The sequence below is a fragment of the Lemur catta genome, chromosome 9, assembly GCF_020740605.2.
Source record: "Lemur catta isolate mLemCat1 chromosome 9, mLemCat1.pri, whole genome shotgun sequence".
Lineage (NCBI taxonomy): Eukaryota > Metazoa > Chordata > Mammalia > Primates > Lemuridae > Lemur > Lemur catta.
The window spans coordinates 69,052,205-69,340,562 of NC_059136.1; the positions used below are offsets into that span (position 1 = coordinate 69,052,205).

The window sequence follows — 288,358 nt, forward strand, 5'->3', positions numbered from 1 at the left end:
CACAGAAATACAAAATATCGTCTGATACTACTACAAAAACTTCTACACACACAAACTAGAAAATCTAGAAAAAATGGATAAATTTTTGGAAACACACAATCTCCCAACATTGAATCAGAAAGAAATAGAAATCCTGAACAGATCAATAATGAATAACAAGATTGAAACAGTAATAAAAACTCTCCCAACAAAAAAAGAAAAGACCCAGACTAGATGGATTCACAGCCAAATTCTACCAGACCTACCAAGAAGAATTTGCACCCGTTCTACTGAAACTGTTCCATAACACTGAGAAGGAGGGAATCTTCCCTAACTCATTTTACGAAGCCAGTATTACCCTGACACCAAAGCTAGGAAAGGACACAACAACAAAAGAAAATTACAGACCAATAAATATCTTTTATGAACATAGATGCAAAAATCCTCAACAAAATACTAGCAAACCAAATTCAAAAGCACATAAAAAAATAATCCATCATGATCAAGTGGGATTCATCCCAGGGATGCAAGGATGGTTCATTACATGTAAATCAATAAATGTGATTCACCACATAAACAGAAGCAAAAACAAAGACCATATGATTATCTCAGTAGATGGAGAAAAGCACTTTCTATCCATCACCACTTCAAGATAAAAACCCTCAACCAACTAGGCATTAAAGGAACATATCTCAAAATTATAAAAGCCACATATGACAAACCCACAGCCAACATCATACTAAATGGGGAAAAGTTGAAAGCATTCCGTCTAAGAACTGGAACAAAACAAAGATGCCCACTGTCACCACTTTTATTCAACATAGTAATGGAAGTCCTAGCCAGAGCAATCAGGCAAGAGAAAGAAATAAAGGGCATCCAAATCAGGAAAGAGAAACCATTCTTGTTTGTTGACAGTATGATCTTATACCTAGAAAACACTAAAAACTCCTCTAAAAGACCCCTAGAATTAATGAATAAATTTAGTAAAATTTCAAGTTATAAAATTAATGTGCATAAATCAATAGCATTTCTATATACTAATAACAGTCAAGCTGATAGTCAAATCAAAAACTCAATACCATTTACAGTAGCTACAAAGAAAATAAAATACCTAGGAATATACTTAATCAAAGGGGTTAAAGATTTCTACAAGAACTACAAAATACTGATTAAAGAAATCATAAATAACACAAACAAATGGAAGAACATCCCATACTTACGGACTGGCAGAATCAACATGTTAAAATGTCCATACTGCCCAATGTGATTTACAGATTCAACACAATCCCCATCAAAATTCTAATAGCATTTCTCACAGATCCAGAAAAAATAACTCTAAACTTCACTTGGAACCAAAAAAGACCCTGAATAGCCAAAGCAATCCTAAGCAAAAATAACAAATCTAGAGGTATCACATTACCTGATTTCAAATTATACTATAAGGCTATAGTAACCAAAACAGCATGGTACTGGTATAAAGTTAGACACATAGACCAAGGGAACAGAATAGAGAACCCAGAAATAAAACCATATAGCTATGACCAACTGATTTTTGACAAATCAGACAAAATAATACACCTGGGAAAGGATGCCCTATACAATAAATTGTTCTAGGAAAACTGGATAGCCTCATTCAGAAGAAGGAAATGGGACCTCTATCTCTCACAATATACCAAACTTAAGATGGATTAAAGACTTAAATGTGGGACTGCAAACTAGTGTAACCTCTGTGGAAAGCAATATGGAGATACCCTAAACAGATACAAGTAGACCTACCATTTGATCCAGCAATCCCATTATTGGGCATCTACCCAAAAGAACAAAAGACATTCTATAAAAAAGACATCTGCACCCCAATGTTTATAGCAGCACAATTCACAATTGCAAAGAGTGGAAACAACCCAAGTGCCCATTAATACATGAGTGGATTAATAAAATGTGGTATATATATACCATGGAGTATTACTCAGCTATAAGAAACAATGGTGATATAGCACCTATTGTATTTTCCTGGACAGAGCTGGAACCCATTCTACTAAGTGAAGTATCCCAAGAATGGAAAAATAAGCACCACATGTACTCACCATCAAATTGATTTCACTGATCATCACCTAAGAGCACATTTAGGAGTAACATTGATTGGGTGTTGGGCAGATGTGGGTGGGGGAGGGGATGGGTGTATATATACATAATGAGTGTGATGCGCACTGTCTAGGGGATGGACAGGTTTGAAGCTCTGACTCAGTGGGTTGTGGGGGCAAGGGCTATATACGTAACTTAAACTTTTGTACCCCCACAATATGCTGAAATATTAATAATAAAAAAAAAGAGAAGAAATCAGGCAAAGAAGATAAGTTTGAAAAAAAAAAGACTTAAATGTAAGACCTGAAACCATAAAAATTCTAGAAGAAATTGTGGGAAAAACTCTTCTAGACATTGGTCTAGGCAAAGAATTTATGACTAAGACCCCAAAAGAAAATACAGCAATAACATAAGTAAATGGAACTTAATTAAACTAAAAAAGTTTCTGCACAGCAAAGGAAATAATAAACAGAGTAAATAGGCAACCTACAGAATGGGAGAAAATATTTGTAAACTATACATCTGACAAAGCCCTAATAACCAGAATCTACAGAGAACTCAAAGAAATCAGCAAGAAAAAAAAACAAATAACCCCATCAAAAAGTAGGCAAAAGACATGAACAGACTCTTCACAAAAGAAAATAGGCAAAGAGCCAACAAACATGAAAAAATGCTCAACATCACTAATTATCAGGGAAATGCAAATTAAAACCACAATGTGATCTCACCTTACCACTGTCAGAATGGCTATTATTTAAAAAGTCAATACACAATAGATGTTGGCTTGGTTGCAGTGAAAGGGAAGTGCTTATACACTGTTAGTGGGAATGTAAACTTGCACAACCACTACAGAAACTGGTATGTAGATTTCTCAAAGAACTATAATAAAAGTAGACCCACGATTTGATCCAGCAATCCCATTCCTGGGTGATTTTATTTCCTTTTACCCAAAGGAAAAGAAGTCATTTTATCAAAAAGACACCTGCACCAGAATGTTTATCACAGCAGAATTCACAATTGCAAAGATATGGAATCAACCTAAGTGCCCATCATTTGATGAGTGGATAGAGAAAATGTGGTCTATATATACCATGGAGTGGTACTCAGTCATAAAAGGAATGAAATAATGTCTTTTGTAGCAACTTGAATGAACTAGAGACCATTATCCTAAGTGAAGTATCTCAGGAATGGAAAAACAAATACCACATGTTCTCACTTCTAAGTGGAAGCTAAATGATGGATATATATGGTCATAAAGAGCTGTAATGGACATTTGAAACTAAGAAGGGGGAGGGTGGCAGGGAAGTAAGGGATAAAAATCTACCCAAGTACAATGTACACTATTCTTGTGATGGGTACACTGAAAGCCCTGACTTCAGCATGAGACAATTTGTACACGTAACAAAAAACACTGTTGTACTCCCTACATTTGTGAAATTAAAAAAATTAACCATCACAAGAACCTACCAGTCCTACCAATTAAGTCATATTTATCGAAATTTAATTACCACTACCCCAACCATACCCTCCACTTAACCTGGTCGTCTTGCTTTTTCTGGAACTAACACCTGCCCTTCTTCCTCTGGTCTTTGTCCATGCTGCCTTCCACAGTCCAGAAAGTTGTCTCTCCTCCATCACTTACCTCTTTCCTCTCCTTCTGCAGCCCCCAACCCCCAGGCTGTGGACTGGTACCAGTCCATGGCCTGTTAGGAACCCCCCCAACGGCTCCCCCCCATACCCGAACAGCAGGAGGTGAGCAGTAGGCAAGCGAGTGAAGCTTCATCTGTATTACAGCCACTCCCCATCGCCAGCATCACTGCCTGAGCTCCACCTCCTGTCAGATCAGCGGGGGCATTAGATTCCCATAGGAGCACGAATCCTACCATAAACTGTGCATGCAGAGATCTAGGTTGTGCTCCTTATGAGAATCTAATGCCTGATGATCTGAGGTGGAACTGAGGCAGAGATGCTAGTGCTGGGGAGCAGCTGCAAGTGTAATAAATGTAATGCACTTGAATCACCCCGAAACCATCCTCCCCAACCCCTGCTGCCAGACTGTGGAAAAATTGTCTTCCATGAAACTGGTCCCTGGTTGCAAAAAGGTTGGGGACTGCTGCCCTACTTGAAAATCTGGTAACATTTTAACTCTTCCACTGCCTCTAAAAATATCAACCTAGGCTGGTTCTATCTCCAGGGATTATCTTCTGCACTTCCAGGAAGTCTTACATAACATACCACTCTATTGTTCTTTAACTTCTGCTAAATTATAAACTCTGTCAGGGCAAAGACTAGCTCTTATGCTTTATTTGTATAAAAACAGAAAGCCCAGTTTTTTTAAAGGGAGAGATAATAGGCAATTATGGAAGAAAAACAAATAAGTAATTGACATAGAAAAGATGCTTCACTTGTACTCAAAGAAATACAAATCAGAACCAGAATGGAATAAATACTACCTTATCTCATCAAATTGGAAAACCCTTGAAAGCAGGTAATAGTAGCAAGTGCTGGCAAGTAAGTGTACTGGAGTTACTGTTCTGGCAATACTTAGCAAAATTCTAGCAGTGTGCCTTAGAACTGAGCAGTACCGTTTCAGAGTATCTATTCCAGAAAATTCTCAAGCAAGACCATAAGAGAAAATGCATGAGGATACACAGCATTGTTTGTATACAAAGGAATTGGAGGCAACTCTGGTATCTACCACGAGGAGAATGGGAAAAAAAATACGGTGTGTGGGAGTGTAGATGTGTCTGTAAGATGAAGTTCTATCCAACAATTAGAAGTAATGAATTAGATTTACACAAAGCAACATGGATAGATCTTTTCAAAATACTAGTATAGATTTTTTTAAGTAAGAAAAAAATGAGATCTTCAATAATATCATGCATATATATTTTTATAAAGCCCATGTGATAAAGACCATCAGGAACAAAACTTGTAGTACAAGTAAAGTCAAGTTTATTAATTTGCTGCAGTAAGGGAGACTGTTCACCAGAGGAAACAAGGGTGTCCCACCAAACACAGGAAAGGACAAAGTTATAGGATATTGGGGAAGGGTAGAAGTTAGGTAAAATTTACATGAGGTGATGTTTTGAGAGGCTCAAATTAAAGCAAGACTGTGTGTAATGGGGTTAACCTCAGACCTGGGGCTAAGAAGCAGATTCAGGATCCTGTTACCTTGGAAACTACTACCTTAAGATAAACAGAATGTTGTATCCAAAAATCCCTTATCTGAAGTTGTACAGCTGGTTGCTTTTCAGTTTCAAAATAATTCAGATCCTCCAGGCAAAAGTGGAATGTTTCAGTCTTGCTGATAAGATTTCAAACTACAAACTTTCTGACAATTTATGATTTGAGAAAACAAAGTTTCTCAGCACCATGTCCTTTTGTCAGTTAACAAAAGCAGTTTTTACAGGCTCCCAATTTAAAACACACACAAAACACTTGCAAAAGTATACACATGTCCAAGGAACCATGGTATGTACATTAGAGATAGTGACTATGTGGGGAGAGGAAAATGGGAGTGGTAATAGGAATAGATAATGTGAGACAAATAAATCAAGAGCATCAACCAATGATGACAGTGTGTCATGGTTAACATGCAGTATGGTTAACCTGATTCTATGCAGCTGTTTTGTCTAGTAACAGGCCAGCAGAGAAGTGAGAACTCTATCAACACCAGGATCTTTCCTTCACCCTTAATTACTCCTCAGCCACACAGGCAGCTGCAGTAGGCACAGTGCTACTCCATCTGCTAACTAGGGACTGACTCTTGACCATTGCAAAGACTACTGAGAATGCTTAGTGTTATGGACTGAATAGAGTTCCTCCAAAATTCATATGCTGAAACCCTAACTCCCAATGTGACTGCATTTGGAGATAGGACCTTTAAAGGGGTAATTAAGGTTAAATCATGTCATAAAGGTGAGGCTGTCACCCAACAGGATTAGGGTCTTTATGATGAAATTTAAGACTGAGGCCAGGTATGGTGGCTCATGCCTGTAATTCTAGCACTTTGGGAGGCCTAAGCAGGAGGATCACTTAAGGCCAGGAATTTGAGACCAGCCTGAGCGACATAGCATGTGGGGGCTGGGCCTAGAAGAAAAGATGGATGGATGGAAAGAATGTGAGCAGAGTGAATGAAGGGACAGGCGAAAACGCCTACCCGAAGCTGCTTGTTTGCTGTGTGCTACGGTTAGCTGAAAACAGCTGACCATGTACAGATGTTGTTAAAAGAAGTTAGCAAACGGCCCAGATCTTTGCCCTCCAGCTAAGTTCTTTGTTCTAAGAATTACTAGCTGATATCTACACATCTTGTTCCCTACCTGCAAAGAGTTATGCTTGCTTGAGTTTCCACATCCCTGTGTACTCCCTGACCTTCTGCACGTATCTTTGGTAATAAATAAGGGAAAGAACTTGGCCAAGGAGGCCATTTTCTCCTTCAGTCTCTCCCCTTCTCTCTAAACACTGTGTTTTGAGTAATTATTCCTTCGCTACTGAGCTAGGGAGTAAAAAGCAGCTGCTACACTCCGTCTCTATAAAAAACAAGAAAAATTAGCCAGGCGTGGCAGTGTACCTGTAGTCCCTGCTACTTGGGAGAGTGAGGTAGGAGGATCACTTGGGCACAGGAGTTTGAGGCTGCAGTGAGCTATGATGATGCCACTGCACTCCAGCCTGGGCAACAAAGTGAGACCCTGTCTCCAAAAAAAAAATTTAAGACTGGGATTCAAAATTTTCCCTTAGAGTTGCTCCTCAGGTACCTGTTAATTTATACCTCCGTTGACCTTTCATTGTGTCTTGAATTCTCGCAGTGTACTCCTCACTTCCTGTTCACTGTGCCTCTTTGCTGCTTCTCCAGCCGATAGCTTCTTCCTACCATAGTTCATGAAACCAAGTGTATCAGTGTGCTAGGGCTGCCATAACAAAAATATCACAGACTGAGTGGCTTAAACAACAGTAATTTATTTTCTTATCGTTCCCGGAGGCTGGAAGTCCAACCTCAAGATGCAAGGGTTATTTTCTCCTGTGGCTTCTCGCCTTAGCTTGCAAACAGCAGTCTTCTCACTGTGCCCTTCCTTGGTGTCTCTCTCACTTCTCATAAGGACCCTAGTCCTGTTGGGTGACAGCCTCACCTTTATGACATGATTTAACCTTAATTACCCCTTTAAAGGTCCTATCTCCAAATGCAGTCACATTGGGAGTTAGGGTTTCAGCATATGAATTTTGGAGGAACTCTATTCAGTCCATAACACTAAGCATTCTCAGTAGTCTTTGCAATGGTCAAGAGTCAGCCCTAGTTAGCAGATGGAGTAGCACTGTGCCTACTGCAGCTGCCTGTGTGGCTGAGGAGTAATTAAGGGTGAAGGAAAGATCCTGGTGTTGATAGAGTTCTCACTTCTCTGCTGGCCTGTTACTAGACAAAACAGCTGCATAGAATCAGGTTAACCATACTGCATGTTAACCATGACACACTGTCATCATTGGTTGATGCTCTTGATTTATTTGTCTCACATTATCTATTCCTATTACCACTCCCATTTTCCTCTCCCCACATAGTCACTATCTCTAATGTACATACCATGGTTCCTTGGACATGTGTATACTTTTGCAAGTGTTTTGTGTGTGTTTTAAATTGGGAGCCTGTAAAAACTGCTTTTGTTAACTGACAAAAGGACATGGTGCTGAGAAACTTTGTTTTCTCAAATCATAAATTGTCAGAAAGTTTGTAGTTTGAAATCTTATCAGCAAGACTGAAACATTCCACTTTTGCCTGGAGGATCTGAATTATTTTGAAACTGAAAAGCAACCAGCTGTACAACTTCAGATAAGGGATTTTTGGATACAACATTCTGTTTATCTTAAGGTAGTAGTTTCCAAGGTAACAGGATCCTGAATCTGCTTCTTAGCCCCAGGTCTGAGGTTAACCCCATTACACACAGTCTTGCTTTAATTTGAGCCTCTCAAAACATCACCTCATGTAAATTTTACCTAACTTCTACCCTTCCCCAATATCCTATAACTTTGTCCTTTCCTGTGTTTGGTGGGACACCCTTGTTTCCTCTGGTGAACAGTCTCCCTTACTGCAGCAAATTAATAAACTTGACTTTACTTGTACTACAAGTTTTGTTCCTGATGGTCTTTATCACATGGGCTTTATAAAAATATATATGCATGATATTATTGAAGATCTCATTTTTTTCTTACTTAAAAAAATCTATACTAGTATTTTGAAAAGATCTATCCATGTTGCTTTGTGTAAATCTAATTCATTACTTCTAATTGTTGGATAGAACTTCATCTTACAGACACATCTACACTCCCACACACCGTATTTTTTTTCCCATTCTCCTCGTGGTAGATACCAGAGTTGCCTCCAATTCCTTTGTATACAAACAATGCTGTGTATCCTCATGCATTTTCTCTTATGGTCTTGCTTGAGAATTTTCTGGAATAGATACTCTGAAACGGTACTGCTCAGTTCTAAGGCACACTGCTAGAATTTTGCTAAGTATTGCCAGAACAGTAACTCCAGTACACTTACTTGCCAGCACTTGCTACTATTACCTGCTTTCAAGGGTTTTCCAATTTGATGAGATAAGGTAGTATTTATTCCATTCTGGTTCTGATTTGTATTTCTTTGAGTACAAGTGAAGCATCTTTTCTATGTCAATTACTTATTTGTTTTTCTTCCATAATTGCCTATTATCTCTCCCTTTAAAAAAACTGGGCTTTCTGTTTTTATACAAATAAAGCATAAGAGCTAGTCTTTGCCCTGACAGAGTTTATAATTTAGCAGAAGTTAAAGAACAATAGAGTGGTATGTTATGTAAGACTTCCTGGAAGTGCAGAAGATAATCCCTGGAGATAGAACCAGCCTAGGTTGATATTTTTAGAGGCAGTGGAAGAGTTAAAATGTTACCAGATTTTCAAGTAGGGCAGCAGTCCCCAACCTTTTTGCAACCAGGGACCAGTTTCATGGAAGACAATTTTTCCACGGTCTGGCAGCAGGGGTTGGGGAGGATGGTTTCGGGGTGATTCAAGTGCATTACATTTATTACACTTGCAGCTGCTCCCCAGCACTAGCGTCTCTGCCTCAGTTCCACCTCAGATCATCAGGCATTAGATTCTCATAAGGAGCACAACCTAGATCTCTGCATGCACAGTTTATGGTAGGATTCGTGCTCCTATGGGAATCTAATGCCCCCGCTGATCTGACAGGAGGTGGAGCTCAGGCAGTGATGCTGGCGATAGGGGGTGGCTGTAATACAGATGAAGCTTCACTCGCTTGCCTACTTCCTAGTGCAGTTCTCATCAACTTTACCCATGGGGAAGGACAGTAGTTGAAATCTGGATTTGTAGCCTCCATAGACGTTGATTACACTTCTCTCAACAAATCTTAATAAATCCATTCTTTTTCATAAAACTCCCAAATATTATCATCTCCTAGTTCCCAACAGACCCCAAGCCCAGAACCCAACCTTAATAATATTAATTTCATACTGTGCTTAAAGATGTGAAACATTTGAGGAGGTGGGGGTAGAAGATGGTAAAACATGCATGAGGGAAACATGGATTTCAAAAGCATTTTCTGATAAAAACAATTTTTTTAAGGTAGGTGTTTTGTTTTGTTTTGATTTTCCAGGATAGCGTAACTGTGTGTGCTCAATAAAAAGCAGCTGAGTGAATGGAATCTTCAAATTAAATGTGGGATCCTCTCTGTCGAGTGCTGGAGCCAGCCCTAGTGCCCCCGGGAGTCTACCTTTACCACTCTGCCAAGCCTCAGTCACACCGCTGAGATTTATGCTGAAATAATCCGTCTGTATAATGCGGAGAGCCTACCGGGTCTTATTCTTCTACAGTTTCTTCACACTCCTCGGCTGAGCATTTATAAATCCCCAGGAAGTGCTCACTCAGGTTTTCTCTTCCTCACCCAGATCCCCTCAAGTTGGCAAGGTTTCTTTATCTTCTGATATTCTATATTCAATGTCAAGTGTAAGTCTCACTGCTATCAAGTCTTACAAATGCCATAGGTGCCGAACAGCCACCCAGCCTTATCTCTGGTCTCCCCAGGGGCTCCCTGGTTGTCTCTTGCCAGCCGTCTAGACCCGTGCCGCAGCCCTGTTTCCACTGGCCTTGATGTGCGTCAGCACTGACATCCTTCCCTGTGGGGCCACCTTCTCCCACCCATGTCCTCACCTAAACAGCGTGCTTTCCAGGGAATGCAAACTAAACCTAGCCTGAGCCTAAGCCAAACGTCATTAAGAAAACAAAATAGTTCTCCTACTACTCGCATGTTAGCTAATGATCTCTGGACACACACTAACTAGAGTGTTTGAAGGGGCCCCAATAAAGGCTCAAATGTTAAATTTTAGACAAACGATAAACTACTATTCTATGTGCCCCCACCACAGTGTGACCTATTTAACATGAACAATTAAGAACCAACTATTTTAAAACAAGATATTTTTCTTAACAATAGGCGGTGAGTAGTCTCTTGGTAGTCAGACTTGGTAAAGAAAAAGAAAAAAAAATAATAGGTGAGTAGACAGCAAACAATTATTATACACACACATACACACAAATTGAGGCAAAAGTAAGTCCCGCATGCTAAAGTTTCAGATAGGTTCAAAATAAAAATAGTTGTCACTGGCATAGCATTTACTGTGTGGCAGATACTATTCTAAGTGTTGTACCTCTAGTAGCTCATTTAATCTTCATAACAGCCTCATGAGGTAGCTATTATTTTTATCATCTTCATCACTTTCCAGACAAGGAAAATGAGACAGAGTAATCATTAACTTGCCCCAGGTCACTGTGAGTGCAAAGATTTTCCAAGTGAGGATACTGGAAAGCACTGACACACTCCACAGAGCATATTCATACTCATACTCATACTCATGTGTGGCTTTCCTTTAAAGGCCTCGAAAACAATACAGCGAGAGAAAAACTGCCCCGGGAGTCCCACGAGCAAGCCCCCCAGGGTTGCTACTCACACAAGGATCTGACCACATTCTGTCTTGGGACTGAACCCCGGAGATCTGGGTAAAAACCTAGGCTTCAGGAGAGCTCAAAGCTATAAAGTTGCCAATGGAGGTCTTATCCACCTCTGGCCATATAAGGAAGGCAGGACGACAAACTAGAAACTGACTTTGGGTCACAGAGTTTAGAACTTTAAACATCACATCATAAATCTCATTGCTCTTACCTTGGCCAACTGTCAAAGCCCAGACATGCAGGGGTCCCAAAAGATAACGGTTGAGCTTTTCCCTACTTCTTCCCTCTTCCCATACTACTGCTTCCCATACTAACCCACATCTCTCTCTTCTCTGAACCCCTTAGAGTCCATGTTCATTAGATTTTTGTTTGTTTGTTTGTTTGGTTGGTTGGGTTTTTTTTTGAGACAGAGTCTCACTCTGTTGCTGCAGGTAGAGTGCAGTGGCATCATCATAGCTCACTGCACCTTCAAACTCCTGGGGTCAAGGGATTCTCCTGCTTCAGCCTCCTGAGTAGCTGGGACTACAGGTGTGCCACCATGCCTGGCTAATTTTTTCTATTTTTGGTAGAGATGGGGTCTCGCTCTTGCTCAGGCTGGTCTCAAACTCCTGACCTCAAGCAATCCTCCCACCCGGGCCATCCACAGTGCTAGGATTACAGGTGTGAACCACCATTCCCAGCCATCATTAATCATTTGACAGGACATTGTGTGGAGTTTGCTCATTTGCCCCATGTCTGTGTAGGTTTTCTTCACTTTCCTCCCACATCCCAAGGACGTGCATGCTAGGTGAACTTGTGTGTCTGAATGGTCCCAGTTGGAGTGAGTGTGGGTGTTTGCGTGCGTGTGCCCTGCGATGTGATGGCGTCCTGTCCAGGGCTGGTGCCTGGCTTGCACCCTGAACCCCCTGGAGAGGCTCTGGTCACCCGAGACCCTGCACTGGAATAATTAGGTAAATATTTATCTTACTTGTGTTTATTAATTTTTCTTAAATGTATGTATAGTTCCCACTTAATTTAATATTTATAATTAGAAGTGTTTTTGTCCAAATTTAGAAGTTTGGTGATGTTTTTGTGACCAGAAATATGCTGTAGGAACTTATTTGTTTATATCGATTAGTCTATGGTAAAATTGGTTTCGTTATATATCATTTTGCTTAAAGTCACAGATCCCAAGAATCTGTCGCTGACATTAATTAAAGACTTAACTGTACATGAAAGTTCTTCCCCAACCCCACCCAGATCTGACCTCAACAATCAACTACCAGAAATTTAGTGCAAAATGGGCTGGTTATACGGAGTATATCCTGATAAGATCTGCAGAGAAAGATCTGCAGAGAAAGAAGGATAAAGAAGCCACTTAGCAGAGGTTCTACCCTTTAAAACATTAAATAGTTAAAGAAGCAAAACAAAGAGTAAACCCTTTTTTTCTTGTAGGCACAAGTGTTTATTTACTTCAATAAGTAATTTCTTCTGATTCACTGAAGCCATCCCCAAGTGTTATTTGCTCAAAATCGATGACAAAAACCACCTCTTATATTACTTTTATCTGTGGCCCTTAAAACTCAGCACAATCTATAAGCTGTTCTCTGATCCTAAACATGCCCAGCTCTGCTTTACATTGTCAAACTATATCAAGTTTGCTTTTGCTAACTAAAATTTAGTAACATATTAATAATGTATTAGCTCATGAATCATTTATTAAATTCTATAGGTTGCCAGTTTGGACTGGTTCAGCTGGTGGTTCTTCTGATCTGAGCTGGGCTAATTCATGCTCTATAATCAGCGGCTGAATAGGCTGGGGCCTGGCTGGTGTAAGACAGTCTCAGATGGGCCCTTTGGTCCCTAACTACGTGGTCCCTCATCCCTTAAAAGGCTAACGTGGGCATGGAGGCTGCACAGGGTTCCAAGAAAGAGAAAGCAGAAGTGAGCAAGGCCCTGTAGGTCTCGGCTCAGAACTGGCATATCAGTACATCTACCACATTCCATTAGCCAAAGTCACAAGATCAGCCCAAATTCAAGGGGTAGAGAAATAAATTCCACTTCTTAATGGGAAGACTGTAAAGTCACACTGCAAAAGCATGGATCCAGAAAGGGGAGAAGGACTGTGGTCGTTTTTGCAATCTGTCTCTCAGACAGGGTTGTCAGATAAAATATAGGACACTCAGTTAATGAATAATTTTTTAGTACAGATATGCCCTGTACCATATTTGGGACATGCCTACACTAAATATATATATATATATACACACACATTAATTGTTTATCTGAAATTCAAACTTAACTTGACATCCTATATTTTTGTTTGCTAAATCTGGCAACCCTACATACAGACCATGTCAAAAATAAGCAAAACCTTTCTTTATCTAAAAGAGAGCTTTGAAGTAGAAATTACTTTTAAAGAGTACATCTTCACCAAATATTGGATTAGAGTGAGACAAAAGCTCTAAGTATACCCAAAGGAAAGGAGTAACTTGGCTCCCTCTCCATATTCTAGGGACCATTAATACTGGTATTAAATGACCCTAAAATAATATATAACAGGCTATTTCATTTCAATTGTATTAGATGAAAAATTGCTACATAGAACACCAATAAAAGAAGAATCTGTACGTTTGTAATTTGGGCCTGTTTTGTATTGACAATAATTATTTTACCTTCCTAGGAGGAATTTTTAAAATCTTTAGAAGATGTTAATCATTGTGCCATTCAGAATTTATTATATCTAATCAGAACAAAGACACTTGAAATTCATGCTTGAAGTACCTTCTCCATACACTATAGTAAAATTTGATGTTTTCCTCTATGGGTTTTTATGACTGTATTTTTCCTATTATAACTTTTGTGACTGAAAGTGATGGTGCAAAGGCCAAATAAATGTGCATCATTAAGCAATACAACCTGACATTTCTAGATAATAAATCCGTTGGGTGAGGAAAGAGAGTGATACCCGAAAGGTCACACCCCCCTCCCTGTCCCTTTACACCTCTGGTCATCTCTGTCCACTGCACACAATGATTCTGCTTCACATTTATACGAAGCCTCTCTGCTGGGAATCCTAAGTATGACAGAATTCAGGACACGGTGCATGCAAAGGGCTATTAGCCAGATCTGTGATGCAGTTTCTTGCATCCAGCTTTAAATAAATCGAGCTCTGTTGTTTACACCAGAATCTTAGCCTTGAAAAGGAATTTAGTGATTCCTACTCCAAGTCCCCATTTCACAAAACACAAAACAAGATCCTTTGCCCAGGGTTACCTCAGAGTACCGCAGAGTCCATGATCAAAGATATCACACTCCTCTTCAAACATGAAGATCATAAACGTAGCATCCACCTAAAGAAGGATCAAATAAACACATTTGCCAAGATTTCATGGGGTTAAATGATGACCAAGTCTGCCATGTTAGGACCATAGTTATATTCCAAATCTGACAGGAAAGATAAAGATTTAGTGTGTCCTTCAGAAAGGACCTAAGGACAGATTTCACTAAAACAGAAATGTGTGAAAGAGTAACATGGTTTCAATTTTGATATCACATTTGTAAAAGTGGGCAAAGAGATTGAATTATGAAACAAAAGGGTTCTTACAAGCACACTATTCATCTTCCTACACTGACAATGTTCCTCAACCCATTCTGCATTCATATTTCATGCCATTGACAATGCTGATTTCTTTGTTTAACAGGCTCTTCTGCTTTCTCTACCTTATAAAACCCTATGTAACCTTCAAATCCCAGATGAAATGCCAAACCATCCAAGAAGCTCTCCCAGATCTTCCCACTGTCCTGACTTCCTCTCATATTGTAGAGAAAATCTCCCCATTTAAGCTTCAATATTTTCTCACATTAATTTCTATCTTTACATCTGCTCTCTCACATACTTCATTGGTTCATTCTTTCAGTATCTATTTAGGGAGTGCCTATTAAATGCCAAGGTCTCTTCTAGACTCTGAGGATAAAGCAGTGAAAAAACATAAAAAAAATCCCTGATTTCCTGGAACTTACATTCTAGTGGATGAAGGAAGATAAGAAACAAAATAAATAAAACCTAAACGAAGAGGAATAGAAAGTACTGGAGAAGGAGGTACAATTTTAACCAAGGTGGTTGGTGAAAGACTCCCTGGGTGATGGTTGAATAAAGGTCTGCAGGAGGTCTGAGAGCAAGGTTCCCAGGTGACCAAGGGAGAGGAGGTTTCCAGGAAGGGGCAACAGCCAGTGCAAAAGCCCTGAGCGAGGAGTATGCGAGGCATATTTAAGTGAGAGCAAGATAGCCCACATTGGAGCAAATGGCCAAGGCAAAGAATAGTAGAAAAGACATTTCGAAAAGACATGGCAGCCAGAGGGGCCATACCATGACGGACGTTAAAAAGTTGGTAGGACTGGTGGAGTGAAGGCACTGATGGAGATTTGTTAGAGTCATGGAACCAGAGGGAGTGAGTTGGAAAGTGGGTTGTTATAGGAAAATGAAATACTTGAAAACGAGATCAGGGAGGGGTTTGTTATCTATAAGGATATGACTTTCAGAATATGGGCTAAAGTAGAGAACAAGATTATTCTAGGGAGGGACAGAGAGTGATCTATTATAATGATAGGAGTTTCAAAGCTGGAGGTTTTAAAGAGGAAGGGAAAGTTACCTGGAAGCAGAAGGGAGGGCCACAGAGGGTACCTACCCTGCCTCCAAGCCCAGTGGTAGTTCAGGAAGAAGAAATAATCTTCACTTGAGAGGGCTGAAGAGGAAGCAGTGTTCTTCAAGAGAGCCAGGTTTTAATTAGAATACAAAGGTGAAGGGATTGTCCAGAAGCAGCATTGTAAGAGATTTTGCTAAAGAATGACCCAGTTCCCGAGGGCAGGGTGGAAGGGTTTGGCGCATTGGAGAGAAGTGGGATGTGGAGTCAGGGTAGGGATTGCACAAAGGAGCCAGGGGTTGAAGTGAGGAATCTAATGATCTGGGTTTCTCGTGAGCACTGATATGGACAGTCCTGGAGTCGCGATGAATGTTAGAAGGATGAGAGGGAGGAACGTCTTTCCAGAAGAAGTGTTAAGGTGCCCCTCTTTACTCATGACCATGGACTCCTGAAGGCATGAGAAGGGCCAGGCTTACTCCAACCACAGTGGGCTCCCTCACCTCACTCACTCCTGTTTTGTTTCAGCATCATATACCATCTCCTTTTCCATATTAGATCATAAGCTTTGAAGTTAGTAATTCCTTACTCCTTTTACATTCCCCTATTAATTGGCAGTAGGAGGCCACTTCATAAATATTTGTTCAGCGAACAAGTGAATGCTTCTTACTGGATGGAAGGGGTGGTTGAAAAAGACAAATAATTTCCTATTCAGTCTTTTCTCTGAGAACTCTCTAGAGCTCACTGATTCCTAAAAATTCTTCTGAGTCCAGTCCTAGAAGACCAGGTGATGCTATAAAACCTGGTACTTTGCGAGTCTGCAGATGAAAAGACCAGACGTACAGCCCTCCTTTCCCAAGCTATAAGAAGTAAACATTCTGCTTGTAATGATACTTGCCTCACTGATCATTTCTTTTGCAGGAGGAAAGAATCAATAGCCAAGCCAAAGTGTGATTCTCCAAGGACAATGTAACCTGCTTTGATTTTTCTGGGGAATTTGGCCAAACATATAATCTTGGTGACAAGCAACAAGGGTGATGGTCTTGCTACAAGCAAGAGTTTGGCAATCCTGGAGATCTGTTGTCACCAAGTGTGAGCCAACCTCTGAACCATCAAGGAACTGATGAGATAAAAGCCTAACAGATGATTTGATATGGCGGCAGGGTTGTGGCAGGAAAAGCACAGCATTTGGAAACACCTAGAATTAGACACTTAGCAAGTGAACGAACAGCTGAGTCTCCACCAGAAGGTGAGCACCATCAGCTCCCCCATCTGGGCCTCACCAAGGCAAAGTCATTGTGGCCAGACCCAAGTTTGGCGACAGGGTTCCACATGGAACTCTATGGGTTTCAGAGCTCAGCTGTCTGCCCTAAAATGTAATGTCCTTTAGTTTTTCAGGAACACAAATATAATCAATCATTCCTTTTCTTAAGTCCATTTAGTGGCCTCCCGTTACCCTTAGCCTAAGTCTGAACTCCCTCACCCACCGCAGGGGCCCCCAGGATGTATGCCCCACCACTCACTCCACCTCAGCTCTCTGCTCTTCTTTTACCACTTCCCCTCTCACACTTTTTATTCCAACAAACTCAAACCTCTTTCCACTCCGAAAACATTCAACTCCAGACTTGTTGACCTGACACCTTCATAAATGCTTTTAACCTTCAGGTCTTGGATTGAATGGCCTACCCTAAGGGATGTGCTCCTTGACTCCTAGATGGGTTAGGTCTCTCTACCATATGTTATATCACACACTGATTTCATGCCTCTGTAATTACTTGTTTAATGTTTTCTCTGTCCCTCTAGCATTATTTCTACAAAGGCAGCAACTGTTGCTGCCTTGGTCAACATTACATTTGCAAAGTCCTCTCCAGTGACTGCAACATAACAGAGCAATTAAAAAATATATTTTTAAAGTTAGATGGATACACCATCCTGTTTAATGTGATTGATAAAATGTGAGTGTCATATATCTCAGGCCACCCTATCTATAAGCTGAGAATCTTTCCTTTACTGTGCCCAGAAAAGTATCTTGAACCCACTTAATATCTTTTCAATAAATAAATATCATAAAATAACATCCCCCAAATTGTTTAATTCAATAAAATATGGAATACAGGCCAGCTAAAACACTATATTCACTTTATTTCTAACTTTTCAATTGTTTTGATAATATGTAAAGAATAAAAATGAAAACAAGACACTACTGTGTTACATCAAGAAATAACTTTATCCAAAGGGAATTCAAATGGAAGATATATTCAACACCAATTCATATATTAGTAACTTATACAGATATTATCAAGTATAACCACCATAAAAGCACAAAATAGTCTCTCACAGTTTCCACCAGATTTCTAGCTTTCCTTATGTGTCACTTCCATGACTATCAACCACACATATAGAGAGAGTAGAAGAGTAGAAATTTTCTTTCCAGGAAATTTACGAAATGAAAAAGGCAAACTATGTCAAAAGATAACATAAGTTGGAGCCCTGAATTTACTTTGGAAAGGCTGCCTGAGGCATGACCAAAGTGAACAGTTGTAAAAAATCCCTGATCAGACTTTAAATTTTTATGGTCTTATAATTTCAACTCTAACTATAAGGTAAGGTGACTAGGACAGTTGTTATAATATTTTCTCAGTACAGGCACATGTGAGAAATATTACATATATCCAGGGCACTGTCATTGCATTATACGTTTGTATTATATCTGATTACATGAAGTATGAAAGTCAATTTGGTTAATTTTTCTTTAAATGCATTTTAAGAACAAATGGCACTTGAATAAATAGTGGCACAATAGGGAAAAGGACTATTTTAATATAAAACAATATTAAATCAGTATGTGATGATGTTGAGTGTTAAAATTACAAGAATTTTACAAACTGATAATTTAGAAATTATACATGCTTTTATTCAAAACTACAAAAAGGTACCAATTACCCTAATTTGCTGCAATCACAGTTCTTATGACTAACAGCACCTATTGATGATCCCGATCAAGAATTAATAATTTTAAAAAAATTTTTTTACAGGGAACAACTCTGGTAAAATCAGAATATAAAATTATGAAGACCAACTCAAACTGACAGTGATGACTATTATTTGCCCAAACAATGAGTGCTTGTGACCAGCAGTTCCCTGTAGCCTGTCCAGGTGGCTTAGGTGCTGCTGAGGAGCTGGTGAATGGGAATGAGGAGTAGGCCCAGTGGGTGGGGCTCTGGACCCTGCCCCAGCATTAAACAGAGAAGCTCCATTTCTGTTTTACCATATATGGAGAATATGTGTAAGTCGTTTTTTAAAAAGCTTCCTGTGATTAAAAGGGAAAATTCTGAAAACCAGCACATTGCTATGCTGTTTCCAAGCACACAAAGAACTGAATTAGGACATCTGAGAAAACTGTGGCTCCAAATAATTGGAAAAATAATCAGTTTTCTTCTTCCTTCTTGGTAATGTCAAAACTGACTAATGAGCCATACTATAGAGTAGCAGACTACTGGTTAGGAACCTTCCAGGTAACAGCACAAATCCAGAGGCCAGCTAGCCAAGCAGGAAGGTGGTAGGTAACTGCTCACCTGGGCTAAACAACCACGACAGCAGGCAGGTCCCCTCTCAGCCTGACCTTGGCAATGAGAATGTTTCTGAGAAATCAAAGCTGTTAGTAGCTGACAGCTGACTTCCTTCAGACATTGCAGAGAACAAGAGACACGGGCTGTGGGACAGGTTTTCAATACAAGTGAGAGGCATGTCAACATGGCACTGCGTGCATCTACTTAAGGATATGTTATAAATACACAATTTTAAATGCTAAATTACTGAAGATAATTGGCCAATACACGGATATGCATAGTACTTAGCACACAGGTCCTCAATAAAATGTTACTAAATCTATTCCGGAAGTGTAATGTTTACTAAGTAATATGCTGTAAAGGGTAACAGGAAAAAAAATTCTACTCTAAAAAAAAAGGCATGTAAAGTACACTCTATCTTAATGCAGCATTTAGAAAGGGTTTTGTTTGCTTTTATTTTTTTTCTCTTTTTAAATTACAACAGGTTTTATGCTTAATACGATATATTCTGTACTTAAGAAATAGCACATTACTAAAACGTAAAATGTGATTTTGATTAACAGATAACCAGTATCATGAGATTAAAAATCAGACCAAAATGCCACTTAAAAAAAGGAGAAAACATATAAATGAATCTGTACAAATTAATGTATGGGACCTTAGCAAGAAAAGCATAAAAACTTTTTTTTAATAAGTAAAATCTTTCATTAGTTAGAAAGAAATGGAATTCTGAATTTCACCTTATATGTCTGGTCCTCATAGCTTTCCAGGATAAAGCAGTCCTAACCATTTTAACGAATCTCAATTAAAATAATCTAATAAGGTAGAATCTGGAACAACCTATCATCTATGCATCTATAGAATCCTGAGTGTCACATTCAGCCAATGAAAACAAAGGCCAAATCTGACCATGTTTACAGTTTTCCACAATGAAAATAAAATATCTAGAAAGGCAAATAAAAATGGCTTACTTACATGAGGTTTTTTTTTTTTCACTTGATTGTACAGTTAAAAAATTGAATATGTGTTTTTCCTGCTCATTTAGTACTTTTCATGAAGTCCCATGTGAGTGCATGCTGTTTTGTAAACTGCAGCAAAAATCAGATGCAATTAAAAAGAGGTTTTACCTGATGGAAAAGCACTAAACACAGAGTTCCAGTAACAAATTCAATCTCATCTAATTTAAGAAGCTCTCATAATCAGGTATGGACATTGGCTTTAACATACACTATGAACCAAATATAGCAACCTACAAATCACATCATCCCAACAATTTTTCATTCTAATGACAAACATTTAAAAACATCATTTTCATCATATGAAAGTAAAAAACAACAATGGCAAACTCAGCTTTTTCCATACTAGTTTCTAATCCAAACAGCCTCACTGTAATTACTGTAAATCACTAGTAATCACTGAATTGATTGAGCAAAGATGGACTTGGCACTGTCACCCCAAAAAAGTACAAAAGAATGCTTTAAACAGATATAATCCATAGAAAACTACATCTACATCATAAATGCTGGAAGTGAAGAGTACATAAAATGACAGATACACGATTCTGGGTAAAAGGTGGCATTGCTCCACACAGCACAAAAGAATTCTACTGAAGTGGTCACAGCTCCTCTTATTTCGTAGCTGGGTTCTTGGGAGGAAGGAGTTTGTAGGTGTTGAAGTAGCCCACCACCTGCTGGGGAACTTCCGCCAACACACACTGAGCAAGTGCTTCTTTAGGAGCCTTGTGAAAAACAAAATCAAAACAACTTTATCAGCACCTGAATTTTTACTGGCTTGTTGAAAAAAGACTAGGGATACTTCAGAAGCCATTGAAAAGCAGTAATTCTCAATTCGTAGGCCTGTATCTTTTCCGAGGAACAGTCCACAAAATGTGGAATAAGCTAAGTAACCAACGTTACTTATGATTGCTGTTATTATTATTATCCCTGCTGACGTTTATCAAGCCCTTTTTCAGTTCCAGCATTTTAACATTTGATGATTTTTTGTTGTTCTTTAACTCTTAAATGTAGGCCTTTCATTCACTTGGTATTAAATTTTTTTTATTTTTTATTGTGAAATAATTATAGATTCATAGGAAGTTGCAAAAATAATACAGAGAGGTCCCATGTACTCTTCACCCTGTTTCCTCCAAAGGTAACATCTTTTGTAACTATAGTACAATATCAAAACCAGGCAATGGACACTGGTACGGTTCACAGACCTTATTCAGATTGCTAGTTTTACATGCACTCCTTTGTATGTGTGGATATAAAATTCTATACAGTTTTGTCACATAAGGAGATCTGTGTAACCACCACCACAATTAAGATACAGAAGTACTTCATCACCACAAAGCTCTCTAACATTACTCCTTTATAATCACACACATGCCCTCACCCCCTCCCATTGCCGGTAGGAATGTTAAATGCTATAGCCACTCTGGACAGTTACTTTAATAATTAAACATGCAACTACCATATGACCCAGCAATTGCACTCCTGGGTATTTACCCCAGAGAAATAAAAGGTTATGTTCACATAAAAACCCATGCATAAATATCTATATGCAGTATAACAGACAAAACGAGAAACAACTCAGATGTCCTTCAATGGGTGAACGGTTACACAAAGTGGGGTACATCCATATCATGGAATAGCACTCAACAATACAAAGGAATACACGCAACAGCTTGGTGACTCTTGGGAGAATTAGGCTGAGTAAAAAAAAACACCAGTCCCGAAAGGTTACATACTATATGATGATTCCATTTATGTAACATTCTTGATATGACAAAATTACAGAAATGGAGAACAGATTAGTGGTTGCCAAGGGTCAAGGAAAAGATAGAGGTGGAAGGGAAATGGATGTGGCTATAATAGGGTAACATGAGGGATCCCTGTGGTGCTGTATCTTGATTATATCAATGTAAATATCCTGGTTATGATTCTGTTCCACAGTTTTTCAAGATGTTACCACTGAAGTAAACTACATACAACAGTTTCCTGAGAAATTTTCATCAAACCAACTTCCAGCTTGATAAATCAAGCATATACTTACATAGAGCTTCTTTCTGTTGTTACAAAGGTAAAGATAAAATATATCTTAAGACATTCTCAACAGTACCATTTTTAACAATTCATCTTATAGACTGCAAGAAACACACTATATACACCCTGAAGCAACACTCCAGATCCAATCAGAGCTCTCAAATGGAAAAAAGACAGTGGTCACATATTCTCTAACCCCACACCTACTCAACTTGCCTGGTTGTGGACGAGCAAAAGTCTGTGTTCAAACATCTTACTGTTTGAATAAGGAAGAATAATACTCACATTCTGGAACTGTCTGAAAGGCACAAACTGAACAATGTCCCTGATGGCCACCTCTCCCGATGGGGAACGAAGACTTCCACCATCACCATCCAGAAACTCCATGGCACTAAAGTCGGCACCACCAACTCCAACAATGATGATGGACATGGGCAGCTTGGCAGCATTCACTATAGCTTGTCTGGTTTCATCAAGGTCTGTGATCACACCATCCGTAATAATCAAAAGCACAAAATATTGCTGCCAAAAAAAAGAAAATATGTCCACTGAGCAAGTCAAACTCCCGAACAATAAAAGCTATGGTTAATGACAGCTCTAGCCTGATGAGTCATTCAGTCTCTAACTTGTTCATTTTTCTTGGCAGTCCCCACCCACAATACCACCTGCATAAAATATTCTAAGATACTCTGATGACAAGGAAATTGACTCTTACAAAAACTACAGGTTCATTAAAAGTGCAGCAGACCACAAAATAGGGTTGGCAAAATAGACAGAAGCAAGGCTTCTAAATGTCAAAGATTAACCTTTCAGTAAACATAAGAATAAACACTTTAATTTAACTGAACTATTAAATATGTCAAAGTATCAATCAAGGGAGCAAGTAACAACTTCATTCTCAAAAGATCAAATAAATACAGAAGTAGTAGAATTGTTTACCACGCTAAACTACACTTCTTAAAAAATGGATATGGTTTAAAGGGGCGAATCTTTCTCTACATTCAGTCATCTATGATAAAACTTTTCATAGTAGCAAAATGTTACATAAAGTTGTGACTCCATCTTTTGGGCCATTTAAGTCTAGAATGGAATAAAATTTATAATAGTAGCTAACGTGTGGAATGTTTACTCTGACCAAGGCACTGGGCACTTTATACAAATTATTACATTTAGCCCTTTCAACAACTGTATGAGGTAGTTTCCCTTACCTTACTTCTGAGTATAATTAAAATAAGAGAGATTTGGCATGTAAGGTCCAATAGGTAAGGTTAACTAATTCAAATCTCTTTAGTACAGTAAGTAATTTTGCAATTGCAACTGATGTGCTTAATCATCAAGCCCTAATTTGTTAAGTCTACTTCAAAAAGGTAGCTAATATCCTTTTTTTGGTAGAATCTTAAGAAAATTAATTCAAAAGAGACAGAGAAAAGATGTATGGATGCAAGCATTGTTTTGTTGTCTTATTCTTTTTTTTTTTTGAAACAGAGTCTTGCTCTGTCACCCTGGCTAGAGTGCAGCGACATCATTATAGCTCACAGCAACCTCAAACTCTTAGGTTCAGGCAATCCTCCTATCTCAGGTCCCCAGTAGCTGGGGCTACACGTATGCACCACCAGTCCCATCTGATTTTTCTATTTTCTGTAGAGATGGGGTCTTACTCTTGTTCAGGCTAGTCTCTCGAACTCCTGCCCTCAAGTGACCCTCCTGCCTCAGCTTCCCAGAGTACTAGGATTACAGATGTGAGCCACCACATCTGACCAATTTTGTCTTATTCTTAATAATTTAACAATAGATGTTACTCCCAAGCCAAGGATGACTGTACCATGGCATCTTGTCCTAACTCTGTATCAAGACAGAATAAATAAATAGAAAAATGGCAACAGGAGCAAGTACCAATCCACATTCTTCCCATCCCCTGGCCACAGAACACTTACAGAAGCTGTTTGCTGTTGTGTGGCTGCAGCAGCAAATCTGGCCACATGATTTATGATTGGAGAAAAATTAGTTGGTCCATAGAGTTTTAGCTGAGGAAGACAAGCCCGGTAGGCATCTACAATGCCTTGGATTCCTAGACCGAAAAAAGCCATATTAAAAATTCTCAAGCACAACATGTTTATTTATAATACAGGCTAATTTAATTATATCTATCAGCATATAGTATTTTAAATAGTCAAAAGTTCTATATTCAGGAGTTCCTCTATGCTATGTGTTACAAAACTCCATAGCCATGCTCCATTGCAAAAACCTATAAATTCTGGCCTCCCCCAGTAAATGGCATTTATTCTCATCACAGTTGAATTGTTCATTAGTTTACAGTAGGACTGTTACATTTGTGCTTAATTTTGATGTGTTTTGGGAATGTGACTGATGGAAAAAGAACCACAAAAAAGGTGCTGTATCATACAACTGATGATAAGAGGTAAGAAAAAGTTCCTGATAAAATCAAAAAATCAAAAAATCACATATATGGCCAGAGGTTCCACAAAAATAGCAGATGGCTATAAACCTAATATTAATCCTAGTTAATTAATTGATGCAAGTGTTCATATTCAATAACTTGAAGGTTAAGCATAATATCGTAGACTGTATCAGTTCCAAATATTCACTTCCAGGTTATTTACCCATTTTGCTGTGGAAACACTAATGTGTTTGTTTATGGGCTACTGCCTGGTGCCTGCTGGAGGTGGGTTAAAAGTTGGACAGGACCATTTGACTAGCTTTGACCAATGCATGTCAATGAACATGACATCCGTGCCTAAGCAGATGTTTTCAGAACTACTGCCTGCTTTCTCCAGTTCTCTTGCTCTTTCCCTCTTCCATGGGAGCAGCACATCCCAAATGAGGGGTGCTCCTTCAGCCTAAGTCCCAATATAAGAAATACAAAGCTACAATCTAGCCATGTGTAAAATGAGCAAGAAATAAACTGTTGTCATTATAAGCCACTGAGATTTAGAAATTGTTTATCATAACAGCACAACCTAAAGAAAGTTGACTGACATTCCTGGTAAAAGCACTGCTGATGAAACCTATATCCCATATATGCACCTGTTGAATCTGCCCTTAATGTCAGAGTGCTTAGGATACAGGTAGGATGCTAAAAACCTAAAGAATTCTCCCTAATACTTGCTGTAGTCATCACAGATATCTGCCACAAAAAAAAACTTTTTTTTTTTTTTTTTGAGACAGAGTCTCACTCTGTTGCCCAGGCTAGAGTGCCGTGGCATCAGCCTAGCTTACAGCAACCTCAAACTCCTGGACTCAAGCAATCCTTCTGTCTCAGCCTCCCAAGTAGCTGGGACTACAGGCATGTGCCACCATGCCCCGCTAATTTTTTCTATATATTTTTAGTTGTCCAGCTAATTTCTTTCTATTTTCAGTAAAGAAGGAGTTTTGCTCTTGCTCAGGCTGGTCTCGAATTCCTGACCTCAAGCAATCCTCCCGCCTCAGCCTCCCAGAGTGCTAGGATTACAGGTGTGAGCCACTGCACCCGCCCAAAAAAAACTTTTAATGTAAACCAAAACAGGTCTCTTGCTTTAAAAATATCCAATAGAACACAGGGCAATAAAGAAGAGAAACATATACAGTCATGTGTTGTTTAACAAAAGGGATACATTCTGAGAAATACGTCATTAGGCAATTTCGTCATTGTGCATTGTGGAACATCAGAATGTAGTTACACAAACCTAGATGGTACAGCCTACTACATACCTAGGCTATATGACAGGTACAGCCTATTGCTCCTAGACTACAAACTGTACAGCACATTACTGTACTGAATACTACAGGCAATAAACACATTGGTAATTTGGGTGCCAAAACATATCTAGACATAGAAAACACAGAAAAGGTATAATAAAAATATGGTATTACAATCTTATGGGACCACAGTCATATATACGTTCCATCATTGACCAAAACATTGTAATTTGATGCATGACTATACCTGATTTAAAAGCTTCACAAGACCACCTCCCCCCTCTTAAAATTTAAGAGTTCTAATAAACTCCTTTTAGTTACTTTGAACTTAGAACCAAGCAGTCCTATAACCAACCTTTGAGAACATAACTCATTCATATGCGGAGGTGGTTTTACATGCTAAGGTGCATGTAACTAAGAGTTAGCCTAGTAGTAATAAAAATAATTTTAACATCTGTTAGCAGCAGAATCTCACTGCAGTCACAAATGCTGCAGAAAAATTGAGCCCATTACCACAGCATTAATGTTTTCTTCCAATTCTATCATCTTAGCTTGCTTTTCAACCTGAAGGCATAAACAATTAATTTAATTTAATTTATTCACAAATATCAATAGCCTTCAATTCCTCAACTAAAACTGAATTATGCCAAAATCCTTCCTTTGAAATAAAGAAACAGGTGAGACAGGCTATTTCTAGGCAACTAAGTTCAATGATTAATTAGGCAAGGGGATTAAACTTCTTTGCCTCAAAATAAGGCTCTGTATTTTTTTCCGTACAGTATCTCCTTTGTCTAAAACCACACAGATTCTTTTTCCAGACTGCAAACCAAAAATAAAAAAGCATGCATGGTGAGCAGCCCAAAGGCGGGCTCATATAATTCACAGAGTAAATGAGCTTTTAGAATGAATTATCACATGACATGTCATCCATATTTAATTACAAAAAATTTCAAAAATTATTCCAATTTCATTATAAGCATGAAGCACATTTCTCGCAAAGAATAATATTCCCAGTTTCAAATGGCTAGGGATAAAAGAAGTTAAAACCAGCCACTGAAAGTGGTTCAAGGCAACACTGAATTAGGATGGAAAAAGTGTTTTGGAAAAAGGAGAAAACCCTAATGCAAAATACCCCCCAAAAAATGTTCATGCTCTTCCACCCTATGAACATTATTTAGAAGAAAAAGAAAGAACACCTTTAGAAAGCTATACATTTTATAATTGTCAGAAGGACCCTTTGCAGAAAATTAGCCTTTTGTCTAGAATTTTAAATTATGCCTCTGCCTACACACCTACCTTTCCTCCTCTAAACTATTTAGTCTTTTTTTTTTTTTTTTCTTTTGAGACAGAGTCTTACTCTGTTGCCCAGGCTAGAGTGCCGTGGCTCACAGCAACCTCAAACTTCTGGGCTTAAGCGATCCTACTGCCTCAGCCTCCCAAATAGCTGGGATTACAGGCATGCGCCACCATGCCCAGTTAATTTTTTCTATATATATTTTTAATTGGCCAAATAATTTCCTCCTATTTTTAGCAGAGATGGAGGTCTCGCTCTTGCTCAGGCTGGTCTCGAACTCCTGACCTTGAGCGATGCTCCTGCCTCGGCCTCCCAGAGTGCTAGGATTACAGGCGTGAGCCACCACGCCTGGCCCAACTATTTAGTCTTATATAATTTAATGAGAGATTTGACATTTTAGGTTGATTGACCAATGTAGTAAAAAGGAGGAAGTACTTGGATATCTGACGTGTAAAGAAAAAAGTGAAATAAAAGACAAATGTCTGCCTTCTGCTTTCTGCAGGAAAAGCTGCTATATAGGAGCTCAATTCTTTGTTCTTTTCATCCACCCCATCTACTTACAGAACACTGTGTGAGCAACAAGTAAGTAGATGCTGGAGACTTATTTCTTTGTCCAGTGACTGATACTCTGAGAAAAGCTTCAAAAGATCTGTCTGATGAATTATTCTTTTTTTGAAGATTTATTTTTAAATCAATTTATACATGAACATACTTTTAATATATGATTATTTTTATTTATATACTCCCATGACTGACAATTTTTCGCTCTATTAAACCTCTGAAGGTAGAAGAATTTATCTTACAACCTCCATCATCATAATACTGATTTGCCCCATAATTATCATTACCATCCTAACCACCAACCTAATGCAACTTTTCTACCTTATACAACAGAAAGTGAAATATGTAACAAAATGAAACCTAGAGATGAAATCTGACTAGTTTTAAACCAGGAGAATAAAACAAGTAACAAAGACTAGTACGGTTTTGAATTTAAAGTCTTCATGTCTGCTTTTTAACTTACCGTTACAATAGGGATTGGATGGGTTAAAATTCATTGGAAATTCATGTGATACCTGTCAAAAATGAAAGAAGATCGATGAGGCCTGTGTTGCTTTTCCAGAAGGCAAAGGTTTAAGATGAAATTTCCTCTTACCTGCCACTGAGGAGGTATCTGAGCTCCAAAACCAAAAGCTGGAAACATCTTATCACTAAAAAGAAATTTTTTTAAAAAGTTAAATATTGTTTTTTCAAAATAAAAAGAGCTTTATCTTTACTCATAATAAAATTAATACAGACTAATTTCAAAAAGATCAAAATCTTAGAAAAGTATAAAAATAAAACAAAGATTACCCATAATAACTGCCAGAGAGATTTGACATTAGTATTTGACAACTCACATTCTAAATATATTTTGTGTATTGAGGAAGAAAAATGTTTCTCTCTGTATATTTTATAAAAGTGGAGTTAATATTCATGGTTTATAACCTACTCTTTTCTACTTAAATCTTGTGCATCACTTCACTGAACAATGTGTAAATAAATCCCTAAAATCACAAGTTTTTTCATTTGTTTACAGCAAACTCGGCAGCAAAATCTGATCCCAGCTGAGAAGGGTTATTTATAGCCTCTATTTATGCCACTTAATATGAATATTCAGATATTTGACCACAGAAACACAGTACAAATGCCACAGATCATAAAACTCTCAGGTTTCTGCAGCAAAATGTATTTGCCAATATTTGGCTGCAAGTGTTTAGAGATAGGGACTGTGCACCTGAACATAGAAAATCCTGTGAATAGTTGCTGAGTGTCCCACTGTACAGATATTCTCCCCTCAATGTCAGACAGCCAATGTTCTGCCATTATAAAACACTACAATAAACATACTAATTTTTCTATTAGAGCTATTCTTTTTATATTTATTCTTCATGGTGCTTTTTGCATTGAAGATAGAACCTTTGCCATGTCAGAAATATTTTTCCCAGTTTGCAGTCCGTCTTTAACTTTGTTTACAGTATATTTCTTTTCAGAGTTTTTAATATCAATAAATGTGAACACATAAAAACTCTTTTGTGATTTCTTCTTCCTCTGTCTTGCCTGCCTTCTCTGTCTTACCTAAAGGCCTTTCTCTCAATGCAAGGTTATACAAAATTCACATATATTTTCTCCTAGAACTGTCAAGTTTGCTTTTGATATCAAACTTCTAATTCATTTGGAAAGTGTTTTGGAGTAGGATATGTAGCAGAAACTGCTGCTCTCTACAAATACATATTCTCCTCTTCTTTAATAATAGAATACCTGAACTAGAGACTGCACCTCCTACCTCCTTTGAGCTGGATGTGGTAAGGTTGCTAGCTTCTAGCCAAGGAGATGCGAGTAGAAGTGAATTGTCAGCCACTTCTGAATCATGCCCCTAAAAGGGAATGCACATGTGTTCCCAGGTTCCTTTCTTCTCTTCCCACTAGCTGGAGAAGACGAGAACCAGAGCAGCTGCCTTTGATCCAGGGCTGGAAGTTATGAATTGAGAATGACAGAACTCCCTAGCAGTACTAACTACTTACCGCTAGATGTGCAACATGAAAGAGAAATAAACCTTTATTTTATCAAAGCCACTTTGTTTTTGGGTGTCTGTTTCAGCAGTATGGCTCTAAACTCTAATTTATGCAGAATAGCATCCTAACATACACAGGTATGAATCAGGGATCCAAATTCAATTCAGCTATTACAACCCCTTCCCCTAAATTCACTTATACATATGTGTCTATTTCTGGACTACTTGCTTGTTTCCACTGGTCATGTACTCCATCCTGTTAATTAAGATAACTTTAAAATAAGTTTTAATATCTGCTAGAGCAAATTCTTCTTCATTTTTATTTTCTTTTTTGCTAGAAAATTTCTTGGCTGTTCTGATTCATTTTTCCTTCTAGAGAATTTTAAGAATCATTTTGTCAGGGTTCCATTGCAATTTTGATAAAAATTGATTAATTCAGAGAGAAAATTTTACATCATGATCATGACATCTGCCTATCTAGAAATCATGGTATATAAATACAAGTTTTCTTCTTTGTCCTTCAGTACAATTTTATAGTTTTCTTTACTAATGATCCTAGACTTTTTACTAAATTCATTTTCATTTTTCATTACATTATGAATTGCAACTTTTATCCACTATCATTATTTGAATTGGTTACTGCTGGTTAGTGAGAAATTGTTAATGTTTTAATTTTATGTTGTATCTGACCACCTTTCTGAACTCACTACTATCTAATATTTTTCAATTGATTTCTTTTAGGTTTGCATTCATTCCTTACAGGTTTGTTAGAATTTATGTATGAAATTGTCCTGGCCTGGTGCCTTTGTGAGCAGTGGCTCTTTGACTACCTATCGGTTCCATTCCTTCCATGGTTCCTGGTCTAGTCAGGTTTTCTGCCTCTTTGAGTCAACTTTGGTAATTTACAGCTTGCTAAAATACCATCCTTTAATCCAGATTTTTGGGTCAATGCTACCAAAAGTTTCCCTAATTTATATTAAACTGTCAAAGAATCATCTCTTGATTTAATTTATAAGTTTGGTGGTTTTTGTTTAAACTTTCCAAATCATTACTATTAGAGCATGTCTCTGGAGCCCAACAGCCCAGGCTCAATCCATCTCTGCCAGTTACCAGCTGAGTGACACTAGACAAGTTATAGAACACCTTGTGCCTCAGTTTTCTCGTCTGTACAATGCAGATGAAAGTACCCATCTCACATTAAAGTATGAGGATTAGATGAATATCACATAGAAAACGCTTTAAATTATCCCTGGTACATAATGACTAACACGTATATGGAATTCTATTATTATTATTACTCCTTTATTTTTTCTTCCTATTCTTTAATTTTATTTTGTTGAAAAACTAGCTCATTTATATGTAATTCTTCTTGTTGAAAAATAAAAGCATGTAAAGCCAGGAATTTTCCTCTATAGAAACAGTATCACATATAGTCTTCTCATTGTCCTTTATTTCTAGATAATCTATTTTTACACTTTGATTTCCTCTATGATCTAAGAACCACTTGAGATTTTTATTTCCATGTGGTAATTTTCTTTAGTTATTCTTTTGTTATTAACTTCCAGGCGGCAGTCTGAGAAAATAACCCTATAAATTTTCTACTTTTTATATAAGAATACAATTATAATTGGGTTACTTTGAAATTTTTATTACATTTCCAGCTACTTTTACTTGAAATACTTAATACTCTGCTATTAAATATGTTCATAGTTATATTTTTATTTTGGATTATAGTAAAAAGTGTTCTATAACTTTTTATTATATTTAATGACTTTTGCCTTAAAGTTTCTAGCCTGATAATTGGAATTGCCACCTTTGCTTTAGATTTGTTTGCATTTGCCTGAAAATTTCACCTCTTTAAATGCCATGGCAGATTAATGAAAAGCTCCACCAATATGTAGGGGAATTTATCATTAAATATTAATAGGCAAAAATAAGTGAAAATTTATCCTGTGTTCTAATAGATCCAGAAAAAAAATACTAACACAGATTTTTTTCTTACTGTTTAGGATCTATTTAAATATATTCAAAATCTAATCACTTGAGAATCGATTCAGAATATTTTACAGCAATTAGATCAAGTTACCCTTCAGCACTTGTTAAAAGTCATCATTAAAAATAATTTGACGACTGCCTAGGAAATAGGTAAGAAATAGTTTTTACTAGTGTTTACAAACCATGTCATCTGAACTTCAATCACACACAACTTATCCCTAATGAATAAACCCCAAGGAAACAAGATCAAAGAAAGAGCCTTGCTGACATCGATCAGCTATTAAATAGGCAAGCTATACATAATATAACTAACCACAGCAAGAGATTCGAGATCAAAGGTAAACATTAAGATTGCCACAAAGAGAGAAATAGAAAAAAATAAGGGAAATTTTAAGGAGAAAGCTATTCCTCCCAGCACCCTCATCCTACCACCTATATGAGAGTTCTAGCCATCTGATGAAACAGAAACAGCCCTTTCTGGAGAGTTACGAAAACAAGCATTTTAGTTTTTCCAAAGTCATACTCACGCATCATAATCTTGAATGACCAGTCCCACAGACCAGATGGCAGTCAAATACTCATTAACACCATTGGGGCTGATGTAATGAAGGGAGTCTGGAGACCTTGGGTCACCATTGGAGCCAGTGAAGTCCACTCCCACCTGTCAAATAACAATTACAGCCCTTACCAAGGAGAAGGCAAGGATGGCTGTGCTTGATGTCCAGGAAAACTTCAGGAGAGGAGAGACAAACACTCACCCTGGAGCCTGCTACTGCCATTTCCCAATAAATGCCCACCACTATTTCCATAGACAATTAAACAGGTAAGGCCTGAACATGAAACAACCTGTTGTTCCTAGTTTTCTAAATGTCTTAAATCATGAATTAACACACCCATTACCTAGACTTAGAGAGACTATTTTTTGTAAGTTTGTTTGACTGATGCTTTGTATTACTTAAATTACTTCAGGAGAACTACTAATCTATACATATCTACTTTCTCTCAGGAAGAAGAAGAAATCTTATCAACAAAGCTGAGAGTTTTGATAAACTGAGACAACGTGTCTGAAGTCTTTAAGGAGACCATGCTGAGCAGACTGTAAATTTCATCACAAAGTCAGTTTGCAGTAATAAAAAGAATACTGTAAAATGGAGAAAAAAGCAACATGTTACAACCTACACTGAAAAATTCAGTGTGCTACTTACAGTAAAATTCAGCTGACATCCTCCCATGATATAGTCAAGAAATGTGCATTCTACTGTAATCTAAAAATAAAGAAAAATCTGTTAAAATTACAACTCTCATACTACACAAAAGAAACAAAAATCTCTTTGGCATATGTTTTTAGAAGTTTGTAAATTGAACAGCACATGATATAAACGTATAAATTATCCCTGCTTTCAAGTTTAAGACATCTCTACTTTTGCATGTCATGAATGTATAAGATTTTACTTCAAGATAATTATAACAATGTTAACATTAGAATATTAATGGCCAAAGATGAAATATACTCACTTTAAGTTTTAAGAAATTAATAATGAGTCTAATATGTTGAGAACTTTAATATGCATAGTAATCGAGATTTTATAAAAACAAAAGCAAACAAAAAAAACTCCACTTGTTCACTGTAAGAAATCTGGCTTTTCCTCTCCACTCATAACATCTCATCTTAAGATTATGATCAGAATAAATGCACTGGGTCAGGCCATTTCCATAATGGGCTGGGAAAATACTACAATGCTTTATATTTCCTAAGATAATGAAAAACTTTAATATTCCTTGTCTTTTGCTAATACATTGTCAAACCTTGGAAGCAAGTTACTTGAAAGATATCTTTACTATCTCCTACTCTATTCTTTTTCCTAATGGCCAGACGCTCACAGGATTTTCAACTGCCTAAAATTCAAATATTTGTTTGATATAAACCCTACTGACAGGAGAACTGAAATATAATCTCATTATATTATAAGTAGCCAAGGCCAACTAACCTCACACTGTTTCACAACGATAACACCTGAATTCTTGTAGCTTTTTTTCTTTTGCCTCTTTTTTTCATTTATGCATTCAAATTCAATCTGTAGAAAAAGATGAGAAAATGTTTATTTTATTAGCAATTGTAGAAATGTCAATGCAAATTCAAATAAATGACTTTTTTCTCTTGGAATAAAACCACCTACTGATATAAGTCTGCAGCAAAATACAACTCAGAAACAATTACATAACACATTAAGTATGTAGAATATTTATCAGTTAAATTTCTACCAATAAAGGCACTCCTAAAATCACAGATCTTTTAAAATAGTTCCCAAGAATAAAATCACCTCTAGGTAATTTCCTTGCAATGCTTCAAGTAATAATCTTTCTCCTTTATAATAAAGGAAATATAATATTACCTCTAGCTATTATCAACACAAAGAACAAAAATATGGCTTTTAGAAAAGAGGGGAAAAAAAAAAACCAACATCATAAAACAAATATATGAAAGCCCAATCCTATAGTCAAATATGCAGCAAAGACCATCTCTTTCCACTGGGAATATATGTTAGAAATAGATCCAATATCTAATACATTCTCCTTTATAGTTCCTTCCCCCAAACAGAATGATCTTCCTTCCACCTCCTATCTACCTATCCAACCTTAAGGCTTGGCTCATGTTGTTCTTCTCTATAACTTCCACCACTGTTCTAGTCGCCTCTGATCATCCATCTCCTTAAGCTTCTACCACCATATGAAATTTAGCTACATACTCTGTTTTATTCTCAATTGTTTCATTTAATTTTTGCTTCACAGCTAGAGTATAATCACCTCCAAGTTATACTTTTGAATTCTCACTGTCTTGTCTAATAATAGCATAAGAGACACTCAATCAATACTCAATAAGCTGCCTCTTCTGGTTAACAGAAAGCCACTTATATACTTAGTCATTACTAATTCTCTAAGAATCAAGCATTGAAAAATACATTTGATACAATCATGCAAAACAGAATTATGTTAAATTCCTTGATGGTTCAGGATCTTGCCAGAGTTTCAGTTATAATCAGAAATATTAATGATTGAGTATTAGAGATACAGAAATGCCCTAAACAGAATTCTCATTGAAAAAAGGCTACATTACTTCATTCATTCATTCACACTTTCAGGTTCAGTAAGTACTCCTTTGTTCTACTTAAGCCTGGGTGTCAATGGCTCTCAGGCCTGTCCCCAGCTTTCAGACTCCATGTGGGAGGGGCGGGGTCCTTCTACTGCAGCAGCAGAAGAGTACACTGAGGCCAACTGCCTTGTGTTGGCTGCCAGATGGACCTGCTGTCCACAGGGGACGAATGTCTACTATTGAAGCTGATCCTGCTCTGTTTCTTCTCCACGTGAATAAAGTATTGCTCCCTCCAGCGCTTGATTGTATTGTGATTGCCTTGGTGACTCCAATACAAAGATACAGTAGACAAAACTGTTTAACTTCTATTCCTAGTAACTGACATTGTGACAATCTTTGCTATCCTCTGTGTAGTTAGGGTCCTTCCCTGGCATTGGTAACCATCACATGGTATTCTGCTCAATAAAACTCATGTCCCAAATATGAATTTTGGATTATGTGATTACTAAATATTTCAGAGAATTATGCGATATAGAGTAAAAACACAATAAACCATTTGCTATGCCAAGGGAAAAAAATGAAACACAGTAATGAATATATAGCCAAACTACAAGGTATATGCAAATGCAAAGATGTAACTTACAGGTGAATTTCTGGAGGCGTCTTTCAGTTTTGTCATGGTGGTTTGAAATGTTCCAATGAGATCATGGGACCCATCATTGTCATAATCATAACACTCTACCTGAAATAAATATGATGAAAATATATAGACAGCAATGTAATTTTATTAAAAAGTATTGACTGAAATAAATGTAACCTATCAAGAAGTGCCATTTTAGTTAAAATAAGTGAAAATGTTTAATATGCAGTCCCTACTTGGAAAAGTAGGAATTAACTTCCTAGAGTAGCAATAGTGAAACACTTTCAAATCCCAACTCTCCTTAGAATGGGGCTCTAAGATAGATCACAGGCAGATGAAAAACACAAACACTACTTAAATTCCACATTAAGCAGTTTCTAGCTCCTCTATCATGCCCTCAATAAGTGCTGATAAAGGGCAAAATGATATTATAGCTTTTTTCTCATCCGCTTCTTTACCTCGTTAGCACTAGGCCAGGGCTAAAAGCCATTGTCTAGAGAAAGAAAGGAAGTCAATATCCTAGGTGGTTAAAAATTATATAATCAAATCCTAGATAATTTAGATTTATAGAAAATATATTTCATTAGCTACGATCTGGTGAGGCTAAGTTTGTATTAAAAGTTAAATATGATAAAGTCAGATTTGCATTATTCTGAGGATCACAACTCTTACAATGAAATGGACAATTCCAGGGCAAAAGAACTCAGTCCACCGAGGAAGTATCTATATGGGTCATATTTACTCTAATTCTATGTAAGACAGGGTGAGTTCTAGTCTTATAATGCTCTCTCTCTGAAAGCAGAAACAAGAGAGGTGAGAGTATTTAATTTGCATGTAGTTTTGTGCCAGGTTGACAGAAGTAACCAAAAAGTAAATATGCACTAGAATACTAGAATATTCTTTGCAGTGGGAAAACTAAGGTGGTGTGAATTATTAGCAAGCAGAGCAGTTCAAGGGAACTTGAAAACTGGCCATAATAATTGTGTACATTCAACACCAAGGTTTTTATAGTACTTTATAATTTCAAAACAGATTATTTCATTTCTGCAAACATTTATGGTGTGCACTGTGCACATTCTCTAAATAGCATTGTGAGGTACAGAGAGTGCAAATTCTGTTACTATTATTCCCACTTTGAAGAACTAAAACTTGGAGGAATTAAATAAAAAGTCTTAGAAGACAGGATATCTTGTGTGGTAACCGACACAGGTAAAGTAAAGCTATGCTAAGGACACTCTCAAATCCTTCTATAGCCTGTGCTTTAAAACAAAAGTTTGGGACTGAGAAGCAATTTACATTTACCCTCAGCCAAAAGAGAGCTTTATCTTGTTATTATCCTTCACAAAGTGATATTAATCACCAAGTTAAAATGCTCAGGATTATATATATATATATTTGGCAAAGTAATTGTTTTTCCCCTTGGTTCTAAGAATTGAGTGCTTACCATAACTGGAACTTTTAAATTCCTTATTTGTATTTTCATTCTTCTTCAGGAAGACTAAAAAATCAATCAATCAATCAAAATAGCCAAGATCTAGAATTTCAATCTTGAGTTAACAGTAAGGGATTTTATTTAGGCCAGGTGCGATAATCCCAGCACTTTGGGAAGCTAAGGCAGGAGAATTGCTTGAGGCCAGGAATTCAAGATCAGCCTGGGCAACATGGTGAGACCCCATCTTCACAAACAATTTAAAAAATAGCCAGGCATGGTGGTGTGTGCCTATAGGCCCAGCTGCTCAGGAGACTGAGGCAGGAGGATTGCTTGAGCCCAGGAGCTGAAGGTTGCAGTGAGCTATGATCATGCCACTGCACTCCAGCCTGGGTGACAACATGAGACCGTCTCACAAAAAAAAAAAAAAAGCAAGGAAAGAAGGAAGGAAGGAAGGAACAGAGGGAGGGAGGGAAGAAGGAAGGAAAGAAAGAAAGAATGGAAAGAGAAAACAAAATAAAAAACGCTTTCCAGGCACTTTGGTCACTGACCAAGTCTGACAGTTGTTTTGACTCTTGCCCTACATTTTCAATATCCAATTCTTAAACCAAAAGCCTTTTATCTGACTCTTTAATGTATCAAAGGAAAAGAAAGTCAATAATTTTAATAATTTTTTCCAAAGGAAGTAAAACTTAGATAAGGTGGAAAACAAACTATCTTAATATTTTAATAAGTTCATGTTTTTTTAATAGACATTTTTCAATTATGGAAAACAGAACTTTACAATTTAGGGAATAACTGCATTTAGGGAATACCAATTTGTATCTACCAGATTAAGGCTAAGATTTTATTTAAACAAAGCTTATGAATAGGGCTAAAACTGTACACATGTTTAGACTGAAACTTCAGGAAATGTAAAAAATATTTTTAAACTAAAAGTTCTGATTACTCACTATAATAAATATAGAGGAAAAGCCCCTCTTGTCCCCTTAAAGGTAGACATGATATTTATAATCCTGGCATATGTCCAGGTATAGTTTGAGGTGAGAAGACTGATGTTATTTAATTTCTCTCTTGTCAAGAATTCAAAGACTAGTACTATCGGTTGTTTAAACAACAGTATGCACAATGATGTTACGTATATTGTTGTGCATAACAATACGCATAATAATGTATGCATGTGCATATGTATATATAAATGTATAATAAATGTATACATATACATTTAACAGCTATACAAAATATACCTATACATATACAGATACATAATGCATATACATAATATACATATAATGTATACTGTGCATATGCATAATAAATATGAGGGCTCTCTGGAAAGTATCCAGCCATGGTGAATATAATAAATGTCTCTATTTTTCATATTACATGGCTGGATACTTTCTGGACAGCCCTCGTACATACATAATAAATAATAAATGTATGTATATATACATATGCTTATATGTATATATGTAAAAGAATACACATACCACACAATACTACATTCACTAAGGCATTCCCATTTTAGGCAAGGTAGCAACATGCATGATTATTTCTCTTATTCACTTGATCTTATGGAAATAATACATGCTAGAGTAATAACATATTGCAGCAAAGAAACTAGCAAGGATTCTGACTCTATTCTCTGCCCTTTACTCTTTACGATGCCTATAAGCAATTTCCAAACAGGAACAGAATCACAAATGTATGACTTTCTGATATTGCAAAAAAATACATAACTAAGTGAAATAAAGTCAGTAATGATGTGTCAAACCAAGTATGTACAGGTAAAAACAAACCAAGAAACTTTGAAGAATGAAAGACATTTATCAGAGAAAACTCAGAAAATCAATTTACTTACTATAATAAAATAGCCCTGTAAGCATGCCACTGTGAGCAAAAAAGTTTAAAAAACATCGTTTCATTGTTAACATATCATTACAAACAATCAAATAGTTATGGCTTAGGCATTTTTTCCCCAGACGTCGCTGCCTTCTCACATTTAATGATGCTTGCTGTTTTTAATGAGAAAAGCAAAAGTTCTGGATTTGGTATAATAATAAAAACTAATTTGTATAGCTAGTTTTCTACTATTTATTTTCGACTTAAATTTTTCACTGCTGTTTAAAATACCATACAAATCATACCTACATGGGATTTTTAAAGTTCTCTACAAACTGGGAACAATTTTTAAGGATCTCAGAAATGAAGTGGTTTTCAATAATAATGGCACCTCTACTGTATTTAATGATTTACAAAATTTTTACTTCTGTTAATTTCATTTTTACTTTTTTGTAAGGTAGAAATTATTAGTTCCATTATAAAAGTGAAGAAGTTAAGTGACCTGCCCAAGATCCCTTAGTTGGTTAAAGGGCTAAGCCAAAACTTGAACTGTGGTCTGACCCCAAATCCTATACTTGTACCACAATATTACCTTTCCTGCTTTTACCAAATTAACTTTTTTAAAAAATTGGTCTGCTGACCTCTGAGCATAAGAAAGGCTTCTATTTAGAATTATTTAAAGATGATAACTCTAGTATAAAAGTGTCTCAAAAAATATATAAACATACACATACACATATATATATGTATAGTTGTTGCTAAATGCCTATGAACAAAAACATTAAAAAAGCCCACTGAGACATCTGCTGTTTGCTGTTTTCACCCCACTTCCCTGAATCTCTAAAACTAAAGCCATCTAAAAGCTTTCAGTGAATTATACCTTACTCTGAAAATAAGGAACAGAAATGCCACCACTATTCTCTTCCCTTGCTAAGGGCTGGAGGAAGTGTTTGGTTCTTAGGGTAACATTTACTTTTATCTGCAAGGGACACACCAAAGGCAAAGAATGTAGTTAAATGTATCGCCTACTGGCAGAGCAAAGCAATCTTATTAAAATATATACATATATTTAAATTGGACATTTTATATTTAAAAGTATAATACAAAATAAAATAGAAATTACACTGTTTGATTAAGCATTAGGTCAACAGATTAGTCAAACATGCCTACTCCTTAAACTATCTCACTTAATCAGAAGATATTTCTATTTTAGTATTACTATACTCATATATACATGAACTTCAACCCTATGGGTATCTGTTATACCATTTACTTTCTTTAAATACTATCTTATATAATTAACTTTATAAAATAGGTTAACGTGTAGTATTTATGTATTTGAAACACACACACACACACACACACACACACACACACATACACACACATATATAATTTCAGGTTACCTTAATGGTTTTGTCCATATCTCCATAGCACAGAGAGTTGAGAGAGATTTTAAAAGGTCTCCAAACAGGATTCAAGTTGTTTTTAACAACCTATAAAAATGAAGGTTCAAAGATCTGTTAGAAAAATATCTAGTTTATTAAAGTTTTGCTCTTGACTTTCCTAGGTTCTTGCTACACCTTCACCATCCTTCACTTCTTCACCACCTCAACTATTTCAACAAGAAACTAGCTAGGGCAATATTATACAACTGTTATCTGAAAAATGTGATAATTGTCTAGTTGTGGTACATTCTGAGGAAAGAAGAAAACTACTTGGGAAATATATCCATCTATTACAAGGTGCAATTAGAAACTGCAGAAGATTATTGATTTTGTTGGAAACCAGGATGTTACTGTAAGACAAAAAAGATTCAAATATAAAACAAAAAATGGTAAATACGGAATAAGAAACAACCTCACTATATTGGATTTAAATTGGAGAAATAAGTCTAAATTCATGGTTTACAATTTTAACACTCTATATACATACCTAATAAACAGATACACACAAATATACATATTTCCCAGCTGTGTCCATTAAAAGGCCTAAAAGCAGTGACATCCCAATAGCAATGAGCACATTCAGCACTAAGATGTTGGTGTTTAAATACTATTACTACCCTTTGCTAGCAAACTGTCAAAAAGAAAAAAATAAAATAAAAATAAATAAACACTATTACCCTCTTACAGAAATAGGGTTCCTTAAGAGGTATGGCTCATCCCAGCTCTGGGACAGGGAAAGTACAAGGTGAACTGAGAACTAAGAGAATGATTAAAGATGAATGGGGTCTTCTTTAAAAAAAAAAAAAAAAGAAAGAAACCCAAACCAAAAAAGCAGGAGCCATTTGAAGGCGCTCTCTCCCTGGTCAAATTTGGATTAATTTCAGCAGCAAAAATGACAGTAATGAATTACAACACAATGCATATCGTTTGTTATAACACTCTATGCATTTATAATGATACTAAAAAAGAAAGTTGAGAGAGAAAAGATGAAAGAAAAATGCTTCCTAATATAAGTAAAAGGGATGAAAAATTTAGGGGGAAAAAAATCACTATTTTATAATCCCCAATATAGTTAATAGTAATTGAATCAGGCAAGGATCATCAATGGATGCTAAAACTACTGGGTGAAATACCAGAGAATAGATAACACATGCAGTTTCAAAGTACCACGCCACTCATCACTTATTAATTACAATAGGGAAAAAATGGAACTTTATCATGGCGAGATCTGGTGGTCACCAGCTTAATTAAGTAGCCAAGCGTGGCATCACTAATATTGGGCAGCCTGCCACTATGAGGCAGGCCCCTGACGATGCAGAGAAAGGTACACATGTAGCATTCTCAGTAGAAATGTTTGATTTGGATCTAGTTGTGAGGATGTTGCACATTCTGGTCTTGATTACTCAAAAGATTCAATGGCATAAGAATATAAAGGATGTAGGGAGAATAATTCTATATTAGAAACATAATAGCCAAATGCAAAACATGAGCCTTGACTGGATCCCACACAAAACAAAACAAAATAAAATACATATAAAACATGTGTGAGACAACTGAGGAAATCTGAAGATGAACGGTATGGTGCATATGATATTATTAAATAAATGTTAATTTTCTCAGATGTGGTTGTATAGAATGCCCTTGTTCTTGAGAAATGCCTGCTGTAGTATTTAAAGGTGAAGATCATAATGGCTGCAGCCTACACTAGGATGGTTTTACAAAAGGGAAGTATGTGTGTGCATAAGTGTGTATGTGTGTGTGTGTGTGAGAGAGAGAAAGATATATATATAGAGAGAGAAAGAAAACATAACTATGCGCAGGTATGACCAGTTGATGAATCTAAGTAAGGGGTACTGAGGAATATATTTAGTATTCTTTATACAATTTAAAATTTTTTAAAATAAAAATAATTAAACATGATAGCATGCTTTGTTTTCTTTAAGAGAAAAAAAAAATGAGCATATTGGCCTAGTATCTCTGGCTGTATATAATAAGTCTGAATTCAGATTTTTATGTATGTATCTTTTTAATTATCCACTGGTATTGGCATACATTTGCAATTTTTAAAAATCCAGATTACTACAATTCCAAAGGAAACCTCCACCCTACTTTTCTTTTTTTTTTTTGAGACAGAGTCCCAACTCTGTTGCCCGGGCTACAGTGCCGTGGCATCAGCAAAGCTCACAGCAACCTCAAACTCCTGGGCTCAAGCAATCTTTCTGCCTCAGCCTCCCGAGTAGCTGGGACTACAGGCATGTGCCACTATGCCCGGCTAATTTTTTCTATATATATTTTTAGCTGTCCTGCTAATTTCTTTCTATTTTTTTTTTTTAGTAGGGACGGGGTCTCACTCTTGCTCAGGCTGGTCTCGAACTCTTGAGCTCAAACGATCCTCCCACCTTGGCCTGCCAGGGTGCTAGGATTATAGGTGCGAGCCACCCTACTTTTCAAATTCAGATATTTACCTCCGTCCGATGAACCATTAGCCAGTTTCCATCAGATGTCTGCTTGTGGAATTCCAGGTAGGGGTCTGACTTTCCAAATAGATCCTACATTTAAAACAAACAAAAAACATTTTTGTACTCGAAAACCATGTGTGACCACACTTTACACTGTAGTTAGCAACCACCAGAAGTCTAACTCCATGGTGCAGATACACCAACAGTAAATACAAATCCTATCATCTTTCTCAGTCACTTAGAAACTTGCTGAGGTCCACCAGGGAGAAAATATTAAAATACTTGTGATAAATGCTTATAATCCTGTGTATCATACTCTTACTTTTCAAAAACATGATGGTTGTAAAATATAGTGATCAAACAGACAGTAAAATATGTTTTTGGCTTGTTTTCACAAGTAACGGTTTTCATTCACATGGCACTGAGTAGCTTTATATAAATAATATCACAAACATTGCCATACCAACTCTGAGGGACAGGGCAGTTGTTAGTGAGAAAATGGATTTAGAGCAGAGGTCCCCAACCTACGGTGAGTTGTATAATTATTTCATCATATGTTACAAAGTAATAATAATAGAAATAAAGTACACAACAAATATAATGCGTTTGAATCATCCTGAAACCATCCACTCCCCAGCCCTCCCTACCCCCACCCCCGGTCCGTGGAAAATTTGTCTTCCATGAAAACAGTCCCTGGTGACAAAAAGGTTGGGGACTGCTGACGTAGAGGACTTAAATGATTTTCCCTAGATCACTTATCCAATTAATAGATGGCTCTGAACCTAGACTTCATAACTTACCCTTCTATGTCCAAAACCCCTTCACCAATACCATACATTTCTTCATACACACAAGACAACAGACATAGATATACAGAAAACACAATAAAAATACTTCAAGGGCACAAAATACATCTTCTGTTTCCTCTGTAATTCACCACAGCACTCCTATACAATGCTCAAGCATAGCAATTGCTCAAAAATGCCCTTATCACCATCCTCAACACACACACACACACACACACACATACACACACGACCACACAGAGACAATTCCATAAGAATGTACAAATCACTCAGATATTAAGCTCAAGTGTAAGATTACAGATGATTTTATTGTTTCATTTTTCTTTATCTTCATTTTGAAATCTACATACTCCTTAGTATATATTCTTTATTATTTTTGAAAATGAAGATACTTGTTAATCCCACAGCAATATATGCAGATACTTCCCTGAGCTGAAGAATTTTTTTAGTCCTGAATTAGCCTCAGTATTAATTTAAGAACTAAGATAATATTATTTCCCTCTTGAGCACAAAATTTAATGTCAAGCAAATAATATCTGGTATAGTCAAAAATATAAACACAGGGCACGGACACAATGGCTCACACGTGTAATCCCAGCACTCTGAGAGGCTGAGGTGGGAGGATTGCTTGAGGCCAGGAGGTCAAGACCAGCCTAGGCAATGCAACAAGACCCCATCTCTACAAAAAAAATTTTTAAAGATCAGCTGAGTGTGGTGGTACACCCCTATAGTCCTAGCTACTTGGGAGGATCACCTGAGCCCAGGAGTTCCAGGTTGCTGTGAGCTATGTACTCCACCCTGGGCAACAGAGTGAGACCCTCTCTCTCTAAAAAAAAAAATAATAAATAAAAGAAAAGAAAATAATAAAAATAAAAACAAAAAATATTGACCCTTGAATTTGAAAGCAAAGAGGTAACTGGCCTATAATTAATAAAGCATAGACTTTTTGCTGTTTTCCTTAAGATAATACAACTATACTCTCTCTCATGCCTTTTACAAGTAACATTAATGCTTGTATTCAACTCCTCTTTTAACCTAGATAAATTCTTTGATCATATCTAGATGAAAGAGGTTCTTTCATCTAGATGTAAAGGGAAATGTGTTCTACTTAAACACATACACACACAGAAATGCAAAATTTGGAAGTAACTAATACCCTACGCGATGCCCAGATGATGGAGTTCACAATGGTAACTGCATTATTATTTTCTCAAAAGGGAATCAATGTGATGCAAAACATGACATCTTTGTTGAAATCTGCATAATCTACCCACCTTATTATCCAGTTTTCTGGCTTCCATTTCAAACAAGACCACTCTATTATCCTTTATTTCTTCAGCTGAAATCTATGAGTAGATAAAGTGAAAGAAAACAAGTTTTAGGGATTCTAATACAGTCATGAAATAGGTACTGATTTATTCTGTTATCTAATAATACATAAATCTATACTAATATAAATGAATTCTAAAATTTTTAATAAGAAAATGGTGTCATTAAGAAAGATTTACCATTATTTCTTTTATGTGTGTGAAATAAACATTTTCCAAAAATATGCCAAGTTGGCATTATGCAACTTCCCTTGTAAACGTGGTTGCCTAAACTGGATCTCCCCCACTCCAGAGAAAAGTCAAAGCCCTGGAAGACTGAAGCTATCTTGTGCACAAAACAAACTAAAGCTCTATAAATACTGAGAAGGATGAGTAAATAATACCTAGAGAACTCTATAAATTGAAATGTCAGAACAACGTTTTCATCCAATGTAACTGAAACTTATTCTCCTTAAAAACAAATGTCAGGCTACCAGGCCTCAAATCAATAAAGCTAACTACTGATAACATTCGTTGTCCCGCAAAAGTCAACATGCCCAACAGTCTGCACATTCTTATGCCTTTGGAAATCTAAACCAGGGCAAAATAGCTGCTCAGAAAAATGTATTTGACAATCACAACAATCCTCAAACATGGCTCTCTCAGGGAGCCAGCCTTATATTCTCAGAGACAGCTCAAGTTAGAAAACCATCACTCCAGGAAGTGGTCACCTGGACAGAAATTCTAGAAGACAAGGTATTCAAAAGCTTGGCATTATATAATTTGAAACCTAAAATACAATAAAGCATATATTCATTTGCCTAAGGCCAGTAATCAGCAATGGAAGTTCTGAGTGGGAGGATGGGTAGCAGAGAACAAGCACAAAAAAAGATGATATAGAGTTTATAGGTTCAATGGCCATATCATAATATTATTTAACATCCACCTGGAAATAAAGTCCGTTATGGAAAGTTTCTGTCATGTTGAGAGGACTGTTTCCATTGTAGAGAGACAAATTATTCAGATTATTGATGCGTCCATAGAGGAGGGGCAAGTATCACCAAGGTACACCAGACCTCTAAGAGCAACCAAAAAAAATTGAAAGAAAGGACTCCCTCTCACACTGCATTTTTCTCCTTCTTTTTTGGCACATTTCTCATTTGTGATCACTATAAGGCAAGGGTGGATGGAATGCAACATCTGAGATCAAATGATAAAGCATGGCTGTAGAATATTTGTCTGACATACGCAGTTTTAGTATGTCCTATTACACTAAAGCTTTTGAGGCAAAAGACAAAATAGTTTTACCGTAATGCTCCCTTTCCCTGCAGGTTTGCCATTTTTAAGCACCAGTGGTCGAGTTAGCTTCTTACTGGAAACAATCTGTTAAAATTGAAAAGTGATACAAGAGCTATTTCACTTCAACATGTGAATTTGTAAACTGAATAGTTTCGAGAAAAGATTGAATATAAAGTTCACTTTTTCTTTTCTTTCTTTCTTTCTTTCTTTTTTTTTTTTTTTGAGATGGGGTCTTGCTCTGTTGCCCAGGCTGGCATGATCACAGCTCACTGCAGCCATGAATTCCTGGGCTCAAACAATCTTCCTGCCTTAGCCTCCATAGTAACTGAGGCTACAAGCACACACCACTACACCTAGCTAATATTTTTTTTAGGATGGGTTCTCACTGTCTTGCCCAGGCTAGTCTTGAACTCCTGGCCTCAAGCAATCCTCCAGGCTCAGCCTCCCAGAGTGCTGGAATTACAGGTGTGAGCCACCGTGCCCAGATAAGTTCACTTAAAATCATTAGAAATGGAAACATTAAGTCTGTTCCTTAATCTAGAGATTCTTTAGACATTTAAAATCATGTACACATTAAAAACTCATTGCAAAAAAACTTCCAAGGAGCCTACCCAGGCAGATACAATCTCCCTACCTACTATTTTCTTTACCAAGTACTTCAAAGTTTAACTTCTTCCTTGTAATGGAAAAAGAGGGCCAGATTCTCAGCACATATTAAAACCCCTCTAGGTAAAAGGTGAGCCTCAGAACACTCAATAAATGGGATTCAATTTTTCTACTGAGACACAACTTCAATATTTAACTCTCATAAAGTATTATATTGTTTAAAATTAATATAATTTAATATAATATTAATAATATAATCAATACCTAGGTACTTTCAAACAGATATATCTCTGATATATTTCACAAGTTCATTAGAATTTTTGCTACACTGTAATTTTTTTCCAAAAAAATTCTTCTTTAATTTTTTCTTTGATACTATTTATCAAAGTTTTAGAAAACTGATTAGTTCCATATTGCTCTTGAGACTTAGAAAATACCATAACCTCCAAATAATTCAGCCCTGAAAAATAACCTTGTCAAAGACAAATTTAAGTGATAAACATCACCCACTGAGGAAAATGACTCCTCCTTCCTGAAGCCTTCCCCAATCTATACTCCTTATAAATAATGTCTCCTTATAAATCAGACTAAGCGAGGAGCAAAATAGTGAGCCACAGGACATTCTCCTGCCCTGACCAAGCCTGTCATATACTGGTAAAACAGGTAATTAAGCAACTATAAAAAAAAATAAGGTAAGGAACAGTAGACAGTGCCAAATGAGCTCAGGGAAGGGCTCCAAACTAGTCTAGGAGGTCAGAGAAGGTTTATGGGGAGAGTGAGGAACTGACACACCTTAGGCTGTATCAAGAACAAGCCAGGTAAAGGGGTGATGTTGAGGCATTGGCGGTCAAGAGGGACAAATTACGCTAGTTAGAACATCAGAGAAGTTGCTGTTACTTTGATAGCATTGATGACTTGAGCGTAACGAAATTGTACTGAACTCTGCAGCAGCTAGAGCAGAGGTATTATTTATTGAAATGCTCAATGAAGCATCCTTACTCAAAAAGAATTAACAGGCTTTGCCAGAAATGAATGCTCCCTGCCCTTTCATAAAATAAGATAAACTGCATAATATTCAAGCTGACCATATTAATACACATATATGAGCTCAGTCTTTAAAGCAATTACATGTTTTTCAATTTTAAAAATTAAATGAATGAACACTCATCAAAAACACCCAATTCAATGGTTAAAATTTTAGACAAAATAGAGATAGTGGCTATGTATACTCACTTGTCCAAGGGTACATTCACATTCTCCTAAGAAGTCATCATCGCTCAGCTCAATAGTTTTGTTGTCGATGTCATAAACCCCAAATTTCAATTTCTGAACAACTTCAAAGTAGTAATCAATAATAAATGTCTTGGAAAATTTGGGATTCAAGCAATTCTTAATCCTTTCTGTGCGTTCAACCTACACCCACCCCCCAAAACAAAAAAGTTTCTTCAGATCAAAGGTGTACTTGGATTCTAACATCTTTATGTACTAAACATAAATAAATATAGGCATTACAACTAAAGGAAGTTTCTATATGTGTATGAAGAATTCTACAATCAAGGACAAACTCCCAAAAAACTGCATTAACACAGGAGATAATGTTATTATTTTTAACATTTTTTAAAAAACTCTTCACATTGTCAAAAGAGCAATTCAGATTACTTGTCACCTGAAGTATTTAATATTACCTCATACCACTGTTGACCACTTGTATTCAGAAATAATACACATAAAGGGTCCGACTTTGACCCTACATCTGTATCCATCAAATTGCTACAGGAAACATTCAGCTCCACCTTCGTGACACACTGGGCAGCCATTTCTTGAGCTGTGGGAAAATCAGTGAAATGAGAAAGCAAGTGAAATTGTGCCTTCCAGAAGCACACTCATTCCTAATGGAAATAGCTGAATTCTTAAGACAAATTGTCAGAACAGGCTCACAGAAGAGTGAATTTGCTAGAATGAGATTGTTTGTTATACGTGCCTTCTAAGGATTTGAGTGTCTATTATTAGCTTATTGCAGTGATATTGGTAGCATATAACTCATTTACAGTAAAGTGCAGCTTTTAAGATGGCAAATAAGACATACTAATCTTCTTTTCACCTTACTATACATTTTACTATTCAGGAAAAGTCCAAGTATAATGTTGATTCTTCCTTCACTTAAAGGTAAACATAGCATTATACTACAGAACAAAACAGATTAAACTACAACCTTAATTTCATTTTTAATTGTTTATTTAATAAGATGCTGAGTGGAATATTTTCTGTTTTAAAAGAATTTTGGCTAAGACTAAACCTGGGGAATGAAAGATCCCAAAATCCCTCCCTCCACTCTGCCCCCAACTCCAAATCGTCAGCAGCAGTGGTTCTCAATCTTGGCTGCTTATTGGAACCATCTGGAGGAGTTTTCAAAGCTACTGATGCCAGAGTCCCACACAAAGAGATTTTAACTTGACTGGTTTAGGATGCAACTTGGGCCTCAAAAGTGTAGACAAAGTTGACACATTAGAGAGAGGTGTGCCCCATCTCCCCTCATGACTTGCTAAGAAATACCGGAGTTAGCCCAACCACAGACCCCTCCTCTCCCCAACTTCCAATCCATATATGAAAAGGACTGGGGAGAGGGGTGGAGTACTTGACGGGGGCCTGCCTTGAGTAGGGATGCAGTATCGAGGGTGAGCTGCTTTCCTCCTGAACCAAGAAAATGAAAGAGACTGCAGGTGTCACCAAGAAGAGGAACAAGGCATTGCATTCCCCAGCTGGAGGTCCACTTAGCCAGCCATCTAGAGTGAAGTGGAGGTTGACGGTGATAGGACAGGTTCTGGAGGTGAGGTGAGAACGTACCTCTTCCCCAGAGCAGCTGGCAAACATCCTTACAATGGGGAGTATTTAATGCTCTTTGCCCTCCACTGTGAGATTTAGCTGAAATTCTAGGATACAGAAATAAATCCACTCATCATCCTGTTATATCTAACAGGAGTAGGATTTCTATGCTGAATAAAATGCCTAATCAAGTCTGAAATAATAAAGATTACTATTAGAACAGCCCTGTGGAAATGTCAGAGAAAAACTCATGCCTTATGAAAACTCCTTAATTACTCTAACGAACTCTCTAAAAAACAGTAGCAATCCTCAATGTATGTCAAAAATCAATACTAGCATTTAAGATTCCTAAATTAATGGAGACTGAGAATAATGAGGTAGGTTGTATAACCTTAGTAGTAGTTGCTAGAAATTCCTTTTAAAAGTAATACTAGGCCCTAGCACTCTGGGAGACCGAGGCAGGACGATTATTTGAACTCAGGAGTTCAAGACCAGCCTGAGCAAGAGCGAGACCCCGTCTCTACTAAAAAAATAGAAAGAAATTATCTGGACAACTAAAACCATATATAGGAAAAATTAGCCGGGCATGGTGGCACATGCCTGTAGTCCCAGCTACTCAGGAGGCTGAGGCAGAAGGATTGCTTGAGCCCAGGAGTTTGAGGTTGCTGTGAGCTAGGCTGACGCCACGGCACTCTAGCCTGGGCAACCGAATGAGACTCTGTCTCAAAAAAAAAAAAAAATAATAATAATAATGCTACATGTGTATCCCTTCACCTGGGAAGAAAATGATTCCTTAATAAACAACAAAATTCACAAACCCCCAATTTATTTCCTAAATCCCATCTATACCCAGGGATATTGTAGTAAAACTAAAACTATGAATACTATGTCTTTTTATGAAGTCAGTTTTTTTTTTTTTTGGTTGTTGCTTTGGCTTGGTTTTTTTGCCATTTTAATATACATCAAAATGGTTAAGTATTAAAATACATAGTATTAACAATATACACAAAAGATATCAAGGGCAAGAAGAAATCAATGAAGCAGTCAGATGAGAATTCATAGCTTACACTGCCTGGGTTTGAAAGATTCAGTTTGAACAGGTAAAGCGAGAGACAGGAAAGAGCAGGATATTAGAAGGCACAGTGAGGACACCTCACCAGGTGTCACAGAAGTGAGCATCTATGTCAGAGAAAGCAAAGCTGCACAGGTGGAGGGACCAAGCTTAGAGTGTCCTGAGAACCAGTCAGAAGAACTCAGTAGGCAGGTAACAAGATTTTACTACAAGTTCCCAAACTGGGGAAAATGGGATGAAATGGCTTATTTTAAAATGTCACTTGTCAAATCTCTTCCAATTCTACGGTGTCTTTTAGTTAGAACACTCTAACATGATACCAGTAAGGTCTCCTTATCAAGCAATAAACAAGATTAGAATTTAGCACCAAAAGTCGCATGTACCATCCAACTCAGAAGATTAGCTATTTCTTTCCTGAAGTATATATAATACTAGAAAACATTTATATTAATAATGTTACTACAATAATCATTCCTCTTTCCCTTGAGTTATAAAAAAATTAAAAGTGCTAAAAACATAACAGGAGGCAAGAGTTCATCAATAAGAAGGGAGAAATACCACAAAACACAAAAGCACAGAGAAGGTAGTAGATTGAATTTAAAGTTATCTACATCCATGAAATCTCAGGGATATTGATACAGGGACCTCATCCTCAATCTCTTCTTCCTTGGATTTTCCATCCCTCATTCTCTTCTTCTCCATCTCTGCCTAGTACCTCTCTCCCTTCTCCCATTAGAGAAACTGTGAGAATCCCTAAAGGCTCTCTCACCTCTTGGTCTTTGTCTGCATTTACCTCTCCTTTGACCTTACCCCTCTCAAGGCTTCAGACATCAACTGGTGTACAGCACTCCCCAAACCTACATCCCTCTCCCACACCCACTCCACCCCTACATACAATTTCCTTTTTCCCTTTTTTTCACATCTACTGTATTCAGCCCTCAAGCATGCCCCCTCGATTTTCCCCTTCCTGTTCGATGCTCCCTATCACAGGCTCTAGAATCAAACTGCAAACTGCCCCAGTTGTCATCTGTGACCTTGGGCAAGATCTGTAACCTCCATATTCCCTCCAGTTTTCCCCATCTAGAAAATAAAATAACTGGCGGGAGTGGCTTAAAAATAAAAATAAAATGAAATGAAATAACTATCCCTACCTCAAAGGGTTGTCATGAGAATTGAACGAGTTAATACATTAAACAGTGCCTAATATATCGTAAGTGTTCAAACATTTAGCATTAGTTGTACTAGTAGTATTTTATCACTACCCACCTCCAGGGTCTGATGCTCTCTTATCTATCCTTTGTTTCTTATATTTTATTATTCCATTCCATAATGATTATCCTGATTATTCCAATCTATAACAAATCGCTCCTCTAAATTTCAATTGCACTAATAGTAGCAGACTACTACAGTACAGGAAGATGATCAAATTTGGAGTAATGCATACCTGGGTTGAATCTTACATCTGGTACTAGCTGTGTGACCACATATATGTAACTTCAACTTCCTGAGCCTAGATTTCCTTATCAGTAAAAATGGAGATATTGCAAAGAACCTGTAAATCTGGCATGTGCCGAGCATCTTGCTTTTTGTATCTAACACAGAATCTGTGGAATAATGTTAGTTGAAAGATGTTTTTTCTTTTGCATAAGGTAGTTGCATGTCAGCAACACCAAGCATCATGCAATTCCCTGTGCACAGACATAGAATGAACACCAAGCATCATGCAATTCCCTGTGGACAGACAGAATGAACACCAAGCATCATGCAATACCCTGTGGACAAACAGAATGAGCAAGGATTGCTAAAGCTCCAGAGGAACAACACATAGAGAATTCTCTACCAGCCACCAGAAAAGTCTTCAAATTTCCAAGGATGGGGAGAATTCAACAGAGACTGCAGATATCTATCTGTGAAGTCAGTCTCCCACCAAAGAAACACAACATAACAGGACATTATATTTTTCCTTAAAAATACTCATACAAAAGCTACAAAAATAACATGTCAGGTACAGCTGATTATTTAGCAAATTGCTGACAGTTACCCTATTGCATTGCTGGCAGGAAACAAATTTCCTCTATTAGTAGTATTCCCCCCTGAAAATGACTCTGATGGTAGCCTCACTTTTGTCTAAAAACACATATGGCTGAATGGCAAATGGAAGAAATTACATAAACACTCAGGTCTGGAACCTTGTCAATAGCAACATTTATGAAGATGCTCTTTTCATTTCCTTTTAATGTAATTATCTAGTATATGATACACAAAGTTTTCAAAGAGCAATAGGATATCTTATCCACAAACTATGCTGAGAGAAAATAAAACAAATATTTTATATCCTTTGTGTACACAAAAACAGGCGATCTGGCTGGGACAAGCGATGAGGCAGAGGAATGCATGCACAACTAAAGAATGATTTTATGTAGTATTTTACTCCATAAATAGGAGGATGATAGATACGAAAGAAAGAAATAGTCCCTCCAGTACATATTACTTACTGGAGAATTGCTTGATTGAAACTCCTCTTCTGAAATGCAAATAACCCCTAAAAATACTAAATGTATCAACCATTTTCCCAGTCACCCTAACTTTTTTAATCAACATTGTAACACAGATAATCCAAAGGAACTGAAAATTAAGGCCTAATATTTGAAGTGGCATTTGACATGTGAAAATTAAGGCATATGGTTATTCCCACACTCTGCTGAAGTCTTAACTGCTTCCTCTTTTCCCTTCTTCCCTTAAACCTACTCTTAGATTTACTCAGTAAAGATTTCATGGAGGTTCTGCCTAATACAACCCAAATCTCTCTCCAACATGGAGGTATAGACCCTTCCTGTACCCACAGTCACAACCCTACTTCAGGTCTTCCATATTTCTCACCTGCCAACTATAATAGTCTCCTAATAGGTATTCTAATGGCCATCTTCTCTCCATTCACACCATAATTTTATCACTCTCTATTAAAAAAAAAAATGACCACTAGCTGCCAGGGGCCTGCCATAGTCCAATGAGCTAAGCCTGAAACTCATGACTCTGCCACCATCTGACCCTAGCCTACCTGAACAGCTACCTCTGCCCATCCAAGTTCTTCAAGATCCACTTCAAATGACCCTTCCTCCAAAAAGCTGTTGCTGATACCCTCCTAATGCTGTTATGGCACTGATCCCGTTTTCTTCCCATTCTTGTTACTTGTGTGTGTGGCTCATCGTCCTGTACTATCAGTTGAGGACAGTGACCATGTTTTACTGCTTCCTCTTCTTCCTGAAGCATAACATCTGGCACAGGTTATTCACAGCAGAAAGAACAGTAACTTTGGAGTCAGTGGATGTGGTTCAAATTTCTTTACCACCATTTATCTGGGCATATCACCTTTGCCAAATTATCTATCTGAACCTCACTTTTCTCATCTATAAAACGGGGATTAAAAAACACCTGACAGTTGAAGGTCTGTAGCATGCTCAGCATATATTAGATACTCCATGAATGGTAGCAATTATTTTATTAACTATTCAAATATTTTAATTGAGTGTCTCAGCATAGATGGCTTATTATTAAGTAGTAAGATATAAAGCAACTTTCTCATCCTTATTTATGAAGAACTTCCTGAAATGATATTAAAACAATCTTTGGGATTTACACAAAATTAATTTGCCAAAGTAGTTAGCCTTGACTACAGACAAGTGCTAATTTCCCTAAATCCTCTCAGAAGGGTTTGTTTACTTAAGCTACAGTTCCATAGTTACTGCATGGGGGACAGGAACCCAGGCCCCTGTCTGTGATTTATAATTTCTAGTACAATAATTGACAGGAAGAAGTCAGTGCCTACCTACCCATCCCTTTGGTAAACTTCCTTCAGTCTTCAGCTACAAAATAAGGTTAGCCTACATTAAAAAAATTCTCGGAGGTTCCTTCTGATTCTAATACCATGATTCACTAACTGCTATTCCCCAGTACATCCTGTCTGACCACTACTGAAAGTGAACAAGGGTAACCTTGGGGCAGCTGGAACCAGGTCCAGGAACATCAGCAATAAACACCCTAGGCAGAGTTTCTCGAATTGTGTTGCTTAGAACAGTAATTAAGCGTCCCTTTTGAAAATAAAGAGAAGGAGGAGGGGTAATGTGGCTATAAATCCCAAAGCTGCTACACTACTGGGAGGTCCAGGTCAAACTGGCAAGTGTACATATTAAGAGGTTACTGTGTACCCATTATTACGCTAAGGACTGTGGGGACTGGATACAGCAATAGAAGACCTTGTAGCTCATTATACTAAAATTGGGGAGATCCATTCTTGCAACAATTATTTATTGAATACCTTCTATGATGTTCTCAATATGGGAAGAGGAAAACAAAAGCAAAAATAAATACTTAGCTATCTATGTATAAATAGAATATACGACAGTGTAAAATTGCAGTACAGATAGGGAATAATCAAAGTGCCCTTGAAGTTGAAGAAGCTCTCTAGAGATTTCTACTTTTACTGAGCATTAAAACTATACCCACCATATTGCTTGATGACTTGTGATAAAGAAAAAATAAAAATTTAAAAAATTAAAAAATTAAACTATATTTCACTGTAAAAGAAGTTGCATTCATGTTGCCACTCACTGTTGGATATTTTTTTCACCCTTCATAAAGGCAGAGAGTAAGAGAATGGGGAGTAGAAGAAAGGGCGGAAAGAAAAGACAGTTAATAATTCCATACATCTGGGTAGTTTTGGGTTTTTACAATTTTCAAAGTGCTTCCAAATAACATATTATCTTCTGAGTCTCACAAAAACTCTGAGTCGGGCAGGGCAATGATTACTGTACAGTGAGAGGTCCATACATCATAGCTATAACTATAATATAAAGCATTCCAATATTTGAATTGATTACCCCAGAATATGTTGACAATTTTCTGCACATTAATTGTCTAAACACTGCATCGTGCCTACTAGGAGGAAAAAATGACTTTCTTCAAAAAGGTTAAAATACTCACCTAAGATCACAAAGCTAGTAAGTGGCAGTACCACACCAAGAACCCAGATATTTTTCCCCTCATGCCAAAATGCCTTGAGGGAACTAAAGTCTCTAATTAACAGTTATGTAGCTGTCAATTAAAATTAATACAAATAAAAAAATAAATAAACCTCATAAATGTATACAATTATGATTTGTCAATTAAAAACAATATTAAAAAATAAATACTTAGTATAATAGTAACATTCTTTAATTAATTTCCTTATGGCTTGTTTGTTAGGATATCAAATGCAATATTCAGCCTGATAGAAATTAATAAAGAAATAGGATCTTTAAAATTACAAGGTTAATACTTAGGCTACAAGTATTAATATCTTTCCTAAACAAATGTAACCAGAATTACGGTGGTTTGCCAAGGAGTAGAAGAACTGGAATGGTTTATACTATATTATATCATAGCAGTTTCTCTTCAAGATAGCCCATTAAATTATAAATTAGTTAAAGCTAAGATGACGCATTTTCTCCTTGCTAGGGTATCTGCACACATACAGGTCTATCATGCAGGTAACTGCTGGACCATCTTAGGTCAGCAACATTTATTCTCAGGAATATACTACACTTAATATCCAGACTCTGAGAGTAAAAAATTTACATTAAAGGCATTTAAAATAAGCTTGTTCTATATTTAGTAAGAAAGTGATGCTCAGATTTTTTTTTTTTAAATCTCTACAGGCGATATTAGAACTTGGGATAGGGAATTATGTCAAGCATAAAAGTACATAAAACAGAAAATGGCATGTTTTCTTTTAATGTAAAAAAGGGGCAAACAGGAAGGATCTCTAGATCGTGGGTCAAAAAACTGGACTCTGGTTCTATGTCAGTCATATCACAATGGTGGGCACGTTGGCAAGCGCTCTAACTTCTCTAGATCTCAATTTTTTTCAACTGTTAAAACTAAGAGTTGAGTCAATCCCTTTAAGTAACTCCCAAATTCTCTTCCAGTTAGTGTTTTGTGACTCTAATTTAATTACAGTGAATATGAAACTTGCTTAGGAAGTGATACTAAATGACTTAAAAAATGAATAGAAAACATCAGAAAATTTATAACAACAAAAAAGAGAAATGGAAGAAAAAGGATAAAGTTTTCCAAACTCAGTCTCCATCTCTCACTATGGAAAAAGCTGTCTCTGAAAAAAATATATATATCTGGATACTTTTCCACTACTTAGTTACCTTTGCTTGAAACTGTTATTAAATTCTCAGATGTCATAAAAAACAACAAACAAAACACAAGGCCCAGTCTATTACGTACATGCAGCATAATAAAGAAATTAGTTATATTACGATCCATGGAATCTCATATTAAGCTCTCAGCATACATCATGGCAGCAAAAGGAATCAGCTTCTAGCCACTCCTAAAATAAATGTTTCCAGATTCTTGAACTATCCTCAACAAAATCTAAATAGGGATACTACAGCCGATACTTGGACATGCAGAACTGGGGAAAGCAGGAGTTAATATCAAAGAATTGACACTTAATCACTCTAACTTCAAAAATAAAAAGTATATGCAGTTTTACCTTGTCCTTATTGCTACAAAGTAAGCAATCAACTAAGGCCTCTTCTTTAATTTCTATAGAAAATCCTGAAGATACATTGTTCTATTTCATGATTCATGGCAGGCTATAGAGTTTACTTAACATTTGTTTCAGGTTATACCACTTTTCTAATCCCTTATTCTAGAAATATCACTGATTATATTTTCAAGCCTATCAAATGAACAATTCATCATAGTTTCACATAGTAAGATATGTGAACTAAAATAAAATCTTAAGGCTCCCCCCAACTGGCTGACTGGACCCCTTCTTGGCCAAGAGTATATTCTAAAACTAAATTGCCTGCCATTTAGTTTTGCCTGCCATGAGGAGGGAGGTCAGACATGCTTCATCATGCCCCCTTCTTGGAGATTTCCTTTGTAACCCATTAACAGGCCTAAGGGTATGCAAGACAAACCTGCAGGTCCTCAATTTACACAACAAATATGATGTTTTATCTCTAACTAACAGACAGAGCTCCTTATCTTAAAACATTCGAAGTTGTTAGACAAAGCTTCATATCTTTAACCAATTACAAGTCAAAGAATCTTTAAACTCACCTATAACCTGTAATCCTCCCGCCCTTAGAGGTGGTTCGGGCCAAACCACTGTATGCCTCCCACTTGTTGATTTATGACTTTACCTGTAACTCCTGTCTCCCTGAAATGTATAAAACCAAACTGTAACCCAGCCACAGCAACTCTACTTGCTCAAGGCTTCTTGGGCATGGCTCCGCATCATAGTACTCATATTTGGTTCAGAATAAATCTCTTTAAAATTATTTTATGGAGTTGGGCTTCTTTTCCATTGACACATATTAATAAAAGTTAGAAGCAGTGACAACATCTCAGTATTGCCTCACTTTATGAAACATGCATCTTGGCAAAGTCAGCTATACAGTATAAATCTACAAAGTGAATCATCTTTTACCCATGGTAAAAATCTGAGCTACATCCCATACCTGAAAATCCCAACCGCTCAGTTGAAAAGTTTTAAAATTATAAAGACTCAGTAAAGCTGCTGGCCAGCTGTGCAGCAGGCAGGCTGGATATTATATTTAGGCACATCAACCTGCAGAGACTAAAGTCCCTTGGGGTTCTTGTTCCCCTTAGAGTACTTTAAGAACTTTCCGCTTTTCGGAACTTTCCAGATGCTGAACTTCTCCCTGCCCTAGTCTCCACTATGCCCCAGCTCTAAATGAGTACTTTCCAAAACCTGGCTCCCTTCCTCCTCTTCTTAGCTAGGCATATATAATATTTAATTGGGCAAGACAGCCATTTCACATTTTGTCACTATGTGCTCCTCTCTAGTTCATGGTAAACAATGATATAAAAATTTAGTTTAAAACTTTAGTTCAAAGCTGCAACAACCACAATCACTTTGTTTTTAAGGTTTGAAAGTTTGTATATTGTACAAAGACTATCTGCTGAGATGTTTATACATTTCCTGATGTCAAGACTATTCCTCTCTTGGTTGCTTAGCACATACATTTTGGCTATTTTTAACTTTCTGGCAAATCCCTTTCTTTCTATTTCCCAATCATGAACGGCTTAATAGTACTATTCATTCATTCAACACTCATTCAAAAAATATTTACAGATCAACTACTGTGTATCAGGTGCTATTCTAAAGCACTGGGGAGCCAACAATGAACAAAACACAAACACCCCTGCCCTCAAGAAGTTAGTTACACTACAGGGAGGCAGACAGTAATAAAGAAAAATAAGCATAATATATGGTATGTTAGGTGGTAGTAAGTTCTAAAGAGTAAAATAAAGCAGGAAAGGAGAGCAAGAACTATTGAAAGTGGGGTGCAATTTTAGATATTTTATAAACATTGTGACAACACCACCAAGAATATTTGTTTTGATTTCACTTCTTTCTTAAAAAAATTTTTACCCCTAAACAGATGAAAATGTGAACAGACAAGTTCCTCTTTACAGTTGCATATATCTATTTTAACATGTATTGCTAATCACCTTAAAGGCTACAGGCATGGTAAACTAAAGGCTCAGAAAATTGAAGTAGCCTAATGACAATGCATATTGCAACTACACTGTTGCTTTGGTGATTTTCACAGGAACTAGACATAATATACCTATTTGCTAAGAGGACATTTCAAAATGATTTACTGAAATTAGTATGTAGTATTTCCTTCTATTTTTCATAGGAAAACTGAGGGCAAGGAAAACTATGTATAAAGCTATACCAGGAATTGATAGGAACTGCGTGGGGTACAGTATGAACTAGGTATCTGAACCAGTGCTGTAAGGAAAATATTTGGGGCTGTGGTGATAGATTGTAAAGAGTTTATGAAAGTAAAATGTTCTATTAATAAAATGTGCAATAGTTAGGTTTCCTTAAATGTATGTGGAAATGAAGATCATTGTCTATAAAGTATTCACTGTTAGAGGTAAAATTAGGAGAGGTGACCAGTCATTATGTAACCCTTAATGGCAAAGAATTCTTTTGTTTCCCCCATCCTGGAACCTCATTTTTCTCTCCATTCTTTTGGGGCTACACCTGAGAGAAGAAATCCTGAAAGACAACCGCACTCTTCATTGTGGGGTTTGTGTCAGACACATTTTAGTCTGTGGGTTCCTGAAATTCAGCACCCACTCACATCCAGAGAGCCTCAGCATGGACCAATCCCGGAGTGTGAAATTTTTCAGCCCAAGTAGGATGCATTTTTCCAATTCCTAAGCTAAAAGGAATTGCCTTTTGAAAAATTCTCACAAAGGCAAACAGTGGCCCTGGGTACCACAGATGAATGCCCAAGACATCCATTGTGTCACTATAATTGCCGTTATACATGTCACTTGTTTTCAGTTCCCTTTTCTTTTTCTACCTTTTGCTGTTTCCCTCTACCTATGATCTAGGCCTGTACAAGCTTTGTTTAGCTCTAGCTGACAACACTCAAGAGCCAGAGTTTGCTAACCCTAATTAATGACAACAGCAGAATGTATGTAGCTATATATAGCTTAACACTAACTATATGCTAGGCACTTTGCTAAGTGTTTTACAAATATCTTATTTAATCCTCATAACAACCATGTGACACAGGAGGTATTTTATCTCCCTTTTACAAATGCAGAGACAGGCCCTAAAAAGTTAAGTACCTTGGCCAAGGTCATACAGCTCACAGACCTCAAAGCACAGATTTGAAACCTAAGCATCAGTCTTATCCAAAAGAACAATGTTCTTTTACACTGAGCCATAAAGGCTGTGCTCTAATATTATACAGACCTGAGTCCCAACTTTAATGCTACCAGTTACCATTTATGCTATTTAGTGAGCTATTCAACCTGAGATTCCTGGAGTATTGAAACAGAATAACAGTACCACTTCAACATGTGGTTGTGAGCATTAAATGAGCTAACATATATAAAAATTGTCTAGCAGAGTTATTGTTGGACGCTGAAATCAATAATTGCTATATTAAACCCCGGCCTTTCTTCTATTTGATTATCTGTTACAGAGACAGCCACGAAAACACTAAGGATAAGCATAAATTGCAAATGATCATGAAGCGCAACATTAATGGTCAATGTGCTCGGTTCCCCGAGAGGTTCCGGCGCTGAAAAACGAATGCAACAGCCCTTCCTCCACGCCTCTGGAGTGGCGAACCCAAAACACTAGACAGAAGAATTTCGAAGCTGGAGCAGGAACAGCAACTGCTGGGATACGTCTCCTCACAACCTCCTTGCTTTACTCCGGAAGAGTCACCCACCCCACCTGGCAGCTTCTCTTCGGCTGCTCTGAAGCGCGCCCCGTCCGTTCATCATGGCATTCGCTTCACCTTGAGTATGGTCTGGGGTCCCTGCCCCTCTCCGCGGTTGGCGCTGCAGAGATTCAGGGCCTGTCACCCTTCTCTGGGCCAAGGCCCGACCCTCCCCGCCGAGGGGAGGCAGGCGGATCCCAGGCACCACCCCTTCAGGTGCGCGACAGCCAGGACCAGGCGGCTCCTCGCCGAGCAGACCTGAGCCCAAGTTGGGGCTCTTCCAGAAGGCACCGGCCAGCCCCGGGCCTGGCCAAGTCGCCGACCAGGCGTTCAGCGGCCCGGGAGCCGCACGCGCGCCCTGCCGTCCCCGGCTAAGCGAAGCCCAGAGTGCGCTTCCAGAGCCAGGGCCCAGTGGGCCTCGCCGCGCGGAGCCCGAGGGCCCCGATTCCGCAGGCCAGGACTTTCCTCTTCCCCCGGGGGCATGGTGGGTTGCGGGGGCCACCGCCCAGAAACAGGGCGAGGCCCGCACTCACTTGCCGGTCTTCGGGATGGAAGGCGAGCGCTGGTGCGGAACAGACCAGCAACGTCTGCAGCGAGGTCCAAGCCACCCGCGATTCACAAGAACCTAGGATGGACGGGCAGAGGGGCGGGGCGGGGGCGCGCGGGGGCGTGTCAAAGGCTCTCCCCGCCCACTCCCAGCCTGCGCGAGCTCCGCCCGCCCCGGCCGCAGCCCGCCCTTTATTCCCGGCTGCCGTTAGGCTGACGCTTCTCCGCTACTGCAGAGGTCGCTCGCTTGCCAAAAACCGAAAGTTGACTTTAGGCATTTCAAAAAGTTGTTTGGTGCACCAAAATTAATTCCTGAAAATAAAGAAATTAAAATATTTGATAAAATTTATACCATCTCTGAACCGAGAAAAATTCTCAACATGAAAATAGTGAAATATGTACTGGCTCTTAACCATACTTATTTACAGCGTTTTCAAGGTGCACACTACCATTTTACATCCTTCATTTCATTTAATCCTCACAACAGTCTTGTGACGTGTTTGGTGCCCCATGCATCCCCATTTCGCAAATGAAAACTGCAGTGGAATAACGTAACATTTAGAAGCTAAGTAACTGGCCTACTTGCCTAAAGTCACAGATTCTGCTAAATAACTTCAAAGCACCCTGCCCTGGCAGCTTACTACATTCACTATGCTGTCTGCTAAAAACAAACCACTATGGAAAACGTTGCTACATTTGACTGCTTAATAATTTGGAACTTCTGCCCAAGGAAACAGGGACAAAATCAATAGGCAAACACATTGGAAAAAATGTTTGTCATAAACCTGACAAAAAGCATCTTAAATTCATTTAAATTGGTAAGAAAAAAAACCATGCAATAGAAAAATGGGCAAAGGATAAATTTTTTACTTACAGAAGAAATGGAAAATGAAACAAAGAAATGTAAACAATCTTTTTTTTTTGGAAACAGAGTCTCACTCTGTCCCCTGGGTAGAGTACAGTGTGTCATTGTAGTTCACTGTAGCCTCAAAATCCTGGGCTCAAGCAATCCTCCTGCCTCAGCCTCCCAAGTAGCTGGGGCTACAGATGTGTGCTACCACGCCCAGCTAATTTTTCTTTTTCCTTTTGTAGAGATGAGGTCTAAAGTCCGGACCAAAAAAAAAAATGTAAGTTATTAAAGACAAAAGAGATTTCTGACAGCCAAAAGTGCCATGAGGGAAGGATTAAGAGGCGATGTGACAAAGAGAGTCTTAAGTATAGTAGAAGCTTATTTAGACTAGGGATCAGGAAAGACCTGTCTAGGATGGTATTTGATCTGAGACCTGAAAAATAAGAAGGAACTAGTCATGCAAACATCTAGGGGCAGAGGAATGATAGAAGGGGCAAAGGTAAGAACAAACAGCAAATTGCAAGTATAAGAAACAAGCCCTTTGTGGCTGAAATATAATGGGGAAGTGGAAGGAGAAGTGTTTTATTTTTGCTTTTACTAAAGGTTGTTGGTTTTATTTTTTATTCTGTTTTTATAATTAAATGAAGGTCCACAGACTCCACTAATTTAACTGCAAGCTTCAAATATTCCAGAATATGCAGTATCCATACCTAGCCTTTAAAATTTTTCTATTAAAACAGGGAAAGAGTAGAGACAAGGGGATGGTTTTGCACTTTTAGTATTCAAAAAGCAATCTCTCATTTGAATGTGTAATGCCATAGCTATTCAATATACTTATTCATTCTCTTCAACTAGAATCCAAATTCCATTCTACTTTTGTGTATATTCATTCACCCATTAATTTAACATGTGTTGAATGCATATTATGTACCAAACATAACAAGCTTCTAGAAATAAAAAAATCAAATAAGTATGAGACTCAACACCTGGCAGAGAGTTAAATTCATGTTAAAATGAATGAGATATTCACAAAACACTCTCTTAGGTATTCTTCTGCCTCATGGGCTGTTCCTTTTTTCCTTTGCTTTTTGATCCTCATATTCCCAGTTTTTAAACACTGGAGTGGCCCGAGGCTTAGTTCTTGAACCTTCTCTTTTTTATCTTCAATCACATCCTTAGTTATCTCATCTAGTCTTACAGCTTTGAATTCCATCTATATTCTTAAGGCTACCAAACTTCCATGCCTTCTCTCTGAAACTCCAGATTCTAACTGCCTACATTTCACCTAGATATTGTATTAGTTACCATTTGCTCTATAACAGATTACACCAAATTTAATGGCTTAAATAGGAACAATCATTTATTGTCTCTCACAGGTTCTGTTGTTTAGGAATTTAGTATTAGCTTAGCTAGGCGGTTCTGGCTCACCATCACTCATGATGTTGCATTCAGCTATTAGCAAGGGCTACAGTCATCTGATGGCTCAACAGGGACTGAAGGATCTATGTCCACGGTGACTCACTCACACAGCTACCAAAGTGCTATTGTTTGTCAGTGGGAGACCACAGTTCCTCTCCACATGGGCTTCTCCACAGGGCTGCCTGAGTGTCCTCATAGCATGACTGCTAGCTCCCCTCAAGGCAAACAATCCAAGAGACTAAGGCAGAAGCTGCAATGACTTTTCTTTATTATGACTTAGCCTCAAGTCATACATCATCACTTAGTTTACAGGATTCTGTTGGTCAAACAGACCAGCCTCAATTTAACGTGGGAAGGAATTGCACAAAGGAGTAAATCCAGGGGGTAGGGACCATTGAGGACCATTTTGGAGGCTGGCTACCACATTTGTCTGATATGTGTTCCATACCTAACATATACAGATACAACTTTCTGATCTTCCTCCCCATAGCTGTTCCTCCCACACTGTTCTCTATCCCTAATTAATAGCAAAGCACTCTTCTGGTTGTTTAGGCCAAAACACTTGGAGTCATCTTTGACTCTTTCCTCCCACATCCCATCCCCATCTGGTCTGGTCTGTTAGGGAATTAACTCTACCTTCAAAATATATCCATATCTTCTAGCCTAGTCCAAGCCACTATTATTCCTTTCTAGATTATTCTAGTATTCTCTTAACTGCTTCCCTACTTGCTCCCCTTTAGTCTATCCTCAAAACAGTGAGAAGGATCCAATTAAAATGTCATAAGCACACAAAGCAAAAATCAAAGTTCTTACAATTGCCTACAAGGTCCTACCTACACTGCTTGACCCCCATCTCCTCTCTGACCTCATCTCTTACTACTCTCCTTCTTCCTCACTCTATCTACAGTAGATTTATTGTTCTTGGACAATGGCATATGCCTTCCCAATACAGGCTTTTGCACTTTCTTTTCCCTCTACATGAAATGCTCTGTCCCCAGATATCCTCATGGCTCACTCCCTCTTCCATGGATCTTTATTCAAATGTCTCTCTCAGTGTGACCTTCTCTGGCCACTACTCTATTTTAAATTGCTTTGAGTATACAGAAATACACTCTATACCCCTTCCTAATTTATCTTCCTCTTTAGATGTATTAAATATGTTATTACCACATAACATATATCTTTTACTTATTTCTTATTTACTAGTTTTCCCCATCCAGAATATATACTACACTAGAACTGTTCTGTTCACTACATTTAGAAGAACAGTAGGCATATTATAGATACACAGTAAATATTTGTTGAATGAATGAAGAAATTGGGCCAAGTTCTGTTATAAGCAAAAAATAAAACATGGTCATTGAGTTTACAGTATAGTGAAGGTGCACATTACCAACTCTTCCTCCAAAATATATTCCAGATTAACAAATAATCACGAAAATAAAAATGAAGTATAAAATGTGCTTAGGGCCATAAAATAAACAACGTATATTAGGAAGAATCAAGAGAAGTTTCTTGAAGGAGTGACATTTAGGCTACGAGCTGAAAGATGAATAGAAATTAGCCAGGTAAGGAACAGTGGAGTGTGGTGGGGCCAGTGAGAGGATATCAAGATAGTGGAATGGGAAGGATTCCTGACAGAATATCATGTAGGGTGATCTGAGACTTACTGGAGGAAAGAAAAGATTGAAAAGATAGCATGGCTGAAACCTATTGAGAGAGGGAATGTGGGGAGTGGGGGAGAGGGCATTTATCGAGAATTTAAAGCAGGGAAATAAAGTGTTCTAATCTTTTAAAGAAATACCATTTCGCCAATAATAGGACAAAATCACATCATAAGCCTCGTGATGTGAGGCCATGGAGAGTGTATGTTACTTAGTGTTCCTGCCAAAAATGCATGACCTAAATTGAATCACAAGAATCATAAGGAAACAATCAACCAAATCCAAATCTATGGACACATCATAAACCATTGATGTTTAATCATGGCAACTGTGGTAGGGGTGCCAGATAATATATAGGATGCCCAGTCAAATTTGAATTTCAGAGAAATAGCAAATAACTTTTCAGTGTAAGTGTGCCCCATGGACTATATTATGCTAAAAATTACTTGTTGTTTATCTGAAATTAAAATTTTACTGGGTGTCCCCTATTTATATTTGTTAAATCTGATAACTCCACTCCCAGGGATATTTGGCTATGTTGGAGATACTTGGGTTTTCACAACTGGGTGAAGCTGCTCCTGGTATTGAACAGATAGAGGCCAGGGATATTGCTAAACATCCTACAAATCACAAGACAGCCTCTCACAACAAAGAATTATCCAGCCCAAAATTTCAATAGTTCCAAGGCTGAGAAACCTTGCTACAAATCAATGGGACTACACATTAAAAAAAACTGATGTCATGAAAGACAAAGGCTGAGGAAATATTACAGGTTTAAAGAAACCAAAGAAACATGACAATTAAATGCAACATATTATCAGGATTTGATCTTGAATTAAGGAAAAAATAGTTGGTATAAAGGACAGCATTGGGAAATCAACAAAATTTGTATATTGAATAATAGTATTCTATCAATTTCAATTTCTTGAATTTGATAATTATACTGAAACTAAATACGAGAATGTCTCTAAGAGTAAAAAGTCATGATATCTGTAATCTACTCTCAAAAGGTTCAACAACAGAAAATAATAATAGGAATATAATATGCACACTATATGTAATACATATGAAAAAAGATAAAGAAAATGGGAGAAAATATTAACAATGGCTGAATCTAGTTGAAGAGCATATGGGAGTTTTTGCAGCTTTTCTAGGGAATTAAATTTTGTTTCAAAATGAAAAATTCCATTAAAAATTCACTCTAGCAAAGATATCAGCAACTCAATTTTAATATTATCATAGTATCCAGTGGTATAAATATTTTATTTAGCAATATTGAGGTAGCCACCAGTAGAAATATGTGAAATAAAAGTGGTTCTCTCTGGGGAAATAGGCTAAGGTTCAGAAGAAATTGGGAAGGCTATCTATACAATTTTTTAAATCCTAAAGAAATATGGCTGATTTAATGGGAAGAGGTGGAGGCAGCAATCATAATAGTAAAAGGAACACTGGATTTGGAGTAACAAGGCATGGATTCCAATCTTCTAACAATATCTATCAGCTGTGTGTCGTTGCTTAAGTTAATAAATCTCTTTGAGCTACAGTTCTCTCATTTGTTAACCTGGGATACCAATTACTCCACAAGGTAGTTGGGAAGATCAAATGAAATAAAAGCGTGTGTTAACTAGCTATGTTTTTTTTTTTTTTTTTGGAGACAGAGTCTTGCTGTGTTGCCTGACCTAGAGTGCCGTGGGGTCAGTCTAGCTCACAGCAACCTCTAACTCCTGGGCTCAGTGATCCTCCTGCCTCAGCCTCCCAAGTAGCTGGGACTACAGGCATGCACAACCACGCCCAGCTAATTTTTTTTTTCTATCTTTAGTTGTCTGGTTAATTTCTATTTTTAGTAGAGACGGGGGTCTCGCTCTTGCTCAGGCTGGTCTCGAACTCCTGACCTAAAGGGATCCTCCAGCCTCGGCCTCCCTGAGTGCTAGGATTACAGGTGTGAGCCACCACGCCCCGCCTCTCACTATGTAATATTAAAAGTACTATGGAAATGAAACCTAATTTTTAAAAACTATGACTACCCTCCCTTATTGCCATAATTTTTTTTTAATAATCCATATAGTAGGTACTCCATTTGCAGCCTATGTTTTCACTCACATCAGTTCTGAAGTAGGATTCAAAACCTCTTCATTCCTTCAAAAGAATGCCGCTTTCTGCTTCAGCTAGAAATATCAACGTTATTGAAGATTTTTCGGGGAGACCAGGGGTTTTTTACTACACATCCCGGAGCATACAGTGGAATCAATGTCTGGTCAAGAGACCTCCTCCCCCTAAGACCAGCTTGCCCTTGGCATTGTTTGTTCCTCTTCTTTGGCTTCTCTCTTCCTCTCCTGAATCTACCCCTCTATTCTCTCAATCTCTTCCTTTCTCTTCCTTGCGTGGGGCAGTTTAATTCTTCCAAGCATTTATTTCCAAAAAAGATACTCTAGTGTCAAGATTCACCCTACGTTGAAGACAGCAGAGAATTATGAATAACAATTTTTTTTTGCTGGATACATATATGCTTGGCTCCATTTCTAAGCTTTCAGTTCTGTTCTGGAGATCTACCCTTGTACGAAAACCATGAAAGAGCCCCGGAGAGACGAGCAGAAACGGGTCGGCGGGCCTGAAGGGCAACCTCACGACCCGGGTCCACCGGGCGCACGCGCGGAACGCCAGCCAAACCCTACCCAATCCGGGTATTTCCCATCCCTTTAACCCGTGGACCGGAAGTCGTGGGAGCGGAAGAGGCGCCGACCAGGAAACGGGAGGAGGCGGTTCTCTCGGAGGGACCGCGACTTCCTTAGCCTGGCCCGCCTGGGGAGCCGCCCAAAGGCGTAAAGTGTCAGCCCGCAAGTTGTAGGCCATGGCGCTGGCCGCTCGACTACGGCGCTTCCTCCCTTTGAGACGTGGAGCCGCCCCGGGGTTTTGGCTCCCGACGGGGACTTCCGGCAGCCGCGGCCCCCGCGGCCCCGGGCGCTTCCGCGTCTCTGAGGTACCCTCGCCGCCCTGGCCGCTGCTTCCTCCGCTGCCAAGTGGGTGGGTTCGGACTCTTCCTTCTTCAGGCTTGGCAGCCCCGCGCCACCTGTGGGAATGAGAACGAGGTGAACTCAGGCAGGAACTCGGGACTGTGACCGGCAGGTCCTTTCTCTCTCGCAAGCCGCCTCCCTGTGAAGGCTGGGGGTTGGGTCAGAGGAAGTGGGGTGTGCCTTCCCGGAGAGGCTGCCTCACGTCTGCCCTTCTGTGAGAACATGTAGAACAGGACGGCGAAAGAACCTGGACCGCTGTGAAATAATTGTCACTTTGATCCATGCCAGCTGCGGCCACAGCACTTGAGGGCGTCAGTCTACCAGACTGAAAACCTTGTGGTGTGATTTTGAAAATTCCTACGACTCAGAAGCAGAGATTTCATATCATTTAGGTTTTTCAGAAAAATAATTATTTCCTAGTTACTTGTTTTTTTCTGCATAACGTTAAGGGAGGCTGTTGGGCTGTTAGATTGTAGTCTTGTGGCATTTTAATTAGACTGTTCTTGGGCTTTGGGTGTTCTTGAAAGGGGACGGGGGGGCGGGTGCGCATTGGTGCATATGATATATTTCACTTGAACTAGGTGTTTCATTATTTTAAACTCAAAACGACATTTTTACCTGCCTGCTCAGTTAAAATTGTTCAGAATTATTGTGGGACGGGGGGATAGAAAGATAGTAAGGCATAAATCCTTTCTTCCGAAGAGTTTATAACCAAATGAGAAGATGCTAGGTGATAATGGGCAGAGGGATGGGAGGAGTACTAAGTACGAAACCATTTAGCCTTAAGTTTTACTAAGTATGAAAATACTTAGCCTTACGTTTCCAAATTAGAACATTGGTGAGTAGAAAGTCCCATTTTAGTGGGGGTGATCATAGTTTAAACAATACTAACTAGCATTTATTGAAGGCTTACTGTGTTAAACAACTGTGTTAAGCCAGACACTGTAGTAAGCCATACTCCGTTTAATCTTTATATCCACCCTATCTAGTAAGAACTCTTATTTAAATCATTTTTCATCAGAGCAAATGGAAATAAGGTTAAATAATTGTGTCCACGTCATGGCAGCTAAAAGATGTTGTATTTGATGGTGGGCAGAGTATCTCCAGAGCCCATGAGCTTGAAATAGCCTCTATGCTAAAAAATTGAAAACTGGAGAAGCAAGATAGAAAAGGATAGGAAAAAAGTCAAGATCAAGAGGGACTAGAAAGATTCATAAGTAATAAAGCTCTGCTCTAAATCAAAGGCAGTAATGAAAACTCTTCCTTCCTTCCAGGTTTATTGACTTTTCACGGAGTTGGAACTATGCTACCAATTTTCTAGTTCTTCATGCCTTTACATAGCTTTTATTTTTGTTTTCCCTTTTTCTAGATCTTTCACTCAGCATGATGTTAATAAGTTGAGTTAGAGATATTTATTCCCCAGGAGTTTTCAGAGACTTGGGCCTACTTCTGGGTGGCTGAGGAGAGATTTCAGTTTTCTGTGTTTCAGTTTGTAAGCTGTTTTATAAAATACCCACCTGTGAACAGTAATTCTTTAGCAAATTTGTACTGAGTGCTTGCTATATGTCAGGCTCTGTTCTAAGGTCTGGGAATATAGTAGTGAACATAAGAAACAGAAACCCTGTGAAAGTTGTCAGAGTCAAAATCGAATCATTTGTGTTAAAAAAAAAATCCTGACAGGCTGGGTGTGGTGGTTCATGCCTGTAATTCCATTATTTTGGAGGCTGAAGCAGGAGGATCCCTTGAGGCCAAGAGTATGAGACCAGCCTGAGAAACACAGTGAGACCCCATACAAAATTTAGCCGACTGTGGTGGCACATGCCAATAGTCCCAGCTACTCCAGAGGCTGAGGCAGGAGGATCACTTGAGCACGGGAGTTTGAGGTTGCCACTGCATTCTAGTCTGGACAACAGAGTGAGACCCTGTCTCGAATAACTAACTAATGAAATTAATTAATTAATTTAAAAAATTAACTAGGTGTGGTGGCACATGCCTGAATTTCTAGTTACTTGGTAGGTGGAGGTTGGGAGGATCACTTGAGCGCAGGAGTTCAAGGTTACAGTGAGCTCTGATTGTGCCACTGTACTCCAGCCTAGGCAATTTGAGTGAGACCCTGTCTCTAAAAAAATAAATAATAAAATAAAAACAAAATCCCTGACATACAGAACTTGAAGGCTATGAAGGGAGCATTCTCGTGCATGAATATTTGATAACAAAAACTATCACGGAAGACTGCAAAAACTATCACAAAGGTCTACCACAACCTATCACAAAGGCCATTGCAACCCTACATAAAAACACTTCTGCGAGGGCATCTGCCCAGCGACTGCTTGGCTGACCTTGGACTGGCACCACCTTCATTATTGATCCTTGTAGTCAAGAATAATTATCTCAAAATAATCATATAATCCTCCTAACTTTTCCTTTAAAAACCTTTGTCTTCCTTTACCTCTCTGAACATGCACATAGTTTACTATGGCACATGTATTCCCATTGCAGTGCCTATTCTTGAATAAATATTTTCTTTAGGTATGTTTATTTATGTCAGCTGTATCTCAGTAAAGTAAAGCTGTTTAAAAAAATTTAAACTCATTTATGGTTTTTTTTTTAAAGGGAGGAAGTGACCAAATGTCAAATGCTGTTGATAGGTCAAGTAAGATGAAAATTCAGAATTGACCATAGGAAATAGCATCATCTTAGGTGACATGAACTAAAGTGCCATTAATGGAGTTGTGGAGATAAAAGTGTGATTTGTATGGGTTCAAAAGAGAATGGGAAGAAAGGAAGTAGAGACAGTGCTGACAATCTTTTTGAAGAGTTTTACCAGAAAGAGGAGTTGGGGAATGATACTGAAGGGAAATAAGAAGTCACGGGGAAGCGTTGTTTTCAAAAGAAAGGAGAAATTACAGCTTAACAAAGATAGTGTAGCTTGTTTTTATGCTGATAGGAATGATTCAACAGAAGGAAAAATTATGCTATGTTAAAGAGAAAAAAATTGACATCCATATATATCTCCTTTCTCATAGTCTCAAGAATCTAGCCATAATTATGAATATTAATTTCCAGATGTGTTTCGATATACTCTTTATTCATTATTTTAAAATGTGGCTTTCATGGGTCACTTTTGATGATACCTTCACGTAAAGCCGTGTACATTTTTTATGTGCAGTAATTACTATATTATTCTTCATCTTGTTTATTTGTAAGATATTATATATTGGTTTCTCATATTTTATTTCATATAATTTGTAATATCCATAAATTTGCAAGCAAATTGCAGATCTTCCTCTTTAGCACTTATCAGCATGAGTGTGATTTTTAGATGAGCTACTACTCTTAGGCAAAATCTTTTTCTTAAGGTATGGTTTAAAGTAGTTTTACTGAAGAATCTGATTAATTTTTGAGCTTCCAGTATTCTTATGATTGACTGTTTTGAGGTGGGAGGAAATTGATGTAATTTTTGCTTGAGGTGGAAGTTCCTTCCAATTTTCTAAGTTTGATAACTCTGACCATAATTATTTCCATAGGTACTGGGAAACCCAGGAACTTTCAAAAGAGGCCTTTTAGTCTCAGCCTTGTCTTATTTGGGTTTTGAAACTTATCAAGTCATTTCTCAGGGTGCTGTGGTTAATGCTACAGCCAAAGGTAAGCCTAATATCTGGAACACCTAAGAGTTTTTGTTTTTTATTTTGTTAATAACTTACAATTATTTTTGAACAGATAATGCAGTTAACATTGTTATAGTCTAAATTATGTTCTCTTTTTCTGTACTTGTCACTCTGATATTATAAAAAAATTTTCTTGAAACTATTAATAGAGTTTCAAATGCTTTATTAATACTTTATATTTTTGCAGGACCCTTAAGCTAAGAATTAAGAATATTTTTTACATTTTTAAAGGGTTGAGGAATTGTTGCGTGGGGCTGGGCAGTGGAGAACATGCCATAGAGACCATGTGTTGCCCACAAAGCCTAAAATATTTACTCTTTGGATCTTCATTGAAAAAATTTTCCAACCCTTGCTTTATAATGACAAAATGATTATTTTTTTTCTTCAGCACCAATGTGTATTGTACTCTTCTTGATCTAGTTAAGGAAAATCTCTAGAACTTTGAGATAGAAGTATTGCGTCATTAAATGTGAAATGTCGGATTCCAAATCAAAAGTTTATTATCTCTCAAACAAGAAGCAGTACAGTTAAAGTATGTACCTAAATTACCAACACAGCTTTGCCATCTTAATGGTAACTTGGTTATGCCAGCAGTAAAGAAGCCTAGAGAGTGAGTGGCGATGAAATTGTGAAAGGAATTTTCCATAGTTTGTTGAGAATTGAATATTTTCCCTTGCAAGAAGTGGTCCAAAGCCTGGAAGAAGTGCTAGTCAGCTGGTACAAGGTCTGGTGAATATGATGACAGATAAAAGTGTTTCCATGTCCAGCTTCTGTAGTTTGAGCAATGTTGTTTTTTTGCAACATGTGGTCTTGCAAGAGGATTGTCTTGTCTCTATTGACCAATCTTGGCTGCTCAATTGCAAGCATCCTTATCATTTCACCCAATTGGCTGCAGCACACATCTGCTGTAATTGTTTAACCAGGTTTCATGAAGCTGTAGTGGATAATACCAGCACTGGACCACCAAACAAACACCATTAGCTTTTTTTTTTTGATGAATATTCGGTTTTGGACTGTTGTTTTGGCACTTCGTCTTTATCCAGCCATTGTGCCAAACACTTGGCATTGTCAAAAAAAAATCCATTTTTCATCACACGTAACGATACGGTGTAGAAATGATTCACCTTTATGGCGTGACAGCAAAGAAAGGCAAGTTTCAAGACAATTTCTCTTTTAATGTTCATTTAATTCATGTGGTACTCATCTATCCAGCTTCTTGACCTTACTGATTTGTTTCAAATGGCCCAATATTGTTGGAATAGTAATGTCAGACCTTGCTGCTAATTCACACATGGGTTGAGGTGGATTTGCTTCCACTGTAGCTTTCAGCTCATCGTTATCTGCCTTGGTCTCAGGTCACCCACATGGCTCATTTTCAAGATTAAAATTACCAGAATGGAACTTCTCAAACCATCAAAGTGCTGTGAGTTCATTAGCCACATCCTTCCCAAACACTTTCTTGATATTTCGAGCTGTCTGCACCACATTGGTTCTAGGATGGAATTCATATTCAAAAATGACATGAATTATTGACTTATCCATGGTTTCACAAAAATTGCTCTAAAAAAAAATTTTGAAAGATAATCACAAGCCAAACCATGTGTTTGAACGAATGAAGATATACTTTGCCAATAAAAATAAAACAAGAAGTGTCAAAGTGAAATGTCAGAGATATCAATTGTCAAACTTAGTATTAAGGAAACCAGACATTCCATACTTAATAACCTAATATTTCATTTACAAATTGAATGCACCTTGGTACCAAATATCAAGTGGTTGAAAAGTGAAAAAACTCCATCATATCTCTTGTTTAACATAATATAGATAAGTAAACATATATTAAGACTTGACAATTTTTTTAAAAATTAAATTTAGTTAAAACAGAAGTGAGCCAAACTTTTAGTATGTCATAGAAATACCATTTTAGTTAATTGGTTAGGTCCTTTTGTTTTTGATAATCCTCACTTTTAAATTATAAAGGAGAAGGTAATTGGGGAAAGAAGCAGAGATTCGATTTTGAATAGCTACTCTTATTAAAGTTCTGGTAAAAGGAGGATTTGAGACTGTAACATAAAGGTTACTTAGTTATCTATTGATTTCTTTTATCCACGATTATCTTTTCTGTAAAAAAGCAGATAATTAAGAACTACTATGTTTTTCTTTCCTTTTTTTTTTAATGTATCATTTTCATGAAGAAGGACAAATCGGAAGACTTGGTTTTGTCACTAGCTCAATGACATCTTTTGGCAATTACTTAATAATTTATCTTTTAAAGCTCCCTAGACTTTTCACCATAACTGTCTCACAGCAACCTTGTAAAGGAGTTAGGACAAGTCACATTATAGTATTAATTTTTGGAAAAAAACTCACAGAGTTAAACCTCTTCAAACTCAAAGTATTAAAGGTTAGAACTCTTATCTCTTTATTTCTCTTTACATCTATCATACTTAGTTTTAGTGTGTTTAGCACCGTTATAGAAATGATTGCAAAGATTTAGTCCTTCCCTGAATAACCAAATATGGCACCTTGAAAGACAAAGCCAGTATTACTTTTAGCCTTAATGATTATAGTCAATTTTTCAGAGTGACTTAATGACATAAAAAATTATTATATATTCATTAAATTAAAAATAACATTTTCAGGTGCTAGCCTAGGGTGAGGCCTGCACAGGCTTGACAAGGCCTTGCGCAGCCACAGCAGTAGAGGGTGAGGGGGTGTGAGATGATCAACAGTTTTTTCAGACTTCAGTGAGCTTTTGAGCTGCTTTCCTCCTTTCTCTTTCTCTGCTTCTTGAGTGATCTACCATGAGCTGAACTGGGGAAGTTCTACAGACCAGCTCAAGAATAGGGCTGTGGGAGTGAATTTTCTTTGCCTGGGGATGACTCTGTGTCTCTACCAGGGAGCACACATCCTACTCAGGGGCAGCTGGCCCTTCACCCCTGTTTCAAGATGGTGACAGTGAAGTGTGAACTTAGAATTTCATTTCAGAGGAGGCTGTTCATCATAATAAGATCTCTGTTATGAGAACTGAATCTGTTGGTATGGTGTGTGCTATCAGCAGCTTACTAAAAGTTTTGAGTTACGAACTTGTGTTTGTAGATGTTGATGAAGGCAAATGAAAGGGTGAGACAGTGGATCTTCAACATGGCAGCCCTTTCATAAAAATGCCAAGTATCATTTCCAGCAAAGATTACCATGTCACTGCAAACTCCAACCTAATGATTATCACAGCAGGCATACGTCCAGGAAAAGTAATATACCATGATGTAGTTCAGCAAAATGTGTTCATCTTTAAATTTTTTTTTTTTTTGAGACAGAGTCTCACTCTGTTACCTGGGCTAGAGTGCCATGGCGTCAGTCTAGCTCACAGCAACCTCAAACTCCTGGGCTTAAGCGATCCTACTGCCTCAGCCTCCCGAGTAGCTGGGACTACAGGCATGCGCCACCATGCCCGGCTAATTTTTCTATATATATTTTAGCTGTCCATATAATTTCTTTCTATTTTTAGTAGAGACGGGGTCTCGTTCTTGCTCAGGCTGGTCTCGAACTCCTGAGCTCAAACAATCTGCCCACCTCGGCCTCCCAGAGGGCTAGGATTACAGGCGTGAGCCACCACGCCCGGCCTTCTTTAAATTAATAATTTCCAGTATTACCCTGTATTATCTCCCCTACAAAATGATAGATTCCAACCCAGTGGATATCTTAAATTAAGTATCCTAGAAGTTGAATGCATTCCCCAAAAAACATGTTATTGGAAGTGGCTGTAGCCTAGATAACTGCCTGATTTCGTTTCTTCATTGGGCAAAGACTTTTCACTCTGAAAGTTGTCATGGGTAGATCCTTAGAAAGCATGGAGATTCACGTGTTCCTATGTGGAGTAGAGTTATCATTGCTGGTGTCCCTGTGGAGGATCTGGACTCATATATAGGAACCAATAAAGATCCTGAACTGTGGGAAAAAAAATTCACAAAAAAGTGATTCCTGGCTGGGTACAGTGGCTCATGCCTGTAATCCCAGCACTTTGGGAGGCTGAGGCAGGAGAATCACTTGAGGCCAGGAATTTGAGACCAGCCTGGGTAACATAGTGAGACCCTGTCTCTACAAATAAAAAAAGAATTAGCCAGGCATGGTATTATGTACCTGTAGCTACTTGGGAGGCTGAGAGGAGGATTGCTTGAGCCACAGAGTTGGAGGTTGCAGTGAGCTGTGATTGCATGTCACTGCACTCCAGTCTGGGCAACAGAGTGAGGCCCTCTTTGGGGGGAAAATCGTTTACCTATGGCTACGAGGTGGTTAAAATGAAAGATTGCATTAATTGGGTCATTGGTCTATCTGTAGCTGATTTAATGGAAAATATTTTAAAGAATCTTAGAGTGCATTCAGTTTCTACCATAAGTTTCAGCCTTTATGGAATAAATGTAATATTCCTTAGTATTTTACCCTGAGAGGGAATGATATAACAGACCTTATAAAGATAAAACTGACTCCTGATGAGGAGGCCCAGTTGAAAAAGAATGCAGAAAAACTGGGGAAATTCATAAAGAGCACAAGCTTTAAAATGGTTTGGTTTAAAGCTACCATTCTTCAGATGGTTATTGAAGAAGAGATAGTAGTTATAGGATTATATGGGTCAAATGTTTGGATAAACCTGAATTGTAAAAGTTGCAAAAAGGAAAGAGGATAGAGTGACTACCCTATTTGTTTAGTCTTCTACCTCTTTAATTTAGCATCCAGATGCTGGATGATACTTATTTTTTACAATTCTTAAGTAAGTTCATCAAAGAAGGTATTTTTGGTACCTCTGATATACTAACACAGGTTGAGCAGCCCTAATCCAAAAGTCTAAAATCCAAAATGCTCCAAAATCTGTAACTTTGAGTGCCGATATGACACCACAAATGAAAAATGTCACACCTGTGACAGGTTGCAGTCAAAATGCAGGCGCAGCACATAGTTTAGTCAGTGTCCCCAGGAGAAAAAAGACCTCCCAGCTCCCTTCAGCTTCTATGTATCTTTTCAGTGCACACCCAGATTCCCCCACACAAACACGCTCACCAAGGGTAAAAAATTGCACATGTGCAGGGGATGTACCAAGGACAGGCTCCCCATGATGCCCCACACAGGGCTAAAATGTACATGAATTACTCACTATGTTTATTCTCTACTCTGTGGTATAAAGATGTTGAAAATGTCGAAAAGGCCTGCAGATACCGCTGTGGATAACAGTAGTGAGAAAAAGAAGCAGCATTTATATTTATTTGTAGCACAGAAAGTCAAGCTAGGGAGAAACTGGACGGCAGTGTAAGTGAAATATCTTAAAAAATATGGTGGTGGAATGACTATCGTATATGACCTGAAGAGGTAAAAGGATAAACTGTTGAAATTCTGTGCCAAAAATGGTGGAAAATAGAAAAACACTGCATAAGCTAAAAACGATAATCTTGATTGTGTATTGAAAGAGTGGGTCTGTCGGTGTTGCAGTGAATACAGGCCGCTTAATGGTATGCTGATTATGAAATAAGCAAAGATCTATCATGACGAACTGAAGATTGAAGGGAACTGTAAATATTCAACAGGCTGGCTGCAGAAGTTTTTTTTTTTTTTTTTCTTTTTTTATTTCAGCTTATTATGGGGGTACTACAGAAGTTTTAAAAAAAGACACAGCATTAAATTTTTAAAGATTTGTGGTGGGGATGGGCATGGTGCCTTGAGCCTATAATCCGCATACTTTGGGAGGTCAGGGCATGGTGTCTTGAGCCTGTAATCCGAGCACTTTGGTAGGTCAAGACAGGAGGATCTCTTGAGGCCAGGAATTTGAGACAAGCCTGAGCAACACAGTGAGACCCATTTCTACAGAAAATTAAAAAATTATCTGGGCATGGTGGCATGTGCCTGTAGTCCTAGCTACTCAGGAGGCTGAGGTGGGAGGATTGCTTGAGCCCAGGAGTTTGAGGATGCTGTGAGCTGTGATCATGCCACTGCACTCCAGCCTGGGCAACAGAGCTAGACCATGTCTCAAAAAAAAAAAAAAAAAAAAATGTGTAGTGATAAAGTATCTGCTGATCACAAAGAAATGGAGAAATTCATTGAAGTTGGATGGGAGTATAAAACTGATTTTTTAAACGGCAACATCTATATTTACCACAAGGTGGTACCAAATACCCACTCGTTAGCAGTAACTGAAGAACTCCTGTAGGAACTTTTTCATTATTTCTTTAAAGTAGATAAAATTTAAAGCCCCTTAAAAAAGGATATGCTGATACATTCACAGTACTCTGTATGTGTGTGAAAGTTCATTTGTAAGATGCTTAAAAGATAAGTTAATTACAAGTGCCCAATTTAAATAAAGGTTCTTCATACGTCACTTCAGTTTTCTTCTTTCCATATACTTTTTAAAAATTCCTCTTTATTGATGGACCTACAGAACTGAGATCAATGCTCTTTCATATATGTTTAATTGTTACACTTCTGGGCATTTTTGGTAGCACTGCTTCCAGTACTGCTGACACAGTATTGTGGGTGTGAAAGATTTGCCTTAAATTTCCATGATGTCTCTGCTACTTAGAGCCTTGCATCTAGATACTTACATTTTCCACTTTTTAAGTCTTATATATAGAAACCTCTTTATCTTGCCAGAGGAGTATCTAAGAGCATTTCATTCTTGTCTAGATACCTTTCACATGGCTAGAATAACAGCAAGAAAAACTAGAAAACCAAAGTTCGCTAACATATACGTAGGATGTCATATCATTGACGTTGCTTTCTTTGAAAAATTCTAAGAGTTGTTATGATCTTGTACATATTCATTGTAGGCTAAATTTAAGAGTTCACTATACAGTTGTTGGTAAATTAACATCTCAGTTCATCTTGGGATATTTATTGTTACTTAAGTTGAAAGTAATTTACTTTAAAACTTAGTCCATTTTACAGAGTATGGTCTCTTTATGTCAGTAACGTAGCTTATTTTTAAATATTTTCAGGAAGGTGCAGAGCATTAAGTAAAAAAACAACTGATTTGCAGATATCTGGAGTGGTCTACATGCTCCCACCCTAGTGCCTATGTGAGTCTGTAGTACCATAGTAAGTGTCCTTTTTTCTTGTAAATTACACACTGTATGATTTTAGAAATTCCTTTTTAGAATAGGGAAAAATTATATATAACATATATTTAAAGCCAGGATACTGTAGCTTATGGTATTACACTGTGGAATAAAGGAATTGGAGCTAAGTGATTTTTTTTTCCTCTTTTTTTTTTTTTTTTTTTATTTCAGCTTATTATGGGGGTACAAAAGTTCAGGTTATATATATTGCCCATGTCCCGCCCATCCCCCTGAGTCAGAGTTTCAAGCATGTCCATTCCCCAGACAGTGCGCCTGGCACTCACCATGTAGTCATACCTCCATCCCCTCCCCCCATCCCCCACCTCCCCGAGTCAGCACCTTCAAGGATGACCATTCCCCAGACGGTGGGCAAGGCACTCATCATGTAGGCATACACCCATCCCCTCCCCCCACCCTCCACCCCCCGCCTCAGTCTGATATCCAATTGGTATCATTCCCAAATATGCATTTAGGTGATGATCAGGGAAACCAATTTTCTTGTGAGTACATGTGATACTTGTTTTTCCATTCGAGCTAAGTGATTTGAGAGGTTATAAAAGAATGCATACAAAAATGATTTCAGTTATTCACTAAATTTCTACATTTTTCTTTTAATTACTTGGGTGATGAGATGTAGAATTCCTAGATCCTGCTAAGGACAGTAATCAGTCTTATCGGGGAGTCAGAGAATAATGAATGAATAGATTTAAAAGTAACTTTGCTACTCGTATGTACCATGTGTACAGTCTAATATGCCAGATCAATAATTTAATACTGTATTAGTTTCCTGTCATTGCTGAAACAAACTCAGTGGCTTAAAACAACACAAATTTATTATCTTACAGTTCTATAGTTCAGAAATCCAGAATGGGTGTGGGCAGTGCTGCATTCCTTTCCAGAGGCCCTAGGGGAGAATCATTTTCCTTGCTTTTTTTCAGCTTCAAGAAGCTGCTAGAAGCTTTCTACCTTCCTTGGCTGAAAGGCCCCCTTCCTCCAGATTCGAAACCAACACTCTCATCATTCTGATCTTGTTTTCATTGTCCTACCTCCTTCTCCGAGTCTCTTCTGCCCCTCTCTTGCACTTTTAACGACCCATGTAATTACATTGGGCCCACCTGGATAATCTAAAATAATTTCCTATTTTAAGATTAGCTGACTATCAACCTTAATTCCATCTACAATTCCCCATTGCCACGTAACCAACATATTCACAGATTCCAGGGATTAAGATGTGGACATCTTTGAGGGCCATTATTGTGCCTACCACAAATACCAACTAATGAATAAGGACTAATACCTATTCTTTTAAACAATGTTTGGGTTGTTAAAACCCACACTTTGAGAATCAGCCACTTATAAAACAGAATAGAATGGAAACAAACTTTAGAAAAATTAACCAGCCCTGTGAATATTATTAAACTTCACAGCACTTAATCAGACTGAAGTAAGATTACTGAGAAAAATCTTTATTTAATTTTAGAGTTTCTTTGTTATCATTTAATTTCTTAACTAGTATAATTACAACATGATGTTAACTTAAAAAATACTTCACTTACATGTTGTGTCACAAATTTCATGTTTTTTTTTCTTTTTGCTGGTCTAATTTAATTTTTTAAAAACTTAAAAGCCCTTTTAACTTCAAGTGTACTGTGATTAAACTATACCAAGATAAATAGTAAAGAAACTTAACTGAACACATTGGAATATTACACAGTACCCTTACAGAAAACAAAATTAAGTGTACATGTTGCTTACTAGTAATTAGAATTTCCTAAAATTCAGACTTACTGTTTTTTCAATGAGTAGAGAATTTTTTTAGGGCATTACATTGTCAATAAGGTTCGTGTATTTTGTAGTCATGTATAAACTAGTTGTGGAACATAGTGCCAATGAGGTAAGTTTCAGATTCTCTGTGTAGTTAACTTCATCTAAGTGTCTGATTTCAGATTTGACTCTTTTTGCCCTAACAGTGTCTGTATATGTAAGTTATATCATAAAGAGGATTTAGTAAAATAGTGTGGTTCATTCCATGCAAATAAATAATATTCAGTGCTGTAAGTAGATGAGTTCTATCATCATTTTCTACAATGGATGGCTCTTAATAGCAGCAACAACAAAGACTTTATCTGTGTGAAGGGTATATGTACCCATAATTTCCTCACAGGAAATTGTTATTTTCATTTTTTTAAAAATGTGTCATATTTAGTCAGTGCCAGAATAAGTTTTCTGATTTCTTTATTTTCCATGACTTCAATAAAATATTTTATTATGATAGCTTCATACTTACTTCTATACTTTCATCTAAGTTCTTCAGAATTTCTGATCTTTTTTTATAGGTGATTTCTATATCTGATTTTATTTGCTCATACATAAAAGTATTTATGTTTCTTAGAATTATTACAGTCTGACTTTGGAAGACCTACTTTATGTCTTTTTTCTTTTATAATCTTTGAAGTTGAAGAAATCCTTGAACAAGCAGACTACCTATATGAAAGTGGAGAAACAGAAAAACTTTATCAGTTGCTAACCCAATACAAGGAAAGGTAGGTACTGTATAATCAGCCTAAGTTTGTGGTTTCCTAAAAATTTTTGTTATTTAACAATTAAAGTGGTCCTTGGTGTTTGAAATTTTTTAATTGATTTTTAGTGTTTACTTCAAAATTATTTCTTAGAATTTACAATATACTGTTTCTTTCTTACATTAAATGACACAGAAGTGCTACATGTATGTCATTGATTTAGAAAAGGTGGTTCTGCTTATTCTAGTGGAAAGTTGAAACATTTTTGCCATATTGCTTTGGATCATACAGGGTAGTCATTGAATATATGTTCATCTCATCTATCTGTATTGTGTATTTCTCATTCCTTTTTTAAAAAAGTAATTCCGTATTGGTATATATTTAAATGAATTCAGTGGGATTTAGGATGATTCTGTGCCACCATTGAATGGTAATTGTGTATCACTTCAGAAGCACAGTGGTTTTTTTTTATTTTTTGGAGGATGGAGGTAGAGGGAGATTCAATCCTACACAGTAAGTCAAATAAAACTAAGTGGTATTTCCAGATCACTAATCTACCTTATCTCCTAAACTAAAAACATTGAGTCATTTTAAACTACTTTTCTTAGATCCCCAAAGCCAGTTTTCTCCCCAACATCCATCAATTTTACTTACTGAATATCTGCAGGATAGATCCATCTTTCCTTCTCCATACTCCTCTCAGTAACTTGAGGTGGCTGGTTTGACATTTTATAGTCATTTCAGTGATAACTTGAAAAGTAAGCTGTAAGGTAGTTGGTTGTTATATAGTCATTGAATAATAATAATACTATCATTACTTTTAGTATATGAATACCTTTTTTTGTTAAAGAAATATAAAGTAGGCTCAAAGGCAAACATTTAATAAAAAAGAAATTTAGGTTTTTAACAATATGGCTATTAATTATGGTTAATAATTTATTAAACATTTTTCATCTAATTATATTGAAATGGCAGTTCTTCAAGGAGTCCAATGCCCTTGAAGTAAGCTATGCATCATGGCATGGCATTCAAACATAGGATTTATTTTAAGATTACATTAGATTCAGTCATTCATTCATTAACAGATATTTTATCATATACCTATTGTGTGCCAACTGCTGTATTTGGGGATAGGGATTCAGCAGTCTTGGTTTTTTAGAACATAACCCTGTCTATAAAGTACTTTATGGGACTGTATAAAGTATTTTATGGTACTATATGAATCAGTGAGCTGTCTGAAACACAGTGCCAGTGAGGTTAAGCCTTAAGTTGTATGTCGAGATTTGTAGGGCAAGTGTTTAGAGAATTCAAATACAAAGATATTTTCTAATGAAGTCAGTATTTTAGACACTATAGGTAAGTCAATATTTTATGAATAATATTAAATATTTTATAGGAAATTTTAGCAAATAAAGGTTTTATGTGAAAGAAAATAATCCGTTTAGTATCATTGATAACGGCTTTTGATGTCATGTTGCTTGCCTTTTAACTAAGCTGAAAGACCATAATGTATTCATTAGTGATGTAACCTTTAACAGTTTTTAAATGTGAGCTGAAATGGTTGTTTTATATTTTATTTCAAATTAGTGAAGATGCAGAGTTACTGTGGCGTTTGGCACGGGCATCACGTGATGTAGCTCAGCTTAGCAGAACCTCAGAAGAAGAGAAAAAGCAATTGGTGTATGAAGCCCTAGAATATGCAAAAAGAGCACTAGAAAAAAATGAGTCAAATTTTGCAGCTCATAAGGTGAGTTGCTTAAAGTAACTAAGCTGCTGCTATGCAATGAGAGGCACATTGTTCTGTACTTATTGTCCTTAATTTATGTAGGAAGGAAAATTCTTTATTTTAAAGAAGGAGGGAAGAGATTTATTTTTATAACCTTTTTTCAAAAAGAAGTAGTTTTTTGTGTTCTTGAACATTTGGTCTAACTTCATTAGTATGTTTGGCAAATTACTTTTTTGAGTGCTTATTTTTAAACAAAAGTGTTAGTGATTTCATGATTTGCCTTTATCTTTATTCCTAGCACTTGACAAGTATTTTCTCATTTTCTTCACATTATATTTCTGTTTTATGTGGAGGTAGGAATGTAGTAGCTGGACAACTGACACTTAGTACCATTTTTCACATGTAACTCAGCTATTAATAGATTCTAGATTTCCTAATTGGTTTAGAACAATGTCTTTCAGTAGACAGTGTGGGGAGACATGGGGCCGTGGTTATTGGCATTTGGGATTAGGACATTTCTTTATCATATTGGACTGTGCTCAGTAGAGCCCCCAAATCATGTGACAACCAGATGCTATATCCACACATTCCAAAAGTTCCCTTGAGGTGTTGGTATTCCCCTCCCCAATAGAACTACTACTAGTTTATATAGAGGATAGAACAAATATGCATTCTTTTTTTTTTTTTTTTTTTGCCTTGAGACAGGGTCTCACTCTGTTGCCCAGGTTAGAGGGCCATGGCATGATCATAGCTCACTGTAGCCTTGAACTCCTGGGCTTAAGCCATCCTCCTGCCTCAGCCGCCCAAGTAGCTAGGACTACAGGTGCATGCCACCATGCCCGGAAGTATTTAAAATTTTTTGTAGAGGCCGGGCAAGGTGGCTCATGCCTGTAATCCTAGGACTCTGGGAGGCTGAGGTGGGCAGATCGTTTGAGCTCAGGAGTTCGAGACCAGCCTGAGCAAGAGCGAGACCCCGTCTCTACTAAAAATAGAAAGAAATTAGCTGGACAGCTAAAACTATATAGAAAAAGTTAGCTGGGCATGGTGGCGCATGCCTGTAGTCCCAGCTACTCGGAAGGCTGAGGTGGTAGGATTGCTTGAGCCCAGGAGTTTGAGGTTGCTGTGAGCCAGGCTGACACCATGGCACTCTAGCCTGGGCAACAGTGAGACTCTGTCTCAAAAAAAATAAAATAAATAAAATTTTTGTAGAGTTGCAGTCTCACTGTGTTGCCCAGACTGATCTCGAACTCCTGGCTTCAAATGATCCTGCCACCTTGGCCTCCCCAAAGTGCTGGAATTACAGGCATGACCCACTGGGCCTGGTCCAAATTCTTTTAAATTTATTGAGACTTGTTTTATGGCTAAGAAAGTGGTTCCACATCATCGTCACCATCCATCTTTGTAAATGTTCTTTGTTCACATGAGAAGAATATGTATTCACCTGTTGTTAGGAATATCTTATAAATGTGTCATTCAGGTCAAGTTGGTTGATAGTGTTGTTTGAGTCTTCTAAATCCTTGTTGATTTTCTGTCTACTTGTTCTATAAATTATTGAGAGAGGAGTGTTGAAATCAATCCACAAGTATAAGTGCAGATTTGTCTGTTTCTCTTTGCAATTCTATTAGTTTTATAGCATGTATTTTAAGGTGCTATTATTAGAGATATAAGCATTTAGGATTGTTATATTTTCTTGATGAAATATATTTCTTTATCATCGTAAAATGATCCTCCTTATCTCAAGAAATATTCTTGGTTTTACAGTTTAGTTTGTTTGATATTAATGTAGCCACCTCTTGCTTTGCTTTGATTAATGTTAGCATGGTATATCTTGTCCTTTTACTTTTAACTGCTTTGTGTTTTTATATTTAACATGTACTCTTTATAGGCAAGTGATAGGTCTTGCTATTGTTATTTTCACATATTTATAGCATGTTTATTGATTACTTCACATTACATAAAATTCACCATTTTAAAGTTTACATTTCTGTGGTTTTTAGCATATTCATCACTATATTGCACAATCATCACACTATCTAATTCCAGAACACTTGCATTACTCCTGAAAGTAAACCCCATACCCATTACCAGTTAGTCCCAATTTCCCCCTCCTCCTATTCCTTAGCAGGCTCTAATCTACTTTCTGTTTCTATGAATTTGCCTATGCTGGACAAATCACACAATATGTGGCCTTTTGTGCCTGGCTTCTCTCGCTTAGCGCATAATATTTTCAGGGTTCATCCATGTCGAACAAATGAAAGTGCCTCATTCCCTTTTGTGGCTGAATAATATGCCAATGTATGGATATACCACTTTTTTGTTATTCACTCATCAGCTGATGGGCATGTAAGTTGTTTCCATCTTTTGGCTATTATGAATATTATGAATAAGCTGCTATAAACAATTGTGTACAAGTTTTTGTGTGTATAGCTGTTTTTAATTCAGGTAAATTCACGTACCATAAAATTAACCATTTTAAAGCGTACAATCCAGTACCATTTAGTACATTTACAGTGTTACACAACCAACTCCAAAACATTGTCATCACCCCAAAAGAAAATCCTGTTCCCATTAAGCAGTCAATTTCCATTCCGTCTTAGCCCCAGCCCCTGGCAACTACTAATCTGCTTTCCATCTCTATGGGTTTATCTATTCTGTGTATTTAAATGAGTGGAATCATATATTATGTGATCATTTGTGTCTGGCATCTTTATCTTAATGTTTTTGAGGTCCATCAGCATTTAACAATACTTTATTCCTTTTTGTGGATGAATTGCATGGATATACCACATTTTGTTTATTCATTGGTTGATGGACATTTGGTTAATTTCCACCTTTGAAAATAGTTAATAGTTCAGCTATAAACATTAATATGTTAGGCTGGGCACGGTAGCTCACACCTGTAATCCTAGGACTCTGGGAGGCTGAGGTGGGAGGATCACTCGGGGTCAGGAGTTCGAGACCAGTCTGAGCAAGAGCGAGACCCCATCTCTACTAAAAATAGAAAGAAATGATCCGGACAGCTAAAAATATATATAGAAAAAAAAATTAGCCGGGCATGGTGGCACATGCCTATAGTCCCAGCTACTCGGGAAGCTGAGGCAGTAGGATTGCTTAAGCCCAGGAGTTTGAGGTTGCTGTGAGCTTGATACCACGGCACTCTAGCCCGGGCAGTAGAGTGAGACTCTGTCTTAAAAAAAAAAACAAAAAAACATTCACATATTATATAAGTACTTGTTTAAATACTCGTTTTTAATTCTTTTCAGTATATGTCTAGGAGTGGGGTTGGTGGGTTATATGGTAATTCTGTGTAATTCTTTGTGAGGAATTGAAACTTTTCCAACGTAGCTGCATGTTGTCATACATTGCCACCAGCAGTGTATAAGGATTCTAATTTCTCTACATCCTTGCAATATTTGTTATTGTGCTTTTTAAAATTATTATAGCCACCCTAGTAGGTGTGAAATGGTATCTCATTGCGGTTTTGATTTGCATTTTCCTAAAAACTAATGATGCTGAGCATATTTCCTGAGTGCATTGGGCACTTATATATCTTCTTTGGAGAAGTATCTATTCAAATTCTTTGCCCATTAAAAAAATTTTTTTTTCCACACAAATACAAAGAGAAGGACTTTGCCTATTTTTAAATTGGGTTGTCTTTTTATTGACTTATTCTGAATACTAGTCCTTTGTTAGATATATGATTTGCAAATATTCTCACGTGTGGATTGTCTTTTCACTTTCTTGATAGTGTTCTTTGATGCACAAGTTCTTAATTTTGATGAGGTCCAATTTATTTATTTTTTCTTGGATTGATTGTGCCTCTGGTGTCATATCTAAAAAAGTATTGCCTAATCCAAGGTTATGCAGATTTTCACCTTTGTTTCCTTCTAAGAGTTTTATCTTTTTTTAGCTCTTACATTTATGTTCTTGATCCATTTGGAGTTAATGTTTATACATGGTGTGTGGTAGAGTTCTAAATTTATTCTTTACATGATTAGTAATTTTTGATTAATGATTGTCAGACATTGTGAATTTTACTTTCTTGGGTACTGAATATTTTTGTATTCCAAAAAATGTTCTTGAGCTGTATTTTGGGACATGGTTGAGTTACTAAGAAACAATTGATTTTGTTTTTAAAGGTTTGTTAGGCTGTACTAGAGCAGCATTTAATCTAGGGTTAATTTTTACCACAACTAATGTTCCCAGCCCTTTGTGAGCTCTGGGTGTCTAATCCTTTTGGGTGATTCTTTTCCCAGCTTTTGATATTAATAATTTCTTCACATGCAAGTGATGATCTTTATTCAGCTGAATACTGAAGGGTACCCTTTGCAGTTTTTTGGAGTTTTTGCTCTAGGTATCTGTCTCCTCTACAGTATTCTACCTTGTGAACTCCACACATTTGGCTTTCCTCAGATTTCCAGTTCTGTCTCCTCAATGCAGGGAAACTGCAGGGCTTGGCATCTTTTTGCCTTCCCTGGGCTGCAGCCGGAAATCCTCTTCAGGCAGTTATCTAGAGCAATTGTAGGGTTCACCTTAATTGTTTTTTGTCTCTCAGGTGTCACTGTTGCTTGATGGCTAGTATCTTGAAAGTCTTTATTTCTTATATTTTAAATATTTTCTTAGTGTTTCAGGCAAGAGGGTTAAGTCTAGTATCTATTGCCCTTTCTTGGCTGGAATATCTATTTACAATAAAATTTTTCTTAAAAATTGAAAACTCATTACAGACAACAGACATTTTGGAAATTGGAAAAAAGTGCAAATATGAAAATAAAGATCACCCATGATCACACCGCCTTACCATCAGCTCTTGCTAGTATGGTCACTAATGAACAGTCTTGTAAATGACAATGTAAATGGACTATAATTTAGGAGTTGTCCATAAGCTTGTGTTCGCTTTGCATATAGATGATACTTTAATGCATAAGAGATGATTTTATCCAGACCCTGATGTGTGGGAGAAGATCAGAACACAAAGTCTGATACCCTGTGTGACCCCTATAGTCAACTGGATTTAGGCAACTGGGTGACAGCCAATGGAAATTTAAATGAGCATAGTCCATAGAGATATGTGTGTGTGTTTTAAATTTTACTTCAGTGAACTTATCTAGATACAAAAGATTTTGGTGGAGAGTAGATTTAAACAGAAGTTATGATAGTTAAGATCTTTTTGGTTATAAATATTAGGATTCTACAGAAATTAGCTCAAACAAAAAAAAGAGGGAGAGGTGTTTATATAGATATTTTAAAAAGTTGTATTTCATAGAATCCAAAGGGCAGGTGCATTTGGGCCTCAGGGAAAAAACTGACTTGATTGCTCAGAGGCTTCCCTAATCGTCTCTCCTCTCTGCTGTTATCTGAAATCTTTTTCACTGCAGACTTTTCCCCTCCCTATATTAAGTCTTGTGACTTTCCACAGCACCTGGGTTTATAAAGTTTGGATATTTTAGATTCAATTCTTGGGGAAGAAACTCAGATTGTCTCAGTTTGTCTATTGTTCGACTATGGCTATAGGGACATGGTCACAATTGACAAATATGTCTGTTCCTATTATTGGTTAATAATTATTATTATTTTTTGAGACAGAGTATTGCTCTGGAGCCCTGAGTAGAGTGCAGTGGCGTTATTGTAGCTCATTACAACCTCAAACTCTTGGGTTCAAGTGATCCTCCTGCCTCAGCTTCCTGAGTAGCTGGGACTACAGGCACGTGCCACTGTGCCCAGCTAATTTTTTCTATTTTTGGTAGAGATGGGATCTTGCTCTTGCTCAGGCTGGTCTCGAACTCCTGACCTTAGGTGATCCTCCCTATTATTATTTTTATTTGTTTGTTTTTTTGAGACAGGTTCTCACTTTGTCACTTGGGCTACAGTGCAGTAGCTCACTGTAACCTCAGACTCCTGGGTTGAAGCAGTCCTCCCATTCCAGCCTCCTGGATTATAGGCACATGCCACTACACGTGGCTAACTTTTAAATTTTTTGTAGAGATGGAGTTTTGCTATGCTGCCCAGGCTGGTCTCTGCGCCCTGCTGGCTGTTCCTATTGTAACATTGCAGATATGGGGGCAGAAGCAGGTCCTAGAAAAGAAGACAAGGAGATAAAACAACATTCAATTACAAATTCTTCTAAATTTATACTCAGGGATAGGTGTGGTGGCTCACGCCTGTCCTAGTACTTCGGGAGGCCAAACTGGGAGGATTGGGGGGATCACTTGAGCCTAGGAATTTGAGGTTACAGTGAGCTGTGATCACATCATTGCTCTCCAGCCTGGGCAACAGATCAAGAGCCTGTTTCTAAACAAACAAATAAACAAATAAAAACAAAAAAATAAAAATAAGAAAATATAAATAATATAAAACTAAATAAATAATATATAAAAATTTAAAAATTATGAAAAAAAAATAATTTTATACCATAAACATGATCCACTATCTCCTCATTATGTTGGTGACCTTCTTACATAATTCACCACTTTCTACCTTGTATTATAGTTCTCTATAAACATGTCCTATCCCTGAGTTCCTAGAGGGCCATGTCCACTTTTATTTGTATATTCCCCTACATTTAATACAGTCTTTATGCTCAATAACTTTGTTGAATGAGAATGACTATTAAGGAATAAATAATTATACAGTTTGACTTTGTATGGAATGGAATATTAAAAATATTATCTTTTTTTTTCTATTTCTAGTGGTATGCAATCTGCATTAGTGATGTTGGAGATTACGAAGGCATCAAGGTTAAAATTGCAAATGCGTACATTATCAAGAAACATTTTGAGGTACTGATGAATTACTAAAGTTTATGCATTTAAAATGTCTGTATTTTTCAGAACAGATTTTTGTTTCAGATCTCTGTTGCTGTATTTCAAGCCACCTATAGCTAAGTGGCCTAAAGCAGTGATACTTTATTATTTCTTACAATTCTGTGGGTTAACTGAATGCAGTGCTGCTTTTGCTTTGCTTGTTATAACTGAGGTGACTTAGCAGCATTCACCTGGGCCCTCAGCTGGGACTGGAATGTCCAGGATGCCTCTCATCTGCAAGAGTTCTCCCCACTGGTCTTTTTATCATTTAGTGGTCTAGTCCCAGCTACTAAGCATGGTAACTGGCCTCTAAGAATGAGCGTTCCAAGGGAAAAGTTCCAATGTACAAACTTTTATCAAGCCTCTGCTTGCATAACACTTGGTAATATCCTATTGACCTAAAGTTATGTGGCCAAGCCTAGTTTCCATGGGAGAAAGACCAGTGACAAAGGTCCTGAATACTGGAAAGCACAGTACAATGTAACAGTCTAACACAACTGCTATAGGACTCTTAATAGTAATAATTCTATTAAGATTATGATCTCTCAGTGTGTGTTATGTATGTGTATATATGTGTTTTAGTATTTCCCCTAAAGTTAATTTACTTATTTATAGTAAGCTCTCCTTTCTTAGGTGCTAAGAATTCTATACCATGCATGGACACTACTCCAGTGTCCTCAAAAAATAAAACCTACCACAAAAAACCAAGATATTTATTTTTCTTTTGATATTGTAGACAATCTCAAAAATACTAAGGAAGAAAAAGTGATGGAAACATACATAGGGATAGAGCTGGATATGCTATATAAATAGCTTTTCATAATTTTATGGTTGTAGTCTCAATTCCTAGTTTATATAACTAGTGAAAAAGAACACTGGACTGGGATTCAGGAGACCTAGCCTTTCTTGTTCAGGCATTGATAGTAATATATATACATTTAATAATTTACATTTTACAGTTTGATAATTTATATGTTTCAGAGTTTAAGATCATTGAAATCAGATTACATTATGTAATCAGTGTTACCTTACAGCATAATTGGTAGCATTTTTTTCTTTCTTAGTGGCACATAAAATAATGGTGTGTGATAACATTTTTTGGTATCCTAGATTCTGTGAAATACAGTAATTTGCTCAGTGGCATTAGATAAATTGCCTAATTACTATGTACCTCAGGATATAGAAATACATAATTTCCAATATTAGTAAAGAAAAATTAGGCCGGGTGTGGTGGCTCACACCCATAATCCCAGCACTTTATGAGGCTAAGGTGGGAGGATCACTTGAGGCCAGGAGTTTGAGGTTGCACTGAGCTATGACAACACTGCACTCTATGCGGGGCAACAGAGTGAGAGCCTATCTCAAAAAAATACAATATAATAATAATAATGAAAAATTACAGTAAATATATTAATGTATACTCTTTAAAAAAACAGAACGTTATAAATAACTTTTAAAAGTTTTGTATAAGCTTTTAAACATATACGTGTAAATGTATTGAAAATGACAATATATGGTACTTGCATACTAAAAAGATAACTTATGCTACTTCCATTCCAAATTCCATTATACATCTAAAGTAGTAAGAAATTATCATCTTTGGATTGTTTTTGAAAGACAAACTAATGGCATGAAGGATTATAAAAGAAAAAAAAGTTTGCTTGAAAGTAGCCTCTCTCGGCACTTCCTATAAGAAAATTGAACCCTAATGCCCCAAAGCATCCATTGTTGTGATGAATTAACTTCTCCCCCATGCATCTAGAATGGTATTTTTGTCATTCTTAGGAGAATGGAGAAAATAGCGAATAAAATAATTTTTTGTAGGGCTTAATTTTCTAGCAACACTCTAGTTGGGAAAGGTTACTATAAGTTCCATATAAATAAAATATCATATCACTGTATCAAAGCAGAAATAAAAATTAGGTCAGTGCTGATTCTTACCCATATTATCAAAGCAAGATTTCTGCCAAGTTATACTTGGTTAGCCATATTCTAGCCATTGTCTGTACTACTATTAATACTACTATTACAACATTAAGCAATGTTAGTATGGTAGTAATAAATCAAGCACCTGGTGTTATTTCTTGAAAATAATGACGGTAGCAATAGAAGATATCACTGTACTAAGCACTTCCCGTTACTTGCTCGTCTAATTTTCACCACAACCTGATGAGGTAGGGTTATTACTTTCTGTAAGAGAAAACTTAGAATATAGAACTTGCCGAGGTGAACAAGTTAGGTCATTGAGCTTTAATTTAAACCCTGGCAGTCCATCTTCAGAGATGTTGTTAACCATTATAAATATCTGAAAATGTGTATCTCACACATTACCAAACTGAAAGTGAAAATGTGGGTTTATAGAAAAGCAAAACTAGAAAGTCTTAATTTTTTAAAAAAGAGTCTTATTTTTAATAAGATCAACATTAATCTGTGAGATTTTCTTAGTGGCTTTCAACAAATAATGGATAAAAGGAGGAGTAATTTGTTTAAAGTTATTCTTTAAAGAATAATAGAAAAATTAGCTGGGCGTGGTAGTGAGCACCTGTCGTCCCAGCTACTTGGGAGGCTGAGGCAGGAAGATCGCTTGAGCCCAGGAGTTTGAGGTTGCTGTGAGCTAGGCTGACAACACAGCACTCAGGGCAACAGAATGAGACTCTGTCTCAAAAAAAAAAAAAAAAAAAAAAAAAGATAAATACAGATAGGGAAGTTGAGCAAAATCTGTGCACAAGAGGAGACTTTCTACAATTATGTACTTTTACTTCTTTTAGGAAAGAATGCTCTCTATTCAGCATTCATCTAGGATTTGCCAAAAAAGGACTTTTTATTTATTTTTCCTTTAGTCTGGAAGAAACATTGAAAGCTATAGATTATTACTGTTTTTAAATAAAATTCATTTGTATATTTCATGTTTTTTTCTCATCTTGATAGACCCTACTGTCAGTTTCTGAACCTTGTAAAATAGTGACCTCAGTACAAGTCATTAATAGTGTATTGAAATGAATTTAATCAATTAAAGAATCAGGACGAAGAAAGTTGGTATTGATTATAATAGAAAAATTGAAACATAGGGTTACAATTTTTTTTTATATCATGGCTTCTTCAGCATAGTAAAGAACTCATTGATTTTCTCATTTCTCATTAGAAAGCAATTGAACTGAACCCTAAAGATGCCACCTCAATTCACCTTATGGGTATTTGGTAAGAAAATTTCTTTAAGTAAATATTTCAGTAGTGTTTAGTATGTTTTTATTTTGTAGTATGTATAAATATTTTACATATAAAAAAGCAAGATATAAAATATTTTAAAATATTATTTGGCACAGTTTATAGAGTGTTCAGTCCGTTAACTGGCACTTATGCATAGATTGTTAGAACATACTAAATTTGATTATGATCATGTTAAACCTTGTTATTCAGGTCATTTAGAAACATGTACAGACTAAAAATGCCTTAAAACTTTTTGTTAGACCTTTGAATTCCATTTCTTTGAAAAGACTATTCTCATTTACCATGCTAAATGAAACTGGGCTAATCTACAGTAATATAGTATTAATAGAATCCCCCAAGAGGGTCTTTGCATCTTCAAAGTATGTCAAATATAATCTTCATTCATCTGAAGAACAATATAATCTAGCTTTTAGTATCTTCCTATTTTTATGTGATCTTATGTCCAACATAGATTATTATTTTGCTGTTAATGTATGTACACCAATGTGTTAAGTACTTGTTGGTTTAAGAATCTTTTTTGAGACAGGTTGGCTACTGTTTTCTTTGGGGGTAGTCTGCAGAGCTAAATATTTATTGTCATCTAAACAGTCCTGCATCAAAGTCTTTTAAAAGAGAAGTAAATAGGCCAAGTGTGGTGGCTAATGCCTGTAATCCCAGCACTTTGAGAGGCTGAGGCAGGAGGATCTCTTGAGCCCAGGAGTTTGAGGTTACAGTGAGCTATGATGGTGCCAGTGTACTCTAACCTGGGCAACAGAGAGAGGCCCTGTCTCAAAAAAAAAATTTAATTCCTGTAAAGTGCAAATTGTTTAAACATACAATAGAAGATTCCTTTTATAATATCTATTAAGATGCTTAATTCTCTTTAAGAAGAAAAAAGAAGGCACAATTTGAATGTATAATATTATTTTATTTCCCCGTAGGTGCTACACATTTGCTGAAATGCCTTGGTATCAAAGAAGAATCGCCAAAGTGCTGTTTGCAACTCCTCCTAGTTCCACCTATGAGGAGGTAGTGTGATGTCCTTTGTTAAGTTAGTACCAATTTCTTAACCATAGCACCATTCTGTCTGTGTCCACACATACAGAGGTCTGATTCATTGAGGGACCTGAGCAAGTTTCTAATGATCCAGCTCAACTATCTTACCACAAAGGCTTAATACTTAATATTCATGACTGGTGAGTGGTTTTCCCCCCCCTTTAGGTGAGTGGCTGATAATTCTGGAATACTGTCAGCTAAAATAACTCATGGCTATAATCTGCCTTCATTTTCTATTTGAAATCTGCACCATATAAAAGTCATGAAGTAAAACAAGAAATAAATACAGCAACTGTTATTCCAGCAGGTTTTAGATACTTTCTACACAATAATACAGTCATTTAGGAAGATAAAGCACATGTTTGAATTGATAAAAGAACAGTAATTATAACTTTTTATAAAAAATGAATATGAAAGGTTCATGCTCTCATATTTTCAAGGCCTTTTTTCTGTCAGAAATAAAATTTAAAAGAATTTCTGGGTAAACATTTTTGGGTTTATTTGTCCCAGAATTTTCGGAGTAAGGGAATAGACAATTTAAAAGCTCTCCCAATAGTAGTATCATAACCAGGAGCTATTTTTTTTTTCTGGGAAGCTACATTATAGATTTTGATGTAAAGAATATTTAATTATATAATTAAACACAGTTGGGGTCTGGGCGCAGTGGCTCACGCCTGTAATCCTAGCACTCTGGGAGGCAGAGGCGGGTGGATCATTTGAGCTCAGGAGTTCGAGACCAGCCTGAGCAAGTGAGACCCCGGCTCTACTAAAAATAGAAAGAAATTACATGGACAGCTAAAAATATATATAGAAAAATTAGCCGGGCATGGAGGCTGAGGCAGGAGGATTGCTTGAGCCCAGGAGTTTGAGGTTGCTGTGAGCTAGGCTGATGCCATGGCACTCTAGCCTGGGCAACAGAGTGACACTCTGTCTTTTATATATATATATATATATATAAGTAAATACATACATACATACATCAAAACAAAACAGTTGGGAAATATTTATTATTAAAAAGAATGCTTTCTAAGAAAAAACATAGCTCTACTGTAATAAATTGGTTGTTTCTAAGAAATCAAATGTCATTAGATAAAACATTATAAAAACAGTAGGTTAAGTGGGACAAAAAGAATTAGCAATAGAGTTTTAGACCCACATTAACATTGTATGTAATTTCAATAATAATGGAGTTTTAAAAAATTCACTGGTACAACCTATGTATTACTGAATAAATTCAGCTTTTGATTATATCTAGGCTTTTTTTTTTTTTTTTTAAAGATACAGAGTCTCTATCACCCAGGCTGGAGTGCAGTGTTGTGGTCATAGCTCACTGGAATCTTTAATTCCTATGCTCAAGCAATCCTTCTGCCTCAGTCTCCTGAGTAGCTAGGACTACAGGTGCATGCCACCATGCCTGGCTAATTTTTAAATTTTTTTGTAGAGATAGGATCTTGCTGTGTTGCCCAGGCTGGTCTTGAGCTCCTGGCTTCAAGTGATCCTTCCTCCTCGGCCTCCCAAAGTGCTGGGATTGCAGGTGTGAACCACTGCACCCAGCCTATATCTAGTTTTTACCAGTGGTCACTAGTTATGATTTAAGACAAAAGTCAAAATAGCTGAGTTACACATGAGAATGTTCTTTCCTTTCTGCCCATGATGCTAGTTTGGTACAAGTTCCCAACAAAAGTAGTCCACATATTATAATCGTAACCTATGATGATTCAATAGTGTTATGCTCAATCTGGCTATGTTAACACTTTTTTTTTTTTTTTTTTTTTTTTGAGACAGAGTCTCACTCTGTTGCCCGGGCTAGAGTGGTGTGGTGTCAGCCTAGCTCACAGCAACCTCATACTCCTGTACTCAAGCTGTCCTCCTGTCTCAGCCTCCCAAGTAGCTGGGACTACAGGCATGCACTACCAAGCCTGGCCAATTTTTTCTATTTTTAGTTGCCTGGCTAATTTTTTTAGTAGAGTCAGGGTCTTGCTCTTGCTGAGGCTGGTCTTCAACTCCTGACCTCAAGCAATCTTTCCACCTCTGCCTCCCAGAGTGCTAGGATTACAGGCGTGAGCCACCACTCCCGGCCAACACTCACTATTGAAGAACTATTATTTTAGGATGTTTTACTTCCTGACTTATATTTAATAAAAGAATAGATCTTTAAGGAAATGCATTTTTTATATCAAGTGTTTTAATCTTTTTCATTATATCTGGGCTCTTTGTGTTTTTAACAGGCCTTAGGCTACTTTCACAGGGCAGAACAAGGTAAGGTATTTTTTATTTCATGTATTAATATAGTTAAAACTTTATGAATGCTGAATATATACTCTAACAGGAATTTCTAAAACAAAGATAAGTTACTTATTCTGTTATACTTCTTAGTGCATTAGATACTGTAAAACAATTTTTGAAGTCTTTTTTCAGTAAAGATCACCTGAATAATAAGCTGCTACTTAATTTAGAGTTGCAGCTCTGGAATGGTTCTTCATTAGATGTAATTTAGCCTGCCTTTTATGACAGGAGTCTCTGATAGGTTAACTGTCTTATTCAAGATTACACAGCTAATTAGAGGCATTTAAATGGAAACTCTGGTTTTAAACCAGGCTCGTTTGTTCTGTGGCAGATGTTGTCTTCTTCTGTGAAGAAGAGTTCCGTGTTATTCTTGTTTTGAAAAAATGACTAGCCATATAGAACTGTCATCAGCCCATCCTAAACTTATCCTTTTTTAACTAACATTAGTAACACTAAGTGGGGGAAATAAGGGACATAAGCATATGTTGCCAAATATGGCATAAAACCACTGCAAATGTATTTCTATAAAATTAAGAAAATTAAGAAGACATAGTGTTTATTGAATTTGAGATCCTACACATATGGACTTGTTCAAATGCTTTCATGATAGCAAAGCATTTAAAAAAAAAAAAAAAACTATGTTTTCTAAAGAATTTTGTCTGAATGTTAAATATCTCTGTAATTCACAAATTTTTATTTACTCATAATTGCCTTCCATTGTTACTATCTCATGATCACACTCTTTCACATATTATGAATCTGAATCTAGGAATGAAATTTTCTCAAAGAGATTTAAAAGTCTAATTACAAAGTAAAAATTGGACTTTACAGACTTAACTGTTGGGGTGTGGAGAAAAACATGGTCCTGACTTCATAGAACTAAGATAATCTTTGGTAACTTCAGTCATCCTCCAGTGACCTTACCTTAGAGGTCACTTCCTCTAGGTAGCCTTTCTTTATGGTTCATACCTAGTTTGGAAGCTTCTCCTATGGGCATGATATCTTGTACCTCTCCCATCATGGTCCATATCACTTCATAGTATAAACATTTATTTATATATCTAAGACTGTAAATTTAGGAAAGATAGGGACTTTTGTCTTTTTGGCTCACAGTTGCCTCCTTATCGTCTACCACAATGCTTGAGAAACTTGCTGAATGATGGAGTAAATAGATGAATAAATGAATGAATGAATGTACTTAACCCCAAGGAAACTTAAGTATGTCACCATGGCATCACACAAATATGCTTAAATAAAAGAAGCAAAACAATTTTGAGGAGTAGTAATTGTATCCAGGAAAAAATATGCTTTGAATATAGAGGGTTATAGATTGTTAGGAACTGTGTCGAAAATTAATGAAGTTATTGAGATAGTTCCATACTTTCATTTGTAGGCTTTTTGGTCATGCTTTTCCCTCAGCCAAGAATGTTCTCTGCTTTTTTCTGTTAAAATGCTACATCCATCCTCCAAGTCAACGCAGGTGTAATCTTTCAGAGATAGTTGCTTTTTTCTTTGATTTTTCTTTAAAGTCTGTACATCTGGTAAAGCATTCCTTTCATTCTTCTATTACAGTACAGTAGGGAACAAAAGAGATTAAGAAGAAAGTCACCTTACATAGCTTATGTTCTCTCAGGAGCCTCAGCTTCTCATCTTTAAAATGGAGGTACCTACTTTGTAGTAAGAAATGTGTGTAATACAGTCCCAGCACGTTGCAGACATTCAATAAATAGTAATTATTAATTTACAGATATTTGAGATATGAATAGTTGAACAAAGGAGAATGCCAATTATCCTAATTACTTACCACACAAATTTATTACTGGAATTTAGACCAAAAAAAATCAAATCTTTAAAAATAAAAGCAACCCTCTTTCATCTGAGATAACTTTGTTTTTTTTCTTTTTTTATGTACAGTGGATCCAAACTTCTACAGCAAAAACTTGCTTCTTTTAGGAAAAACATACTTGAAACTACACAACAAAAAGCTTGCTGCTTTCTGGCTATTGAAAGCCAAGGACTATCCAGCACACACAGAGGAGGATAAACAGGTAAAACATCTCCAATAAAGTAAGGCAGATAGTTTTATATTGAGGCACTATTACCTAAAGGTGAATTAAGAAGTTCTTTAAAAGCTTAATTGTCTAAATGTATAATATTGCTGAAAACAAATGTGTTCATTTTGAATGTTAATTCATTGACATTTACATTAATTTCTATAGAAAATGTTTACTTTCACCAAATAGATGGTATGAATTGCTTGCTGCAATACAGAATTATTCCTGTTTGACATAGATAGCAGATCAAATAAGATTTCTTAAATATAAAAGTCAAGGGATATATACTAAAGTAGAAGAGTTCTCTGAGAGTCTCATCTGGTCACTGTCAAGAAATTTTATTCTTACAGTGTCCCATTCCTGTTTTTTGGATACTTTTAGAAACCACATTCTCCTTTATAAACTTAAGTTTCACAAGTTAGTCTCTAAGCTGTACTGTTTGTTTATGTATGTATTTTTCCATTTTAGGTACACACAGAAGCTGCTCAGTTGCTTACAGGTTTCAGTGACAAGCATTGAGAACTTTTGAGAGAAGAAAATACATGAAATGTGATAAACATTGCCTTTTCATTGAATTATAAAGATAATACATTAACCATAACTGTTCTTTGGCTGTGTTTTCAGCTTTTAACGTTGTGACCATTTAACAGATTAAATGTACAAAATTCTAGGTTTCTTCATAAATAACAAGATAAAAGAAATAATTGTCATATTGCCATAAGAGTGGTAGAAATAAATCTCCATGGCTCAGGCAGAGAGATTATTTTGCATCTGGGGCACCAGCAATACAAAATGGTATGAGATTTCTAAGGATTGATCACATCAGGAGGAGAGGAGACCAAGAAAACTTTGTGGAAGAAGGGGCATAGAGGGGAAGTGGCATTTCAAGTTGGATTGATTCAAAGTTCAGATCTTGCAGAGAAAGTTCAGGGAAAGTTAGGTGGTTAGGATGTTGAGGGTTCTTGGTATAAAGTATTTAAATGATGTATATTGGTGGCAACCTGCATAAGGAGAGAACTCAAGTCAGGAGAAGACTGAAAATGGAGTGGTTTCCTTTTTAAAATGTGGTGTGGTCACACAGTGGTTTGAATTTATCACTAGACAAAGTCCAGGGAACACAAAACTTAACAGTGAAAGGGAAATTAAGATGTTTTAAATAGGCAGAACAGTGCTACTTACTTGAGGCTGAAGTGCCACGACTGCAAATCTTAAGCTTTGTAAAAAGGAGTATCTTGAATGCCATTTAAATAAATCTGAGACTGTACATACGCGTAGATGGATTTTTCCCAAGGATTTGGGAATTGTAATGTCACAGTGAACTGTGTGGGTATGTGCTGTTTGTTTCTGTTTTTCATCATATACATTTTCAAACAAAAAGGAAAACTCAAAGTAGTGAACTCTGTATAATGATCTCTCAGGTTCAACAGTTTTGCTGTACAGGTTGAGTATTCCTTTTCCAAAATGCTTGGACCAGAAGCATTTTGGATTTCGGAGTATTTGCATATACATAAGTAGATACTTTGGGAATGAGACCCAAGTCTAACACAAAACTCATTTATGTTTCATATATACCTTATGCACATAGCCTAAAGGTAAATTTATACAATAATTTTAATAATTTTGTGCATGAGGCAAAGTTTGTGTACTCTGAACCATCAGAAAGCAAGGGTGTTACTACCGCAGCCACCCAAGTGGGTGATTTGTGGTTGTTTGGCGTCACCATCATTCCTGATTGAATTTACATGCTATCAGTAAATAATAGTTTTCTTACATTTATTCACACCTAATGGTAAATATGACATACCATTAGTACAGCGAAAAAATAATGTGTTGAAGGTAACTAAGCAGCTCTGTGGATCACCAGAATACCGGTGTCAGCTGTTAAACAATGGCAGGCTTTCATTTTCCACCTGTGATGCTGTTTTGATTAAAAGGTTACTGTACCCTGTATTTTATTTAGATGAGAATAAAATAAGTTGAGGGACCAGGAAGGTGGATCCTGTAGGGATGACAAGGCATTCTGCTGGATGACTTTTTTTAAATGGCTGGGAGGGTCTCTTTTCCCTTGGCAAGACTCTAATAAACTTTGCGTTTTCACTGCGACCTATACATGAGATCATGTTTGGAATTTTCTACTTGCACCATCACTTTGGTACAACTTAAAGTGTTGGGTTTTGGGTTTTTGGATTGGGGATGCTCAACCTGTTACATATGTGTCTCTATTCATATAAATTTATTTCTAAACCTTTGACATTAATTGCAGACATCATAATATTTCATCCCCTAAATCTGTCAGCATGCATCTTCTCCAAATAGGACATCTTCCTGAATAAACATAAATCCACTATAACAACTGAAAAAGTTAACAATAATTCTCTAACACCATCTAATATCCAGCCATATTGAAATTTCCTCAGATGTCTCAAAATGTCTTACATTTTTTAAAACCTGGATCCAATCAAAGATTATACATTGCATTTGACTTACTGCTTGTCTTTTAATATAAAACAGTTCCTCCTGTCTTTTTCTTCTCACAATATTGAGTTTCTGAAGAGGCCAGTCCAATTTGTCTTGTATATTGTCTCTCATTCCAGATTGGGTTAATTGACCACACTTTGAGAACCACTGTTCCCTCGTATTTTCAGGGACTCTAATTAATTAGGTCTCCTTTGACTTTCATATTTATCACTTTCTCTCTGATTTTCCTTTTAACCTTTCTATTTCATTTTCTTGACTTCTTTCATGTCTATCTTACATGTCCCTTATTTTACTTTTGGTTGTATGTATTCTTTAGCTACTTTGTATCTGTCTTCATCTCTGAGATGTTTTTGTCATTTTCTTCAGTTTTTTCTCCCCTGATTTCAGCCAGCCATTTCTTTTCTTTTTTTTTTTTCCAGTTCTGAGTTTTTGAATTTCTACTTTGGATTTTTTTCATTATCTGCAATTTATTTATTTATTTAATTCATATTAACATATTGTGTTAAAGAATCTTACTTTTTTCTCATTTTAAATTTTCTCTTTAGAGTGACTTTGTTTTTTTTTTCTAGGGGTGTAATTTTGTGTGTTGAGTTACCAGCAATTCCAGAACATCAAATGAGAGGAGGTGAGGGGTTTGGGTTTGTTCAAGAATACCTTCTGCTAAGTTGTTTTTTTTCCGAAATGAGGTATCTTTCAGTAATAAAGGCTTTCATGGAGGTGAGGAAGGGTCTGTCTTCTGATACTTTGTAGAACTTAAAAAGATTTTTACTTTGAAATAATTAAACATTAACAGGAAGTTGCAAACATCAGTAGAGAGATATTGTGTACCCTTCTCTGTTTGCTGCAGTGGTTAACATCTTACATAACTATAGCACAATTTCGAACCCAGGAAACTGATACTGGTACAGGCCGTAGACCTCATTGAGATTGTACCACTTTGAAATGCTCTCATTTCTGTGTATGGTTATATGCAATTTTACCACGCGTAGATTTTTGTAACTTCCACCCCAATCAAGATCCAGACCTGTCCCATCATCACAAAGACCCCAGTGCTATCACTACAGTCACACCCCCTCAGCTCCTCTCCCCTCACCAGCCCAGCACTGGCAAGCAAGAATCTGTTCTCTACAATTCTATTATTTCTAGATTATACGAATGGAATCATTACAGTATGTGACCTTTTGAGACTGTCCTTTTTCACTCAGCAAAAGTCCATCGTGATCTAAGTTCTATCAATAGTTTGTTCCTTTTTAGTGTTGACTAGTATTTCCTTGTATGGACATAACAGTTTATTAACCATTCACTGCTGGGTATTTATGTTTTCTCAAATTTTTAGCTATTACACATAAAGCTGCCATGCACAATTCAGGTTTTTATGGCAACATAAATTTTCCCTCTGGGATAAGCGCCCAGGAGTGTGGTTGCTGGAGCCTTTACAGAGCTTTTATCTTCCTTTTTTTCCCTTTTTCTCTAAGGGATAACTTCCTTCTCCAAGATGTGATGCCTTCTCAAGATTCTGATTGTGTGCCCTAAGTCTCTTCCATTTGACTTCCCAGGAGCCTGATTCACTAGGTGTCACATTGGTTCTTGGCATTTCTCTACTCAGGGTGAGACCTCCTACTTCTGAGAATGAACCCGAGGACCCCATTACATTCTCCTTCCTGTGCAGTCCCCATCTGACTCTGTTTTTGTCCTGCATACGTGTACACAAAAGTTTGTAGTATTCTGTCTTCTAAATGTATTAACAGACATAGGACATGGGGGATTACCTCTCCTTATGGATGCTTCCTTCCTTCTTTTGAGATGTGAGAAGAAACTTGAAAATTTGGAAAGTGGCCATGATCCTGTAAGAACCTGAAAGCTCCCAATTAACTTCTTGATGGCAAAATTTTCCTGACTGAATTTTTAATTACAGGCTGTGGACTAGCTGTGGATGTTGCAAAAATGACTTCTCTCAGACTCACTTTCCTCATCTGTAAAATAAGCATCATTAAAACAAAGGCAAAAACAAAAAACACCAATCTCACAGAGTTACGAGGATTAAGAGAATAATTTATGTAAAGGATTTACCATGAATATCAGTAAATACTTAAAAATACTATTATCTGATTTCATTCTCTTTGGTTGAGATGGAGAGACAAATTTTAGAATTTAGGAGATGCAACTTTTGAACTTACAGACAGACCAAATGCCCAGATGACCTGAAGCTTGGCTTTTAAGTTCAACTGATTAAGAAAAGTAGGGAATGTTAGGAGAACTTTTATTCTCATTTGCATGTTTCAAGGAAAAGATTTCTGTTTTACTTCTGCAACATCCGCCAGATCTTTAGGTTCAACCAAACATTCAGACTTAAGCCTACAATAGGCTACACTGGCCACCAGCTGACTCAGAACTGTGGCAGGCCAGCAAGGCAATGTTGAGCCTCCTTTCAGAAAATGACCTCACAACAGCAGTCTGTGTAGCAGACATGGCTCTCTAGAACTATCATCTTCCCAGGTGACAGCTGAGGGTCCTCCTGAGGGACATATAGTTACAAGAGGTTTCACACTCAGGGAAGCCCAAAGTTATAGCTTTCTATCGACTGGTCTAGAGTTTTCCCAGTCCAGATGCAACTTACCAGTCAGGGGTCATTGTCATTTTATTTTTTTAGAGACAGGGTCTTACTCTGTTACCTAGGCTGGAGTGCAGTGTCCCAATGTCCTCCTGCCTCAGCCTTTTGAGTAGCTGGGGCTACAGGTGTGTGCTACCATGCCCAGCTAATTTTGAGGGGTTTTTTTGGAGAGACAAGGTCTCACTATGTTGCCCAGGCGGTCTAAAACTCCTGGACTCAAGTGATCATCCCACTTTGGTTTCCCAAAGTGCTGGGATTACAGACGTGAGCCATTCCACTTGGCCTTCATTTTTAACGGAAGCAAAGTTGCCTGGCAATATAGTTGACATAAACCATCCTATCTAGTTTTTAGGGTAGGAAGTGCTAGGCTGTTAATTGAAGTCAGCAGGGGAAAAGGTTTTGTTAACATTTTCACTTTCAACTGCTTAGAGGTTTCCCTGGAAAACAGACAACTAAACTGATCTGATAGAACTGTGGTGGGACTGTGATCCATTTCCTGGGCTCAGTTTACCAGTGGTGATGGTGGGTGTCACCAAAATGAAGAAGCAATATGGACCCGTCTGAGCCTCCCTCTTCTGTCTCCTATTTCTTCAGGAACTGTGTTCAGGCACAGTGAGTCTTGCATTTCTTTGTGGTTGGTCCAGAACAGGGATGGGGAGGGAGGAGAGAAAGTGAGAGGTGGATCACATTTCCTCAGTTTTTCTGACTGCCACTGAGTAGATAAATCAAGACAGCTCTGCCTGTAGGTCTGGGTATCTATAACTGGTATAAACGGATGAAGGCCCCGATGAGTTCTCCAAACTAGTGTTCCCCAGAAAGCTGGCTTGATCTTTTTGTAGGCTCTGGGTAGCCTCACCTACTACATGGTAATTTCTTACTTGAAGTGAGGAGGGGGACCAATCACCCTAAACCCTACCTGAAAGCTGCCTTCTTCAGTCAAATTTGCTATATGATACTCTCACATACCTCCCCTGAATGACATTCAGTAACTTCTGTCACAGCAAAATGCATACAGCAGTGGTACCATCTTCATGCCTAATACTTAACTCCTACGGTGGAATTTAAGCAGTCCTTTGTGAAGACTGGCCAGCCTTTATCGCATAACCTTCCAAACACATTAGAATTTTTTCTTTCATTCTTTAGGCTTGAAAATTACCAGAGTGTCTGTAATTAGGATATGGGAAAGGAGTCTACTGAACCAAATGGATCACTGCCTTTCTTTCATCTTTACTATGAAATTTGAATGAAAGTGCAGAACACACTCTAAATTAATATATAGAAAAATAAAGTTTTGGCAAAACAAAAACTACTGTTTATGGAAGTTAAATTGTATCCTAGTATTCTCTGTATGCACTTAGCAGTGAAATATTTACAGGTAACACATTCTAAGAAGTCAGGTTCATCATTATAAAAGAAAATTTTAAGCTAATGAAATTTACAGTGCACATTGACAGCATGATACAAATGGGAATTTAAATTTCTGTTATTAATTAGGAAGCCCAGTTTGCTAAAAGTAGCATCATTCACATCAGATTTTAATTTTTTGTACATCTTTGTAGTTCATTAAATGCCTTATAATGAAAAAGTAACAATTAAAAAGTGTTACTTAGGACAAAAATAACTTGATCTATGTAAAAAGGGGGGGGAGCCAAAAGATTTTTATATGCTTATTTAATTCAGATACATAGAACTGTTATGAATGTGAGAGGAATAAAGATATTCAAACACCAATAGAAAATCATTAGTCTTATACTTGTTTAGAGTGTTTGAACGCTTATGTAACTCTTCAATCCGTCTTGTTTTATAAAACCAAAACTTTGAACACAAAAGCAGCAAAGTTCTCATTACCTCTTATATGTTGCTAAGTATCAAATTGCATCAATTTATTACGAATTAAATTTGAAGAACACAGATTTAAAAACAAATGTAAAGAAGTACCTGATTCTTTTTAATTCCACAAAATACCTAGCATCCCAAAGTAACATGTAAACAAACCTCTATGCTGGGCAATGAAATCTTTCCAATCTCTATAACAAACTAAATGGTACTGGATCTAGGACATGACTTTCATGTAAGTTATGGTTTCGTTCATTATTTTGTATTACTGGTATAGCAAAGAGGGAAAATTTTTTCAACTATTGTATTTATTTAAAACAAATTGACAGGTTCAAGCACCTGTCTTTGGAAAAGCCAGCAGCATTTTTTTTTTTTAACATACTCAGAGTAAGATTTGGCCTAAGCCCTTAATACCTTCCTGAACAGCCATGCAACTAAACACCCTCAGGAGGTGTTACATAAGGGAGAAGAACATGGAGCAATTTGCACTTTTTCCCCTGGATAATAGAAACAAGGTAAAGCAAATCCAGATCTTTTTGAATGAATGGCTGTCATGTTTAATACACTTGGAGCTCTATAAAACTAGAGCCACTATGATATATGCTTATATAGATATATACTTCTTATTTTTAATAAAGTCTCTTGCTTGCTTCAAAATTTAAGGATGATCTTTTTCCTGGTCAGTCATTTCAAGGGAGCAATAAATAAAGTAGAAAAGGATGAATTGTTTTGCATATTTCTGTGGAAGAACGGAAAACATTTATACTTTGAGAAGTTCAGAAAATTCACTGTACAGAATGAACAGCTTATATACACTATCTGTGCAATTTTTCTTGGCTGGGGTATTTAAATGCAAGAGCTCCTCCAAAACAAGAAGCCACATTCATTCTTGTCCAAATCCCTCTGTCTCTTCTATTGCAAAAAGAAGTTTTTCCTTTAGTTGTTCATAACTCTTATATGGTGGTAGATCCAAGCGATTAAAACTGAACAAAAACAAAAACAAAATCAGATGGTTTCAATAAAATAAACTCTTAAAAGATTTCTAATACAATATTTTTACAAGCACATTGAAAAGCTGAATGGATACATATATAGATGTATATATAATACATATGTAAAAATGTTGCCAAAAGTATTTCTAAACACTTATTACTGTATTATTTAATTAGTATATGATCATATCTAAATTTCTTAGAGCAATGTATTCAAATTTAAGACCTATACATTAAAAGTATTTCAACATTTCCCAGAGAAAAATGGAATTACAAATAATAATTGTAGCAATAGGAATAAAGACTCTGGAATTTTTTTTTAAATCATTAATTTTCTCTTTACTCTTCTTGTTACATGGTCTTGAGTCCTCCTAACTTCTTTTGGGTTAAGAGTCCATTTCTTTCATTCACTTATTCATTCATCCATCAATTAGTCTTTTACTGAGAGAATCTTTTATATACCAGATATTGTTCCGGAAGCTGGTGATACAGTGATGAAAAACTAGAATCCCCATCCTCATGGAACTTAATCCCTGAGGGATTTTTTGAATCTGGCAGGACTGAAAAAGGGTCATTTTAGAAAAGGTTATACATGTGGTGAGGAGGTTATTTGAAGAGACAAAGAAAAGTATATTTTTGTTCATTGTGCCCAACTCAGAATTTAACTGATGAAAAATAGAAAAATATTGAAAAATGCTTAAAACAACAATGTATTTAGTCTTTCAATTTACAAAGGTGGAATAACAATTCATTTTGTGAGATACAGCACCTAATAGCTGGATTAGGATTTGGTGTCCAAGATTTTGGTTCCCACTCCATTAGTGACTAGTGAAATAGCTCTGAGCAAGTCAAAACATTTCTGTACTTTCATTTTTTCATATGGAAAGTTTCCTCAGATCACTCAGGTACCTCCTACCGCTCCCACCACTTCCCATCTGCCCTTGCCCCTCCCCCGTGTAAATGTCAGGAAACACGAAATTTAAGAGCCCTTGAAACAAGGCAGATAATTAAAGCAGTGCTATTTTCCGACCATATTATTCTCTTTGTAGTTTAAAACAAGTTAAATACATTAATGATAGCAATTAAGCAGACCATATATTACCCTCCCTTTTACTTCAAACTATACTAAAGGTGGAGGCTGACAGTGAGCTAGGTCAGGAAAAACTTCTATTTTCAATACAGTCCCATACTACAGCAAGTCACTCTAGTCTCTTACATCTTTCACATACAGCCTTTGCCAAAGTCTGCCATTCTATCTACCAAAATCTCTCCCATCTTTCTCCTCCTCTTGTCTAAATTTCTATTGCCACTACATCCTTGTGTATATACTTCCCCATCATCTCTTATCCAATGAAAGCACAGTCTTCTTAATGGGCTAACATGGAAAAATAAATTTCTAACTGGCAGCCACTAAGAGCAGTATGAACCCTGCCTCCAAGGTTAGTAGCATGAATATCTCTCCCACAGAGATGTTTACCTAGCAATTAAAAGGTGCTGAGCTAACAAAGTAAAGCATAAATTCTCATTAACATTCACCAGAGCTGGTCAATTCACATTACAAAAGGGAAAGGAGTTTTCAGGAGAAAGGGGAGAAGGGTAAACAATCTGATCAACCGTCATTTTACATTCACTACCTATGCATAAAAAGAAAAAAGAACGGCTTTTTTGAGTTTGTTTTAACAGCCTTGAAGGGTTCCTGGGTGGACAGACAAGGGCACGAGCTTCCCCCACCTTTTCAAGGAGAGATGACACCAGGTGTCTCCCACTTTCAAGAAGAAACCAATTCCTGCTATCAATCTACTACGTGAGAGACAGAAACAGAAAAGGACAAACTCAGCAGTTTCTCAGCCGTCCTCGAATGATTGGGCTACAATCATAAATCTCCCCTACCTCTCCTACCCTAATAAAGAATTAGAGTCGTTTGGCCTCAGGGCCAGCGCCTCTATTTCTTGGTGCTGTGCCCTCTTTCTCCTTAGAGAAAGAGTAAATAAACTTGGTGCTTCTTTCTATCCTAAACTCTGAGAATTCTTTCTCTTCCTGCATATGGACTTCATACCCTAACACCCAATTAAATTGATCTCCAATCAAATTAACTACTTCCACTTTCTTATCCATAAAAATGAAGAAGACTGAGCAACACATTTCCCATGTCTTCTGAGGAAACAGCACCCTGTTGAAAGCTGAAAGGCTGACAGCTACCACCTCACGACTGAAGACGACAGTAGTAGGACCCTTCTCTTCCTCTGAGAATTATCAAAACCAATTCCATCACAAATTATAACTGCTTATTTTAGTTACTGCTGAAAGTGTAAATCTTTCTGGATTATCTATTTTCATCCAAATGGTTCATCTCAAAGATTTGTATTTGCCCCATCGGAATTCAATTCCCAACCCTGCAGACCTTTCCAAATCCTTTCTTTTCAACTTCTGGTTCATGATTTGCAGTCTTCTATAGTCTGAACAACACTTCTCTTGCTGTAACTGAAATCCACCTAGTCTGAAATGTATCATTTCCCCTGTAGTCAAACAATAAAACTTTCCTTATCAGAACCACATGCTGTCCAGGTGTGCAACCTTTCTGAACTTTTTGCTTTTATCTGCTGACCTCTTGGTCGTGCTCCTGCATTTACTGAAAGCTTTGGCACCTGGATCGTAGTCCTCCTCATTCACGTGGATGACGTGCAATGTTATGGCTTCTCAGTTCCTTGCCCTTCTCACCTTTAGTGATCTGTTCCTCTACTTTCTTCAGTTATTGGCCCCAGTACCATACCTTGAACCTTGCCATCACCAGAAAGGAAATTTCTAATTTAAAAATCCTGTTCTTTGACCATATGTCTTTCCAGCTTATTTCAATTAAAATGCCAGCCTATTAACCCATTACTTCTTCATCATCCTATCTTGTCCTCTGCTTCTTTCTGTCCTTTCTTTATCCACAGTTCATAATTATAATCACTTTAGAGATTATGGGCCATCATTATATATCATAATGTATTTCCATTTTATTTGTATTTATAAAAGTATTTGCAAATACTTTTGTCTCATGTCTTTCTTGAACTAACTACACTCAGATCCTGAATAAATTCAACTTTCTGCTTTCTTGTCTTTCTTGTTCCTTGCACCTTAATAACTGAAAATTGCTAGAAGGAAAATCATGCATTCAAGTAGACTGTTGTCATTTCAAATGAACTACTAAATCCAAATGAGCGATCCAATGTTGTCCAGCATTCTTAGCCACATTTTTCTAATAAATACTTGCCTATTTTCTAACAACTCTCCCAATTTTCTTTGTCCTCACAAGTTTTTCCTTTCTTCACTCTTAGCCAGTGACCCTCATCTTATGCTTTGAGAAAATAAAAACCAACAGTTGATAATTATTTTCCCTTCACAAAACTTAAAATCTAACTCTCTCCCCTGCCTCAGCAATCTCTCTCTCTGTTGTATCTACAGAGGTCTTGAAATTTACTTGGTCACAGGACCCCTTTTCACTCTTAAAAATATGAGAACCTCAAAGAGCTTTTGCTTATGTGAATTACATCTACTGATATGTACGGTGTTAGTAGTTAAAACAGAAATTTTAAAAACAATCTATTTTGGTATAAAAATAAACACATTTTTATGAAAACGACTATTTCCCCAAAAAAATAGTGGAAAGAATGACCTTGTTTTATAGTTTAGCAAATCTTTTTAATATCTGGCTTAACAGAAGACATCTGGATTCTGATACCTACTTGTACATTTAAATCTGTTGCACTGTATTGTTTTGGTTTAACTGTATGAAAATCTGGCCCCACACAGATAAGTAGTCAGAAAATCGAGATGTACTCAATCTTTTCAGGTAATTGTGGATATTATTCCTCGATACTAATACTAAATTTTACAAGATAATGCACAATATGGGTTCTGAAATCATAGCAAAGAACATTTTGTACTTTGTCACATAAAATCCACTGGTCTCTCTCGCACTTTGAATGGATCTATTACCCACGCGTGATTTTGTAACATCATGCATCGATTGGTCATTTGAAAACACTAGTTCACAAAGTTACAAAGATTTTCTAAATGTTGACACATTTAATTATGTAATAAAAAACATCACATTTGTTAATAACACTGCTAATCTCATTAGTTAAGTTTTGAAAGGCTGTCAAGTTCATGGTGATACATACAAATATTCCAAAATTCTAATTCTTGCTTGAAACCTCCACTTTTTTCATGGTCAACAAATGTCAGTTGCTTTCCTTGAAGTGTCAAGCTTCATTACTTTTCAAGAAAATGTTTGCCAAATACCAAGTCTAAATAAACATAGTGTGTCAGTCATTCTTTGAAGTAAAAATAGTGTTCCATTAAAAAAAAAAAAAAAAAAAAACCAAGCTAGTTCAACTTTCAACTCAACTGCCCAAGAGCTTTCCTTCAAGAAAACCACCATTCTCTGGTATGCAAAAGACATGCACTCAAGCATCAAAATTTAATAAAGTTAATAATCTTTACCTACTTCACAAAAAACAAACCTCAATGAACTTGCCCTTTTTTTTTTCCTGCTTTAAACTGCAAGTGTGTGGGGCTGAAGAATGTAGAGAGGGCAGTTTGGTGCCACTGCCTTAATCTGTGCTAAGGCATCAGCAGTTTTGCCCCCCATTGCTTTTGTACCATCAGCACAATTGTCAAAACAATAAAAAGGCAAATAATGGCTTAGTATGAAAACAGTTTTGACCTCCTGAAAGAACCACCACCTATCTCTAAGCTATCATCTTTGGTCTGGTTAACTATTAATATAACAGTTTTGTGCCGAATCTCCCAGCATTCACCCTTGCATACAATCCCTTCTCTACACTGTTGCCAGAATGATTTTTCTTGCTATTTAAAACTCTTCAAAGCTGTCTAACTTTCCTTAGAATGAAATCCCAATTTCTCATATTAGCCTATAAGGCTCTACATAATTTAGCACCTGCCTATATTTCCAAATTTTTTATCTCTCAATCCCTTGATTTACTAAGTTCCAATCATACTAATCATCTTTCATTTCCTTGAAAAACAATTTCTTACTTCAAGGTCTTTCCTTACTTCAGCATTTCTGTTCAAAGAATGCTCTTCCCTTGTGTCTTCCCACAGCATGCAATTTATCAAACTCAACTTAGACATTATCCTTTCCAAGAACTCTCCCTGACCACCCAATCCACAGTAGGTTCCCTTCAGTTGTTCTCTATTACAACACTCTCTATTTTCCTTTGAAGGACTTTCCAGAATTTGCAAATAGTTCTTTGTTTATCTGTTGTCATTTGTGCCCCACACGGAGCAAAAACTCTGTAAAAAAGCAAGGAGCACTTAAATCTTACTTTATACATGGTGTATAATCTAAATATTCATTGAATAAATGGATGCATTTCTCAAGTATTTCTGTTAACCAAAAGAAATCATTCTAAAGCGTATTAATTAGTCTTGTCTCAAAATTGAAATTCTAACTACATTAACGAATAAGCAGTTATACTCAATCTTAATTATATTTTTTAAAAACAAAATGATTCTTTCTGGCTTTCACCTTCCTATTTAGGATTCTTGAACTTACCACGTATGGCTTCTTGGTAACCAGGTGTCTTTGCCAACTTTTTCAATGCAAAACTTTTGAGGCCCATTACTTCCTAAACCAGGAAAATAAGACAAAATTTATCTGGTCTATTAAACTTTTTGGTTTTGACAACTAGTTAAGTAACAGAACATGTCACATAGCCATAAGAATGACATAGAATAAACAAAAGAAGAAATTCACAGTGTAAGTTTCTTCTGGCTGGAGAAGCTTCTTATTGCTGCAGAGATCCAGCAAGAAGAATTACCTCAGTGGAAAGAAAACTATTTCTACAGAATCTTGCTCCCTGCACAATCACCCTAGGGAGCAAAGTAATAGCCATCTAGGCTATATGAGGAGACTTTCATTTTTGTCTTACAAATGCCTTTGATATTAACCATTCATTTTTCTGTCTTCTGGAAGAAGCCCCACACAGAGCACAGAAGAATAATCCTTGGGTTCAAGTCTATTGTATGTCTAAAGGCCATCACTACCATAAAATTATCCACAGAGAAACTGCAGTGAAACTATATTTACCCATGAGCTCAGCAAATCCTCCTAGAGGTAAACGACAGGTGCCAGTGACAAACTGCAACAGTCGCATTCTTACTTCATTGTCTGTCTCCTTCACAAACTGTGTAATAAAATCAAATGTACTTTAATATAAAATAAATGCTAAGTTATCTTCAATAATGAAAAACATAGTAGACACTTGAAGAAATTAAATAATACTGAACACTGAAATTGTTTCAAAAGACATGGGATTAAAAGTTGCTACAGGATTTATCATTTATTAAGGCGAAGCACTATGCTAAGTACGCTATAAATCTTACTTCAGTCAATCCTCACAATAACATGATGGGTTGGCCACTATTATTATTACGTCCACCTTACAGACAGGAAATAAATGAGAGAGGCTCAGGAAGGTTAAGTCACTTGTCTAAGGTCACACCACTAATAGGCACAACCAGGGCAGATACTGGGTTATAACATAGCAGCTATCACCTATTAAGGGCTCCTGCCAAATGCTTTCGTGTATTTATCTCACACAACAATTCTATGAGATAGGTATGATCATGAGCATCCCCACTGTACATATAAGAAAATGAAAACCTCCACAAGTTAAATAACTTGTCCTTCTCAAACTGCTAAGAAGTGGCAGAACTAACATTTGAACTCAGGTCTTGTTGATTTCTAAACCATTGTTATTCTTCCCTGAGTCATCTACCTCTCCCATTTACGCTACAGAAAACAAATGAACACCTCCCTACTGCCACTCTTCCCAATTCAGAAAGTAAGTATTCATTTGGATTTATATGACCCTAAACACAATGTAGATACAAATGTCCCAACAGAAAGTCAGGAAATTCCATGTGTAATGAAGCTAGTAAAGAGCATAAAAGGGAAGAGTACAGATACCTATCCACATACTGTATATAATGCAATTCAGATACCTGAAGCTTGAAAATGGATTTATTCCTTCCTATTTATTTATGTATTCATAACAGGTAATAGTATAGAATTCAGAAGATAGTAAGTAGTGTACAGCATGAAAAGCAGCATTCCCACCTTTGCCTCCAACTGCCCAGCTCCCCTTTAGAACTGCTGCCAGCTTTTTGTCTTTTCAGAGATGGTGAGTTAATACACTAGCATATACTTTTATTACACAGAATACAAATTTTCTTTTTAACCAAATAGCATCATATTATACACATTGCATATCACCTTCCTTTCCCCTTAATATTGTATTGAAACATATTATTCTCTAATATTTTTGCTAATTTACATATTAAAAAAGGAAAGAAAAAGAATGACTACAAGGTATAGAATTATAAAACAGATGTACTATAGTTTATTTACTCAGTCTTCTCCTGATAGACATTAGGTTGTTTCATTTCTGTTAGTACACCAAAATGCTGCATTAAATACTTTGGTATGTGACATTTTACACATGTTGAAGTATATTTTAAGATAAATTTCTAGAAATATCCACCATTCTTTAAAATATTAGGCAATAAACTCATGACACATATCCTTATGAAAACATGCAACTTTCAGAAAATCTTACTATAGTAATACAAAACCCAATATTACTTTTCACCTGAAAGTGAAACAAGTAGAAGTAAACCAAAAGTTCAGTCACCAAGTTGCTCAAATGAGTCTCAATTAGTAGCATATTTATGTGAAGAATATTCCTGGACTACAGATTTTAAATTCTCAAATAAATATACAAAACAAAACAAAAAGTCTATTGAAATGTGCTTCAAAATTAGTATGGTGCACTTGGATTGCAGAGACCATCCTATTACAGTTTAAGTCAAACCACAAAAAATAAAAATAAATCAATAAATAAAGTCATTCTTGGACATTATCCCCCAGATTATTCTAATTCCTTATCATTTTATCACCTTCAGAAGCATTAAAGTATCTGTACTCCACTTTATCATTATAAGCATACTTTCTTGCTTCCAGAACTAAGTGAAACTTACAGACTACTTTGATACCTTTAGAAAAAATGCTATGCCTACAATTATTACCACTAGTTAAGTAATAGTTTAATTACTTAAAAATTCTGTTATTCATTCCTTCATTTAGAAAGATAGTCAAAGAAGCAATAGAAAATATTTTGAACAAGTGTTCACACTATGCACTTCAGATTTAGAATTGGAAGACTAAAAATCATATCCCAAAGCAGTTTCAATTAAAAAATATAAACTAATTTTAAACCACCATTTCATTAGAAAATATTTTCGTTGAATACTTTGTTTCAAAAAGATAAAAGCAAATACCTGCCAAAACCAAATGATTTGCTTGCTGTTTCTTGTATAATGTCGATAAACAGTATTTCTCTGCCAATCTGCCAGGTCAACCTCCTGCATGCCACACAACATAACCTGGAAGTGAGCACAGAATCAGGCTGTGATAAAGATTTAGCGAAGAAAATAATTATATGACTGAAATTTTCTAATGCACAGTTATGCACATGGCATAATTATGTGAACTATGTGCCTATGTGCCTATGTGCTAGGCAAATAATGATTACAGTAAGCATATCCAACAAAATTTGTGGCAATTTAGCATAAAGAATTCTTTGGTACTTTATTCATGTTCATTGAATTCAAACCGAAAACAACCGTTAAGGTAACTATTCTTCAAGAAATACACTGGCAGTACATATATTCCAAACTGGGTATCCAAATTGATTAGTTTCAAACATAAATTTCTGGTTCTTTTTTTAAATCTATGCTTTTAAAAAGTAAAAAATAAACTAACCTCATTATTCATGAATTCAGCCTATTTGGGAATAAAATATTCTACATATGTGAAATACAGAACATTATCATTATGTCACTTTTTGTAGTCAAAACCACCATCCCCAAATCTGGCTTTAGGTGATCAATGATTTCACCTTAGATTACATTTATCTTTTTGAGAATGTTATATATATGCACATATACCTATTTTTGTCATATCTAGTACATACACACACTTTTTTTTCTGCTCAATGCAATATTTTTGAGGTTCATCCATGTTATTGTACCAGTAGTTCATTCTTTCATATCACTGAATAGTATCCCATTATATGAATATACAACAATTTGTTTATCCATTCAGTTATTGATAGATATTTAGGTTACTTCCAATTTTTGGCTTTGATAAATAAAGTTGTGATGAACATTTATGTACATTCATTGTATAGATATATATTTCATTTCACTGGGGTTAACATGTAATAGTGAAACTTGTAGGTCATAAGGGAGATCTACATTTAACATTATAAGAAACTACCAATACTATCCCCAAAGTGGTATTTCATTTAGTTTTAATTTGCATTTCTCCAAAGACTAATAAAGCATCTTTCCATGTGTTTACTTGCCATATGTATATCTTCTTTTGTGATGTGAATCTCTGTCCATTTAAAAATGTTTTTTGTCTTTTTGAGTGGTAAGTTTTTAAAAAATATATTTTGGATATAAGACCTTTGTCTCAATAGTTTCTTCCAGTATGTAGGATGTCTCTCCATTTACTCAACAATGTCTTGGTTTTTAGTTCTGATAAAGTCAAATTCATCCATATTTTTTTTTTTACGGTTATTGCTTTTTGTGTTCTCCCTAAGAAACTTCTGTCTACACCAAGTTTTCTTTTCATCTTTCACATATATGCTTATGATTCTTTTTTTTTTTTTTTCCTCTTTTGAAACAGGATCTCACATTGAAGCCCAGGGTAGAGTGCTGTGGTACAATCGTAGCTCGCGGTAGCCTTGAACTCCTGGGCCCAAGCAATCCTCCTGTCTCGGCCTCCTGAGTAGCCAGGACCATAGGTGCATGCCACTGTGCCTCTCTGATTTTTTTATTTTTTGTAGAGACAGGGTCTTGCTATGTTGCCTAGGCTGGTCTCAAACTCCTGGGCTCAGGCACTCCTCCTGCCTTGGTCTTCCAAAGTGCTGGGATTATAGATGTAAGCCACTGCACCTGGTCTCCCTCTAATTTTAGAATCAGCTTGTCATTTTCTAAAAAATAATTGCTGGGATATTGTTGAACCTATAAAGTCAATTTAGAGAGAACTGACATTTTAACAGTATTTAGTCTTCCAATACATAACATGGTATATCTCTCCATCTATTTGAGTGTTCTTTAATTTTTCTATAATATAGAGGTCTTATGTGTCTCTGGTTAAATTTGCTCATTTTTTTGATGTTTTAGTAAACGGAACTTTAAAATCTGAATTTCAACTGTCTGTTGCTAGTATAAAAAAATACAATTAATTTTTTATTGTTAACCTTGTACCTACAGCCTTATTAAATTCATTATTATTTCTACTTGTTATTTGGTAGGTCTCTTATGATTTTTTTAAGTTGACAACCATACTGTCATCTGTGAATAGATAGTTTTACTTCTTTCCAATCCTTATACTTTTTATTTCTGCTTTTGTCTTATTGCATTGGCTAGGGTACTTGGTACAGTGCTGAACAAAAGTGGTAAGAGCAGGCATCTTTGCCTTGTTTCCAATCTTGGAAACCTTTAAAATATTACCATTTGGAATGACGGGAGTTTTTTGTTGTTGCTGCTGATGCCTTTTATCAAAGTATAAAACTTGCCTTCTATTCCTAATGTGATATGCATTTTTATAAAGAATGATTGTTATATATTCTTAAAGTTTAAACAAATTTTAACCTATAAAGGGGGACATGATTATAAAGTCATTATTTTGAATAATAGTATGAATAACCATTATTGTGGTATTATTCATGGTTAAGAGAGACAATTAATGGGAGTAGAAGAAAAAACAATAGAGTAGGAGTAAAAATCAAGACAAAGCAAAACCAAAAAAAAAAAAAAGGTGTGTATTTTCTTACAGCTCTGTACTATCAGCTAGAGGCAAATCAATAACCAGTACGGGCTTCAGTCTCCCTTATTTGTAAAAGGAAATTATCACATGGCCTACCTATTTCACAGGGTGATGTGTGAGAACATTATGAATGTTACCAACAGTATATAAAAGTATGCTCCTTTTCTTTTCCTTCTTGACCTAATGTTTTAGTTTCATGTCTGCTCTAATATAGGGCTCTCACTCCCTTTTTCACTGGGTGGGCCTCTAAAATAGGTGTTCTTAATTGGGGTTGTGGAATATTTTCAGTGTTTGAATTTAGAGGATGCAAGATTGTTTTTATTTCGATTCTTAATGAAGTCTGTGATTTAAAAAAAGATTAATAAATACTACCCTAGAAAGATGTCTTCCATGCTATTCTTCTAATGTGCTTCTGCTACTTTTTGTAAGCAAGCTGTCAAGAAAGATGTTAACCACGTTTAGTGAGAGTCTACCTATCAGTCAGGTTCAGAGTCCTGATTTTTGTAAACATCACAACTCAGTATCCACAAGTTCTATATCTGTAGATTCAAACAACGGGGGATTGAAAATATTTGGGAAAAAATAACAATATAACAATAAAAAATAACACAAATTTTTAAAATATAGCATAACTATTTACATAGCATTTACATTGTAATAAGTATTATAAGTAATCTAGAGAAGATTTAAGGTATACAGGAGATATGTGTAGGTTATATGCAAATACTATGCCATTTCATACTGTAAAAGACTTTAGCATCCATATTTCCTAGGTCAGTCAGAATTGCCAGAAGACTAATTCCTGCACAGGAACATTACTGCATAAAATTTTAAATGGCTGGATGGGATGGCTCATGCCTATAATCCCAGCACTTTGGGAAGCCAAGGTGGGAGGACCACTTGAGGCCAGGAGTTCAAGAGCAACCTGTGCAACATAAGGAGACCCTGTCTCTACAAAAAATAGAAAAATACGCTGGGTGTGGTGGTGCACACCCATAGTCCCAGCTACTTGGGAAGCTGAGGCAGGAGGATCACTTGAGCCCAGGAGTTTGAGGTTACAGTGAGCTATGATGATGCCAGTGTACTCTAACCTGGGTAACAGAGAGAGGCCCTGTCTCAAAAAAAAAAAAAAATTTAAATGCTATTTTTCATATGCACATTTGACTACATGAATGAACCAAATTTCTTAGTAGTGGGCCCAACATGGCTACAGTTAAAATATTGCACCCAAAGTGGGGCTAAAAGGAAATGCCGAAGACTATTCTAATGCCCTGCCTATATTCTAATCTATATGAGAAAATAAGACTTCAAGAATTCCTGATAACTAATCATTAGGGAAATGCAAATCAAAATCACAATGATATTACTCATTAGGGTGGCTACTATGAAAAACAAATAAACAAAACAAAAACAAAAAATAACAAGTGTTGAAGATGTGGAGGAATTGGAATCTTTCTACACTTTTGATGGAAATATGGTCCAGTCGCTATGGAAAACAGTATGGCAGTTCTTCAAAAAAATAAATATAGGATGACCATACGATCCAGCAATACCACTCCTGGGTACATATACAAAAGAATTGAAAGCACGATCTCAAACAGAGATTTGTACACCCATGTTCATAGCACCATTATTCAATATAGCAAAAAGGAGCCCTAAGGTTCATCAAGGGATGCATGGATAATAAAATGTGGTAGTGTATATACATACAATGAAATATTATTCAGCCTTAAAAAGGAAGGAAATTCTGATACATGCTACAGCACAGATAAACCTTGAGGACATTATGCTAAGTGAAATAACCCAGCCACAAAAAGACAAATACCGTATGATTTCACTTATAGGTGGTATGGAGAGTAGTCAAACTCTTAGAAACAGAATGTAGAATGGTAGTTGCCAGGAGCTGGGGGAAATGAGGAGCTGTTGTTTAATGGGTATAGAGTTTCAGTTTTGCAAGATGAAAAATTTCTGGAGATTGGATGCACAATAACGTGAATACACTTAACATTACCGTACTGAATATTTACAAATGGTTAAGATGATAAATTTTATGTTATGTGTACTTTATCTCATACACATACACACAAAGAATTCCTGACATAGTTCTAACAGTCCAAATACAGTTAAGACCACTAAGAATTCATGACTTAAGACTCTGATCTTTGGAGCAATTAACTACTAAACAGAGATTTCAGAAAATTCTCAATATGTTCCAATCACCTTTTATGACCCCTAACAGGTGTCACTGATGATTTTGTGCTCATAATGTTATCAGAGAACGTTAATCAAAACTCCCACCCAACGCTAGAATTAATGCCACCTAAACAATTGGACAAATGAAAGGTAGCTATGTGATTTAAAAATGTGTGGATGTTGTTCTGTAAAAGGACAAACACAGTCCCTCCCCCCATTAACATTCCCCACAATAGCATAATAAAAACACCTAACCTCTAATTCTTTTTCATCAAAGTACTGTAGCCACTGAAGAGGAACAACTTCATTAAAACCATCAAGGAAAGCTTTGGTCTGTTCTTGTACTCCTCGAGAAAAACGCCATTCTGTCATTAAACTGAAAATAAAGGCGGTATTTAAAAATAGGTAATTTGTATATGAAGTAAAAGGCTTAAAAACACCAAGAACTTCTAAAGTTCCTTTACTTTTTCTAAGAGAAAATATATATATACACATACAACACACAAATATAAATGTGTGCATGTGTATATATGTATGTACGTACGTAATTTTAGTAATTTTAGAGTTAACACACGCTTTTCCATGAGGAAATGAGTTTTAGCACATTGGTAGCTATTAAAAACAATGCTTTTAAAATAGCAAGTTCTTTACTTGTCAATACGACAACCAAATCCTAGCACTAATTATTTCCCATTTATATTGAACAAATAACTCCAAATATTGTATGCTGACACAGGAAGGGAATGGCCAGTCATTTAACAGTCTCTTGTCACAGCAAGCATTTGTCAAGAGGACTCTGAATCAAAGTCTTCCACACCAGGGAAGCAAGGGGCTGTCTCAATAACGTGCAATGACAATCTGTCCATAGGCCGTGTGCTTGGGCAGGTTTAGGTCTGAGAAGACTTAAAGCTAGAGAACAGGTTCTTTACACGCTGGTATATTGGAGAATATGAAGATTTCCTAACCAGAATGGAAAAAATCAATCAAGATGAACATGGAACATTCTGAGAAAACGTACAAAGCAGCTGGAAAGTGAGGAAGTCTGATTTAAAAGAGGAAGAAAATCTGTCAGGGACTCAAAATCTGTGTAAGGAGCTTCTGAAAGCAGATGGGTCTAGAAAGGAACTTCTAGAAAAACAGCATACACTAATAAGGAAAAGCCACTGATACTAGCAGGTGAAAAGAAAGCCAATTTATCCATACTCCTCCCATTCTTAATGCCTCTTTTTGTATCCAAAAAAAGCTGGTCTTATGCTTTTCTAAGGCAAACCTTTCATTTTGCTGCCTCGAAAATTTTTCATCATCCATTACTAACCCCGCTTTGTCCCTTATCCTCAATTCTACCTTCCTACTCCTCTTCCCATTTGTCCACAAAAGTGAGGTGTTCAAGACTATTCTTCCTTCAACTCAGTGTCTCTTTTAAACTACTCTCCCTTTACCACATTTATTAAAAGAGTACACCATACTCACTGTCTCCACTTTCTCACCTCCTATTTATCCAAATTTTGAACCACGGCAGTTTGCCTTCCAACATCCTCTCCCCAAGAATAAAAAAAAAACTTTCCTCATTAATGTCACCAAGAAACTTTTAATTGCCAAGCCTAATGTCCTCCTGTCAGTATGCATGCTATACGAACTTCCTGTAACACTGGACATTAGCATTCCCAACTCTCATGCAATTCTTTAGTGTGTACAGTAATGCCACCATTCCTGACTCAGCTTTAGCAACTCTTTCATCGCCTTCATTGGTTTCACTATTCCATAAATCTTGGTGTTACTTAGATTTCTGCCTCCTTTTCTTTTCTAGCTATTCACTCTCTAAAGATGATCTTTTCTTTTCTTTTCTTTTCTTTTTTTTGAGACAGAGTCTCACTCTCTTGCCTGGGCTAGAGTGCCGTGGCATCAGCCTAGCTCACAGCAACCTCAAATTCCTGGGCTCTAGTGACCCTCATGCCTCAGCCTCCAGGGTAGCTGGGACTACAGGCATGTGCCACCATGCCCAGCTAATTTCTTTCTGTTTTTAGTTGTTTGGCTAATTTCTTTCTATTTTTAGTAGAGATGGGGTCTCACTGTTGCTCAGGCTGGTCTCGAACTCCTGAGCTCAAGCAATCCTCCCACCTTGGCCTCCCAGAGTGCTAGGAATATAGGCGTGAGCCACCGCGCCTGGCCTAAAGATGATCTTTTCAACTATCAAAGTTTCAACTATCACAGAAAAGCCAGAAATTCTTAGATTCCTAAATCCTGCTTCCCTTCTGAAATTAAGACTACATTTATAGGTCATCTCTTCTTGGACTGGATATTCCACTAACAAAATTTAAATTGTCAACCAATCCGGAGACCTCAACCATCAAATATTTCATTTCCCTCACTACTTTTAATTGATTAATCACTGAATTGGAACCATTTCTATTCCTGTAATATCCTAAAAAGTCCATTTCCTCATTTTTATCTCTACTGCATTTGCCATTGCAGGCCCATAATGCCTCATTACTAGATTACTGAAACAACTTCTTAACTAGTCTTCTTGTTTCTCATCACTTCCTTTCCCAACTATCATTAACCCTCCACATAGATGTCAGAATAATCTTTCCAAAAACAACTCTAACCATCCCATCTTGGTCTGTTTTTGCTGACTCTTTATGATTTAGAGCAATGTTAGAACCTGGGTAACACTGTAGGCTCCTGTCTAGCCACTATTTCTCACCATCCTATACTGTTCCTACAGCAATGTAGTTGTAGATTCCCAGGACAAACTAATCCCTTTAAAACCTCAATTCTTCTGCTCTTGCTGTTTGCCCTATCCCAAAACACTGTCCCTCTACCAGGCAAGCTCTCATTCGACTTTTAAGACCTATCTTATACACAAAGTCCTATAAAAAAGAACCGACTTCTCCCGGCAGAAACAACAGCTCTCTTTCCACTTGGATTCTGACAGTACTTCATGCATATTTCTACCATTCATTTATTCATATCACTGAGGTCCTATTTTGGGCTCCGAAGGTATCACAACTAAAAGAGAAGAGCATTATCACAATTTTCAAGGCAAACTTAAACAACAAGATTACAGTTTGTTATTGTATGAGACTAAAACAAAATCCTCCAAAAACAGTTGTATTCAGGATTAGATTATCAATTCTTACATAGTAAGTACTATACAGATAAAATTTTTTAAAATAGTGGTTACCTTAACACAAAGTATAAACTTCAAAGCAGTAAAGTATTAATAAATATAAACCTGACATGAAATTTTATTTAAACTGCTTTTGATATGAGAAATCATTGACAGCAGTTTTTTAAATGCTTAGGTTGTAATATTTAATAAGTATTTTTAGAGTTGGAAGGCTTCAGCCTTAACAAAGAATAAGAACAGTGCCTTATGTAATATTTTTGTGAATACATTTTCTTCAAAATATAAGAAGCTTTACTGTTTTTTTTTCCCAATAAGCAATAAATGCTCACTGCATAACAAAGCAAAACAAAAATACCTCAGAGAGTACAAAAATATACAAAGAAAATCAGTTACTGGTAATTTCTCTCAGAGATAACTGGTTTAGCAGAAAAACAGGAAGCAAGAGGCCTAGAGTGTCGTGCTAAGGCAGCTACATTTAACTTAGTAAACAGAGAAACACTAAGGATGTGAAATTGAAATGCCACAGCATTTTACAGGTTAAGAAGGGAAGAAAGAATTGCTATGACATTTTTGAAAAGCAACACAGTGATATTAAATACTTTTTGACCTAATAAATTTAATTCTTATAACTCTATCCCACAAAGACAAGCAGCAGGCATGTATGGATTCGTGCTTAAGGAGGTTTTCTTCTGCCTTATACGTAGGGGCTCAAACTGGACACAACCTAAATGACTCCTAGTAGCAGAAATGGCTAAATAATATAGAATAGATATACCATAATTTATCTAGTTCTCAGTATATGATTTAGATCTATCTCTACTGACCTGAGGGACAGAAAAAGCAAGCTACAGAGTAATGTGAATGATACAATCCCATTTTTGAAACAAATATAAAAAACAAACATAAAAAACCTGAAAGGAAGAGACAAAGATAATAGCTAAAACCCAAGTCTAAAACAGTATGAAAATGGCAGTACCATTAACAGAAGAGGTCAACAAGGGATGATAGAAAAATGAAAAATTTCATTTTGGGCATGTTAAATTTAAGATGGGTCATTTAGTAGTTCAGGAATATGGTCCCTGGGCTCAATGTGGCCCACTATCTGGTTTTCTTCCACAGCATGTGAGCTAAGAATAGTCTTTACATTTCAAAAAAGAGGTTGAAAAATATTACTAGAATAATATTTTTAGATATGAAAATTATATGAAATCAAATTTCAGTGTCCAAAAATAGTTTTATTGGAGCATAAACACACTTACCTGTTCACACATTGTCTACGGCTGCTTTTGCCCTGTATCACAGAGCTGAGAAGTTGCAATAAAACTGCCTGTGACCAGCAGCCTAAAAAATTTACTGCCTGTTTCTTTCCTGAAAAAGTGTGAATCACCTGCCTGGCAAATGGAACTTATGTCCAAAGTTCGGTATTACTTTAGAGAAATTTGAAGCTATGGTAGCAGAATATTTAGAGAAGCAGGATGAACAAAGAGTCTCGGGAAAACACCCACATTTAGGACACGGAGATTTAGAGAACCACCACTAAAAAGGAGAAAATGAAGAAAATCAGTATGATATGAGACCAAGAATTCGAGAGAACAGAGTTTCAAAATAGAGGTTGTGGTGAGCACTATTAAAAGCATAAATTAATAAAGGAAAAATGAAACAGACTAACAAATGAGCCTTAGACTGATGGTCAAAGCTTGAGTTCCAGACTTGGTTTTGCTACTACCTAACAGAGCTTTCTGCCCCCTCACCAAAAAATGAAGGGCTGTACATTCTTTGCAAAGCCCTTTGTAGTGTCAATGTTTTATATTTTTGATCTGAGCAAAGGCAGAATGGTTATAGCAAGTGGCAGTGGTAAAGTGAAGACTGTCAAATATTCTCTTACTTCAAGAACACTGGTGCTGCTGAGAAGAACTTCTCAAAGGAGTGAAAAAGGGATAAAATTAAGGTACAGGTAGAGGATTTAGTTCTAACATGTTCTAGAAGTTCTAGAAATTAAGCTCAATAAGGCATATCACCTTACCCAATATATTCATCTTTGTTTTCCTCAGTCACCAGGATATTGGAACCTCCCAACTTCAGGTCATGTGAAGTAACTTTTCCAAGAATCTCCATGTCAACAGAAAAGTACATTTCTAAGCCACATTCTTCGATGTTGTTGTCTCTGGATGAAATAAATATTTACAATGATTAACAAAATGTATAAATGGGTTTCAAGAAAATATCTTTTTGAAAACATAAATCTCAAACCTTATCCAGATAAGGGAGTTATAAAATTCAGTGTCTATAGATTCCAAATCCTTAATAGTAAGTTTTTTACTTAGCATTCGCTTGTAGAATGGTAAAGAGAAACCAGTATCGATAAACTTTCCATGAAATAGTGCCTGTCAAGAAAAACAAAAAATTTTATTTAAAATCTACAAAATAACAATTTCTTATATAGAGAATAACAGAGGAATCACAAGGTTTTAAAGGCAAAAAAGCACTTAGTAAGTGAATAGCATAAATCATGAAATCTAAAATACTATATAAAATGCTAAGCATGAAAAACAAATTAGAGTTAAAACAAATCTATTTCACTGAGGTCAAACACCTAACCATATTATGTACTATCAAAAGCTGCAAATAGGATGATAAAGGACCTCTATTATCAACCCTTTGCCTTACTCTTCCTAAATGTTTTATAAATTAAATTAACCTAATTGGATGAAGAACTTAAGAAGGGCCCTGTGCACCTGGAAAGGGCCCCTCTTCCATTCCTTTCTTACTTGCAATTTTCAAGACTAACCCATTGTGCTTTCACTCCTATTTACAACAGCCACCACAGGAAGCTGCAGACTCCTAGCAATTTTGAGGATCTAAAAAATCCACTGAACCTATTACTTTAATGCTGTTCCTCAGCCCATTCATGAAATTATTTCTCCCCTTACTCAGTTTAGAGCCCACTGTCAATCGTTAAAATAACTCCTTTGTATACCTGACCTTCAAACCCTGCTCCCCCCCAGATGTATTTCTGGCAAAATCCCAAGCTTAGCTAAATTCAACCAGCTTACTCAATGTCTGCACCTAGGCAGTGGAATATGCTAGAAATTCATTTACAACCAAACTGACTGATTCATGACCAACAATCATATCTCCCTACTGTTGTATTTCCTGATAATCATGTTTCTCTACTGCACTCACTCTCCCACTCTCCTAGATGATCTATTTCATTCTTATTCCTCCTAAGTTCAAATACTTGCTTCTTCCCACTGCTTACTCTGAGCTACTTCCAATTTCACTGAGGAAACAGAAGCAATCAGAGGAGAACTTTTGTGTGTTCTACCACATCTGCTCACTACTAGCATCTGAATCCATATACTCTTATTATGGATAAACTTTCTATTACTTCCATGTGCATTAAATACATCTCTTCCTCTCCTACCAAGGTCATTGCTCCCATATTCCTTATATTAAAGGCAAAAAAAAGCACTTAGTAAATAAACAGCATAAATCATGAAAACTAAAATATTATATATTTTATAAGCTATATCTAGCTGGGAGTCTGGGGCACCTACTCAAAGCTCTTACGTGAATTTCCTAAAGTTTACACACACTATCTCTCAGTCTCAACTCCTACTACATTCTGTCTCATATACTCTGTTCCAGCTATGCTAGTCTCTTTCTCAATCAAGAATGCACCTCCACCCTGGAGCCTTCGTTTTGCTGTTCCCTATGCCTAGAATGTTCTTTTCCAAGATATCTTCATAATCCAGTCCCTTGCTTTCTTCATGTTTCTGTTCATGTGTTGCCCATCAACAAGGCCTCCTCCAACCATACTATATAAAAAAGCCACACTCTCCTTCCCTTAGCACATAATTTTTGTCTCTACCTAATGGAATTTAGATCCCTGAGAGCAGGGACTATGTCTTTTTTTTGTTATCCCCAGTGCCTAGAAAAGTGCTTGGCATTATAGTAGGCTCTCAATAAATATTTACTAAATGAACAAATAATAAAATGCAAATAAATACATAAATACAAACATTTCTCAGAAGACTATAGTTTCACAAGAACTGCAAAGCTCTAAAAATTCCAAAAACATTAATGAAATGCAATTATTAGATACCTCAGATTTTCCTTTTATAGAAAAGCTGTCATATTATAATTAGACTTTAATTTATAAAATGAAAGGAGTTTTAAGACTAAGTGACTAGATAAATAATCCTCATATTCATAATCTTGGATTTTATCTAAGTACTCAAAAAATTAACTATAGTTTGATACTCATTAAGAAAACTTTCTTGGTAATAAAATAAGTCCTCTGAAATATTTGTGAAAAAAGCAAAGTTTAAATAAGTAAATTAAATAATTTAAAGTCAAGAACTCACCATGGCAATAAAGCGACCAATGAAACAGAAGTATGAAAGATGGTCTGGATTAATGGTTGATGCTGGATTTATCTGCAAACAATAGTTGTTCTTGCCCGCATACTCAAACAAGCAATACATTGGGTTTAAAACTTCATGTGAAAGCAAGAAAAACCATTCTCTACAAGAAAATAATTCAAGATTATTTTCTAACATTCATATATATGTGAATTTACAAACAGATCTTAAATATACCCATACATACATTATACCTCTGTTCAATAGCCTTTAACAACTCACTGCCCAATTCCTCAGCCCTCCATTTAAGTCCTTCTATGATCTGGCTCTCCGTTCAGAGTCACCGGCTAGTTCCTGTGTTGCCAAACTACAGGCTCACTGTTACTCATATATAACATGCTATTTCTACACCATAATTTTGCTTGGGGAATGTCTCTTCAACCTCAACTAAACTTATGTAGATCCCACTTTTTCTCAGTCCATCTTAAATCCCATGTTAGCAATTTTTTGAAGCAATTTTCAGTGTTTTTGTATCAGTCACTTAATACTTTGTGGTAACAACTTCAAATTATTCATGTTTATCCACATGACCTGCCCCATCCACCAGACATAAGCTCCTCAAAGGCAAAAGCCATTTCTTTATGTATTTTTTGTATCCTAAACTCTTATATGCACTCTAGGATCTATATATAATAGATTTTAATATACATTTGCTGGTGATACACAGCACTGCTGCTATGGAACAGCTTTAATTTTACTGTCAATGCAACAAAAATAAAACTAAAATTGAAAGGGTGAAATCTTTAGATGTGATAACCAATCTTTTTAACCACCTATTTTGATTCATTTAAAAAAGTCTAATATATGAAATCCAACTAGATAAAAGATATTACAAAATAAACTGAATTTGCAAAAGATTCTTTTCAGCAGCAATTTCTTCTAAAGCAGGGTTCCAAACTCAAATGCTTACAGTGATCAGTGAGTATTAGGGGCTTTCTTCTCTATTTTCTAGATGGGGCTCACATTTTCTGCTTAGCCACAATCCTCCATACCTCATTATATCCCTACTAAAATTATTGGCTTTAAGAAAGAAGAATTTCTAGGCACATTATCATAGTCCTGCGATGACCGGGCAGTGGTGGGCACTGTGATGAAATAGAGTGCATTCTACCCTAAGGGGAAACAGCTACTCTGATTCAGTCAACTGATGCCATGAGAGAAGGTGGGAATGTAGGTCTAATGTTTTTAAAGAGAAGCCAGAAATCTTGATTCTTAAGCATAATCTAGTGATTTGGGGTATTACCAAGTAATTTACAAAATTTAAAATCACGAATGGAGCCACCTCTATGGAAGCTAGACCTGTCCTGGCAGCCTGTTTACAAATTATTTTCTAAAGTTTTCAAAATATAACTCTCAAAACTGCCTGAAGGGTAGAGAAGGGAGTCCCTAAACAAAATCAACCAAGAAATGATAAACACCAATTCATACAGCTAAATCCAGTCCCAACATAGTAATGAACAAAGTGATTTCCCTCTGTGATGAGGCTGAAGTAAGACATGCCCCTAGGGAAAAGGACTGAGTAGATCTAGTGAGAGTGTGTTTAGATACACATACAAAAACTAGGAATAAAATCTCCAGATGCTTCAGATTACTTTTAGTAAACAGCAGCCCAGAGAAAACCAAATCAATTCAAAAGAAGAATGGCTATAATATGGCACCTAACCTTTACCCTGATCCTAGCAGAAAAGATGGAAAAATTTCTAACTAGCAAGAGGTGGAAGAATTAACTTTCAACATATTCTTCTCTATACTCTCAAATAAACTGAAGTGACACAGAGGTTGAAAAAATTATGAGACAACAGATGAACTAGCAGAGCCTAGAGAAGAAAATGAAGAAAACAGTAAAACCACTAATGAAGAAAAATCACATTAGAAGCAGCAAAACGTAGGGCAGTACTGCAAACAGTGACATGAGGATAGGCTTCAGAAAAATCAAAACAAAATAAAAAAGCACAAAGATAAAAATGATTAGAGAAAAGATGACAGACATGTAAGACTGACAAAGGAGATTCCACATACCCATGATTGATGTTCCTGAAGAAAAATGGAACAAATGGAACAGAAAAAATATTCAAAGACATAATAGAAGAAAACTTCCCTGAAATTAAAGAAGATCTTAATATGTTCCTAAAAAAAGATATAAAACAATCAACAATGAAATTAATGAACTTCAAGAAAAAGGACTGTGAGGGCACCCAGAGAAAAAAAATTTCCCACGAGGGGCTGGCCTCCCACTTCACAGTACTAACATTGAATGCTAGAAAATAATGAAGCAATGTTTACAGAGTATTGGGGAAACAAGTGTTGTGCAAGAAATTTATATCTAGCGAAGTTGTTGTTTATATACAATAGAAAACACTCTCAAACATACAAAGACTATAGGAATATATCACCCCTGTAAATTCTTGGAACAAACCATTTGATGATGAATCTAGTCCACCAATATGTGAATCAAATAAAGAATTTAGGAATTAAAAAAATCATGGTATGGAGGAACTGGCTATATGTATTAAAACCATCAAAATATAAAACTAGACTTAAACAGTTAAGGCAAATAAGAGTTCAGACAAGAATGTAAATGTTATAAAGACAGACACTGTAAAAATGATACCGTATTTCCTCATTTCTAAAACGTACATTCCTTTTTAATGTCTGAACATTTCTGAAATTGAGATAAATTAACAATAAATGTGATATAAACATTTATTGTGGTAGGTAGTGTTTCTTTTCTGAAAAAACTTAATGATATTGTAGATGAGGAAATATGCTACTATAAATAAAACTCTGACAATCCCACACATATTACTGTATATTTGTTCCCATCAGTTGCGCTTGGTCCTGCATCTTTTTGCCAGTTGTATAAAAACTGTGATTTTGTAATTCTGTACACCTGTGAAATGTGAATTCAAAAATAGAGTTTGTTTCTATGAAAAGTTTAATTTTTTAAAGACAGATTTAATTAAAGTGCTTTGCTAAAAAATAAATTATTGCCAGATCAGGTTTGGGCAAAGCAATTAAGGGAAAAAATGAAAAGACAAAAGGATTTTCCACTCATATTGCTTCACAGGTGTCTACTGTTAATATATTTAGTGAATGTAGAAAACTTTATTCTCAAAAGAAAGAAACACATATTGGATTAAAAACACAGATAAAAACAATATATGATGTTATAATAGCAAAAACTAAGAAACAACCTATGCATGCTGATCCATTCATTATTATATATTTATACAATGGAATATTGTGCAGTCATTTTAAAAATGAGAGTTTTAGCTCTCTATCTACGTATACTGATATAAAAAGATGTCCATACTACATAAAATAACAAAATCAGGTTCCTGTATTTTGCACACTGTATAATTAATTCTCTTTTAAAAAACAGCAAATATGTACTATATGGCACATATATAAATTTACATTTATATGCAGAGAAAACACACAGAAAGATAATCTAATCAAGAGCAGTAATTACCCTTAGAATTATGCAAATTTTTAAATTTTTGTTATAAAAATATAACCCAATATAGTCACGTATCTTTTCAAGAATACTTTCCCTGCATACAATGAGATATATTTATTTCAAAGCACATACGTGTTTTCTATTTTACCTTGCTAGGCCACCATAATCAAGTCCTTCTTCTCCTCTGAATATTACATATAATCGCCTCCTCAAGTCATAAGGTTTTAATGCCATAATCTAATTAAAAACAAAAACATGAATATTTAAACACATGCAGTAAAACTTTCTTCCAAAACAATGCAATTTTATACATTAACTACCATGTGAGTTGTATTTAACTCACACTAGTTCGGAGCCCTGGGCTTCATGAAGCATATGTAACTCACATGTCTCTTCACCTTGGGAGCTGCAAACCATTTTTCAAGTTGCATATAATCTGTATTTTAAAAATTACAGATTTCTTTATCTCATACAACAATGCCTTTAACTCAAAAGATCAACTGGTTTATTCAACCAATTACATAAATTACCAATTATCCAACAAACTACATAAAGACATATGTATCAATCTATTAAGCTTTTTCTGACTCACTTTCATATACAGTTGACCCTTGAACAACATGGGTTTAAATAGCATGGGTCCATTTATATGTAGATTTTCTTCTGCTTCTGCCACCCCTGAGACAGCAAGACCAACCCCTCCTGTTCCTCAGCCTACCCAATGTGAAGGCAAGGAGGATGAAGACTTTTATGATGATACACTTCCACTTAATGAATGGTAAATACATTTTCTCTTCCTTATGATTTTCTTAATAACATTTTCCTTTCTTTAGCTTACTTTATTGCAGGAATACAGTACATAATATGTATAATATACAAAATATGTGTTAATTTATTGTTTATGTTATTTGTAAGGCTTCCAGTAGTTAAGATTTGGGGGAGTCAAAAGTTATAGGTGGAGTTCCAACTGTGCCGGGGGTCAGCACCTGTAACCCCACATTGTTCAAGGGTCATTGTTCATTTTTTCTCCCTTCCTCTAGTATTAAATGGCAATTCTACTTCAGGTTAGTGGAAAGAAAGTAAGAGTTTGACACAGAAGTTTTTAAGGTTAGAAAATATTCTCTACCCTCTAACTCCAAACTGTATCAAAATCATTTAACAGGTGACTTGTAAATATTTCTGACTAGACACTAGGAAGAAGACCTTGTTCTGCATCTTGCTTATACCACACATTCCATTTCTAGGAAAGGAACTCAGCTATAATAAAGAATTATTTATTTGATGATGAATTTATATTTAGGACAGTATAACTTAAAACAACACCTACATCAAATTTTCATAATCCTTAATAGCTTACATCATGGTCACTAGTAAGTAGTCTTTATTTTGGGATAGAAATGAATTATTTCCACCACACATATGTCAGAACCACACCCACAACTGACAGGTCCGGTTTAGGGCACAGCTTACCAGCAGGCCTCTATCAGAGACAGGCATGCGCTCAGTCCTGCGCATCAAATACACCATAATTCTCCCCAACACAGGGTAGAAAGCAAAATAAACTCTACCGTGAATTTAGATGTACACTTACTAAAATCAACCCAAACAGAGTTTGAAACAAGTTGATCTACTTATACTTACTTTGCTAAGAATTCATTAACTCAAACTAAAAAAACCTTCTGATAATAATTTAACATCTGTACAAAGTCTAACACAACTAATAAAATTAAGCCAGGGTTTGAAAGTCTCTCAGAGTCCAGAGTTCAGTGTTCAGAGTGTTCATCTGTGTACCTGAGTACACAGAGAACTTTGGTTCATTGTAATACTTTGGAGAAGAAAAAGAAATCTCATGAAAATTCTCCAATTTTTCATCCGAAAAAAAGAACTAACAATACAGTATTCAGATTTTTTATCTTTAAATATTCTGCAGATGATTCAGGAAAGGTAGACATGTGACATGCTCATCTATTCATTGATCAAATAATTACTGAATATCTGCTGTGTGCAAGGCACTATTCTAGGTACTGAGCTAAACAATAAACAAAATAGTCCGTGCCCTCCTGAAGCTCACATTCTAGCAAGGGAGACAAAGTATAATATGTCAGGTGGCAGTAAGTGTTATGAAGAAGAATAAAGAGCCATAATTGGCTAGAATGTGGCTGTGAGGGAGGTGAGCAGGACTGCCATCTTAAATAGCAGGCTTGGACACGGTCTCTCTGAGAGCATGACATCTGAACAGAAACTTAAAGGTGAGAATAAACATTAGAATTATTAAAGGAATACTCAAGTGGAATACAGTATTTACCAATTTAATTTTAATTTGGTAACATTATCAAAACTTTTTTGTTTGAGGTAGTAAATTCTTAGCAAAATATTAAGTGTCAAAATTGATCAACTTGTTCCAAAAACTGTTTAAGCTTTATTTTAGTTAAGTATACCACTAAATTCACGATAGAAATGATTGTTTCTCATCTCACTACCGTTAACTGTAAAATGGAGGTAAGACAGGAACTATCTCAAAAGGGTGCTGTGAGGATAAATTAAATAATATGAGAAATATAAGATGCCAGTGTCAAGTAAATGGCAATCACTCAATACGGGGTAAGGCTTAGTATAACTATTATTAAAATAGGCACTCAGTAAGTGGTAGCCATTATTATAGCTCAATGGTTCTCAATGGTTTAAATTCTCTAAAACCCTACTCCCTTTAGATGTATAAAATACAATGAGACAAACAGTATTGTTTTATTCTGATAAAATCTTCCTTACCTGTTGGAAGGAATCTTCAAACAATGTCTGCCGGGAAACATTGATCTTTACATGACTGGGTAGTGCATTAGACTAAAAACAAAAACAATATCATAATCCCATGTAAGTGATAGAATATGTATTGCATAAAAATAAGACTGAATGATTATGAACAGAAGATTTATTTACCACTGCAGTACCTGGCACAAATAACGGAAGTGAGCAAGTTTCCACCTAAAGCTGCGCTCATAAGCAATTTGTGGACCACCTTTAGTTCTAAAGAAAAACAAAAATAAATCATATATTAATTCATAATAAAGTTGAATATTTAGTATTCATTATGAAATTAGAGTGTGCTACAGTCCTACAAATGACCACAGGAAAATTCTGTGCTGAGAGAGAAGTAAGGGTGCGTTTGGTGGGCCAACAGCACTCAAGCAACGAGGGCTATCACAGCAACAGGACACACACACACAAAGAGGGACACTGTATGAAGAGATGGATCTTTTGTAAAATAGTGAGTTGAATGAAATATTAAAGTCTACTACTTACTATTTTCAAAGAAAAATCTTGAAAATCCAAGACATAGAAGGAAATCCTACCACATCTTAAACCTAACCCCAAACCAAAACAAATATTGCTGGAGGATAAGCAAAGCCAAATAAATTCCTAGGAACAACATGTGACATCCAGGACACATGGTTCAGGTGGTCAGTGAGAGAAGAGGCAGAATGAATGACATCTAGGAATGCAGGTTTTACAGTACAGTTTGACTCACACTGAGAGGGCCTGGGTTTCTTGCCTATTGACTGAGGGCCTAATGGGCACAAAGAACTTTCACAATCTTAGGGAACATTCTGGAATGGACGGGAAATGTTCTCTTGTGTTTTCAGGTTCAAGTGAATTTATTTATTCAATAAATATTTACTAAATGCATAGCAGGTACTTGACACGATTCTAGACAGTGAGAACATTCATTACTTGTTAATAAAATAGATAAAAATGCTGGTTTTTGTGGAGCTTACGTAATAGTGAAGGAGACAGACAAGAGATACATGAATAAGTAAACTGTGTATGTAGTGTATCAGAAGGGGATAAATGTCTTTTCACTCCTGCCCTAAGGAAAAAATATTAGGGGGTGGGGGATTGTGAAAAGGACAAAGGATAAGGAGTAGTTAGGAGAAGAATTGTGCGATTCTGAAAAGGGTGAAAAGAGTAGGGTTCATAGACAAAGTGACACTTGAGCAAAAACATGAAGGATAGGGCATAAGCCACATAGATACCTGGGAAAAGAGCATACCAAGCAGAGGGAATAGGGGCTAAGAGCCAGAGATGGAAGCCTAAGATGTTGAATAGACAGCTAGGTGGCCAATGAAGCTGGAGTAGAGTGAATGAGGAGAGAAAACCAAGATGAGGTTGAAGAGATAACAGGAGTCAGATCCTATATGGCCTTACTAGGCCACTGTAAGGACTGCTTTTTACTCTGATTGAGATGGAAACCACTGAAGGGTTTTGAACAAAGGAATGACTTTTTACTTAAATTTTTTAAAAAATCAGTCTCTCTCTTGTAGGGAGACTAACATAACATTTTATCATTTTATGAGGTGCGGGCAGAAAGCAGAGAGACAGACAGACTCTGGTACCACTCTAGGTGAGAGATGACGGTAGCTTGGACCAAAGTAGTGGCAGTGATGGTGGTGAGAAATATCTGAACTCTAGATATGTTCTTGATGGACTGTGTATAAGGTAGGAGAGAAAGAGAAGTCAAGGACAAGTCTAGAATTTTCGGCCCAGGCACATGTAAGAGTGGAGTTACCATTAACTAAGATGGGGAATATCACAGGTAGAATAGGTTTTATAAGAGCTATGAGGAAAGAGTTACAAGTAGAAATATAGGGTAAGTAGCTAACTACACAAATCAAAATTTCAAGTGAAGTCTGAGCTAAGTGTGAGTCATTAGCAGACAGATGTTTTTAAAAGCATGACACTGAATAAAATTCACCAAGAGAATGAGCATAGTTAGAAAAGAAATAAGTACAGAGCTCTGGGTACTTCAATGTTAAGAGGCTGTGGAGAAAAAGAGGATTTGGCAAAATAGAGAAAGATCAGAAAGGCAGAGGGAAATAAAGAAAGAAAGTATGGTGCCCTCCACTACTTTTGCCAGGAGAGAGAAATGTAGTGTGTCAAATGCTCCACGTAAGTCAAATAAGACAGGATAGCAAACCAACCCCTGGATTAACAATATGAAGATACTGGTGCCCACGGCAAGTTCAATGTCAGGGGAACTTCCTTGGAGTCAGTCTAAGATAGAAATTAGAAACAGCAATACAAAGACAAGTCTTTCAGGTAGTTTTCCTGAAAAAGGCAACAATAAAAACAAACTGTCATTGAATGAGTCGTTAAGGGGAAAAGTTTTTTTTTTTTTTTAATCTAGGAGAAATAACAGCTGATGAGAATAATTTAGTAGAGAAAGAAAAACTGACGATGTTGGATAGAAAGATGATAACTGCAGGAGCAATTGTGGTGGGGAGGGAATCTAATGTACCAGCAGAGGGAATACACTTTAATAGGAACAATTCATTGACAGGACCAGGACGGGGGATAGATGGTGGTAGGTGGGAAGATGTGATAGTGGGAATTTGCAAAAGATCTTTTATGATTACTTTTATTTTCTTAGTGATGCAAAGACATCACCTAAGAGTAAAAAGATTGAAGGAGAAAGGAGAGAACTGTCCACTGCTTAATTAAGGTATCTGAGCACAGACTCTGGAGACTGACTGCCTTGGTCTGATACAATCAGGTATGCCCCTACCGCTCTTCTTACTTGGTAAAGGGGAAAAATAATACTATCTGCTTTCAGGGGGTTGTTAGAAGATAAAATGAGCTAATGCATGTAAAGTGCTTAGAACAATCCTTAGTTCATAGTAATCACTACATAAATACTTGCCATTGTTATTAATAAGGAATTACATGCCACAAATCCATTCCAGAATGAGATAGAGCAAAGACAGGTGTACTCAGGTATTACTAGTTCAAACAGGTTTTCTTGAACCAAAAAGTAAAATCTGTTGCTCACGCTGAGGGCTAAATTAAGAGAATAAACCTCATGTCCTCACTAAGCAGCACTGAAGGAGAACTTTAGGTTTTCACTTACACAGATGACTTCCCATTTCGAGGATCTTTGAATGTTGTTGTTCTCGTATTATGATCAACAAAGTACCTAACACCTTCACGAGTGTACCTAATTTCCCAGCCTTCTGGCAGGGGTTCTTCATTCTGTAAGCTAAAAGATGAAGTTATAATCATAAGGTGAACATTTTCTAAGTACTAAAAATATCTGACTCAAGGTTCATTGATACTATCTACAGTTATATGCAAGATGGCTCAAGTAAGGCTGTCGCATATACATACCCTTGAGTTCTTGGATCTTCCCATTGGGTTGTTTTTGTGTTATGATTGACAAAGTAAACCCTGTCTGTTGAATCCACTCTTTTTTCTAAAAAATAAGGTGAGCACAGCATTTAATAATTATTTGAGATATATACACCTTACAGATATTTTTACCAACAACCTATCAGCTTACCCCAGCCTGGTGGCAAAGGTCCATATGGGTCATTTTCTGCAGCTAACACTGAAGCCTGATTGGAGAAGGGGTTGGAGGAGAAATAAAATAATAGTATTTTAATATACAAGCAGAAATAAACTAAGCACTTGGCAGAATCACATTTTAAAATAATTTTTTTAAATATAAGGGAATGTGAAGATAGCAATTTCAAGACACACAGTTCTTAAAATGTCATGAGGTAAAAGGAGCCAATCAACTGATAAAATTATTAGTTTTCTTAAAATGATTTAGAAATAATATATTGACATCAATATTTTAATGCCTAGTCTTTCCATAATAATCTATAGGGGCAAGATGAAATGGGAGAAGAGCATATAGAAAATTATGGTGTTTAAATGAGGAAATATTATTTGTTTAAAAAAACAGCAATTATCATAGTGTTCATTAAAACAAATGCCTATTAATAAAACCAATATAAAACTCTAGCATCATCTTTATCGAAATAAACTTTTACCTTAATTAGCATCATTTAGTATATTCATATATACATAAAACACAAACACATTTTTGCGTATGCTTACAAGTTATTATCATAATCTAGAAAAATATTCTGAATAAAATAGAAACATTCCATCATGAATTCTAAAATAATGACAAATATAAAAGTCATTACCTGAAAAATAATTTAATGATAAAGTATACACATCTTTTTCTTTTCCTTTTTTTTTTTTTTTTTTTTGAGACAGAGTCTCACTCTGTTGCCTGGGCTAGAGTGCCATGGCATCAGCCTAGCTCACAGCAACCTCAAACTCCTGAGCTCAAACGATTTGCCTGCCTCGGCCTCCCGGAGAGCTAGGATTACAGGCATGAGCCACCATGCCTGGCCAAAGTATACACATCTTGATGAATATAATCTTTTAACAGATACTGTTCATTATATTCAATATCCATTTCTACCCCTTATTGATAACCAAACCACTGCTTTGTTTGAGGCAGCAATGTGTCCATAAAGAACATTCTATTCCCTGCCCCTCTTGCAGCTGAGTTGGTAGAGTGACCAATTCTGGCCAATGAGGAACAGGCACAAAACCATGCTAAGGATATCCTTTTCTAAGTCACAAGGCAAGGACTCGATAGAACAAAGCCATCTCCCCTTTCAAATCTCCTTTCCCTTTCTTCATGGAAGTGAGGCCCCGGCAGCAGGAGCTCCATATGATCGAAGTAACAGGCAAGAAGCATAAGGATGGTGGAATAAAAAGGCAGAAAGAACCTGGGTACATGATGGCACTATTGAGCCAAGGCAGTATTTGTTCCAGACTCTTACCCTAGACTTGGTGTTGTACTGAGATGACTAAACCTCAGTCCATTTAAGGAGATTCTGTTATTTGCAAGAGAACATACTTCAGATACATACATATCTATTGCCTAATTCTGCCCTGTTTCCCCAAGGTTTACATGTGTATAGGTAAGTCCAATCAAAAACAAACCCACACTACATAATTTCTTGTTTACTGTATGTAGCTGAATTATGGAACCTTACCAAAGATTTCTGTACAAGTCACCAAAGAACCAGCAATTAGAGATGCTATGGAAACTGGGTTGCCCCACTCCCTCTCTGCTGGCTACAGATAACCATGAGAGTGGATCAACTTATGAATGAGAACTTATTATTCAACCTCTGAAAAAGGAAATGGAGTTGAAAGAGCCAGCCTGAGGCAAGATTTCGAAAAAAGTTATTTTTCTTCCCGTATCTCTTTCTTACTTCCTTTCTATATGCTAGCTTCCACATTTTGGGTTTCCTCAAGTTGCCTCAAAACACTACCTAGAGTTGCCCAGTACTTAAAGTTTATCTTATTTCTATCTCCTGTGATCAAACCATTTATCAGGTGTTCCTTTGGTTTTTTACATTTGCTTGTTTTTTCCACTCCCTTTGTGGATTGTTTGCTTATGGCAATAAATAAATCACCAACCGATCAAATTTCCAGATGGCATTAGATTTTGTGAACAAAATTAGCTTCAGTCCTAGGAATATCTTTGGTGAACAAAAACAGATGAAGAGTGTTGTTTTTGGGAAGGAAATCAGAAGGGCTATAACACGGCAAGACTGGCCCTAAGTAAAATCATGAGGTAAATGGTTTTGTTTAAAGTAAACAAAATTATTATAATTAAAGGTGGAAGACTAGTAATTGGTAAAGATATTATTTTATTAAGAAACTCCATTTATGAAATTACTCTTTAATAAGGATATAAAACTGAGTCTATAGTTATGTTAGTAAACTATTTTTTTAAAAAACTTAAAGTGCTTATAGATAAAAGAAATACTAATTGTTTATTAAAGATTAACTAAAAATTACCTTGTAATGCAGTCTATAACATTTTTTAAAAATCAAAGTAGAAAAGGGCAAATGCCTGAGGGAAAAAGTTATATTAACATCTTAAAATTTGCTAATTACCGAATAGAGGTATCGTTGGTTGAACTGTTGCATAGCTCCCTGCAATTGGTTCCGCTGAGACTGCCACTGTTCAAAATTCCGGACAGATTCCATGGTAGGCCGCTGCCATGTTGTTGTTCTGGTGTTATGATCCACATAATAAACTCTTCCACGATCATCAACTCTTCTTTCCCAACTACCACAAATAGAATAAACAATAATAAAAATAAACAATAAGCTCTCAATGTAAGAAACTGAAAAGCAGTAAATACTTTACTCAAATAATTTAAATATCAAGTCCAAGACATGATAAAACAAGCTTAAGAAGAATATAAGTATTTACATTCTTCAGAAAACCTATACAACTATAAACCATTTATTTTAGCTAAATTACCTTCCTATTCTACCACTAATATAATTTCTAAAGACTGTCTAAAAAAGAGGCCATTGACTGAACAGTTTCAGTACCAGTCTGACTATACTTTCTTCCTCTTTTTTGGATAAGCATTTATTGAGACTGCTTGCTATATACCAGGTGATCTGCCCTATGGCCACTGCCCACATTCAAGGTTTTAACTGCACTCTTTTTATCTCACCTTCCTGCTGTTACACTGCTGCCAGTTATCTTCCTGAAGTGCAGATGGAATCATGTCACTACCATGGCTCCCTGACAAGACATAAAAGTGAACCTGTCCACTTTCAACTTCATCTCCCTTAGATCCTTCAAGGGCCAGACATGAGAGCCAAGAGAACTACATGCTGGTTCCAAGTGTGTCATGTGTTTCATTTTGTCATGCCTTTTAAAAAATATTCTCTCAGAACAGAATGACCTTTCTAATTTCTCAAACAACCAGAATTCTACTCATTCTCCAGGGTTCAGTTCAACTCCTCCTATCTTTGCCACACATCTAGGATCTATTATACCAATTTTTGTCATTAATTTATACAATGATCTAGGAATCCTTTCAGCAGTCAAGTCTAAATTCTCTATAAATTTATTACTAAAAATACAATGAGCTAACAAACAATATAATAGGGTTAAAGATAAAATTAAATGGGCAACAGTTGTAAGCATACACAAAAATGTGCCCAAAATTAATTTTTGGGCAACAGTTTCAGTAAAATAAAGTCCATGTTATGTCACTCAGTGAACAGGTTAAATGAGTTACTATAACTTAGTGATCCTATCGCAGTTAAAATGAACTTCATGTTTTGTTATATTGAAATTACTGGGTCCATGCTTGTTAAATGATAAGTTCTCATTTAATACTGAAGGACCAAGGCCTGAGTACTTTCTTCCATAAAAGAGAAATATCTCACAAAAATTACATATTCCCTGCCTTGAATTTTCTGGAATTTGAATATGTTTTATATTGGTGGACTTTAAGTTGAATCTGGTAGGCCATTCTGAATGTCAAAGACAATAAAGAACATATCCCAGGTACAGGAAGAATGTTTGCAGGGAATCCAAATAGTATAAATCAACTAGCTATCAGCATAATATACATAAAGAGTTATGAAAGGTATAGGAAGATCAGTTTCTGAATGGCCTAGAATGATAGCCAAATAGCATGAACTTTGTTTACTATATAATAAAAATGTTTTCATTAATTTAAAACCTTCTATAATTTTAGGTTTAATGTGATACAAGTTTACTTGTAGCCATCTTTGTAGATTATAATTATGAACTACTCCAATATTTATGTCATTAAATCTTAAGAAATAACAGTTTAGATCACTATCTATACAGAACCATACATATAAATTATCCTAAACATATCTTTCCTTCCTTAAAAAATAACAGGGACTGAACTTGGACCAATTTTTTGCAACTTCTCTCAGTAACTCACACCAATGTTTGAGTCAGTTGAGGAAGCCCTTCAGACTATTATAATCTCATTCATTGAACATTAATTATTCACACAAGCAAATCAAGGAAATATAAGGAAACTTAATGCATGCAGTATGAAAGAATCAATTTATGCCGTATAAAATAAATTTAAAAATCACATTTGCGACAAAATATAACTGAAGATGCATAAAGATGCTACATTACCCTGGAGGTAAAGGTTGTGGTCTCTCCCATGTGGTAGTTCGAGTGTTATGATCCACATAATAGGTTCTACCATGAGGATCTTTTCTTTGTTCCCACCTTTAATAAAAATAAAAAAATAACAGTAAAAAACAACAAACTAGGACAATCTAAAAAAATGATTCCTTCTTGTAATCAGAAAAATTACAGATAAGCTTTATTTAAAAGGCTATATAGCCTGGGCATAGTAGCTCAAGCCTTTAATCCCGGCACTTTGGGAGGCTGAGGTGGGAGGATCACATGAGGCCAGGAGTTTGAGAGCAGTCTGGGCAACACAGTGAGACCCCTGCCTCTACAAAAAATTTTAAAAATTAGCCAGGTGTGACGGTGTGCATCTGTAGTCCTAGCTACTTGGGAGGCTGAGGTGGGAGCATCGCTTGAGCCCAGGAATTCGAGGTTATGGTGAGCTATGATTGTGTCACTGTACTCCAGCCTGGACAACAGTGCAAGACCTTGTCTCTAAATAATCAAATAAATAAATATATATATGTATTACATTATAAAGGTGTTTGTTTACTCAACCATTAGTGTTTTTTTAACCTCTTAATATTTTCTTTTTCAAGGCCCGGCGCAGTGGCTCACGCCTGTAATCCTAGCACTCTGGGAGGCCGAGGCGGGTGGATCGCTCGAGGTCAGGAGTTCGAGACCAGCCTGAGCAAGAGTGAGACCCCGTCTCTACTAAAAATAGAAAGAAATTATCTGGCCAACTAAAATATATATAGAAAAAATTAGCCGGGCATGGTGGTGCATGCCTGTAGTCCTAGCTTCTCGGGAGGCTGAGGCAGTAGGATCGCTTAAGCCCAGGAGTTTGAGGTTGCTGTGAGCTAGGCTGATGCCACAGCACTCACTCTAGCCCGGGCAACAGAGCGAGACTCTGTCTCAAAAAAAAAAAAAAAAAAAAAATTCTTTTTCTTTACAGTATTGGAAACTCAAATAATTAGTTATCAGAGAAGGAACAGGATACATAAAATTGTAAAAAGTCACAAATTCACAAAATTTCAAATTATCAGAAAACAGAAATTGAACCAAAAGTAGCGGAACTTTCAGCCTACTATCAAGCCCAAGGCACAAAATGTCAATGAAGTTAATATATCTGTTTCTCCTGTAATTTCAAAAATATACATCTGAAAGATTTTTATCAGAAATCGCCTTCATGAAGTTTGTGGTGATACTGCTCCATTCTTTCTTCTATGTGCGTCCAGTGTCTTCTTTCTGTGCAAATCTCTCCCTCTCTTGGTTATGGTAGGCCCTGGAATTTATGGACATCATGATATTATCTTTCCTGTTCTATCTTGAAGATTCTCAACCTCTCATTTTCCCCACTCTCATTTTTCTTCTCTGTGATCCCTGTTTCTTCCTCTATATTCTTTTCTTAATATGGTATAAAAGAAAGATTTTAAAAAGAAAAAATTAGTAATTCTAAGTTTAGCATTCTTGTTTTCAGTTTTAAAGTGGAAAAAATGGAAATTATGTTTCTTTCCCTTAAACACAGGAACCCAATTAAATCTTGATTAAAGAGCCCTTAAAGTTATTATTTTCATATACAATGACCATACATATTAAAGCGATTCTCTAAACCAGGCTGCACCCATATATACATACTTAAAATGACACATACACAAAAAAAAATTAAAAATGCTTAAGTAATAACCATGAACAATAAAGATTCACAAGTTCACCACACACTCAGGATCACAGAAATTATTAAACTAACCTATTAAAAATATCTTTGGTACAAAATCCTACACTGGAACATTCGCACTATTCTATACTACAAAATTTAGATATTCCATTTAAAACATTTCAATAAAAACAAATCATCTGAAAGTTAATATTTACTTCATCTGTTTCTATAAAAAGTCCAAAAGGAGGATTTAAAAATAGAATTTCATTTGAAAGGCACTGGAATACCTATAACTAAACCAATGGGCTATTTATCTTTATGAAATCTTAACTACCAAACACAAATATCTAAAAACTTGATCAAGTTTTAAGAATTTCCTGGTAATAGTACTTTTGCTATTTTTAGGTATTATTTCCCACAATCAGTCCTTGATTTTTTATTGCTATTCTATTGCAAAATTTCTTGGTTTCAACACTTCTTTATAAATACCCTTTACTATTTTTAATTTAGCTTTAATTTTTATCAAAATTATATATACTTTCAAATAGTTTAATTTACATTTTCACAGTTATATATATACACTTCACATAGTTTAAACAGTCATACAGTCCATGAGGCTCATTTTGAAAAACAACAGTATCTACTGTCTACTTCACTTCATTTTCCACTCCTCAAAGGCAACATTTTCGACTACTTGGTCAATTCTTTTGGTGTTCACCTTTTTCTTATTAACTTGCTTGACACACTACTAATTTAATTTCAAACATAATGTACCGACTTCTCACAATGAAAGATGAAGAGGTAGGTGATATAGTTTGGATACTTCTCCCCTCCAAATTGCATGTTGGAAGTTTGATCCCATGTTGGAGGTGTTTGGGTCATGGGGGTGGATCCCCTCATGAATGAATGACTTAGTGTCCTCTCCATGGTTTATTAGTTTACAGAAGAACTGGTTGTTTAAAAGAGTCTGGCACCAACTCCTTCCTTTCTTGCTCCTTCTCTTGGCACCATGTGATATACCTGCTCCCCCTTCGCCTTCCTCCTTGACTGGAAGCTCCCCAAAGCCCTCACCAGAAGCAGATGCTAGTACCATGCTTCTTGTACAGCTTGCAGGAATGTGAGCACAAAACAGACTAACATAGGTAGGTCTCTTTCCTGCACACATATACGTACTCTCTAACACTTAACCATCTCACAACCATTCCAAATACACACATATGTTGTGCCTTCCCCTGTAGTTATTAGTATGACTATGTAAGCCCTCCTGACAGCTGAGCCATGGAACATCCCATGATTTCTTTTTCTAAAAAAAATACTTTAAGAGTAATTCTCTCCACTCCCCTATGCTTATTTTCTATGTTCTTATCACTAACTAAACCCCAACTACTTTTCCAGTTTCAAAAATCTCTTCAAAATGTTCAAGCTCATTAGCTGGTCTAGCAATTGCACCTGTCTTCTGATTAGCTTACCCAAGACCACCTTGGTTTTCCCTCACCGTTGTGCTGCTATTCCTTTCAGGACTCTCCTAGCATGCTCCCCCAAATTCCCAGATCCCATGTCTTTTCACATTCACTACTTAGTTTTGGAGAAACTCAAGATCTAGCAGCTTCCTAACAAAGAAGACCTAGGAAGTGAACTTTTGGAAACCTAGGATACGTGAAAATGTATTTATTGTATGCACACACTCAACAGTGTGGCTGAATACAGAATTACAGATTGTGATATCATTTGGATTCATATGAAACCTGCTTTCTTTTATCTTTTTTTAAAATCTCTGGAAATGTTCAGAATTTTTCTTTGGTGCCAAAATACTAAAATTAGGTCTGTTTTCACTTGTTATTCTGAGTTTTGGTGAGCCTTTTCAATAAGGAAATTCACGTCCTTCATGTTTGTGAAAGATTTTTTGGTCATTATTTTGTTAAGGATTTGATCCTATTTTCTTTTTCTTTCTTTCTTTCTTTCTTTTTTTTTTTTTTTTTTTTTTTTTGAGACAGAGTCTCACTCTGTTGCCCAGGCTAGAGTGCCAGGGTGTCAGCCTAGCTCACAGCAACCTCAAACTCCTGGGCTCAAGCAATCCTACTGCCTCAGCCTCCCGAGTAGCTGGGACTACAGGCATGTGCCACCATGCCCAGCTAATTTTACACACATATATTTTTAGTTGTCCATATAATTTCTTTCTATTTTTTTTAGTGGAGACGGGGGTCTCGCTTTTGCTCAGGCTAGTCTTGAACTCCTGAGCTCAAACAATCCACCCGCCTCGGCCTCCCAGAGTGCTAGGATTACAGGCGTGAGCCACCACGCCCGGCCGATCCTATTTTCTTTTCAGAACTTCTCTTGTAAGACTTACTGAACTGATCCTCTAATTTTTCCATTTTATTTCTTCTACTTTATAAATTTATCTTTTTGCTCTACTTTCTGGCAAATTTCTTTACCTTTGTTAAAATTTCCACTGAATCAAGTTTCCAAGAGTTTTTTAGTTCTTTGAACGTTACTTTTTACAATACCTGGTTCTTGTTTTATGTATGTCAAATCTATTCTTATCCCTCTGAGAATATTAACATAGTCTGTTTTCTTCAAGTAGCATTTTCTAGGTTGTTTGTTTTGATCTTTGTCTTTCAAATTAAGAGGTTTCCTTCAGGTATCTAATGAGTAGGGTACCAAAAACTGAGTGGGAGTTTTATGTGCTTGGGTGGGGCTTGTGGATCATGGGATTAATTAAAGAGTGATATAACAAGGCTATTTTGTTAGAGAATAATCTATATCAGTGTTTTCGGTCTTTTTGGAGGGGGGTCTTCAACAGAAAATACTTCCAGTCTCCTGGGTAGAAATGTAAAATCCTGGTTTGTTAATATTATGGGATCTCGGTGGGAAAGAAGGATATGTGTTTGAAAATTTACTTTATAACCTCGTTCACTTATTAACCTTAAAAAGGTTCACTGATGTCCTTTAGCACAGTACCTCTCTGCCCTCCAATGTGCCTGGTGTTCCCAAGTACAAAGTTATCTCCAAAGAAGAAATCCTTAGGCAGAGCCACAGTCCTGGCTGCAGGGAAAGGAATTAGGGATTAATTTCTCAAACTGACTTCCAATTAATCTTGTCATTTATAGTGTCATCTTCACCACCACTTCCAAAGGGATCTGATGCTGCCAGTTCCTGAGCCTTTTAGAAGTGCCAATGTGTAGGCTGGGCTTTTCCCACTGACAGGCTAGAATTCAGCTCTTTTGGGTTTGCTAAGTGAGATACACTTAACTAACCTCCAGATGACTGAAGCCTCTACCAACAGCTTGACTGCAACCTCATGAGAACCCCAAGTATACACACTCAGCTAAGCCACTTCTAGATTCCTGATCCTCAAAAACTATGTGAAATAAGTTTTGTGGTAATTTGTTACATAGCAATAAATAATTTTTTCTTCTTTCTCTGTTTTACTTTTTTATGCCATTTCCTTCTGCTACTGAAGCAATAAATAATTAATATGCTAGGAAGTACTATAAAACCATTCAAAAGAATTAAGGAAGATCTACATATTTAGACCATAAGCCCCATGAAGTTTGGGCCTTGGTCTGTTTTGCTAATCAGTATACTAACAGCACCTAGCACAGAGCCTGCCACAGACAAGATGTTTAATAAATACTTGATTAAATATTTGGTGGGCATGTGAATCTACTTGTACTGATATGGAAATATGACCAAGTTTTTTAAAAAAGCAACTGAAAAGCAGTATGCAGAATATGGCCCTATTTTTTGAAAATAATTCTACAAGTTTATGAAAAAAAATAATTTATAAAGCTGCTCTCTAACCTCTTCACCTACTTATCTTTCCTCTTAGAACTTGTTACTATCTGACAGTACTGAATACATTTTTTACCTAAGGCCACTGTCTGTCTTCCTTCTGAAACAGGCTCCACAGCAGCAGAGTCTTGGGCTGCCTTGTACTGTCGCACATGCCGTGCCTAGAACAACGTCTGACCCAGAGAAGACTCTCAAATATTTGCTGCTGGAATAATATATAAACACCACTCTGGGTGGTGAGCTTAAGGAGTACTAACATTTCTATATGACTTAAATATTTTATTTGGTCATGTCTTAATTTTGTAATCGGAAATAATTTTAAGATTGGGGGAAAAAATAAACATAACCAAGCCCTCCGTCCATATAATGGGTGATATATCAAGGCCTTTTCTAAGGTTTATACCAAGTTAACTGAAAATATTTCTAATTTACCATTCAACAAATATTCAGAGTAAGCACTTAAGTTCCACGCACAAGGCTAGTCACTGGCCCTTAATTTTTCCAAAACAGGAGTTCACGTCCAGATTTCAGTGTTTTGGTTCTAAACAGAATTCATCTTCCTCAAACTAAATTTTTTGCTACATAGAACCTTATACTCAGAACTACTTTTAGATATCTTCCTTATAATTTTCTACATTCTATACACTAGATCAGGAGTAGGCAAACTTCTTCTGTAAAGCGCCAGACAGTAAATATTTTAAGCTTTGTGGGCCAAGAGGTAAAATAAAAAATACTATGCAGGTTCTTACACAAAAAGAGAGAAAACTCCTGCCCTACCCTTCTTTGCCTGGGGTGGGACATCCAGGTTGTGAACATGCTGTGTACCCAGTTGCCCTCTATTGACCACATTCTCAGGACACAGAACTCCTGGTCCATAGGGAGGAGCCCAGTCAATTTCACTGTCTGCCCTAGTGACTCCTAGAACCCTGTGTGCCTTTCTCTCCTCTCCTTACAGTTGATCCAAAGGGAGGTGGACTTGCTGAGTTGCCAATCCCAGAATGAGATTCCACTGCTTGGGACCTAGTAGTTTCCGAGAGTACGTCTCCAATGAGTAGGTGATAATGATCAGACCGGGCCTTAGGCAGCAACGAGGGAGAAAGAACTTGGTGAGGGGAGGTGGTACAGGGGTAGTGGGGGATATACTAGCTCTGTCTCCATGACTCATGCTGTAACCATGGACCCTATAAAGGTGGTGGCTGGATTTAGCCAGAGACTAGATTATCCCAGTAGTGGAAATTCATGAATAACCCCACAGATGCAAATTACCAAATTACTGATTAATGAGAATTCTCAATAGAACTCTCATTTATAACTACCACACTTAACCTTCAATCGTAATACTCTCCTTTCTAGTATTTATATGGTCTCTTTGTCTCACTAAAACATTATATACAAATTTTCAAAACCTACTATGAACAAAGACCTTATTAAAAAAAAAAGTAAATGTGGAATTTTGTGATATATATTACAATAAAAATAACAGAATTTAGTCACTGATTGGGTAACTACTGGCATTAACTTGGATAATGGAGATAGATAGTAATTTACTGACTGTTGTGGCCTTGTCATAACCACCATCCAACAGTTATCCTCTTACTCTCCTGTACTGGCCAATCTCCATTTCCACTGACCTCTTCCTATCAGCTAACCAACTTTTAAGTCTCTTCCATCTTACAAAACAAAACAAAAAAACTATTCCTCAGTTCTGTATGTTCTCTTGCTCACTTCTAGCAAACATTCCTCTCTCCCTTTGTCTTCACAAGGAAAGAGTTTCTATATTAGTTCTTGTTCTTCTAAGGAGTTTTCTATTACACTTCCTCCCCCTCATTCACTTCCAGCTCATAGCAATCTGAATACAGCTCTCATAATTTCCCTGAAACTACTTTGTCAAAGGTCAACAATAAATAACCACTTTGTAATTATATTCAATGGATGTTCAGTTCTTATCTTACTTGAATTTTTTAGTAGCTTTAGATGGCAAACATTTCTTCCAGAGGCATTTATCAGCCAGGGCCTTTGCCCAATTGCTAACTCATTCCATTTAATCAAGCACAAATTCACTTATTTAACAAATATTCATTGAGTACCTGCTATATGGTAAGCAAAGTTTTAAGCACAAGGAATACAGAAATAGACAAAATAAAGTCCCTTTTTCAGTCTAGTGAAGAGAAAACAAACAATAATACATATAGATATGTCACATGGTGATTTAAGCGTTAAGAAGAAAAATAATACAGGTTACATGATGCTGATTAAAACAACCCTACTCAACAGAGTTCATAATGACTTCATTTTGATAAGTTCTAGAACAGGGAAAACTAATCTAAAGTGGAAAAAAATCAAGATAGTGATTGTTTCAAAAGGGGGCTTGAGACCATATTCTAGGGTGATGGTAATGTTCTGTATCTTGATAAAAACTGAGTTACACAAATGTATGCATTTGTCCAAACTCATCAAAATGGTATATTTAAGACTTTGACTTCTTTTTCTATGTAAACTTTACCTAAAAATATTTAAACAAATTTTGAACTATCCTTAATGATTTCCAAGCTAAAGTGCTGAGGTACAAAACGTACTGATGTCTGCAACTTACTGGAATGCATTTAAACACTGGATAAAGAGATGAAGAGATATGAGATAAAGCAAGTAGAGTAAAATGTCAATTACAGAATCTAGTAGTCGGTATATGGGTTCTCACTGTAAAACTCTTTATAATTTTGTGTATTTGTAAATTTTTACCAGAAAATTTTGGGGAAAAATAAGGCAGGGTGAGGGGATGGAGGAAAAAGCTCTTGATTTGAACAGGAGACTAAAGAAAGGCCTCTGGAATGAGTTAACATTAGCAGAGACCTGACTATGAATGTATTTGAAGAATAACAAAAGTTAGAGCAAATGCAAAGGTCCTTAGGGAGGATCATGCTTGGCATAACACTCAAATGTAATCTCCAGCCTAGAATACTCTTCTGCAGTTCTGGAAACATATATAAAACTGCCTCCCTGGTATATGTCCTGTGGTAACATATATCAACTGGATGCTATACAAACACACAGTGCTATCTCTTCACTCTTTTACCCCAAGTCCAAAATACGACAATCATTATTTCAGTCAAATATACCACTACCCAGCTGCCTAAACACTATGCAGGGACACAGAGAGATGCAGAACCTATTTTTAATCTCTCTATAGCAACCCAATACCAATACACTAATCCAATTTTCCACTGTCTGACACTTTAGATTTTGATACACAGAATTTTTTATTTTACCTACATATCTCTGTGTAAGTGAATCAAAATTAAAACTGTGGGGAGTAAAGGACTATTTAACAAAAGTACTTCAAGCAGCGGTTCTCAGGCTGACTGTACACAGGACTTAGATATCTGTGATTTTATTGTGTAGTTAGCTAATTAACTCTACTCTGTAAGTTACCAAAAAGAGAAAACAAAAGAACAAAGAAAGATTTCTGAGCAAAGAGGGAAGATGCTGTAGCACTGAAAACTGCTATCTCAGAGGGTTACACAGCCTAGTACTGCCTACTCCAAAAGAATCCACCTTGATTCCACTCTTTTTTCTTTTTTTTTGAGACAGAGTCTCACTCTCTTGCCCGGGCTAGAGTGCCGTGGCATCAGCCTAGCTCACAGCAACCTCAAACTCCTGGGCTTAAGCAATCCTCCTGCCTCAGCCTCCCGAGTAGCTGGGACTACAGGCATGTGCCACCATGCCCGGCTAATTTTTTATATATGTGTGTTTTTAGTTGTCCAGCTAATTTCTTTCTATTTTTTTAGTAGAGACAGGGTCTCACTCTTGCTCAGGCTAATCTCAAACTCCTGCCCTCAAGTGATCCTCCCACCTCAGCCTCCCAGAGTGCTAGGATTACAGGTGTGAGCGCCACCATGCCCGGCTTTTTTCTATTCTTCTATGTCCCCACTACTCATTGCCAAGACCTATCTTAACATCACCCTAAAAGACTAGCATTTGTCTCACTTCAGATTCCTTGTATTTCTCCCTAGATTTGTGCCTTTTAATCTTTCTTGACCACAGCTTACAGAGTAAGAAATATATTTTACATAAGCCTCTTTGTGTGTACTATACTGCTATTTCTCTATAGATTTTATATACGCACACATGCCAGAAAAACAAATTTTCAGGAAGCAATGCTTACTCTTACTACACATAACCCACTCCAGTATTTCCTATTCTACCTTATATTTACGTATTTTATTATGTGTTCAAATGCTGGCAATAACCTATTAATGGGTTGCAACCTACAATGTGAAAAACACTCATCTAGATTACTGTAAAGTTCTTATACAAAGATCATAAATGATGGCTACAGGCCTGTGGAAGCATTCATTTGGTGCCCATAGAACTAAGTTTATGTACTTATTGTTTTGAACTGGAATGCTTCTTTTCCTCATTTATAAACCAATCTGGCTGCTATCCTGACTTATCTCCTTAACTCCTCAGATATCGATACCACTGCAAGAATGATTATAATAAAATGCAAATAAGATTATACCACTCTCCTGCTTAAAGTTCTTTAATGCTCACTCATGGTTTTTAGGAAAAACTTCCAAATCCTTAGCAAGCATATAAAATTCTTCCTAGGGCTATTTACTCTTCAGTATTATAGAGCTTGCTTCCTCAAACTGTAACATAATACTAATTCCTAAATTCAGCATACTCATTTTCATGGATGTTAGAGATCTGAATATGCAGTTGGCTCTCCTGAGAATGAAATTTTCACCTCTTGTGCCTCAATATTTGTTTTGCTAACTCCTACTCTTCTTTCAGAAATCCACGTGTCTTTGACCTCCACAAAATATTCTTTGACCTCAACAACACAGTTCCTCTGCTTATACTCCTCTCTGCATATATTCCTTCCCATAGCATCCTAAACTTACATCTGGCATAGCTCCAACTGTACTGTTAAGTCACCGATTGTTTATGTATCTTTATCCCCCATTAAACTGTGAGGTTCCTCAGAGTAAGAATAGCTTCCATATCTGTGTCACCGTGACTGACACATGAGAGACTAGGATAAGCAACTAAGTTACTAAAGACAGGAGTCATTGGACAAGAAATTTCTGAGGGAAAAAGGTAAGATAATGTACGGTCTGAAATGTATGCAGGAAACAGCAGAGGGTATTTCCAGAAAGCAGGTAAAGATAAGCTCAGAGAAAAGTCTAGCCTGGACTAGATTTAATAGTTAAAGTGACAGGAGAGTACAAGATTTACCAGGGGAAGCACAGATAGAAAAAGATCAAAGGCTGAAACTACACTTAAGCAGTGGGCAAAATCAGATGAGCCAGTAAAAAGAACTGAGGGAAAAAGGTTTCAAAAGTAAGAAAGAGGTACAAACGTGGTGATGCAATGGGAAAATGAGGGCAATAATGTAATTAGAGACCTCTGCAAGTGCAGTTTCAACAGCTGTTAGGGTTGACATTCTGACTACTCTAAGCTGTGTTGGAAAGCAGTGTTCATGCTTTTATTACAGCACTTTCAAATTTTATTGTATATAGTATACATGTTTACAATTCTGAATCAGTAAATAAGCTTCTTGAAGGCAAAGACAATGAATCATTAATTATTAACAATATTAGTTTCATCGGTGCCAAGAGTCAAAAAATACTGTTAGACCAAAAGGGATACACACATAGACTACTCTAAAGAAAATCATAAGGAGCTAGATAATCACAGTGGGAAGCTTAAAAGAGACTGAGAATTACTAAGCAGCAATGAAAAACTGAGTTTGTAATAGAGCCAATTGGCAGGGTTATGTGACTTCGCTCTGCATTAGATAGCAATTGATGAAAAGGATGGCTACTTGTCCTTAAGTGTAAAGTCTACAGAACAGACCACAAAGAAAGCTAGAGAACTGAGGTTATTATATAGAGTATCATGGTCAAAATGAAAAACTAAAAATAAGCCAAGAATCAAATAGAGAGGGTCTTGTAAATTAACATCAGGTTTTTTTCTTTTCCTTTCATACTGCGCATAGTTCAATTAGATAAGCAATTGTTCTTAGTTCCAAAAAGTACTTGCTTTGTAGTAAATAAATATGATTCAGATTCCAGCTTGGATTTCAATTTTTTGAACAATGGAAACATTTTATACACACATTCAATAGTCATATATTATCAAAAAGTTACTACTTCAATGCAAGTCAAACATAAAAAAAAAAAAATTTAACATACCCTGATGGCAAAGTTTCTGTGTTGGCATTTCCTGACTGCTGCCGTACAGGTTCCATACACTCATCTGGCTGTCTTAATTTGGCTGCTTCAAAAGGAGAACTATTTCCAGAATTAGAGCTGTCATGGTCTAATATACTTCTAGCTTCAGATCCCAATTCTGCACTGGTAGAAGGAATACATTCATCGTTTTCTGAGGAGGTCAGTATTTCTTGAACTGGAGGATCTTCAACAGCAGTACTAGTGCAATTTGAAGACAAGGCATTTTCTTCAGACACTATTGGAGTACCCATGGTGGAAGCATTATCAGTTGGTGCAAATGAGGATGATTCTCCATTAACTGAGAAGTGAAAAGCAGTAAGACAATCAAGTAATGACAAAGCAACCAATTACCTAATCAATCAATAACACCTAATCAGAGGGTAATTCAGACTGAGCACTATACCAGGTACTGATCAACACAAAACAAGATGGAGACTCTATTTTTTTATTGCTTAAATTTTAGGGACAAATATGTAAATGATAAAAATTTAAGTATATACTAATAACCTTAAGGAAAGAGAAACCAACATTAGGATAACAAACGTTTTCCCTCCAAATTATCAATTCTGAGAGAAAGTCTGTATGGGCTATATAAAAACTTTAAAATGATCCCTTTCAATTTTCCTTCTCTTATGCAAAAGATAGCTAATATCAAAAGAACTCTTTTGCCAAAGTGGGAAATATATGATGCCATTAGTTTTTTTTGGTTTTTTGTTCTTTCTTACAGAGACAGAGTCTTGCTCTGTTGCCCAGGCTAAAATGCCTTGGCATCAGCCTAGCTCACAGCAACCTCAAACTCCTGGGCTAAAGCAATCCTCCTGCCTTGGCCTCCCAAAATACTACAGTTACAGGTGAGTGCCACCGTGCTGGGCCTAGTTCTTAAGATAGTACTACAGATGATTGCAAAAAGATCCAAGAATTCATTCTACACTTTCTGTGAAACATCCCCAGTACTGAGACCCAGTGATACAGTTTTTTTTTTTAATTTTCATTTTAAGTGTGATTGATCCAGTTCAACTATGTGTTCTATAGAAGTGAGTCAATTAAAACTGAGGGGGAATCGATTATTGAACAAAATCTATATGAAGACCCCATATCAAAGTTCTAATGGAAATGGTAGACGGAGACATAATTAGAGTAATGGAATCTTCCAGTAGATTTTTAAAGAAAGAAAAACGATTTAAATCGTGGAAAGAAGAATGTACTATTAAAGGAATCAAATAATACATGTAAAAGACCATATTAAATAAAGTTCTCCACCAAATATAGAGGCGAGAATGGCTTTGGAGGAAAAACATCAACAATGAAATACAGTACAAAATATAATACTGACACAGCTACCCATACCCAACGTTGTTAGATATCATGAAAACATAAAAACTATGCAGAGAAAGATTGAATTCTCTTGTCTCCTATACGATGTTTACTTACAAGCATTATCTCATTTAATTTTCACTCTTTCATAGTGTGGAAATTAATTCACACAAAATAAAGGATCAGCAGCAGTCTTTCTAAAGCAAAATAACACAAAAAATGGAAAAAGAGGGATATTGAGGAAAGATATAATCCAGCCCAAGAAACAGATATGAACTTTTGTACACACTAAACCATAGTACATGAAACAAACTTAATTCAATAGCAAGTGCTCTCAGCTCTTCCAGTCCATCATTTCTTGCTTACAACTATTTCTGTAGCCTCTTAATTTGTCTGCCTACCTCCTCTTGTTCAACGACAATCCATTCTCCAAAGAGTAGCCAAAGTAATCTTTTTAAAACATATAACAGATTTTTTCATTCCCTGATTAAACATGCCAACAGATTCCCATTATAAGCAGAATAAATCCTGAAGTCTTTATCATAGCCCATGACAAAGACTTTACACAGGCAAGTCCACACTTATGTCTGACTTCTCATGATGGTTGTCTTTCTGCTCCTTGGATAGAACAAACTCCTTCCCACTTCAGGGATGTGCACTTGCTGTTTCTGTGGTCTCAGAATATTTCATGACTGGCTTCTTCTCATGATTTAGATTATATCCTCAATCATACCTTCAGAAAGGAAGTCCTTGAGCATATTATTTGATGTTGCACACATCCCATCCTCATTCCACATTACATATTAATACTTTTTTTTCTTTCTCATGTTCTGAAATGATTCATTTGTTTTTATTATTGTTCATTAAGTTTGGAATGTAAAAGCTTTTTCAGACTTACTTTTGTATTTGCAACAGCTAGACAATATGACATATGAAAATAATTTGTTGAAACAATAAATCAAAGATAAATTACAGAGGAAAAACTGAACATACCTGCCTCAAAACTATACAGATATCAGAAAAATGTGTATTAGTGTATCCTTTATAATTAAGGATATGAAGAATTTAAAACACAATCAATATACCTAATCTAAATCTCTGTGTTAAAGAGATAGTTTTGAGTTTCAACTGTGTACATATTATATGCAAACACATTAAACTTCTAGCACTGACATGTAAAAGACAAAAGGAAAATCCTTAATTCTATAATCAGAAGGTTACATTCTGACTATAATTCAATAAAACTGGAAACAAAATATAACTTATTGAAATATTTACTAAAAGTCTAACAGAATCTGTTAAACATTTTTTAATGATAATCTTATTTAATCCTCACAAAACAATGCTATGATGCAGATACCAGTATTATTCACATTTTACTGGTAAGAAAACTAGTTATTGTATGTCCATTAAAATGACAGTTCACCCCCTACCCAAAATCAGTTTGCTTAAAGGATTAAAAAACAACAAAAGTTGGTTGGAACGCAGAGGTGTTTACAACTAATTAAAATTAATAACAACCAGTTACAGATTCCTTTGGTCCTTCTCCACTCCCACTGCTTCACCTGACCAGCCTTTAAAAAAAAAAAAAAAAAAAAAACGTAATTATTGAGTTAAGAAATCAAAATAAAATTATAAACCTCAGGAGAACTAATGGCAATGAAAACATTCATATCAAATGTTACTGGATGTGGCCAAAAGTACCTGAAGATGTAAGAAAGAATATTAATAAAAGAGCTTAGAATTCAATTCCAGAGGCAAGGAAAAAAAGGTAGAAGAAAATGAATCAAAAGACCAATAACACAAATCAGAATTTCCAAAGTTACCTGATAAGAATCAGCTGGGATCTTACTAAAAATAAATATCTCAATTCCCATCCCAGACTGACTGAATCTCTAGGGAAGGGCCTAGGAATCTTCATCTTAAACAAATGCATCAGATGATTTTTTTAATCAGGAAAGTTGGAGAAACCATGAAATATGCCTTCCAAAGTTTTATAAAGAAAAAGAAAAATATACAATATGAATAACATTAGAAATACCACATACAACTTTATTTCAGTAAGTTTGAAGTATATTATATTAGCTAAAGTAACTCAAGAGAAAGAAAAATTTAAAAGACAAATCAGAGCATAAATGAAAAGGTGATGAAAGATCGAATATCATCCCCTCTAACAGCCCTGAGCTCAGACAGATTTTTGAGAAAATTCTATAAAGCCTTTAATGAATAGACCAATCCTATGTTATTTAAAGTGTTATAGTACATTACGGAAGAAAAAGTAAAGGAGTTTTCCAACTCTGTGAGGGAAACATAACCCTTTTAAAGCTAAAACTGAACAACAATTGCACAAGAAGACTACAGACCAACATCATGTACGAATTCAAGATGGTTCAATATTAACAAATTATGTTAGAAAATCTACTATGTTAACAGATTAAAGACATATAATTATCTTTAATACAATTAAAAAGCATTCAATAAAATCTTAATAAAATAACTGATAAGAGGAATCAAGGAAAATTCATGAATAATCTAGATCACCTACCATAAAACTACAGTAAGCATTATATATTAATGGTATTGTTAGGGTAGAAAGCCAGTAGGTGCTCACGGTGCAGGTGGAGAAAGATTTCTCAGGCAGAAATTAAGATATATAAAAGTAAAATTTATTTTATCTTCTTAGAGGAGAGTGAGAGAGAGAAAGAGAGAGGGGAAAGGTGGGCAGGGACGAGGCGGAAGAGAGCAGGGGGATGGCTTGGCATCCCAAAGAAAGAAGGGGATGCCAGCAGTGGGGCCAAGTGGCTTGCTAATTTTAAGGGGGGGGAGGGGGCGAAGAGAAAAAAAAACAGTGATGGCTTTCAGTTAATAACAAAAGCGGCAGCAGGTAAATAACAAAAACTGCAAGGATGTCAAAGTCTAAGACTTGGTTAGGAAACCAATCCCTCGGAGAAGGGATTATCACAGGAAATGTCTCCTGCTGTTTACTTAGGAACTCTGTAAAAGCAGATTCTCTAAAAACAATTTTAAAAGAGAGAGACTGCCATCCACTCAGCTCTTTTCAGAAGCTGTGGAACAGAATTCCTGCAGAGTGCTATTAGTGAGAGAACTCATAGGACTGATCTTTAACTGTTACTAGGGAAATTGTAGGACTAGGTATTTTCCGGTTATTTTTGCAAGGCTGTCCCTTTCAGGTATAACATTATAAGAACTTCTATTAAAAGAATAAATTAAAATCAGCAAGAAATCAAGGAAGATCATAATCACCACTCCAATTCAACACTGATGATTGTATTTAACAATGCACTAACACAAGAAAAGAAGTAAAAATATTGAAAAGATAATGGTAAAATTCACCTGTAAAGAAAACAGTAAAAGGACAAGATTATTTAGAACACACAAGAAAATCAATTAAAAAACCCTTAGAACCAATTAATTAATTCAAATTAAAGCACTTCAGCAAAATGACCACACACAAGTGCAACATCAGGATTTCATTCAAGATGTATCTGAAGAAAACTAAAAAACATTAATAAGAGGCATTTTAAAAATTAGAATGAATACAGAAAAACATAAAGTATCTCTGAATGGGAAGATTCAGTATTGCTAAAATAATAGTTAACTCTCCTTAAAATGCAAATGCTGTTCAGGATGTAGAGCACCAGGAATTCTCATTGATTGCTGGTAGGAATCCAAGAGTGCAACCACTTTGGAAGACAGTTTGGCAGGTTTTTGGTTTTTTTTAAAACAAAACTTAACATACTGTCATACAATCCACAAGTCTCGGTCTTTAACCCAACTGAATTAAAAACTTATGTCCACATAAAAGCCTGCACATGCGTATAGCAGTTTTATTCATAATTGTCAAAAGCTGAAGCAACCAAGATGCTTCAATAATCGAATGGATAAACAATTGTGGTACTTCCATACAATATAATTTTATTTAGTGACAAAAACAAATGAGATATCATGCCACAAAAGACATGGAGGAACCTGAAAGGCAGACTGCTAAGTGAAAGAAGCCAATCTGAAAAAGTTACACACTGTAGGACTCCAACTATATGATGTTCTGGAAAGGGCAAAACTATGAAGATAGTAAAAAAAAATAGTGGTTGCTAGGGGTTTGGGGAAGGGATGAACATATGAAGCACAGAGGAATTTCAATATAAAATTATTCTGTATGATACTGTAATGGTGTGTACATGACAATATACATTTCTCAAAACCTGCAGAACCAGTACCACACAAACAATGAACCTTAACATAAACTTTAGTTAATTAATAATAATTTAGTAACAATGGTTCATTAATTGTAACAAATGTACCATAGTAATACAAAATATTAATAATAGGGGAAACTCTGCATGAGGTCAGAGAGCACACGGGAACTCTGTACAATCTGCGCAATTTTTCTGTAAATCTAAAACAGTTCTAAAATATAAAGTCTATTCATTTTAAAAAGCTAGCTTAGAAACAAATTATTTCCATCCAATAATTCAACAAACATTTGTTATTCAATATTGTCAAGACTGTATTACGATACCACAGTAAGATCTTTGATTGAAGAGATTACTGTTCATATACTTCAGTGGTTCTCAACTAGGGAAGATTCTGTGCCCCCAGAAGACATTTAGCAATGCCTGGAGATGCATTTGGTTGTCACAACTAGGGGGAGGGGAGATGTCACTGGTATCTAGAGGGTATAGGTCAGAAATACTGCTTAAATATCCTACAATACATAGGACAACCCCCTAAAACAAAGAAATTATCTGGCCCCAAATGTCAATAGTGCTGAGGTTGAGAAATTCTGATATGTATGTACACAGCCACCTGGCAGTGTTCAGCCTATGATAATTACAAAATAAACATCTGCTGACAAATGGATATAAGGACAATTGACAGATAAATACCCACACACAAGAAAAAAAAGTAGGAAAGGAAAAGGAGGAAAGGAGAGAGGAAAGATAGGATTAGAGGTTCTCTACACATGAAGGAATAAAGAGCAAATAATTAAAATCTTATGTGATAGGTATGACAGTGGAAACTTATGCAAAAGCATCTCATCTCCTTCTCCATAAGATGTAAGACCACACTCACTGACTTGGTTTCTTAATGAATGTGTCCCAAGCCTCACTTTCAGCCATTATGACTTCTGGGTTACAAGACAGATCTCTATTATTTCACATTTAATCTTTGAGAAGTAAGTTTCCCATGAAATTTATGATACATCATCTCATAGCACAATGCATTTGTCCTCACTCTAACAGTTCATTCAAATAAAGTAGAAAAAAGTAGAAATGTTGGAGTATTTGAATACCATTTTTACTCCATTTTAAAACCATGACATGAAAAATAATTGCTTGCATATATACAGTAAGTGTCTGTAAAAGCCAATTCACACTTCAGAGTGAACATGGATATAAAGAGGGGAACATGAGGGAGCCTTGTGACAATGCAGCTCTGTAGCTTGATTGTGGTATCAGTTACGTGAAGCCACATGTATGACAAAACTGCACAGAACTAAACACACACAGAGAATGCAAGTAGAACTGGTGAAATGTGAACAAGCTCTGTGGATTGTATCAACACCAATTTCCTGATTTTGATATTCTGCTAGTTAAACAGGAGGTTAACACTGGGGGAGGCTGGCGAAGGGTGCACAGGACCTCTCTGCACATCTCTTTGCAACTTCCTGTGTATTTATAGTTATTCAGAATAAAAAGTTAAGAAGTCTAATAAACCTGTGAAATCAGTTCTGTCTGAAACTTAACCACACTGAGCTCTGATCTATTTTTTTAATAAAACAATAATTATGTATTAGAAAAAGTCATTTCACACTAGAAGTTAGGGGCAAGGGAACAAAGAAGAGTATTTTTCTTAAATACCTACCACTGTCCAAGGACCATGGTAAATGTTATAGATGATTTATTATCTCAATTAACCTTCAAAACAGTCCTGTAAGTTTGTTGAGTATTATCCTCTCTTTGTAAAAGGTGGAGCTAAATTTTGAGGATGTTAAATTTATCCACGGCCACACAGCTAGCGTGCTAAGTGGTTGAGCTGGGATTTATACCAGTCCTGTCAGAAGCCAAATCTAATCTTTTCACTACATCATGACTGCCTCCCATTTTAGCCTAAAATACATTCACAGCTACTAAACTTATTAAATAGATCCCCTTAATCAAGAATCAAATGAACAAAGGTCTGGAAAAAAAAACCCTCATATATAATACTATTTCTGGTGAAAAGATACCATTTGTCTTAAACTCCTTAGTATTGACCCACAATCCCTTCTCTGAAACCCCTGAGGCCAGCTGTGATCCAGAATTCATAAGTTTTCCGAATTTAGAAAGGTAATGACATATGTATATCATATATTACACTATATACCTGAGTAGGTTTGGGGATCACACATTACGATTAAATACATTAATACTTCTGCAGCAAAATATAGAGATATGCCTAGTAAGCATGATAAATAAAAATGTAAATATCCTCATGCCAGTTGCAGTCATTTTCCCATCAAATGAGTATACCAAAAAAAAAAAAAAAAACCCTTTGGTTTTAGAGATTTCAGGATTTGGAATCATGGGTAAAGAGATTAAAGACATGTAATATGTTATACATAGAATATGCACATTTCCATGCCTACCACACCTCCAACAACAAAAACTGATTTTTGAAGTCCTTAATTAGAAAAAGGAATACCATTTTGTATCAACACCTTAAAATAATAGAGACTACCCATTCCTTGAAAACGTACCTAAATTCATCCTACTATTCAGATGAGCAATCATACAAAAAGACATTGGTTAAACAGTTGCTACCAACAGCACAGGTTCCGGAAGCCTTTGTAAACCAGCCAATGGTATGATGACAGTTGGATTGTTCTGTCAGATGTCACCAACAGTAATCAGAGAAGTTGCAAAGGTTGGGGGAATACTATTTGAAGGCTATCATAGTATAAAAGATGAACAGTACACCTTTGAGACACTATAAAAACCACACACATCAAAGGGAACAGGAAAGCAAAGTGCACAGAGTCAAGAGCTTGATGTCAATTACTGCTCTTCTACTTCCTAGCTGTGACCTTCATCAGAGAAAAGGGAAAAATACTAGTATCTATGTCAATGAGTTACTGTGAGAATAAAATCAGTTAATGGGTACACAATATTTACAACATGCACAGCACAAATGTTAACTATTATAATTATTATTCACATTGTCCTAGGTTTCCCTACAGTTAATTTATAATGGAGCCTTCATTTCTAGTTCCTCACATGTTTTATTTTTACCTTAAAATTTCAGGCAACGATAAATAAAAAAGAAATGTAAGAAGTGAATTTATTACCAATGAAAAGAGTCTCTAATGTATTTGACAAGCTGTAGAGTATAAATGAGATTCTACAATGAGAAGAGCCTCAGTTAATTCCTTCTCCCTTACACCAACATCTAACTATGCCCAAATGCTAAAACATGCAACTAACTTGTGGTCAATGGATACTTTCGCCAATCTACTCAAACAACTAAATGTTTCAGGAATAAGAGTTAAAGCTCCAAATTCCATATACAGATTGAATATCCCGTATCGAAAATGCTTAGAATGAGAAGTTTTTCAGATTCCGGATTTCTTTTTTCTTTTTTTTGATTCTGAAATATCTACACTATATTTACCAGGTGAGTATCCCTAATCTAAAAAACCCAAATATGAAATCCTTTAATGAACATTTTCTTTGAGCATCATGTAGATTTTGGAGCATTTTGGATTTCTGATTTTCAGATCAGGGATACTCAACCTGTTTTAGGAACAGGAACTGTTTTAACTGGTCTGTTCTTAATTTAGAGATAATTCTGAATAATCTAAGATGATAGTTCCTTTTCTGCTTTGCTAATACAAATCTCCAAAGCAAATGTTCTCACTAGAAAGTAGGCCAGAATCAGAAAATAAATGAATTTTACTCATTAATTTTACTATGATTATATCTCTTCTTCTCTGTTTTCCAGCCACCTTAAATTAAGGACAAAAAGTTTTACTTTTTATGAGTACTTGAGAAGCCTTCTTTAAGTCAACTTCTTTTTTTTTTTTTAAAGGGCAGCATTATTAAAGAAATTAAATTTTAAAAATAACATTCATATGTCAGTTCCCATGTTTACAAAACCGCTCATGATAACTTTTGGTAAACACTCCCAACCCCAAGCTTGGGTATAAATAAACTAAGATTTATCTACAAGACTACCTATTTTAATGTAATTACTGAACTGCTTCTTTACATGTTTCTATTTTTGAATACCTTCCCATAATAGAGAAACAGGAAATAACATAGGCTCTAAAAATCAAAAGACCAGGATTTCAACTCAATCCCAACACACATGCTAATAATCTTAAATAAGTCCTAAGATGTTTGTTTTAGGAGACTTATCTGAAGGAGTTAATATATAAAGACCAAACAGGAAATAATTTATGAATCTTGCAGCTGAGTTCATTGAAAGACAGAATTATAAAGGAAATCTTCCTTAGGAATTCTTTCTATAATAGAGGTTGCTTTTGGAAAATATAAAATCTTACAAGAGCTATTTAACTCACAGAATATTTTTCTACCAAGTAAAATGCTAAGAACAAAAAATTGGTATACCAAAAGATAAGTTAAAAGAACCATTCATTACTAACTTGTACTAACAAATTAATTTGTTGAACTTCTTTCAGAATATATTTTATGTCAAAATGTGGTGTATGTATACTACAGAATACTATTCAGCCATAAGAAGGATGAATTAAGGCCCTTTGCAACAATCTGGATGGGACTGGAGACCACTTAGGCTTTGTGCTTCAAAAAAATGCTATTTAATCTATGATATAAAATATATATATTTTTTTTATTTCAAAATATTACAGGGATACAAATGTTTTGGTTACATGGATGGCCTTTGTACTGCTTGAGTCAAAATTGTAAGTGTGCCCATCACCCAGACAGTGTACATGATTTCACCCAACCACTCCTCCCCATTCCCACCTGCATGATTTCTGTTGAGTTTTACTTTCATCTGTGCACATGAGTGCTGATCAGTTAGTTCCAATTTAATAGTGAGTAGATGTGGTGTTTGTTTTTCCATTCTTGTGATACTTCACTTAGGAGGGTGGTCTCCAGTTCCATTCAGACTGTTGCAAAAGGTATTAATTCATTTTTTATGACTGAGTAGCACTCCATGGTATACATATACCACATTTTATTAATCTATTCATGAACTGATGGGCATTTGAGTCGATTCCACGACTTTGTGATTGTGAATTGTGCTGCAATAAACATTCTGTTGCAAGTGTCTTTTGATAAAATGAGGTTTTTTCCTTTTGAGTAAATACCCAGTAGTGGGATTGCTGGATCAAATGGTAGGTCTACTTTTAGTTCTTTGAGGAACCTCCATACTATTTTCCATAAAGATTACACTAGTTTGGTGTCCCACCAACAGTGTATAAGTGTTCCTTTCTCTCCACATCCACTGTTTTGGGACATTTTGATAAAAATCATTCTCACTGGGATTAAGTGATTTCTTATTGTGGTTCTGATTTGCATTTCTCTGATGACTAGTGACATTGAGCATTTTTTCATATGTTTATTGTCCATTAGTCTGTCTATCTTCTTTTGCCCACTTTTTAATGGGGTTGATTTTTTTCTTGCTGATTTCCTTGAGTTCTTTGTAGATTCTGGTTATTAGCACTTTATCGGATATACCATGCGAATATTTTCTCCCATTCTGTACGTTGTCTATTTACTCTGTTGATTGTTTCCTTGGCTGTGCAGAAGCTTTTTTTTTTAATCAAGTCCCATTTATTTATTTTTGCTGTTGCTGTGGTTGCCCTTGAGGTCTTCCTTGTAAATTCTTTGCCTAGGTCAATATCTAGAAGACTTTTTCCTACACTTTCTTCTAGAATTCTTATGGTTTCATGTCTTAGATTTAAGTCTGTTATCCATCTTGAATTAATTTTTGTGAGTGGTGAGAGATATGGATCCTGTTTCAATCTTCTTCATGTGGCTATCCAATTTTTCCAGCACCATTTATTGAACAGGGATTCTTTTCCCCCCTGCATATATTGCTGTCTCCTTTGTCAACTCTGTAGAATCCCTATTGACAGACACTGTAATTTTTAAGATCCTATCACAGAAAAGATGATTAAGAAAGACTGTGCAATAAGGGAAGTGTAGGCACAGATAAATAAAACTTAATTTAGTTTTCATTCAAACAAGGTGTCATAAACAGGCATGCTTACCAGTGTCATTGGCAGGCTCAGATGTGAGTGGTTTGGGAGCTGGTGTATTTTTGGGTCTGGCAGCAACCTGAGACGGAGATGAAGGTGTGTTGTCTCCATTAACTACATACGAACAGCATGAGTTTTGGACTTGTGTGTTTGTAGGTACATGATTATCTATTCCATTAGTACCTTCAACAGCCAACCTTAAAAAAAAAAAATGCCTTATTTCAATGAGTTAAGAACAATGAAATAACTTTTCACTAGAATTTTTATAAGAAATGTTAACTGAGTTCTTAACATTCAATTAAAATGATAGATATAAAGAGTAATAAACAACAATATGGCATGCTCTTATTCCATTAAAGTTTAAATTACTTTCAGTTCTAAATGTAACCATACTGGCAGATAAAAAAAACTGAAATATGCATGTGTACTAAGTCAAAATAAATACAGGCCCTCAAACTAATATTCAAATTGTACATTTTAAATATTTAAGTCTAAGGATATTAGTCTGTTTTAAATGCTCTGAAAATAGTTTTAAAAAACTCATGAAATTATATGAAACTTATAAAAATCAACTCCAAACTATTGCAATTTTATTAAATACTAAAAAGCCGAAAAAATTCGAAGATATGGATTACAAATTATTATGTACTAGCCACTAAAATGATTACATGATGATCAGAAAAAGCTAAATATTATTCCCCAGAATTATAAGAATTTATAGTATATAAATTAATTGCAAATAAATAAACAAAAATAATAACTACAAAAGCAAACATTTTAAGTCTTATTGGCAGTGGGCAGGAGTTGGACAATATCATGCAAGAGACCAAGAGAGCTTTTCCAAATACACAGGTCATCCTATATCTTTTCTCCACACAGCAACCTGAGTGTTACTTTAAAAATATAAATCAGATCATGCCCTCGCCTGCTTAGTCAACTAAGCTTTTGGAAATCAGCACCATTTCTACCCCAACTCTCTCTAATCTATTTCTCTCCAAGCTCCTTCTTATTCACCTTGCAGTAGACATAGTACATCAATTTTACTGACTATGAAAAACATGCTGAAAAATCTTCAAATATTTATTACAAATTATTGTATACCAGGTGGTAAAATTATAATGACTACAAGATTATCATAAAAGGTTAAATATTATACTACGGAGTTAGAAGAATTTGTAGAACAAAATTCACTATAAATAAACTCAAGGTCTTTGAAGTTGCTATTTCCTCTGCCTGGAATGCTGTTCCTTCAGAACTCTGCACCTATGGTTCATTCTTGGCTTTTTAATTTTAGCTCAAATGGCACTTCTTCAGAGATGAACCCCTACTATCTCTCTTTAAAACAGGCTCCCTTTCATTCCCATCACTTGTCCTACTTTAAGGACTTCATAGTTCTTGCTGCTATATCCAATTAGCTTGTTTATTGCTTCTGTTGTTTACTATCTACCTTTATCCCACCAGAATGCAAATTTCATGGTAACAGGGCTTTGTTTGGACTAGCATCAGGCACCAAACAAGTACTTAATAATTATCTGTTGAATAAACAAATGATTAATGAATCCCACCCTCCTTTCCTTTGTCACCTATATTTTTGGAATGAGATGTGTTTAGGAAGTTTGGGCAGGTAAAGTCTGTAAAAAGCTCTCATATGATTATGATTTGTACACCCCTCCCCAACCACCCAGCAAGAATTACTGATTCAGGAGTCCAGGTAAAAAAAAACCCATCTGAAGTTTTCCTGGTTCTGTAGAACTAATCTTTAATGCAAAATGTGTTACTATGCAACAAACATTATTAGGTTTCAGACTGGTAGTAATTCAAGCTCCTTTACCCACCTAAAATAAAATTGTATTTTAAAAATTATTTGAACACTAAACATATTTATTTAAGCCAAATATATGTTCAGAAGGCATACTTATACTCTGAGACTCATTTAATGGCAATTTAGGAATAATGATATTAATAACTTTATAGATTAATAAAGATCACACTTTATCATATACAAGTATGCTTTTTCAAACATAATAAATCTTACAATACATTTTTACATTTTCACGTTAATTCCACTATATTTGATCTATTATACATTTTTATTCCAATTTAAATTATTTCAAATAGAGAGCCTCTATTAATTGTCATGAAATGTGAATGCCAGGGAGGTTTTGAAATGGCAGGATGGTTTTAGAGGAGTATTTATCTTCTCATCATCTACAGAAGAATGCCAATTCAGACCGAAATAAGATACCTCTTTTTCCACAGTATCAAATTCTATTTACCAGTAAGATATGACTAAATATAGATTTTTAAAAGCCATTCTCAATTAAAAAAATGAAACACTGTACATGCTACAACATAGATGAGCCAGGAAACATGCTAAGTTAATAGAAGCCAGTCACAAAAGGTCACATATTGTATGAATCTATTTGTATGAAATGGCCAGAACAGGCAAATCCATAGAAACAGAAAGCAGGGAGCAGGGAGCAGGGAGAAGGCAGGAGTAGGGAGCAGGGAGGAACGGGGAATAACTCCTCATGTGTACAGAGTTTCTTTTTGGGAGAGAAAGTTCTAAAATTAGACAGTGGTGATGGTTGTACAACTCTGTTAATACACTAAAAACCACTGAAATGTATACTTTTCAGAGAGTGAATTTTATGGTGTGTGTATTATATCTCAATAAAGCTGGGTTTTTTTAAACCACTTTTATAAGAATTCAACCAAATGACATGTTTAGATAGATGCAAGCTTTTACATTCTGTGGCAAATTCTAAACTAAGGTAAAATTTAAAACTTCATTACGTAGGAAATGTTACATCATGCTGCCACAAATACTAAAATAAAACATTCTACCTGGTAGTTGTCCTTGCTGAAGGCTCTCCATTTTCATGTAAGGCATCACCATTTTGCTGTATTTCTACTGAACAATAAGAAAAAAATAAACTAGGTTTTTATATACTTCTTGCCGATTCTTTTTCCTTAAAATTTTATAAACACATAAAGTTAATTAGCTTACTGGTTGGCGATGAGCTGCAGTTTGTTAGATTTTCTTGCTCAATCACCAATCCATCAAGCACAACTGTCAATTCACCAGTTTGCACTATGCCATTCTTGTTTTCCAAGGAAAGTTTTAATTGTTCTTTCACTCTTTCCACTAGAAAAAAGAATATCCTAATTTAAAAGTTTTTGCCACACACAAAAATGTTTAGAAATCAAAACTACACTTCAAGAATTACCTTAATTCAGTATTTGACAGCTACATTTGAAAGAAATTCTTTGCATTTTTATCTATAGACCCTTCTATACTATGCCAGAATGAATCCTTTTTACATCTAGTTAAGTAACTCCTCTTTCCCAACCCCACATCCTTAATATCAACTTTAATTGTCTCTGTGCATATTATAAACTACAGATAACATATAAATATATCTAAATAAATGCAGCAATTGCCTACACTTGCTCTTCAATTCAAGGTATCACAGAGGACTCGCAGTTGAGACAAAATTTCAGCATAAAAGTCGGGTGGCTTGAATTCTAGCTCCGCTACTTACTTGCTGTCCCTTGAATAAGTTATTCAAATTTTTTAAGCCTCAGTTTCATCAGAAAATGGAGATGATAAGAGCTTCAAAGTAAAATGACAGTCTTGAGGACCAAATGTAAAACCACCCAGAAAACACTAACATCACATCTGACATATGGTAAGTGCTCAATAAATGCTAAGTACTATGACAACAGTTTATTATTATTTTTTTATGTAAGGCCAAATACTTCCTTCCCATTATTAGGACATCTAGTTCTTTTTTTTTTTTTTTTGGAGCCAGAGCCTTGCTCTGTTGCCCGGGCTAGAGTGCCGTGGCATCAGCCTAGCTCACAGCAATCTCAAACTCCTGGGCTCAAGCAATCCTCCTGCCTCAGCCTCCCAAGTAGCTGGGACTACAGGCATGTGCCACCATGCCCATGCAAAGAATATTTTTAGTTGTCCATATAATTTCTTTGTAGTTTTAGTAGAGACAGGGTCTCGCTCTTGCTCAGGCTGGTCTCGAACTCCTGACCTTGAGCGATCCTCCCGCCTCGGCCTCCCAGAGTGCTAGGATTACAGGCGTGAGCTACCGCGCCCAGCCTCTAGTTCTTATTTAAACTCAAGGTCATTTTGCTTCAAATTCTATCCTATAGAACATATACTGAAAGTTATTAGCAAGTGGGGAGATGATGATCAAAGGATACAAAGCCTCAATTAGACAGGAGGAATTTTTTTTCCATGAGATATACTGCACAGTGTGATGAATATAGTAAATAACTATTACACACTTCAAAATCACTAGGAGTCAACTAGGCATGGTAGCTAACAATTATAATCCTAGCACTATGGGATGCTGAGGCAAGAGGATCATTTAAGCCCAGGAGCTTGAGAACAGTCTGAGCAAGAGCATGACCCCCTCCCCACAAAAAAATAGAAAAATTATCTGGGCATGCTGGTGTGTGCTTATAGTCCCCAGCTACTTGGGAGGCTGAGGCAGGAGGATTGCTCCAGCCCAGGAGCTTCAGGTTGCGGTGAGCTATGATGACACCACTGCATTCTAGCCCAGATGACAGAGCAAGACCCTGTCTTAAAACAAAAAAAAACAAAAAAAAAACCTCAAAGTAAACTTCAAATGTTCTCACCATAAAAAAAAAGTATTTGAGGTGACAGATATGTTAATTAGCTTTATTCAATTATTCTACAATGCATTCGTAAATCATAACATCACCATGCACCACATAAATATATACAACTATAATTTGTCAACTTACAATTAAATAAACGCTAAAAAAGAAAGTTATTAGTGATCACTTTATTATTCAAAATGATACTAATTACTTGAATGTGATCTTCAGTTGCTTTTTGAAGCTTTTGAAATCATGGAACATTTCATTTCTTAAAGTCCTTGACTTTCATTTTTCCTATATTTAACAAATTTCCCCCCCATTTACCAAATGTCCAGTATAAACATGTTAACTAATTATGCAAGTACAGAAAAGCCAAAAAAAAAAAATCTGGAACTACTAATCATTGGACAGATACTCTTCACAAAAAAATTTATGAACCATGTAATAAAAGACAAGCTTACAGAATACCTACTCCAATCACTCGTAGCACCATAAACCTTATTTCCACCCATCAAAAACAATAAAAACAATTAGAGAAACAAGGGGAAATATAAAAGTACCAAAAAAAAACCTACAAAAACATGAATTTTAGCCTTATCTAATAATCTGTATCCGAAGAAAACTATATTGACCAACATTCAGTTTCATTCTTGTCATCTCCCACTATTTAAAGTGTCTGAAACTTGGTGATTTGGCTGTTTTTCCTAAAATACTTAGCTGAAGAGATTCCTAAAGAATAGCCTTTTAAAATCCTTTAGTGTAAGTCTCTTAGTAAATTCTTTCATTTTTTTTTGGTTTATCTGTAAATGTTTGCGTGCTCATTGTTGAAAGATTTGTTGGGCATGCAATTTTATGTTGATAATCATCTCCTCCCAACTCTTTGAAGATATTTTCCCACTATCTTCTATTACTGGTAATTCTGCACTTCTAATTTATAAATCTGTGCAAATGACCTACTTTGCTCTATCAAATCAAATTTCTCTATGGCTGTTTTTAAAATCTATTTGTGTCTTTGGTATTAGGCATTTCAATATTATATGTCTAGTCATGACTTTCTCTTTGCAGTCTTGTTTGGGACAGTATGGATGTGTGGATTCATGTTTTTCATTAGGGTTCAAAAACTTCCAGCCATTATCTCTTAAAGTATATCCTCTACTCCACCTTCTGTTGCAGTGATTAGCAAATTACAGTTCACAGGCCAAAATCTGGCCCATTACCTGATTTTGTAAAGAAAATTTTATTTGAACACAGCTATGCTCATTCATTTACATATTTCCTAAAGCCGTTTTCACACTACAAGGGCAGTTGATAGGTACAACAGAGACTAAATGGCTTGCAAAGTCTAAATAATTACAATCTGGCTTTTTATAGAAAACCCCTGCTTGTGGTGGCTTGTTGCCTTATGTTCATTCTCTGAAATTAGTTTAAGGGTAATCTCTGGGCTTTACTATAGTCAGGCTTTATTCCTAATCTTACCAGTGAGTTAATGGTACCCCCAACAGTCTAGACTAGAAGAATCCAGCCTCAGTTCCCCTATCTGGCTGTTAGCCAAAAGCTCAGCATCCTGAAAGCTACTATCAGTATGGCCCACTATTTTAATTCTGCTTCATGAGCTGTTCTTTGCCACCTCCCCCACCTCCCTGTTTTTTTGAAAGAGAGTTGCCTCTGCCTTTCTGCAAAATCATCAATGTCACAAAGATTTGTTCTATTCAGGACCTAGCAGATTTGTTCTGCAGTGGGAAGTTGTTTACAGAATATAATATTTTATAATTCTGAACATGGAATATTGAGGTATAACATTTTGAATAATAAAATTACAGGGACTATCAAATAAATAATCCCCATCTACTATGTATGTGTATACATGTATGTTACAAGGATAAGGGTACTATTTTATCACAAACCAACTCAGACATATTTATCCATTAAATCTTTGAGAGCCTACTGTGTGCCCAGCATTGTAGCCAGGGACAAACAGGATAAACCCTGACCAGCCTAAAGTAGACCTCCCTATCACTACTTTGCTTATTTCCTTCAGAAGGATTTACCACCACCAGAAATTTTTTGGTTTTCTGTCTACTTTCCCAAATAAACTGAAGTCTCCAACAGAGCAGAAAGATCCTGTCCATCTAATTCAGTGATGTATGTGCTCAGTATCTGACAAAAGGTAGGCAACTTAAGGAACATTTAAAATAAATGATCAAGTTAGTCCTGTCCTCAGGGTTTACTCTTATAAGGGAGAAGCTGACCTTCCCACCTCCTAGACATTCTTTCTTAGCTTTAATAGGACAAGAGAACAACCTGAGTCTCTGAAGAGCTAGATATGTAACTAGATAATTTATCCTATAATATGGATTTGTTGAAAACATACACCCTTCCTGTCCCCACAGAAAACAAAAGATCTTCAAAAATGTTAGTTTTTAAGGTGTTTCATAGATTTATATTTAGCTCAGACTCACATTCTATAATTTTAAAAAGTTGCTTGAACAATATATTAATTATCTATTGCTGAGTAACAAATTATCCTTAAAGTTAGTGGCTAACAATAACTACTCATTATTGCTCGTAGTTTCTGAGGGCTGGGAACTCAGGAGGGGCTCAAACGTGTGAAGTTAGTGCTGGCTGGTGAGAGGAGATCTCAGTGCCTCTCCACTCTTTTCTCAGGAAGGGCTACCTAAGAAGCTTCACAATGGTGACTTACTTCCCACAGTGAGTAATACAGGAGACCAACACAAAAGCTGAAGTGCCTTTTATGACCAAGACTTGGAGGTCGTACACCACCGCTTCTGCCATGCTCTGTTCATCATACAGACCATCTCTGATGCAGTGTGGGAGGGGACGACATGAGGGTATGAAACACCAGATGGTATGAATGCTTGGGGGCCACTTTGGAGGCTGGCCAACATACACGTAAATATGAGAAAAATACGATTTTTAGAAATAAAACAAGTGCATTAGACTATATATCTTGTGACAGCCCAATAATCAGGTTTTCCAATTCCTAAGCCTTTCCGTTACATCATGCTATCAGTCAATGTTCAACAACTCACGAATAAAGTTAAGCTCCCACCTCCTACCATGTAACAAAATAAATTTCAGAATGTATAAAAAAAATTAAAGTAAAAGTAAAATAATATAGACAACTATGAAATCTAGGGATCAGAAAGGACTCTCTGCACAAAACAAGAAAGAATAAAATTTACAGACTAGAAAAATATTAAACTTCTATAAACCAAAACTCAGGACAATAAATAAAAAAGGCTAATGCTTGATAATGCTTAACTGGAAGACACAAGTAACAGCTCTTATAAATTAGTGAGAAAAACCTAAACAAACCAATAAAAAATGAAGAAAGAACATGAGACAATTACAACAGATAAAGTGCAAATGACTGACAAACATCTTACCTTATTAATAATCATAGAAATGCTTTGATAAGAAAAATCTTCATCTTTTTTACCTATTAATGTGGCAAATATTTCCAAACAGGCACTCTCATATGCTACACTGTGTGCACAAATTAGTACAACCTTTCAGGAAGGCCACTGGACAGTTTTGTATAGCTAGAAACTTAAAACTTCTCATTCCTTTTGACCTAGTAATTTCAATACTAAAAATATTTCCAAAGAAGTAACAGAGGCTGGGCATGGTGGCTCACACCTGTAATCCTAGCACTCTGGGAGGCAGAGGCAGGAGGATCATTTGAGCTCAGGAGTTCGAGATCAGCCTGAGCCAAGAGTGAGACCCCGTCTCTACTAAAAAATAGAAAGACATTATATGGACAACTAAAAATATATACAGAAAAAATCAGCCGGGCATGGTGGTGCATGCCTGTAATCCCAGCTACTCGGGAGGCTGAGGCAGGAGGATTGCTTGAGCCCAGGAGTTTGAGGCTGCTGTGAGCTAGGCTGACGCCACGGCACTGTAGCCCGGGCAACAGAGTGAGACTCTGTCTCAAAAAAAAAAAAAAAAAAAAAAAAAGCAAGAAGTAATAGAGATGGATTTTTATCACTGGATATAAAAATACTGTTTGTTCAAAACTTCAACTTCAAAATATTTTATGTTGACAGTAAGTGAAGACAGTAACAGAAGTCTCAGTAAAGTAACTAGATAAAACTAAATAAACAAATCAGTTAATAAGGCTAAAGAAGGTTTCTAAATAAAATTAAATTTTACTCTGCTTTGTCCAGTATCATAAATGACACATTTGTCTGCTGTATTTCCTTCCATTCAATATAAAGAGATAACTGAACTGTTCACTGTAAATAATTTTGGATATAACTCAATTTGAAATGAACTTAATGGATTTCAAAATGCTTTCCCTGACAAAAACTAAGTTCTTGGTTCTATTAACACCATTAAAAAAAAACAATCAGTGTAATTCACAGTGCTTGAACAGCAACCATCTGACTCCTCTCCAGAGTATTTAAAGTGGTTCTCTTAGACTCAAAATTGAAACACAATGTGAAGTTCTGTGTATACTCTAATGCAGGGGTCCCCAACCTATGGTGAGTTGTATAATTATTTCGTTATATATTACATGTAATAATGATAGAAATAAAGTGCACAATAAATGTAATGCTCTTGAAACATCCCGAAACCATCCCCTTGCTGACCCCCAACTCTCATCCCCGGTCTATGGAAAAATTATCTTCCATGAAAACAGTTCCTGGTGCCAAAAAGGTTGGAGACTGCTGCAATGCATATATTAGCTACACTATTCTTATACTTTTCACTCACGAGTATAATGACAAAGATTCTCTCCTTGACCAAACTCCAATCAGGTTCCTTTAAGCTACCTTCTTCACTAAGCCTCAACCTTGACCTAGAAAAACTGCAAACTCTCAGCACAAATGATTTTATCTACAACCTTCTCCCCTAACACACATACACATAAAAGACTTGAACAAACACTACCATAGTTTCTAGCAACTCAAGGCTGCATCCCTAGGATGACCCTAACCCTGCTTAAAGTGCCCACCTGAGAAAGCTTAATGCTGCCAAAGAATCTACTGTTCGTTATAGCCAACCCCTGATGACAGGCCCCTGACTACCTTTTCTTAGAGCTTAAAAGGGCTTACAATGGTGAATCCTTCTTCTGTCTCTTCTGCAAGATGGGAGTGTCTTTCTCAAGGACCAGAAAGCTATTCCTCTAAAATGTAATCAGAAACGATAGGGCCTCTGTTTCTCAGTCTCTGTGGGAGGATAGAATCCTAACTTCAATACTTGCAAGCTAGCAGACACAGTTGGCCTAACTGCATTTATACTGACCAACCTTTTGTAATTTTTCACTTTCTTGACTCTACTGAGACTCCACTCATCCCCTCTCTACTCCATCATTCTCCTTTGAAAAGGCCCAGTCACCTCTGTACAAATTGAACTTGAGTTCAGTTCATGTTGCACCTTCTTCCCTATTGCAAAAATATACTGCTGATTAAATTCTGTCCTGACCACTTTAACCAGTGCCCAGCTTTGTTTATCTGTGACAACAGAGGAATCCCTTTGTAGTTTAAGAAATAGTGAAGCTGAGGGAGTGAAAATATCTCAGATATCAGTATCTAATGCTGGTGGCACAGAGAAAAGAAAGCTAAAAATACCACTATCTCTGCAGAGTTAACTAAATAACTTCCATAACTGGGAATGGTATTCAAGTGATCTGAATGCAGAATGGGTTAACTGAGGCACAAATAATGGCTTAAATCCACTCAAGTTCTGAGACAATGTATTAGAGGACTGCACAAGCAAAAGTTTTGGGCACTAACCAACTAGGCTCATTATACAAAATAAATGAAGGTTAAGAAGAGAAGCTCACTAAAGTGAAACAATTTCCCTACTAAGCTGCAGTTGAATTTTGGGGGGAAAAATACAGATAATTTATGTTGGGTTAGTTGTGGGTAGTTTTTATTTTTAGAAACAGGATCCCACTCTGTCACCCAGGCTGGAGTGCAGTGGTGTGATCATAGCTCCAATCCTGCCCTCAAGCAATCCTACCTCAGCCTCCCAAGTAGCTGGGACCACAGGCACATACCACAACACTCAGTTCATTTGTTGTTATTGTTGTTGTTGTTTTAGGTAGTCTCACTGTGTTACTCAGGCTAGTCTTGAACTCCTGGCCTCAAGCAATCCTCGCACCTCAGCCTCCCAAAGTGCTGGGATTACAGGCATACACCACCATGCCCAGACAGTGGTGAGTTTTACTTAAGGTTACAGATAGCTGTAACAGCTCATATTGTACTATGAAGGATAAAAAAATGCAAAAATAGAAAAAATGCCTATTCAAATTAGTCCTCTACTTTACCCTAAATATATCACAAAGGATAGGTAAAAAACCATGAATTTATGAGAACAGAATACTGGGAATACTGGGGCCTTCAGCAAAGGAAGAAATTAGCCTCATAAACTTGAAGAGGAACAAATGATCCCAACTACAAAATCTATTCTGATATAGCAAACTGTTAGGTTTTTATTATGGTGAAGTAGGGGAGTGGTCAGAGACCATATGTTTTGGATGCTTCTTTTATAAACTCAATGTTTACTGAATGAAGAAAAGTCCCAGTGCTACGAAAGTAAAAAATACAGTTAATTTTAAGGGCTTTTAACTTTACTCAAGTTATCAGAGTATATAAAAGATAAGATATTTGACTTATTGGAAGATAGAAAGCTTTGAACCAAACATATCAAAACAACAAAGGCATCTTTATTTTTTAACACATTAACTGCCATCTGAGTTGTATTTAATTGACACTAGTTTTGAGCCCAGGGCCTCATGGAGCATATGTAACTCACATGCCTCTTCACCTTGGGAGCCATGAGAACTATTTTTCAAGTTGCATGTAACTCACGCAAAGAAAACAATAAAAAATAACCAATTTTTCATTAAACTAGAAATGATCATTTTGTTTTCAAAGTTTTTATTCTATTTTCATAATTAAACACCATGGTCCCAAGGAATTTTTTTTTTCTAGTGTGGCAGTCAATGTGTTAAAAAATCATAAATAAAAAATGAAAAGAAAAGCCTATTGGCTGTTAGCAAATGGGAAAATAAAACTAAAAAGCAACTCAAGGCCAGGTGCGGTGGCTCATGCCTGTAATCCTAGCACTCTGGGAGGCCAAAGTGGGAGGATCACTCGAAGTCAGGAGTTCAAGACCAGGCTAAGCAAGAGCGAGACCCTGTCTCTACTAAAAATAGAAAAAATTAGCTAGGTGTGGTGGTGCACAACTGTAGTCCCAACTATTCAGGAGGCTGAGGCAGGAGGATTGCTTGAACCCATGAGTTTGAGGTTGCAGTGGGCTAATAACGCCACCGCACTCTAGTCAGAGCAACAGAACAAGATTCTGTCTCAAAAAAAAAAAAAAGAATATATCCTTAACTTATATGGAAAAACTTTAAAAATATTAGGCAAATGAAATAAGATTTATTGGTTAATATAAACTACCAGGATTTTTAAATAAAGCCATAAGAGCTAGTATAAAAGAAATGATTTTGTGAAAACTAGAAATGGTAAATATGAAAATTTCAAAACATTGGAGGCAACAAAGAAAGGAGTTACAAACAATATCAATCAAAACCAAAACAACGATCAAGCAAACAAATCACACAAGTGATATACCCAGGAAAAATTATCAATATGATTAAATTATATTAATAAGGGTGCCAGAGGAAACACAAAAGACAAATAGCAGAGAATTGTATTGAGGGAGAAACTTAGAAATCTCTAAATTTAGAAACTTTTCTAAAACAGAACAGATTTCAGGATAACAATTAAAAAAATACATGACGAGCTTCCAGAATTGATCCTTACAAAAGACAACCTAAAGCATGGGCCTGTAGTCCCAGCTACTCAGGAGGCTGAGGTGGGAGGATCTCTTGAGCCCAGGAGTTCAAGCCTGCAGTGCATTTTGATCTTGCCTATGAATAGCCACTGAGTTCTGGCCTGGGCAACACAGGAGACTACATCTCTTAAAATAAAACAAAACAAAAATAAAAAACAAACAAAAAACAAAACCTGATGTGATAAAAAAGTAAAGCTTTACATAAGAAAAGGATAAAAATAAGCAAGAAGAAATGCTATTTTAAAAAATAATACAGATAAATTCTGATTTTGCAACTCAAACAAGGAAATGGTCTAAGGCTACACTGTCCAATATGGTAACCAATGGCCACATGAGGCTATTTAAATTTAAATTTATTTAAAATGAAATAAAATTTAAAATTAGGCTCTTTAGTTACATCAGCCACATTTCAAATGTCCAACTGCCATATGTGGCTAGTGGCTAACAAATTGAATAGCACAGACATAGAACACATCCATCACTGCAGAAAGTGCTACTGGACAGCAACCCTTAGAAAATTGTGTTAAGCGAAGCTAACTTTTCATTATGAAGACAGAAAAAAAATAATATAAAAATATAAAACACCAAAAGAATATGTCAACACAATTTAATGGAACTAGGATTATACAAGAATATATTTTAGAAGATTGGAAATCAAGATAATGGTCAGGATAAGTGGCAATTTAAAGTACACTCTATGTTATTATTCACAGATTGTCCTTTTTGGTACTCCCTTCTTCACAAGATTCTTGGCATTTTATCCTTATTTAAGTGGTTCTAATATACACATCTTCCCAATAAAAGATAAACATGTAATACATAGCACCATTACTAACGAAAGAATAAGAAAATGAGAGTCATTTAAGATATATACAGTAACCATTAAAAATAGTTCAGAATAAAATAATTGTTATGGATCCCTCAAAATGCATGTGTTGAAACCTAATTGCCAATGTGACTGTATTTTTTTTTCTTTTTTTTAGAGATGGGGTCTCACTCTTGCTCAGGTTGATCTTGAACTCCTGAGCTCAAGAGATCCTCCCGCCTTGGCCTCCCAGAGTCCCCGTGTGATAGTACTAAGAGGTGATACCTGTAGGAGGAGATTAAGTCATGAGGGCAAAGCCCTCGTGATGGGTTTACGGCCCCTATAAAAGGGCTTGAGGGAGAGGGTTTGCCCCTTTCTGTCCCTTCTACCATGTGAAGACACAATGTTCATCCTCCAGAGGATGCACCAATAAGGTACCATCCTATAAGTGAAGATCAGGCCCTCACCAGACACCAGACCTGCTGATGCCTTGGTCTTGGACTTCCAGACCCTAGAACTGTGAGAAATAAATTTCTGTTCTTTGTATATTGCCCAGTCTCAGGTATTTTGTTATAGCAACACAAATGCAATAAGACAGTATCTATAGGAAAAATCTCATCCCTAAATCAGAATGATATTCAGTTTCTTCAGTTATATACAGTTATTACAATTAGTTTATTTGTGTTTCTATTTGTGGACTTACTTATTATACCTCTACCCCATTTCAAAAAGGATTTAGAGCAAGTTCAAATAAGTTTATGCTGAAAGATAAGGATAGTTAAAAGTTACATTCCAAGAACACTCAGACAAAAACATTGAGTACACTACAGAGCCTACATCACTGTCAAGACAAAAAAAGAAAAGAAAAACAAGGAAGGGAGAGTCAGGAGAGCCTGCTATATTAGTGGAACATAAAATGTTAGTGGGCCAAATTCATCCATGTGATAAAAATGGACATAATTTTAACAGAAGGAAACTAATCATTAATTTAGATACACTTTCCTTTAGAGATGGGGGTCTCACTATGTTGCCCAGGCTGGAGTAATATTCATAGGCATGATTATAGAACATTACAGCCTCAAACTCCTGGCCTCAAGCAATCCTCCCACTTCAGTCTCCCAAATAACTAATTTTGATGTATGTTTTACACCATTCTCCATAATATTCCATCTATGTTAAAGAATTAAATACAAAAACACCAAATAAATGTATAATTATTGAAAATACCAAGGAAATGATCAGTGATGAAAAGACTGCTTTCAGTAAAGGAGAACTAGCAAAGCATACTCAGAAGATATAAGAAGATTAGTTGGACAGAGCAGGCAGGGTACTAAGAATTATAAGTAGGAAATTAGACAAACTGAACTAAGACTCTGTAAGGTAGTAAAATCAGGAGTTAAACTTGATCTTATAGCCAAGTGACTTTCAAACTGGTTTGAGGAAGAGGGTTCCACAGAAGTTAATTCAGGAACTGCTAGGAGTAAAAAGAGTTAAGGACATGTTAGTGTGTGCACGTGCATGCTTTTGTGGGTCAACACTGTTACGTGTTTTACACATAGTAAAATTTTATATAGAATAAGATTCCATAGTAAGATGTTATTCAAATACATAAGTTTCTCTGTTACAATTTTTTTTAAGTCTGGCTGTTGACTGTGGGAGGCACTGAAATAACACAGATGAATAAGATAGTTTCTATTTTCAAGTTGCTCAATAATTCCATTTTGTTTGTAGTTTATAATTTTTATAAATGCCACCTCAAATTCCTACAATAATTTTCCCACTATCACCAAACCATGCCCTTTCATCCTTTAAAATCACCTTCAAATATCATGGCCCCCACAAATATTTCTCCTGGTTCCAACCACCTCCATATTGCAACAGCTTTCAAAGACTTTATCCTGTCTACCATTCATACCACAAACTTTCTTTTAAGTGTCTTGCCAGAAACCATACTGGAACTTTTCAGGCATGCTAGGTCCAGGGTTCTTCCATAAAAGCGAGATAGGCTTTCACTGTCTCTTCTTTTCTTGTCACAAGACCTAAAACCTCAGTTTTTCTTTCCTCCCAGGAGATTTCTCTTTCACTTCATCCCTTAAAAATCTATTCTCTATAAACCTGTGAGAAAGAGACATACCCCAAAACATCCCTTCACTGGAGCCTTCTATACAAATATACAGATTCTATTCATGTAAGATGCTGATTATCATTTTCTGGATACAGAACACCTTAGAAACATAATACCTCTATCAATAATCTTTCCCCCCTAAACCAGTGAGTGACTCTTGATTTAAAGATAGGAACAAAGAATGTTTTTAGTATCAACTATCTTTATTCATCACTTGCTGTCATGTTTTTCTTGGGTTACCTATTTTGTTCTTAGCAGTTTTTGTTTACTTCTTTTTAAAGGTAAATACCACAATACCTCCAAAATTTAACTATAGTTCATTCAACTGATACCTAACTAAAACTCAGAGTCCAAGTGTTAAACCCAGAGGCTGAATCAAAGGCAACCAAGAATTTTATCATCATTTATAAATGTATTTTTAATTACTTCAAGGCTGTCAAGAACCACAGTAATTTTGTATTACATCTAATCAAAATTAGGCAGCTATGAGAAAACTTGTGTTCTAATCACAACCCTGCAATTACTTGTATGCTCTTGTAAACTAATAACTTAGATGAAGTTATTTTATCAATAAAATGAGTAGCTGGGACTAATACTCATAGGTTGCTTCTACCTTTAAAGCATTGATTCTACCACAAGATTTAATTCTTGAAATGTATTTACCCTTTGTCATGGACTGAATTGTTCCCCCCACCAAATTCATATGTTGAAGTCTTAAGCCCCAGTACTTCAAAATGTGACACTGTATTTAGAGATAGGATCTTAAAGAGGTAACTGGGTTAAAATGATGTCATTAAGGTGGGCCCTAATCCAAATGACTATTGTTCTTTTTTTTAATGACTTTTTATTTAAAACATTTCTGATTCTTTTTGCTTTGTTTTCCAGAGTAAAGCCAAGTATTAAGTAACAGCAAAGTTCACCTGATATCTCAAGGATTTAAAACTACTGAATCCCAGCAGGCCCAATCTGTTATTCACTGCCAACAACCTGCTACTAAAACTATAAACATCCTCCCTTGCAGGCCCAGGGACTATCATGGAAGAGGTAGGCATGTGAGATAGTAAAGGAGGATTTCAAGGGATGGACGACTCTCCAGATCAAGGATAGGAACACAAATGTCTAAACAAATACTAAATGAGAGACGTTGCCTTTTCGGGACACGTGGTCCAAACATTCATCCCAACTGTAAAGAATTTCCTAGTTCCCACAAACTTAGAGTTTCCTAAGTATAACTGTTCTCAGTTATAGAGTTTAAGCAAATAGAGATATAACAAAAATTTATCAGATACCTTAGGACAAATTACTAAAGTGACCAAAAATATTCTGACATAACACAAGTCTCTAAATTCCTTAGCTTAAATGGTTAACAACACTTATGTTTATATAACAAATTGCTACAACTCTGCAACTAAACCCAAGAATACAGTAGCTCACCTCTTATAAATCAATTAATTTTGTAACATTGCCTTTGACATTTTGATTTTTACTCTTATGTTACCTAGAAGGTTTTAAAATGTTGATGGGTGCCTATCCACCTCCAGTTCCATCTGGACTAGAACATTTAATTGGCTCTAAGCCTTTTTGGCTATTAAATCCCCTTGGACACAAGGGTCCCACCATGGGCCTGGATGGATCCAGGGCAGGTAGCTACACCACCCCGGCAATGATGGGAAAAAGTTTGGCCATCAATGCTGCCTCTGACAGATCTTGGCCAAAAGAGGGGAATTGTGAACTAAAATAAAATCTTAAGCCCCCCAGCTGACTGAATGTACCTCGTTGGCCAAGGATACCTCAGAAATACCCTAAAGCTGTGTTGCTGGCCATGAAAAGGAAGGTCAGACATGTCTCCTTGTATTGTTCTTGTAAATAGTAATTTTTGCTGAGGCAGGAAGATTGCTTGAGCTTAGGAGTTCCAGGTTCCAATGAGCTATGATTGTCCCACTGCACTCCAGCCTGGGTGACAAAGCAAGACCCCATCTCTTAAAACAATTTTTTTTAAAAAGAGGAAATTTGGACACTGACACATGCACAGAGGGAAGACCATGTGAATGAAGATACAGGGAAAAGATGTCCATCTACAAGCCAAAGTGAGAGGCCTCAGAAGCAACCAACCTGCCAATACTTTGATCACAGACGTCTAGCCTCCAGAAACATGAGAAAACAAATTTCTGTTACTGAAGACATGCAGGCTGTGGTATTGGTATAGCAACTCTAGCAAACTAATATACCTTTCCATTTCTAAAAAAAATTTACTGACTGCCTAGGATGTGCAGGATACAACTACTACAATTTCTGAAGCCACCTACTCACTGTATGAATGCTTATAAAATTTTATTTTTCCTCTGAGCATATTCTGCTCAATTAAATCTTAAGAGATAACTTTAAGTTTACATAACTTAGAGTTTCACTTCAAAATGTATTGACATTACAACTTTCTTAGATCATTTTGGCAGATAAACATAATCTTAGGATAGAGGATAATTATAATCTTTACATGGAGGTTCAGTACAGTCTAATATAACAGAATTGTAAACAATCTAAATATCCAACAATGGGACCATGGTTAAGTAATAATAATAATCCAGGCAAAGTACTGTAAACTTACTTATGAAACATATTACTTATTTCTGTACCAAAATGAATTTCATGAACCACACCCCCCACAAAAAAAGCCATAAGCTAGCAGGCAATCAAACTTACAATGCTTTAATAGAATATTTTTTAAAAAATTATAATTGAATACACAAAAAATCAACTTGTTATTTTAAATATTGGCACTTTAACCTTTAACCGAGCAAATCTAATTTTAGGAATTAATGAGAAAATCTCTAAAGAAATAAGAAGATAAGCCCAAAGATTTAGAGATTTGAACAAGGGCATAGTTTGAATGAAATATTAGAGACTACCTAAATGCCAGACAACAGGAGATCAAATAAATTATGGTATGAAAAAAATATTATGTGGCTCCTAAAAATCATAAACTAGAACTCTAGTTTTTAATACTCAATGGATCACATATTTTAAGAATCTGATAAAAGCTATGAACCTTCTTCCCAGAATTACAAACATGTATATACCGTCAAATTTTTGTACACAATGATAGGAGGTTTACAAATAATTAAATTTTAAACTACCTTAAAAATCTCCAGTCTAGCAAAATTTACTATCATAGAAACATGATGTTTAAATGCTACACGCAAAAAGACCAGAAGATAAACCAGTAAATGCAGAAAAGAAAAAATGTTTGTGTCTATGAATAAGAAAAAGAGAGACATCAAATTTTTAAGAGTGGTTCTAACTGGATAGTCGATTTCAAGATAACTTTTATATTACTCTGTGATTTTCTATATTCTCCATATTTTTCTACAATAAATGAGTTATGTAATAAAAAAGGAAAATTTAAGAGTTAGAATTTATTTTATCCAAATAAAATTGTTATTAGTCAAGTAACAAAACAGAGTAAGCTCAGATAATGATCACTTTTTTCAAGTTTAAAAGTATTTAATAATAAGTAACTGATGATCACTGATAATCAGGTACTTATGGATGACTGAGATCACTTTGTAAACCTGCAGAATAGAGAAATGCCAGGGCAAATATTTTCTACTTCATATAACACCACAAACTTAAAAGCAATCATAGGCAATAACTGAAGTTCTCTTTTATAAATACAACACCATTTTTTTTTTACTTTTAGACTTCAGGACATGTTTAAAGTGGCTAAAATAAACTTATAATGAAACAAAGGTTAGAATAAAAAACTTACATTTTCTATTGTGTATTAAAAGAGCTTGTTTCAAATCTATCGCTGCTTTTCCTAATAAAGCATCTGCTTTTAAAGTGTGATGACTCCAAACTCGAAATTCCAATGTAGTCTGTGGGGTCACATTTCTGTAAGGGTAAAATTATAACAAAAATACAGAAGTATACATTATCACTCTAAGTGACAATTCCTATTAAACCATTTATTTTGGTAACTTTTTAAAAACCATGAATTCAGTTTGAGAATATTGTATAAAACGGTAAATGATCTGAATTATAAATAAAATATAATATTTACTTTCAAATACATTAGGACTTTAATAACTCCATAAGAATTTTCATAATTAGCAAACCAAAACACCAGCAACACAACAAGAGACTTTTGGGGACTTCATAGTAACACTGTTTCTATTTGAACAAATTTCTAAAGACTTAAAATTGACAGTATTAGTTGTAATACTTTTACTATACAAAAATTTATACCATTACATTTCAAAATGCCAAAATTAAGGATGACTAATTTTCTGTCCTACCTATTTCTGTAACAAGACATTTAGAGAAAATATGGCTATATAGAAATAATTTATAAAGCAAAAGCAAAGATTATTAGGCTTTCTCTCTAAAAAAGAGTGAAATAAACCAAAAATTTCTTCATACTTTAAATTGTCTCTTCACATTGGAAAAAGCTCTCATTACTCTGAAATCATTTTACAAAATAAATATAAAATATTCATATTCCAAGAAGCACAGTCCCTTTTGAAGATTTGCATTTTTGATACAAGATACTTACACAGTTAGCTGTTCATCCCATTTTGGATTAGAAGAACTACTGGATTTTGCTGTTTTCTTAATTTCTCCATCTACAACTACTTCTGTATATATTGCTGTTCCAAACCAGTTCTTTTTTCTTTTTAGTTTGGCACTAGAAACTAACAGAAATATGATAGTCTCTAGTGAATATGTGTAGCCAAAAACAGTACTGCATGCTAATAAATTAATAAAATGGAACTGTGTTTCCTGTGCAACTAGAACTCTTCTCTTTGACAGAATAAAGAAATAATACAAAAGGACTATTGATAATGCCTGAAAGCCATCTGAATTTTTTGGTAATAGTTTTATTGAGCTGTAATTCACATACCATATAATTTACCCATTTAAACTGTACAATTCAATGGTTTTAACATATTCACAGAGTTGTACAACCATAATTATCAAAATTAATTTTAACATATTTTTGTCACCCCAAAAAGAAACCCCATACCATTAAGCAGTCACCCTCCTAACCACTTCCCTCCTCACCCCCAGCTCTAGGCAACCCTAATCCACATTTTATCTCTATAGATGTGTCTATTCTAGACATTTCATATAAATGGAATCATACAACATGTTGTCTTTTTGTGATTGGCTTCTTTCACTTAGCATAATGTCTTCAAGATTCACCCATATTGTAGTATGCAACAGTACTTCATTCCTTTTCTTGCGAAGTAACAGTCTAGTATATGGACACACCACATTTTATTTATCCATTCATCAGCTAATGAACAGTTGAACTGATTCTACTTTTTGGCTGTTGTACATAATGCTGCTATGAACATTTGTGTACAAATTTTTGTGTGAACATATGTTTCCATTTCTCTTGGGCATATACTTAGGAGTGGAATTGCTGGCTCATATGGTAACTCTGTTGAGTAACTGCCAGACTATTTTCCAAAGTGGCTGTACCATTTTACATTCCTACCAACAGAGTAAGAGGGTTCTGATTTCTCCACATCCTCACCCATCATTTTAATTTAATATTAAACTGCATCAAGGTCGAGAGGAAAGTGTTTTCAGATTCAACAGGCCTATTAACACCCCTGCCAGGTAGTATTCATAATTTATCTTCTAGAAATTATATAACGGTGGTACTTTTTTTAAAAAAGGCTTTAATGTTTTACCCGGAAAGTTGGTTTCCAAAAAGAAAAAGAAGTATTTGCTTTTTCAAATAAAAACCTTAAAATCAAAATGTCATTATAAAAGTTAATCATAACCCTTTCTATAACGAAAGTGAATTTTAAGTCTAATTTACCTGAGATGTGAAAAAACTAACTTAGGCTAAACATTTGAATCCAAATAGGGGACTACATACCTTCAGGGCAAAGTACTGACTACCAAGCCATAACAACTTATTAAGATCACCTTTATAATCAATTACCTATCAACAACCTGGGTCTGAGATAAGGAAAAGGAAAGCCTCCTCCATGTTACATGCACCAGATGTTAAAGATATGAAAACAAACAAAGCTATGTAAGCTTCCATTCTGTTATGAGAGAATAGTAATCCAAATAAATAGTCACACAAATAAATCATTTAAATACAATGTGATAAATGCTTCAGCAGAGGTAGAGTGCTTGAAATACAATAGTCCTAAATTAATATTTAAGGAATAACAAGAGAGATTCAAAGTATGCATACTATATTTCAGTACTGACAACATAAAGCAATCAGGAAGTAGTCAATGTTATGTCTGAAGTGCTATCAGGGTCTTCACAAAACTCACTTCCATCCTTTACTGTTCCAAGCTCCTCTACGCTTAACACCACTGGACTAATATAGAAGGCCCAGACTTGCTCTCTCCCAAGATACTCCCCAACCAAGATTCTTTACTCGGAATAAAAGTGCCACTGCCTCGGTTTATGCAGATCTTATCCATATGCTAGAAGAAGACTGGAAAAAAAGAAGGCAGGATATGATGGTGTTAAAAGCACAGGATTGGACATATCTGGGTTCATTATTTTACCGTGCTACTTACTAGAAGTCTGACCATAAGTAAGTCAACTAACCTCTCTGTACCTCAATCTTCTCATCTGAAAAATAGTGGAACAATAGTACTTGATTCTTTGGATTGGTGAGTGAAAGCATGCAAAGCACTGTCACCATCAACAAATGCCTGGCACCCAACAATGGTGACTATTACTCTATTATTATTACTGACTGTACAGTATTAACTCTTCAGAGTTAACTGCAGATCCATTCAAAATGCATCCATTGCATACCTTTAATTGGCAAAATGCTCAATAATGCTAAAAGTCGGCAAGGTAAGAAAAGAGACTTTTAAAAAATAAACTTTAGGCCAGGCGCAGTGGCTCACACCTGTAATCCTAGCACTCTGGGAGGCCGAGGCGTGTGGATTGCTCGAGGTCAGGAGTTCAAGACCAGCCTCAGCAAGAGCGAGACCCCATCTCTACTAAAAATAGAAAGAAATTATCTTGTCAACTAAAATATATATATAAAAAAAATTAGCCCGGCATGGTGAGCATGCATGTAGTCCCAGCTACTAGGGAGGCTGAGGCAGTAGGCTTAAGCCCAGGAGTTTGAGGTTGCTGTGAGCTAGGCTGATGCCCTGGCACTCACTCTAGCCTGGGAACACAGCAAGACTCTGTCTCAAAAAAAAATAAATAAATAAACTTTAATTTCAAGAAGAATTTATAATATTCTGGCAAAAATGTGCATATAAATACATAACACTACAATTTTAAATAATTAGGAAGACAACCTAATAATTCAAATAGTTGTTCAAATCTGTGGAATTTCCCATTTAATAAGTTTCCATTGGTGTTAGATATAGAATGTCCTCTACTGTCAGGTTATAAAAATATTTTTTAAAAACCATAATTAAAAATAAAAAATAAGAAACTATCAGAAAGAGAATGAGGGGGAGTTAATTTAAAAATTCCACTCACAATAACATCTCCACCCCCAAATCTAGTAATAAACTTAAGAAATGTATATGATCCACATGAAGTAACTAACTATAAAACTTTACTGATGGACATAAAAAACTTTAAAGAGAATGAAATGATATATTCCTAGATCTGGAAATTTTAACACTCAAAGATTTCAATTATCTCCAATTTAATACATTATTTTTAAATAAAAACACCACCTGATTGGTTTTTAGTGCTTTTGGTGGGGGCAGAGGAAAAGAGAAGACTAAACAGTCAAATAAAAGGCAAAGAAAATTAGAGAATAGTGAAGGCATATTTTTCAATCCAAAGTAATGAAAGATTTCTCTCAATATTTTTTTAAAAGTACCATAAAATGAAAATAATTAAAATATTCTAACAGTGATATAAGATGAGAGGTAAAGAGAATAGAGCAAGATGTTAGTATATAATGGTGGCATTTCAAATCAATGGGAAAAGACAAATTATTCCATAAATGTTGAAATATTTGAAAATAAATTAAGTCTATACTTTATACCACTCATACAAAAGTTAAGTCATGTATGATTTAAAATTTTTACTTTAAAAAGTAAAATTACTAAGGTACCACAAGAAACAATAGCTAAAAAATTATAAATGTGAATATAACAGCACATTAATTTTTCCATCTTGTCTTATTCTTTTTATACATCCTGCCAATTATGCTTCTGACTTTTTCCTGGTGAAAGTTTTAAATTTAAAATATTAAAGCCAATACACTCCTGTATACTATTATGCTTATGTACACAGTACACTACAGTACATTACCATATTACAATAGGTAGTTTTCTGTTTGATTTTTTTCCATCATAGTTTTTCTGCTTTCCATGATCAATGTTCTTATTCTCATTTGTTGCTGCCAATCAGAAATGGGTTAAGAACAAAAATAAGAATAAATATGCTAATAATAAAAATAAATTAATAATTTGGTTTAGGACAGAGTACCTCAGTTTAGAGACAAAAATCTATCAGACTTCAATAGTAGAGGGGCCTTAATCATGGTACTGAGTATTTTAAAAATACAGAGGTTATTGCAATCTAATAAAAGGAATAACAACTATGGAGTCCTAAGACCTCAGTTGGATTCCCATTATTAAAGGAAGGCACTTAATCCTTCTGATTCTGTTTTCTCACTGATAAATTAGTAGTGATATTTATTGTACAAAGTACTGTGAGATCAATAAGACTATGGATTTTAAGGTGCTTTTTATTTTTAAAAATTAGATCAACAAAATCAAAGAAGGGCAAAAGCAAGAACAAAAGAATGGGAAAGAAAGGCACTAAATTCTGGTGCCATTTAGCACCAGTCAAAGTTCAGTATTTCCAAAGAACACTGTTTCTCAAAGGAGAGCAGTAACTGATGTTCAAAATGATAAATACTGTCGTGGCATTTTCTTGGCTACTTAAGACTCCCTTAGTGCAAGTCTATTTTCCAATTGGTTGTTTAGACTTCTGGTGATTCACCTGATAGCCTTTCAATAAGTTCTTTTTCTGCTCAAATCAGCCAGATCAAGTTTTTCTTACTCCAACTGAGAACTCTCATGCATAGGTGAACACCAAGAGGAAAGTTACACTTCAGGTATGTTGGCCACAGGACCTACACAAGTTACACTGAACTAAAAACGTGGCTCCAAGCCTCTTATATAGAGCAAAAGCAGAAGCAGAAGTAGAAGGAATTATGCAAGTGGTTCTTCAGTGGAGTACACATCAGAATCATACATCCCCATGATTCACTGAAAACAAAATGCAAATGTCCCTTATCATTCAACCTCACTCATGAGAGAAATGCTATTAACAATGACACTAAGATACCACTTCAGTATCTAATTGTCAACAATCCAAAGCCTGATAATATATTTTGGTTAAGCTATGGGAAAATAGGCACTCTCATATATAGGTGGTAGAAATACAAAATGGTACAGCCCCTATGGAGAGAAACTTGGCAATAACTGGCAAAATTTGCATGTTTACACTTTGACCCAAAAATCTCCTATCCTGATGTCACATGAGCAAAACTAAGAAATGACATTTGCATGAAGCTATTTGTTGCAGCACTATTTGTAACAGCAAAGAGTGGAACCCCGATGTCCATCAATAGGAGAGTAGTTAACTTTTGTACATCTATTCAACAGAGTACTATTCAACAATAAAAAGGAATATCTTGTTATGACATGAACTCCAGGATAACACTGTTAAGTGAAAAAAAGCAAGGTGCAGAAAAGTATGTAAAAACTGGGGAGTCACAAGGAGAGATATGATAAATACACTGTATATCTCCACTTATACTTTTAAAAAGCAACAGATAGATAAACCAAAACAAATAAAACTGTTAACCTATAGGGCAAGAGAGGGAAGTGGCAAGAATGGGACCTAGTAGGCAGACCTCTCTAAATGTACCTTGGTTTTGACTCCAGAACTATATAAATGTTTTATACGGTTATAAAACAAAATGAATTTTTTTAAAAAACTGAAAACAATGAACCTAACTGATTACCAAATTGGTGGCATAACCAAATGGAGAATTACTCTAAATTACTTTGAAACATGGTATTCTGGTTTTATATCCTAAGGGGGAAAAACAAAGAAATCTTAAATTACAATGAGTGAACCTGCTATTTCTGTTTTAATTTGTTGTTATTTTGAAATTATTCTATGTAGGTGTATTAGGATAAAACAGATACTATTATGTTACTGTCATTTGGAATCAAGATTTTGGGGTTAAGAGAAAAGATATATAAATATACAATCTAATTAAATTTAAAAATGTTTTCCTTTTAAGTGGAAATGGCATTTACAGACAGTTACTACTTTCAATTGGGAATATCAGCATGAACTGAGGATTTGGTTTTTTCCTTTCTAAGACAATACACATTTCCTAGCTCTGTTCACTGAAAACTCCTAAACACAACTAACCTTACAGTAATGAGAACCACAGGAATTATAGTACTATGTAATCCCACTTAACAAGTATTGGCCCAATAACTGAAAAATTGGCTAAATGGAAGAAAGAAGGCCTTCAGCTCCTGCTCCAGCCTATCATTTAAAAACCAAGTCAATGACACTTATTCAAAAACCCAAATTCTCCCACAACTAAAGAGGATATATTTTCTCTTCGTCCAACATAGGTTCAATAAACAGTTACTGAATAAATAATACACTTTTAGAGGGCATCTACCTTTGAGGCCTGTTACAACAAATACACCATAGAGTGAATCTAAAAGAAATAATACTTACGGAATGTGTCTGCTGAATTAGGTATTCAGAAGAAAGTTTTATCACAAAATCACCATATGAATTATAAAAATAACTTACCAGTTACCTGTAACTGTAACCTTCCACTGTGGTTATTACTAGTATCAGACCTTGGTGAAGCAGTGGCCATGTCCCAAAATTCAGCTAAAACCTATAAAAAATTTAATTTATTCATGTTTTAGGAAAGAGATCGTAATTTTCAAGATGATTAAAATTGTTTGAATTGACTAAGAAACCATACTTATTTTCAATCCACTACATGTTGACAAGTTCCAAGTTGCCCTTCATTTAAAATTAAGACTTATTATTATAAGCAATATTGAAGAATATGGCCCATAAACTATGTGAGTCAATTTGAGCAACAAAATAAATAATAATATATTAAAAATCCAGGGTTACATGTTGCTTTTTAAATAAAATAAATACATCAATTAATATAGTTATTATATTGTAAATACATTTATTTATTATCTGAACCATCTGTGTTGCCCCTTTACCCTTTAATACTTGAGTGTGCATTTCCTAAGAATAAAAATATTCTCTTAAATAACCACAGTACAATGATCAAATTCAGGAATTTTATTAGAACATTATCTAATCTACAATCCATATTCTATTTTCATCAACTGCCCCAACAATGCCCCTTATCAAAGTACTTTAAATATAGTAACTATTCCAGGTTTATATATTGTATTAGTTATGTCCCTAGTAAATCTTGCATGTTCCTTTTTATAGATAATTTTTCTCAAGCTCTGCTAAACATCCCTTTCTACCTCAATTTTTATTTTTTAAATAAAATACAAAGCAGAGCCACTTCAGTTTTCTTCTGCATGACAAATATCTCAAGGCTCAAATTCTATCCACCCTTAACCTCCTAAAGAAAAAGTAGAACATTCTGAGTAAGACTGAAAAATATTAATTAATGTTAATGTTTATCTTGTTTATCCTTCTATTTGTAGTCTTTTCTGTTTCATTTAGATCCTTCTCACAAATTCTGGGACTTAATACTCTAAAATCATTATACTCTCTTTACCTACTTATAATTGCATATATTGTGTTTGAACGTGTGGATAAAAAGATAGGATAAACAGTTACTCACGACATGATTAACTGATTCTAGTTAACATGTATTCACAGGTTCTAAGACTTCATTCAAGCCAAAGAAACTGACACTTGAACACACAGCAGTTAAAACTACAGAACAACAAAAACACAGACCATGTTGAAAGCAGCCACAGAGAAGAGAGATTACACACAAAAGAAGAGAAAATAAAATAATAGCAGGATCCTCAATAGCAACAATGAAAATATAAAAGGTAGAAGAAATAAAGGACCAAGACAATTAAAAATTATGTAACTACCAAAACTCCTTGGGGAACATGGAAAGCATTAAGGCATTGCCAGATAAACCAAAAAAAGAGTTTATCAATAGCAGACCTTTACTTCAAGAAAATCTAAAGGATTTGTTTCATAAAAGAGTAACATTCCCACAGAAGGATGATCTGAGATGCAAGAAGGGAGGATGAGTGAAGAAACTGCTAAGCATACAAGCGAATCTAAATATACACTGACTGAATAAAATAACAGTAACAACATATTACTATGGTGTTTAAATAAAAACCCTATAAACATTAAAATATGGAACTAAGGAAAGCATATAAGTATAAGGGAGGGGCAGAGAGGAAGAAGATACGGATTAATGTTTTAAATCCTTGCATTGTTCAGCAGAGAGATTATGATCTGGTTTAACTTTAGACGGTACAGTATTACTGGTAGAATGTCAAGGTTAACCGTAAAGGAAAAGAAATGAGGGTATAATTTCCAAACTAGTAGAGTAGAAGAGGACAGAATAAGTAAACTTAGTCAATCCAAAAAAGGCTAGAAAGGGAAAGGGAGAGAAAAACATAAATAAGCAAGACTATCAGAAAGCATAAAGGAGGAGAGTACAAATAATCACAAAAAATGTAGAGCATACAGACAAATTCAAAAGTAAGATAGGAGATACCTAGAAAACAAAGATACTGACAGAATGAAAGCAAAAATAAGGAAAAGGACACAGCAGACAAATACAACCAAAAAGAAAGCCAAATTAGTTATAATTGCAGACAAAACAGCATTATTAAGAAGAACAAGGGAAATGTTCAACTCAGGAAAAGTGGATCTCAAACTCCAAATGTGCATGCTTTAAAAAAATGCCTAACTTGCATTCTCTCTCTTTCTCCCAACAGGGCAGCCTCAGTGAAAAGGAAGAATAAGAAGGGGACATTTATCTCCCTAACGGACTCCTTAACTGAATATGATAGTACTGGTGGAGACGCATGTATATCCCCAAACCAGTCAGTTGAAACGATGAATCAGAGGGCCTGGAAGATGTTTCAACCACTTGGCACAGCAATGATGACAACATGTACAGGGCACCTCCAAATGACCACTGTATCCTGCCTGCTGTTCCACAGGCTGTTTCAGAATCCAATAACAACCAGAGCTATCTTCCCAAATGGCCACTACACACTGCTTTTCTAAGGAACCTGACTTGTGATGTGATAAAAAGCTCCATTAAGGAACTCTTTAGAGGATTAAATATCAGTGCATTTACCACATGAACCCAGCAACCCAGAGAGGTTGAAAGGTTTGATTATGCTAAATTTGAGGACCTGGATTTCCTATTCAGTGCCCTGAGCCTCAATGAGGAGTCTCTCGGTAACAAAATGAGTGGCTGTTGCTATTAGGCATGGGATAAAGAAAGAGATGATTGTTCCTCTGGCTGACATATAAATCTAGATTGTGACAAAACAGACTAGAAAGTCCATCCTGCCATAAACAGTTTTGTTGACTATCCATCCACCTAGAGGAGGTGATGGTAACTTTGAAGACAAATATCATGATCATTATGGAGACCAGGACTGCTAAAATGACTGAGGCAGCAGAGACTATGATAGAGGCTATGACCCCAAGAAAAGCATTTGGTAGTGGGTACTATAGGAATAATGACTACAGAAGACATGCAGACCACTATGGTGGGACATTAGGGTTGTGAAGCTCCAAAGAAGATTACTGTTGGAATGATTATAGGTGTGATGACAGACATCCCCCCCACCCAAAGATGCAAATTAAATCTAAAGCCTCAGAGTACTCTTAAGAAAGATGACTCTTCTGCTGGCCCCTCCCAGTCCAGTTGAGCAGCTTCTATCTTTGGAAGTACAGAGTCTGTTGACCCAGCTGCAAGAGAACAAACAGTAAAACAGAGCTACAGAAGGAACAAGAGGAATTGCAATGTCAGCTAGAGGACCTAAAACTAGAACAATGGCCTCAAGAAGACACCTAAACTGGCAAAGTGAAGACACTCAGTAACAAAAATGATCAAGGACAGGAAGTAAGTCACCTCAGACATGGATATCTGCCACTCTTGTCAGAGTTAGACTAGGATGCATGAAAGAGAGAAAGAAGTCTCTGGAAAATGAAACAGTAAGGTAGAAGACTGTCACTAACATATAAGCCTCTCAAACTGATCAGCTGCTAAAGGTAAGGCTGGCCCCTCCACAAAAGAGAATGTCTGGGTGAAGCAAAGTGTTAACCCTTCTGCTTGATCTCAGAGCTCAGACATAGAGTAGCAATCCCCTACAAGTGATGGCAGGAAAGTAGCTCCAGCTCAATCATCTCGGGAAGAATCAGCAAGTCAAAAGGAAAATAAACGGGTGAGGGTCCCAAAAAGGGAAAATAGAAACTTCAGTATGGTTTAGGAGGTGGAGAGAACAACAAGTCAATGGAAGGAGGCTGAAAGGAAAGATGGCAAAAAGGATCAAGACTCCAGATTTGCACCTGAGCTAATAAAGAAACCTGAAGAAAATCCAGCCTTCTAGTTCAGTACTGTAAATATGCTGCTCTGTCAGTTGATGGTGAGGGAGAAGAAGACACCAAATAGACGTTTACATCCTGTGCTTTCTTCTAGTTTATCTCTACTCTGGAACATTCAGAGTAATCAAATTTCTATCCAGACAAGTCAAATACAACTCACCAGTTACTTGGGGTGGGGAGCTTAAAAAGACTGTAACACCATAGGAGGAAACTGACAAATTGACCACTGTTGTGGGCAATTTCAACACATCCCAATTAATCATAAGTGGACAAAAAAATAAATAATAATGAATAAGCATGACTGAATAACATAACCTGAACCTCATACCCCACTATCAGAACATAAACATTTTTCTCAAGCACTCATGGGACATACAAAAAAACAATATACACACTGAGAGATGATGAAAATCCCATAGAATTTCAAGCAATATTCTGAGTCTCTGAGCATTATAGAATTAAGTTAAAAATCAATAAAAAAAGATAAATTTAAAAAATGCCAATAGAATTTAAAAAAACACTTCTAAATATTTTATGGGTTAGAAGAAACTACATTGGCATTTTTTAAAAAATACTAAAAACTAAATGATAAAATACCACATATAAAAATTTGTGGGATACAGAAAAATTTACACTTAGAGGCAAATCTATAGCCTTATAGGAAAAGAAATGTGGAAAACTGATGAGTTAATAGGCTAATCTATCAAGTTAGAAAGAGAATAATAAAATAAGCCCAAAGAAAGAAAAGGAAAGAAGGTAATAAAGAGCAGAACCTAATGAAGTAGAAAAAAGATAACAGAAAAGACCAACAAAGTCAGAAGCTAGTTCTTAGAAAACACTAAAATAAATGCCCGGCAAAACTAATGAAGGGGAAAAAATGAAACAAAATAGCAAGTCATAAAATAGACCAATAAATGCAAGGAACTCCCCATGTAACAGATGTAGCAATGCAGATACACAAGAAAGGAGGGACAATTAAATGGTTCGGAATGATCTATATGGGAAAAAAAATGAAACTGGACCCCTACCTCACATCATATATAAAACCAATACAAGAGGACTAATGATGTCAATATGAAAGGGAAACATTAAAACTTTTAGAAGAAATGATAGCAGAAAACTATTGTTTTGTGTCCTTCCAGGATGGAAGAATTTCTTAAACGAGAGACAAAGAGTACTACCCAAATAAGGAAGATCAGCAAATAGTTTGACCACAGAGAAACTGAAAACTTCTATTTATCATAAGACATCATAAAAAAAAAAAACTAAGAGAAGCCAGCCACAAACTGGGATATATTTCAAAATAAAAAATTAATTAAAGGTTAGTATTTCAACTACTATATAAGAATGTCTATAAATAATAAGAAAAAGATAACAGTAGGCAAATGGACAAAAACCTTAATTGGAATTTTATAGACAAGAAACTCTTAAAGCCAACAAATATATGAAAAGAGGAGGAAACTCACTGTTCACCAGAAAAATACAACTTCAAACCATATGAGATATTATTTTAAAACTCATTAGAATGGTAAAAACTAAAAATTTTTATAGCAGATAAAGGCAAAAAACAAGCAACAGTGGTGGCTCTTATACACTGCTGGTACGTGTTTAAAATGGTAAAGTCCTGCTGGAAAACAAGTTGGCATTATCATGTAAAGTTGAACATTTGCAGGCCCTTCAATAAGCAATTCTCAATTTTACAACACAAAAAGAACGCAAAGAAGGCTCAGAAGTAAATATGGGAAAGTGTAAGTCACTAATTCACCAAGTATGATTTCTGAAGCCTGTGATGGAAAAGAAGGCAAAGGCATAGCTTTCACATAGATGGCATTTAGTCTTCCAAGAAAAAGACACTTCTCCCTCTGGGCAGTTAATGAGGGACCTAAGGATAGGTGAAGCTATCAATTCACTTGGAGATAGATTAAAAAAAAAAAGGCACTTAATTAGTGAATTAAACAGGAAGACAATTGCTGAGAATAAAGGCAACGGGCATAAAATTAGTTTTTTGAGAAGAATCTTTAGTTTAAAACTAAACTATGAAGACTAGGAAATGCTGTCAACCAGTTAAAAGACTATTCAGTCTACTACATAAAACTCTCTCTGTACCCTGATTCCCACCCCTGATCTATTTCTTTGTTCTATGTAAACCCTTCCACATCAACCAATATTCAGACTCAAGAACACATGTTCTGGTAACTAGTAACTGCAAATTTAAACTGCAAAACATGATACAGACGGCTAAAAAATGATACCATCTTGCCTTAAAAGGGAAGATACACAGCAAATAAAATATCAATTTCAACACACAGTTAGTCCCCACACTTCATTTAATAACATGAAGTTGTATGGCCCTTAAAATACAATGTACTGTTACCTATCTATTCTTTAATCTGAGCATCACAATAACACTGTAAGTAGGGAGATACTCTATCCATCTTAGAGATAAGGATATTGAGCCTCGGAAGTGTTAGAAGTCTACAGTCTTATTTTTATGACATATTACTTGGTCTATATAGATATAATTAACTATCAACATGTACATTTGACTATTAAGTGTAGTTTTAGTTTAAAAATATTGTTAATTACTTACAATGTATCAGGAACTGTGCTAGACACTGGGGATACAAAGATGAGTGAGACACGATTCCCTCTTTCAAGGAGCTCATAGTCTGGTAAGGAGACAATCCTGTAAACAAATAAATAGCTTTCAGTGTGATAATCACTAAAATACACAAAATGTAAAGCAGTACATCTGGAGCACACAAGAAAAAGTAGATAATCCAACCTACAGAGATCAGGAAAAGGTTCACAGAGAAGATAACCTTTGAGTGAAATGCATCTTGAAGTCTAATTCTTCAAGAAAGACTTACAGAGAGAAAATATGGCACTTACAGACAATTGTTGCCATGGCTGGACAATGGAACATAGAGACAGCGTGAGGTGATAAGGCTAGCAGGCAAACAGAGGTTTAAATTGTATAGGATCCGAAGGAATAGTTTATACGGTATTCTAAATATACCACACATAGTACTTTAAAGCTTATCCTGAAGAGAACTGATAGATACTAAAGGGTTTCAATAATGAAAATTGCATTTTGGAAAAATAACTTTGGCAGCTGTGGGGGTCTGATTTAAGATAGTGAGCTTATCTGAATTAAAGCATTGGTAGTATGAAGGAATAAAAACCTCAGGATACATATAAGATCTCTGACCAGATGATTACAGGACAGCTGTGGGTTATAAGAAAAAAGGATCTGAACAACTAAAATCCCCCACTTCACCATCTGGGTAGATGATGGCACCACAATCAGGATAGGGAAAGGAAGATTAAGACTACTTGGATTTCATTTCTAATTCTGCCACTTAAGAGCTGTGTGACAAAGTTAAGTTTTCCATAGCTCATTTTCTCTATCAGTAGAACATGAAAAGCAAAGCCATCTACCTCATGTTACAATGAGCATTAATTGGCATAATACACATAAAATGCTTAGCTCTTTGAGTATATGGCACAAAGTCATCATTTAGTAAAGACTAGTTATTGTTCTTATGTTGGAAGCGTCTGGAAATAAAACTTTCATTTTGGACATGCTGTTAAAAAGAAAGATTTTAACAACTAGGCATAATAGACAGCTAGTTAGAAAAGTATGCAGTTCAGCAAACAGGTCTATGGAGAAGATACATTTTGGAGTTACAGTTTATACAAGTGGTATTAAATCCATAGAAGACAACAGGCTTAATCACAAAGGAAATATTTTGGAATAAATGCTGAATGGAATGACAGAGGGTGCTGATCAACTTCTGCTGGGCAGTATTAATACTATGCTTATCACAAACCCACAGGGACAACAATCTGCACAATGGTATGACATTTTCCAGTTTTCCTTGGTCCCAGGATATAAGAACAAAGAAGAATCATAGGATCAATTCAGGTTCAAGAATTTGGAAAGTGGGTATAGCAAAAGAAAAAGCAAAGTCTGAGTTTTAATAAACTTTAAAACAAATTTTTCATTCATCCAAATGAATTTAGGTCATAACCTAAATTTAGGTCATGACCTAAATTCATTTGGGCAATTATATTTAAGCTGATTATGTTCAATTCAATCCTTTAAAAATGCCACAAGATTGCATAAAGGTTGATTATTATTCAATTGCAAAGAACAGAAGAGAGTCCTGAATGTAGATAATAAACTACATTTCTAGTACTGAGGTTTTAAACAAAATGTGTTTCATATAAACTTTGAGCCGGCAAAATGTACAGGGTATCCTTGTCTATGCAGGATGAAAATTCCTTCCCAAAAAAGTAATAAATAATTAATAATAGATATTGGACGGAAGAGTAGAGGCTAGACTGGCAGTAACCATGACACACCAAAGTACAGGCTAGTCCAGAAGATCAAACATCAAAGATATTTCTATTCCGAGCTGACAGAAGTGTTGGTTTTGCTCTTTTCCAAGTCAGAGATTAGCAACTTGAAAAATTAAATTTCCTCCAAACTTAATGTAAAGCCCTAAACATCTAGGAATGTTATAAGAAACACAAGTCAAATTCTGTCAACATTAAACTCACTTACAGACTTTTAGAGTCTGGTAGTGATCCAATTCTTTGGGGGCAGAGAGGACTAACAAACCACTGAAAAGAGAAAACTGTCACTTACTGGAGTCTAATTTAAATTTGGATTTCAATTTCTATTCCTACATTTACTAAAGAATAGCATGACAGTAGTTAACAGCAAATTCTGCAGCCAAACTCCCTGGGCCCAAAACCTGGCTCCACCTGACAATGTTTGACTTCCAGTAACCTCCTTTACCTCACAGTACCACAGTTTTTACATCTATGGGAATGATACTATTATGTTGTTAAGTATGAAATATCTGATTTCCTTAAGTACTCAGTTTGGTATCTCTGACATCACTTTGACACTTCTTGTTTTTTGTTTGTTTTTTTTAATTTTATTGTGAAGGTACATCTTCATTCTTTCAAATGCACATTTTGGCTTGTAATTATCTTTCAAATACTTTTTTAGAGCACTTTTTGTAAAACCATAGATAAGTCAAAAATTCATGTGTTTTTTTTTTTTAATATGAGTTTCCTCACGGAACCAATGCAACGCAGATGCCTTGAAATATCAACAAAGTATCTGGGAAAGATGTAACTAATGAACCCACAGTACGTTCATGGTTTGAGAAGTTCCATTCTGATGATTTTAATCTTGAAAATGAGTCACGTGGGTGACCTGAGACCAAGGTGGAGAATGACGAGCTGAAAGCTGTAGTAGAAACAAATCCATCTCACCCTACGCATGAATTAGCAGCAAGGTTTGAGATTACTATCCAACAATATTAGACGATTTGAAACAAATCAGCAAGGTAAAGAAGCTGAATAGATGGGTACCACATTAACTAAACCAGTGTCACAAGAGAAATCATCTCAAAGCTTGCCCTTCTTTGCTGTCAAGGCATAAAAGTGAAACATTTTTACACTATATTGTTATGTGTGATGAAAAATGGATTCTTTTTGACAATTGCAAAAATTCAGCACAATGACTGGATAAAGATGAAGTGCTGAAGCACAGTCCAAAACTGAACATTCATCAGAAAAAGCTAATGGTGTCTGTTTGGTGGTCCAGCACTGGTATTAGCCACTACAGCTTCATGAAACCTGGTCAATCGATTACAGCGGATATCTACAACAACCAACTGGATGAAATGATGAGGATGCTTACAATTAAGCAGCCAAGATTGGTCAACAGAGACAGGCCAATCCTCTTGTAAGACCACATCACAAAAAACAGAACTGCTCAAACCACAGAAGCTGAACTTGGAAACTCTCTGTCATCTACTGTATTCATCAGATCTTGCACCAACTGCCTACCACTTCTTCCAGGTGTTGGGCCACTTTTTGCAAGGAACAATATTCAATTCTCCACAAGCTGTGGAAAATGCCGTTCACGATTTCATCACCACTTGCTCTCCATGCTTCTCTGCTGCTAGCCTAAGCAAGCTACCATTAAGATGGCAAAACTGTGTCGATAGCTTAGGCACATGCTTTAATTGCACTGCTTCTTGTATGAAATATAATAAACATTTGATTCAAAATCAGATATTTCATATTTAATAACCTAATAGTAACTACCTTTTAGGGTTAAGAGAATTAAATGAAATAATATTGACAAAGCACTAAAAAGCTGCCTGGCACAAAAATCAGTGCTTAATAAAATCAACAAAGACCTTGGACAAGTAATTTAACCTCTTTCAGTAGCAGATGCCTTGTTAAACAAAAATTATGGGAGTCCATTGTTTTGGACTGAACTCTTACACTAGGAACCAAGAGAACTGTACTTTCATCTCTGTGTATTCTTTTATTTCTATATTCTATTATTTTCTGTTTTCTATTATTTCCTTATCTTTCGTGACGACCCCTATCTAAGGGACCTGATTTTTTGCTGGGAGCATAGCTAACTCCCTGCACAATATCAACATTACATAAATTCAATGCTCATCAGCATTATAACACTCATAAGGATGACAAATATTTTAAAATAAAGACAAAGGCGCAAAAGGTTATACTGTAGAAATTAAAAGATGAAAAGCAAAAGCAAGGACAGTTCTTTCAAGCAGCAATAAGACCTGGAAATAATACCACTGAAGCAACTTACAAAGTAGCTTATATACTCAGGAAAAAAGGGAAGTCATTCAATGACGCAGAAATTGTGAAAGAATGCATTGTCGAAGATGTAGGATGCTTAGAACCTGATAATGTTTCAAAGTACAAACAACTTCCTCTTTCAAGGAGAACCATAACTGATCGGCAGCATAAATTAGCCTTCAATTTACCAGAACAACTTCATGCAGTACTTCAAAAGGAAATTATATATTATTAAATCACTTTGGATTAATCAACTGATACTGACTTGACACAGGTTTTATACTTCATTCAGGTCATAACAGAAGATTTTGTTTGCTACAAAGAGTTACTCGCTTTGGGCACTCTTGACAACAGAACACAGAGAATAAACATCTTCAACAACTTTCAACATAAATGTCGTGAAGTGGGACTGAATTTGGTAAATTTAGTGAGTATATGTACAGATGGTGCACCTTCTGTGACAGGAAAACATGAAGTGTTTATTGCACAGACTAAAAAAAAAAAAACATTAACAGATCCAGATGCTCTCATTTCTTTTTATTGTATCTTGCATCAGCAAAATCTCCGAGCTAAAGCTACAATTTTATGTGACGCTTTGCAACAAGTTGTAAGTATTTTTAACCATATTCATGCAAATGCAACATAGCACCCTCTGTTTAATAACATGCAAAAGTTGAATAATGAGCTATTCAGTGTGGATTTGTCCTATCACTGTAAAGTGTGTTGGCTATTGCAGGGACAAACAGGTGTTATCCAAAGTTTTATCTTTGCAAGAACAGTTAAATTTTATGAAGAACAGAATCAGCAATGTGAATTATTGAAAGAGGAGTTCTATAGGAATGCAGAGTTTCTGTGTGATAGCATGTCAAATCAAAATGACTTGAATATTTCTTTGCAAGGTAAAACTAAGTCTATATACGATATGTGGTAAAATAGCCAAGCATTTCAAAAAAACCTATCTTTTCTCGAAACACTTCTTCAAAAGAAAATTTCAGATGAACATTTTTCCCTAGTTAGCAAAGGTCACTGATAAGCAGGATGATACATGTGAATCATTTGAAAAATATGCAGTTGTTGTAGACATATTAATTGGAGAATACAATGAAAGGTTCAGTGACTTTGAGAATCATGACATCACACTCAAATTAGCATTTCCACCTCACCTAGCTGATATCACCAAGGCGCCTAAAGAACTACAGATGGAATTGATTGAGCTCTCAGTAGATGACATTTTAAAGTCATTGTATGAGGCTAAGAAAAGAGCCAATTGAAATATGGGAAAATGCAGTAGAATACCCACGCCTTTGGCAATATGCCCCCCAAAAATGGTTTCTTGCTTTTCAACCACTTACTGCTGTGGATCTACATTCTCCTACCTAACCCAAATCATGACATCCTTAAGGTCACAAATGACTGATACCCATCTAGAGGACCAAATGAAACTGTGGATCTCCATGCTGCAACCAAATATTCAAATGCTTTCCAACAAAAAGCAGATACAACAAAGTCATTAAAAGGTTAGTTAACTTTAAAACTAACAAATAGTTTTCATATTTTGCAATTATTAAGTATATAGTAGAGTTTTACAAAATAATGTACATTTTTAAGTATATCTAATTGAAGTTTCTTGAATGCAGCCTTATTTCATTACAGCTAAATTAATGTGGCCTTTCAACATGAAAAGGTCCCCCACTCCTGGTATGGGGAAAGAAATGTAAAAAATGAAACCATTAAGGCAAAAAGATGCTACCCCATGAAGAGTACTAAGAAAGCCGTGCAAATCCAGCAAATGTTCAGCAGGGAAGGAACATATTTACATTTTAGAAAAGTTCCTCTGGCAGTGTTGTGAGGGTAGACTGAAAGTAGGCTAGGCAGCAAATGGCTTGAGATTAAGGAGAATAGAGAAGGAAACAGAGTTATTAAGGAGCAGAATCTGTAATAATCGGTATACAAATCAGACGCAGGGGCAAAAGACAGGAGACATTTAAGAGGACTCCCAGCATTCTGACTGGGCCAATAACATCTCACCATCTCCACCACTACAACTCTCATCTGCAAGCCCCATAATTTCTCATCTAAACCAAAGTGCAGCTCGCTAAAATGGTCTCCCCGATTCACTCTATATTCCCACCCTATATTCATCCTCAATCTAGCACAGTAATCTTTCCAAAACAGGACACATCACAGTAACTGTTTCACACCCCAATGTTCTCTCATTTTAACTACAATAAATCCAAACTGGTACATAGCCTATGTGATCTTTTGCCCCCACTGCTCTTGCTTCTCTCCTTCCCTTTTTTCCCCTTGAGTAGTGTTCCACCCTCACTGGCATTCCTGCCATTCCTCAACTTAGTTACCCTATGTGCCACTGAGGGGCCTCTGCATTCACTGCTCCATCTTGGCTGCCCTTGGGTGCCTTCTCAGTCTTAGCGCTCAACTGAAATGCGATCTCTTCCGAAGAGATTTCTGAGCAGCCTACGTACGTATGCAAAGCAAGACCTTCACTCCTCCAACTCTACCACCCTGCCTTATTTTATCTTTCCTAGTAATTCTCTTTATCTTTCCTAGTAATTATTTATGTTCATACATTTTGTCTTCTCATTCTTATCCCAACCCCACCGTAAGATCTTTGAGGACAGGAACTCTATCTTATTTACCATTCTATTCTCAGAACCCAGACCAGAGCCTAGCTAGGGAAAGGCCCCCAATAAATAATTACTGATTGACTGACACAGAGCGCAGAAAAGAGAGATATGCTCCAGGTAGAGGTGTTCACAACATCCCATAAGCAGAGTTCAAGACTTAACTGAAAGCCAACCCACTGTACATGCAATCACCCAGGAAAGGCCTACTGCATACAATTAGCAGGACAGACAGGACTTAGACAACATCAACACTAAAGGGCTGAACAGCAGACAAGGACTATGAAAGAGGTTAGGAAAGCCGGAAGAAAATTTCAAGAAAGAATTTCAAGAAAGAGGAAATAGTGGCCAACCTCATCAAGAACCCCAGTAAGATCAGTAAAAAGAGAAAATTGTTTACTAAACAATATGGAAGTTATCAGGCCCTTAGCAAGAGCAATGTTAATGGAGTAGAAGGACCATGAAGCCTGTGGTTTAAGAGGTCAATGAACAGCCAGGAACCTCTTTTCAGATATTTTGACTGTAAAGGAAAAGAGAAATATAAACTTAAAAGGATGTATTTAGAGGACTGTTTTTGAAGATGCCTCAACATGTTTACAGGCAGGAAAAAGCTGACGTCATAGAAAGGACAGTGATTACTAATGCAAGATCTCTGAGAAGGCAGGACTGGCTGAGATTAAACACAGGTATAGAGAGAAACAGCTCTTTCTATGAGAGAGAGAAGAGGATGGTAGTGGCTGCAGATGTCTCTGAAAGTGTCTGGAAAGGAACTTAAGGAGGTTTTACCTAATTGCTCCAATTTCCTCAGTGACATTAAGAGGCACTCTCTGAGGCACTGGGAATACAATGGTCAATAAAAATAGACAAAATTCCTTGTTTTAACAGGGATGTGGTTAAGGTAAGGGAACGCAGGCAAACAGAGGAGAAACTTAGGCCCAGCTAAGTAGTAGCATCAATCTCCACAGACATGAATTTTCTTCCAACCCATTTTAATGGCTCATGTTCAGAGGCAATGACATTGTTAGAGTTGTTTATAGCACAGGTTCCAGAAGAGAAAAAGACACAACCCAACTACTATCCAACTAGTTCTGGTTATTCAACTGCATTACTTATACCCCGCCACACACACACTATCACCTCCATTCATTTAAATTCAGCTAGAAAAAAGATGATTCTGCAGAAAAGCTCTTTACCCAAAGCTCACTATGCACACATATTTCTAATCCAGTACCAGTTTTCCCCAACCTGGCTACAAATTAGTATCACCTGGGGACTATATTGGGTGTTCTAGGTAATTCTCATACACAGATTTGGATACAATGTGACGTTATTCCCACCTCTTCTCTATCTAATTTCTAATCACCCTTCAAGATTCAGCTCAGGTGTCATCTCTTCAATTTTGAACTAGTTGCTATGTGTCATCATAGCACTATAACCACATTTATTTCTCTATCTCCTCATTACACTGCAAACTTCTTTATTACTACTCACCACTGTAATTCTAACCTCTAGCCTAATGGTTAGGGTAAAATAGGTTAGGGTGGCTAAGTTAAAAAATATATATATACAGCACAGACCTAAAATTTTAAATGAAAATATTATAAAGAAAATACTATGCAAGTAGGATGATAAACCATCTACATCCTCTCCCATCTTTGCCCTGCTAATTCTAAGCTCCAAGTCCATATTCACCTCACCAAAGTGATTTCATCTCCACAGCCCAAAACTTACTCAATACAAAAGAGTCCAATACAAAAGGGACTTATTAAATACTCAAAAAAGGCAAAAGCTAATTATACTTGGATACCCCTCAGCTCTAACTAAATATTGAAAACACTTCAGAAGTAGTATGCTAACTCCCAAATTATATATCAATTGAACTCCAAAAGTTTGAGGGAAAGATGGCATCTTGGGACATAGTACAAATTTTCTCAAAGAAACAATGTTACAAATGGTCGTTGGACACCAAGATCAAGTCATATAAAAGCAAGGAAAGCTGTCATTCCACAGAGATATGTCAGGGCTTCCATAAACACTTATTTGTGTTCATATACATTGTTCCTGCAAAATCAAAGCAAAATTCCAAAATAAATATGAGACTGAGAAAAAGTACCTAAAGCACTTTGCATGATGCCTGACAAAATAAATTACAGCTAGTTTTATACAGAATCCCCAATTTCAAACTTTTGTCATCAAAGCAACTTTATTTTTCTCACTGAATACTAGACTAAATTCCTAGAGTGCTGGGAGAAATCCTCGCCATTGTATCCGCCTTGCTACCCTCAAAACCTGGCACACAGGAGGTATTTAATACATATTTGCTAACGAAGGATACTTAGTATCAACTGAACCTCCAAAACAACTAAGTAAACACAGGCACTAAAACCAAATGGCCTTATTTATTTTAGATGTTTTTTAAAATGAATCACCATACTTTTCACATTGATTTTTTTTTTCCTTTACAATTATCATCAAGGCCCAGCGTGATGGTTCACATCTGTAATCCCACACTTTGGGAGACCAAAGCAGGAGGATCAGGAGGATCGCTTGAGGCCTGGATTTTGAGATCAGCCTGGGCAACATATAGAGACTCCATTCCTACCAAAAAATTTTTGTAAACTCTGCCGGCCCCAGGTGTGCACCTGTAATCCTAGCCACTCAGAAGGCTGAGGCAGGAGGATCATTTGAGCTCTGGAGTTCAAGGTTATAGTGAGCTATGATTGGGCCACTCCACTCTAGCCAGGGTGACAAAGTGACACCCTGTCTCCAAAACAAAAAATAACATCAAAATGAAAAAAAAAGTATAAAAATTCTTACAGAAAATACTCCTCCAAGAATCGCCAGTTTAGAAAACAGTTTTAGACAACAAACAATCCAATACTGAATGGCTGAGTGAGACAGGGAATATAAATTTCTCTCAGCCTCAGTTTTCTTATTCAACGAGAAATGGAGCACAGAACATATTGAGACTTTTTAGGTTAGAATTACTTCACTGAAAAAACTGTTAATATGTATTTCACAAAAATATGAATACCTAGTAGCAAATCATCCATAAGTATACCAACCTAATTCAGTTATTTTCATTTTTATACCATTATTTTTCTCAAACATACATTTCTTACAAAGTTGCGGTATCAATGCACAAATCATTTTACTTTCTACTTCCCACTCCCATTTACAGTAAAAACTGCCAATTACAAACTTGATGGAACCATAGGCCAACATCTGAGAACAATTTAATTTATGCTTATAGTTGTGAAAACAACTTTGGCAACAATATTCTAGAAGGCCACAAGATGGTGATGTTGTTCCATAAAAAGAAGCTTTTTTTAAATAAAATTAAATATATTATACCAACTTCCCCAAACTGAAATTAATAGTTTTCCTCCCCTGCAAGAAAAGATATCCAAAATGTCTCCACTTCGTTTACCAGAAAACATCAGTGAGAAGAGAAAAATGCATTCATCAAGTTTAGCAACAACTATTCCAATTCTTAACCTAAATTGCTATCATCCTTTAAAAAACAGACAAAAACACAGGACTTTGGCAGCATTTTATCACCACACTGATCTTTCCTTAACGTTCTGCTCTACCCTCTCCCCATCACAATAAAAACTTGAAATATATTTTTACTTTTCACGAACTGATGAACTTTACTTTTCCTATCCTTAATTTAAGGAGACAATTCTTATTACTCTGTCTTAAAAGAAGTGATACTAAAATTTAGCTACATCAACAAAGCACAACTATATCTAATGGGGTATCAGTACTAAGAATGAGGTTTCCTTTCTAATTTGCTATAATTTCTCCACTTCTTTTTTTTTTTTGAGACAGAGTCTCACTCTGTTGTCCGGGCTAGAGTGAGTGCCGTGGTGTCAGCCTAGCTCACATCAACCTCAAACTCCTGGGCTCAAGTGATCCTCCTGCCTCAGCCTCCCAAGTAGCTGGGACTACAGGCATGTGCCACCATACCCGGCTAATTTTTTTTTTTTTTTTGTGTGTGTGTGTGTGTGTGTGTGTGTGTGTGTGTGTGTTTAGCTGTCCGTATAATTTCTTTTCTATTTTTAGTAGAGACGGGGTCTCGCTCTTGCTCAGGCTGGTCTCGAACTCCTGAGCTCAAACGATCCGCCTGCCTCGGCCTCTCAGAGTGCTAGGATTACAGGCGTGAGCCACCGCACCCGGCCTCTCCATTTCTTATAATATGCAATATTATGGTTACAATGGAAAATACCAAAACTTTTAAAGCAAAAAACAAAAAAGCATTTGGTAATGTTTCCCCTTGTCTTAAACATCAGAAGAAAACAGGTTTCCCATTCCTGTGCTATAACGGCACTGAAGAAAATATAATTCAAATAACAGTAAGCACATTAAAGCTTGGGTTCTAAGATTATACAATCAACAAGTTAAAATATAAAAAGAGGTAAGTAGAAGGGTAAGATGATAAAGCCTAACTATCTGGGACCTACTGCACTCACATGGGATATTGAAGTGACGCAGAATCATAGGCAGCCTTAAGCCTGGAATCTAAACCAGGTATTTGACTCCAAAAAATGAGAATGAAAATTAACATTGATTGGGCTCCTATTATGTGTCAGTGACGGTACAAAAAAATTATCTCTAATGTTATCAATTATCCTTCAGAGTCATCATTATTATTCCTACTAACAGATGAGGAAAATTAGATTTCATGAATTTAAGTAAATTGTCCAGGGCCACAAAACTGGATTTGAATCCAGATTTCTTGGGCTCAAAGCCAAGGCTCTTTTTACTACATTTGTGCTGCAAAACAGAAGATAAATAAGAAATGCTGAGCTAAACCCATGCCTTAAAATAAGAAGTTTGTTATGTCAATCTGACCTCACTATTCTCTTATTTTATCATCTAAAGCAGTGGTCCCCAACCTTTTTGGCACCAGGGACTAGTTTCATGGAAGATAATTTACTGGGGGGGTGGAGAGGGGCGGCGCGGAGCTCAGGCGGTGATGTGCAGCCCAATTCCTAACAGGCCACAGACCGGTACCAGGCGACGGCCCAGGGGTTGGGGGATCACAGCTTTAAAGGACAATGAAATCACAAAGAAAGTTTTAAAACAAGTTATAGAATAGGAAAAAAATGGCAGACTAGAGGAAGCCCTCCAGCTCACCGCTCCCAAGGAAAGAAGTGAAAGGTGCAAGCAGCTCCCTACATACGGATCTCTCATCCTGGAAGCAGCACTGTAAATTCACAGCAGAGAAGCAACTCGGGATATTCAGTGTGGGGAAAAAAGGTGATGGGGGTGTACATACAAAAAGATTAGAAAACGCAAGAACAGCAGGAGAATAGAGCGCAGGAGCGCCATGCTCACCCTACCCCACAGTGCAGACGGAAATGCAGGAGGGCACCCACCATACCCACAGACGACCTACCTGCTCTGACAGGGACATGCCTGAAGTTTGTGCAGAGCTGTTGCACTGGACAACAGGCACTGTGGGGAACAGGCAACAGCTAAAGCCATCCTGAACTCTTGGGTGTACCGAGCGGGGTCTATACCGGACTGGCAAGGGAGTGGACTAACCTGTGGCTTCCCTGAGCCATACCTTGGAACTTCAGGCCAGACACTTCACCCCTAGAGCGCAGTGGGACCTGGGTACAGGAACTGACCGGAGATCGACCCGAGAGCTGCAGGCCCAGATCTGAGAGGCGCTCGGCAATGGTTTAGGTGGGTTCTGGGTGGGGCCTGTAAAGCTATGATCTCTGCACGTCTCTGATCTGGCAACCCCGGGACCCTTGTGCCCAAGAAGCAGCCTGCAGCTTGCTCGGCCCCAAATCCACCCTCCAGGCCCCAACCCCCTCTTGCCTGCCTGGCCCTAGCCCCACCCTCCACGTTGGGTCGGCTGGCCACACACAGAGCCCCCGCTTCTGGCTCAAAGCCCCTGCTCAGAGGCTTTGCACCAGTCCCAGCTGGGAGGCTCTCATGCAGGAATGCAGTGGGCTCCGAACTGAGCCTTGAGATGGCCGCTTTGACAGGTTCCGAGAGGAGCGTGGAGAGCTCCGTGGGCCCTGGATTCCGGAGCCAACAACAGCCCGCCTGACTTCGCATTAGCAGGACCCTGGCACCTGCGGACAGCCAGCTGCTTACTCGCTCCAACTCCACCCTCCGGCCCCATGGCCTGCTGCCTACTTTGCCTCAACCCTGCCCTCCAGGTCTTAACAGTCCGCGTCTGCACAGCCCCGCTTTCGGCTCAGAGGTTCTGCTTGCCTCTCCTTTCTAGTCCCTCCTCAGAGGTTCTCATGCCAGAGCCTGAGGCTCCGCCCCTGTGCCTCCATAAATCCCGCCAGGCCCAAGACTCCATAACCAAGTCTCCAGCGCTTAACCTGGACCCCAAGACCACACCCCAGCCTCCACCACCAAACCAGGGCTGGAAGAGCTGCTCCAAAGTCCAACCAAGGCCCGGCCAGGGACCCCCCACCATCAAGCCACCAGCACACTGCGACCTGCTTTGAGCTATCGCCCACAACTCGGGAACCCATAACAACCTTATCCAGCTGCTGTGGTTACCTCTATGGGGAGACCCTGGGTAAAGCAATCCCCACAAAACCAGCCTCTGTGAAGAGAGTCTCCTCCAGCTCCCAACTTGAACACCCTACAATTATCTGGAGAGTTCCCAGCAAGGAACAGGAGTCCTGCAAACTTATTAACCTGAACTCAGAAAAGAGGGTTCAGATGAGAGGAAACTAGCAAAAGAACCCTGCCAACATGAAAAATCAAAACAGATCAACACACCCAAAGGATCACAACAGAGCTACAGCAGTGAACTTCAACTACAACGAAATCGTTGAAATGACAGAAATGGAATGCAGAATATGGATAGCATATAAGATGAATGGAACTGAAGAGAAAGTTGAAAACCAACAAAAAGAAGCCCAAAACATATTTCAGGAAATTAATGAAAAAGTCACTAAAGAGCTTGACAAAATTAAGAATGATATAATAGAACTTAAAGAAATGAACAGTCTTTCAGGGCTTTTCAAAACACAGCAGAAAGTTTCAGCAACAGATTGAACCAAGGAGAAGAATCTCAGAGCTTGAAGACAAGGCTCTCAAGCTAACCCAATCATTTAAAGAGGCAGAGAAGAGAACAACAAGGGCAAAGCAATCACTTAGAGACTTATGGGACTACCTAAAGTGAAGAAACGTATGTATAGGTATCCCTGAGGGAGAAGAAGAAAGTGCTAAAAGCAGGAAAAATCTATTTGAGGGAATTATTGTGGAAAACTCCCCCAGTACTGCCAGAGATCCAGACATCCAGATACAAGATGGTCATCAAACTTAGGAAGATTCATAGCAAACAGAACATCTCCAAGACACATAGTATTCAGCCTGGCCAAAGTCAAAGTGAAAGAGAAAATTCTACACCCAAGAACTGACCTATAAGGGAAAACCCATACGGATAACAGCAGACCTCTCAGTGGAAACTTTATGAGCCAGAAAGGACTGGGCTACCATCTTCAATCTTCTTAAATAAAACAATTGCCAGCCTCGAATTTTGTATCCTGAAAAACTATGTTTCACATCTGATGGAGAAATTCAGTCTTTTCCAAACAAGCAAATGCTGAGGGAATTCACAAAGTCCAGACCTGCCCTGCAGGAAGTACTCAAACCTGCACTATACATGGATAAGCACAAAAAATGCCCCACCACTGTCAAAACCTAAAGGTCAGAGCCCAGTCATCACAATGGCTAAAGACGTAAAACAGAACAATAAAGTTCTACTCAACAGGAAGAATGGAAATCCACCCCATTTATCAATTCTTTCAATAAATGTGAATGGCTTGAACTTCCCAGTCAAGAGACGCAGCCTGGCTGAATGGATTAAAAAATAATAATAATACAAGCCAAGTAACTGCTGTCTCAAAAAAATACATCTAACTCCCAAGGACTCATTTGGATTCAAGGAGAAGGGATGGAAAACAATATTCCAAGCAAATGGAAACCAAAAGAAAGCTCGTATAGCAGTTCTCATATCAGATAACACAGACTTCAAATCAAGAAAAGCAATGAAAGACAAATACAGTCATATACAATGGTAAAAGGAACAATTCAACAAGAAGACATAACAATTCTAAATACTTTTGCACTTAACACACGTGTTCCTACATTCATGAAGCAAATCCTACTTGAGCTAAACAAAATGAGAAACAGCAGCACCGTAATAGCTGGGGACTTCAACATCCCTCTGACAGAACAGGACAGATCTTCCCAGCAGAAAATAAACAAAAGAACAATGTCCTTAAAACAGAACTCTAAAACAAATAGACCTCACAGACATTTACAGAACATTCTACCCCAAAACCACGGAAGATACGTTCTTCTCATCAGCTCATGGAATATTCTCTAAGACTGATAACATCCTAGGCCACAAAACATGTGCCAACAAATTTTAAAAAATACAAATTATATCATGCATCTTCTCAGACCACAGTGGAATAAAATTAGAAATCAACTGCAACAGAAATACTCATCTCTACACAAAGTCATGTAGAGAAACACTCATCTCTACACTAAACAACCTACTGCTGAATGATAGTTGGGTCAATGAGGTTTAAAAATTAAAAGGGAAATCAAAAGATCTTTTAAACTAAATGATAAACAGACACAAGTTATCAAAATCTGTGGGATACAGCTAAAATAGTTCTGAAAGGAAAATTCATAGCCATAAATGCCTATATCCAAAACACACAAAGACCACAAATCAACAATCTAATGAATAGTCTCAAGGAACTAGGAAAGAATGAGCAAACCAATCCCAAACCCAGCAGAAGAAAAGAAACAACCAAGATCAGAGCAGAATTAAATGAAATTAATAACAAAACAACTTATACAGATTAATAAAACAAAACATTGGTTCTTTGAAAGATAAACAAAATTGACAGTTCTCTCACCAGATTAACAAAAAGCAGAAAAGAAAGGACCCTAATAAGTTCAATCAGGAATGAAAAAGGAGAAATTACAACTGAAACCACAGAAATACAAAATATCACCTCTCAATATGATAAAAATCTCTATGCAAAATAAACTTGAAAATGTGGAGGAAATCGACAAATTCTCAGAAACACATAGCCTCCCTAGGCTCAATCAGGAAGAAACAGAATTCCTGAACAGGCCAATTATCAAGTACCAAAATGAAGCAGCAATAAAAAATCTTCCAACCAAAAAAGTCCCAGACCAGATGGTCTCACACCCAAATTTTACCACACCTACAAAGATGAACTGGTGCCTATCCTGCAGAAATTATTCCATAACATCAAGAGGGAAAGAATCCCCCGCAACATGTTTTACAAAGTCAACATCACCTCGATACCAAAGCCAGGAAAGGACTCAACAAAAAAAAAGAAAACTACAGACCAATATCCCTTATGAATATAGATGCAAACATTCCCAGTAAAATCCTAAGAACCAAATTCAGCTGCTAATCAAAAAAATAATCCATCATTATCAAGTGAGCTCCATCCAGAGATGCAGGGATGGTTCAACATAAACAAATCTATAAACGTAATTCATTACATAAATAGAAGTAAAAACAAAGACCATATATGATCCTCTCAATAGATGCAGAAAAAGCATTTGACAAAATTCAGCATCCTCTTATGATAAGAATGCTTAACAAAATAGGCATAGATGGGACTTACCTAATAATGATAAAAGCCATATGCAACAAACCCACAGTCAACATCATACTGAACAGGGAGAAAACTGAAAGCATTTCCACTTAGAACTAGAACCAGACAAGGCTGCCCTCTATCACCACTTCTATTCAACATAGTGCTGGAAGCCCTAGACAGAGCAATCAGACAAGAAAAGGAAATCAAATGGGGGCAGAAGAGGTCAAATTATCATTCTTTGCTGACGATAAGACCTTATATCTATAAAATCCCAAAGATTTTGCCAAGAGACTCCTGGAATTGATAAATAAATTCAACAAAGTCTCAGGTTACAAAATCAATGCACACAAAGCAGCAGCCTTCATATACGACAAAAGTCAAGCTGAGAATCAAATCAAAGACAGAATACCTTTAACTTTAGCAACAAAAAAAATAAAATACCTAGGAATATATTTAAGGAGGTGAAAGACCTCTACAGGGAGAACTACGAAACACTGAGGAAGGAAACAGCTGAAGACATAAACAGATGGAAAACCATACCAAGCTCGTGGATCGGCAGAATCAACATTGTTAAAATGTCTATACTACCCAAAGTGATCTCTACAAATTCAATGCAATCCCTGTTAAAATACCAACATCATTCTTTGCAGATCTAGAAAAAATAATTCTATGCTTCTTATGGACCCAGAGAAGACCCTGTATAGCCAAAGCAAACTTAAGCAAAAAGAGCAAATTGGGAGGCATCAATTTACCAGACTTCAAGCTATACTACAAGGCTATATAGTAAACAAAAGAACATGGTACTGCACAACAGACACATAGGCCAATGGATCAGAACAGAAAACCCAGACATAAAACCATCCTCATGTTCTCATCTGATCTTCGACAAAGCAGACAAAAACATACACTGGGAGCTGGGCGCAGTGGCTCACGCCTGTAATCCTAGCACTCTGGAAGGCTGAGGCGGGTGGATCGCTCGAGGTCAAGAGTTCAAGACCAGCCTGAGCAAGAGCAAGACCCCGTCTCTACTAAAAATAGAAAGAAGTTATACGGACATCTAAAAAATATATATAGAAAAAAAATTAGCCGAGTATAGTGGCACATGCCTGTAGTCCCAGCTACTCGGGAGGCTGAGGCAGAAGGACTGCTTGAGCCCAGGAGTTTGAGGTTGCTGTGAGCTAGGCTGACACCATGGCACTCTGGCCAGGGTGACAGAGTGAAACTCTGTCTCAAAGAAAAACATACACTGGGGAAAAGAATTCCTATCCAATAACCACATGTAGAAGACCGAAACAGGATCTGCACCTCTCACCATTCACAAAAATCATCACAATGAATAACAGACTTAAACCTAAGGCACGAAACCATTAGAATTCTAGAAGAAAATGTTGGAAAAACTCTCACAGACATTAGCCTAAGCAAAGAATTTATGAAGAAGACCCCACAAGCAATCATAGCAACAATAAAAATAAATAAGTGGAACCTGATCAAATTAAAAAGGTTCTGCACAATCAAGGAAACAACCATTAGAGTGAACAGCAACCTACAGAATGGGAGAAAATATTTGCATACTATACATCCAATAAAGGGCTGATAACTAAAATCTGTAAAAAAACTCAAGGAAATCAGCAAGAAAAAAATCAAACAACCCCATTAAAAACTGGGCAAAAGACATGTACAGAAGCTTCTCAAAAGAAGATAGACTAATGGCCAACAAACACATGAAAAAATGCTTAACATTTCTAATCATCAGGGAAATGCAAATCAAAACCACAATGAGGTATCACTTAACTCCAGTGAGAACAGCTCTTATCAAAAAGTCCCCAAACAACAAATGCTGGAATGGATGTGGAGAGATAGAAACATTCATACACTGTTGGTGGGACTGCAAACTGTACAACCTCTATGGAAAGTAGTAATGAAGATACCTCAAAGAACTAAAAGTAGAACTACCATTTGATCCAGCAATCCCACTACTGGGTATTTACCCAAATGAAAAAAAGACATTCTATAAAAAAGACACCTGCACTCAAATATCTATAGCAATACAATTCACAATTGCAAAGATGTGAAGGTCAGGCACAGCAGCTCACGCCTGTAATCCTAGCACCTGGGAGGCCGAGGCAGGAGGATTGCTTAAGATCACGAGTTCAAGACGAGCCTGAACAAGAGCAAGACCCCATCTCTACTTAAAATAGAAAAAATTAGCCAGGCATGGTGGTGCATGTGTGTAGTCCCAGCTACTAGGGAGGCTGAGGCAGAAGTATCGCTTAAGCCCAGGAGTTTGAGGTTGGTGTGAACTGGGCTAATGCCACGGCACTCTAGCCTGGGTGACAGAGTGAGACTTAAAAAAAAAGTGTCTTAAAAAAAAAAAAGGTGTGGAAACAATCCAAGTGCCCATCAATACACAAGTGGACTAATAAAATGTTGATATGTATAGACCACGGTGTACTACTCAGCCATAAAAAAAGAAAAAAGTGAACTAATACCTCTTGTATTAACCTGGACAGAACTAGATACCATTCTTCTAAGTGAGGTATCACAAGAATGGGAAAACAAATACCACATGTACTCACCATTAAACTAGAACTAATCAATCAACACTCATGTGCATATATGTGAAAATAACATTCATTAGAAACCAAACAGGTAGGAGGGGGGAGAAGGGGATGGGTAAATTCACACCGAACAGCTACAATGCACACTATCTGGGTGATTGGCACATTTGTAACTTTGACTCAAATAAAACAAAAGCAATTTATGTAACTAAAACGTTTGTACCCCTGTAATATTCTAAATAAATAAATAAAAAGAGTTATAATTACCAATACTTTTAACCTAGAAAAATGGGATTCCTAAGCATAATGTGTACTTTCCATTCTAGGTATTCACATCTAAACATCAACACCATATTTCACAGGTCACAGAATAAAAAGAGATGGTCTATTGTTGTTTTTCTTCAAAGAAGAAAAAAATTCTTCCTTTGTAGAAGTATGGGGGAAGTTTTTGGAGAAACAAGCCTAATGGATGCCCTCATGAAGTATCATTTCTCTTGCCTATTCCTCACTGTAATTACCATGTATCAGCTTTCTACAGTTTGCTTGGATCAAGTCCTTGACAATTACCTTAGGCTATTTTAAATATCTGGAAGTTTCAGATGTTAAGCTCTCTTTGTATTTACATTATGCATGTGTACTTAAGGAATACTTTAGCTAGAAAACTGGACTCTGATACAGGGCACTAGGACCCCAATTAACCGACTGGGTTTCTACCAGCAGTTCTCAAACTAATGTGTATAAAATCATCCGAGATAATTAGTAAAAATGAAGATTCCTGAACTCCACGCTGAAGGACCATACCATAGATCTCAGAGGATACTCAAAAATATACGTTTATCAAGCACCCCCGATAAATGTTATGCAAGGACTGCACTTTGACAAACACTGGTCTTTATTATATTTTATGTAATGATGGTGTTAACAATTTCTTGTTCCCAGGTTACACAGCAAAACCATCACCAGCTGATACACCGTCAGCCATGTTGAATCAGAATCTTTCCCAGATTCATTCTTAACCCTTTTAGCAACTTATTTTTTAAATTAAGAGGTAAGATTTGATATGCCAAAACTAAGCTACAATTGTCCTTGAGAAATGAGTAGCCTACAGCAAAATGACTAACTGTTTGAATTTTCAACTTAATACTAATGAATTAAGAACAATGAAAATGATCTCAGGGCTTATTACGTTCTAACCACTGTGCTTTCTGCTTTACATTTCAATTAATCCTTACAAAAATCCATTAAGGAAGATATTCTTCACATTTATAAAAGAAGAAACTGAGCCAACACTGCTATCAAACTGCACTAACAGAAGTCAGATCTGCCTGACTTTAAACTATGGCTCATATATACTATGGCACCCATATACCAAGAGTGGCTCTATTCTTAAAAACTTAAAAAAGAAGAGCAAGGAGACAAGTTTGTTTACTTCTAAGATATTACTTTTAAGATAAAGATACTCTAATTTATACAGAGCAGGATCATTTAACTAATTCTCCTCCCCAGCCTAACTAACCATATTCAGAGAACAGTAGATCTTGGCAAGTTAGGGCTAATATATGGCCAGAGTAACATACTTCAGTGAGGACTCAACAGTTTGTTTCCACCCAGCCTATTTAATCATAATTATGGGTATACCTAACAACTACCAAAAGAATTTGTTTACCTTAGTTAAATAAAAAGCTATATACCTACATTTCTGTTGGTGCTAGAACATTTTATAACTACCCAAGTAAATTAGGGCAGGGAGGAGAGCCCTTAAACACCTTAACATAACTCTATCCATCCCATGCTTTGCACCCTGGCCTTTTCTATTTCTAGAAATCATGTTTCTCAGTACATTCAATCCCCAAACTCCTCCCTACAACAGCCAATGTACTATTTCCAGAAATTTGCAAAGAGATTTGCACTAGGATGCAGGGGCCTATTTTCAGTGTACATGAAATGCTTCAAAATTGTTCCAAAGCTACACAGTAATAAACTAAATTCTTAAAAGGAAATGTATTAATTTACTATTCCACTCAGAAGCTATAATGCAATAAAAACTAAACTCATTTTCTTCACTCCACAGTTAACCATGGCATTACTTAGCAGCTAACTTGGACTAAAAAAAATTCTACCGAGACTAAAATAAAGTGATATAGAGATAAGGATAAGTGAGAAAGTGAGAAAAATCCAGCTAGCAATCAATGACTCTACCTATTCTTAGAAAGGAGGAGCAGTACCTTATTCCTTACATTTCCATAAGAGAGGATTTCCTTTCCAATCTCTAGAAGGAAAGAGTATTCTCCCCACTATAATGATACCTCTCCAAAGAGTGGCTTATCCCAACCTTTTTCAAGATACTGCAAACATCATTTGTGAATACAGGCAGCTCAAGGCTGCTGGTCAAGGAGAGTGACTTAGCCAAGAAGCTCTGCTCCACTAGATATCCAATCCCCTAGTGCTGGGGAGATAGATCCCTGCTCACCTGTGGCCCATTATCTGCAGGGGGTGCTGTCTGATCCTATTCATGAGACTGGGTAAATCACTGCTTCCCAGCAATATGGCTCTGGGGTCCTGCACTTTCTTAGTCCCCACTGCCCTCAAGTAGAGTAAGTCAATCCTGCCCCATGTGGTAGCATACTAAGTCAAACTGCAGAGGCCCCAAATTTTCTCTTTTCTAACCAAGAATAGTGCTGGCTATCCCCATCTGTGTAGTAAGCCAAATGTGCTGTCATTTGTACTTTAGACTCAGCTTTCCCTCTGGCAGGCTCAAACTCAAAGTCTACATTTGGGGAAACTAGTAAGCTGTCCAAGCTTCAGCTTCCAAAATAGTTTTCCCAAAGCCCTGTTTTGGTGTAATTCAGCTGATGCTCTACTTAAATAAAATTTGTGCTAAAGTTACACTGCTGGCCCCGAATGGATTCACCCATTTGTGTAGTCCCCTTCCCTTGAATCTGGGCTAGACTTGTGACTTGCTTTAATCAACAAAATGACACAGAAATGATGTGCCAGTTCTAAGCCTATGTTTAAGAAGGCCTGATTGCTTCTGCTTTTTGCACTCTAGTAAGTGCTAAGCCACCAGCAACCAGGTAAGGCTGGCAACCTTATTGAAAAGGCAACACAAACAGGGAAGGGCTGAGACTACCCACACGACTATATGCAGAAAGGGCGAGTAAGGGGTGTTCAGCCTCCAGGCTGAACTGCCAGCTGAATGCAGCCATTAGAGTGTGATCACCGGCAAAACCAAGAAAATTGCCCAACTGAGACCAGCCCAGGAAAGCAAAACTGTGAACAAATAAAATGGTTGTTTTAAGCCACTTAGAGTTGTTGGTTACCCAGCAATAGATAACTGAAATAATGCTCACCTGGTTCCTTGTGTTTTTGCATAATTTGTTCAAACCTCAGAGAGAAGGAGGGGTATAATTAATCACAATCCACAAAATTCACACAACCTCAGAAGATAAAAGTCTAATGCCCTTCCTGATATTAATGACTCTACTAAACAAGTTCCAAGAGGACAGTCTTCATGTCTGTCATCTCAGCATTGTACTCCCAGCACCTAGCACTATGTCTGGCGTATAGTGGATATACTAGCATGTGTAGTGAGTGAATAGTAGGTTTAAGAAATATCAAGATTAAATCAACAAATGCTAGTCTTCCTTATAACTTAGAAATTGTCTGACATATGGTTTTACATAATACATTCCCAAAAAAGTTGTTTAAACATATGAATTTGAAGTGTATACTAAGAAGACCTTTTAATGGTATCTTTGTCTTTTTTAATGGGAGAGCTTATTATGTAATGGCAAAAATCATGAAATATCATTACACAGTTGGAGTATCCCTAATCCCAAAATCCACAATTCAAAATACTCCAATAAGCATTTCCTTTTAAGAGCCATGCCAGTGCTCAAAGTTTCAGGTTTTGGAGCATTTTGGATTTCAGATTAGGGATACTTAACCTGTCTATACTTTGGAAATTAGATTCTGATTTATATGTCCCCAAAATAAAAATTTTCAAAGACTAAGCTTTTATCAAAGGGGAACAAACTTCATCTGTAAAAGCAGAATTAAAATCAACAAATTTCCAAAAGGAAATTAATACCTACATTTCACCAATGTACTTTTCCAGAAAAGATATCAACTTTTGCTTTATCCTTGACAAGAGGAAAATTACTCTGTGGTAAAATACTTATAAATTTCAAAATCACCTACCAATAACCACAGCAATGAGGAAACAGACAAGTTCAAATCAATACAATTGAAAAGTTTAACACATTCCAAACAGATAAATTCAAACTCTTCCTTTATAGCCTTCAACTAAAGTTCTGTTGTAGATGAAGAGTCAGAAGTTTAGTGGGAAAAGAATACTGATCTAGGAACAAAAATATTGGTCTTAGTTGTAGTTCTAATTTGGCCACTAACTAGCCTCAATGTATTCATCAAAGAAGCAATGATTACCTCCTGACACCTACATCTCAGTAGTCATGAGAATCAAATGATAAATATATGCAGCCACTAAAAAAAAGTAAAATGCTAGACTAATATACGAAATAAGAGATATTCTTCTTAATGCCAGCAAAAAAGACTACAATTCATCTATGTATGTGTTTTTGTCAGACTTTTTCCTCCATTAAGTATTAATAATGAGTTCTTTGGACACCATTATAAAGGGTGGTTTATTGAGTTTCCCACTGCTCATAATTATATCGTAATTGTATTCAAAGAGAAAAAAAGACCCCAGTCTTTCTAATAATTATGGAATTAAAGTTTCTAGAGCCATAAAAGCTAAGAACTAATAACATGCTCTAGTTCCCTACTTCCCAGAAGATAATCTTATAGGTGTAGAAAAGTCCACTGTTTACTAATCAAATTGTGCTTTAACCAAACTAGCGAGAGTCAGCTACTAAGCCTTTAAAAAATTGAATAGGAGTCTCCATTTCATTTATTTAGTAAAGTCTCTATTTTTATTTGATAAAAGCTTCCTGAAAAAAAGAAAGGAGTATTCTAAGTAAGGCATAACTTAACAGAAAAGATAAAAAAGTTCTTGAAGTTTCTAATTTCACTAACATCACCTCTCTCCTCTCTTCTTGCCAACCCAAATTGAGACATACAAAGACGGTAATAATCAAAATGACTGGTCTGATACTGCTATTGCTCTCCAGCCACCCAATTCATTCCTTTCCTCAGACTCACAAGCTCTCATGCACGTAGAAAACAAGAAGGGTACCAACATTTCAATTAAAATCTAAGACCCAAGAATCACAAACTGTATAAGAACTGGAAGGAACCTCCTGGGATCATCGAGTCCTTACTGATGGTGTCACTTAAAGGCAGTAACTCTATCCAATGGATGGTAAATGAGTTGCACTATCTTCATTCAAGAAAGAAAACCAACATATCAACCAACTCCTGATTCCACTTTACCTACCTACTTACTGATACTTAGGGCAAATCGCTAAAACTTTTGGGGTAGTTTGTTCTTAATATAACAGTAAATACCACAAGTTAGTCAAAATTCTCTGTATACTGTAAACCACAACACAAGTGTAATATCATATCTCTAGGTGTATATACAGTATGTCTCTACAGTAGGTGATCTTATCACTGACTGAATGGGAAAATCTGAAGGTTTCATTGTTTTAAAAAGCCCCCAGTAATTCTGAGAGCTGCCCCCAAAGCAAGTGATTAGCCCATGGCTTTCATGGATGAGCTTCATGTGGTCCATGGACTCTCCTAAAACTATATATTATATATGTAACCATAGGAACATATGGAAATTTTCCAGGCTAGCGCATTTCTTTAGTTTCACCAAGAATTAGTAATCCCCAAAAGGCTGGAAAGTAGCACACCTATGCTGAGGGTAAAGCTTCCATGGATCTTCCTCAAAATGGTACCAATATTCTCCCAACCAACTTGGATCACAATCAGTTATTTGTACTTTCTTCATTTTCCCTCTCATCAAATTCTGTCTATTCTACTTCCTTTCCATTCCCATTACTACTACCAGAGCTCAGACCTTCAACCTATGACCACAGCAATTGGGAGGTCTCCAATTCACACTACACACCTCACTTTCAATTCATACTACACACTGCTACCTGATGAATCTTCCTAAAACAAAGTTTTAAAAATTGTTTCACTCTCAACTCAAAAATCATCTGTGGAACTCCCACTGCCTAATAAATCCAAGGTCATTACCTGGCACTAAAATCAATCCATAAGCTGGTCCAAATTTTTACTTTAAGCTTTATCACCCTTTATCCTGGTACAAATATTTTTGTTCCACCCAAACCTGATTACTTGCCTCTCCTCAAAGGTATGAACTCTGTGGTCTCTTAGATCCTTCTCTTTGGATTACCCTTCCCTATTTATCAAACTTAAAGGTATCCTTCAAAACCAAGAAGCCAGAAGCTCCCTCCCAACCCTACCTTGCCAAATGAGATCTGAGCTGTAGCCCTTCTGCATTTGAATTCTGAGAGGATTTTTGTTATTGTTTATGAAACTTCACTATATATTAAAACGCAAATGAGGCACTTATGTATAGTACTACCCACCTAGCTAGTCTGTGAAAGCAGAAACTTCTAATCATCCTCATCTTTGTATTCCCCAAAATACCCCACACAGTCTACAGTAGATGCTTAAAAATTATGCAAGGAAGTAAAAGAAATTTCAGCCATCATGGGATAAACAGCAAAGATTACTATCTGTCTGAAGGCAGAGCCCTTATCTGTGACATCCTCTACCATGCCAGACTTCCAAAAACTATAACTCTTAATTACTGTTTTTCAAAACCATGATGTTGTAGGTCTTATAAGCAGTCCTGCATTTCAAAGGAAGAACTATTTGAAAATGTATTTGAAAATGTCAAGCTATGTCCTGAAGAACTATTTCACATACTTTACACTTCTCAATTTGAGTAGCTCCCAACACTTGGCCACTACATTTTCAATTTTAAAAATATTAACTATTTATGAAAAGTGATCATTTCCAGTCACAGCTAATTTACTACTTTATGGTTTTAAAAAACTCACATAAATAAAAGAATGACTTTCTTTTATAAAAGGTGCATTTGGCTTGTATAATACACACAGACTTGGTGAGACACGGAAAGTGGATTTATACAAAGGCATGCACTCCTGTAGAAAACTGCAGACAACTCTAAACCACGTATTTCACTTAAAAACACAAACAAGGAAAACAAAGATTACTTTGGACATACTTTGTTTACACTATTAAGAGAAGCATTTTAAAGCAGAAACTCAAATCCTGTTGCACATTAGCCTACACAAAAAGATAAAAACTTATCAAATAGAAAAAGAAAACTAAATCAAGCCCTGGGAAATGTGTCATTCTGGAAGAATGAAAATGTCAAAATTACAACAGATACTCCTCTTCGTTGGTTAATGAAGGTTTCATATAATTGGCACAGCAAAAAAAAAAAAAACTCAACTCCAAATCGACATAGCAAAGAAAAGACTGTGAACAAAACTGATCATTTAAAGGTTGTAAAAGGAAGGGGCAAACTACAAAATTTAAATTTCAAAAAGAAAGAAAAAAGATGGCAGGAGAGGGTCCAAGTCACAAGTGAGATAAGGACTGGTAAAATCTGCAAGGTCACTGGGACCTACCAGGTCACAAAGGTGGAGGTGGGGGTTGTGTTGGGGGCAGCTGCAGAGTCAGTGAAGAACCGGGAGTGACAAAAACACGTCAGAAAAGGACACTGGAAGGCTGGAGTCCTTGGTTTGGGACGCCGCAATTGCGGTGAAAGTCAGGGCACCAGGAGTGGCGAGTCCGTGCGTCTGTGTTTTGCGGGAGGAGTCGGGGAAAGGCAGAGGGTAGAAAGGCGGCGCAGAGAAGACTAAGGAAGCCTGAGAGCCGCGTCTGCAGAGTCACGGACACACTTCGCTCCTCTCCAGTGTCATCCGCACAGGCCTGTGCCAGGGCCAACGCGGGGCAAGACCCGCGACCCCGCCCCAGAAAACTCCTGGCCTTCGGGCTGGAGAAGGCGGCCCGGGCTGCGCGGACCGACCCCCGACGGCCCCCCAGGGGACCTCGCCCCGGGACGGTCGGCGCCGGTCCCGGCCCCGCGGCGAAGGCTCCGGCCCGGCGCCCCGCCCGCCCGCGCCCCTGCCCCGCGCCGCGGTGTCCTTACCCGGCGCGAAGCTGGCGGCTCCCGGCAGCCGGGCGGCCACGGCGGCGGCACCTCCTCCTGAGGCGGCGCGCTCACCCATCCGCGCCCCAGATCGCCATCTCGCAGCGGGCGCGGCAGCGGCAGCCACCCAGGCGTTGGCCCCGGAAGCCCAGGCCGCCCGCAGCCGCTCGGAACCCGCACGCCGCGCTCGCCGACACCCGCCCTCCCCCCGCCCCTCCCGGGCCACGCGCCTCCCCCAGCCGACCCCACACCTCCCGTCCTCGGGAGCGCGCCGCGTGCTCGTCTCACCGGCGCCGCGCCCCGAGCGCGCGCCTCCCCACTGGCCCCGGCACCGCGCGCTGCGCCGCGGTCACCCAAAGTCCCCAACCTCGGACCCGAATCCAGCTCTCTCCGAGCATGCGCAACGAAGGCACTCCGAGGCTGCGTGAGGGAAAACTCCGCTCCGCCGGGTCTTCGGGGCGTTCGAGTGGAGGGGGAGGGCCGGCCAATAGGAGAGGGGGGCGGGGCCCGAACCTGTGGAAGGGGCGGGGCCGCCAAGGAGACTTAGGAGGCGGCTACTCTAAACTGGCCCTGGGTGCTGCAGGCTTGACTCTCTGGTCGGTGGCCAAACCCCAGGCACTACCTTGTCAGGTCCTCGGGGCACTGGCATTCCTCTCTAGAAAGCTTTGCAGCAAAAGTAGACTGTTAATAAACACTCCTTGACCTGAGTGTTTCACTTAGAACTCACTGCAAGAGTAAATAATTGCATTTGGCAGATAGATAGTCATACGCAAAGACTTTTAGTCACTTTTATTATTAAGAGTTATTTACAAAACGTTCACTCCTCCAGCCACTACATCAGCCCAGTACTAAAGCTAATACTGACCAAGTACATGTTGGAGCAATTAATCCACACAATAACCCCATAAGTTTGTGTCTAGTATCTCCATGACACAAGTTAACTGGCTAGAAAAGTGCTGTTGGTTATGTGTTTTGCTTTCAGAAGAACGTCCACCCTGCAAATAGAAGTCAGTGGTGACCACGTTACATGCCAGATAACCCAGTCTGCTTCAAAGAGATAAAGGCGTGGATTTCTACAATTTTTGCCCAACCCCCACAATTTATACCTCATCCACACCCAAACTTACTAGTTTCCTGCTGTTTCAGCGGCTAGATGTCCCTGCTCCTCTCCAAAGCAACCCTCTTCACTGCCAGTTCCCTCCTAAGATCCCTCCTTGGTATATTTTCAACTTCACTCTCTAATGGCTACAACTCCTCAGCATAATCACATTTTAAGACCTTTCTGTCCTAAATTTTCCCTTGATTTTTAAACTCTTTCCTACTTCTCTCTCTCCTTCCATTATAACTAAGCTTTCTGAGAGAATTGTGTACCAAAACAGCACTGACACTCCATGAGTATTTGTAGGAATCAGTAATTATTAACTGAATAAATACATCTTCCCTTCCACTCCGGTGCATTAGTTCTTGCCTTTTGACTTCACACTTGAATTTGGTGCACATTATATCCCCAAAGATCATTGTAAAATATACATCTCAGTATGTCACTCCGCTACTTAAAATCCTTTAATGGCGCTTCAGAGCTTTCATGACAAAGATTAACATGAAGTTCAAGGTTCCCTTCATGCTCACACTCTCTGTCTCTCCTGTTTTGAAAAACTCTTCACAGCTTCCTGTGTGTGCTCACTCATCTCTGTGCTTTCAATATGTACTGTTTAAGTTTTTCTTCACCTTTTTGCTGTCCGGTCCCTTTAAATAAATGCAACAACGTCCTTACAAACACCCCCTCAGTAATTTCACAGTATCCCCAGCAGGGGGCGGCACTCCTCTCCTTCTCCACCATATATGCTGCCTCTTTCCCCTTCCTGCTCTATTGTGTCTCAGGTTCAGCTCCCAGATTGCTCAGTTTCCCCCTCAGCTCAGCTCTGCACAGAAGCTGTTAGTACTCACCTAGTCTTAGTCCCTACGTTGACACCCAGTATTGAACCAGCCTTTTGTTTTGACTATTTCTTTGGTTTAAAGTGAACACTATTATAAATAAATACCTTTTCATGAGTCATTGTACATGTCCTTATTTACTGTCTTAGGTTAAATACTTAAAAGGAATCAAAGGGTATGAACAAGTTTGGCCCTTTTAAAACACAGTGGCAAGTTGCCTTCCAGAAAGAACATAGACTCAGGTGTCACATTGCTTGGGATTAAAACAGCTCTGCCACCCAGGGCCGCATTCTGACTTTCACAGGCCCTGGGCACTTTTACCTTTGTGGGCTTCTTCCTCCATAAAATAATATTAGAAATGATGTTTTATAACTGTATTGGTATAAAGACAAATATATTAACTTTATACATTAATACATTTTCTTTAGCCTAAACATTCTTTTTTTCTTTTGCCTTCTGATTTTATAAAGCAATCAAAACATTTTTGCGGGTTCCTAAAACTGTTGTTACCCTGAGACACTGTGCCTACTGTGCCTAATGGATGACCCAACCCCACTGCCACTTATGACTTATGAGATTTGGCCAAATAACTTAATATCATTGTATCTCAGCTAGAAAATTGGTACAGTGCTTTCACATGATGTACTAAAAAGTAAATAAGTTGCTCCAAGAAAAATGCATAAAGCTACTTAACACATAAGCATGGCACATAATCAATAAATTACTGTCATTGTAATTGTTATCAATTTTCCGACAGCCCCATATGAGAGTTATGTGGTTGTGCTTCTTGAACGTGCCCAAGTCGTCATGATATATTTTCATCTGGGTAAATATGAAAGCTTATTGTTTGTCCTTTGTCCATTTTCTTACTGGAGTATTCTAAAAAATGGCACTTTAGGCCAGGCACGATGGCTCACGTCTGTAATCCTAGCACTCTGGGAGGCCGAGGCAGGGGGATCGCTTGAGCTCAGGAGTTCAAGACCAATCTGAGCAAGAGTGAGACCCTCGTCTCTACTAAAAATAGAAAAAAATTATCTGAACAGCTAAAAATATATAGCAAAAATTAGCCGGGCCTGGTGGTGCATGCCTGTAGTCCCAGCTACCCGGGAGCTGAGGCAGAAGGGTTGCTTGAGCCCAGGAGTTTGAGGTTGCTGTGAGCTAGGCTGATGCTACGGCACTCTACCCCGGGCAACAGAGCGAGACTCTGTCTCAAAAAAAAAAAAAAAGGGGCACTTTATGTGATATAGATATTGATCCTATGCAAAACTACTGGTCTTTTTCATTTTTATTTTCTTCTGTTATTTTTTTACTTCACAAATCTTTCCCACTCTGAGATCATGTAATTTCCATGCCTTTCTTATTTTACTTGTTTGACAATTTTACTTTTTTCATTAAATAATTTAACCCTTTAGGATTTCTTGTGGAATGATACTCTAACTTTTTTTTGAATAGCTCATGGTATTCCCCAGCCCATTTGTTTAAAAAAATCTTTCTCTAACTGTAGTAGTTTTAAAAGATGCTCACAAATTTTTTGATACTCCTTGCCTCAAAAGGTGGAACCTAATTCTCTCCCATCTGAATGTGGGCTATAATTAGTGACTTGTTTTTAATAGATACAACATAGCAAAAATGACTGTGTCACTTCCAAGGTCATAAAAAGGCATTGTGGACCTCTCCACTCTCTCTCAGATCATTCACAGCTGCCATGTGGCAAAGTTACATCAAGCAGCTCAGTGAAGAGGCCCTCACAGCAAGGGACTGAGAAATCCTGCCAAGAACCAGCAAGGTCTGAGGCCTCGTGACAATCACCATGTGAGTGAGACATCTTAGAAGCGGGTTCTTCAGCCTAAGTCAAGCCATCAGATGATTGCGTCTTGACTACAGCCTCATCAAAGAGCTTGGACCAGAACCATCCAGCTAAATTACTCTCAAATTGTTCACCCATAGTAACTACAAATGTGAGATAATAAGTGTTGTTTTAAGTCACTAAATATGGGGGATAATCCAGTGGTTCTCAACCTGAGACAGTTTTGCATCCCAGAGGAACTTGGCAACAGCTTAAGACATTTTTCATAAGGAAGGGTGGAGAGCATTCTATTGGCATCTAGTTAGTAGGGGCCAACAATGGTAGTAAACATCCCACAGTGCACAAGACAGTCCCCTCACCCCACTCAAGCAACACAGAATGATCGGTCCAAATGGCATTAGTGCTGAAGAGGAGAAACCCTGCCCCAACCTGTTTTCCCTTGCACCTTAAAAGTTTCCTTTTTCACTTGTATTTGTGAAAGAGGTGGGGTTTGCTTCATTTCCATTACTCATTTGGATGCTGTTTCACTTGTTTCTAACCCTCTTTAGTATTCTCCTCATGCTCCCCTGCTGGTCAAAGCCTGAAGCTCATAGATGGATGGCATAGACAGCTGTGCCTCTTGGACAGTCTGCTGCTTCCTTGAGGGCTCCTTTGACAGCAGTGAAGTGTCCTGGCCTCCTTCCATGGGCCTCTCTCCTATTTACCTTTCTGCAAGTACTGCACAGAGTAATCATGTATGTCAGACTTCAGGGTTGAAAATAACTTAAAGCAATTATATATGTTATGAAAGAAGGCCGGGAGTGGTGGTTCATGCCTGTAATCCTAGCACTCTGGGAGGCCGAAGCAGGAGGATCACTTGAGGTCAGGAGTTATAGACCAGCCTGAGCAAGAGTGAAACCCCTGTTTCTACCAAAAATAGGGAAAACTAGCCAGGTGTGATGGTGTGGGAGTGGTGGCATGTGCTTGTAGCCCCAGCTACTCAGAAGGCTGAGGCACCAGGATCACTTGAGCCCAGGAGTTTGAGGGTACAGTGAGCTATGATGACACCACTGCACTCTACCCAGGGAAGCAGAGTGAACTCTGTCTCTAAATAAATAAATAAATAAATATTTTATGAAGGGAGTAATTTTGGTGATACTTTTTAAAAATTTGCCTGATTGAAGTATTGCCTACATACACTAAAATAAACTCATTTAAATGATAGAGCTCAATGAGTTTTGACAAATGAATACACCAATGTAATTATCACCACAACGTTTCCAACACTGTAAAAAGTACCCTCAAGCCTTTCCTCAACGCAGCTACTCCTAAGTCCTAGGCAACCACTGGTCTGCTTTCTGTCACTATAGAATAATTGTACTTTCTCAAGAATTCGATATAAATGGAATCATCCAGTACATACTCTTTTGTGTGTGATTTCAGCTCAGCATGTTTTAGAGATTCACTCATATTCTTGTGTGTAGCAGTCATTTCTTCTTCTTTATTGCTGAGTAGTATGCCCTTGTATGGATTTGCTACAATTTGCTTATTTTTGTCCTATTGATGGATATTTGCTTTGTTTCCAGTTTGGGGCCATTATGACTGAAGATTCTATGAACATTTTTTTAAAAGTCCTTGTGTGGACATATGTGTTCATTTTTCTTGGGTATATAATGTGTAGGAGTGAAATAGCAGGGTCATATAGTCATATATTTAAGCTTATACGAAATTGCCAAACTGTGTTCCAAAGTGGTTGGACCACTTCCATTCCCCCTAGTAATGTATGAGAGTTCCACTGGTCCCATTTCCTCTCCAACACTTGGTAGTTGTCAATCCTTTCTAATGTTAGCCACTCTGGTGGGTGTGAAGTGGCAACTCAATGTTTTTTAATTTGCATTTTCCCAATGACTAATTATATTGAGTATCATTCCCTGTACTTATGGGCCATTTGTATATTTTCTTTTGTGAAGTGTCTGTTCAAATCTTTTGTCTATTTGAAATTGGCTTTGTCCTCTTCTTACTGAGGTGTGGATATTCTGTATAGATTCTTTTATATCTGTCCTTTGTCAGATATATAGGTTGTGAATATTTTCTCCCGGATTGTGGCTTGCTGTGGCAAGTCAGCCTCCACGATGGACCCCATTGATTCTGGTCTCCTGCTATCTACATGCTCTTGCACGGTCCCTTCCCCTATGGAGCTGACCTGTTTGACAAAGAGGAAATTATAGAAGGGTATAGTATGTGGCTTCTGAGGCTAGATCATAAAAGACATTGCAGCTTCTACGTTGCCCTCTTGAGTTGCTTCCTCTAGAGGAAGCCAGTCCTTTGGCAAGGCCCATGTAGAGAGGAACTGAGGCCTGTTGATAAATAGCCAGCAGCAATACTTTGCCAGCCATGTGTGGCACCTTGGAAGTGGACCCTCCGGCCACTGTCAAGCCTTCATATTACTGCAGTCTCATTCAACACTCTATGCCAGACTGGCTAGGCAAGTAATTCATATATCCCTGATCCTCAAAAACTGTGAGAAGTAATAAATGTTTATTGTTGTTTTTGGCCACTAGGTGTTGGAGAAGTTTCTTACAACAGCAACAGATACACTTGTGTGTCCATTTTCTTAGCAATGTGTTTTGAAGAGTAGACATTTCATTTTGATGAAGCTAAAGTCATCTTTTTTTTTTTCCTTTTTTTTTTTTGAGACAGTCTCGCTTTGTAGCCAGAGCTACAGTACAGTGGCATCATTATAGCTCACTGAAACCTCAAACTCCTGGGCTCAAGTGATCCTCCTTCCTCAGCTTCCCAAGTAGCTGGGACTACAGCCGCACACCACCACACCTGGCTAATTTTTTATTTTCTGTGGAGATAGGATCTCACTTTTGCTGAGGCTGGTCTGAAACTCCTGGCCTCAAACAATCGTCATACCTCAGCCTCCCAAAGTGGTAGGATTACAGGTGTTAGCCACTGCCCCCTGCCTTGTTGTGTTACTCATGCTTTTTATGACATATTCAGGAAATTTTACCTACTCTAAGACAGTGAACATTTTTTTATACTTTTTCTCGTTAAAGTTTAGAGTTTTATCTTTTACATAGGTGTCTATAATCCATTTAAAATTATTCTTTGCTTATGGTAATAGGAAGGAATCAATGTTCATTTTCGTCTAAATGGATATACAGTTATTTCAACACCGTTTGTTGAAAAGACAATCTTTTACCCATTGATTTACTTTAGAACTTTAGTGAAAACTCAGTGTCTATTTCTGGACTCTCTGTTCCTTCCATTAAACCATATGTCTATCCTTATACAAATAGCACACTGTCTTGATTACTATAACTTTAGAAAGTTTTGAAATTGGGAAGTGTAAATTTTCCAAATTTGTTCTTTTTCAAAATGATTTTGATTCTTACAGGTTCTTTGTATTTCCATATGAATTGTAAAATTAGCTAGTTAACTTTTATTAAAAATAGAAACCTCCAGGAGTTTGATTGCGATTGTGAATATATAGGTCAATTTAAGAGAAATTGACATCTTAACAGTATTTAGTCTTATGATCCATGAATATAGTGTAGGTCTCATCTTATTTAGGTCTCCTCTTATTTTTCTTAGCAATGTTATATATTTTTCATAGTATTGGTATTGCATATACTTATCCTTAAGTATTTCCTGCTTTTTGATGGTACTAGGGGTCTTCAACAAGTTTATGGAAAATGATGAAAAATTATTCATGGACTTAAAAATTTCTTTGCACCAAAATAAACTTGTACTAACTTGTTAACATGTCTGATCTAGTTATAGAGGCACTAAGAAAAATAAAATATCGGTTTGAAAATAGGGCTATCAGAGCAACATGAAGTCTTCTAAAATTGAAGCAAGAACAAACATCAAATTTATGGAGAGGCTTGGATGAGGAATGATATAATCACTCATTCTTTATAAAAAGTTTTTTTTTTTTTTTTGAGACAGAGTCTCACTTTGTTGCCTGGGCTAGAGTGAGTGCCGTGGCATCATCCTAGCTCACAGCAACCTCAAACTCCTGGGCTTAAGCGATCCTACTGCCTCAGCCTCCCGAGTAGCTGGGACCACAGGCATGCACCACCATGCCCAGCCAATTTTTTTCTATATATATTTTTAGTTGGCCAGATAATTTCTTTCTATTTTTTTTTTTTTAGTAGAGACGGGGTCTCACTCAGGCTGGTCTCGAACTGCTGACCTCAAGCAATCCACCCGCCTCGGCCTCCCAGAGGGCCAGGATTACAAGCGTGAGCCACCACGCCCAGCCTCTTTATAAAAAGTTTATAAGGACAATGCTCCTAAGAAATAAACAGTTTACAAATGGATAACCTTTTTTAAGAAGGGATGAAACCATGTCAACATGAAGCCTGCGGTGGCAGATCATCCACGTCAATTTGCAAGAAAAAAAATCCATCTTCTTCATGCCCTAATTGAAAAGTAGCAATGATTAACAGCAGAAACAATAGCCAACACCATAAACATCTCAATTAGTTCAGCTTACTCAATTCTGACTGAAAAATTAAAGTTTAGCAAACTTTCTACTCTATGGATAACAAAACCATTACACCCAGATGAGCTGCAGACAAGAGCAGAGAATTCAATGAACATTTTAAATAAGAAGGATCAAGATCCTGAAGCATTTCTTCTAAGAACTGTAACAGGAGATGAAACATGGCTTTGCCAGTATGATCCTGATGACAAAGCACAATCAAAGTTATGGCTACCAAGAAGTACAGTCAAAGTAAAAGACGACTGATCAAGAGCAAAGGTCATGGCAACAGTTTCTTAGGATGTTAAAGGCATTTTGATTTGTTGACTCTCTGGGGGCCAAAGAACAATAACATCTGTTTATAATGAGAGTGTTTTGAGAAAGTTAACCAAAGCTTTAGTAGAAAAATGCCTGGGAAAGCTTCACCAAAGAGTCCTTCTCTACCATAACAATGCCCTTGCTCATTCCTCTCATGAAACAAGGGCAATTCTGTGAGACTTTTGATGGGAAATCAGTAGACATCCACTTTACAGTCCTGTTTTGGCTACTTCTAACTTCTTTTTGTTTCCTAATCTTAAAAAAATCTGTAAAGAAAATCCATCTGTCTTCAATTAATAATATAAAAAAGACTCTATTGGCATGGTTAAATTCCCAGGACCCTCAGTTCTTTAAAGATGGACTAAATGGCTGGTATCATTGCTTAATAATGTGTCTTGGCCTTGATGGAGCTTATGTTGAGAAATAAAGTTTATGGTTTTTATTTTTATCTTTTAATTCCATTTTTCCATGAACTTTTTGAAGTCCCCTCATATCGTAAATGGTATTTAAAATTTTATTTTATTTCACTTGCTGGTGTATTTAAACACAATTGAGTTTTAAATATTTGTCTTATATACTGAATTTTTTAAAAATAAACTTATTAGTCCTAATAGTGTTTTATAGATGGCTTTGGATTTTCTATGTACACAATTATGTTCTCCAAATAAAGCGTTTTATTTTTTCCTTTCCATTTTGTATGCATTTATTGTCTTTTCTTGTATTATTGCACTGACTAGAACATCCAGTATGTTGAACAAAAGTGGTGAGAAAGGACATCTTTAACTTATTCCTGATTTTTAGGAAAAGCATTCAGTGTTTTACCATTAGGTATTATGATGCTATCCATAGGTCTTTTGTATATGCTGTTTACCAGGTTCAGGAAATTCCTTTGTTTTCCTAGTTTGCTGAGAACTTTTTTTTAATATCATGAATAAATGTTAAATTTTATCAATGCTTGTGGGGTGTCTCTATTAAAATGTTTTTTCTTAATTTTTAGACTATTTATATGAAATTTACTTGCCATTGTAACAATATTAAGAGGTGGGACCTTTAAGAGGTGATTGTGCCATGAGTGCTCTACCCTCAGGGGTGGGATCCGTGCGGTTATAAAATGGCAAGCTCAGGCCCTTCTTGTCCTCTCTTTGCCCTTCCATTTTCTGCCATGCAATGACACAGCAAGAAGACCTTCCCCAAATGCCAGCACCTTGATCTTGGACTTTCCATCCTCCCAAATCATGAGCCAAGAAATTTCCATTCAAAGATAAATTACCCAGTCTCAGATATTCTGTTATAGCAGCACAAGCGGACTAAGACATATAGTCTATATATGTCCATAATCATATATTAATATCATTGGTTTTGAGCAATTTGATTAAGTGTTTTTGTGAGATTTGCTATGTATTTACACACATAGGCCTACCCCTTGAGATTTAAATAAAATTGGCTCCGTCCCCTTAGCCAACGTTCTATGGGAAGTCTAGTCTCCCTCCCTCCTACAGTCTTTCTGAATTCTCAAAAACATATGTTCACATGGTCTCTTCTGGCTGTGTGAATAAGCGCCCAATTAACTTTTGCTTTCACACATACACATCCCACTTGGCTGGTCTCTTCTCTGTTCTACACTAGACACAATCTCAAGACTCTTTAAAATTCTTCCTCAGCACCCCATCCCCCCCAAAAGAAAACCTCACTCATAAAAGTTGTTCTTTGTGGGTAGCATTCTTCACTGATGTGAAAACAAGGAATTTGTATGCAGCAATGCAAACAATTTAAAATTGATCTTTAGAAGCTTCCTAATTTCAAAAGCCCTTCAGCTAACCCATGGCCAGGAATTTCTCACTGGCCGTTTCTCTTCACAAGCATAATGCCACTTCTTCTCTTCACTCTCTCTTCATACAAATTATTTTTTATTTCTTAAGTAGAGTGGTTTGTTTATCTCTTTGTTTCATTATCTTCTTCCAAACTATGCCCCCAGCCCATACTTTCATGCTTTATATTAAGATATCTTTGTCAAGAAAATGATTTCTTTCCCAGGGGAAACTGACATCAAATGGGAAAATATTTTTTTTCCCACTCCACTAAACAAGGATCTATTTCCAGGTCATTTATTGCATACCTGCCCTCTGTCTTTTTTTTTTCCATCAGTTAGATCACACTCTTAATTTCTGTAGCTATATTACATGGCTTAATACTTATAAGCAAGGTTAATATACCAAAGTTTTAACAACTGGTAAAGCACAAGCATGAACTAATCAGAACCAATGAACTGATCAATCACGACAGGGCACTGATCAGAGACCGCAGGGTGTGACCATAACAGTGTGTATGCAGGCTCTCATTACTCTTCCTTTTCAAAATGTTTTTGGTGATCCTCACATGATTGTTATCATCAGTTATATTAGTTATTTTGTTTAATTAAAAAAAACCTCATCAGGATGGTGATTGGAATTGCACTGAACCTTTAGATTAATCTAGGAAGAGCTGATATTTTAACAGCACTCTTTCGACTGTCATTTTCCCTCTCCCTTCCTTCCTCCTGATGCTGAAAAAAAGCAACTAATGTCTTTTATGAGGTTTCAGGACACAGAATGGGCCTCATTCACTAGTAGAAATAGCGACAGTATGTTCAAAGGTCGGTGTACAAGTGTGGCTTCCTTTGAGCAGGCCTAGATACCATTACTGTTCTTTTCTCTCTCTTTCTCCCTTTTCCCAATCTTCTTTTCTCTTTTTTCCTTTAATGCAAGATTAGTGGTAGTCCAGGTTGTGGGGAACAGAGAATATGGTTGGGGACTTGTGTGAAGATGAAGGCACCTAATAATAAACTGTTAGTTTGCTCATCTTTGTCATTGTTTCTTCTATTTACATTTCTCGGGGCCCCTCAGGGAGGAGGGATGTCTGGACCACAGTTAAATTTAGGTATTCCTGGGTCCTGTAATACCACTTTAATCTCACTGTCAGTTCTATTAATAATATTGTCTTCATTAAAGAATAAAGTATTCATGGGATTTATTTATATATATTTGCATTTCTCCAGCAAAATGTTACAGTTTTCCTTATATAGATTTACTAGATTAAGAACTTGACTGGAAAATCATGTTAAATAATATTAAATCCATATTGGTACCTCAATTGCTTTTTTCCACATATCTTTCAAGATAATCTATTAAATAATTTTTCCCTTTTGATTCATTTATAGGTTGTATCATATTAATAAGTTTCCTCTAAGGATTTATCCTTGCATTCCTGGATTAGTCTTTTCTTGTTTGTAGTGGTTTTTATGTTAAACAGTCTATGGAAAGCACCTTACAGCTAGGCTATCCCCTTCTGAGAGGCCTTGGAGTTCCTATAATCCTTATGCTCTTGTCTCTAAGATTTATTTTTGCCCAGTAACACCAACACTTGACAGCAGCTGAGCAGAGGAGTGATGAATTCTTGACCCAAAGATGCTCATTTGAAAAATCAGCCTATAGCCTAAGACATGGCCAGGAGGAAGGGCTTTCCAACATTCTCCTGGAATAGGACAGTCTGGCAGGATCAGACACTCAGAGTGACATACAGATAACAGAATGGCATGGAATAAAGAGAAAGAAGCAGTAATCAGAAGCCGTGAGGTAAAAGTAAAAACAGACTTAAGTAGCAATAAAACAGAAACAGACTCTGTAGAAGAGATAAGTTTAGCCACAAATGTGGAAGAGTAACAAGAATAGAGAGCAACAGGTACTTGCTGTGAGGGATCATAGGACCAGTGGGATTTCCATCTGGATTGTGGAGCAACTGAGCATCTATGCACCCTGAATGGCATTCCCATTTCCCAGGAGACCTGGCCATGTGACTGTTGAGAGACTGTTTTTGCATATGTCCCCTATATCAACTAAAGTTACCTAATATGGCTTTTTTTGCTACCTGAAAAAAACCCAACCAGTACAATTATTCTCTTAAAACACTGCTAGATTCAATTTTCTAGTAATTTTTTTAAGAATTTGTATGGAGGATTTGATTATAGTTTTCTTGTGTGTGTGCGTGCACACTACTCTGCCTTAAACTTTTTTCTGTCACTTCCTATTTCCTTGCCTAGGGAACCCTCTGTATTATCTGCCTTATCAGTTATACTTGGCTGGATTTGACAAAATTACTTGCAGTTTATAATTACTATTATTGCATAGCTCACCTTTGCTTTTGTATTTTCTGAGTGTACTTCAGGTGCTGACCTATTTTTTTTTTAAATCTATCATTTGTAAATTTGAGTGCCAAATTCCAAATAAAAATTTAAAACTGTTTTTTTTGAGACAGAGTCTCACTCTGTTGCCCGGGCTAGAGTGAGTGCCGTGGCAACAGCCTAGCTCACAGCAACCTCAACCTCCTGGGCTTAAGCGATCCTCCTGCCTCAGCCTCCCGAGTAGCAGGGACTACAGGTATGCACCACCATGCCCGGCTAATTTTTTCTATATATATTTTTTAGTTGGCCAGATAATTTCTTTCTATTTTTAGTAAAGACGGGGTCTTGCTCTTGCTCAGGCTGGTCTCAAACTCCTGAGCTCAAACGATCCACCGGCCTCGGCCTCCCAGAGTGCTAGGATTACAGGCGTAAGCCACCACGCTGGGCCAAAATTTAAAACTTTTAAACACAGTGATACATTTCTTAGAGTAGTCCACTTTCTGAAATTTCCAGAATGAGTCATTATATGGAAATGGTAAAAGTAATGCTACTTCTCCTGAATAGGTGTTTAAAGTTAGTACCATGGTAGCTTTAGGAATCCAGGTGTTTTACAGATTGGTTGTATTACTGACCCACTAATGGCCTCCATGAATCCACAATGTTTGTCTTACAACTTTAAAGTTCCCCTCTAACCCCCGCCCCCCCAACTCTGGGCTTGGGCATGTGATTTGCTTTGGTTGACAGGATGTTAGCCAACATGACACAGGCAGAGGCTTGGAAAGTGCATGTATTTTTCTATGGTCCTCTTGCATGATTGGGCCTGCACGCTCTTCTCCTCTGCCAGGCTGTGAGAACATTCCCTGGGTTAGTCTGCAGGAAGAGTGTGAGGGACATATGGAAGAGAGCAGAGTTGTCCCTGATATCACAGAGGGAGCCATCCTCAATCAGTCAACTACCAGCTAGCTCCCAGATGTGTGAGGACTCCCAGCTAAGTCCATTGAAAATCATCAACCTACAGTGAACTAAATAAATGCTAATTGTTTTAAGGCACTGAATTTGGAATGGCTTGTTATAAAGCATTATTTTGGCAATAGACAACACAGAGATGCTCAAATAGTAATTAATCAATGAGGTAAACTCACTATTTTTGAGGTGTCAAGTCAGAGACATTTATATATAGTAGATATGCTCATATATTTATTTATATCTCCTTTTGTTTTCTTCTGTCTCTGAAAAACTCATTTTACTAGCAGAGAATGTTCCTTTCTAACACTTTAGTAGCATTTTAGGCACTAGATTTGGCCAGAAAACAAAAAAAGAAGCCTGACTTTTTTATTACGTAGTCTTTAGGTATTTAAGGTGTTAAAGAAAGTAAATGGGTTTTCTGTGATCAAGATGGTAATGATAGTGATGTTTGCTGGCTAAAATTATCATGTGGATTTGAGCTATGGGTAAGAAGAAAGGAGAAGGGACTCAGGCTTGTGAATGCTTTTGGTAATGACCTTTCCTGATGGCTTAGATTGTAGAAAACCTTTTAAAGAAATTTTGAAAGTACAGGCTGTCAAGTGAGTCCTTGCTCTTATTTTAGGCAGATACAAGTTTCTAAATAGAAAACACAGAGGCTGCAATTCAACTTCATAAACATTTATTGATCACTTGTTATATACTGGGCATTATAAATACAAAATCAAAGAAAATTAGCCTCTTCCCTAGTGGAACTTAGAGTTCAGAAAACAGACAGACAAATCATGATTTCAATATACTATGGTAAATCCAAGGATGGAATATGTACAGGAAGCTTATGGTGGTGGTCAAGGGGGTTATGGAGTAGCTGGTGGGGGACAGTGCCTGTGTCTCAGAAATTTAAGGGATGAGTAGATTTAGATATGTAAAAGAAGGACTTAGGTGGGAAAGGATTCCAGCAAGGAGTAATAGAGTGAACAATGACCTGAAGTGTGGAACAGCAAACCACAGAGCAAAATATGGGACCAGGAGTTACACTTGCCCAAATATAATCAAAGATCTATTAGGTATTTGCTTATTATCAAATATGTAATTTTTTTTTTTTTTTTTTTGAGACAGAGTCTCACTCTGTTGCCCGGGCTAGAGTGCCATGGCATCAGCCTAGCTCACAGCAACCTCAAACTCCTGGGCTTAAGTGATCCTCCTGCCTCAGCCTCCTGAGTAGCTGGGATTACAGGCAGGTGCCACCACGCCCAGCTGATATTTTCTATATATTTTTATTTGGCCAGATAATTTATTCCTATTTTTAGTGGAGACGGGGTTTCGCTCTTGCTCAGGCTGGTCTCGAACTCTTGACCTCGAGCAATTCTCCCACCTCGGCCTCCCAGAGTGCTAGGATTATAGGCATAAGCCACTGCGCCCGGCCTCAAATATGTAATTTTTTGTAATAGAATTTTTGTGGGGTTTTTTCCATGTTAGGAAAATAATCATTGGGCCTGCTAGTATCTTCTGGATTTCTGTAAACTCCATGTGGACAGAGACCAAGTTTACCTTACTCTCTCCTGTATCCCAGCACCCAGTATAACGCCTGGCACTTTGTATGGATTCAATATACATTTGTTGAACAAATTACTGAATTCTTGAGCCTGTCAGCCTTTGCCGAAGTCCAATATAAATTTATGTTTTAAGTTACTCTTTTCATTTACTTATAAAGACTCATTTTCTTGAATAACTTGTCTTTCTCAAATTGTCTTCAATAAAGGACAGCTTGAGCTTCTCTTTTGTAACTCTCCCTATTTTTGGATTTTAAAAACTACGCAACTCTTGCTGTTGGTTTTCTCCCTACACATCCATCTATTCACCATTCATTCAGCATATGCTTATTGAACACTTGAGGATGTGCCAGCATTGTGCTACACACCAGGGGTACAGCAGGAACAAGTCAGACCTGGTCTAGGCCGCAGTGGAGCTTATAGCCCAGTGAAGAAAGCAGACAGGTACTGAAAAAATAATTTATAAGCACATTGTTGTTACAGAATGAAAGTGAATGGTTCCTATGGGAAATTATAACAGCTTCTTTTAGCCTCTATTCACTATGAATTATTATATGATAATCATATAACTTGTTTGCTTTATCAAGTTTTTATCTTATATTCTCCACTTTCTATTTTATTACGCAACATTTAGGGTTAATATGTGGCACATAGTAAGTACACTACAAATATTACTTGATTTAATGAATGAAAGAATATGTGAATATTTTTGCATAGAATTTGCCTTTTGTAATTTATTATTTTGATACTGTTGCATAAAAGCACATGTACTCTTTGTGGTAAGATGGATACAAGAATTTTTGTATTAATGATACATCTGCCAGTTGGGTGAAATAATTATAGGAATAGTATAGGTGATTCGTGCTTTCTAAAATTAGAGCCCTGATCCATAGCCTGTTGGTTAATTTCTGTGTAAACCAAGGTTATTAGCCATATCTCTTTGATTATTTGATCTTTAATCAATGTGTATGAATTGAAAATCCATGTAAGTTTTGTGGCAGATGTTGTGGGTAGTTCAAAGAAAAATACAACAAGATTCCCGCCTTTACAGAAATTGAATTTAAATTGTCTATGACAAAAGAAGAGAGTGATCATCTTTGCTTATGAGGGAGGAATGTAGGCCCTGTCAGAAAAGGCTTTTGAGAAGAAGTGGTGGTTAATCTAGGTCTTGAAGAATGAACAAGACTTTGTCGAGAAGAGGGTGAAGGAAAAGCCACGCTAGGGAGAAGGAGCAGCAAGTGCAAGGCAACCTGGCACTGCTTTCTAGCCCTGTATAAACTATTTTTTATTCAAATTCTTGTTCACTATTCACTATTACTTTGCAAGATCTAGTACTTAACTAGACTAATTTATTAGGTCAAGATTTATGTCTATATTTAGCATGTCTACAATCTGATTTTATTTTGGAAAGTGGACAAATCTAGAACTTCATTTAGACAAATGTAGAACATGGACGTATTTAGACCTAAAATGGGTAATTAAAATATTCATATAAGTTGGAGGCATCAGAATCTTTATGGCAACCACCTATCAAGCGGGTGGCCTGAAAAGAATGGCCTCTTGGGTAGCTGTGAGTGGTGGCTGAACTTTAGAGCTTCACTGAACCCATGTTCTGGTCACTGACTCCCTTCTCTCCCTACCTGCCATCTAAGAAAATCTCTCCCCCGACCACACCCATGGCTACTATGTTTGTAGCACAGGATCATAAGATCTCCAGCCCCAGGGCTTGTCACGGCTGAGTGGACATAAGACCCAGGAAAAAACACCCCAAAGCCCACTTGGGCCAATCATATTCTCCTTAACAAGAATTTGAACTAAGAGGCATAGAGTTTGAGTTACTAATCAGTGGTGGGAACTGGAACTGTAAGTCAAGTCTGAATCAAATGGCTCCACAGCGGGGCAGAGGCTCATGTTAACCTGAAGCTACCCAAGAACTGAAACCAAGAGTATGGTAAAAGAAGCCTGACTACATAAATGAGAATGAAATGGAAGTGTAAAACGATGCAGAGAAGGGAAATCATGCTGCCTGAAACAAAAAAGAAGAGAAAGTTGCTCGTGCAAAGATTTTTAATCATTTGTGAGACCTAGTGGTACTATTTACAGTTGGATTATGTGAGAGTCTCATGTATCCTTCAAATAAATTCTCTTTTCACCTGGTCTATTGGAATGTCTTTCCCAGCTCCCTAGGCAAATGATTTTGGAAGGAGAAACTGCATAGTTATTTCAGGGTACTTCAAACTCTTTGGTGGAATGACCATACCCCTGGCCTAGTAGGTCTTGATCAGGTACTCCCACAGCGGCCAGTGTTTCCTCTACCTGTGCCCATAGGTATACCTCCCGGACAATTGACATTTTTGATACTAATGAATGGAGTTTTCTCTGCCAACTAGCAGGCCTAGCATTTGGGTATCCTATTCAGGACCCTCTACTACCAGTGTTCAAAGTGTAACATCTTAACTTCAGCTGGCAAAATATTCTGGATAGTATGGATTTAGAAGGCACTGCAGAGGAATTTGCAAGAATAGATATGTTGGCAAAAATCCTGGTGCTGACACAGAGAAAGCAAAAACCAGGTTCTTCCAGGCTGTCATCATAGTGAGGCGTGTCAGCAGCATGTTCCCTCCAAGTCGCAACAACTAGATGGGGTTCGGCCCTGGATGGGATCAGGCAAGCTTGACATCACAGAAAGCAAGAAGGATGGTCTGGGTACGGCAGTGGAGAAAGGAGGTGAGACTCAAGATTAAATGGAGTTTGATATCCACAACATTAAGGCCATAAATCAGCGTATGCTTGGAGGGAGCAGTTATTTTAGTAAAAGAGTGTCTGCTGAAAGAGGCCTGTAATTTCACAGCAGCTCAGAGCTACTAGACAACATTCCTGCTTCTGGATCATAAAGAGCTTCTTGTAGCCAAGGGAGGACCAGTCAGGAGACTCAGAGCTGCTGTCCAATAGCGAAGAATGCACTGTCTTCTGCATAGACTTGGGTTTTGACGGGTCTGTGATTCCTACAGGGGCTCTGATGACTCATACCTCAGTGGAGCCAGTCTGGCACCTTGAAGAGGATTTGTTTTACTGAATGTCAAGGCCAATCCCCATCACATCACTGTGATTTTATTTCTTCATCATGTTTATCTGAAAATTTTATTCATTTGCTTATTGTCTGTCTCCCCTTCACCCAAAAGAATGTAAATTCCTTTAGAGCAGAAACTTTAATCTGCTTTTCCTCTCCCATTGCTGTGTTCTCAGCATCTTGAACAATGTCTGGCTCTTAGTATGTTCTCAGTAAATACTTACTGAATAAACAAACAAAAGTCCATGAACTCAGTGATGCAGTCATGGGCCAAGAGCCTAGACAATAGTCCAAGTCCTGGTGATCCTGGCAGTCCTTCTTGATTAGAATGCCTATATCTTAAACATTTCTGGTAAACAACTGTCCCTGACCTTTTACCCCATGCACACCCAAATTCTGTCCTCAACTCTGATATTGCAAATTTTCCAAGAATGTAGAATGACTGTTCTTTTGGTAAAAAGAATATGCTTGGACAGGCTCAATGGCTCACACTTGTAATCCCAGCACTTTGGGAGGCCAAGGTGGGAAGATGGCTTGAGGCCAGGAGTTTGAGACTAGCCTGGGCAACATAGCGAGACCTCATCTCCACAAAAAAAAAATAAGAAAAATTAGCTTGGCATGGTAGCACATGCCTATAGCCCCAGCTACTGGGGAGGCTGAGGTGGGAGGATTACTCAAGCCCGGGAACTTCAGGCTGCAGTGAGCTATGATCAGGCCACTGTCGTCCAGCCTGGGTGACAGAACAAGACCCTGACCCTAATAATAAATAAATTAATTAATTAAAGCATTTTTAAAAAAAGAAATATGCTATCTGCTTGCTTCTGTTGAGCAAGCCCTAAACCACAAATGCTTTCTCTTTCTTCAGCATTCTTCTAAGGTGACATTCCAACTCCCTCGCCCTCCACCCCCATTTGGTCTCTTTTCTTTTCAATAAAAAAACTCCTTGGTTCTCACAGATAACAAAACACATCTCTATTCGGGAAATGTAAGTGAACATATTTTTAAGAAACAGCTGAAATTTCTCATGTATTTTGCTTTTTGAAAAGCAGCCACATGGCTCAATATGCATACAGCACATGTTTACTAATTAACAAACAGCCTCCCACTGAGTCAGTCTCCCTTCCTCTGCCTGTTCCTTTTCCGTTCTTAGAAAATTGAATGAATACAAACTTGGCCCGGCATTTCTCAACATGTACTGTGACTACAATTATTAGCATGGACACTGCCATCCTTAAAATACATATTGCATTTCTTTAGATGGCATAGTCAAAGTGAAAACAGCATTCTGTTAACAAAAGTAAGTTTTGAAGACACTAAGGATATATACTTTATATTATGACTATACAGTCTTCTCACAAACTTCTTTGAAAGCAAGAAGTTAGAGTGAATTTTATTAAGTTGTAGAAAAAAATAATCAGCTTTAAAATCCAGCAATGATATTTGCTTTTATGGTTAAGTCAATCAACAGGTATTTATTGAATATCTATTATATACAATGCTCTGAAATGGGTAATCTCATATGATACAAGGAAATGTAAGTGTGTCCTAGACTTAAAAAAAAAACATAAAAGCGTGTATGGTAATGAAAGATTACTTCTATCAAAAGTGGTCACTGGAGGTTTCACAGAGAAAGTAGGATTTATGATAGGCTTTGGAGACTAGATAACAGGAAATTATAGTAGGAGCTACTTCTTGTAAACCCGGGAAACTTGTGAAAAGATATAGCTGATTTCAGTATTATCCAAGACTAAAACTTGGAAAGATTAGAGCTTGAGTTGGGAAGGATATTTTGCAATTTAAGATCCTTTAAAAATTGTCATAGCATAAAAATTATATCTTTTGCCTCTGGAGATGTAATTTCTTTCAGTGATGTTTCAGTTACTATCACTGTGCAATAAATTGTACCGACATGCAGTAGTTAAAAACATTCATTATTATGGTCATGGATTCCGTGGGTCAGAAATAGGAATAGGTCTCAGGAATGGCTTGTTTCTGCTTCACAGTATCTGAAATTTCAGCTAAGGAGGCTTGAAAGTTGAGGGTGACCTGATGGCTGAGGGCTGGAGTTACCTGGAGACAAATTCCCTCACTGTCTGGCAGATGATGTAGGGTTTTGGCTGAGACCTTAGCTGGAATTGTTGACCACAGCACTTGCACATGACTTCTCCCCATGGCCTGGGCTTCCTCACATCATGACAGCCTCAAGTAGTTAGACTTCTTACATGGTGGCCCAGGGCTCCAAAGGTGAGCGTCCTAGCAAACCAAGGCAGAAGCTATACTGCCTTTTCTCAGCTGGCCTCCAAGGGCAAGCAGCACCACTGCTAGCCTGCTCTTTGGTTATAAGAGAATCACAAGCCCTACAAACAGGCCCCTACTCATAACACTTTACTGAAACCACTCTAATTCAGGTGAACTTTGACCTTCATAGTGATGAAATCTTAGGCACTTATTAGTTTTTAATTTACACGAGCTATATTTTATTAATGCATTCTTGGCAAGCTCTCCTGGCATCTTCCTCTTTCCTTGGTTTCTGTGATATCATTCTATTTTTATTTTCTTCATGTTACTTCTATTGTCTTTTGTTCAGTTTCTTTTGTAATCATACTCCTTTCTTCTTTTTCAGACCACCCCTTCGGTGTTGATGTTCCTCAGGACTTTATTTTTAATATTCCTCTTCTCATAAATTCTTTTAAACTTTAATTATTTTCTTCCTATAACCCATTTCCTGATAAATTGGTTCCATATGTTTGTTTCTATTACCACCTTGATTACAGGTAGTCTTGACTTATAAAATGCATATTGAACCCAGAGTGCTCCTAAGTTTCAGATTCATATTTCCAACAGTCAAGTTGATATCCAGGAACCTCTAGCTTCACATATCCAAACCTGAACTTACTAGCCTCTGCCTATGCCTCAAATCTGCTGATCATCTTCAATTCCCTGTCTTATGGATTCATCCAGATGCCCTAGTTAGAGACCTTGAATTCAATATTATTCCTTCACTTTCCTTGGCTACGTATACTAATGGGTCAATAAATCCTTGATCTCCTGGATTCAAGTGATCCTCCTGTCTCAGTGTCTCATGCATGCTACTGCACCTGGCTGAAATTTGTCATTTTCTTTTTATGTCTACTGCCTAAGTTCAGACTCTTAGTATGTACCCACAGAACTACTCAACAGCCTTCTAACTGCCCTCCTACCTTATTTGCCTTCCCCAAGTATCCTACACCTAACTTCCAAGATCACCTTTGTATATGCAAATCCGATCATGTTCCCTCCACAGTATAAAACTCTTAAATGCCTCTCCTTTGTAAAGTGGGATTAAATGCTTGTTGTAGTGAACATCAATCAAATTGTTACAAAGAGTTTTCAAACTCAAAAGTGCTATTTAAATGTAATCTGTTTATGAGTGTATTTGTGGTGGTAGTAACAGGAAGAGGGGTAGGCCATGCAATAACATGAAAATCCTAGATCTTATTGACATAGATTGACTACAAAATGGCCCCAATTTTCCCATTCTTCCCTATAGTCACATCCTTTATTATCTAACTTAAGATAGTCAATTTCCCTACCTCTTGTGTCTGGGCTGGCTTGCGATTTTCCTTGGCCAATGGACTATTGTAGAAGTGACAATATGTAAATTCTGAGTCTAGGTCTCAAGGGAGTTTGCATGCATCTACTCTCTCTCTCTCAGACCTCTGCAACCACCTAAGAACAGGTATACACCAGCCTACTGAAGGATGAAGGATGAAGACCATGTGTGGCAGAGCCTAGTCCTCCCAGCTGAGGCCATGCTAAGCCAGTTAATCCCAAGCAGACCTATAAGTTGACCACAGACAATATGAGTGAGCCCAGCCCTGATCAGCCAAGCCCAGCCTAGGCCAGCAGAACTACTGAGCTTACCCAGACACGTGAAAAATTAAAAAATGATTGTTGTCTTAAGGCATGAAGTTTTAAGGTGGTTTGTTTGCAGCATTGTATGGTAATAGACAAATTTCTGTCCCTATAGTGCTTAACAACACCATAAATTTCAGCTTTTCTATAATAAAATCTTGATTTCAAACATCTGACTCTCCAACCACCACTTCCCATCCTTCCATTTACTTGCTTTAGTCCTCCCCCTGCTATAATTCTTCTAATACTTTGAGGCCTCTACACCATAGATTCCACCAGGTTGTACTACTCATCTCTCTTCTCCTATATTCACTTAGGAAGGTGCTTAAACTTCATGGTCCATCATTAAATTTTCTTCCTAGCAAAAGCTTCCCCACACCCTTCTCTGCTTATTATAATTGCCTGGCAAAACTCCAGCCCAAGCTGAACCCAACTATTTGTCTTCTCTGCCTCTAGCTGAATAGCAGAATATTGCACAAGAACATCACCCCACTGCACTGACTAATTTCACCTCAATTCATGACTGCACATGTCAAGGGAGAACTCAGCACCAGAAATCCTATTACACTTCTCTAGTAACATTACTTTCCTTGTCTTACGAATGACTGTTTCTTTTTTTTGTTTTTTGATGACCTTCATACCTACTCTGCCAACCTTTTTGTTCTCAATTAATGACCTTCCTCACACTTCCTTGAGAAAATAGAAGTTATTAATCTAAAGCATTCTCATTTTGTCCTATAAAGTCTATAATCTTTCTGGTATTTTCTTCTTCCCTCTTTTCATAATAGAGAAAAGTATCTCTCCTACCCAAGGCCGATGTCTCCACTTGTGAATGAAGTCTTTCCTACTCAAGCAGTTTTCTCCTTCCATTATGCCCTCTCTTTGGTGCTTTATCAGTTTCTCTTTGTCTACTGTATCATTTCCATTAGGATACGAATATGATCATACACACACACACACACACACACACACACACACACACACACACACGCACACTATTGACCTCATGTACCTTTCTCCAACTTTCACTATATCCCTCTATTCTCCTTCACAGCAAAACTTTTCAAGAGAGTTATCTGTAAATGCTGCCTCTACTTTCTCATACTCCATTCTATCATTAACCCATCTAGTTTGCCTAAATTGCTTTTGTCAAGGTCACCAATGGTGGACATTTTTCCAAACCCAGTAGATATTTTTCTGTTTTAATCTTACCTGACCTCTCAGCAACATTTGACCCTCTCTACTGCTCTTTTTTGAAATTTTTTTCTCTTCTCATTACTCTAGAAATATACCACATGCTCTTGATTTTCCTTCTACATCACTGACCACTTCTGCTCTTTGTAGTCTCTTTTTTCTCCATCTGACCTCTAACTACTAAAATTCTCCAGAATTCATTCCAGAGCCACTATCTCTTAGCTACCTGCACCCTCTCCTCCAGGTGATGTCAACTGCTTCCATCTACTGTGATCCATTGCTTTGCCCATATTTCTCCTCTAATATCCAGATTCATGTGGCCCAATTCTAATATCAAGACTCGTATCCCAATTCCTTTTTAAACATTTCTACTTAGACTCGTATCCCAATTCCTTTTTAAACATTTCTACTTGGATGCCTAACACTTTTGTTCAGAACTGTCTATTAGGACCTCTTTTAGTATTCCTTATTTCAATAAGCAGTTCACAGTCTAGTGGAAAAATAGATAAAAATCAACATTTATGAAACAGTATAAGTGCTTTAATAGAATTAGGTTCTTATTAGGTATAAGATATTAAAGGAGGAACATTTAATACAACTAAATGCAATGGGACATAGAACTCAATATTCTTCTTTATCACAAGAGGACTTCTTGTCATCATTTTAAAATAGATTCTTTTCAAATGTATCTTTTTTTAAAGACTTTATTTTTTAGAGCACTTTTAGGTTCACAGAAACCTAAGAGAGGCAGGTATAGAGATTTTCCATCTACCCTTTGCCCCCACACATGCATAGCCTCCCCCATTATCAACATCCCCCACAGGAGCGGTACATTTATTATAGTTAATGAACCTACATTGATACATCATTATGACCCAAAGTCCATAGTTCACATTGGGGTAAACTCTCAGTGTTCTACACTCTATGAATTTGGGCAAGTGTACAATGACATGTATCCATTATTAAATATCAGAGTATTTTCACTGCCCTAAAAATCATCCATGCTCAACCTATTCATCCCTCCCTCCCCCCAACCTCTGGCAATCACTGATCTTTTAACTATTTCCATAATTTCTCCTTTTCTAGAATGTCATACGGTTGGAATCATACAGTATGTAGACTTTTCAGATTGGCTTCTTTCACTTAGTAGTACGCATTTAAGTTTCCTTCATGTCTTTTCATGGCTTGATAGCTCATTTGTTTTTAGCACTAAATAATATCCCATTGTCTGAATATACCACAGTTTATTTACCTATTCTCCTCTGAAGGATATCTTAGTTGCTTCCAAGTTTTGGAAATTATGAATAAAGCTGCTATAAGCACTCATACAAAGTTTTTGTGTGGACATGAGTTTTTAACTCCTTTGCGTTGAAGGAACATAATTGCTGGATCATAGTAAGAGTATGTTTAGTTTGGTAAGAAACCACTAAACTGTCCTCCAAAGTTGCTGTACCAGCCAGGCACAGTGGCTCGTGCCTGTAATCCTAGCACTCTGGGAGGCTGAGGAGGGGGGATTGATTGAGGTCAGGAGTTCAAGACCAGCCTGAGCAAGAGTGAGACCCCCTCTCCAGTAAAAATAGAAAAAAATTAGCTAGGCATGGTGGCATGTTCCTATAGTCCCAGCTACTTGGGAGGCTGAGGCAAGAGGATCCCTTGAGCCCAGGAGTTGTAAGTTGCTGTGAGCTAGGCTGAGGCCACAACACTTTAGCCCCAGCAACAGAGAGAAACTGTCTCAGAAAAAAAAAAATAAGTGGCTATACCATTTCAAATGTACCCTTTTTCCTCTCTATAGATGTTGTGTGTCTATCTTATGAGCTGATAGAGTTATCCCCTCAATAAAATGGGTCACTCTTTTTTGTTGTTGTTGTTCGTTTCTGCCTGACAATTTAGTACCTTTTTTACTAATGTATTTTTCTTACGTAATTGAATTGGACTGCTAGCCAAATGGGCCAGCTGCCTCCGTGATTCTCAAAGTTTAAAGTTTTCCCTTCTCCAGCTAGAACTGTATCACTAATAACTTTTGTGGCAACCATTTTGGTGATCACATCAGTTTAATCGCTTTGATACACTATCTTTACCTTGTAAGTCCCCTTTGGGCTGCATAATTAATGACAGGACTACTAAAACCGAGAACTCAATTTTAGGGTTTAGTAGGCTTTATAATTTTCCCTCTGTCTAAAAAGACAACATTAGATCTGTGGCATTGGGAGAATATATTCAGACCTTCAGTATGGAGAATTATTTATGACTCTAGTAACAGTAAAACATATAATGGTAATGTGGTCTAGGTCTAATTTTCCAGTGTACTGGTGTGTATCATATATAAGCCCTACTCAATATGAGGTCTCTTTAGTTCAGTACCAAAATATTTTCTCATTAGAGAGAGGAGATGTTTCCTGAAGCAGTTAGGCAAAAATCATTACTAGTCTCTTGACAAGATGATTTGTTTTTATTTTTATGCATCTACTCATGTGTAAAGGTGAGATTTAAAAAAAATAATGAATTTCTAATGAAATAGTATTTTGTAGTACTCAACAGTTAGTTTCAGATTTGGCAACTTTAGATTTAATAAGTGGAACAGGCAACTGGTTGTGAAAGGTATCTTCTGTCCCCCCCCCCCCCCACAAAACATCTATCTATCATTTTCAATATTTGACCTTCATTCTTTTGAGACTGGAACAGTTTTTGATCTTCAAGGACTTGATAGACAGATAGGAAGATTTCGACAGGAAGAGAATACGATCTGTGAGTTCCTGGTTACAGAAATATAAATGTGCAAAAATTTAGGGGCATGAAAGAGGATATTTGGTAAATGTGGCTTTATCAGGTGGTGCCTTAAAAATAATTTAATGGCTAATATTTATTACATGATTATTATGTGTCAGGCATCATGAGAATAACTTCATATAGATTATCACATTTAATCTTCATAAAAATCCAATTTTGAAGATGACCCTCTATCTGAAAATTAATCTTAGAAAGGTAGAGGTCAGAGTCAAAACTTGGATTCTTCAATCACATGTCTCTGTCTTTTATATCCCATATTCAATTCAACAAATCCTTTGGGCTTTATGCGTAAAATATATCCAGAATTGGACCACTTCTGACCACATCCACTGCTGTTGTCCAAACCATCTGCATTTTCCACCTGCCCATTGTGGTAGCCTTCAAACTGGTCTCCCTGTGTCTGGTTTTGCTCTCCAACAATGCATTCTGCAGGCTGCATTCAGAAAAATAATTTAAAACTTGATGTGCAATCAGAATCCTCCAAAGATTTTTCATCTAAAATAAAATCTAAACTCCTGTCTAAAAGGCATAACATACTTTATGGGTTCCTACATATTACAAAAAGGCAAAAAAATAAATTTATTAAAGGCCACACAGGTACCTTTGTCACTGAGAAGCTATTCCTTGGCACTGACACAGCACAGCCCCACTCTAAACATACGCTCTTGTAACTAACGCTGTTAGGCCCCAGAAAATGTCTCTCCACATTTGTCTGTGTCTTCAAAATAAAAAGCAACTATATACAAATGCTGTTAATATTTCTGGATTGTGTGCTGCCAACCTCGGAGACTGACATGACTTCAAAGGGCAGGAGAATTAGAGCAGTGGAAGCACTTAAGTAGGAGAAAAGACAAACTAATTAACTTCTCAAATCCTCCCTCTTGATAGCATGAATACAATAAATTCTTGCATAATGAGTATTGTTTCCCAGTAGTGTCCTGCATCTATTTTCTTGCCTTTTCTCTTTTTTTTTTTTGTTCCAGTTCATGGTTCTGGAAGTACACAAGAATTACCTGAAATTCACTTGGGCCGGAGGAATGTTTTGCAATGTTAAGCAATTTATATTTACTCTTAAATTTGAGTATAAGTGAAAGGGGTGGCCTTGCAAAAATAGCAGGAAAATACCTAATCCCACGATCTCCCTAGTAACAGTTAAAGATCCTATGAGTTCTCTCACTAACAGACACCCTGCAGGAGTTCTGTTTTGCACAACTTCTGAAGAAAGATGAATGGCCGGAAAAGAGATGTAAATCCTTGTCTTTCAAAATTGTTTTTTGAGAATCTGCTTTTACAGAGTTCCTGAGTAAACAGCAGGAGAACTAGCTCCAAGCCTCAACCATATCTCCAGGACAGAGTCACATGTCCTGTGATAATCCCTTCTCCAAGGAAAGGCAGGAAACCAAGTCTCAGACTTTGACATCCTGCTGCCGCTTTTGTTATCAGCTAATGTCACTATTTTTTTTTCTCTTCATTCCCCTTAAAATCAGCAAACCACTTGGTTTCACTGCTGGTATGTCCTTTCTCTTTCTTTGGGATGCCACGCTGTCTCCCTGCTCTCTTTCCCAGCCCTTCTCTTTCCCTTTTCTCTTTGTCTCTCTCTCTCTATCTCCCCTCTAAAAGGATAAAATAATTTTTTTAACTTTTATGTCTTAATCTCTGCATGAGAAATCTTTCTCCACCTGCACCATGAGCACCTACCAGGCTTTCCACCCTAACAATAAGTAGATCTAAACATAACTTATGCAGCATACTACCAATTCTTTACATTGGCAATTAGGCATACAATATAAAATTACAAATAGTTTTCTTTGACAAAAATTTTAATAAGATTTGATTAAAGTTGAAACATAAAATGCAAGCATTGGCTTTATTTAAATAATATTAATTTAAAGTTTTCATATTTGTTAATCATAATTTGAATTTTGTTCTTTAGTTTTAAAAGACATTCTAAACCCTTTAGAAGTAGAACATTTTTGAAAACATGAGCAAAAATAATTTTAACTTTTATATTTACTCTATTGTCTTTCTTGATAAAATATATATTCAAATTATGAACATATCGAATACATTATTTTTTAAAATTCCTTAGATCATTAAGAGTGAGAACAAGTTGAGAGCATGACAGGAATTTAAAAATACAAAATAGAGTCCCAAAAGAAAAATCACTTGAAAAGAAAAATGAAACAGAAATCTTTTAAAAAAGCAGACTGCTTAAACTTTAAAAACCAGAAACAATGAAAGTCAAGTATGACCTGCACAACATTTGTGAAAACACATTACAAATTCTTTATTTAAGGAAGATTTAATTACTTCAAAACAATAAAAGCAAATAGGCAATAATTCCCATCAAACTCACAATTTATACAAGTCATGAAATCTGTGCAACTTCATATTCTTTGCTACATGAAGATTTAATTACCAATAAAAACAATGATAGAGATGAGCCTTCCTTCATACTCTTGTTGTGAGTTCATAGATGTTCATAAATATTAGTTAAATGTTATTTTTCTTCATAGAACTTATCATGGAGTAACATTATTTTCTCATTTATTTATTTGCTTATGATAGGTTTTAAGTTCAATGAGAGCAAGAACTTTGTTGTCTTCAGTGCTATTTATTCCCAAGTCTAAAACAATGTCTTAATCAAAGTATAGATTCAAGAATGTTGAATACTAACACATTAACAGTCCTACCACTAGATATACTTCATTCTGAACGAGACGGCCTTGCAAAAATAACAGGAAAATACCTAATCCCACAATCTTCCTAGTAACGGTTAGAGATCAATCCTATGAGTTTTCTCACTAACAGACACCCTGCAGGAGTTCTGTTTTGCACAACTTCTGAAGAAAGATAAATGGACACAAAAGAGATGTAAATCTCTGTCTTTCAAAATTGGTTTTTGAGAATTTGCTTTTACAGAGTTTCTGAGTAAACAGCAGGAGAACTAGCTCGAAGCCTCAACCATATCTCCAGGACAGAGTCACATGTCCTGTGATAATCCCTTCTCCAAGGAAAGGCAGGAAACAAAGTTTTGGACTTTGACATCCTTGCAGCTTTTGTTATCTACCTGCTGCTACTTTTTTTGTCAACTGACAGCCATCACTATTTTTGTCTTCTCTTTATTGCCCATAAAATCAGCGGGCCATTAGTCCTCACTGCTGGCACACTCCTCTCTTTCTTTGGGATACCACGCCATCTTCCTGCTCAATCCCTGCCCTGCTTCCTCCCTCCCTCTCTCTCATTCTCTCTGTCATTGTAAAGGATAAAATAAACTTTTTACTTATATCTTAATCTCTGTGTGAGAAATGTTTCTCTACCCGGGCCATGAGCACCTACTAGCCTTTTCACCCTAACACATTCCACTGAGAGGGCTGTGTAAATCTCTGGGAAGATAATGGGAAAAAAGGAAATGAAGCTCAAATCACAATGTTTGCCGGTCTTACAGCAAACATTTTAGCCTACCCTTCTGATATTATTAAGATTCTCACTAACTTGCTGTTTAGTCTTTCATTAACTGAGCACTATGTGCAAAGCATTGTGTTGGGTGGCATGGATTCAAGGAAAAATAAGATATAATATACACTGTTGTAGATAGTATTAGTGTCAAAATCTTGCTGTCCCTTTTTACTGGGTCTGTCTTGACTGGAGTATACTTTCCGACCCATTGATCACAGGCTTGGCTAAGTGATCTACTTTGTCTAATGAAATGTGAATAACAGTGACTTATGCCATATCTGAACAAAATCATAAAGCGTCATCCTACGACTCCATTCTTACTCTTTTCCCTCTGCCACACAATTGGCACGGCCCAGATAAAGGCTGCTTTTTCAACCTATATCCTGGAATAAAGATGACCTTTATTGAGGTGCAGAGTTGAGGCTGAACTGCAAAGAGCATATACCACTGGCAAGAAGTAAACCTTTGTTGGCACAAAGGCACTAATGTGCAGGAGCTGGCTTGTCTTGGCTTGTGAGAGTTGACTCTACCCATCTCCTCCCAACTCTGCATTAGATGATGTCACATAACTTACAGTTGGACGTGGTAGGGGTGTGTACACTATGGAAATTAGCAAATACTACAAATCAGGGCTTATATTCTTGGACATTTCATTGTTAAATGTTTATAGTACTCCGACGTTTCAAGTCATTAATATTTGAAGTTGTTACCATACCTTTATTTGTGTATTAGACCCGCGTTCGATCATGGAACTTCACTAATCATTGAATTTAATCAGATAAAAATTTGCAGCGTTAATAGTGGATGGTGGTTTTGTTGTTCCTCTGAGTAACACTACAGCATAAAGGTAAGTAAGAATTCAGGCTTTGCAGTCAGTCTCACCTGAGGAAAATCTCAGACTTTTCACTCACCAACCATTTAAACTTGGACAAGTTAAAGTAAGATCATGCATATGTAGTGGAAGAATCCTTCTGCAGTAGTAACAGAGATTTTCTTCATTCCTGGTATTTCCTCAGATTCATCTACTTGCCCTGGGCTTCCACTCTTAGAATCAAGTTTCCAAATGGTTAAGTTAAAGTCTATAACAGATACAACAATCTGAGAGCCTAAAGACCAGGATAGAGAAACTACACCTCTGTAAGGGAGCCTTTGAGCTCCAATGGGGTGGGGTGAGGGTGGGGGGCATTGGGATGGGGCGTCCCTTCTCTGTACCAGGAGGCTGTAAAGCATCCTCCCTCTTCTGTCCCCCATCCTCACTTCACAGTATTATCAGAAAAGGTGAGATGAAAGGGGAAGTTGAGAGTGTGCGCTGATTGAGAGTGAATGTTGAATTTAATTCTTTTAAAATCAGAAGTGTCTGGAATTACTTTGGGCAAATTGATATTTTTCCTCAATTAGTGAACATAGGTACTCATGAACTAGTTTGTGTTCAAGTCTATAGAAATGAAGGAAGGTATGCTTTTTGGAGTATCTGAAAGCATTTTGACTATTTCAAATCTACTTCCCAAGTAGGGGAGTTGACACACTGCTACATGGAGTATATCACATTAGCATTGCTTATTATTACGGACAATATCATGCACATAAATTTACAAAGCCCTAGGGAAACTGAGAAGTGTTTAAAATTGTTTTCAGGTATACCTTGCTTAGTGCTTTTCTTCTTTCCTGTGACTTCAGACGTCTCGCTCCCTTACTTAGTAACTAATTCTCTCTAAAGTGTTAATTGATAATAGATTTACTCTTCCTAGGAGTATTTTCCCATTGCAGAAGACAACCAAATTCAAAAGCACTTCAAGACAAAGAAAGAATGCACATCTAATTATAGGGTGCAAAATCTGAGACTCGCTGTGGAGATATTTTGGGGTAGAGGAGAGGGCTTGCTTCTCTCAAATTATACATCAGAAGTATCTGCCTACTTTACTTTTTTCTCAAGCTGCACAGTTTAGTGTGGGATACTCAAAGTGCTAAATCAAAGGAAAGAGTAATAGTGGAGATTTGTGTTTTTCTTGGCAGACTTTAAGGAGAATTATTTTGGCCAAGTTTCCAACCCCCTGCATTCCCCACCCCTTCACAGGCCTGAAATTACCCCATTCAGTGTTGATCTTTTCCAACTGTGACTAACAACAGACTTGAAGTTATTATTTGTGTTTTTTATCATTGCTGTTTGCCTGCTTTGAGATTTGTCAAATGAAACATATTGATACTTATGTTGGCTCCATGGAAACCATCATGAAGTATTCATTCTACTTTGGTGAGTAGCATGCTTAGCCTTGCCATCATTGTTCCAAAAGTGGGACACTGCTTAATCAATCTATGGTAATTCTTAAGTGTTAATCTTTGGACAATATCTTTTAATAAATAACCTACAATGTCTCTTTGAAATTCAGTCTTGGCTAACAGTATTAGCTCATCTTTTCCCACTAACTCATCCACTGTTTCTTATCTTTGTAGGAAGATACATAAAATCTTATCTGGATTTTTATAGGTAGCATTAAAAAATCTTTTTTATACTATTGGCCAGAGAGCCCAAATTTCTGCTTGGTTTTAATCCTAGTGATCAAGCCTTCATACATACATTTGGATCTATGTTTTTCTCCTTTTGCTAAAGGGAATTTTTGTTACAATTAACTCAAATATACTTTCTGTTTTATTCCATTTAGTTTGAAAAGAATCACTTAATATTTAAAATTACCATGGATGCTTCCCTCTCTGAAGTGTCTGGGAATGGATTCTCCAAATTCTACGTAAAGAAAAGCCCTTGGTGAAACTATCAGTGTGAAATTTCTATACCTTTTTTTCTTTTTTGAAGAGTGAGATCATATATGTCTACATATTCCTAGATATATACCCTCTAGCATATGGTAACAGGCACATTTTAAAAACTACACAGAATTTATCTTAAAAAGCATTTTCTTTTTAAAAAAGAAAATTAAGTGGCTTTATTCGCAGGGCTGCTTCTTAAAGATGCTCAGGCTAGTGAGGGCTACAGTCTAGCAAGTTGGTGTTGTTTGCTTCAATGCCTACAAATGAAGGTTGCACCTGCCTAGAGGGGGCACCTTTTATAATGCTAAAATACTCTGTTTGCATATCTTAATAAATTATAAACTGTCTCTTCCACTCAGCCATCTTTTTCTGTTCTCTTTCTCTTCTCTATCTATAAGACACTCTTTATAAATGTTAATGAAAATAAAATCTTTTTCTGTTCCCTGAAACCTATTTTGGGCCCTGATTTCAAGTTGAGAGAACAGCTCCATTTGTTCTGTTGGCTTTTTAAATTTCTAGTACCATCATCTTAAACTTATAACTTAATTTATTTCATTGTGTGTACATTTCCTGGTATTCATAAGTGCCTGAGGAAAGCCTTACTATATTTTTTATAAATTACAAATAAGATACATATTTAGAGCTGTTTTATTCTTACAGATCATTAACTTTTAGCCCAGAATTATTTTGTATTATGTAGGCTCCATAGTTGCTCCCATTAACTCAGAATCAAAGTTTCAGATTCATATGCGGAAGTTATTTAAGTAATAAAGAAGAGTCATAGAGTCAAAGCATCTCAGAATTATAAAGATGCTGGTTGGGCGCGGTGGCTTATGCCTGTAATCCTAGCACTCTGGGAGACGGAGGTGGAGGGACTCATTTGAGCTCAGGAGTTCGAGACCAGCCTGAGCAAGAGCAAGACCCAGTCTCTAGTAAAAACATAGAAAGAAATTAGCTGGACAACTAAAAATATAGAGAAAAAATTAGCCAGGCATGGTGGCGCATGCCTGTAGTCCCAGCTACTCGGGAGGCTGAGGCAGAAGGATTTCTTGAGCCCAGGAGTTTCAGGTTGCTATGAGGTAGGCTGGGCTGGGCACTCTAGCCCAGGCAACAGAGTGAGACTCTGTCTCAAAAAAAAAAAAAAAAAGAAAAAAAATTATAAGGATGCTTATGTCTACAGCATGCCTTGCTCATATAGTCTCAGTGATGGGCAATACTCTACTCTACCTTCAGAAAACTAAACTATGCCTGTAGCTTTCCCAAATTGGTGATAAATTAGTAAGATCTAATAATGCTTTCATTTAAATACCTGAAGATGACCATCATTATGCCTTCTAGTTCACATTTCTCTAGGCCAAACATTCCAAATTCCTCTGTAAAATATCTGGTTTTGATTTATCAACCCGATCAATTATCTCTTCTATATATATTTTTAAAATATGTCATGCCCAAGAATGAATGCAATCCTTTTAGATATCGTCTTATAAAGGTTGTGTAGAATAGGACTATATCTTTGCTAATTCTAAATATTAAATATTTTGACTCTCAAATTTCATAAATCTTTTACCAAAACTAGAGCCTAAGAATTACATTTACCAAAGATAGTAAATAAGGCTTCCCAGAGAACATATTCTTCTAGAAAAAGATAAAACAAAATTAGATAACAGTGTTAGAAAGGATAACTATAAAATTTGTTTTTAAGGAAAGTAAGATAAACTTGTAACACAAATTGTTTATTGTATTTGAAAATAAGAACTTAAAGAAAATTTGTCCAGTAAATTTGTTGTTTTCAAATTCTTTCTGTACAGACACTGAACATCCGTGTTTATTCTGGGAGCCATACTTATGTTGAGTGATGTGAAGCTTGTAGCCAGGATCTTTGAATGTGTATTCCTTTGAGGGCCTAAAGTGAGAGATTTGATTGCTATAGTTTCTAAAATGGTGCTGATAACATTTCCAGCAATACCCATATTTGTTGTGTAGATTACTCCAATGATATATGCACCACACTTTGAAGATAAAATGCAGCAGACATCCTAACTCTGGGCTAGAGGGCTAAGTAGATCTTTAATGAGTAGTCTGTCAACATGTAATCAAAAAAAAAAAAAAAAAGTGGTGACTTGTGAGCTTACAGTTCATTACTGGTTTAAAATAGCCCAGGGAGAGCAGAACTGGGTTTTCCAATTAAGTTCCCCATTTGTTGTGGACCCTCTTGATGTCACCCACTCTTTCCTTCATAGATAGGAACTCACAGTAGAGTTTGAACTGTAAATGAAAGATTTCAGACTCACTTAAAAAAGGAATATTATTAAACGTGGTATCCATTACCCTGATTTGATCGCAGTCAATGGAAATTAATTCCAGCTAACTAAAGCAAAGTAATTTATTGGAAAGATACAAAATGAAATTCATTCAGGAGAACTGGGCTTGAGAATGGGAAAGAACTGTAGAAATTTGGAGGCCACAGAGCAGGAGGCTGATGGCATTGAACTAGTTTGTCAGGATGTAATTCCATTCATTTTCAGTGTCTATGTCCTTTGCTCAAGATTCTGTTTGTTTCAGCTTATTTATGGGAGGGATAAGGCCCTGGTAAATATCTTCTAGACTGGTGGTTCTCAAGCTTTTTGGTTTCAAGAACTCTTTATACTCTTAAAGATTATTGAGGACCCCAAAGAACTTTCATTAATGTGGGTTTTATCTACCTATATTTAGTGTGTTATAAGTTAAAAGTGAGACATTTAAAAAACCTTCATTTATTAACTAATTTTAAAATATCAATAATAAATGCATTATACATTAACCTAGACAGCATGTGTCTACAAAAATAACTATATCTTCAAAAAAATCCAAAGAGTTAGCATTGCCTTACGGTTTTGCAAACATCTTCAATGTTTGGCTTGACAGTAGACAGCTGAATTTTCATATCTACTTCTGCATTCACTCTTGTACAATATTTTTTTGCAATAGAAGTGTATGATGAAAATTTAGTACCACACAGATACATAGTTAGAAAAGAGGAGTATTTTGGAAGCCATTTTAAGTTAATTGTGAATAAACTGTGCTAAACTATATAATAGAGACAATAATCTGAAAGCCTGAAGACTAAGCTACTGAAACTATACCTCAGTGGAGGCCTTGGAGGACCAGAGGAAGGCACTGGAGTGGGACAACTATTCCTATCCCTAACCCAGTCTTCATCTCATATCACTCCTGGGAACAAGATGAGATCAAGTGGGAATTTGAGAGTGCTGTGCTGAGATTAAATTCTGAATTTATTTCCTTTAAGAGCAGAGATCAGAAGTATCTGGAGTTGAACATGGTTACTTAGAAGGTTTTCCTGTCTTATACACTAAACCCGTTCTACCATGCCCACTTCTCTGAGCCTTTTGATCCCTTCCTCCACTATGGCAGATCTGGCATTTGATGCAAGCCTTCACTTTTTCCAGCCTTCCAGGAGCTATGCTAGTAGCATATTGGAACCCTCACCCAAGGCCCTGACCAAGATATTAAGCTCTATGTAATGGCAGAATGTCTCCATATTAACAAACTCACCCTTATTCAGTTTATATTCCATCTCTCTTGATCCAGCACTCTCCACATACACTCACTTTCTCAGTTCCTGCTGCGTACGTGTACTTGAGAACCTTGAACCTTAAAAGTAGTTCCCATTTGGCTGAGGCAATTCTCTGGAGAAGGGGACAGCCATGAGCTGTTATCAGTCAGTCATAAGAATTAAGCAGTTATTGATAGCAATACGTACAGAAGCTTGAAGACTCAACACTGCTGAAAGCAAATATTGAGAGGAAAATCCTCTCTCTGGGGTTCATGCATTGTGATTTTTTGAAAGGTCATGACATTTGAAAGCTCCTTCTACTTCTCCTTTTGCTATTTTTTTCTACTCTGCATTGCTGTTCAGGGTATCTTTGCAAATAAACTGAGCAAACCAAATGTGTTATTTTACAAACACTCACAGACTTATATTTTTCTGCACATTGGCCATTTTCTCCAAAACATTATTATCAACCTGTACAAACACTTCCCTTCTGGAAGAACTCCATGAGCTTTTATTAGTAACATTTAGTAAAGAAGAAAAATGATTTAATATTCTTTTTATCCCTCACTCTCCCCAAGGTGTATCTCTCCTTTTTTCCTCCGTCTCTCCTCTCCTTCTTCTGTTTCCTGTCCCACACTCTTTTTTTCCTTCCTTCTCTTTCTTCCTTCTTTCCTTTATTTTTCTATTCCTACATCTAACTTCCAGTCTTTACTTGGTTCACTGTATGATGCAACATGGCTATTTTCCATACTTTTTCCATATTTTTTTCTTTTTTGGCACCATCTGTCTTTGAATCAGACAGGTATTTCTCTCAGGAATTTAGGGATTCTAGTCAGCATGGAACAGATTCAATAACAGAAGACTTTCCAGATTTTCAACTTTTAAATACTTTCTCAGAATATGCCTCCTGAAGAAAAGTAGTTCTTTTTCTGAAGCATATGCTGGATGTTACAATTGTGAATTTTTAGTCTAAATCAAAAAGAAGGGATAAGAAAAACTGAGATAACTAACTTTTATCATGTAGAATTTCCTCCCATAATTGATACCTTGTGTTTTAATGCTATGATACTATATCAATTTACTAGGGCTACCATAATAAAATGCCACAGACTGGGTGGCTTAAACAACAGATATTTGTTTTCTCATGATTCTGGAGGCCAGAAGTCCAAGATCAAGGTGTCAGCAGGGTTGGTTTCTTCTGAGGCTTCTCTCCTGAGCGTATAGATGGTAATCTCACTGTGTCTTTACATCATCATCTCTCTGTGACTGCCTGTGTCCTAATCTAGTCTTTTTATAAGGACATTAGTCATATTGGATTAGGGCCTATGCTAATGATGTCATTTTAACCTCTTTAAAAACCTTGTCTCCAAATATGGTCACATTCTGTGGTACTAGGGACCAAACTTCAAAATATGAATTTTGAGGGGACACAATTCAGCCCTTGATAGATATTTAGCAACTATTTAAGAAATACTCACAGATTCTGATGAACAAGAAGGCTTAAGTGTTAATATTTGATATTTTGCTACTCAGCAAAAAAAAGGAACTGTTCATATGCACAAAACTTGCATAGATTTCAAGAGCATTATGGCATGTGGAAAAAAAACCCAATCTCAATAATTCACATCATATATGACCCTACTTACAGTTGAGCCTTGAACACATGTATTTAAAATGTGCAAGTCCCCTTACACAGGGATTTTTTTTCTGCCTTTTCCACCCCTGAGACAGCAAGATCAACTCTTGCTCTTCTTCCTCCACCTCAACCTTCTCAATGTGAAGACAATGAGGATGAGAATCTTTATGATGATCTACTTCCACTTTATGAATAATAAACATATTTTCTCTTCCTTATGATTTTCTTAATGACATTTACTTTTCTCTAGCTTACTTTATTATAAAAACACAGCATATCATAATAAAGCATACAAAATAAGTGTTACTTGACTATTTATGTTATTGGTGAGGTTTCTAGTCAAGAGCAGGCTATTAGTTTTCAGGGAGTCAAAAGTTATACTCGGATTTTCCACTGCATGGGGAGCTGATGCTCCTAACCCCTGCATTGTTCAAGGATGAACTGTGCATATTTACATAGCATTCTCTAAATGATAAAATTATAGAAATGGAAAATTGATTAATGATTGCCAGGACACAAAGGATGGTAAGGGGTGAGGGATAGGTGTGACTATAAAGGAGTAGCATACGGGAAGAGCTTTGCAGTGATGAAATAGTTCTGTATTTTGATTGAGATGGTGGTTACATGAATCTACATTTGTGATAAAGTGTTATAGAGCTGTACATACGCATTGTACCAATGTCAAATTCTTGGTTTTAATGTTTCACTGTGTTTATGTAAGATGTAACCACTGCGGGGGGGCGGGCGGTAACTGGGCCAAAGGGACATGGGCCCTCTGCACTGTCTTTGCAGTTAGTTGTATATCTATGATTATTTCAAAATAAAAAGTTGAAAAACAGAGCTTAACCAATCAGGTCAAATGCTGATGATAAACCGAATTGACTTCTTGATTTGTCTTGTTGCCTCACTGCTTCAAGGAGGTCTGCCTTTGGCAGAAATTGGAAGCAGGAGTATGCTGGTAGTCAGAGAGAAGTGAAGGTAGGTCTCTCTTCAATCAGGATCTGCAAAGTCTAGATTCAGAGATTAACCCAGACCCAAATGTCCAAAGGAAATATTGTTGAAAGATTTAATTTTAAATCATTTGTAGGAGTAAATTTGTTATCCCCATGCTATGAATTATTAAACAATCACAAACAGGAGTCCTCTGCATCCCCATTTAGTCCTGTTTTCTACCAATGTCTTACTGGCCAATTTAGGTTCACTAATTGAAGCTGGTAGGAACACTTTAGTATTTGTAAGGGTAAAATGGAGTTTAAAGGTTTCCCTGACCATTCCTTATTTCTTTCTAATTCCTTATGTTTTAAAGTTTGGGGTTCATTCAGCTCTCACTCTTGGCTAAAGTTTTATAGTGACTATAGTATTTGGTATCCTTGCCTAGGTGTCTAGGGAGAGCATGTTCATTGGAGATACAGAAACTGTGTGCACCCTGTCTCTGCCACTTACTCATGCAGGATTTTTGAGCCAATTAATTTCTCTGGGACCCAGTTTCTTCACCTGCAAAATGGGCTTAATAAGCTTGGCTTCATAGAGCTATACTACAGTCAGTCCTCAGGTACAATGACTAAACACTTAGACTAATGCTTGGATATAAATAAGGGTTAGTCAGTCACCCTTCCCTATCCCCACCTTTGCTTTATAAGACACCTTTGTAAAGGAGTCGAGCTCGCTACTACGTTTGCCAAATTTACCTTTGACAACAGTTTGGTCAATTTTGTCCTAGGAGTGCCACTACCATTTTCCTCATCCCTTTCAAGAATTCCAGACTTGAGGCTGGGCACACTGGCTAACACCTGTAATCCTAGCACTCTGGGAGGCCGAGGAGGGTGGATCGTTTGAGCTCAGGAGTTCAAGACCAACCTGAGCAAGAGCGAGACCCTGTCTCTACTGAAAATAGAAAGAAATTGGCTGGACAACTAAAAATATATAGAAAAAATCAGCCGGGCATGGTGGCTCATGCCTGTAGTCCCAGCTACTCCGGAGGCTGAGGCAGGAGGATTGCTTGAGCCCAGGAGTCTGAGGTTGCTGTGAGCTAGGCTGACGCCATGGCACTCTAGCCCGGGCAACAGAGTGAGACTCTGTCTCAAAAAAAAAAAAAAAAAAAAAAAGAATTCCAGGGTCTTTACATATGATTAGAAAATAAAGGGAATACTGGCAGGAAGAATGGAAGATACTTTAAAAGGAAGAAACGTGCCATGGACTTTACCTGCTTTCTCATGCATTTTCCCATGGCATGGTAAAAATGTTTCTGAAACAAGCAAAGTGCATACCTCTCGTAGTATACTACACAATTTTACACAATTTTTCTACTTAAGTTTATTACAGGAAGCATAAGCCCACTCAAATTTGTTTAAAAAGATGTGTCTATGGGGATCTTTGTAAAGATGCACATGGAGGGGCAGGGAAACCAGAAAGTTCTAGCAACTGCCCACCTCAACCTTGTTTCTACACATCAGTTCCATTCTCTTACCTGTGCTGCTGGCTTCCTCACCCTCTAATATATAAATTTTCTGCTTCCTCATAACTTTCATAATTTTGTCTTCCTCTGGCATGGTCTTAGGCTCCAGAACAAACAGCAATGAGGCAATGTCTAAGAAGTGCTATCAAGTGCTATCTGCAAATAAATTACTATGGGCACTCGTAGAAAGGAATGTTCATTTCCATTAGGAGAAGTCTTCATGGAGAAGGTGGCAATTTTAGCTGAATCTTGAAAAATGATCTTGTAGAGAATATTTCAGGCAGAAGATGTAAGGATATGGAGACAAAAAAGAACAGGATGTGTTCTGACATTGGCATTGAGCCCAAGGTTGGCTATAATATAGGGCATCTGTAATGCCATAAAAATGGCTAAAGTCACCAAAGGAAATATGCTATTCAGGAGACCAAATGGAAGTTGACATAGGCTAGGGAATGCCTGCTCTTCTTCTACCCAGTCAAGAAGGTAGGAAAATTATGTTCAGGGGGAATTAATCCATTTTCTTAAAGGAGGGGCTGGTGAAATGAGTCACATGCCACGGGGAAGTTGAAGAAGGTAAAGTGGAAAGATGGCATTTTTGGACTGTTTTGAGGTTACTGGTGATCTCTGAGAAGGAAGCCACGTTGCATGAATTATGTGGTAGAGAGAGGGAGCTATTTTTGTGACATTTGTAATGACAGAAAGGCATGATAGAATGGTAATTTGAGGGGAGAACAGAATGAAGGAAACTTCTGTAATAACAGTAAACCTTTCTGGCTGCAACTGGAGACAGTTTTCTCTTGTTCCACTGCTGGATGGGACAGAGTGAAAGTCAACATCACTCTTCCTAAAGATGATTTTAGAAGTTAACAGGCACATGATCCTCCAGTCCTTTCCCCGTTACTAGTGTTTTAGTAGGAATGAATCTATCAGAGAGCTGCAGTGGGAACAATGGCAGTGTTCACTATGGGCCTGGGTGACATGTTTAGTTTGAAATAAAATGTTTCTTGTACAGGATAAATTAAGGGCAGTTCAGATTGACATACATAAAAAGCATTTATTCCATTGTCCCTTAGGTTCAAGTTCCAAGAATAGATGATAATGGTGTCTCATTATCTTTTATTAACATCAATTCTAAGTCTTATTCCTTCTAACAAGTTTAATTGCATATGGGTAAAAAATGAAGTTATCAGGAGGATACAGATGATCTAAACAGATGCCTCTCTTGCTCCCAGGTCCTTGCACTATTAGTAGTAGTAGTAGTAATAATGATTTATTAACTATCTACTATCTTCCAAGGCTATTTATTATATCTATTCCTTACAACAACAGCAGGGTAGATATTATCACTCCCATTTCACTTTAAGGAGATAGAAGCTCAGAGAATTCAATTAAATTGTTTCAGCTCACACTGCTAGTTAAGTTGTAGGGAACAGAATTTCCTATTCTCATTGTCTATATTGACTGTATTTTTAAAATAAAAAATTGGGACCCATCGTGTGACAATAGCATGTAATATTTAAGACTGGTTTTCAATTTCATGAAATTTTCAATATCATGAAAAATCTGTTATGTGTTTATAGCATTACTACTATACTTTACATTGCAAAGCATATCTTTTACAGAAATCATAATTAATGAGTAATATTAATTTTGTTCATAATTCTTCTTTTTTATTTTGTTATTTTGAGAAACTGAAGAATCCCAGATGATTCCAAAATATATAATTAATGGCAGTTTCCCCAGTGATGTGGTTTCTTTTCTGGTTAATTTTTCAGACCCTCTGGGAAGTTCTTTATTCATGTTTGGTAGCAAATAACTAAGAGGAAAATAAACTTATCTCTCATTCATCAACTGCTTAAGTGCAACTGAATTATTGACGAATGGTGATTGTTTTTCTAGTCCTATATGTAGACAATTGCAATTATACAATTATGTGTTTCAAATCTAGAAAATTTTCCTTAAATTAAAAAAAAGAGAATGTTTTCAATCAACCAATTTCATCAAAGAGCTATGAGGTGGCATCTGTTATATAAAGTTGAGTGAACCAATCTGTGATAATTTGAAGAATTGTTCAGCAAATATTCACTCCTTTGCCCCTCACACTATCGGTGGGATCCACTTCACCCACCTCATGATACTGAGCTTGGTCTTATAACTGGCTTTGGCCAGTTATAAGTAGTCATGATGTAAACAGAAACCTGAAACATGCTTGGTTCTTAATTTGGCATTCCAGTGACATGTCATAAGGACAGCATGCCTCAGGTAGAGCAAATATATGCAGACCCTAACCCACAATCTGAATCCAAGCCCGAAGCAGAGCCACTCAGCTGAGGCTAGTTTAAATCAGCCAAACTGCAGTTGACTGGAAGATCCTTGAGCATGAGAATAAATGCTTGTCTCTGTAAGCCATCGAATTTAGTTTGAGTGTTATTACAGCAATAACCAATACATGGACAGAGTGTTTCTCTTGAATAACATTGAAAAACGTATCCAAAGCTATAAAAAAAAATAAGCAGAAGGTTGTAAAAAATGTATATCTAAGGTCATTATTCACATGGATTTTTATACCTGGCCCAGGATCTGAAATCTGACCTGTTTGCTCACACATTGCTCCTCTGGAGGAATTAGATATTGATCTAAGTTGCAAGTAAATTCTGGTAGCAAGAGAGGGTTAGGTTAGGATAAAATTGTATGAAATCATGTGGTTGAGGAGAGTAACCTGTATACCAGGGCTGTTAGCATCACAGTCCAAGTTCTACTTCTGCCCAGTCCTGCTTCCTTTATTCTTCCATGGGTGTTCTTGAGATCACTGCCTGTAATCCCATCTCAAGTTTATTTCCCAGGGAATCCAACTTAAGGCAGCAAACAGTATGTGAAGTTTTATCTTATATATGTAAAAAATAGGTAGCAACTATTAATAGACATATGTTTTCTACACACACACACACACACACACACACACATACACACGTGCACACTTGTAAATGCCTCAAAGACTTCTGCAATGATACAATAAGAAGTTGTAGGTTGTAACAATAGAAATAGAAATGGGGGATTGTCAATGAGAGGATTTATTCTTCTCTTGATACCTTTTGAAATTTTCTAATTTACATTACTTTCCCAATAAATAACCTTAAAAAGACTTCTAAAAGACAAAGACAAATATAAAAATCTGTAGGCTGTGCTAGGATAGAGAGCTGAACCAAAAGGTCTGACTATAAACCAACTAGTTTTGCCAAAGGCATGGTGTTCAGTTGTACAAAATCCCATAATATTTTAGCAGTAAATTTACCTAAATATATTACCCTAAAGATACACATAATCTAAGCCTTGAAAGAAACAAGTTTTCTTTTCCTAAGTAATATTATTTTTATTTTAATAATACAGGATCAATATAAAGAAGTTAACTAATGTAAAGAAAAAAAAAGTTTTAAAAAAATTGCAGCCAATCCCACTATGTAGAAATACCTTTAGTCTGGAAATCTTTCTGTATATATATATATATATATATATATATATATATATATATATATATATATATATATATATATAAACATATATATATATATAAACACACACATAAATGGAAGCATAGATCTATAAATTGGTGGAAGTAATTTTTAATGAGATTATAGTCTAAATAAAGAATATTAAATTTAAATGTATTTGAATTTAAAAGAAATAAAATTGAAGAGTTTATATTCTAATAGATTTCTCTAAGCTTAAGAAAAGAGATAATAAAAAAACATTAAGAAGCTGGAGTCATTCTTAAAAATTGCTTTTTACATTTTAAACAGTATTGATTGAAGTCCCTGCTGTGGGGAATGAGGGCATTACTAACAGAAGCTAACACTTATTGAGTGATTACAATGTTGCCAAGTACTACTCCAAATGTTTTAAGTATATTAAATTATGTAATCCTTAAAACAACCCCATGAGGTAAGTAATCATTCTATTATTTTAAATGAAAAAACTAAAGGACAGAAAGTTTATTTGATCCCCTTAGGGCCACATCTCTAATGAAGCTGTAAAACTGGAATTCAGACTTGGGCTCAGCAGCGCCCCCCACCCCATCCCTGCCCCCACCTTGGCTGCCTCCTTGCTCATTAGTGCCTACACTCCCACTGGGGAGTTGAACTTTTTTTGTGTGCTCTCAAGTTGTGTATTACTTACATTGTTCTATGTGTCATTGTTTTTTAGCCACTTGTTTAGTATTTATCCCATATTTAGGTGGATTTCATACCCATCCTCAGTCTTTTAATGTAGATTTTCCATTTCAGAGTTCAGTAATTTTTTTTTTTTTTTTTGCTTTTTTCCTCCTCTCCCAGTAAGAACCCATGAATCCTGTATTCCTGGAGTTCTCTCAGATTTGAGGTTTGTTTAATGTTCTGACATCTTGGTTGAATATAATTTCCTTGGGCCATGTGCTTTTTTTTCCTTTAGAAATTTTCTTCCTATATTTCTCCACTGTGTTTTAGACTGGATCATGCTGTGAGGAAGTAAAGACAGCCTCAATTTTTTCTCCATTACAGGGAATTTTCTGTTTCTGTCTGCTGCCTAAAGAATGCCTTCTTTTTCTTCCCTTTCTTACCCTTCTCTTCCCTTCTTCTCTCTCTCCCCGCTCATCTTCTATTTGTCTTCTTTTCTTCTTCTTTTTTTCTTGAGAAAGAGTCTCCCTCTGCTGCCCAAGCTAGAGAGCAGTGGCGCAATCACAGCTACTGCAACTCGAACTCTTGGGCTCAAGTGATCCTCCTGCCTCAGCCTCCCGGGTAGCTGGGACTACAGGCATGAACCACCAAGCCCAGCCTGTTTTCTTTACTTTAAAAATATTATTTTAAATAAGGTATGTCTTTACTAGTGTTCATTATTCTGTATGAAATTTTCTTTCAGATTTGTATGGATGTTCAGTTTGCTGGAATCATTCTTTCTTTATCTGAGGTTTATTTTTTGGTAGCAGTTCTTTGGGAGATTTTATTGTTCCATGAGTTAATTTCACTAGTGTCCAGGCACCTTCTGCTGAGTTGTGGATATCTGTGCTCCATATTGCTTATTGATTCAATTGTTTCAATCCTCACCTCCCTCTTCCATATTTTTACCTTGTGATTAATTTTACTGGTGATTATCTCAAACCATTTTTCTGTCTAGTGATTCAGTTTTCATCTCTGTCCATTATGTTTCTAATTTATTTGTTACATCTGTAATAATGCTGTTTTGGCCCTCAGCTGAATTCCCATAGTCACCCGTTTCTTCTCCTTCTGTTCTTTTCTTATCATACTGTTTTTAGCTTTTGTTTTATTTATTAACACAGCAGATTGTTTTCTCATTTCTTTTCACTTTAGTCTTACTTGGCTGGTGTTGTCCAGAATTTATCTTTGCTCTAATATATTTACTTCTTGATTCTCTTCACTATGCCCAAGAGGAGCTGACTTCCTTTTCTGTGATGCAATTTAAAGACGTTTTCTGGAGCACAAGGACAAGGCGTGGTAGGAGAAAGGGATCGCTCAGAGGAAATGGTGTCTAGTATTTGTAACAATGCCTAGGCTCCACTGTCGTATCTCAAGGTTTCTTAATGTTCTATACTGGGGCTATATATTAGGGCAAGCAGTCTGCTCTAACAAGCAATTCTCAAACCTTGGAGATTGAACACAACAAAGTTTATTACAATTCACTTATGTCATAGTCCAATTAGGATATTGTGGGGAAGGGAGCCAGAGTCAATCAGGGACTAAGTTCCTTCGATCTTGTGAGGCCACCATCTTCTCTATGTGGCCTCCAGTGTCACTATGGAAAGTGAAGAGAAAGTAGAAGCTCTCATGTGGGTCTAGCAGTGGCATTTGTGACTTAACCCCACATTCTGTTGCCTGAAACTCAGTTTCATGGCCCCAGTATAGTTGCAAAGTAGTTTGGAGATGCAGAGAAAATGTGCGCTCCCGAGGAAAAGTGGATGGCTTTGGTAAACACATAACATTGTTTCTGCCACAGGTTGCCTCACTGCTTTGGTGCTCACAAAATAATTGCAGAGAATGGGTGCTCTCGCAAGCTGCAGATGGGTTCTCCGATTCAGTGTGTCTCACTGACAGTGAGTCCATCTCATGGTTAGGTTCCCTTATTGAATCAGTTTCTTCCATCACTCACTTCAATGACAAAAATGAGAGGACTCACTTAGGTTTACTCCAAAATCTAAGTATGGGAGTATTAGAGAGAATTCTCAGGCGTTTGTTTGACTCAGTAGTATAGAGGGATGAGTCCTAACATTTCAAGTGCTGTGACAGCTTTGAGCCTCACAGGGTCCTAAGGCCTAACTGCGAGTTTCGCTGCCCTTGCCAGAAACGCTCCCCACCTGGCCAGTTCCCATCTCAGCTGGACCAGCTGCACCCCACCTCAGCCTAGTGGGTTTTACCTTTATATCAGCCCACAGAATTACTCAAATAAGTCATCACATCCTTCAGTGGGAACCAGAAGGTGGCTCATCCACTTGTTCCTGAAAAGCCTGATTCCCACAGCCCTTGCTGGTCTGTGTGCTCTCGAGTATGCAACCCCTGTGTGGCCCTGCATCACAGGGCCTCTTCCCCTGGGGTGTGCGTATATGTAACTAACAAATTGCTGTCAGTCTCACCTGTCCAGTGTTGGGTGTCACGTGTTTGGCCACCTTGTACTATTTAAGGATCCCTCCTTCACTGACAGGGTCAGTAGAAGGTGATCAGAACAGGAGAGTTACAAAGCTTTTCACACTGCATTGCCCAACTTGGCCCCAGAATTCTGTGGTTTTTACTTCTCACTACTTTTGTTAAGAATATGATATTAGGTGGCACCTGTTTCAATGTTTGATTTAGGGTTCTTTTTCGGTTGTTGCTCTATTACTTAAATGTGTGAAGAAAGAGTTTGGAGACAATTTTATTTTGTTTCAAAATTCCTCAGTGACAATCACCTTGTAGAAATGTGTAGAAGAACATGGTACAGGGTGTTCAGTAGCATCAATATCATTATTGGACATGAACGATAAATAAGACAAGAAACTTTAAAAAAGAATGACACTATTTGCATAGTGGCATTAAAAAAGAACAAAAATAACTCATAGACTTTTAAAAAATGAACTCAGTGAAGCTATTAAAATAATTAAGCCATATGATGTAATTTTATTTTCATCATGCTGAAAAATATTATTTTATGAGAGGCTAATATGTTGGTGCCACAGACAAACTGGAGCTACTGAGTTTCAGAGCAAATGCATTCCCAGGGACACATTACATTGTAGGGACTAACTCTACTTCTGAAGATAAAAAAATTGCTTTAGAATGTCTTATTTCCACTGATAGAACACTCTGTAGGTCCTATCTTCATATGCATCCAAATAATATATAATAATTTTCATTATGGGTACATTTTATCTCTGTAGACCACCCTCAAGTCAGCAATTACAAGCACTGCTATCTTTTTACCTGTAGTAAAAAATAATATACTAGTCTGTATGTTTGATCTTGAGTTTAACAAGTTCATAAAGCACCATGCACATCTGTGCTGCCTGAATCAGCTCCCTGCTCTCCCATGGCTACTTTTACTGCTGACTCTTTTTTTCAAGAAGACTCTGATATTGTTCTCCCTCTCCTTCCCCTCCTCTTCTGTTCTTCTGCTTACTCTTCCTCTCTCTCCTATCTCGTTTCCTCCATTTTCAGCAGTTTGCTTTGTACTTTCTCCCATGATTATAACTATACCATAGGGTCAATAAACCTTAGAAAATATTCATATATTCATTCATCCAGTGAAAGTTTTTTGATTACCTGCTATGTTAGAAATCAAGGCAGGGACTAAGTTTACAGAGTTTAAAACAACAGAATCAATCTTAAAAATGTTCAAAGTATAGTAGGGGAGATGAAAGAATATCAAAAGTGCAATGAGGGCAGTAATGGATATATTCAAGGATTTTATGGAGTACAGAAGAGGGAGCATCTATTACACTAAAATTCAGTGAAAACTGGAATTTAATATCCTTCCCTAGTTATTCACAGGAGGGCTACATTCATTTTGAATCAATAAAACAGTTCCATCTCTAGAGAGTCTTCACAAATATATCTTGTGTATTATGTAATTCTTGTTACATGGCTTAATAGAGATATTTCTCAAATAACTTTCTTTTTTTAGCACCTTTTTGACCAGTGTAGTATTTATTTTAATGTAGCTGAACTCTTGCAAGCCGAGAGGGCCAGACGCCTTTGTTATTCCCTATGATGATAGGAGTCCTATCTCTCTTTATGGATGATATTAATAAATGTTCACTGTCTATTCATTTAGATCATTGAATTAAGTAATCATTTCAATAAACTAATTCTCTTTTGCAGATTTAGACTTCCTTATTACTCAAAAGGAAACTGAAATGGAAATACCAGGAACCTAAGCAACTAGATCTAAGGAGAGAATGTCTTTAAACAACTTCTCTCCTTAAAATGAAGATGCTACTATGATGATCTCATAGATACTCAGAACATCTGTGTGTAGAACTCTTCGCCTACTTAGTCAATTGTGAAACCGCTCAACAATAATGTTTAAGTTCTAATTTTCCAATGTCATTTTGCATCTTACCTTGTAGGCCCTACTTAATAAGAACTCTCAAGTTTGATATGTTAGGACAATTCCTCACTAGAGAGAGGGCAGATAGTTGGTCAAAGACCAGTACTGGTCTCCAGGAAAGGTGGTCTGTTTGAACAATTATACAGCCAGTCATGCCTATAGGTTTAAAAAACATTAATGGATCATTCATGAACTAGCACTGTGCATTTCTTCTTAATCAGACAGTAAGTGGAGTAGGCAACTTAAGTGGTGCTCTGAGAACTCCCACACCAAAATGTCAATCCATCACCTGCAATTTCCATTTTAACCTTCTTAACCTTATTCTTTTGGGCTGGGAACACTCTTAAATATTTGGTATTCACTGTCTCAAAGGATAAGAATTTTAACAGAAAGAATAAATGGGTAGCAACATTCCCATTATAGAGAGTTGTTGGTCAAAAACTTTTTGGCTTAAAGAAACTATTTAGGAAAAGATGTTCCAATTAATAAGCTTATCCAAATACCTAAGATGGTGATGATGATAATGGTAACTTACGTGTGTGAAGCAATTACAGTGTCCTAGGCACGTTGCTAAGAATTTAACAGGGATTGTCATCCCCACATCAGCAAAAAGTTAGATACTTTCATTATTTGTGTTTTTTGATTAAAAAAAAGTAAGATTTAAAGAAGTTGAATAAAGAGCCATGGGTTTACAACTAACAGGTTTTTGGGCTGAGAATCTAACCTGGGATTTCTGACTATTCTGCTAAAGCTCTTAACCAAAGTTCTGTGACAGTCCTGGGCTGCAGGAAGAACACCTGGAATAAGGACTAACTGGGCTGTCTTACAACTCTCTTCCCATTTCAACTTTCTTCAAAATGACGTCTCTCAAATTCTACTTTAATTGCTAATTTATTCATCCAGCAGCCATTTACTGGCCACCAACTATGATCTTGGGACTGTGCTCGATACTGTGAATGTAAGAATGATTGTAAGCAGCTCACAGCTCAATGGGACATTCAGAAAATAAGCAGAGGATTGTAGATACAGCATGGTGAGGACCATGTAGGGACAAGCAAGGAGTGCTGGGCACCCCATGACTGGCACTGGGGAGGCTTTTATGACTGACAAGGTTTACCTTCCTTTACAGGCTCTAAAAAGTACAATCTTTTCTCTCTCTCTTTTCTTTGCTATTCTTTGTCCCATTCTTCCATCAAATAATTAATGTAATTAGATAAAAAATAACAATGGGAATCCCACAATGGTGAAGAACTCGAGCTCTGGCCGGGCACAGGGGCTCACACTTGCAATCCTAGCACTTTGGGAGGCTGAAGCAGGAGGATCTCTTGAAGTCTGGAATTCGAGACCAGCCTGAACAAGAGCAAGATCGTGTCCCTACAGAAAATAGAAAAATTAGCCAGGTGTGGTAGTTCATCTCTCTCCCTCCACTCCCAACCCCATACAGCTCTTAAATCATACCACCAACCTGCTACATTCTGACTATAACACAGCCGATGATGTTTTGTGTGTTTATAATATGAACTTTATCTAGTTTGAGATTTTGATGATGCGTTGCCCTGAAGAAAATGTCCTTCACCACCTCCTGCTGGTGAGGGCAGCAAGTAGTCATAATCTTGACACATACATGCATATGTGGGGTTTGATGACTCAGGAGTGTGCCTTCCTTTTAACCAAAACCCTGACAAAGACACCCTGTTAAATCATCTTTTATTTAGTTTTATTTTACAACTTCAGAGGTGGCTCAGTTGTTTTAAGTCATTAACCCAGATGCTGTTTTCTGTATCACCAGAGAAATATGCAGGGACATCTTATGAGGTTCCATATCTAAACTATTAATTTAGCATGATTTTGATCCCACTGATCACATCTCCATTTTACCTATGATATTTTCTTTATAGAATATCTATTTCATTTACTTTTGGTATTCTTTAAAAATTACATTTCATTTTGTTGTTGAAAGTCATTGATTTATAATTACTATCAAATGCTTCTTTCCCTGATGTAGCCAATGAGTAGCTTCCATAGCAGAAAGCTATTAAAAAAATATATAACTTTTTGAGGATGATCCAAATTCCAAATGAAGATTAAATATGTGGTATATCAATAATGATAAAATACCATAATACTTTTATTTCTGAAATGAGATACTATATAAATATGCCTAAATTCATACCTAGTTCATTATAGGTTCACACTGTTTCAAAAAATTCACATTCTAAATTGATCTGCGTGTTTGTTTCATTAAAAACAAAAGAGCTGTTAGTATTTATCTTATTAAATTCTTTCTTCCTGTACTTTCTCTATTGAATTTGTAAGTTATGCTCAAGTAAAAGGAAATAATTGCACTAAAGAAAGTATTCTTTTCAGTTTTCCTGAATATTTCTACTGATACTGATTTGAAGATAAGGATTTACACCATTTGCCCAATCAACATTTTGTGCTTGGGTAGAAGCTAATATATTGGGATATTCGTCTCCATTTTTTTTCTGTGTACATTTACAAAAACTCTAAAATGCCTTAGAGGAACAATGTACTGTGTGTGTATGTATTCAATTAAAAATAAGACATGTCAATTTTCTGCTCAAATACTATAACTATATGGCAATATTTGATTCTTGTGACTTAAGGTTTGTTATTATTCCCATTTTTGCAAATTTCAGTCTCACAGCTTCAAATTCACAATATCTGGCGGCCATTTAAATTATAAATGAGAATAATCATAGACCAGGATTATCACCTCTTTAATTCTAGATATCAAGCTTCTCTTAACCACTTTGGAAGCCACATCACACCACTGAGTCACATGTAACATTGTTTTACAATGAAAACATGTTTGTCTTTTACATAAAATTGTGATTGTTAAGCCATACTTTCTCTTCTTGGTACTCAATGACAATAATACTTAGATGAAACTGGGAGGGTATTAACTGAACATAGATAAATAAATTAGAAAAATATTTTTATTATTACAAATATTTTTTCTTTCTCTTTCATACTTTGTAAATTTTATAGCCATTATACTAATAATGGCCTTTTTCAGTGATGTGCTTTTGTGGGCTTGTACTGGTTCATAAGAGCTAATGATTGTGTGCACCTTCCCAACTCCAAGTCTAGTGACGTCGGGTAATAGCTTGAAATTGGCCACAGTGGGAGTATTTACACCATGGAAAGTAGCACATGCAACAAACCAGGGCTCTTGTTTTTTTAAACCTGAAGAGCTAGTTGTTAAACATTTACCAGCATACTACCATTACTATTGTATCAATGTTAATTTTCTCATTTTGATAACTATACCGAAGTTAGATAAGGGAATATCATTGTTTTTAGTAAATACACCCTGAAATATTTAAGGACAAAGAAGTTTTACGTCTGCAACTTACTCTCAAGTGTTTGGGAGGTTATTTTTTGTGGACTTGGCCAGCTAAACCTGTTTGCTTGTTTCATCAGTAAAATGGGGATCTCGTTAATAATAATAATACCTATGTAAAGGAAAACTATTTCTCTACTCACTTCTGATAGCAAGTGAGTTTTCCACACCGAGAGTGTCAACCTACAATTCTCTGCAGACATCAACTGGATGTCCTACAATTTAATTCAATTCTGATATTAACCATCCAGAGCTAGCACAGACCCCGCAGGTAAAGGGCTTGGTCCCATGAGACTGCTCCCCATTTCAGGTGCCAGGTGCAGGCACTGGGTCCCCGAGTTATTCACACTTCTGTATGGCTTGGCTACAAATCCAGGGTTCTCACAACCCTTTCCTCAGGTTTGATAATTCACTATAATGGCTCACTGAACTCAGGGAAACACTTTACTTACTATTATCACTTTATTATTAATACAAAGGATATTATAAAGGATACAAATGAGAGGCCAGAGGAAGAGGTACATAGGGTGAGGTCTGGAACGTCCTGAGCCTCAAAGCTTCTGTCCTGTGGAGTTGGCGTATGCTGCCTCCTTGGCATGTGGATGTGTTTATGAACAAGGAATCTCTTTAAACCCCTTGTTTAGGGTTTTTATGGAGGTTCCACCATGTAGGCGTGATTGAGTAAATTATTGGCCATTGGTGATTAACTCAATCCCCAACCCCTGTCCCCTCCCTGGAGGTTTGGGAGTGGGTCTGCAAGTTCCAACTCTCTCATCACAGGGTTGGTTCCTCTGGCAACCAGCCCCCATCCCCCAGAGTCACCTCATTAGCATAAACTCAGGTATGGTATAAGAGGCTTATTATGAGTAGCACAAGATGCTCCACTCACACCTCACACTCAGGAAATTTTAAGGGTTTTGAAAGCTCTTATGTCAGAAACCAGGGACTAAGACCAAATATTATAACAAAAGATACTCTTATCACCCTATCACTCAAGAAATTACAAGGGTTTTAGGATCTTTCTGCCAAGAACCAGGGCAGAGATCAAATATATATTTCTTATTATGTCACACTATGTCATGCAGTTGTGATGATTTAATGAGTTAATGTATAAAGGACTTTCGTCAATGCCTGGCCCTTAGTGAGCATTAGCTATTACTGTTGTTATTGGGTTTGAGTTCTGAAATGGAGTATTGAAGCTTCCAAGAGCTAGGTGTTTCAGAGAGAAAAGTGCTCTCAGAATTCCAAAATCTTGTCATTAATAACTAAGAACCAAATTTGGGGGCTAAAGCAAAGAATATATAGTGTAATCATTACGGAGTGTGAGGCTGTAGGATAAAGATAAAAGAGCAGTTTTAAGTCACAAGATAAAGAAATGAAAAAATAAAAACCAAAATGGAAACCCAACCACCAAAAATATTCTTCCTTGGTTTGAGGAAGATATTTGGTGAGGATTGGGAAAAAAGAGCCAGAGAGCTTAGATACAATGTGAGGCTTTGCTCCTTGTCTGCCCACTCTTCCCTTTCTGGAGTAAAATCTTTGTGAATATCAGTAATGTACATAGGAGTCTCAGTGATGATGACGATGATGTTTACTGAGCAGTAACTATATGACAGGCTGTTCCAAGGGTTTTACATGGATAATCTCACACAGTTCTCCCCCAAAAATTTTGTAGTAGGAATTATTATCTTCATTTATACATAAGGACTTTGAGGCAGAAATATCAAGTAAATTTCCCCAAGTTACACAGTTAATAGGCATTGACACAGATTTAGAAGCCAGACAGTAAACTCCAGACCCTGTACCATCTCCACTGGGTTTTGAGATCAGAAAGAAGGATGACCTGTGCCTGGCATCTCACATGGAATTTTGGAAGGAGAGAAATCTGGCAGGAATGTTCCAGTGAGGATGGCCTCCAGATGCCCCCAGTGATGTCCACCTCCTGGTATTGACCTTTATGTACTTCCCTCTCAGGCTGCATCGGCGTAACCAATGGAATAAGGCCAAAGTGATGGTATATGACTTCTAAGGTGAGATCATAAAAGACAATGTGGAGTCTGCCTTGTTCTCTCTCTCAGACCACTTGCTCTGGGGGAAGCTAGTTATCATGTCCTGGGGACCCTCCAGAAGCTCTGCAAAAAGGCCCACACAGTGAAGAACTGAGACCTCTGGCCAACAGCCAGTGAGGATTGCAGCTTCCTGCCAGCAGCCACAGGAGCGAGCTTAGATGTGGATCCTCCAGCCTCAGCCAAAGTTTCAGATAACTGTACCCCTGACTGACATCTTGATTGCAGCCTCATGAGAGACCTGAGCTAGAACCACCCACCTAAGTTGTTCCTTAATTCCTGATCAACCAAAACTGAGATAATACATGTTTTTTTTTTTTTTTAATTTTAAACCACTGAGCATTGGGGTACTATGTTATGCAGCAATAGACAACTAACATAGTGTACCACTAACAAAGGATAGCTTAAACAAGAAATGGTGATGTGGCATGTTTGGGCAAAGAGAGCACAAGCTGGTCCACTCCTCCCTTTAAAAACTTTTTGGCTCAGAATGATCTGCCAGGGGAGCCCCTGGGCCAGGGTTTTGGAATCTTGTAGCAGAGTCTGCAGTGTGGACCACCCACGCCAAGCCTACAGACTGTGTTACACTAGGCTGAGGACAGACTGGGAGGCAGTGGAGCCAGAGGCCAATGCTCAGCGTCAGGTAGCCCAAGCTCACTCTAGTTGCCATCAAACCTGAGAGAGGTCAGCACTCTGCCACACACCCTTCCTCTCCCACAGGCACAATACAAATCTCCCAGGAACTTATGCAATCCCAGGAGCATGACTCCAGGAAAGAGGGGTGGGTAAAGGAGAAGGGAGAGGAGGGATAGTTATAAGAGACTGAGTTTTAAATTGAAAGTGACCTGGCCACCTTGAATTGATGAGAATGAATTTTCTACCATAGACGGATATTGGGGCTTGAGAGTACGATTAATTTCAGTTATAGAGAAATAAATTATTTATGGACTTTTGCATACATTATTTGTAGTTACAAATCTTCATACTCACTATTTCACAGCTGATAGGGTCCTCTTGATTCTAGAGCAAGAGGAAAGAAATAGATCCAATGATGTCATAAAAGAGCAATGTTAATTTTCTTTATTTAGGGGGTGTCTGTAACGTTGAATTGCCTTTGGTATTGGGAAATAAGTCCATGAAGTTAACCACTACCTTCTCATGTTCCTCAAGACATGTCTTACACTTCTTCAAATATTTTCTTTCTAGTATTTCAGGTCTGTCCTGAGAGCTGTGACTGTGTTGGAAAAGTGTAAGATTTGGGGCCAAATTTAATGTGGATTCTGCTATTGATATTAGACAAGAGCTTATTGGATGGTCTCTTGAATGGGGTTAATACTACTCACCTCCATGCATAGATATTTAAGGAGATTATTCTGTTATATCTGGACTGCGCTTTAAAGGTGAACAGTGTTGGGTGTCCCGGCTGTGGTGTGGAGAACCGCATGGATCTCTAAGGGCTGGCTTGTAAACATGTAATCAGAAGAGCCGGTGCTGCCTGAGAATCCAGAGCAGGTTTTAAATAGCTCACAGAGAGCTAAGCTGGTCTTTCCACGTCCAAGTTATCAAAAATAGTTTCTCGGTTTGTGTGTGACCTTTCCTGGCCACAGATGCTGAGCCCTGAAGGCCATTCTGCCTTTGCCTGTCTCTGGAGGCAAGAACAAACTCATGACATTCTCAAATATAAACTGTAAGTTAAAAATCTAAATAATCTCAAACACAGTGCCTTCATAGAGACCTGTGAGATCCATGATTTGGTAGAAATCACTCTTTCTACCAAATACATTTAAGATAGGGAATGGGGTCTTGGTGGCTGGGTCCCGCCTTCTCTAGAATATTCAGCCAGAAACAGAAACAGCTATAAATAGAGAGAGGCTTGGGGATCTTTTCTAGACAATTTGAGAATCTTTGATATTGTTGATTAACTTGTTTTACCTGACTGGTCTGATAATTTGGGGGAAGAGGCTTTAATATGATCCAGTGGCTCTGCCCACTTCTTTTCATTGGCCTGGAAGATAGATTCCAACATTTCTAAATCTATCTTAGGAACTTTCCCCCTGAGAACAGTTCTGATGAACACCCGTATGTAAAACCAGTGGGAGGAGAAAAATTATTTCCATGCTGAGATACTTTCTAGAATCCTGATCATGTGGAAATACTATGAAACACAAAAAATAAACTAAAAATTAGAGGATAAACATTCGAAGTACTTAGGGAGCCAAATTTTGGCACTAATCTCCACTTTAAAAAATCTGCTACTATGATCCAGAAAATAATATATTTCTGTGTTCTTCTCCATAAAGGGATTTCTAAACTCCAGAAAATAATATATTTCTGTGTTCTTCTCCATAAACAGATTTCTAAATTCCAGAAAATAATATATTTCTGTGTTCTCCATAAAGGGATTTCTAAATTTCTAACAGAACCTGTTAGGTTTGTATGAAATACTAAGTCATGAGCTTCAAACATCATTGCTAATGAGCAAAGAATTTGTTTAATTTTTTAGGTGAATTAGTTGCAATTTAACACTGTTTATTTTTCTGATTCATGATTGTAAGTCAACATTTATTCAAAGATTGGAATAAACAGCATTTTATTTTCCATAGCTATAAAATAAATAGCTATTTCAGGAAATTTTGCAGTACCCTTTACCACTACTTTAATGTAAGCAACTCCCCAGGCTTGTTGTTTCTCAACTTACTGATTCTTGAACCCTGTAGGAAAAATTTTTTTTTTTTTTTTTTTTTTTTGAGACAGAGCCTCACTTTGTTGCCCGGCTAGAGTGAGTGCCCTGGCGTCAGCCTAGCTCACAGCAACCTCAAACTCCTGGGCTTAAGCAATCCTACTGCCTCAGCCTCCCGAGTAGCTGGGACTACAGGCATGCGCCACCATGCCTGGCTAATTTTTTCTATATATATTTTTAGTTGGCCAGATAATTTCTTTCTATTTTTTTAGTAGAGACAGGGTCTCGCTCTTGCTCAGGCTGGTCTTGAAGTCCTGACCGCGAGCGATCCACCCGCCTCGGCCTCCCAGAGTGCTAGGATTACAGGCGTGAGCCACCGCGCCCGGCCCTGTAGGAAAAATTTTAAATGATGCATTGTAGGCACTCATAATTTATAAAGTTCTGCTTCTTCATAGCTTTTCTTGCATGTAAATATTACTTACCACGCACCTACTCCTGGTAGACACAGATGCTGAGGCTACGCAAGTTCTCATAGAAAAGGTGTGCAACGCCCAGCACTATTGACATATTACTGCTGGGCATAATAAAAGGTAATAACCTAAAGGTTACCCTAGTTCCCTGAATATTTAGTTCTTTTGAAATAAATTCCTTACAGTCTGTTATGGCACTCTCAAACTTGATTTATTTCATAATAAGGATCCCAGGATAAACAACTGAAAACAGCTCTTGAAAACTTGCTGACAGCTGTTGGCTGACCCAACAGTTTTTCCTACCCCTCAAGCTGGAGAATTTCTGTGAATTTTCTTGATTTTCTGATAAAAGAAACATGTGAGACATCATGACCACCCTCCTCTTCCTCTTGCCTTGGTTGCTGGTGCTGTGCCTAAACCTCCAGCAGTTCTCTGTGACCACAAGGGACTTTGACACTGATCTGAAGTCTACCTCAGGCTTCCTCTCATGCAAGAAAAAAAGATGACCCTATTAAAAAAAATCATTTACATTTCCTATAACTTGGTTTGCATGAAGTCCTGATTGTTACAATGAAGTATGGTTACATCAAATATGGCTACAGCAAAGTATACTTGTACCAAATACTTAGAGCACCGATGATATTGAAGCCAAACTGTTGTCCCATTTTCCAATGTAACAAAAAATTTCAAGACTAGTTTCAAAATTGAAAAGTGCATTTATTAGTTTGCTTTTTCCCCTTTCCATTTTTTCTGTTTATAAGTCTAGTTGTAAGTACCACTTCATATGAGCTGAACAAACTGTATCGTTTTACAAGCGGAGGTTTTCATAAATTGACTATTTCCACTAAAACATTATTAAATGCCCATATAAAACCTTCTGCTTTGGAAGAACTCCTAAGATTTACAATGTAATTAATAGCAAAAAGATAAATTAGATCACCTTCCTTTCTTCTTTATCTCTCTTTCTCTCAATTCTTTTTTTTCTGAACACTTTTTTTTCTTTAGTCTTCCCATTGCCTATTTTTTTTTGTCTTTCTCATAGTTGGTCCTTTTATCAATGCGATGTGTTATATTTTTCATAAAGGATCTAGACATTTTTCTTAGTATTTATAACTACGTACTAAGTTATCAGTAAAAGTATGACAGACACTTTTCCTTATGATTTTGTGAGGTTTTTTTCTTTGCCTGTATGTTATACAACCTGTTATGCAACAGAACTAGTAATGGAAAAGTTTTCCATATTTTCAATTTCAAATAATTTCCCCTCATTTTCTTCTGTAGAAATATAATCCTTGTCTGAAGTACATGCCATTATATCACAATGGTGAATTTTTGATCCACATCGAAGTATAAGATTACAAATTATAGTTAACATTTGATGATTTACAATATTTTTCTATTCACATGTATAAAAATACTGCATATTTTAATGTTATACCCATCAGCTAAATGTCATAACATGTTTGACAAATAAGGCAAGGCTAAACAACACTAGTTGGTATGTTATAAATGTTTTGAACTGAACAGAATGAGAATAAAATGCTTAATGTTGACTGAAACATATTAAAAGCAAACTTATATCATTTCATTACAGAAAAGGGGCACTGTGAGGACATAAATGACAGAACAAAACAGAATATCATGCCTAGTTTTTACTAAAATCAAGGAAGTGTAAAAGAATGTATTAAAATAATGTTTCTGCCTGTGTTAGTCTGAAAGTCAAAATAGACATTATTTAACCAGATTCCAAAGTTCAGGGGCAAGATAGTTGAAATATCTCCAATTTTAAAATCACTGTTTGTAGAAGTAAACCTTTGTGCCCAACCAGTAAATTATTAAAATAAGTAAATAATGTGTCCCCAGCTTTCCTTATTAGGTCTTGCACATGCAATGGTTTGTTTAGTGCCTCACTCATTCTCTGTAGTTAATTGCTAATGATGGTCCTGGCATTTTTAAATTGGCAAAGGATACATGAGTATTAAGTGACTGCCAGCATATCCTCAGATGAATTTCAGGTTAGCTATTCTTGCCACATTGTCTGGGAGTTATGAGAACCTCAGTGGAGGGTAGAGTTCTTGCTCTAGATGCTTCTTGAGTGTCCATTCCTTTATTTTCTGCATAGTTCACTTGGTTTTTCGTCTCTAGCTTCTTATTTAGTCTGAGGCAGAAAACTTAGTTTATTCATTTTCAGTTACTTTTGAGTCATTTAATTTTGAAATTTAATCTTATTCAAGATTTTTCTCCCTTTTAGTCTTTCCTTGCCCTCCTTTTTCCTGGGTTGGAGTTTTAAATTTTAGTTGGTTACGTAACTGCCACTGTGGTGTTGTGGGAGGGGCCTGATCTCATCCAGGTGTTCGTTTGTTTTTTGGTCCTAAACTGGATTCTTTTTTCAATTAATTAATTAATTTTATTTCAGACTATCATGGGGGTACAAATGTTTTGGTTACATGTATTGCTCTTGTACAGTTTAAGTCAAAGTTATAAGTGTGCTCATCACCCAGATAGTGTGCACTGTACCTGTAAGGTGTGAATTTACACAACTCCTCCCCCCTCACCTGCTTGATTTCCGATGAATTTTACTTCCATATGTGCATATAAATGTTGATCAATTAGTTCCACTTTAATAGTGAGCCCATGTGGTGTTTGTTTTTCCATTCTTGTGATACTTCACTTAGAAGAATGGTCTCCAGTTCCATTCAGGTTGTTACAAAGGATATTAGTTTCCCATTTTTTTTTATGGCTGAGTAGTACTCCATGGTATACATACACCACATTTTATTAATCCACTCATGTATTGATGGGCACTTGGGTTGATTCCACATCTTTGCAATTGTAAATTGTGCTGCAATAAACATTCCAGTGCAAGTGTCTTTTTTATAAAATGACTTTTTTCCTTTGGGTAAATGCCCAATAGTGGGATTTCTGATCAAATGGTAGGTCTACTTTTAGTTCTTCAAGGTATCTGCATATTACTTTCCATAGAGGTTGTACTAGTTTGCAGTCCTACCAACAGTGTATAAGTGTTCCTTTCTCTCTGCATCCACGCAGAGAAATCTGTTGTTTTGGGACTTTTTCATAAAAGCCATTCTCACTGGAGTTAGATGATATCTTATTGTGGCTTTGATTTGCATTTCCCTGATTATTAGAGACGTTTCATCTGTTTATTGGCCATTAGTCTGTCTTCCTTTGTAAAGCTTCTATTCTATCTATTTCTGGGCTCTCTATTCTGTTTTTATAGTTTATAATTATGATCTGTTCCTGCTGAGTTGATGCTTTTATCATTATAAAATGTATCCCCTGTTTAGTAGCAAGTTTTTCTTAAAGTCTATTTTGTCTTTTATTAGTATAGCCTCTCCTGCTCTATTTTGGGTACTGTTTGCGTTATATATCTTTCTTCTTCTTTTTTTTAACCAATTTGCATCTTTGAATCTAAGTTCTCTCTTGTAGCATATAATTAGATCATGTTTTTTTATCCATTCAAATTGCCTCCACCTTTTGGATTGGAGCATTTAATAATTTACATTTTATGTAATTACTGATAAGGTAGGATACATGTCTGCCATTTTGCTATTTGTTTTATATATATCTTATGTCTTTTTTGTTCCTCTGTTTCTTCATTACTGAGTTCTCTTGTGTTAAATAGATATTTTCTAGTGTACCATTTAAATTCCTATGTTGTTTCTTTTACTCTTTTTTAAAAAGTTATTTTCTTAGTGGTTGCCCTGGAGATTACAATTGCCATCTTAACTTAAAGCAATCTAATTTTGATGAATACTAACTTAATTTCAATAGTGTGCAGAAACATTGCTCCAGTAACACTGCATTCCTTCCTTCCTCCTCTGTGATATTATTATTATACAAATTACATCTTTGTATATTGGAAAATCATCAACACAGATTTATATTTATTGCTTTATGCAATTGTCTTCTAAATCAGATAGGAGAAGAAAGGAATTACCAAAATTACATTTATATTTAATCTGTGTAGTTACCTTTACTGATACTAGTGTCTTTCATTTTAGGCTGAAGGAGGTCCTCTAGGTCAGATCTGTTGGTTGTGAATTCCCTCAGCTTTTGTCCATCTTGAAATATCTTTATTTTTCTCACAATTTGAAAAATTGTTTTGCTAGATATAGAATTCTTGGCCAATGGTTGCCTCCTCTCCCCTAACACTGTTAGTAGGTCATCACACTGCTTTCTGCTCTCTAGTTTCTGATAAGTCAGCATTAATATTATCGAAAATTTCTACTACATGATGAGTTGGTTTTCTCTTACTGTTTACAAGACTCTCTCTTTGTCCATATCTTTCTACAGTCTGACTATAATGTGCTTGGGTGTGGACTTCTTTGAATTTATTCTACTTGAAGTTCATTTGTTTTTTCTATCAATTTTGGGAAGATTTCAGCCATTATTTTCTCAAGTACTTTTTCTATCCTTCCTCTCCCGTCCTATAGACACGCCCATTGTGCATATGTTGGTATGTTCGATGGTGTCATACATGAAGCTCTTTTCATGAGGCTCTTTTCATTTTTCTTTATTCTTTTTATGTCTTGGAGTTGATAATTTTACTTGATCTATTTTCAAGATCACTGATTCTTTTTTTCTGCCAGGTCTAATCTATTGTTGAGATCCTCTAGTGAATTTTTCATTTCAATTATTTTACTTTTCTACTTAAGATATTCTATTTGGTTCTTTTTTTATAGTTTATAATCTTTATTAATATTCTCTATTTGGTGAGATGTCATTGTCATAATTTAAATTTTTATATTAAGTTTCCTTTAGTTCTATGAAGATATTTGTAATAGGTGATTTAACACCTATTTTACACTGATTTCACAGTGCTTTTCTCCCGTGTATGTGCCATATTTTTCTGTTTCTTTATGAGTCACATATGTTTTTGTTGAAAACTGGACCTTTTACGTAATATAATATGACAGACCTGAAAATGGGGTCCCTATTCTCCTGAGTTTGTTGTTATTGTTGTTTTATTGCTGCTGGTGTGTGTGTGTGTGTGTGTTTAATCACTTTTCTGGACTAATACTGTAAAGTCTATATTGTGGGTTGAATTATGTCCCCTCAAAAAGATATGTTTAAGTCCTTACTCCCAGTAATTCAGAATGTGTCCTCATTTGAAAATAAGGTATTTACAAAGATAATCAGTCAAAACGTGATCATTAGGGTGGCCCTAATCCAATGTGACTGCTGTCCTTACAAAAAGGAAATCTGGACACAGAGATAGGTACAGAAGGAAGATGATATGAAGACTCATAGGGAGAAAAGAGCATGTGACAATAGTGATACATCTATAAACCAAGCAATGCCAAGGATTGCTGGAAATCACCAGAAGCTAGAAGAGGTCAGGGAGGATTCTCACTGAGAGCTGTCAGAGAGAACATGCCCCTGCCAATGTCTTGATTTTGGACTTCTAGTCTCCAGAACAGTGAAACAAAATATTTCTGTTGCTTTAAGCTACCAGTTTTTGACATTTGGTATGGCAATCCTAGGAAAGTAATACAGTCTATATTGCCCATGGTGTGCAGCCTCTGAATTCTCTACTAAGAGGGGCTAGTATTCAGCTAATGACTGATTAGAGATTTCCTTAATTGCTTTGCATGAATAAGTCTTCCATTGCTTGCCAAGGAGTTCTGTGTACATGAGTTGAGAGATTCTGGTGCTCACACAGTTTACTAGTCTGTCTTCAGTTTCACTTTCTGTGGCCTCTGAGATCTCTCCTGACCATTTACACAGCTTAGAACATGCACATGACCTAGATCTTCAGGAATATGCCAAAGTCTTTCAAAGTCCCTATGCACATGTCTTTTGTCAGATAGTCCAGGCTGGGATTTTGTTTTCCTAAACTGCTATTGTTGCTTTAGGGAATTGTTGTGTTAAATAATTGCAGTTGATTGTTTTAGACAAATGCCCAGAAAATAGGGATTTCCCCACAGAGCCACCTCTGAGTCAAACTAAATAACAACAATGCCCTACAAATGGGACTTTTTCGAAGAGCTGAGAGATATGTCACATAAGAACAATGCTGTAGAAATAGAATGTTTTGAGAAGTACCTGGTTTGCTCCTGTCTAACGGCTGAGAGACTGCTATTTTTCACAGCCATCGTGACTTCAGGGCTGCTGGTTTTCAAGGATACTTCAGAGCTGAAGAAATGAGGATAGGAGTAGGATAGAAAAAAAAAAAAAAACAACAAATGCCACTATTTTAGTAGAGGTTCAGAAGTTTTTTTTAGTATAAATTCTCCTCAGATTATTTCAAGCCTTTTGTTAGTTTCTAAAGCACTAGAAAAGTTCATTTTGACATTTTTTTCTAGTATGTCTCCGCCTTTATGGTGGAATAGATATATGGAGATCCTCAATCTGCCATTGTGGCTACCATACCTGTTTCTAAATCAGGGCTATAAAACGTAGAGTTTATACAGGCACACTGTACTTTATTGTACTTTGAAAATATTATATATTTTACAAATTCAAGGTTTGTGGCAACCCTGCATCAACAAATCTATTAATACTATTTTTTCCAATAGTATGTGCTCACTTTGCACCTCTGTGTCACATTTTGGTAATTCTTGAAATATTTTAAGCTTTTTCATTATTATTATATCTGTTATACGATCTCTGATCA

At 36.8% G+C, this 288,358-nt stretch overlaps 3 protein-coding genes across 9 annotated transcripts; 1 reads left to right on the forward strand and 2 right to left on the reverse strand.

The window, feature by feature from the left end:
* Positions 1 to 17,879: 17,879 nt before the first annotated feature.
* CPNE3 (copine 3) lies at positions 17,880 to 61,561 on the reverse strand. The gene is made up of 16 exons (XM_045560493.1): positions 61,456 to 61,561; positions 48,436 to 48,575; positions 47,984 to 48,163; positions 46,154 to 46,228; positions 44,813 to 44,884; positions 42,739 to 42,822; positions 40,232 to 40,321; positions 35,558 to 35,656; positions 33,812 to 33,898; positions 33,029 to 33,088; positions 32,351 to 32,484; positions 28,431 to 28,485; positions 28,299 to 28,350; positions 24,219 to 24,352; positions 22,570 to 22,806; positions 17,880 to 20,978 (listed from the first exon to the last, which is right to left on the reverse strand). The coding sequence occupies exons 2-16, from the start codon at positions 48,565 to 48,567 to the stop codon at positions 20,868 to 20,870; spliced, it is 1,602 nt and encodes a 533-aa protein (XP_045416449.1). The 5' UTR covers positions 48,568 to 48,575; positions 61,456 to 61,561; the 3' UTR covers positions 17,880 to 20,867.
* Positions 61,562 to 68,117: 6,556 nt separating this feature from the next.
* RMDN1 (regulator of microtubule dynamics 1) lies at positions 68,118 to 100,092 on the forward strand. Its single transcript, XM_045561543.1, has 10 exons — positions 68,118 to 68,378; positions 71,940 to 72,057; positions 81,636 to 81,723; positions 83,287 to 83,446; positions 90,112 to 90,201; positions 93,368 to 93,423; positions 94,374 to 94,461; positions 96,717 to 96,747; positions 98,689 to 98,822; positions 99,297 to 100,092. The coding sequence occupies exons 1-10, from the start codon at positions 68,250 to 68,252 to the stop codon at positions 99,345 to 99,347; spliced, it is 945 nt and encodes a 314-aa protein (XP_045417499.1). The 5' UTR covers positions 68,118 to 68,249; the 3' UTR covers positions 99,348 to 100,092.
* A 5,479-nt stretch (positions 100,093 to 105,571) lies between these two features.
* On the reverse strand, positions 105,572 to 224,983 carry WWP1 (WW domain containing E3 ubiquitin protein ligase 1). 7 transcript variants are annotated; one of them, XM_045561545.1, is made up of 25 exons: positions 224,924 to 224,983; positions 197,521 to 197,616; positions 191,136 to 191,226; positions 184,870 to 185,008; positions 184,084 to 184,208; positions 167,924 to 168,061; positions 167,761 to 167,827; positions 164,926 to 165,110; positions 153,312 to 153,648; positions 141,663 to 141,758; positions 139,628 to 139,802; positions 137,193 to 137,247; positions 137,021 to 137,105; positions 136,764 to 136,892; positions 133,810 to 133,885; positions 133,631 to 133,702; positions 131,010 to 131,098; positions 127,345 to 127,504; positions 125,228 to 125,361; positions 125,001 to 125,141; positions 120,103 to 120,223; positions 115,095 to 115,199; positions 112,843 to 112,939; positions 112,309 to 112,381; positions 105,572 to 106,736 (listed from the first exon to the last, which is right to left on the reverse strand). In XM_045561545.1, the coding sequence occupies exons 3-25, from the start codon at positions 191,203 to 191,205 to the stop codon at positions 106,637 to 106,639; spliced, it is 2,769 nt and encodes a 922-aa protein (XP_045417501.1). In that variant the 5' UTR covers positions 191,206 to 191,226; positions 197,521 to 197,616; positions 224,924 to 224,983; the 3' UTR covers positions 105,572 to 106,636. The 7 variants fall into 7 exon arrangements, with proteins under 7 accessions (XP_045417501.1, XP_045417504.1, XP_045417502.1 ...); XM_045561548.1 differs by lacking the exon at positions 224,924 to 224,983 and adding an exon at positions 224,845 to 224,870; XM_045561546.1 differs by lacking the exon at positions 224,924 to 224,983 and adding an exon at positions 224,808 to 224,861.
* Between the last annotated feature and the right edge of the window lie 63,375 nt (positions 224,984 to 288,358).

Bases quoted from the DNA above. Each gene is read 5' to 3' on its own strand.
- CPNE3 (XM_045560493.1), bottom strand. From the start codon at position 48,567: ATGGCTGCCCAGTGTGTCACGAAGGTGGAGCTGAATGTTTCCTGTAGC. The intron at 46,229-47,983 runs GTGAGTATACAT...CAATTTTAACAG, and splicing joins GTGAATGTACCCTTGGACAA to ATTGTTTCCAGTAAGAAGCT. The intron at 22,807-24,218 runs GTAAGTGTTCTG...TTTTTTTGGCAG, and splicing joins CACAACAGCAAACAGCTTCT to CAATATTTTGTGCTTTTGAT.
- RMDN1 (XM_045561543.1), top strand. From the start codon at position 68,250: ATGGCGCTGGCCGCTCGACTACGGCGCTTCCTCCCTTTGAGACGTGGA. The intron at 68,379-71,939 runs GTACCCTCGCCG...TTATTTCCATAG, and splicing joins GGCGCTTCCGCGTCTCTGAG to GTACTGGGAAACCCAGGAAC. The intron at 81,724-83,286 runs GTAGGTACTGTA...ATTTCAAATTAG, and splicing joins CTAACCCAATACAAGGAAAG to TGAAGATGCAGAGTTACTGT.
- WWP1 (XM_045561545.1), bottom strand. From the start codon at position 191,205: ATGGCCACTGCTTCACCAAGGTCTGATACTAGTAATAACCACAGTGGA. The intron at 184,209-184,869 runs GTAAGTATCTTG...TTACCCTTACAG, and splicing joins TGGGATGAACAGCTAACTGT to AAATGTGACCCCACAGACTA. The intron at 125,362-127,344 runs GTGAGTTCTTGA...TTTTCTTGACAG, and splicing joins TTGGTCGCTTTATTGCCATG to GCACTATTTCATGGAAAGTT.